This window comes from Kogia breviceps, chromosome 9 (genome assembly GCF_026419965.1).
Source record: "Kogia breviceps isolate mKogBre1 chromosome 9, mKogBre1 haplotype 1, whole genome shotgun sequence".
Taxonomy (NCBI): domain Eukaryota; kingdom Metazoa; phylum Chordata; class Mammalia; order Artiodactyla; family Physeteridae; genus Kogia; species Kogia breviceps.
In genome coordinates, this window is record NC_081318.1 from 48,786,256 (window position 1) to 49,074,613 (window position 288,358).

The 288,358-nt window shown below is 40.2% G+C and overlaps 1 protein-coding gene and 1 long non-coding RNA gene across 4 annotated transcripts; both read left to right on the plus strand.

Moving 5' to 3' along the window:
• The first annotated feature begins 2,298 nt into the window (after positions 1–2,298).
• Positions 2,299–113,778, plus strand: HIBADH (3-hydroxyisobutyrate dehydrogenase). Of its 2 annotated transcripts, none has more exons than XM_059073526.2 (8): positions 2,299–2,647; positions 12,702–12,862; positions 23,421–23,530; positions 26,407–26,528; positions 91,194–91,327; positions 92,902–92,978; positions 100,116–100,272; positions 104,691–104,998. In XM_059073526.2, exons 1-8 carry the CDS (start codon positions 2,557–2,559, stop codon positions 104,847–104,849), a joined length of 1,011 nt encoding a protein of 336 aa, XP_058929509.1. In that variant the 5' UTR covers positions 2,299–2,556; the 3' UTR covers positions 104,850–104,998. The 2 variants fall into 2 exon arrangements, with proteins under 2 accessions (XP_058929509.1, XP_066898540.1); XM_067042439.1 differs by lacking the exon at positions 104,691–104,998 and adding an exon at positions 113,543–113,778 and having other exon boundaries at positions 2,444–2,647.
• A 20,621-nt stretch (positions 113,779–134,399) lies between these two features.
• On the plus strand, positions 134,400–238,771 carry LOC136794847 (uncharacterized). 2 transcript variants are annotated; one of them, XR_010842192.1, is made up of 4 exons: positions 134,430–134,526; positions 211,788–211,880; positions 212,311–212,415; positions 238,285–238,771. It is a non-coding gene; the product is annotated as an uncharacterized lncRNA (long non-coding RNA). The 2 variants fall into 2 exon arrangements; XR_010842191.1 differs by lacking the exon at positions 238,285–238,771 and having other exon boundaries at positions 134,400–134,526; positions 212,311–213,023.
• Positions 238,772–288,358: the final 49,587 nt, after the last annotated feature.

The window sequence follows — 288,358 nt, forward strand, 5'->3', positions numbered from 1 at the left end:
GTTAGGATGTTGAGGTGTCTCATTATGGCCTTTAGCGTGTGGAAGGGGGCTCCTCACCTGGCCTTTGCCGGCATGGGTGGGAGTAGGGCCATAGGTTTTTATTATGCGGTATTTGTCTACAGTAGTGTGATTATTTTCTAAAGGTTATCTGTCTTGCTAGGCTGCCCCTTTTTGGTCCTTTGGCTAAAGAGAGTAGCCTTGTACTGGGGCATTTTGGTTTGTGCCTCTTAACGATTTGGGGTTTACGGTTTTTGGGTTTTCCAGTACCCAGTATGTGATATAAAAGGCTAAATGAAAACCCAAGAACTTACCTCTGTGTTCCTCTGTGGACCCTGTTGTCTCTAGCTGGTATGCCTTCTTTTCTCCACCTTTCAGAATCTTCTTTTTTTTTTTTTTTTTTTTGCGGTACGTGGGCTTCACTGTTGTGGCCTCTCCCATTGCGGAGCACAGGCTCCGGACGCGCCGGCTCAGCAGCCATGGCTTACGGGCCCAGCTGCTCTGCGGAATGTGGCATCTTCCCGGACCAGGGCACGAACCCATGTCCCCTGCATCAGCAGGCGGACTCTCCACCACTGCGCCACCAGGGAAGCCCTTTTGTTTTATTTTTTAAGAAAAGAAAAATTAAAAGGCCTCATGTGCAGCTTTATCTCTGCTTCCTCTTCTTTCTGAGTTCCTTCTCTCCCCTTCCAGTCCTAGGAGAATGCTGTTCATAAGAGGCAGACTTTTGTAAAGAAATATTCATTTTCGAGAGGACAGCCCTATAAACAACCTAGAGAAACAAAAACAGTAGCTCACAATAAAAATGACAAACACCATCTGATTGGATATAAAATCTCAAGAGGATAGGGATATAAACCTTAGGAGCTGGGAGATCAATTGGTATGTCGGCCTGTGTTTTAAATAGCTCTGCTATGTAGATTCACATAGTTGAAAGGCAGACAGCATTTCAGCAGTTAATTATAGAAACCTGTAGGGCTACATTTATTGGTTGCAGGAGGTCTATTCCAGCTAAAACCCAATAAACCAGGAAGAGAGGATCAGGTAGGAAATGCTCCAGAAAGCAATAAATAGATTTGGGCCTGTCCCCAATAGATGAAATAATTTTTTCTTCCTTGTCTTCCTCCTTTCCTCGGGTTTTGGTTTGTGTGGAGTAGAGGGTTAGGGTGGAGAGAAAGGCAAAGAAGGGAATTGTTTCTCTGTCAGTTACAAATGCGGATCTTGCACCCTGTACCAGTTTTGGGAAACATTGCTAGCACGTCAAGAACACACTGAGAGAGCCTCCTTGGAAATTATCCAATTCCTTAAGGTACTTTCAACACCTGTGAGTGACTGGGCAGAGGTTAAAAAAGGTTAAAGTCAACTCTGTAGATTCTGCTACTCAGATTGGAAAGGTTAAGAACAGCCTAGGCACGTGAATAAATAAAATGAATTCAGGGGAGTGGTTCCTATTGCCCTAGCCACTCCTTATTCTTTCCTCCTGTACTACTACCTTTCTGTAAAAACTGCAAGTCTTTCTTTGGTGTGCCCATGGCTCCCAACCCTTTCATGGGCTCAGAGAGGAATGAGAACCCCGCTAACTATCGCCTGAGGGTTCAAAGATTCAAATATGTACACCAAGCACAGATACAAGAAATGAATAAATCTCCTTCTCTCTGACACACATACATATACATTACCTTCTGCGTTTTCATTTACCTTTAGTTTTTACTTATGAAATAGATGCAGGATTTTCAAACATTAGAGAAATGTATACTGGAATAGAGTGCAAGTTTTTAGCAATTCTATCCTTCAAAGAAAACAATATTAAGTTGTTTTCTTACAATTTTTCAAGTTCACGGAGAAACTGTTGGGTAAAATAAAATCAAATAATTTTAAACAGTTATTGCATTCATGGTATATTTCTGTGAATGTTTCTCAACGAACAGACACTAAAAATACAAATGCTAACTAACATCAAGAGACCCACGTTTTATTGAGGTTAAAAGTGGATCCCTGTACTTGGAAAGACTGGGAATTTCTGCTCTTGCTTAACTATTGCAGCAGCTGCCGCGAGTCAAAGTTTTGCCCTTGACTGCAAAGAAGCAACACATGCAGTTACAACACTCCAAGGGGGCGGTTCTGAGGGTCAGATGCTCCAAGGAGGCGGTGGTGAGTGACAGCCGCCGCCTCCCACACACCCTTTGCGTTTTGGTAAACAAGGAGACTCCAGCCCGCAGTCTGTGAATGAGGGAGGAGCTTGGGGGCGGGGCCAGGGCTCCGGATGTGCTACTCCGAGAAGGCCTCCTATTCGTAGTTCGCAAAGGGAGGAGGGTATGGGAATTCTTACTGGTCTGCTTCCCTGTCCGTAAGGGGATTGACGTCCCATGTCCCGCCGGGCCTCGCCTCTCGGCGCCGCGCTCCTCCCCTCGCGGGTAGGTGCCCGCCCCGAGCGGCAGAGCGCGTGCGCATGCGGCCCCACGCCGCAGCCGATCCCGCCCGCCGCACCACGCACCCTAGCAGTCAGTGGGTGAGCTGGGAGCCGCGGAGGTCACGGTGGGGAGGCGGGGCGGGGGCAGCATGGCAGCCTCCTTACGGCTCCGTGGAGCCGCCTCCGGCCTCCGGTACTGGAGCCGCCGGCAGCAACCGGCAGTGACCAGCCTTGCAACGGGTAAGGACCTCACGCCTTCTTCCCCCGTCCCTCCTCCGGCTGCCCGCTTCGCGCTCCCTGATGGCTGAAGAGGTCTTTAAACCGGAGGCGCTGCGGTTGGATCGGGGCTTAAAACCCAACATTTTGACTGGTTCCAAGGCCTGGCCTCTTCTGCGGCTCGCGCCACTAATGCTTCCGCCTTTCTCCCTACCCAGATCTAGATGAATGGGGTTCGGCGTCCTTTTGTGACTTAGGAAGGAATGGGAAGAGCTTGGGGTAGAGAGAGGAGTCTTTGGGTCCGAGTTGTGCTTCTTTGGAGTTAGGGCTTTGAGGACAATTGGAGGGCCCAGCCCCTGGGGCTACCCCCTACCCACCCCAGCGACCCCTGGCCTTGCAGCGCTGGCCGGCCTTGCAGCGCCCCGGGTGGGCGCGCTCTCCGGCCGCAGCCCTGATTTTTGTTTTGGTCACCTTAATTGTTTCTGATGTTTTTACACAAGTGAAGTCTTACAAATCAGGTGATCAGTCTTTCCAGCAGTTTTAAGTCACCCTTGACCGGCCAGGCGGGCTTCCACCGCTTCTCTGTAACTGTGCTACCTGAAGATGGCACTTCTGTCAAATTATTAAGCAGAATACTTCCAACGTTCTCAAAATTGTGGCCTGAACCTATCCTGCTTCCGTCGCCTCCCACCCCTCATATCATTATAAGTTATGGAAGCTAACCATCGATTTAGGAAGAGGCAGTTTTTAGACCCACAGAGAACTAAATCTTTCATTTTTCAGATGGAAGAACCTAAAGCCCCTTGGATAAGTGAATTAGGATATTACAGCAGGATCTAGAAAGTAGTCCTTGATTCTTTATGATTCCTGCACTTTTCTACAGCAAGATTCCTCTTTAATTGGAAAATTGGTTGATTTGTGGGAAACTGCCATTGTCTTCCTGTAAAATTTTAGTTTTGAAAATGCACTATTTAGCGCTCTCATACTTGGGAGATTGAAAAAGCCTTGGTATTAATTTTTTCTGATCCTTACTTAAAAAAAAAAAAAGGCTGGGAATTGAGTTCTTAACAGCCTCCCTTCCTCCCCCTCAGTAAAAATCTAAGCAGAAGAGTGATTTCCTCTCTGGCTTGAAAAGGGAAAACTCCATATGATGGGAGAGAACAAATGTTTGATACAGAATCACAGTGATGAGATACAAACTCACAGAAATTGCCAAACTTGAGGGTAACCACTGTTTGAGTTACATGTATTGAACTACAAAAAATGCCTCCTACGTTGGAGATATTAAAAAAAAAAAAATCACTCTTCTGCAGTAGTAAATGTAGCACCAGTTTTCACATGAATGCACAATTCTTTCAGTTTTGATTAGTCAAGGAAGACATACGTGCTGTTTAGTGGTTTTACAAGGTGTTCTAACGGTAATTTAATGAACCCTTGAAGTACTTTTTAGAGTTACAGGAAAGTTCTTAAAATTCATGGGAGAAGAGTCTGAGGCCTGTGACTATAATAAATGCTTCCGTAGACTGGAAAGGCCTACCTTGAAATGCTGGTAGACTACTTTGGCATTATAATCTTGTTCTTTGACCCCAGTACATTTTAAGAATATACATTTATGACAAAAAATTTTTTGTGTGTGATGATTGTTTAAAATGCTTAGTAATTGTTTTTACTCTGTGGAATTGTTTTAAACATTTTTGTTAATTTTAATTTACTACAAAAGTGTTAACTTTTTTGATGTTGGAGTCTTAAAAGAAAAGTTATGTGCCAGTTTGGAGTCTAGGGACATTAAGAAAAAGAACTGTGTTCAAATAGTAACAATATTTAGTGTTCTGAATTCTGTGGGATGTTTGTCTCCATGGTATGTTTAAGATGTTTATAGCATATGGAGGGTAATATTATAAAGATCTATACAGTTATTTACAGTTTGAAAAAAATGAGATCTAAAAGTTGCTGGTAATAAGCGTGTCTTACTTTTAAAATATTTAAAGCATCAAAAAGGAAATAGAAAAATGAGAACTATTAAACTAGACATACATTACTATTTTTTTTCTTACATTACTATTTCATCACCATTTAATAAAAGTAAGTTTTATGTTTTATCTTAAAAGGTAATTAAATTTAGTTTCAGACTTCTTTGTACAGACAAAAAAAATGACAGATGTTGACCCTCTACAGTCATTTGATTCACTAACAAGTACAAGGAAAAATAATTTGTAACAGATCATCTTAAAGCAACCACCTGACCAAAAGTGGAATGGGAAAATTAACCAGCATTATAGACAGAAATGGGAATACAGTTCTTTTTTATTATTGGCTCTTTGTGTGTGCATGAAATCTGCCTTCAAAACAGCATAACTCGTATAAATAAAATATATAATGCCATCTTTTTCCTCTTTATATTAGCTTCTAGGGTTGCACATGAAACTCTGAAAAGCTGCACATGACTCTGGGGACCAAAAGTTGACCTTAACCTTGTGAAATTGCATAAGGAGAATACAGTTGACCTTTGAACACAATGGGTTTGAACTGCATGGGTCAGCTTATGCATGGATGTTTTTCAATAAATTTGTACTACAGTTGGTTTAACCTGCAGATTTGGAGCCATGTATGTGGAGGGCCAACTGTAAATTATACTTGGATTTTGTGAGGAGCGTCAGTGCCCCAACCCCACTCATTGTTCAAGGGTCAACTGTATTTCTAAAATAACTTGACCCAAATAATAAAGGCCTTTATAGAGTAAGTCACTACCCTTAGTTTAGTAACTCTTAGCATTAAAGTGAAAAGAATGCTTATGACATAATATGTGATAAAGTAGGACACAAAGTTGTATATACAGTATAGAGTCTCATAATGAAAAAATGCATTTAGAAGACTGGACGGGCTATACAAAATGCTAACTGATTATTTTTGTGTAGTGAGATTAAATTTTTCCCTTATGACTTTATACTTTTTTGTATTTTTCAGTTTTCTACAATGAATTACTTTGATGAGAGAAAGAAACTTTTAGAAATGTAAAATAATTAACCTATTACCAATTTTTTCATTTTGAAACTTAGAGTCGCCTGACTTTTGGTGGCACTTCATGTTACCAAGATATGGATAACTTTGTCCATGTCCCATTGGAGAGAAAGGTCATAATCTGTAAATTTACATCTATAAATTTAGAAACTAACTTTGCCAAATTTTCTGGCTAGTTTCTTCTTCCTCCTGGCTGCCGCTTGAGTAGTGGTACTGAGAGTCACACAAGTTTGCTGATTAGATACAATCTTTTCTTTAATCTCTAGTTCATTTCCTATTACATACTCTGATTTTTCACAGCATTTCTAAATCTTTTACTTCGGGCTGCCAATCTGTGAACAGTCATTTGCAGAGAGATGGAGGTACCATAATTGGTTTAGGTAATTTGGAACTTGACCATAGGTCTGGGAGGAAAGGATATTGGAGAGTCAACCTGCAGCATTTGCTTAATGGTTGCTTCAGTACAAATTACCTTTGCTGGATCCACTTTATCACTATCTTTACTCTTGCTTCAGCACTGACTTTTACCCTCATTTGATGAAAACTCTCTCTAGTTAGTAATTCATTCATATAACATTATTAAACACTCACTGTGTGCCAATTTATCTCATTTATTATAAAAGTAGTTGTAAAAGTTATATGCACATGGTAAAAACTCAAAAGGTTATAAAATGAAAGTTAAGAGTCTTTTCTCTAACTTTGACCCATCAGTCCAACTTTCTAGCTGTAACTGCTGTTTCTTAAGCATCTTACAGAAATTTGAAAACGTTTAATGCATATGTATTCTTTTTTCTCATATACTGTATGTTACTATATATAATGCTCTGCATCTTGCTTTTTTTCACTTAATAACATGTCCTGGAGATTTTTTTTCCTTATACTTTTAGATAGATATATCACATTCTTTTGAACATTACATACTATTGCATTGTATTGATTTTCTATGAAATATCAAGTACCTTGTTAATGTATATTTAGTTATTATAAATTAAGTGCCCTGTTAATGTGTCTTTAGTTATTTATAATGTTTCTGTTGTTACAAACATTCCTATAGTAAACTATATTTTTGTGTTGTTCAGAGTTTATATATAGTAGAGGTCAGCAAACTGTGGCGCAATAGCTGGGTCCCTCTTTTTGTAAATAAAATTATTTTGGAAAACAAGCACAACCACTTGTTTTTATATTGTGTATGGCTGTTTTAAAACTATAGAGGATAAGTTGAATAGTTGTGACAGAGGCCTCATGGCCCCAAACTGAAATTGTTTACCCCCTCACCCTTCTAAGAAAAAGTGTGCTGACCCCTTATGTATAGTATAAATTCCTGGAAATGAAGTACTGGGTCAAAGAGTATGTACATTTTAAATTTAAATTTTATAATAAAATTCAAATATAGATCCTTTTTTCAAATTGCTGTCTAAAAGGATGACATAAAATACAATTCTACAGTGTATGAGAGTGTATGTTTTATCAGCCCTTTCTAACCAGGTGTGAGTTTTATCAAAGAAACGCATTTGTCCAGCTGATAGGTGAAAATGGTATTACATTCTTTGTTTTGTATTACTCTAGTTATGACAGAAGTTGAGCATTTTTTCAAAGTTTTTTAAAAAATATTTTCTGTTAACTGTCATTTTGTGATTTTGGCATACTTTAAAACAATGGATTATTTACATTTTTCTTCCAGATTTTAAAGTTATTTGCATATATAGTAAAGTAGGCCTATTTCTATCATGTGTTGCAAGTGTTCTTCCTAGTTATTTGTATTTTGTCATGTTTGTGATTTTTTTTGGAGATGTGCTAAGTTTTCCCCCCTTGTTTTATTTATTTATTTATTTATTTATTTTTTTTTTTTTTTTTTTTGCGGTATGCGGGCCTCTCACTGTTGTGGCCTCTCCCGTTGCGGGGCACAGGCTCCGGACGCACAGGCCTAGCGGCCATGGCTCACGGGCTTAGTTGCTCCGCGGCATGTGGGATCTTCCCGGACCAGGGCATGAACCCGTGTCTCCTGCATCGGCAGGCGGATTCTCAACCACTGCGCCACCAGGGAAGCCCTCCCCCCTTGTTTTATTATAAACAATTTCAAACAAAGTATTGAAAGAATAATGCCATGAACATCTGTGTACTCTTTGCTCATGTCAGCGGTTGTTAACCAACCTTTTGCCATATTTGCTTTATTTCTTTCCAAGTATATTCATATCCCACCTGTATCATTTGAAATTAAAATGCAGACACTATGACATTTTCAACCCTAAATGATTCAGTGTGAATCTCCTAAGAAGGACTGTCTCCTACATAACCAAATTACCGTTACCTAAGACAATTAGCACTTCCCTGCTATCATCCTAATATTCAGCTCATATTTAAAATTTCATAATTTTCCTTAGAATGTCTTAAGACTTTCCCCCCCCAAATCCAGATCCATTCAAACTTCACACGTTGCATTTGGTTGATATATCACTTTAGTATCTTTAGATTGAGAAATGTCTTCTCTTGTTTGTTTTTTCTGTAAACATGTTGACTCTTTAAAAACAGCTTTATTGCAATATAGTTGACTTACAGTAAACTGCACCTGTTTAACATTTACAGTTTGATGAGTTTTGACATGTATATACCTGTGAAACCATCAAACCATCATCACAATCAAGACAGTGATTGTATCCATTCACCCCTCCCCCATCAGTTTCCTCATGCCTCTCTACATACTCAAACATCTATAATTGTACAGTTTCACTGGCTAGATAGATTCCTATCTTGACAGTTTTTTGTTTCAGTTCTTTAAAGATGATGCTCTCCTGTTTTCTCACTGGCTTTGTTTCTGACAGGAAATCTGCCTTCATTCTTATCTTTGTTCCTCTGTACATAATGTCTTTTTTCTGCCAGTTGCTTTTGAGCATTTTGATTATGCTGTGTCTTGGTATAGTTTTTTTCATGTTTCTTGTGTTGGGGTTCATTGAGCTTGGATGCATGGGGTTTATGGTTTTCATCTAATTTGGAAATTTTTCCCATTAGTTCTTCACATATTTTTCTTGTCCCAACTTTGCTCTCCTCTCATTTGAGGACTCCAATTTCGCTATGTATTTGGCTAGTTGAAGCTGTCTCACTGCTCACTAATGTTCTTTTTATTTTTTAAATTCTTTTTTCTGTGTTTTGTTTTGGATAGTTTTGTTTTTAAGGTCACTATCCTTTTATTCTGTAATTATAGTATAATCCAACCTCTTGCTGTGTCCTTTTACTACTGTATTTGAAATATTTTTCATAACTGTCTTTTCTGTAGCCACCAGTCTTTATTAACTCTGCCTTTACTGTGGACTGAATGTTTGTAACCCTCCAAAATTCATGTGTTGAAATCCTAATCCCCACTGTGGTAGTATTAGGAGGTGGGGCCCTTGGGAAATCATTGGGTTATGAGGGTGGAGCCCTCATGAATGGGATTAGTGTCCTAAAAACAGGAGGGAGAGCTTGTCCTCTCTCTCTGCTCTCCAGAGATACAAGAAAATGGTCATCTACAAGCTAGGAAGTGAGCCCTTACCAGATACTGTATCTGTTGCCTTCTTGATCTTGGTCTTCCCAGCCTCCGGAACTGTAAGAAATAAATGCTTGTTGTTTAAGTCATCATAACAAATATACTGTGGTATATTTGTTACAGCAGCTGGAATGGACTAAGACAGACCTAGACAGTCACTTTTATGTTGGTGTTTTTGCCTTCAGGCTCTTCCTTTAGTTCATCCATTGTATACTGCTGCCTCATTTCTGTCCTAAAGCATGGGTTTGGTCAGGTCATTTCTCTTGCCCAAACCTTTCAGTAACTACCTGTCTTAGTCTGTTTGGGCTGCTGTAACAAAATACCGTAGACTGGGTGGCTTATAAACAGCACAGAACTATTTCTCACAGTTCTGGAGGCTGGGAATTCCAAAATAAAGGTGCTGCCATATTTAGTGTCAGGTGAGGGCCCACTTCTTGGTTCAAAGACAGCCATCTTTTCACTGTGTCCTCAAATGGTGGAAGGGGATGAGGAAGCTCTCTACGGCCTCTTTTGTAAAGGCGTTAGTCCCTTTAGTGAGGGTTCTCCCCTCATGATCTAATCACTGCCCAAAGGCCCCACCTCCAAATACCCTCACACTGGGAATTATTTTTTCAACATAGAAATTTTGGGAGGACCAAACATTCAGTCTGCGGTACCACCACTTGCTTACAAAATACACTCAAATTGTTTAGAGCATACTTCCCAGCCTTCCACATTATGGTTGCATTTTTTCTTTCAGTCTTAATCTTGCTGTTTTGTTTCTTTGTGCGTCCTGTAGGAAGAGTGGAGGGCACTTAAAAATGAAGAACCTAGAGTCAGATTGGCTGAATATGAATCTTGGCATTACAACCTTATAAAATCTTGGGCATTTTATTTAAACTAACCAAGTGTCAGGCACTTGAGCTGGAAGATAGGCTTAATGATGGCATGGGATGACAGTGCTATTTATAAAGTACTGAGTATAGTGTCTGGCATGTAGTAAAATTGCCACAAATATTAACTTTTATTATTATTCATTTTTTCTTGGCTTTCCTATTTCCTTGCACTCATGTGCATACTCATTCCTTTTCTATATGGAGCTCCCTTTGTTCCTACTCTGATTCCATTTGAAAGCCTGGCCATCCTAGAATACTCAGGTCAAATGCTAGCTTTTTCAAGTTCCCAAACCAGATGAGTTCTTTAGTATCAGCATTATTTTTTGTACTTTATCCTTCACTTGCATGTTTTAGTGTCTGTGTACATAGTTGTCCTCTTGTGTTTTAAGCTGGTTGAAAGCAAGGACTGTATGTCATTTGCATCTTTGATGGCATCTGCCATGGTACTTACGATAGTTGCTTCATATTTGTTGAATGTGTGAATGAATTATGGTGCTACCCTGCCATAGTTATTAAGTGTTTGACTTAGAGTGAGTTGCCTGTTAAAATTAACTGCATTTAAATAATAATATTCCTAGTTTCTAATGTTCTTAGTTAAATTATACCTTTTCAAGCTTAACACAGCAGTCAGGCACGCTAATTGTTAGTATTAGAGTTGTCTTATAAAGTATACTTCTCATTCTGCTTAATATCAAAATAAAAATTCAGTGAGGTGTCATTTCTCTGTCATTAAACCCCTTGTGAACCAGAAAGTTAGGCATAGGACTCCTATCATACCCAGCATGTTAAACTCAGCACTGGTAAGGTGATGGTGCACAGGAATGACACCCATCTTTAACAGAGATGTTAGAGACAGTCATGGAGTTCATAGGAATTAAATGTGCTTCTGACCCAAGAAGACCTCTATTTCTTAAGCATTAGGGCTTCAAATAATTTGCTTTTAGGAAATCTCATTACATTGAGATTGAAGGAAGAGCAGGGATCCATTAGTTGAGAGGATCTGAAAAAGGGTGACTGTGATTAGTTGGTGCACTACAGTTTTAAAACTGGAGTCCTTGAAAGAAAGAGGAAAAATAAAGCCAGGAAATGATAGGGAAAAGGGCAAGTGGAGTTATTTCTCTTTGTTCTCACACTAGACCGTGAACTTTTGGAGGGCAAGGCCCACATCTTGCTTGTGTCATAGTACTTCATGCAGTAAATACTTGAGTGGAGTTCTAAATCTAGAAATAGAGAAATCGTGTCTAATATTATTTTCATGGTGATGCGAAGCCTGTCTGCTGTCTTGCAAAAAGCATTACCTTGAATTGTATGCCCCAGTGTGATTTCAAAAAGCCTTTTGTAAAAAGGAAGAAAATCAAATCAAACAAAACCTGCATACAGCTTTTTTTGGTGTGTGTGTAAGTGTGTGAATTTATTTATTTTTGGCTGTGTTGGGTCTTTGTTGCTGTGCGCGGGCTTCCTCTAGTTGCGGCAAGCAGGGCCTACTCTTCGTTGCGGTGCGTGGGCTTCTCATTGTGGTGGCTTCTCTTGTTGCGGAGCACGGGCTCTAGGCATGCGGGCCTCAGTAGTTGTGGCTTGCAGGCTCTAGAGTGCAGGCTCAGTAGCTGTGGCTCATGGGCCTTAGTAGTTCTGCGGCAGGCAAGTGGGGTCTTCCCGGACCAGGGCTTGCACCCATGTCCCCTGCATTGGCAGGCAGATTCTTAACCACTGTGCCACCAGGGAAGCCCTCCATACAGATTTTTCTTTTTTTTTTTTTTTGCGGTATTTGGGCCTCTCCTGTTGTGGCCTCTCCCATTGCGGGGCACAGGCTCCGGACGCGCAGGCGCAGCGGCCATGGCTCACGGGCCTAGCCGCTCCGCGGCATGTGGGATCTTCCCGGACCAGGGCACGAACCTGCGTCCCCCTGCATCGGCAGGCAGACTCTCAACCACTGCGCCACCAGAGAAGCCCCTTGCATACAGCTTTTTAAGAACAATTTTCTTTTTTCTGTAAATGGAGATGCCTCTTCTCTGAAAGTGTGTGGAGTTGTTATCTCAGGGTCCTGAGACTGTTACCCTGGTCATGGAAAGCCCATGGAAGTGTCCCCTTGCTCTCTCCTAGGACCCCATTTATAAACTGGTGACTTTTGGTTGAAATACATTCTTCTGGGTTTAACATTTTTATTATGTTTGTTTTTTATACCATTGGAGGGGATGGTTTCTGTAAATGTGGAAGTGGGAAGGTAAAATGTTTTCCCATTCTTGGACCTTGTCCAAGATACAGGTTTTATTGAATACTTCCAGTTTTTAATACGCATTATTAGAGAAAGTAATATAGATAAGAGAATCTAGGATACTTCACTTAACAGGTAAAGTATATAATAGGTATTGAATAAATGATAACATTAAGTTTATTGTTAAAAATAGTGAAGGGATGTTATAGAGATAGAAAGCAGAAGAGAGAATGCTTAAAATTTTATGATTGCTTCCTGGAGAACTATATACTCAGAAGTTAGTCTGCCTATACATTGTTGATATCTTTAAATGATCATTAGTTTAAAACGAATCTTTAAAAAGTTTTTTTTTAATAGAAAATATCAAAATAACAATTGACTTCTTAATATTGAGTGAATATTTACAATAAAACATGTTACCTGCTCCTGTTAAAACTAATGTATTGAAATCAGTGTGTTCTAGGTCAATGGCTTCTAAGACTCCAGTTGGATTCATTGGAGTAGGCAACATGGGGAATCCAATGGCAAAAAATCTCATGAAACATGGCTATCCACTCATTATTTATGATGTGTTCCCTGATGCATGCAAAGAGTTTCTAGATGCAGGTGAACAGGTAAGACCTTTTCTTAAGATTTTTTTAGATTTTGATGTTCCACATTCAAATAAGTGACATCTTCTTAGAAGTATACACAATGGATTTCTAAAGTTAACTTGTTAATTTTATTTCTCTATATGTAATATTATATATGTATATATTATATGATATGTAAAATATGTGCACACACACACACACGAGACCATGTACTAGTAACTGAATTGAGTTTTTTTCAAGATATGAAGGAAATTCTTCTTGTACAAGTTGTAGAGTGGTAATTGAGGGCTGAATGTAATCCCAGAACTGGGTGAATACTAAAAAATACCTGAGAAGTATAGAAAAAGGTTAGAGAACAAATAAATAGTCAACTTCTAGGTAATAGACTTGAAATAAATACTGAGAAAATGCAATGCGTACATAAAGAACAGGTTTAAGCAACTTAGAGGCTACTTGCAGATCTGAATATCCTCCATCTCCTTCTCCATCATGGTTTGTGTGCTGTCTGGGGGTGGCAGCAGTGTTGTTTGAGGATGTGTAAGTATCATCTTGGAACTTTTCAGGGTAGGATTGTGGCAGCTTATGCCCATATAGTCTCTGAATATTGACACTGTACCACCAGTGCAGCAGGTTTACTTATGACCTTAAGTAGCTTAGGGACTTAGACTTGTTGGAGAGGTTTGATCAGTTCTTTGTTCTGGGAAAGGTGGCTTCACCATCTTCAAGGATGGTAAGGAGTTCCAAGTTGATATTCAGTCTGGGATGGGTTGTTTCTTTGAGGAGATGGATATTACTTTTTGGGATAATACATCTATTTGATGTTGGCACTTTACAATGGTTTATATATTTATTTGTAAGAGTAACAACGGTACTTGGTCTCTAAACAGAGGACATATTTTCCATTAAATACAGAATTTAATCAAAGTAGTAACAGCATATTCTTCTGGCATTTTGGAGAATAATGTTCCCAAAGTTTTCATGTGTGTGTGTGTTTATGAAAGAAAGATCACATGAATTTCTCTTCCTCTTTCTACCCCTTCTAGTAATACAGAGGTGGAAATTGAATGGAAACTGATTTACCCTGGGCTGGCAAAGCAGAAGCTTAGGGACTTTCAAATTGTGACCAATGCCATTACTCTTCCCTCTATTCCTGTAGCATTTAACAGCTTGCCTATGGAGAACTGAAATGGTCATCATCCCTTTATGAATCTCTTTTCTGCTGCTTGCCAGATTTCTGGAGCTTTCTGATGCTCTGCCTGAATTGCCTCATACTCTGAAGTTATCCTTTACCTCCATTTCCCAACAAAATTCTTATTTTTTTAGTGTTGCTAATTTTAGGTAGGTGTGAAGGAAGGCTACCTTAAGAATAAGACTTACACTTGAGTGAAGGAGACATTTACATTTTAAAAGAGAGAGAAAAGAAACTAATATTTAATGAGTACCTACTACGTGTCAGGTCTTTTACTAAATATTTTGTACATATTATCTAATTTTATCTTTGTAACAGAAGTATTTTCAGGAAACTGATGCTTGGAGAAGTTAAATAACATCCCCAAGGTTGCACAGTGAGTGAATGGCAGAGAGCCAGGATCTGAACAAAGGTCTGTCTTTGACTTTGGAGCTTTAGCTCTTTTAATTACATGATGTGTAGTCACTAATTAATGAAATTTATGTATGAGACATTTTTAAGTGTATGTGTGGCATCTTCCTTGATGATTCTGAAATGCAGCTACCTGTTACCTATTTATAAACTAGACTACTAGAAAATAAAGTGCCTAGATTTCTTTTGGATCAGTTAATGTCAGGCCAGTAATGATTATATACCACACCCTTATTTAATATGTTGTTTTGCACCAATGAAATTTGTTGGAGTTAAATAATAGTTATCTGTTATGATGGATTGTATAGTGAGTGGGTATACTGTGGGTTGAATAGTGGCCCCCCAAAAGATGTCCTCCAAAATTCTTAGAAGAAAGCATAGGGGTAAATCTTCATGATCTTGAATTTGGCAAAGGATTCTTAAATCTGACTCCCAAGATCATGAGCAACAAAATTAAAAATAAGACTTCATCAAAATTGAAAACTTTTGTGCTCCAAAGAACACCAGCAAGAAAGTGAAAAGGTAACCCACAGAATGGGATAAAATATTTGCAAATCATATATCTGATAAGGACTTGTATCTAGCATGTATAAAGAAGTCATACAATTCAAACAGAAAGACAAATGACTCAATTAAATGGGCAAAGGATCTGAATAGAGATTTCTCCAAAGAAGGTACAAATGACCGATAAACACTTGAAAAGATGCCAATATCATTAGTCATCAGATAAATGCAGTCAAAGCCACAATGAGATTTCCATACCCACTGGGTTGACTAGAATTACAAAGGCAGATAACAAGAAGTATGGAGAAATTGAACTATCACACACTGCTGATGAGATTGTAATTCTACTCCTAGGTATATATGAAAGACAAATGAAAACACATACCCACACAGAAACTTGTATATAAATGGCGGCATTATTCATTATAGCCAAAAGGTAGAAACAACCTAAATGTCCCATCAGTGATAAGCAAAATGTGGTATATCCATACAATGATATATTATTCAGCCATAAAAAGGGATGAAGTACTGACACATGAAAGTCCAGAACGGAGAAATCTGTAGAGACAGAAAGTAGATTAGTGGCTGCTTAGTGCTGGCTGGGAGAGGAGGGGAAAGAGGGAGGCAGGCGTAGGGGAGAGATAGCTAATGGATATGGGATTTTTTTCTTGAAGTGATGAAAGGTTCTAAAATTGTGATGGTTGCACATATCTGTGAATACACTGAAAACCATCAAATTATATACTTTAGGTGGGCAAATTATATGTTATGTGAATTATATCTCAATAAACTATTTTTTAAAAAGATAAATGTCCAAGTTGTAACCCCCAGGACTTGTGAAAGTGACCTGATTTGGAAATAGGGTCTTGGCAGATGTAATTAGGTTTAAGATCTTGAGATGAGGTCATCCTGGATTTCAGGTGGGCCCTAAAGGCAATGATGAGTGTCCTTACAGAGAGCCACAAGGGGAAGGCCGTGGGAAGTCATAGGCAGACTTCAGAGTTATACTGTGGCAAGCCAAGGAACACCAGGGGCAGCCAGAAGCTAGTAGAGGCAAGGGAGGATCTTCCTTTGGAGGCAGCGTGGTGCTGCCTACACCTTGCTTTCACACTTGTGGCCTCCAGAGTTGTGAGAAGACAGTTCTGTGTTTTAAGCCTCCACGCTTGGGGTAACATTGTGGTAGCCACTGGAAACCAGTACAGCAAGAATCTACAAAATGGGTTTAGAACCTGCCCTTTCCACGTAGCATCTGCAATCTCAGGCAAGTTATTTAGTGTCTCTATATCTGTTTCCTCATGTGTGAAATAATAAGGATAATAATAATAACCTTTCTCAGGGAGTTGTTACAAGGATTAAATGAATTTATATATGTAAAGAGCTTAAAATCGTGTTTGTCACAGTAAGGAGTGTGTGTGTTAGCTCTAAGAAAGTTCCCATAAGTCTTGGTTTCACCTCTGCTCTACAGAGCTGTTATTTCTTTTCTAATGCTTTCTATTCACATGACAATGTCAGAGTCTCTCACTTCTTTGTGAAGAAACGTTACTTTTTATTGCTTTGATCACTGTGGGTTAAGGCTGCCTTAGAGTCTCTTAGCAAAACAGGGGATAGCATGTTCATTAATTTACTGACTTGACTGATGTTTCTTGAGTACTTTCTATGTGCTAGGTACTGGGAATATAGCCCAGAACAAAACAGTTACAGTCTTTGCCTTTGGGGACCAACAGGAGGTGTTAGATTATCAAATCACACAAATATGTGATTCCAAATTGTGATGTGGAAAGAAAGAGTCTCCTCAGTTTTCAGTAAAATCTGCATTACGTTGGCTGAGAGGGCAGTCAGGGACGTTCTCTGAAGACTAGACATTTAGGTAGATAGCACAAGAATAAGCAGGATTTATCCTGGTGAAGAATGGGGACAAAGGAGAAATTATCTTTAAAAGTGGAAGCCTCTCTCTCCAGGTTTCTAGAGATTTCTACTTTAGGTAGACCGATACAGGTTGAGTACCTCCTATGTGTCTAGAAGTCCACCTACTGCTGTGGAGAATAAAACAGGTTGAGTTGGATGTGGCAATGTATTAGATGTGTCTCAGGTGGCAAGACTAAATAATAGAAGGGAGTTTTTATTAAAATTGTATTTTGAGGGTGGGATAGGGAGGGTGGGAGAGAGCGTGACGCAAGAGGGAAGAGATATGGGAACATATGTATATGTATAACTGATTCACTTTGTTGTAAAGGAGAAACTAACACACTATTGTAAAACAGTTATACTCCAATAAAGATGTTTAAAAAAATGTATTTTGACAGTAATAAAGTGCTGAAGCAGGTTTTGAGGGGAAAAATAATAAGTAACTCTTTTTTTTAAAAATAAGTAACTCTTAAGAGTCATTTCATTTCTGATAGAGAGCTGCATATATATTGTGCTTAATCTTCGCTCACCTACAAACAGAAATGCTGTAGCCTGAAATGAAAGTCATGGAGATGAGGTCTCTTGGATTCCTGGATAGAAATCAGAGGGTTCTAGGACACAGACTCAGTTATTAGATTTTCCTTCTTTTCTTCTTCCTTGAGATACGTCAGTGGGTGTGGGGAAGGAAGGAGGATGGGTTCTGGGTGGCTGCCCGTCCCAGATTAGTGAAGCGTGAGACTCTTAGCTTCTGCCCGCAGCTCCCAGCCCTGCCCGGCTCCCAGCACTCGGTGGGAAAGTTGTGTGGGTGGTTCACACTGGGGCGGCAAAGCCTGGAAGGCAGAACCCTCTTTTCCCACGTCCCATCTCCCTCACAGCTCTGCTTCCTCTCAGAGTCTTGACTCTAAGAGGTCCTCTGAGTATTGATTACAACAGCAGTGGAGGGCAGGATAACGTGAAATTGAGATAAATGACAGGAGAAGGGTAAAGGGTAAAAAAGCTCTGGGCCTGAGGGGAAATATCCTGTCATAATAAAATGAAAACATTTGTTGATAAATGATTTTTATGCCGGCGGCTTAAAAACCGTTTTGAACAGCAGCAGTGTCATTTGAACAAGTGTAATTTCCTAAGACCCCTACTTTAAAAGGTAATGTTAATTTGGATGTGTGACTTCTGATGTGTTGAAATGTCAGTAGTACTAATTCATAGCTATATTTAGTTTTTAAATGTTTGATAAAGGAAAAAGTGAGTTTCATTTTACTAAAAGACAAAGGAAGACTTGGGATGAGATGGAAAAATATAGGTGAAAACTTTGAAACTTCTTGCCATTGTGCACAATAGTGCAGTGAATGGGTGAAGAGTTCAAAAATTCAGAGTATATTTGAGTTGACTCTTACAGTTTAAGGACAGGTGTCCCTTCCTTTCCCTGATGTTACTATCTCAAGTGAAGTCGATGAAATGGCAGCCAAAGAAAACAGAATTTTTTTCCCCCTCAAAGTTTGCAGAAAACATGGCTAGTTGATTTCAAATGTCAACTGTGCTTTCAGTGGGGAATTTGCAGGGAGAGAAAGTACCAAACTAGACATATCTGGATCAAAAAGCAATCAACTAGTTCTAAAGATCTTTGGACATCTCCTTGAAGAAGTGCTTTTTCGTTTTTTTTAAAAGCAAAAACTGGGGATTTATTGTTTCATGTAACTGAAGAGTTGGGGAGTGGCCTGAACCCAGGCACAGCTGAATTTTGGGCACAGATGTAATTAGATCCGTTTCTGCCTGCTTCTTGGCTCTGCTTTCCACAGGCTGGCTCCTCCCTCTCCTCAAGGTGCAAGGTCCACCTGCAGTTCCTGGTGAAGTGCTTTAGGGTGTTACCACCCTGGACGTTTTCCTTCCAGCTGTACCTAGTAGTAAAAAATACTACGTGGGTTATGAAGGAAATAAAAACTTGGACATGTTAAAATGCTTCACGTGCCTGACTATTTAATGAACTTATTTATACCTTTACATGTTAACCAATTCTATTAGGGCATTTATAATTGGTTTAATATGTTACTTGTGGTCATTCCCATAAAAAATTTACGGTTTCCTCTCTCCATATCCCTTTATTATATCTTTATTTCTGTTGGAAACTCGGGTTGAAGCATCATTTCAACTTCTAGCATCTATTCTAAGAGTGTAACCCATGATAATTATCAGGCCTTTGGGTATTAGAAATCATGAATCAGTAAATTGTGAATGTAGTGGTTTAAAAGCATAAACCCAGGAGGAACCTGGCTGCCTGAGCTCAGATCTCAGCTCTATCATGTGCTGGCCGTGTGACTTTTAGACAGATTATTTAACTTCTTTCTACTTAAATTTTCCCATCTTATAAAATGGCAGTAGTAATAATACCTTCCTCTTAGTCCTAGAGAACCTGGCACATAGAAAGTGCTGTTAACTACTACCACTACTGTTACTACTGTTATGGTTGTTGCTTTAGTATCTATACCATATTTCTCCCAAATCTTCATTCCCCAACACCACACATATAAATGCACCACTGTGTTGGCTGAGTCACCGAGTCCAGAGTTGTTTGGAATAGAATTGTAGACATATTTTTAAATGAAAGAATGATGATAAAAATTGAAACCAAATTAGGAGATAAAGTGATTTGACTGCATCCCTGCTTAAGAATATATTCTACAGAGTCCTTTGTGTCCTCCTTTTATTTTACAGAAGATACCAATTTCTCTTTTTAAGTGGTAGCATCAAGGGCATGTGACTTGTGCTTCGTTTTCATTTTCATTTTCATTGTCTGGGAATTTCCTTGGAGATGCCTCTGATTGGTGCCAGAAGTCTTGGGACTTATGCACCATTTCTGTGTGAGTTTTCTGGTTGAACTAGGCTTAATTGGATTCTCTTGTTTTCTCTCTCAAAACTCGGCAACCATCTTGTTGTTCCTGGGTTATAAGGCTGAACATGTTTGGTTAAGTAATTCTGTTGAGATCTAATCTGGCCTCCACTCAGGTTTTGTTAGATGAGAACTTTAAAAGTCTCTTGCTGAGTGGGCTTCATCATTGTTGACCAAACGTTTCAAGACGTAGGCAAAAACCGTTTTGGTCAGTTTTTTAAGGGTAGTGCAGTTTTGAAGGAACAGTATGCTTTTCTACTTGGAAAGATTAAAATACACTGAGTGGCAGGTTTAACCAAGGTCATGATCATCTTGTTTCTTTGCAAGTTTCTCTTACCCATTTGGTTTATGTGGAAGCAACGCTGAGCTTCACTTATGTAACTGTTTTCTCTTTATGTAAAACAACTAGGTTAACTGTTGTCTCCTTCCATTGGATATGTAAAAAGGAAGTGCAGTTACTTCAGATTACTCTGGACCCTGATGCCCCCATCATTCCTCCTGCCACCCATCCAGCAAAGCAGATTTTGTCTTTAATCTGTCCAGTTGTCTAATCTTTATACTGTACACCTGCCATTGGTGCTTACTAGCATACAGATGAATCTAGTTGCAGAAATTCTTAAAGACTGTAGATATTGTGAAGGGAACCAATCTCCTGTAATCAAAATTAAAATAATGGAAAAGTAGGGTCACCTTAATTCACAATGGTGTAAGAATGAGGCAGTTGGAATTATCAAGAGATGTTTCTGGGATGGCCATGACAATCAGAGCAGAGCCATGGTCCAGAGTCAGCCAGGTCAGTGACCCTCCACACACGTGGAGGTGTAGAGGAATCCTGCTAAGGCTTTACATTTGTACTGAGTCATTGCAGATGCTTCCTATACCATCAGCCCTTTATCACAGAGTCCGTACCTTCCTAGAATCTAAGGTTACTAAATGTGAAAAATTCCCTTGCCTAAGTTTCCTTCCTACTTTGGAGATAGAAACGCTTAAAGATAATCCAAATCACTCTTCTTATTTTGTAGATTCGTAAACTGAAGCCAGAGAGGTTAAGTGATTTGCACAAAAGCACAGATGATTTAGTGGCTGAGCTATAACTAAACCCAGTCTCTGGCTTCCCAAATTAGTGTTCCTTTCCCTGATCCATGCTGTCTTTGCTTATCCATTCAATTAGCAAATGTAACTGAAGGGACTCTAATTAGGTTGGCTCCTAAAGGCTTTTGTGGTGAGTGTCAGACTGGCAATAAGGTTTGTTTTTTTCCTGCCAGCCTTTGAGTTGTGGCCAGATTTTGTTAGTTATTTCAAGAGTCTTGAAGCCATCACATGGAAGGCAAGACGATTTGAATAACTGGACACACATGTCTGTCTGTCTAATAAACATGCCTTCTGTAGGGCAAATTAGAGAATGTTATTGTAATGTACCAAATGTGTATAGTTGTTACATATGGAGCAGTTGTGGCCAGTACAGTGGTGACATTCCAGCTATCACTGTCATTGTGTTTTTTTCCGGACCTGTGAGCTTTGACACTACTTTCCTATGTAGTTGAGGGATTAGCAGTACTCTGGCAACCCAGGCATCCCAAGAAGCAGATGCTAGGGATGCAGGGGGCTGATTGGCCACCCCATGCACTTGGCAGTTGCATGAATTGGCACTGCCAATTCATGAGCACAAGAAGCTCGGAGGTGTGAAGTATTCCTAGATCTGTGAGCTAATTGTTGATGCCCCTCAGGGCATGTCTCAAGGAGTTATCTAGATGGAATTGAATTTCCTTCAGTGGAAGAGACTCTCAATTCCTCAGAGAAAGTCTGAAGCTGACTCTTAGACCTCAGGGCTGGCTTACTACAGTCCCTGAAAGATCAAGAGAGATGGAGCTGAGATAGAAGGAAAGGCAACTGAATGGTGTGCTACCATTTTGCATGCCTTTATTACTTCATTTAAATAGGATGAACAGATGGGGCTCTCTATGTAACCCACATTCTTGACACAGTCCAAGAGTAGAGAATTATGACTCCTATAGCTTTTCCTTTTCTTCTCATCTTCCTGAGCTGTTTTTTTTCTTGAGGAAACTTGAATTGTTTGCCAGTAAATAGTTGCCTCTTTTCAAATCTCAATATTTGTTTGAGTGTAGGAAAGGTTTTCACCTAACTTAAGTATGACTTTGTAATTTGGTGGAAAAAAATTTTTTTCCAGAATTCTTTGTAGCCGATCCCCACTATATATCAAAATATACGTATTGTTGAATGTGCCACTTTGTAGACTCTAAAATGCTGTATTGCCTTTAGATGAGAGAGACTGTCTTTTTTTTTGTTTGTTTTTGGCTTTAGGGTCTGAGGTGTTTAATATTATCGCTTAGTACACAAAGTGCCAGGGATACTTGCTTATCTGAAATTTTAGAATACAACTTATGATCTTATATTAAAACTGCCTTTATGTAGAATTTGATTTAGAAGCTGATAGTCTCTTATGGAAGAATAAAATGTAATTGCTTCTAGCTCATAATATTTAGATTGCACACTGTGTTTGGTTTCTCATTCTTTCATCAGCTGTACGTCAAAGACAGAAAAAAATGTTTCGTTTACTTCCACCACATGAAAAGCAGAGGCATTCCCATTCCTAAGATGCTTATGTGCCAGTTCACATTTCCTAGTAGAAAGACATCGGTTTCTAATACATATGTAAATATTCCTATGGAGAAATTTTTGATTATCCTCCTGATAGTTCTTTGTCTTTTCTTTAAAGAGAGAAAAGGCTTTGGAAAGGAGCTTTCGTGATAATTGGGGTGATAGATTCTTTCTGTTAAAGGAGAGTTTCGGTCAAGAAGTGATCTCCTGGTCTCTTCTGGCCTCTTTGGTTGCCGACCAGCTGGCCAGGTGTATCATGGTGTATATATTGGAAAGAGCAGGGGTGAGGGAAATGTGAGTGAGGGTATGTACACCCATACTTGTAAACATATGTACAGAGGATGGGCAGAGCAGCTTTCCTGTACAGTATGTTCATGGTCATCATTAAAGCAGAAGTCAGGGTTGCAGAGAGAGCGTACCTTGATGCCTGTTCGTATGTCGTTTTTGTATATATGGTTTCCACAGGAGACCTGACAGCTCATGCTCTCAGGCTTCATGGTGGTACTCACATTTAGTGCAGTACATGCTTATGTCCTTGTCCTGACTTTTTGTGAAACAGGCTTAATTATTTTTTTTTTTCTTGAAAATAGAGGCTGGAAGATAGTGGTAATGGGGGCTTGAGAATTTACTTGTGGATTTTGCTGCCCATGAAATAGTTGGTGTATCCTGTAGTTCAGCTACCAAGTCTGATATACTAGAATGTTTTCCTTAGAGCATCTACCAAAAAGTACGCTGTTTAAAAATCCAACTTAGAGGCATCCATGAGAAGTGTGTCTGTTCCCAGGACTGTTGGGTTTTGCCCTTTTCCCCCTCAACTCACTTCACACTTTTTAAAGTAAACAGTGGATATGATTCCATAGAAACTGCATCTGTATGTGTGAAGGAATGGACTGTATTTTAGGCAGTAAGGGTTTTTTTTGCTCGTTTTTGTCATTTGAAAACAAGGATTAGTTTTTATTCACTGTCACTATTATGGGCATGCATAAAAAGTGGATCCTACTTGTACTGTAGAAGCTGCTTGCATTTAATTTAAATATAATGTGCCTTTGCAATTTTTTTTTTTAAAGGTAGTGTCTTCCCCAGCAGATGTAGCTGAAAAAGCTGACAGAATTATTACAATGTTGCCCACCAGCATCAATGCAATAGAAGCTTATTCTGGAGCAAATGGGATTCTAAAGTATGTATTTCTCAACTGTAGATATGTTCTTGTTATGATAGTTTATGAATTTCACATTTGTTAGAACTATTGTGAGATTACAATTATGTTTGTTAAACCTTCTTGTACTGTTTTCTTATGTCTTAAAAGTGAATGGCGGTTTCTCTCATTGTAAAGGGTTTATTTTTTCACTGAAGTCAAGTATGTGACTTGGGCATAAATTTTTTTTGCTTTCTGTTTCTTTCCTTTAATCTTGCGTTAAATTTACATTGGTAACCTGTTTAAGAGTTTTTTTGTCTTTTTGCGGTTCGCGGGCCTCTCACTGTTGTGGCCTCTCCCATTGCGGAGCACAGGTTCCAGACGCGCAGGCTCAGCGGCCAGGGCTCACTGGCCCAGCCGCTCCACGGCATGTGGGATCTTCCCCGATTGGGGCACGAACCCGTGTCCCCTGCATTGGCAGGCGGACTCTCAACCACTGTGCCACCAGAGAAGCCCTGTTTAAGAGATTTTTAAAGCTTGCATTTTAAACTGTACAAATGTTACAAGCATAATTTTCTTACGGTTTATAGAAATTCAGGAAAAGATTTCTATGAAAAATAAAACGAAGCATTGGAAAAAACACCATTATTTAAAATTCATCATAAAATAAAAAGTTATTGTATGTCCTTTGGGTTAGTACATCTATAGTAAGAACTTGGAGAAGGTGGAATTAAAGATTAGCAGCTCTTTAAATAATATATAATTTAGGTCAGAGTTTCCTACCCAGTAACTAGCTTCCCTGGCTTTGAGAACCTTTTGGTTAATTGCTACCTGTTGCCAAACGCTTGTGGTTATATTAGGATGACAGCGGTTGAATTTAGTTTTCTGGTCTTACTGATTCCTGTTCCTAACTTGTTTTGTTGTTGAAATTCAGAGAGCTAGAGCAAACTGGTAGGCTTTGTAGACACATGAAGCGCTAAAAGAAAGCGTTTAATTTCATAAAGCTGTAATACATGAAATTTGAGGTTTTGGGAAATTGAATTGCTTTGGAAAACTAGCAAACTTAGAAGCAACAGACACTTGAATATTAGGCAGAAAACTGTTAAGATAAATGTTTAGATTTCAGGGAAAGTTGAAAGACTCTCATTTTGGATGGAGCCCTCAGGCCCACAGTGTGGGTGTGGTCCTGAGGTGACCTAGCTGTCTCATTGCCTAGTCTGTTCCAATTATGGCCCTGTTTTACCTCTGAAGAAAAAGTTACTGGGCTTCCCTGGTGGCGCAGTGGTTGAGAGTCCGCCTGCCGATGCAGCGGACACAGGTTCGTGTCCGGGTCCGGGAAGATCCCACATGCCGCGGAGCGGCTGGGCCCGTGAGCCATGGCCGCTGAGCCTGTGCTCCGCAGCCGGAGAGGCCACAACAGTGAGAGGCCCGCGTACCGCAAAAAAAAAAAGAGAAAGTTACTAAAAACTTTGTGGAGACAAAATCATACGTTTATAAATATTCGTTACTAGGATTATGGTGGCCAGCAACCAGGGCAGTTTTGTCTAGGGAGTGCTTTGAAAGATTTTGGCTTTACACTGAACTGTAATTTGCTTCTCATGGGTAGTTCTCTATTTTCTTCTGGGTCAGGACCATTTCCCCATACGCTGTGCATGTATAATTTTTGAGACCATTTCCCATTTGCTTAAAGCTTTAAGATCTTAAAAATATTAATATCACAGAAGACTGGTAAACTTAATTCTCATATTTTAGGGTTTGTAAAGTGGAATTCCACATACCGAGGTGATCTGTAACAGAGTGTGCTATTTCTTTTCTATGGAACCTACCCAGCTGTTGCATTTGGACCAGATCAATTCATATGTCTAAAATTGTTGTTTAAAGCATTTTGTGTGCTATTTTTTTTCTGTAGAAAAAAAATTTCTTGTTTATAGTTTTTAGCAATGATTTTCTATTTCCCTTTCAATATTTTTATTTATTCAGTTCTAACTTTCCAATCATGGTTATGATTAAATGTCCTCTGGGTTAGTTTATCTGTAGTAAGAATTTTGGGACGTTTGAACTCAAGGTTAGCCATAGCCCTTTAAATAAGTTGTAATTTAGGTCGGTTTCCCAGCCAATGAAGATAGGCATAGATTATAGACTGTAAGGGAACTATATAGGTATATAGTCTGCACTTACAGTGCAAACAACTGTTTTACTTTAAGAATGCCATTTAAATATTGATGTAAAATATGATATATGAAAAGACTGCTTCCCACTTTTACCAATGTTTGTATATAAATTTACTGTAAAGAACAAAGTCTCTGTGAGATTTATAGGTCCATTCCTGTATTTTCCTTTCTGCCTGTTTGATGTTTTATTTTGTCTTTACAAAGTTGCAGTTATTAAAGAATATGCCATCCTAAAGCAAATGGCTAAATTTTAACTGCTTATGTTTATTCTGCCTAGTGGAAATGAAATGGATATGTGAAATTTGCAATATGGCTTGTTAAAGGCAAGTAAATTACTTTTTAAAGAGACCCAGCTACTTTACAAACAAAAATTTAAATACTACTAAATAGCCCTTTTAAAGTTAATAGGTGTTTTAAATTGCTTACATCTTAGCTTATCTATATTATTATGGTTAGTGTGTATTTTACCTGAAACCAGAATTTATACCATATAGATTATTATTTTGGTTTCTTTGAAATAGTTCGAGTTTACTTTGAACTATAATTGATCTGAAAATGAATTTGAGATTTTGAACCAGTTCTAATAATGTTTTTAATATTAAACCAAAGACCTCCTTGATACCTGGTGAATTTTAGCAGATTCTGATATAGGTAGTTGCATGAAATGCTTATTCAGAGTTGTAAACTATATTTTTTAAATTATAAAACTATAGTTTTTAAAAACTATATTTCTGTTCATTTACTTAGAAAAGTGAAGAAAGGCTCACTATTAATAGATTCCAGTACTATTGATCCTATGGTTTCGAAAGAATTGGCCAAAGAAGTTGAGAAAATGGGAGCAGTTTTCATGGATGCCCCTGTTTCTGGTGGTAAGTGGTAGCTAAAATATATGCACATCTATTCTGTTTGTCATAAGTAACAGTTAGGATTTTGTGCTACCCAAGATATATCCAGTTATTTTTAGAGCTATTGCAGATTCTCAATTTCCTCATTAAAAGTAAAAACAAAGCAAAACTGACTTATGTTATTTAGTACTCTCAAAATACAATGCTTTTTCTAAATTCACATAATAGGATGTTACAACTTTGAAGAGCTATGAATTTTTGGTCCAAATTACTGTGGGTAGGGATAGATCGATTCCTAGAAAATTTTAACTTTTCAGAACAGATTCAGGAAATAATTAGCCTGAATAATCTTGTAACTATTAAAGAAACTGAAGAAGTGGCAAAAAAGAAAAAATAATTTCATACGTGAAACATTAGGCCCAGGTGAGTGTTACCAGAATTTCAAGGAGCAAATCATCTCAATATTTTATTTATTTATTTATTTATGTAATTTATTTATTTTCGGCTGCGTGGGGTCTTCGTTGCTGCGTGCGGGCTTTCTCTAGTTGTGGCGAGCGGGGGCTGCTCTTCATTGCAGTGCGTGGGCTTCTCATTGTGGTGGCTTCTCTTGTTGCAGAGCACTGGCTCTAGGCGCGTGGGCTTTAGTAGTTGTGGCACGCAGGGTCAGTAGTTGTGGCTCACAGATTCTAGAGCACAGGCTCAGTAGATGTGGCTCATGGGCTTAGTTGCTCTGTGGCATGTGGGATCTTCCCGTACCAGGGCTCGAACCCCATCTCAATTTTATACAGACTTTTCCAGACAATACAAAAAGAGGAAATGCTTCCCCAACTCATTCTGTAAGATATATATAACTCTGATAATTAAACCAGATGGAAACATGAGAGAGAAAAACTATAGGTCTACATCAGTCATGAATATAGAAGTAAAAACTTCATAAAGTATATTAGCAAACTAAATCCAACCGCATATGAAAGAGATCACACACTACAACCAAGTTTAGTTTATCTCATGTATGTACAGATGGCTTAATATTAGGTCTATAAATAAATAAATTTCACCACATTGACATACTTAGAAATCGTCATCATCTCAATCAGAGGACAAGGAGACCCACTAGTAAAATTCTAAAAGCTTAATAGTATATAAAATACTTAAGTGGGTATCTGGGTATTTTGGAATGGCAGGATTATGGGTATTATGACTTTCCATAATTTCCAGATTTTCCAGCATTACTGTGTAATCGAATATAATATATATGCATATACACACATGTATTTGCATACATATACACATACATACATAATGTAATTATAGCAATTTTATTCCTATTATACTAAACTCGATTGTTAGCTTTGGGATTAAAAAATAATAAAATATAATAATTTAAATCAGTTTAGTTTTTTCATAAAGAACCTAATGGTCTTATAAAGGTATCTTATATCCCAAACCACTTTTGAGTATAGGTGGAGGTATAAATAATTTTTAGCCCCTAAAATTGTTATACTGACTTGGTTAAGTAGGATTTTGGGTGTAAAGATTTATAATGTGGTATGGATCTTTGATCATAAAATACTATTAAGCAGTTTTAAGCTTGGTGTTGGTATTTTTTTTGTAGAATGGATTTAATAAACTGAACAATTCTTTCTTCTTTGAGTGGTTCTGTGATTTAATTAAAAAAATGATACATGGTACATATGATCTTGCTGTTGGTTGATCTTATTTTGCTTCAAGAGTATAGACTGAAATTATCATTTGATAATGAAAAATACCAACTTGATTTTTAAGTGTTATTTTAACTTTTAAAAATAATATAGTCTTTGGGATAAAACTTTGAAATTACTCCTTATCAAGCTGTGAATACAGTAATTTTAATGGAAAACATTCTTTCAGAAGATCAATATACGTACTATTTAGATTAGAATATTTTTAACAGTATAAATATCTAGTCAGGTGGATCTAAACTACATTCTAATAATCTCATCTGAATCAACTGTTTGTTTCTTTGATATTCAATTAATGATAATTTGCTTGTTAAGTATTTATGAAAAGTCCACACAATATCTTTGTTTTTGCGGTACGCGGGCCTCACCGTTGTGGCCTCTCCCATTGCGGAGCACAGGCTCTGGACGCGCAGGCTCAGCGGCCATGGCTCACGGGCCCAGCCGCTCCGCCGCATGTGGGATCTTCCCGGACGGGGGCACGAAGCCATGTCCCCTGCATCGGCAGGCGGATTCTCAACCACTGCGCCACCAGGGAAGCCCTATCAAGCTGTTTTTAAACCCACTTTTGTAGTTTTAGAATGCAAAAATGTTAATTTGTAATAGTGAATACACTTGAATCTGTGCTATATTATAGACTGGAAACTTTGTGTAGAGATGGTTTGTGGTAATTTATTGGTTGACACGATCATTTTGAGATTAGCCAGTATATAATAGAAGCTTATGTTTGTCTTCTCATAGTTATTATCTTTATATTTTTAATATGATGGATTAAAAATGTCTCCACTTTCTCAGTTAAAATAGAAGAAACTTTCTGTAAGTTAGAGTTGGCTGGTTTAAAAATCATTATATTTTAACTAAGTAAAATTAAGGAAAAGGGACCTGGAAAAAACATAGATACCCAAGATGGGACCACAATTTTATAGAGGTTCTATATTTGTCAGTCTTAAACATGGATTATTGAGGTAACTTTAAGGTAAAACCTTAAAAAATTTCCCCCATGTTCGTCCCTTTTCCCTCACCCCTCATTTGTTCCTTATCTTAGACTTAAAAAAATGCATTTTTGTGTATTTATATAGAGCTATTACCTACAAATACAGTAGTATTCTAAAAATTAAAATAGGAACATATTATACTCCTTATTCTGTGGTTAGCATTTTAAGGAGAAGCCTTTTTTTAGCCTAGATGAATTTGAAGTTGTATAGATTTCTGAGATAGTGATTCATTTCTTTAGTCCAGCCCCTTCCTCTGCTTTCTGCTAACTTTTATTCTGGGGAATGCAATTAAAAGAATCTTTACTGTATCATTTTACCAGCCCATGGAGTAATATATTGAAGGTTTTCCTCAGGTTTCATTATTGCAGCTTTTTTATACATCATCCTTATTACAAATAATATAATTTTATTTAAGTTCCATGTGACTTTTTAAAAAAATCAAAAGCAAGTGATGCTTAAACTGCTATAATTATCATCCTGAAACCAATGTGACTAACTTTTATACTTGTACAGTTAACACTTTGTAGCATAGATATTACTTTATAAAGTACTTTGGCATGCCTCAGCCAATTTGGTTCTTCCTTTCAAAGCTGTCAAACTGCACATGCTTTTATCAAAGCCCGCATTACATTATATTTATAGGCATTGATTCACTTCCTCCTGTAGAATTTAAGCTTTTTGAGTGCAGGGAGTAACACTTTTTTTTTTCAATTTTTGTTAAATATTGAATTTATATACAAAATATTTATAAAATTATAAAGGTACCAAGTATAAGTATACGTCAGGCCCATGTGTACTCTCCTCCCAGTTTAAGAAGTAGAGCCTTACTATTACCTTGTTTCTTCTACTGTGTTAATACTTAATTTGATTTTTACCTTATATTCACCTCTATGGATATTTAAAGAGAGAGAATAACACCAGATCTGTTTTATACAGCTGATTCTAGGGCTAGAGAAGGATTTTTAGTTCTAGAAATGGAAAATTTACGTTGAAGAACAACTAGAAACCTTATAGATGATTCCTGATTATATCCGAGGGGGAACCAATGGAATTTGGAATTAGATTTGATGGTTCTTTAGTAAATATTCTTTAAGCAAGGAAGAAAGGAAATTGGTTAGTTCCTATAATTCTCCTACGACCTTTAGTTTCATTTTCTGCTGTACTCCTGTTAATAAGTTAAAAGAAGTTTACTTGGGTCTTAGGGAGAGCCTGGAACTTTAAAAGTAACTCTAAAAATGAAGGTCTTCATTTTTTCTTTAATGAAATGTCTTATACTTAAATTATTGTATTTATATAATTCTTACAAGATTATATACTGTTTTCTGATTATACATTCTAATCCTGTTATGCTGCTGACAGCACCTTGATTGCTGATTTTCATATAATAAACATTTATTGAGTACTTATAGTCTAGGTATGTTCTAGGTACTAGAGTTAGAGCTTTAAAGATAGTCAACATCTTTTGCCTCATGGAGCTTATGATTTGGTAGGAATAGAGAGAATAAACAAGTAACCAAGAATAATTTCAGTGATAAGTACTATGAAGGAAAAAACACAGAGTAAACAGTTAAGGAGACAGAGACTAAGGGGAGGGCCCTTTTACATAGAGTGAACAGGATGCCTTCTCTGGGGAAGTGACATTTAAGCAGAGATCTGAATGTGCAGGTCAAGGGAAAGAGTGTTCTCAGTAGAGGGAGGTGCTCTGTGAGGGCTCTGAGGCATGAACAAGCTTGGTATGTTTGTGGAACATTTATCTTTGAATCCCTAGGGTTTAGCAGGTAGTTTCACTCAGAGTTAGTTAAACTGAATGATCTTTACACTGACTCCCCATATGTCTAATACCGTGCCTTTGTTTAACTATTTGCGGTTATCAAACTAAAGCTAACCAGGCTCTCTAGTAGCCCATGACACTGGCCTCATAAGTATGATGCCCTAATCTGTTTATCTGTCTTGTGTAAATCACATCTTTATGGAAGTTGTAATCCTTTAATGTGAAATGTTGTTTAGTCACACCAATTTGGACACATGCATTTTTTTTAGTATGGAATGGGTCTGCTACCACAATGTTAGTTCCAATTTGATTAGCTCTCTTGTATAATGAATGCTAGACACAAAGCAAATTAAAAACTATTGTTTGCGACTAATGACTAAATACTCTTCAGTGTGCTCCAAGGGCATAACTACAGCACTTAACTGTGCTTGAATAATTGAAGAATAACCTCACTGATTGCCTAGTATGTCTGTAGGTTTGCATAGAAACCTTGAGTTGAAGAGACCCTGAAGTGGCCCTTGTAGTTAGCCCAAGGCGGGCAAGCCTCATAGATTTGCTAAAATATTGCTCCGGTTAGGGATTAATGTCAAAATTAAATAATTGAACCTGTGTGTATGTGTTTGTATAACAGTTCCCTACCAGGAAACCAGATTTAATACTCTACTCACTTGGCTGGGTTAAGTTTTAGTAACTTGTTTGAGATATTCTTAGAATATGGAATAGTAAGCACAAAACCTATTAAGGACTTTCTCTTAGAGAGCTAGACTTGCTTGCTAAATTCTTCAGTGAAAGTCTCATATAGACTCCATTATTGTTTTTAAAATCAAGTGTGCAAGTCTTGGGCTTTACTGCTCACTGAACTGGATACCTACCGTTTTTCCACTTGACCTGTACCTAATTTATGGTAAAGGGAACACAAAAACAAAAATTATTTATATTTTGGCACTTAACACCATTATGGTTAAAGGTCTATTGGCATTTCCATTAAAACATTTTCTTAGAGAGGTTTATAACTTGGCAATTTTACTTGGCTTTGGGCTGAAACATTGCTATTTCTGTCCAGAAGCAGATTCTTTTATCAAATTTCATATAACTGAATTTGCCATAGTTTAGAATGTGTGGAGGGGAAAGGGCTATCACAATAGGTCTTTGATGCTCTCACAAACTGTTTGATTACACAGTAGTATTGTGTGCAGTATTTATTCTTAGATTTTAGTCTTACCTCAGTAACATTTTTTTAAATGTTTTAATAAGCTGATTTAACATGATTAAGATAATTCATTTTCATGGGATCTTCCCTTTAAAGAATTGTACTACTATGATGCTTTTTTAGTTCTTTTAAAGTGATCAATTCTATTATTTATTATAAAATTTAAAAGTACATTGTGGCATTGACTTCTGTCTCAGACTTGGTTTATTATATCTTGAAAAATATTAAAGTGAGCTTCTGCTTGGTCTGATTTGTGGTATTTAAAGCGTTAGTAGCAGGCTTCCCTGGTGGCACAGTGGTTGAGAGTCCGCCTGCCAATGCAGTGGACACGGGTTTGTGCCCCGGTCTGGGAAGATCCCACATGCCGCGGAGCGGCTAGGCCCGTGAGCCATGGCCGCTGAGCCTGCACGTCCGGAGCCTGTGCTCTGCAACGGGAGAGACCACAACAGTGAGAGGCCCGCGTACCGCAAAAAAAAATAATAATAATAATTAAAAAAAATAATGAAGCGTTAGTAGCTCAAGTAATTAAAATTTTCTTTAACTTGATTTAATGGACAAATCCATTTCCTCAGAAATGACATAAGATTCATCAGTACCAGTACACCCAGGAATGGGTTAATTATGATATCCACTTACATTTAACCATAATTTTACTTATCACCCTGATCCATTAAGTATCCTTTCTGTCTCTGGAGAATACATTTTGCCTGGGATTTTCTCCAGTTTGCACAAAGTGGTTCAGAAATGTTTGGTAAATAAATTCCAAGGATTTCTTTGAAATTAGTCCCAAAGAAGAGGTGCCCATAAAAACCTCTTTTTACATTCTTTGGCGTGCCTGAGACTCCCTTACCACAGTTGTCAGGGGCAAGAGTCCCTATATAAGGTGTTAATGAGTTCTTAGCATGTTTAGAGAAGACTGCTGACTCACTGCCCAAGATAACATGGTTGAGGCAGCTTTAATAATTTGTCTCCTCAGAAAATAGTGGGTTAGAGAAGGCAAAGTGATGACTTCACTCAGTGTTTGTATTATTGTTGTCAATTATTGTTAGTAATAATTATTATTGCTAACAAGAACCTAGTTTATTTCTAAGAATTTACTCTCTTGCAGTTTGCGATTCCCTCATCTCCAAATCTGCAGGTCAGATTTTAACTGCATTGCAATTTCCAGTCAAGTAACTGTTACCAGAGTTGCTCTTGCCAGGCACTGCCCAGTGGTGGAGGGTTCTACTCACATGGGTCTGTTGGAAAGTGTGTGGATAAGGCAGGGGTCCTGCCTCAAGTAATCCCAGGGTATTTTTAATGTCCTTTAATTGCCATTCAGGATGTAAGTCAGACCAGACACAACTGGGTCTGGTCACATAGTTCAGGACTGTCTAGCAGTATTTATATAAAGATGAAGTAGATTTAGTAAATAAACCTTCTAAAGCTATTAATTGTATATAATTTATTTTTCATGAACATCTATTGATTCCTAAGCAGTGTGAAATTAGTTCCGGTATCCCTTATGTCTTTATTGTGTTTTGTTTGTGATCCCTGGATAGCTATTGGGGGTGAAGTGGAATTAAGAATTTGACAAGGGCGTTGTCATCACAATCAAACCATTATCAGACTTACTTGCAGTGTTTTAGATAATGTTAGCAGTTGAAGAGTATGTTAAGTTGAGGTTAGGTCCTTCTCTGTATATATTTGCCATACAATTCTGTTTTACTTGGGGTGTTTTAATTGTGAAAAATTTAAGTATACGTGCACATTTCATAGTAGCCATCCTCCCCACATGGCCAGTGAAGGTATGATAGCTGACTCACCGTCTGTCTCCCTTCTGCGTTAAGTAATTTAACTTGACCTGAAGGTAGAGGGTTTTTGTTATTGTTTTGTATTTAGCTCAGATTACCTCCAGCGATGGAGAAATGTGGACTCTTTTAGAAGAGTATTAAGAATTTTAAGGTTTGTATCTGACATCTTTTTTTATTGAGTTATCGACTGTTAGTTGTGGTCATCAGAATGTTTATCCACTGCAGTCTCTAAGTTAGGATTGTTTGTAAGGAGTTTTTTTAAAGTGAAATATAATATGAGGCCAGGCATACAAGTGATTTTATCATTAATTATATTTCATTTCCACTAAGTCTTATGTGTGAGGGTAATACTTGTTCTCAAGTAGCCAACATTGTTAGTGTACTATGTACATATATTAAAGAGTAGAAAAATAGTCTTGGCAGACTCTGAAATAATTAATTTGCTTTTCCAGCCAAGATAGGTTTATAAAACTTCCTGAAAATTAAGAAGTGGGAAAGAATTTCTCTTTGCATTAATGCCACATTAACCCTTTACCTTAGGCTATAAAAATTTTCTTGCAGCATTTTTTCGTTAGATAAGCAGCTAGCGGAAGGATAGTTGATTTATTGTAATTGTCAAATATCTGTAAACACTCAGATAGCTGAAAGAATTATTTTGACATAAAATCCTGAGTAGAGATGAGATTTTTCTCTAAAAGTAAATGATAATTGTGAGAAAGGAATAGGAGCAACAGTATAGTTCTGACTTTGAGATCTAGAATCTTTAGTAGCAAACTTTTAAAAACAGCATTTAGAAATATGTGATGGTATCTCATGGGCTTTAATTGGGCTGTACTTTTATATTCTTATTAGTACTCGTATAAAATCAACAGCTTTTCATGATTGAGCATTTACATCTTAAATCTTACACACTGCTCTGTTAGGAAAACACACCCAGCAACACTGGGTATTTTGAAGTTAATAGGAACAGTCTATATTTTATGCAGAAAAGTTGCTTTATATCATATTCAAGGGCTAGTGGACCAGGGTGAGAGTGGCAGTAGAGGGAGGCAGGGTGGGCGCCTGTCGGGGGTGAGAGAGCCATTCCACTGCCCTCCATTTTAGCTGGTAGTTTGGATTAAAACTGCAGAATTAAATTTTTTGGAATTCTTAACTACCCCAAGTGGGAATATAAACTATATTGAACAAAATTTACTTAGCCTGTTAAAAAGTCAACCTAAAACTCTAGTTAAATTAGTTTACATTGTGACATCACTTCTAGTTGAGACTCAAACTTCTACTGAGGAAGAGGAGCTCTATCAGGTGAGCTGACTGCTACCCATATGGGGCTTTAAGATAATGATGAGTTTAAATTTCCTCTTAGAGCTAAGTGAGAATAAAACTGGAGGCAGTAAATACTCTGGGCCAAAGCCATTAAATGAAAAAGCTGGGAATTCTCCAGCTCTTGACTTAAATTGTTTGTTTATCAGCTGGCGCCTAGTCTGGAGTCAAGAGCTGGAGATTTCTATCTGTGACAGAACTTTGAAACTCTTGCAGGACACTTTCATTTCAACTTAAGGTAACTTGAGTTTATAGCTTTGGCTTTAAAGATTACTAATGATTTACTCATTTCCTTACCATTTAACCAGAGTGGACTTTTTCCCAGGAAGGGATCTGTGTTTATTTAGGGCCTTTGTCTGCTGAGGGATTAAAAGGCAGCCCACCAGCATTGTGAACTTGATGGTAATAAAAGGTCACCAAAACACACCATAAAAACGTTCTTACAATGGAATTAATTATACAGTGTAATTTTACAAAGCAGTTCGGTTACTCCGTCCCTATACCCCCAATTCTTAAGCATTTCACCTTTTAAAAATTAAAGCTTTCGTACAATTTAGGTTTTTGAAAAACATGTTTTGCTTCCTTTATGATATTTAAACACTAAGGAAATTGTCGCATGCAGTTAATTGCTTAAAATTTTTAAAGTTTTAAAATAAAAATTAGCTGTTATTGTTAAACTATGGGATGAATAACTCGTTTAGGAGGAAGGCAGAGTAGTCAACAGGGGTGGTTGGTGTTGCATAGAACAGCTCAGTTTCTAAAAACCTAAGCCTTGTTAAAAAATTTTTTTTCTGTGCCACCAGGTGGCATTGCATCCAAACCTGCTTGTGATAAAGGGAGGATTTTAAAATACATTCTTTTTTGTTCAGGAGAGGTCATAATACTTTTTCTAGATTTTGCTTTTGAAGTTAGCTTAAAAATACATCTAATATCAAGGTTGATTAAATGTCTCTCTCCAAAGAACTGAAAAAGATTTCTGAACTCTGCAAGTGTTTGCTTTTAAGTGGTTAATACTGAAATGAAAGTAAATTAATATGTTGAAACATTTGCAGAGGATTGCCTTTTTATTTTTTTAAATAAAATGAACATTTAACAGTTGGTTATTTTTTTGGTTTTGTTTTACTTGTCTAAACACTTGAGAGAGGATCCTGCCTATAAAACCCTCACAAATGTTGCAGAAATCCCCCAGTGCAGCAAATCACTGCCCTACTCCCCTCGACACCCACCCCAGCCCTTATAATAAAAAGTGTCAGCAGGTTTCACTGTATGGGAATTTTTAAAAAGAGGGAAAGAGCTCTGAAAGGTGCAAGTTGGTCCTTTTCACAAGCCTAACTATGAGATTCATTAGGCAGTTCATGTTCATGTCTTAAAAGCTGTTTTTGGGAAAGTAAATTCTTGCAGTTTCCTGTACTGGTTTTGAGGAAGTCTTTAGAGTCTTTTGAATCAGCTTATTTTTAAAAAGTGATAATGTAAAAGCAGGAAAAAAAGGCTAATAAATTTTAATAAAAAAGATTTTTTCATTAAAATACATATTAATGTTCTATTTTATGAACTCATATATAAGTTAATAAACTCTGTACAGAAAAAATTGTTTAATACAGGTATTCAGGTGCTACAGTATTTGTCAGAATAAATAAGGTTCGTTGTATATTCTGTTGATTTTTTTTCCTTTTAAAAAATGTGTTCACTGTACAGAGAGATGTTTAATGCTTAGCTTTGATTAGCTTTGATTTACTCTCACCTCTTCCTCTGAGGCTTCTTAGTGTGTACAACCTGATTAAGAAATGTATATGTTTTCAAAGTAAATGTTTGACCTCCCACCTTGTTCCTGCTTTTGTAAACACACACACACACACACACACACACACCTCTACTTCCCTATATTTTGAATAACTCGATTGTAATGTGTGTTGTACTAAAACTAAATACATTCGAACCTTTAGTCTTACAAAGAAAACTTTGTTTTAAAAATTAGGAAAATTTCACATTTGAAAGTAGTCTAGACAAAGGTGCTTGTGACATTTGACACTGAATATTTTACTTTTAAACTTGATACAACAGTCTGCTTCTTAGCTTTGTTGTATGCTGATATTTCTACTTATTTAACATCCAAAAGCTGTAGTGGTTTTTCTTTAAAGATTGTGCCTGTGTTCTGGAATTGCCTCCTGCTGTCCATGAATTGCTTCTTGGCTTTTTTTGTTAGAATTTCTCACCAGGGTTTTTGTGAGCTATGTAGCCAACATTAAGGGGAAAAAAAAAAGAATTTGATACAGTAGCCTGGATTAGTAAAAATTATACTTACCATTTATAATTATAATTGAGTCAGCTTTTATGTAATAAGAATAAGCACATGCAAATCTCATGTAATATATGCATATATATTTATAATTGCCTACAGTGACTATTTTTCTACTTATTTCTAAAATATTAAATGACTTTTTTTGCTGAAATTCTAGATATCTACTTTTTAAATTAAAAATAATAGAAAAAAATCCTTGCTAGTTAGGGTGTGTGTAATTTAGTAATGAAGCATTAAGATTTTGGCTTCTCTCATTTCAGTTGGAAATACTATTGGTGTAAGTGAGTGTTGCCATGGGAACCTCCACATAGATATAAAAGGCAAGACTAAGTAGAGAAGGAGGGGTAATGTACTCAGATACCACTGGCCTAAATGATCTATTTTCTGTATGTGCTGGGGGTTTAGGGGGAGCTAGGATGAGAAGGGAAGAGAAAGTAGTGCAGAAAGTAAATATTAAAAGTTAAAATCATGTACTATACTTTTGGAGTCTCATAGGTGGAAGTATTTTAAAATTTAAATGGATGAAATGTGATTCTTAATTATTTGTATCATTTGCATATGTTGAGGAATCTTTGCATACCTTATTTTTAAACTGTTGATGGAACATGTTTAACTTACTTGATTTTAGATAAAATATTTAATTCAGTGAAATTTTTTGGTTGGAAAGTTAGGATTTCAGTCTCTGAGATGGCTTTAATTATAAATTTTATTAAAGAGTTTAACATAATTTTTTTCCAGATATCTGAAAAAAATTTTTTTTTAAACTGTAACTTTGCTAACAAGGAGACAGTTAATGTGGCTTTCAAAGAAAAGCTGGCTTTTAGACTAAATAGTATTTTTAATATTAGATTTTTAAAATTAAAGAAGTTTGTACTTTTCTATAAATATTGGTTAAGAAAACAATGACTTACTGTATTTGCATGTATAATATTGTATGGTTTTCTAAAATAAAGAATGAAAATAGCAAAAGCAAGCATCAAATCCTTTTATATCGTTTAGGAGCACATGTGTAGCTGCTGAAAAGAGGCTGCTGATATTTATGTTATTAAAACCAATGAAATTGTGCCAAACATGCGTTAGTGTGGAAAATGCAACATCATTATCGCAGTTTTATACACTATGGATTCTGGATGTCAGATACATGTGTAAAAAAAAAGAAAAGACATTAACCTGACAAAAACTGTTTAAGCTTTCCCTTTTTAGTCTATCCAGAGAAAAAGTAAAGCTGCCAAGGTAATAAAGCATCCGGAAGTTTTTAAATTAAAAAGAGTAATTTAAATTTTAAAAAAGGGAGGGGGGAATGGGAGGAGGAAGAGGGGGAAAAGACCGCACACTGCTCCCCAGGCCTGGCTGAATCTGATGTAAATTAACCAGCAGTGGAAGTGTATTGTTTCCAATTCCTCACAAACAATGCTGGCATCTCCTGGGGTGGGTGGGTGTTGGGGTGTTGAGAAATGAACTGGAATGCAAAGAGTTTAGTCATCAGTGGATTCTGTGGCTTAAAAAACAACGGGAATGAGAGTAAAGAAGGAGAAAGTATGTTTCACATAAAATTAATCAAGTGAAACCTTCAAGTGGTGTGAAATAATTCATAACTGTGAGAGAATGCTTAGTCGTCAGTAATCTTCAGTGTGCTTTTTTTTTTTTAAGAGACTGCATGAGGCCCTTACAGTATAAAATGTTCAGCAACCAAGATATACCCTGCTCACTTTTAGGTGTACTTTTGACATAGAATGTCAGCTTAGTTGTAGGCTTGATTTCTTAACAAAGAAGACAAAGAAAAATTTTATTTCTTGAAAAAATAGACAAGAGGGATAAAAAGTCAAGTTTATTTAAAAAATGAGAATGAAAGTAAGGGCAACAGCATCTGTGTTGTTTTTCTGTTTCAGTTTTTGTCTGCTGCTTCCCCTCCCCCCTTCCTTAGAAAAAACCTGACAATCTTAATGGAGTGGAAAGCCTAAAAGTGCACATAGCTTTATCGATAAGTAGATTCAAAATATCTTTAATCACCTTAAAATTCATAATACAGAAATTTTTAGAAGAAGGCAACTAATATTTATTAAGTACCTTTGGTGTGTCAGGCTGTCATGCTAGGTGATTTGTGTATTTTAAACCATTTAATCCTTATAGCAACTTCATGAAATGCAGATTGTCCTCATTTTTTTTACTGTGCAAGTTGAGGCTCATTTAGGAAGGGACCATATGACAACATGGAATTATTACAAGAATTAGCCTGATACATAGCAAAAAAGAAAACATTTTAGGTAGAGGATTTTAAGATATTATGAAAGGAGCAGTACCTTCAAGTTTGGAATTTCTTTGATTGCTAGAATAATGAAGGCTTTGATTTTTTTTTTTTTTTTTTGTAATTTAAAAACAAAATCAACAGAAATACTTCTTCATGCTCCATTGCTATCACCATTCAGTGACCCCGCCCCCCACCTCCCCAAATATAGGAGGAATCATTAACCAACTGAAAGTCAACTTAGGTAATTTAAACCAATTTTGATTTTGATCTTGTATGCTTGAATCTAGTCAACTGCAAGGATAAAAGGGACAAGAAAATGCAGAACCAGAAGTGAAAACCAGAAGTTTTAAACCCTCTAAAATAACTCCCTTGGAAGATTAAAAGGAGCCAGAGGGTATCTTTTTAGCTATGTAGTTGAAGTATGAGTGTACAGGACAGTTTCTCATATGTTTACTCTTTTAACTTGTGTTTTAAAATTTTTATTTTCAAAAATAAATTATTTAAATGTACTTTTACAACTTTTTAAATACCAGAAATTGGCCTTTACAAAAATAATGAGTTTCAGCGTTCATGTATACTTTTTTTAGTATGTTTATATTATTCAACATTAAGATGTATGACCAACAGTGTATCAAAGTTTATTGCTCGATAATAATAAAGTACAGTATTTAGTCTGATTTGACATTATGACTATCATTATGTGTTTTACTGATAGAATTGTAATGTATCGGGAGTTAATGGTTTTTATCTTGTCCTATTTTTAACCCCTCTCAATATGCACAATTCTTCAGTCATATTATTAAAAGAAATCTGTCCCAACAGCTTTTATAGAAGGCCTTTAGGGGTAGTGTCACGTGTGTGCTTGTCTGTGTCTTTTGATAGTTGTATTCTAAAGTTAACTCTATACCTAATTCAGATTAGTTTAAAAAAAAATGAACAAACCTGTACTTCTCGTAGCTTAAGTGTAAAACATAGGTTTCATTGAAAGCCATAAGAAAATACGATGTTTATGACATTTTGCTTTGCCAGTTTTTCTCTGAATTTTGTAAAGATCAAGTGTGCTGAAGTGCGAAATGCTAGTATATATTTGGAAAACAAACTGAACCTCGCCTAACCTCTTACTTTGCATATGCTAAGAGTGAGAATTTCAAGTGTGATATGTCTGGTTTCATCCTCATAGATTTCTAGCTTCAAGCATGATTGGCTGTAGTTTGGAAAGAAGAGTGATGAGTAGGCCCTTCTTCCCCTTATATTGGTGTATTAAACAGGGAAAAAACAAACCACCATTCTTGTTACTATATCTCAGAACACTAAAGAAGAGCCTTGTACCAGTTCCCAGCTTATTTTGGAAGCCATATGTGAAGCTTCTTTCATTTCAGTTTGTTCTTATTCTAAGGATTACCCAGTTGTCTCCAGAAATGCATACTAGATGGATTGCTGTGAAAAGCAAGGATAGAAAAGGCAGAGTAGAGAATACTGGCAAGAAATTTCTGGAAATAATTTTTTCTTAAGGATATTTTGACTCTGATCTTTACTGGGCTGAAGTTCCAAGGGAATAATGATTATTACTGGTCAGAAAATTGTCCAACTGGATAGTGATGAAAACTGGAAGTTAGTCAAATGTTAACTTTTGTGTGGTTTTGCTCTCTTTTCCTGTTGTTGGTTGTATTGGAAGGGACCTTTAGTGGATCATCTGATTATGGTAAGGTCAAGATTAGCTTTGCCTGACTTCAGTGATGTTATCTTTTCTAACCAAAGCAGCCTATGATAATGAGATTCTTCATGGAAAATAAATGAAGAATTCTTGTTTTTTATCTATGCATCAGTTTTAAGTGGAGATGTGTATTTTGAAGATGGAGGTTGTGACTTTAAAAGAGTGAACTGTGATATTTCAGGAAGTATGCTAATGTGAACATATGACAGTGTTTTCATGAAGGGGAGGTGATATGGGAAAACTGTAGTAATGAGGTAAAGAATAATATGGAACCTAAAAGAACAGTACCTATTCTGTTTTGTTGTTGAAGGGAGAGAACTAGAGAATTAGTATATATTATCAATTATATGTAGATGTAAAGTTAACAATAGGAGAAAAACAGCTTTGTAATGGTAACTTTGATGTCTACCCCTTATCAAGTATATTTGCAGTACAGTTGAGCACCAGAATAAACTTCAAATAAATTCCAAAATAAGGAGTTGCTGACTTTTATTTTAATTTGTAGTATGTGTCATGTGGATATGAGAGTCACAACTGGGGAATGAGTTTTGGGAAAAGGTACCGTGAAAATGAGCTGTTTGTGGTTTCACGCCCTAACCATTTACTATTTCCCACTTGCTTTCCATTGAGAATGATAGATGTGCGTCTGTGTGGATGTGCATCTTCATCTGGTTCTTCTCCCCTATCTGGCCAAAAAAAGACAATTAAGACATTATTTCCTAGTGTCCAAGAAATAAGAGGTTATTTTTCTCTGTTATGTCCTCCACATCTTTTAGTAACTTAAACTCTGAATTTTTTTCCCTTGGCAACAAAAATGAAGGTGATATACCTTCCTTTTACTTATGTCTGAATTTTAAATGTTCTCGAATTTTTTTGTATGATGATACCACAATGTACACAATTACAAAGAAAGGAGCAAGCATCTATGTATGATTTCTTTTTAATGTATAATTTTTTCACGCAAACCTTTTTTTTTTTTTTTTTTTTTTTTTTTTGTGGTATGCGGGCCTCACTGTTGTGGCCTCTCCCGTTGTGGAGCACAGGCTCCAGACGCTCAGGCTCAGCGGCCATGGCTCACGGGCCCAGCCGCTCCGCGGCATGTGGGATCCTCCCAGACCGGGGCACGAACCCGTGTCCCCTGCATCGGCAGGCGGACTCCCAACCACTGCGCCACCAGGGAAGCCCATGCAAACCTTTTTTGAGGAAAAACTTTTCTAAAACCTTCCCTAAAAAAAAAACCTGATCTTTTGAGTCATTGCTATTTAATTTTATTTGCATTATTATCCTTTCTCCTGCTTAATTTTAATCATAATTTTAAAAACTAATTAAAAGTGTAAATGTAAAGGATTCAAAATAAAGTTTAGGATGAAAAATTTATCTAATTGCATCTGTTTTTTCTGTGTTTTCTACTGAAATTTCTTACACTTCCTTCCTTTTAACCGTGCTTGAAATTAAACCGAACGAAGGCATTTCATTAACTTTTTTCCTCTGGACCCCAGACGTTGACTTATTGGTGTATATATATACTCATATCTGAACACATATCTTTGATTCGGTGTTTGGATTCTGAAGGGCTCCTTAATGATTCCTTCTCAGTAATGATCTAAAATGGATGGGATCAATCTCATATTCTCTTAAGGTGTTCTGCAATCCAACCTTTGTTTGACGGGGGTGATTATGTTGTATGTCCAGTTTGAGTTGTACCCACTTTGTCTTGGCTATGCTTCTAAGTGGGCATAGTTTTTGCTTTTCTTTTCAATGTTCACTCTACGTAATTATTGAAATGAAATGGTGATAAAGCTTGTGTGGGAAAGAAGTCCTTGTTTCCTGTCTTTGTTGGTGCTTGCGGGTTCCTAATCTCCTAAGAGCCTTGGGATGTAGATTTGTACATCACAACTAGGGGTGGGTAGTTTTTATGGCGAGGAAGAGGGAAAAAGATAGTATTGAAGCAATTCCTGTCTAGGTCTGCAAAGTGCAGATTGCATTTCTCTTTCAGTGGTGTTAGGTTTATGGCCCTTTTTTTGGAAAGTGCTATTAAGTGTTGGGAGACCTTTATCTTTCTCTGTTTTGTTGTGGCAGATGGGGTTGTCCTCTGGTGGTTTTGCTAGGTATGATAAATGTTGTACTAAAACTGCTTGGTGGAAGTTTGATCTGGAAAGATTACTATTTCTTTCAGTTTCCTGAAGAAAATGGAATCAGAGTATTCAAACTCTTGAGCAAACAAGCCCATCAGCAGATCAACAGTAATAATGTGTACTTCTCATTGATGCTTGTGACTTTTCCCCCTCCTTTAAAAAAGAAGGTTTAGGAATAAAAGCTAGACATGATGATCAGTTTTGTCTGAAGTAAAGTAAGTGGTAAAAATAGTCAAACCTTTTTTCTCAGAGCCTCCAGGGAGAGATGGCTGTAATGAAGGATTGTCCCTGTTTTATAAAAGAAGAATGAATACAAAGCAGTTATGCAGTTCTCTTGTGTTCACAGAAAGATTATTCATGGGACACAGTGTTGAAGTCTTTATAGCATAGCTATCCTCAGTTTTATGGCTAAAAAGACTTCCTGATGCATGTTTCTAATATTCTAAGAGGCATTTATTTCCCTCTTTGGCCACAACTTTTTTAGTTTAATTCTGGTTAATTAGACTAGTAGTATTTTTAGATAATTGTGTAGTTCTAGCTTTTATGCAAATCTGTGGTTTATCTACACTGGAGTTGAAAGATTGTCCACCACCTAGCTACTGTATTGAAGTAAATTTTGATTGAATCCTCCTTACAAATAAACTTGTAACTAAAAACACATAGGAGATTCTAACCAAATTACCTAGCATTTGAAGACAGTTTCACTGCCAAGGGCATGAGTTAGATCCCTGGTCAGGAACTAAGATCCCGCAAGCTGTGTGGCCCAGCCAAAAAAGAAAAAAAAAAAAAAAAATTGAAGACAGTTTATTTCTTTCTTAGGTGATTCTTACTCTAAATCGGCTGTGACACATCATCTGGGAGTAAAGTTGGAGCCTGAGCTCAGTCTGTGGGGGCAATTTGCAAATTTTTATTATCTTCACATTTCATTTATTTGCATTAATACTTCCTTCCTTACATTAATATAGGAAGTTAAAAATAGATTGTAGTTTTTGATCTGAAACTCCCTCTTCCAGCTCCTTTATCTTTTATGTTCTACCTCTTAATGTATTCATAGCTTCAATAGTCCGGAGCAACATATCAAAGCATAATAGTAAGGGTGTCCACAGTCTTAAGCCCCTCTTTTTGCTGGTATTGTGGGAAAGAATAAGTATACTAGGTGGTCTCAGTGGTGTCTGGAGTACACAGGTCTTTGACTATGGTATGGTTACTGCATCTGAGGTATAGGATGCAAAAGAGTCTGGTTTGGGGGATCCTGGCAGTACTTCCCACCGTGATGTACCTGTTGGAAGATTATTAACTCGCAGCATCATATTTTTCCTTTTACTGAGGTTGCTAGGAGACTCAGAGCTAAAGTACCCAGTAGTAATCATTATTTTCCCCAATGTTCCCTTCTTCCATATGGTTTCCATTCTCACTTGTAGCTTTAGCTTAACACATATTTATTTATTTAGTCCGTACTATCTGCTGCTAGGCACTGGGAATACAATGGTGAACATGAGAGACCTGCTTTCCCTACTCTTAGTGCTTATGATCTATGTGTTTGTGTCATTTTATCAACTATCTCAAAATCTTTTTTGGAAGTAAGGATATGAGTCATAAATATGGACTCAGGGCCATAAGGTTTTCTTATCACTTCTCTCACTCTCTTTTTAAAATCTTCCTCTGTGTACTTTTTTTGGGGCCTCTCACTGTTGTGCCCTCTCCCGCTGCAGAGCACAGGCTCCGGACGCGCAGGCTCAGCGGCCATTGGCTCACAGGCCCAGCCTCTCCGCGGCACGCGGGATCCTCCCAGACCGGGGCACAAACCTGCGTCCCCTGCATCGGCAGGCGGACTCTCAACCACTGTGCCACCAGGGAAGCCCCTCTGTGTACTTTTATTCCTCCCTTCTTTTCTAGTCTTTGCTTATTTTGTTCTTCAGTTTATTTTTTTGAAGGTAAAGTAAAAATGTTTATTTTTCTTATTCTTTTTTTTACTGAGTTATATAGTTGATGTACAGTATTATATAGGTTACAGGTATACAATGCAGTGATTCACAATTTTTGAAGGTTATACTCCATTTACAGTTATTATGAAATATTGGCTCTATTTCCTGTGTTGTACAATTTATCCTTATAGTTTATTTTATACATAATAGTTTGTACCTCCTAATCCCCTACCCCTCAGTTTTTTAAAACAAAGTGAAGGCTCTCTCCCGTTTCTTCTTAAAGCTTCTGTATATTGTAATTGAAGACTGCATCTTAATATTTTAAAAATATTTTAATGCATGTATATGCATATGCACACTTGTTAAAAAAACAAAAATGGGATTCTCTTTTTGCAACTTATTTTTTAATTTAATGTAATTTAATATCTTTTAATATGTAATAGATTTATTTTACACTTTAATTACTACGAAGTATTCTATTACGTGGACAGATTTCTGCTATTACAAAAAAGCTACTCTGAATATTCTTGAACATAGGTCTTTTCCTGTATATGCAGATTTATCAGAGAAATTCTAAGAAATGGAATAGCTAGGTCAAAGAGTATGTGTCTTTTCAATTTTGCTAGACATTGCCAGTTTTTCCACCAAAGTTTGTACTTCCACCAACAATGTAGGAAAGTATTTGTTCACACTCTTGTCAACACTATCTTTACATTTCTTTTTAAATCTGTTTAAAAATGTCATAGTGTGGCCTTGGTTTTCTTTCTTTCTTCTTTTTTTAAAATTATGAGTTCGTTTGAGCATTTTAAGAATGTTTATTGACCATTTATTTGTTTTTCTTTTTTCCAGTAATTGCTTCTTCCTGTCCTTTAGGCATGTTTTTATTGGATTCATTCCTTCAGCAGCTGTTTGTCGAGTACTTAGAGGGTGCGGGGCACTGTGCTAGGCATTGATCTTTTCTAATTGATATGTATGAATGTCAGATGCTCATTCATTTATTCAGCAAATATTTATTGACCATCTCCCATATATTAAGTACTAGTCCAGGCCTGGGAATACATAAATGAGAAAACACACACACGCGTGTGCACACACTCATGCTCTTAGGCTATATTTTTTAATGAGTGTGAATATGTGTAGGGAGATACATATTCTGCAAATATCTTCTGCCAGTTTGTCCTTTCTTTATTCATTTTGTTTATAGTACTTTCTGAAATATGGAAGTTTTGAATTTTTGTCAGTCTTACCCTTTATGCCTCCTGAGTTTTATGTCCTAGTTCTTTTTCTTTTTCTTTTGTCTTTTCTCTTGGCTGCACTGTGCGGCTTGTGGGATCTTAGTTCCCCGACCAGGGATTGAACCCACGCCCTTGGCAGTGAAAGCGTGGAGTCCTAACCACTGGACCACCAGGGAATTCCCTATGTCCTATTTAAAAAAGCCTTACCCTCTCCAAGATTATAAAATTTTTTTTTAAATTTCACATTTTTCTTTTATTTTATGATTTCATTTTTAAAAAATTTAAATCTTTGATTCATTTAGAATTTATTATGGTGGAGGGAATGAGGGTAGAGATCCAGATTACTTTTTTTTAAAATTCACTTAATGAAAAATCCATCTTTCCCTATTAATTTCAAATACTCTTAATTTCATGCACTAAATTCCCATATGTATTTGAGTCTATTCCGAGCTCTCTATACTCTTCTGTTGATAACTTATTGTTGATTCTTTCCTAGGTAGGACATTTTAACTTTCTGTTGCTTTATTTTCCTGTCTAGGAGGTTAGTCTTCTTTCATTAGTCTTTTTTTTCCCCTCTCAGAATTTTCCAGACTACTTTTACCTGTTTATTGTTCCAAATAGACATGAGAGGCATTTTATCATGTTCCTCCCAAAACATTCTGTTAATATTTTGATTGGGATTGCGCTGAGTTTATGGATGAATTTATGAAAAATTGATATAATTACAAAACTATTGAAGAGTAAGATTTACACATTATTGATTTCTTCTTTTATGTCTCTTACTAGGATTTTAAAGTTTTCTATTTGTGCACCAAATGTTTCTCGTGCAGTTTATTCCAAAGTCTTTTTAAATTTTTCTCACTGCGTTGTGTCTTCGTCACTTTGCACGGGCTTTCTCTAGTTGTGGTGAGCGGGGGCTACTCTTCTTGGCAGTGCATGGGCTTCTCATTGCAGTGGCTTCTCTTGTTGTGGAGCACGGGCTCTAGAGAGCAGGCTCAGTAGTTGTGGCACACGGGCTTAGTTGCTCTACAGCATGTGGGATCTTCCCTGACCAGGGCTCAACCCCATGTCCCCTGTATTGGCAGGCGGATTCTTAACCACTGCGCCACCAGGGAAGTCCCTCCAAAGTCTTTTTATCTTTGTTATTGTTGTTGGCAAACATGGAGCCCTTTTTGTATAATTCTAACTTGTTTATAAATATGAGAAGTATTGACTTCTATATATTAATTTGAATTCCACTTCCCTTTTGAATTCTCTTACTGTTTCTAGTGGTTTTTCAGTTGGTTCTTTTGGGTTTTCCAATTCTAAAATAATAATTTTGCTTCTTTTCCAAATTTCAGATCTCTTATTTCTTTCTTAACTATTTAGAGTGGTTAATACTTCCAGAACAGTTTTGAATAACAGTAGTGGTAACAGGTGCCCTTGTCATGTTTCTGACGTTAATGAGAATGCTTTTCTGGATTTGATTGTAAAATACAATGGTAGCTTTTGGTTTGAGGGAGATTGAAAAACTTATGTTAGGGAAGTATTCCATTATTCTTATTTTAATGTGTGCTTTTGTTATTCATTTCCTCAACAGGTATTTATTATGTTTCTAGTGTGGGTCAGACACTACGTTGGTACTGGAAAGTAAGCAGTCAGAATAGGCACAGTTCCTGCCCTCACGAAATTTATAATCTAGTTGAGGGGAGTCAGATGTTAGTCATATGATCACAAAAAGTTGTACAGTATTTTTACTCCTGTGGTGCATTGGGGATACATTGGGCTATAGGAGTATATAAATAGGGAGATTTTCTTGTTGGAGAAAGTAGCCACTGATTTGTGATCTGTGATAAGGGAATGAATTAACTAGGCACCGGGGAAGAACATTCCAAGCAGAGGGTGGCACATTTGCAGGGAAGCATGGTGTTGGACATTGCTGAAGAGAGGAGTTAGGTTGGACTATCAAGACCTTTTCAGTCATGCCTACTCATTTTGTTCTCTGTGCTAAGGAGAATGGGAAGCCATTGAACGTTTTAAGCAGGAAGGCAGCACGATCAGATTTGGATTTCTAAAGGATCACAATAGCTACAGTGTGGAAAATATTTTGGAGGCAGGGTGAGGGTAAAAGTTGGGAGACTAATTGGGAGGCTATTGCAATAGTCCAGGCACAGGGCGATTGCAGTTTGAGCTAGAGTTGTGGTTGTGGAGTTAGAGAAAATGGTAACCTAGTTGATTGTTTATTTGGTTGTGTTCCTAAAAGTATCTTAGATTTAGGCATTACAAGAAGTCAGTGTGTAAAATTCACCAAGAATAACTCAGGATGGGGGAAGCCAGGTGGAGGTGCAGCTTTTGAATAAAAAATATCCATGTTCATCCCAGTGGTTTGTTTTGTTTCTATCCTTGTCTTCAATTACTTCTCATCTTTACCCTTTTTGTTTCCTGACTTGAAAATCCAGTCTCTTTTCGTCAGATTTCTCTCCTTTATTCTTCAGCATTCTTCATCCGGCAAACATTTACTGAGCACCTCATGTGCTGTGTTCTCTGCTGGGTGCTGGAAATAGAGATGAGTGGGCCCTCAAAGTCATCATAATGTATTAAATGAGGCAAATGCATATTCATAAAACAACACATTGTACTAAATGTAACATAAAACATGCAAAATGAAGTTATTGATCCTTTTTGGGGTGGGGGGGGAGGATCTCATGGTTGGCCTTTTGGAATAGGTGAGGTCTAAATTACATTTTAAAAGATAAATGGAAATTTGCCAGGGGAGAACAGGCAAAGGGAATATAGCATGTGCAAGGACACAGAAACTTGAAATAGCACAGTGTTTTTACTGAAATATGGCAGTTTGATATTTCTGGATTTGGGTGTTTCTGGTTATAAATGGAGGGGGAATTGGCAAGAGATGAAATGGGCCAGATTGGCAAGACATTCACCGTGGTTCTTCCAGAATCACTACATTCAGAAAAGCATTTGTGTTGACTGGGGAGTAGAAAAGGCTAGCTGAGAAATTAACATAACAAAATATTTTGTTTTTAGAAGCTCATGATTTCATTTTAAAAAATGTCTTTTTACTAGTTAACAAGTAAGTTGTTAAACTGAGTTTCAAGAAGGCACATTTCGTTGTATTTTGTAGAAAATGTCATCTTTGTAACTGCCTTATGCTGTGTTAACTATAAATGCTTGCAGGTAATAAAACTAAATAATGAGAGTGCCTGTGTCGTTGACTGGACGCAGTCAGAACTTGCAGTGGGCTCAGGGATATCTGAGTGAGCTGAGAGGGCTCAGGGCCTGGAGAGACTTGAGGTTTGTGGAGAGTCTTTTAAATGTTAATTTTGACTCTACTCAGTTAATCGAATTGGATAATGCCTCTATTCAGAAAAGATGAAAGCTAAGCTTATAAAAAAATTTAACCTTGGATGAGACCATTTGATACCAAAATATGATGGTGTTATCATTTAAGTCACTTATGAAAAGGAAAACTAAGGCAGTTCTCTTGCAGTATTAGCACTTTTCCTGACCTGTTTTCTCCTCCTGTTAACCATTTCTCTGTTCCTTGAAAGAGCTCTTCAAGCACTGATACTAGCAGAGTGCTTCACTGAAAGGCTGGAAATATAATTTCACTTAACTGTTTCTGGTAGTATCTTCTAAATGTGATAAGAAAATACTTTTCTAATTCTAGGTGCTAGTATTATGCCCAGACTTTGAGGAAAGTGATATTGCTAGTTTACAGAATTAAGTGAGATCCTTATCTAGGACTCTGAAGGAATTAACAGATACTTTCAGAATGCTCTACAACTGAGGTATAGATAGAGGGAAAGCTCTAAAGGGATCAGATGGGTGGTAGTTAAGTAATAGCAGATGTTCCTTTTAAATCTTCAAACCAGAGGTCTGTTAAGAATGGTGCTTGTTTTTTGCTGACTTGATTCTGTGGGAAACCTTTATGCTTATGAAAGAATCAAGAAGAAACTATTACGATGATTGTAGACAAGTATTTTTGCTTTGTAAAGTAGACAGATTTGCATAGAAAGGAAATTCTGATTTACTGTAGTGGGGCAGCAGAGTATTTAATTACAGTATGAAAGCGAGTTGGGTATAGTGAAAAGAACACTTACGTTAGGAGGAATCTGAAGACAGGTTTAAGTTCCATTGTTTCTACGACCTGTAGTGTAGCTTTGGGAAAATAACTTGACTTCTCTGAGCCTCGGCTTTTCTGGGTATATATAGAAGTGGTGAGAGTATTAATACTGAGTCTGTATAGGTTATTTATTTTGAGGCTTAAGTGAAATATTGTATGAGATGAAAACTCTTATTGGTCCATAAAAATAAAACCATTGAATTTCCAGAGTGACCATATTCCTTTCTGTAATGCCATTTTTAAGGTCTGTGGTTCTTGTGAAAATAAAATAATGAGATTTTTGTCTTTCCTTTTTTTTTTTTTCTCACCAAAACTCCAACTTCAGGGTCAAGTTTACCAGAATGTTCTAATGTAATCAGAGTGGAAGGAAGGATACACATTACTATTTATTTGGGTATGTGTGTATCCCAAATCAGATATCTGACTCCGATTCACAAAACAGGACTTCTAGAGCTTTGAGAAGAGGGAGCTTGGTGCGATGGACATTTCATGGGATTTGGATTCAGGATTCAAGTTCAGGTTGCTTACTAGATGTCTGGACTTCAAGTTCACACATTTCCAGAAGTGAACCATAGAATCTCTACCATAGAGAAAACTGCTCACAGAACATAACTGTTTTCAATTTAATTTATGTGCTGAGGAGTATTTCCCCAGATCACATTTTTAGGATTGTCTTACACCAAGTGGTTGATTTCTATTTTTCTCTTAGTTTCTACAGTAAATTGGAGGTAGTGAAGTTTAGGGTCAGTTTCTCTGCTGCGTACTAGCCATATGACCTCGAGCAAGTTATTTAATATCTCTGTGCCTCGGTTTCTTCGTGTATAAAATGGATGTTATAAATAACACCTACCACATAAGGTTGCTTCTAGAGAAAGGTGCCTGGTCCATAGTTGCGCTCAATAGTGTTAGTTACTCCTATTATCATTAAAATCACATTGGAATTATAGATCTTTCACAGATCTTTCTTACATGGAGTTACATCCCGTTAAACCATTGTAAGTTCAAAGTATAAGTTGAAATGCATTTAATACACCTAACCTACCCAACATCATGGCTTAGCCTTGCCTACCTTAAATGTCCCCAGAACACTTACATTAGCCTACAGTTGGCAAAATCATCTGTTTTATAATAAGGTGTTGGATATCTCATGTAGTTTATTGAATACTATACCGAAAGTAAAAAACAGTTGTGGTTTGGGTACAGAAGGGTTGTTAGTGTACCTTCGTGATCGAGTGGCTCACTGGGAGCTGTGGCTTTTGCTGTCCTACCCAGCATCACAAGAGTGTTATATTGCATATCACTAGCCAGGGAGAAGATAGAATTCAAAATTTGAAGTACGGTTTCTACTGATTGCATATTGCTTTCACACCATCGTAAAGTTGAAAAATATTAAGTCGAACCATACTAAGCTGGGAACTTTCTGTATTAAGGAGAAAAAGGTGAAGTTCTCATGTAGTCAATAAGAATTTGAGCAGAGTAGTTTAAGGGTGAATCCAAGTTACTGATTTTCTACTTTGTATACAAAGATTTTGGGGAAATGGTTTTATAGAGGAGGAAAAAAATGTCTTTTTTCCCCCTTTTACCCTCTTAGGTTTTCTGGCTGGGGCCCTGTAAATGAGACTGACGGAAGACAGATTAACAAGAGAAAAACATAAGCATTTCTTTATTTATTTTTTTAAAAAATATTTATTTATTTATTTTTGCTGGGTCGGGTCTTAGTTGTGCCACAGGGGATCTTTCGTTGAGGTGCGTGGGCTCTTCGTTGCAGTGCGTGGACTTCTCTCTAGTTGTGGCACACGGGTTTAGTTGCCCCGTGGCATGTGGGATCTTGGTTCCCCAGCCAGGGATCGAACCCATGTCCCCTGCATTGGAAGGCAGATTCTTAACCACAGGACCACCAGGGAAGTCCCAAACATTTCTTTAATATCAGTTTTGTGAAATAGAGAACCTGCATGAGGAAATGAAGACCTGAAGAAGTGTTTAAACCTGATTGTTTTTATACTAAGTTTGATGAAGAGTGGAAAATCGTAGAGAAACATGATAGGACAAAAGGGTGTGAGTTAAGGATAGTAAACTGGGGTAAATGTAGCAAAGCCTGTTCATTCCGTTTCCCCTGTGTCTCTGTCTTTGGAGATAAGGATGCTCCTTTCCTCTGGATATAGGGAGGGCACCTCTCACGTGAGGGTCTTACAGTCTGTTTTAGGGAAAAGGGAAGGTCAGAGAGTCCTTCCTATACCTGCTGTTCTCATATTCCTCCAGTTTAAAATATTCAGTGTATCAAGGTGCCATATTTGGGGATAGTGTGCTCTGAATCCCATCACCACCATAAAAATTAAAACAACTAAAATAAATCTTAGGTTTCTCCTAATCAAAGTATATACATTTTAATGATTTCTAAATGTAACAGAAATATACTTACCCTTTTTTATTAATTTGAATTTATAAGTAGAAATATAGCATGTTGATAAAAACATTTCATTAGATAAAATACACATTTTCAGTATTACCTTTATTTCCTAATGTTGCCATTACAGTGTTTATTTTTAACGTCATGACTCTGGGATAGCTATTTGTTCTTACAAATGGTTTCTAATTTGCATACATAATATATTTATACTTTTATATACTTCAGTGAAATCATTTGTTTTCCATTTCAATTTTAACTTGTGTAAATTTCTTTTGAAATTTGTCTCTCAAAAGTTTAAAGATACTTGATTTTTTAAATCATGACAAATGAAGCATTTGAGAAGCGATTGTTAAGCAATACATTTTTAGGGGTTTAAGGCCAAGCATATAGGCACTGTGCTTTCCGCATTTGATCAAGAACAGCTAAAGCAGTAAAAATAATTAGAGAATATAATATGCTTTTATTTTTTAATTAAAATTTTTTTTTAAATTTTTTGGCCATGCCACATGGCTTGCGGAATTAGTTTCCCGAGCAGGGATTGAATCCGGGCCCTTGGCGGTGAAAGCGAGGAGTCCTAACCACTGGACCACCAGGGAATTCCCTATTATATGCTTTGAGTGTTTATTCTTCAGATATAATTAAGGAAATGTTAGTAATTTCTAGAAGCAAAAGTAGAGAATTATGAATTAAATCATCTTATCAGATAACAAGATAGTTTTGAGATATATTTTAAAGTACTATATATTTTATTATATATATTGAAAATAGTGTATATACCGATGTAAAAATACTGTATAACTGATATTAAAAATACTATATATGTATCAATAGTTACCAAAATATTGCCTTGTATTGATCTTGGACTGTCTTTCCTTATTTCCTTACTTAGCTAGAAAATGAAGCAAAAACCCCACCCAAAATTTAAAAAAAAACCAACCAGTAACCCTCCCTCCCTTGTCTTTAGGCTTTAAACCTGAAATACATTTTAAATGTGGCTTGTGCCTGGTCAGCAGTGTCTTCATTCTTTCAGTTTTGCAGTCAACAGTAAATTGTTATTTTCAGAGTAAAGACCCTAAACTTTCCTGTACCAGAAACACTTCTTGGGGACTAAGGTCCAAATATCATTCTGTCACTCTGCAATGTCTGCTTTAGCTAAGTTTCTGTTGGTATTTGTACCATTGAATGATTCATAAACAAACACTTACTTAGACCCTCTGCCTCCTAAACTGCTATACTCAGAGCATAGAAACCACTAGCTTGGAAGTACAACTACTTGATACACTCATCTTTTTCTCTTACCTTCTCACTTGTTTAAAATGTCTAATTTTATAAAGACATTACTTGGGTGAGACTCTTTGAACTGTAGCTTTAGCCTGGTGGAATATTTTCTCAGGTGCTTTTTGAAAGGGTTAGAAATAGTTAAATGCCCTTGAATACTCACATCCCAAATAATCTTCAAATTATTGGTTGGTTAAAAAGAGGTGTTAAAAGAGAAAGAAACCTAATTGAAAGGGGAGGTGAAGAGGGTGCAGGCAAAGGAGGGAGGGTGTGCATGTCTGGGGAAGGGTGCCTGGCTGGGGAGGGAGGAATGTAGACAAGGCAGTGAGCCATCAACATGAACTGTACCTGATGAAATTTCTTGTCACTTCTTTCCTTTTTATTTGAAAGTAGATATTAGTAAAAGTACTACTACAGCATTTTTCTCCTAATAATTCTTTTCTTTTTTTGGCCCAGTATAACTTGTTATACTAGATTTTTCTTTCGGTCATTAAGATTTAAATTTCACATTTCTAGTAGTAAAATCATCCTTGTCAAGTGTAGGGAGGCTATAGCTTTAACACCACTTCATGTCTGATTAGAAGGTTTCTTTTTGTAATTAATTTTCCTCTGAGCTTTTTGTGGAGAACAGTAGCCCACTGCAGAGAGGTTAGAATACTGTGGACTTTTGGCTGTTCAGCTTTAATGATACAAGGGAATAGCAAAGCAAGAATAAATGAGGTACTTTCTGGTGAGCAAAAAATGTGAACTGACTGTCAGTGTGAGCTTGGTTCTAGAAGCAGTTAGCCAGCAGTAATAGGGCACACTTGAGTAATTGAATTTGCATAATAAGGCTTGCTGAGGAGATCTGACAGGCATAGAGATTTGTCTAGCTAGCGAGCTCCAGATGGACGTGACCACGCAGCAGCTGGGCGGCACGTTGCTCAGCATGGACAGCACCGCCCAGACTGGCAGCTGGACCCTGGCGACTGCAGGGCTGTGGCAGGCCAGCTGGTGGCTTCTGACAGCCAGTGGCCCTGTTAGAGAGCCTTTTCATAATGGCCTGTCAGGGTACGGGACCTGCAGGGACTGGCAGGAGAATGTCACAAGTCACCAGTGAGGGTTGTTAAGCTGAAGAAATCTGTCCCAGGGAAGTAGAGGTGGTCACCATCACAGCCGCAAAGTTAACGCCTCCCAGGGCGATTCCCCTCCTTTTCAAAGAGGACAGGCTTTTTTAAAAAACACATTTGCTCTAGACTGCAGTCATTCTGGATTATGTTGTATTCTTAAAACCTTGAAAACAAGGTGGCCACCTTCCTGGGAGCACGTGTTGACTGTCAGTCGAGATGGAAGAGAATATTATTTTTTATGTTTTCCCTCTGTCTTTGCATACTTGCAAGGGCATTTTTTTTTTTTTTATTTTTGCGGTACGTGGGCCTCTCACTGTTGTGGCCTCTCCCATCGCGGAGCACAGGCTCCGGACGCGCAGGCTCAGCGGCCACGGCTCACGGGCCCAGCCGCTCCGCGGCATGTGGGATCTTCCCGGACCGGGGCATGAACCCACGTCCCCTGCATTGGCAGGTGGACTCTCAACCACTGCGCCACCAGGGAAGCCCCAACAAGGGCGTATTTGTTTGGGGGGAAATTAGTGATACTTTAATGATTTATCTTGGATTTATTGCTCATAGGAAAAAACCCTATGTTTCAAGAATAAGCTGTGGAGAAAGTGAGTGAACTGGTATGAAGTTAGTTTGTTCAGGCCCCCCCACACCATGTCCAGGTGGACTGCATTTATGTGGAAGAATTATATAACCACCCATCTTCTCAGATTAGAACAAATATGGAGAAGGCCAGCTCTGTGCTTGCTATTAATGAAGTTTACTTCTGCTCTAAAAAATCATGTAACTAGACAATACAATGTTTTTTGTAAGGGCAGGAAAACTCTACTTAGAAGCATTTTTCAGTAAAATGAGAAATTTGCTGTTACTAGCCCCAAGTTCATTTACTTTCAGTACAACCGAATTCTAGTGAAACAACACAGTTCATACTGGAGCAACTTGGAGTTTATGGCAGTAAAAACAGTCCAGAAGGTTACCATTTTAACCTTCAAATTAGCAAAGATAGAAAAGTCTGTTCTTAGCTAAGACAGGGGAAATATGTAGCCTCACTGACTGCTATTGGGGATGTAAATTATTTCAACCAATTTGGAGAACGGTTTGGCTGGATACGTCAAAAGTTTAAAAAAATTATGTAAAGTAATTTGTCTAGTTATTCTGCTTTTGAGAATGTATCCCCCTGAATTCAGAATGTATGTAAAGATTTAGCTGTGAGAATGCACGTTTAGTGTTGTTCAGAACACTGGTTCCCATTGTGCCATCCGTGGACCGCAAGGGGGGGGACCATGAGGTCAAAATTATTTTTGTAGTAATACTAATATTACAGTGCAAAAGGAATGGTGGGTAGAAGTACTGGCCCTCAGCATGAATGGAGACACTGGTGTCATGTTCTTCGCTGCCACCTGCATGCAATTTCACATAAGGATGGCCTTGATGAAGCAATACAAATTATTAATTTTGTTAAATCTTGATCTTTGAATGCATATTTTTTAAAAAATATTCCATGTGATAAAATGGAAAACATACATAAAACACTTCTGCTATAACAGGTAGTGTGATTGTCCTAAGGAAAAGTACTTTTGTGATTGAGTTGCCAGCTGAACTATCTGTTTTTCCATGGAATATCATTTTTATTTAAAAGAATGACTGATGGGCTTCCCTGGTGGCGCAGTGGTTGAGAGTCCGCCTGCCGATGCAGGGGACACGGGTTCGTGCTCCAGTCTGGGAAGATCCCACATGCCGTGGAGTGGCTGGGCCTGTGAGCCATGGCCGCTGAGAGCCTGCACGTCCGGAGTCTGTGCTCCGCAACAGGAGAGACCACAGTAGTGAGAGGCCCTTGTACCGCAAAAAAAGAAAAAAGAATGACTGATAAGACATTTTACAGAAGAAGAACAAAGTGAGCCTGTTACTTCAAGTATTTGTTGCCAGTGATTTTTCAGAGTTTTGGTTTACTATCAAAGAAAAATGTCCACAATTATCTGAAAAGGTTCTTAAAATATTCCTCCCTTTAACTTCATACCCATATGAAGCCCACTTTTCTTTATATTCATCAACCAAAACAACGTATATCTGCTTCTGCATTCAATCTGGTATGAAAATCCAGCTGCTTTCTAATAAGGAAGATGTAAAGAAATTTGCAAAATTGTAAAACGGTGCTACTCTTCTCACCGTTTGCTTTAGAAAGTCTTGTTATTTTTCATAAAAATAGTTAACATGTAATGGGTTTATTGTTTTTAAGTGAATTAAGGAATAAATATTTTTAAATTTTCTCAATTTTAATTTCTAATGTAGTAAATACTGATAGATATAATCCACGTAAGCAAAAGCTTTGGGGTCCTCAATAATATTTAAGACCAGAAAGCTTAAGAATCACTGGTTTAAAATAATGATTACTTGGAAATAACCCAGATGTCCATTAGGGGAGAATTGATGAGGTTACATAATATGAATCAAAATGTTAAATATTTGACATGAAAAAATGTTACAGTGTTTTGTTAGGTAAGAAAAGGAGGCTATAAAACAATGTATACAATATTCCATTTAAAAATTATTATAAATATATATGTTTATTTCAAATATATTCTGTAACACGTATTAAGCAGTTGAAAGAAGGTCGAAAAAGTCTAAAAAAGTTGTAAGAATGTTAGACTGCATCATGAGATACTGTCTCCTCCTGGCTTTTTTTTTTTTTTTTTTTTTTTTTTGCGGTACGCGGGCCTCTCACTGTTGTGGCCTCTCCCATTGCGGAACACAGGCTCAGCAGCCATGGCTCACGGGCCTAGTTGCTCCTCAGTATGTGGGATCTTCCCGGACCAGGGCATGAACCCGTGTCCCCTGCATCGGCAGGCGGACTCTCAACCACTGCGCCACCAGGGAAGCCCCCTCCTCCTGGCTTTTGATGAAAACATCTTGTTCTTTACTGACCAAGTTACCTCACCTGAAATTTTTTCCCCTTATTTTAAAAATAAGGCCAATAATAGCTACCTCTCAAGTTTGTTGAAAAAATTAAGTAAGGTAATAATGCCTGGTATATGATAGTTGTGCCATGTATTTACTTCCCTCTAACATTTCTCTCAGCTCTAAAATTCTATATGCCAGCAGCATATCTGTGACATTCAGTGGCTAGTAAACCTTCCTTTGAAGTCAAAATAAGGGTCCTTTGAAAACAAGAAGAGCATATCAGCTGACTGTCATCTTATTTTTGTGGAAAAAATACCCCTGTGGACTAATAGCTATAATACAAAAAGTAAATAGCATCATACACATGCCTTTTGGTAAAGATAGGTAAGAGAAACTAGTATTTAATGAGCTGCAGTTATATAAGTCCTCAGCCAGGTACTTTTTTGTAAATGAGCCGGATGCTTTACAGACATTATCACATTTAATCCTCACGACAACTCTGTGAAGTAAGGACTGTTGTTACCCCCATTTTACTGATGTAGAAATGGTCGAACAAAGAAGTTACAGAACATGTCTTCAGTCATTTGTGGAGGTGGAGTAAATTCAGCCCTATAAGGTTTGTGCTTTGAACCCTATAATATGCTGCCTCTGTTAAAAGAGAAATGAAAACCACCAGAAGATGAACACAAGCAACAGCTAGCCTAGCTCCTCACTATGGGAGATTCAGAGGCAGGGAAACCTGGATTAAGGTTCATAAACTTCAAGATCTCTGGGTCTTAAAGACTTATTCCCCAGTGTTCAAATAAATTAAAATAACCTATATAAAACACAGTGCCTGGTACATCATAATCATTCAGTAAATGGAAGTGAATTATTATTGATATAACTCCATGGCCAAGCCAGAATTTGGGTTCCTGGTCATAAAATAGGAAAAGAAAAAAGTATCACTTTAAGTTCATAATCCCTTACTTGAAACTCTTGGAACCATGAGTTCTGTTTTAAAATTTTTAGGAAGATAATACTATATACTTAACCATATATTATGTAACATCCCTAGCAGGGCAGGGCCACCCTCTGTAATCAAACACATTAATTATTTCTGCAGTGAAATATATGGATAGTCACACTTAGCATAATATGTGCCATTAATATATAAAGACTATAAATATATAAATAACCTCACGTCAGTTCAGGCAAAGTGTTGCTGTCAAATGAGTGAAGAAAAAAACTTTTGCTTTTAGAGCTTTTGTAGAACAGAGTTGTAGGGATGGGATTGTGGACTCAAAGCATACAATACAATGTTTCAAGGAGAATAAAGAAGCATAGATTTCCTTACCAGCTGAGGAACAGTCAAGTGGTTGTTCTGTTCAAAAGAGACCCTACATCTTAAGTCAAAAGCAGTAAGTCTTTTTTGCCCCTAATCTCAGATACTAGTTGTATCCAAAGAGAAGGAAGCAAACACCACTTCTTTTATCTTCTCTCATATAAATATGCTTCAAGTACAGTATTTCATCTAGAGGATCTGCCTTTATCAAAAAAACACAAGAAACCAAACCCATTTGGATTGGTCTCTTCTTTCCAGATTTCTTCTTATAATAGAATCTATCTCTCTCTCCCTCTCTCTCTCTCTCCCTCACCCCTCTCATCCCCCTCTCCCCCCCACGGTTCCTTGTCTGCACATTCCTTTTGACAGCTGTATAGTATTTCTCTGTATAGATGTACTATAATGTCTCTTTTTTCTTATTGATTGGCATTTGTTTCCACACTTCTGCTATTCCAAACAGCACTACAGAGAGTCACTAAGACTTTGTAAGAACAGCATTATTCAAATGTGAAAAGATACCTGCAGAGTGAATTCCTAGAAGAATTGTTCAGACAAAGGTCAAGTCAAAATTGTCATCTTGAGGAACTTTGACAAATGTCCCTCTGTTGGGGCTATGCCTGTACTGCCCTTCCCCCCAACCTCCCACAGGGCATGTGAAGGCTGTTCTCCAGAACACTCACCAATCACTGAGGTACCAGATTGTTTCATGTTTGCCAGACTGCTAAGTAGAAAATGGTGTCTTGGTGAAGGCTTAACTTGTATTTCTTTTTCTTTCAAAAGAGCTCAAGCATTGTTTCATACGTTTAAGAGCTCTTTGTCTTCTTTTTCATGAACTGTCCTTGTCTTTGTCCATTTCATTTTTGGTACCTGACTCACGTATAAGGAAAAATATCCTTTCAAGATGTAAATTGTAAGTATTTTCTTTAGTTTATCATTTTAACTTTGCTATGCAGATTTTTTAGTGCAGTAAAATAAATTTTTGTGCCTTCTGGGTTTTGGGTCATAGTTGGAAAGACCTTTTCCACACTGAGATGATTTAAAAAATGTCTTCCTCTCTCTTTTTTTTGGTGAGAATGGAAAAATGATATTCTGTATCTTGGTCTTTAAATACTGAAAGACCTGCAAATACTAAATTCCCCTGACCTGTAAAAAAAGACTAAGATTATAGGCTATGTTTGGTTATTCCTGAACAGTAGTATTCAAGAAATTTGCCTTTTGTAAAAGAAAAAGAATTGAGTAATTTTAAAAGAAGGCAGTTTCAGGTGTTGAGAAGACAAGCAATATAGTTATTGGCTGTGCCTGGTGGAACCAAGAACTGAAGCAGAATAGTAAAACAGCCTATTCCTTTTTTTTTTTTTTTTTTTTTTTTTTTTTGGTGGTACGCGGGCCTCTCACCGTTGTGGCCTCTCCCGTTGCTGAGCACAGGCTCCGGATGCGCAGGCTCAGCGGCCACGGCTCACGGGCCCAGCCGCTCCGCGGCACGTGGGATCTTCCCGGACCGGGGCACGAACCCGTGTTCCCTGCGTCGGCAGGTGGACTCTCAACCACTGCGCCACCAGGGAAGCCCAAACAGCCTATTCTTTGTCCTTGTCCTCCTCAAGTCTCACTTATTTTCCTACTCAGTTTATGTGCCATGATACATGATTTTACACGATCAGCTCCCTTGCTCCTCTTTCCCTCTGTTGAATTTACCCTCTGCCCCTGGCCAAATCCAACTGTTCTGCCATTCACTTGCCCTTGAGGAGCTGAACATGGTTGGAGTAAATGGATACCCATGTTGGCCTGGTTTCACTTTTAAATTATTGAGTAATTATCACTAATCTCAAGTGGGCCTTTAAGGCTGCTTGGCAGTTCTTCATTTCCTTAGTTCATCCACCCGTTCCATTACGCAGACAATTCTTTCATACCTTCTCTTCTCTCTTCAGACTTCTAGGACCCTTCCCCAATGTCAGCTCGTGAGCTTCCTTCTTAACTTTCACTGAGAGAATAGACAATCCTGAAAGAACTTCCACGTGATCCCAGCACCACACCTACTAACCTACATGCATATTATGCATATATTCTGCCTTCCCTCCTGTCGCAGTGGATGAACCTTGAGGGCTCTATCTAAAGTTTACCTCTGTATTTCTGCTCTGATTTCTACCCCTCTTGCTTTCTCCCCAATTAAATCATAATCTCTAGCAGTTGTTCTTTGCAGTTTTGCATTTAAGAACTACTCTATTAGAATATAAGCTCCTTGAGAGCAGAGATCTGTTCTGTTCAGTGCTTATAACAGTGCATAACACATAATAGTTATGCACCCAGACTTGTGTTGAATGGATAAATGAGTGAATGAATGAATCTTTCTAGGAAGAAAAATGATATAAATTATAAGCTCTGAAAAGGACAAAACATACATACCTAATAAATGGTCTTTCCCTGTGTTTTATAATTAGACGTTCAGATCTGTTCACCAAAAAATAATTGTTTTAAAGAGTTTTCTACTGAGTTCCTACAAATATGCTTATCTGAAATTTTTTCCTAGAATTTTTTTGCAGATAATTCTAGTTATTTGAATATTTTTTGGTTACTGAGAGCTGAGGTTTTTCTGATATCTAAGTGCTCAAGCCTTTTCAAATGGATTTCATTGGTGGCAGTTTCACAAATGAGTGGATCTGTATAAATCTGCTGCTCAGAAGGCCTGGGTTCAAATGCCTGCTCCATCCTTTTTCTCTCCTGTTAAGGAGGCAGATTCTATTGTGGCCGTAATCTAATTGATTGAATTTCTTTGAGTAAAATCAGAAGAAGAGTGTTTATTTTCCTGACACCTCTGTTTCATAGGAAAAGCAGCCACACATATTTCAATTTGTTCTATATCTCTTTTCCCTAAATCCTGATTTATAGAAGTGTGGCTATTCGGCCTTCTGTGTATTTTGAAAATGTACATGTGCAATGTACATGCATGTGGTTTAGTACAGAAGTAAGCATTATGGATTTTCATGGACTGTAACTCAACAGCATGGCACTATGTTACATGAATAGTCCCTGAGCCCTGTTTACTTACTGATGTCAGTCAAATAATATTAGGATAAAGATACTAGCTTGTTTTTTGGCAGTTGAATTTTTATTTGTAAAACAAACATAAAATGGAACTCAGGTAATTTCTATATGTATGCCGTGGTAGATAGCCTAGAACAAATACCATTAGTGTGGTTAGTCATTTACTTGGGAAGCTTTTACCAGGGCAGACTCAGAGCTACTAGGGACAGAAAGCACATATGTAAACCTTATTGTAAAAATGGAGATACAGAGTAACTCAGCAATATAATAATGTAAATTAATGAAGAATTACTCCATTTATAGAAATTTGAGTCAGATGTTTTAGGAAAGTATCTTTTGTAAATCAAGATGCAAGTATTTACCTCCATTGGTATTTCTGTCAGAATTTTTCCTCCTTCACCTCCTGACTTTTTAAAAGACACAGTAAAAGTAGAATTTGTGAAACATTTCCAAATAATAAGTATATAGAGATGCCATTTATGTGTGGGTCAGTGCTATTTGTTCAGTTTTTTTTATTTTATTGGAGTATAGTTAGTTGATTTACGACGTTGTATTTGTTCTGTTTTTCATTTCAATTTGAAGACTCTTCCCTCCATACTTTGTTCTTTTTGGTTGAAGCATTCACTCCCATCTAAAAACCGTTAGCATAAATCTCCTGACAACGAGGACATTCTCCTGTATAAATCCAAGACTGCTATCACAGCCGAGAAATTTAACATTGATTCAGTGTCATCTAATATATAGCCCATATTCAAATTTTCTCAATTATTCCCCCAAATAACTGGGCTTTTCCTTTTTACTGTGATCCACTTTCTAATAAAAGTTCATGTATTACATTTGATTGTCATGTTTCGTCAGCCTTCTTTAATCTAGAACAGTTCCCATATTCTTCCTTTAAAAAACTTTCATGATGACATTTTTGGAGTCCAGATAAGTCATGTTATGGAAATTTTTCTCATTCTGGATTTGTCTGATTATTTCCTTATTATGGGTTTCAGGTTAAACCTTTTTAGTTACCATACAAGGCTTGATATGAAAAAAAAAAGTTGGCATTCAATTGTAGAGAATCTTGACTTGTTCTGCCTATTCTCAGATGCTTTCCTTAGAGTCTCAATCAGGTACAAGGAAGCAGCAGTTGAATTTGTTTTTTTATGGATACTGAAAACCTGGCATATTGTAAAGAAGAAAGTTTTTTTTTTAAGCAAAAATCAGCTGTCCAATTTGTGATCTAATGAGCCTTTCTGAAACCTGATGGTAGGGTGCTTTTCTGTTACCTCATAGAAATCTTAAAACAGCAGCATTAAATAAATTCTTCTGAAATGCAAGCCATTCAGGTTTACATCCCATCAAAAATGTCCATTGTGTAAAACAAACAGGCTGAAACGCAAGCAGATATACTACAATAATACCAAGAAAATGAGTATTTCATACCAGTACTTTTATACCTTATGCTCATGGGAGCAAATGGCATTCCAAAATCTGTATTTTTAGATTATTCTGAGCTTATCTCTGGTTAATTTTGAAACTTGTGTATAAGAAGTAAGAGTTTAACAGTGAACTTTAAAACCAAAATGACATCTTACTCTAACCCTGGTTTAGGATGTTCTCTGTTTAAGAAAATAAAGCGAATATTTTAAATGACATTTTGAACTTATAAAAACAGGTATCTCCAAAAAAATAGTTCCCTTAGTTGTAACAAATGTTTGTATTTAAGTATTGTCTTCAGCTGTACCTTTTCAGAACTCTTATTAACTTTCACTTAGCAAAACTTGCATACCACATTCTCTAAAAATACTTTTTCCGTCTAAAGATTTGTTTTCTGTATTTTCATACTGAGGAACAGTAGATGTTAATAACAGTGGGGAGTAAGTTTTTTTCCTTTTTTTTTTTATTGAGGTCAGCAGTGTTTAGATTAATCAGGTTGACATTTCTTGCTGGTGGGTCATGAACTGTTGATAATAGCATTAAATGGTGATTCGGTTGTTGCAGAAGGTACAACTCATTATCCAGCTACTATATTAAATCATCATGGAAAACAACTGGTATCCCACACCAGTGTGTTCTGTAGAAATAGTAGATGAGGAAGTATGTATTTCTTTTGTTTATTGATACATCTTAAATTTATTGGAGGCTTAATCATGTTCTCTAAAGAAGCTGCAGCATTGCCACTACTTTAGAGAGCTGGGATCAATACTTTGACTGATCTGAAGGGACAAAGGGATGTAGAATTCTTTTAATAACATACCCAAAGTCTTCTCTTCATATTGTGAACCTTTCTGAAAACTTGTCTGGAGAATGAGTATACCTGGGTAGCAACTAATAAAAGCAAGTATGTTTACAGTCTTGTAAGTTGGGTTTAATTTTAAATTTTAGGGGTATGGATATTTTTAAAAGATGTATTCACTTTAAGGGAGAGATGATACTTGGAAAGTTCACTTATGTACTATGGAAGTAGATTTCTTGAGAAGTGTCATTGTTAGAAAAAACCTCTTTTTAAAGAAAATTTTCAGAAATGGGCTAGATTTTTAAAGAACAGCTGCTAATCAACTACCTTTTAAGATAAACTTCAGTAGTTCAGTGTGCAGTGAATCTGAAGTTACTAGTCTCTTTGAGTTTTAAATTAAAATGTGTTTTCAGCATGTCCCATGTGTGTATAGGCAATGAATAGTAGCATTACTATTGTATTAATGTTGATTTAGTTTCTGATTGGACAGAAATGAATGAATGAAGTCAGTTTCCAAGTAGTAATAAAATACCCCAAACACCCAGCTCAAGGTCACATATATAGATGGGTGCTCAGTAACGATTTGTTAATGAATATGTGACACTTGGGCAGAAGCAGAAAAACTTATTTAGCACTTTGTATTTGTCACACAGAATGTATTTTAAGGAGGGACGGTAAAAGAAATATTTCCCTTTATAGGGAAAAGGAATATTAACATCCTTAAAGTAAACAGCCTTATTTAGAATAAATACGTTCTTGGAATCTATGCTGACTCAAAGAGAAACATAGCATTAGAAAATTACAGGCCACTAGAGGTCACTGTTTAGTAATCAACGTTTAATGAACCAGAACAGTCAGGAAAGCCAATAAATTACAGTGTGGGTTTTTCTAATTATGAATTCATATTTAATCATTCAATGACAGGTTAACTGTAGCAGTGATTCTATGTATTTTGCATATGTGCTTATGCTAATATACTATTTCTGAGATGCTGCTCCTCCATCATTAGAGTAGTGTTGCCAAAGGCTTTGTTATCTAGTCTTAATTACTAATTATGAGATGTAATTAACTTTGTTATCACCTTCACCCCTTTCATGGACCAAAAGTTCTTTTGAACTTAAAGTTCCACTGTAAATGAAAGATCCATTTATGTGATCATAGATGTAATGGTTCTGATCCATTCCACCCTCTTTCCCCTGTCTCACATCTTCATGCTTCATTCTTGGTTTCTCTTGATCCCATCTCTGCTCTCTGTTTTGTCTCACCTGGTTTCTTTCTTCCCTCCTTTGGGCTCCTTTTCTACTTTAATGTGAATCAGCTGGTTTATTTACTCAGTGACTGTTTCTCCTCAAGCTTTCCAGCCTTGATTCAGTGAGTAGTAGAATGTGACTCTTACTGCATATGTTAAAGGCATCCCAGGGTGGGCGACTTGGACTGAGCCAGCCAGCAAAGGGAAGACTTGTATGCGTGTGAGCAAGTGTGCTGTGTTGCTGCTGCCGCTGCCGCCGCCGCCGCCGCCACCGCCACCGCCACCGCTGCTCCAAGCAGATGTCTCTCCTCAGCCTGTCCAGCTCGGAATCCATTAAGGAAAAGGCAGATTTCCCTGCTCATGTGATAAAAATTTGTTTTCTTCCTTAAAGACTAGGCTGGTTGCCCAAGAGGAGGCCTCCTAATCACAGGGAAGAAAACGGAACACGTGCACACGTGTTTCCTTTTCTTGAAAACAATTCTGTGCATTCTGCTCAGAAAGCAGGTACCTCAGCGCTTTGCTGCTCAGACTTGCTCTGCTTCTTGTTGCCTTTACTATCCCTGCTCGTAAGCAACTGCTGATTGCTTATACAGTCAGCCCTCAGTATCCACAGGGGATTGGTCCCAGGACCCCCTGAGGTTACCAAAATCCACCTGTGCCCAAGTTTCTTATATAAAAGGCATAGAACAGTCGGTCCTCGGTACCCGAGTTTCCGCATTCACAGGTAGGAGGTGCCACCTGTATCCACTCGGTGTTGTCAGGGTTGCTTCTGTCTGCACTTGGTACGTTGTTCACCCAGGCCAGCCCAGTCTTCTCAGCTTGCCATTCAAGGTCCTCCACAGCCTGGAGCCAACTAACTCTTCTACTCTTGTTTCTTACTACTTCTCTTCACATGCCTTAACTTCTAGCCAAACTGGACCCTTCACTATTTCTTAAATGTATACTTCATTTACTCAAGTCTCCGGTTCTTGTTTATACTTTTCTTTTACTGGGATTTTAATCTCTTCCTCATTTCCTATCTGTCAAATTCTAAGCCCAACATAGATGCCACCTCCTGTGATACTCTCCTTAGGTAGAGGTCACCCTTCCTGTGAACCACCGTAACATATAGGGCACTTACTATCCCACCTTGCATTAGAATGGCTTGTGTACCTGTGTTCTCTCCTCAACTACGTTGAAGATCCATTGAGTCCAAGGATTCCTGGCAAATAAAAGTACTAAAATACAAACAGTTCTTATTAAATACAAATAGTTCTTTATAAAATCACCTAGGGGAGAAGAAAATGTATTTTATTCTTTGAAATGATGTTTCTCGTATTTACATAGCTCTATAAAGAGATTGAGAGTTTAGTTAAAAATAACCTTTTGCTTATAACAGCTACAAATTTCTTGTGTTTTTATCAAAATTTTTAAAAGTTGGAGGATATGTGCAGTTTGAACTTGAACTGTATTCTCCAGCTCTTTTCAATTATTATTTCCAGTGACTGAATACTTATATAAATTCCATATTATTAGAGGAATAAAGTATGTACTTTATTATGATAGACATTAACTTGCAGAGTGTTTATAAAAAGACATTCTCAGCTAAAGGAAAACTAAGAGAATTTATCTCCAGCAGACCTACTTTAAAAACATTATGTACTGCATGTAATAAAATAATGTCCAAAATTTATGAAGCAAAAAAGAATATAATCACAGGGAGAAATTGGTAAAGGTCCACCATAATAGTGGATTTCAGTATACCTCTCTTAAGCAATTGATGATCAATTTTTAAAAAAAGATGCAATAGATTTGAGTAACACAATTAACAAGCTTGATCTGGAGGACGTGTATAGAACCTCATACCCAGAAATTGAAAAAGAAATGTATTTCTCAAGACATATGGAGAAAGTACTAACAAGTGACCACAAAGTTGGCTATAAAGCAAGTCTCTTAACTCCGAAGAATCTATATCTTATAGACTGCATTGTCTAACAACAATGCTATTTAATTACAATTAAAACCTTCTATACATTTGAAATTTTAAATCACATTTCTAAAGAGTTCATATTCTTTATTCAAAGAAGTCATATGGGAGAAAAAGAATAGTACTCAACAATAATGGAAAAAATATATATTCAACTGCGATGCAGCTAAAGTAAGACTTCTGGGAGAATGCAAATGCAAATTTTGAATAGATTTTGAAAGTATATTATAAGGAAGCAAACTGAGTATAGGAAAGAGCTCCTAAATTCTTTTTTAATTTTCAAAACAAAAATAAAACACATTTTGAAAAATAAAATTAAGTCAACAACAATAAGAGAAAACAACCCAGTTTAAAATTGGGCAAAGGACTTGAGTGGACTTCTCCAAAGAAGGTATACAAATGGCCAATAAACACATGAAAAGATGCTCAACATCACTAATCATTAGGGAAATGCAAATTAAAATCACAATGAGATACCACTTCACACTCATTATAATGGCTACTATGGAAAAAAACAAAACAAAATGACAAGTGTTAGTGGGAGATTGGGATTGACATATGTACACTATTATATATAAAATAAATAACTAATAAGAACCTACTGTATAGCACAGGGAACCCTACTCAATACTCTGTAATAACCTATATGCGAAAAGAATGTAAAAAAAGAGTGGATATATGTATATATGTATAACTGATTCACTTTGCTGTACAGCAGAAAGTAAAAACATTGTAAATCAACTATACTCCAATTTTTAAAAAAAAGAAACAAAAGAGAAAACTGAGTCTTAGGATTAGTGAACTAACTTACTGATGGACATTTCTTCCAATACTGCAGCTTATGGAAGGAGAGTGGACTGTTTTCTCCATTAAATTGAAACTATATATTCTCTAATTTATGATTATCATTAATATAAATTTTATTTTCAGAATACATTTTTTGGTGTTAATTTAGTATAGTCCCTGAAGAGGGCAAGGAAAGAAATGCAGTTTACACCTTTGATCATGTGACTCTTGGTTTCACCCTCTAGTCAAGCTTTCAAGACATACAAACACATACACACATGTATTTGACTTGAGAAGATAAACATGAGTTTTGCAAGGATGTATTTATATTTTATTTTGGTGAATACTGCTTAAATCTAGTCTCTAGATTTGGGCATAGTGGATACTTGCTGGTATGTAATATTTATTGAATTGCCTTTCAGTTGATGATCCAGTGTTTTGTTTGTTTGTTTGTTTTTGTTTTTGGAAGCTTGATATGGGGAGTCATGCAATTGATTATTTTATGACATATGGCTTCTTTATCATTTTTCTTTGATAAAAAATATTTTCCTGAACAGTGTACTTAATTCTTGTTGTATATATTTATATATGTGTGTTTGTATGTATATTTAAATTTAGTGGGTAAAATTTTTTTTTCTTTATTTTTTTAAATCCTATGATTAGCAATTGTTAAAAACAAGACAACAGGCCCAAAGTGGAGTCACTTATGCAAAGCCCCACATCTCCAAACTGAGACTTATCTTAATTATAGTTTCAGCTCTACCAGAAATGTAATCTTAAACCAGTCCATCAGGAATTGCCTGATCAGCACTAGTTAGGTAATCTGCCCAGTACACCCCTGATATCACCTAAAGAAAGATGACCTTCCAAAAACCAATGTGCTGTTTTGTCTAGTATAAGTTCCTTGTTCCCACTCCCGTCCTCCTGTAAAATCTTTCATTTTGTATAGCTCCTTAGAACTCCTTTCTTTCTTTTAGATTGGTTGCTGTCTGATTGATGAAGCATTGGATAAATCCAATAAGTTCTTTAAAATTTATTCAGTTAAATTCTGATTGTTTGTTGGCTTTTTTAACACCAAACCCTCTTTTTTTTTTTTAAACATCTTTACTGGAGTATAATTGCTTTACAATGGTGTGTTAGTTTCTGCTTTATAACAAAGTGAATCAGCTATACATATACATATATCCCCATATCTCCTCCCTCTTGCATCTCCCTCCCACCCTCCCTATCCCACCCCTCTAGGTGGTCACAAAGCAGCGAGCTGATCTCCCTGTGCTATGCGGCTGCTTCCCACTAGCTATTTATATTTTGGGTAGTATATGTAAGTCCATGCCACTTTCTCACTTTATCCCAGTTTACCCTTCCCCCTCCCTGTGTCCCCAAGTCCATTCTCAATGTCTTCATCTTTATTCCTGTCCTGCCCCTAGGTTCTTCATAACCATTTTAAAAATATTTATTTATTTATTTTTGGCTGTGTTGGGTCTTCGTTTCTGTGCGAGGGCTCTCTCTAGTTGCAGCAAGCAGGGGCCACTCCTCATTGCGGTGTGTGGGCCCCCCACTATCATGGCCCCTCTTGTTGCGGAGCACAGGCTCCAGACGCGCAGGCTCAGCAGTTGTGGCTCACAGGCCCAGCTGCTCCACGGCATGTGGGACCCTCCCAGACCAGGGCTTGAACCCATGTCCCCCGCACCGGCAGGCAGACTCTCAACCACTGCGCCACCACGGAAGCCCCCCCCCCTTTTTTTTAGATTCCATATATATGTTAGCATACGATATTTGTTTTTCTGTTTCTGACTCACTTCACTCTGTACGACAGACTCTAGGTCCATCCACCTCACTACGAATAACTCAATTGTGTTTCTTTTTATGGCTGAGTAATATTCCATTGTATAAATGTGCCACATCTTCTTTATCCATTCATCTGTTGATGGACACTTAGGTTGCTTCCATGTCCTGGCTACTGTAAATAGAGCTGCAGTGAACATTGTGGTACATGATTTTTTTGAATTATGGTTTTCTCAGGGTATATGCCCTGTAGTGGGATTGCTGGGTCGTATGGTAGTTCTATTTTTAGTTTTTTAAGGGACCTCCATGCTGTTCTCCATAGTGGCTGTATCAATTTACATTCCCACCAACAGTGCTAGAGCAAACCCTCTTTTTAAAATTCTTTTTAAGTAATGTAATGACTTTTTCTGATATTACAGTGACCAGAGCTCAATAGTATTTTATACATTGTATCATACAGATTTCCATGGCTTTCCTCACCTTCTGTTTTCATTGACAAATCAAGAAATTTTTTTTTGTGTGTGTGTGGTACGCGGGCCTCTCACTGTTGTGGCCTCTCCCGTTGCGGAGCACAGGCTCCGGACGTGCAGGCTCAGCAGCCATGGCTCACGAGCCAAGCCGCTCCACGGCATGCAGGATCCTCCCAGACCTGAGCATGAACCCGTGTACCCTGCATCGGCAGGTGAACTCTCAACCACTGCGCCACCAGGGAAGCCCAAGGAAAAAAAACAATTTTTAAAAATAAAATGCTGTTCATTATTTCTCTTAGTCATTATTTTCTACATTGTAATACCTCCCCTACCTCTCTTTGCTGAAAATTTCTGTCAGTTTGTTAAACGGCCATTATGTAAAGAGCTCATGGTCTAGGGCAAGCAAACAGGTAAACAGGTATAACAGAGTGATGTGATTGAGAACAGAGGGATGAATAAAGCACTTGAGGAGGATGCATAGACAGGCTTACTGAGTACTTTAGGGGATCATGGTTGAATATAGCCCTTGAGCTGAACTTTGAGGAGTAAGTAGAGTTTTGCTGGCTAAGCAGAACCTGAGATGGGTGCTGGAGTAGGGAGTGCATGTGGTTACAACATACCAGGAAGAGGAGACAGCATGAGTGTGGGAGGCAAGAAAGATGTTCATCTTTTCTAGTGGGGAAAAGAAAGAGTCATCTGGTTTGGCTAGAGTGTCAGGCGTTGGTGTCAGAGGCTGAGAAATTAATCTAAAAAGGTGAACGAGACCAGACCTTGAAGGACCTAGCATGCCATGCTAAGAAAACTCCAATTTTGAGGTAAATTAGAGAGATTGAAAGATTTCAAGGAGATAAATAAGATGAATGCTTCTCATGGAATTGGTGAGAATTGGGTTCAAGGCAGTGTTTGCAGACAGAGGAAGACCAGCTAAGTTTTGCGATACTCTAGGTGAGAGATGAACAGAGTCATAGCTAGTGTAGTAGATGATAATGGAAAGAAAAGAGCAATTAGAGAAAAATAAAATGTATTTTGTTAAGATGGTAGAATAACTTCGTGTTTTGATGTACTAGTTCCAAGTGCATGAAAATAATAGAATATTGTAATCAAATATATGAGAAAGTCAGTAAGACATAGTTGTGCTTTAAGGTAAGATACATGTCTCCATGGACCAAAAATAGAGTGGAAATATAGTGCATTGAGTGGCACTACAGCCATCAGCCAGCTAAGCTCTGAGTCCAGAAACAAGTTCTGAACCTAAGACATGGGAAGACATAATTACAGTGGTAAGACCAGGCACTGAACCAAGCTGTCTGCTGACTCCATGCCTGGTTCTGGAATGTCCCTAATATCCCACAGAGCAGGAGCTCCAACCCCCACCAGTGTAAGAACTGGTCCTTAAACTGGGGGCCTGGGAGGTCAAAAGAGTCAACTATAAAAAATATACAGGGAGAAGTGAGCACAGGTGGCCAGAGGGAGAGGTGGGAGGATGGAGAGTAGGGATTAAACAGAAAGCTCTCATTCTTGTGAGCTTGCAAACTGGAATTCTACACATGTAAAGAAAGAAAAAAATAATAACCTTACCTAAGAAATTATTTTTAAATATTCTTCAGTAAGAGTTAAAAATGAATCTAAGGAAAAAGGCATAAAATATAAGAAACAACCCTCAGCCATAAAAAGGAACAAAACTGCAATTTGCAGAGACGTGGATTGGACCTAGAGACTGTCATACAGAATGAAGTACATCAGAAAGAGAAAAACAAATATCATATAATATCACTTATATGTGGAATCTAGAAAAATGATACAGATGAACTTATTTACAAAGCAGGAACAGAGACACAGTCATACAGAATGGACATATGGATACCAGAGATGGAAAGGTCGGGGGTGGGATGAATTGGGAGATTGGAATTGACATGTATACACCACTATCTATAAAATAGATAACTAACAAGAACCTACTGTATAGTACAGGGAACTCTACTCAGTGCTCTGTGGTGACCTAAATGGGAAGGAAATCCAAAAAAGAGGGGATATAAGGATGTATGTGTACGTATAGCTGATTCACTTTGCTGTGCAGCAGAAACTAACACAACATTGTGTTAATAAAATTAATTAATTAATAAAATTAATTAATAAAAATTAATTTTAAAAAAGAAACAACCATGAACACGAAATAATTTTAAAAATCAATTCGCAGACTTTAAGTACTGACTGTTTAAAAAAACCTGTTTTTAGGGCTTCCCTGGTGGCACAGTGGTTGAGAGTCTGCCTGCCAATGCATGGGACACGGGTTCATGCCCTGGTCCGGGAAGATCCCACATGCCACGGAGTGGCTAGACCCGTGAGCCATGGCTGCTGAGCCTGTGCGTCTGGAGCCTGTGCTCTGCAACGGGAGAGGCCACAACAGTGAGAGGCCCACGTACTGAAAAACAAAAAAAATAAATAAAAATAAAAAAATAAAAAAACCTGTTTTTGTATGTTTAAAAAAGATAAAACTAAAACTGGACAACACTAAGATTTGAGGTGTGAGTGTGGTGGGGGAGTAGAGTGGTGTCCTCTGGCTTAAAGCATGCTAAGGTTCACAATTGAGAAGAGAATGGAAACACTGAAAACCTTCAGATATTATTAGAAAATTTTATAGTTAATTTTGTATCTGTAAAATTTTTGAGGACTATCATCAGAATAGAAAAGTGATTCATAGCTTCCAGAGCCCACAGGGGGGAAGAAAAGGATCTTAGAAAACATTTTTCAATCCAACAGAAGGGGAGAGAAGAGGAAAAAAAAATTTAAGGAAAAATGAAAGTGAATACAAAAAATGTGTTAGGAATAAATCTAATTACAATAAATATAAGCAAATTAAATTTATTTCTCATGAGATTGTAATTTAAAAATTCAGCTATCTACCCCCTATAAGAGACATACCCAAATATCTTTTTTTTTCTTTTAACATCTTTATTGGAGTATAATTGCTTTACAGTGGTGTGTTAGTTTCTGCTTTATAACAAAGTGAATCAGCTATACATATACATATGTCCCCATATCTCCTCCCTCTTACGTCTCCCTCCCTCCCACCCTCCCTATCCCACCCCTCTAGGTGGTCACAAAGCAGCAAGCTGATCTCCCTGTGTTATGTTGCTGCTTCCCACTAGCTTTTTTTTTTTTTTTTTTTTTTGCATTACGCGGGCCTCTCACTGCTGTGGCCTCTCCCATTGCGGAGCACAGGCTCCAGACACGCAGGCTCAGCAGCCATGGCTCACGGGCCCAGCCGCTCTGTGACATGTGGGATCTTCCTGGACCGGGGCACGAACCCGTGTCCCCTGCATCGGCAGGCGGACTCTCAACCACTGCGCCACCAGGGAAACCCCCCACTAGCTATTTTATGTTTGGTAGTGTATATATGTCCATGCCACTCTCTCACTTTGTCACAGCTTACCCTTCCCCCTCCCCATATCCTCAAGTCCATTCTCCAGTAGGTCTGTGTCTTTATTCCCGTCTTGCCCCTAGGTTCTTCATGACCTTTTTTTTTTTTTTTTTTTTTTTTAAGATTCCATATATATGTGTTAGCATACGGTATTTGTTTTTCTCCTTCTGACTTACTTCACTCTGTTTGACAGACTCTAGGTCCATCCACCTCACTACGAATAACTCAATTTCGTCTTCTTATGGCTGAGTAATATTCCATTGTATAAATGTGCCACATCTTCTTTATCCAGTCATCTGTTGATGGACACGTAGGTTGCTTCCATGTCCTGGCTATTGTAAATAGAGCTGCAATGAACATTTTGCAAATGAAGCAACTGACAAAGGATTAATCTCCAAAATTTACAAGCAGCTCATGCAGCTCAATATCAAAAAAACAAACAACCCATTCCCAAAATGGGCAGAAGACCTAAATAGACATTTCTCCAAAGAAGATATACAGATTGCCAACAAACACATGAAAGAATGCTCAACATCATTAATCATTAGAGAAATGCAAATCAAAACTACAATAAGATATCATCTCACACCAGTCAGAATGGCCATCATCAAAAAATCTACAAACAGTAAATGCTGGAGAGGGTGTGGATAAAAGGGAACCCTCTTGCACTGTTGGTGGGAATGTAAATGGATACAGCCACTATGGAGAACAGTATGGAGTTTCCTTACAAAACTAAAAATAGAACTACCATACGACCCAGCAATTCCACTACTGGGCATATACCCTGAGAAAACCATAATTCAAAAAGAGTCATGTACCAAACATCTTTTTTTTTTTTTAAAAAAAGAGGTAATTCCCTGGCATCCAGTGGTTAGGAATCTGTGCCCTCACTGCCAAGGGCCCAGGTTCAGTCCCTGGTTGGGGAACTAAGATCCCGTAAGCTAAGCTGTGTGGCCAAAAAAAAAAGGAAAGATAGTAAGAAAAAAAAAGTCTATACAAAAAGATTAAACATAAGGGGAGAGAAAGCACACTGAGAAAATATTAACCAAAATAGAAATTTCAGATCAGAATTGACAGAAATTAGTAGCTGGATATAGACAGTTAAAAAAAAGTCAGATGACTAAAGTAGCAGGAGACATAGTTTTCTCAGGAGACATAGCTCCTGAGAAAACTAATTCTGAGGCGGTCTCTTTTTGTATTCAAATAAATTTGAGAAATGATGCATTCTTTGTCCCCCTTTTGGAACTATTCAAAGTGCATATTTGCATATTAAAGTAAGCCCTTAAATTCTTAGATATCTGTTTAACTTTGTTTAACCCAGTATGTATTTGACCACAGAACCTTTAATCAGTTTGACAGACTGGGGGCAGGAGGGTAGGAAAGTACTAGGGTAGCTCTCAAATTGAAAGAAGAGCTTCAAAAACCAGGGTTTTAGTGACTAGAATTGAGCACCTGATGCTGCTAAAACACTCTTTTTTGTCTTTATTATCTGCTAGTTTCTGATGTGCTTTTGCCTGTCAACCTCATTATCTTTTACTGCAGACACTGTTCACATGGGCCTTCAGTAACCTTAGCTTAGCAACCCAGGACAGAACTCTTGGTTTTGTTGGATTTCCTTGGCCCCACGGACTAGGTACTGTTTTCCCGAGGATGGGGTACCCTTATTGTCTATGAGCGCAACCCTTTGGCCAGAGAGGCAGGATTTGTTAACAGAAGGAGAATGGGAAACCTTACTGGCCAGAAACAAACAACATAGCTACCACATCACTGTAAACATCCAAAAACATCCTGTAGAAGTAGTGTTCTGAGGAACTGGCCTTGAGAAATGTTGCCGTGGGGTTTCTAGTGTATGCGGATAGTAGTAATGTCTTAACTGAGGAAGGGTGTGCAGAAGGAAGAACCAGTTCGGGGTCTGGGGAGAGGAGGGCTGGGGGACAAAACATGCCGAGCTCGTTAGATTGGACATTTTTGGATTGGAAGATTTGGGGGCCAAGGGACTATAACCCTGTCTTGAAGTTGCCTAGCCTAGTGCTGTGGATTGTAGTAGGAGTTCAGTAATGCTGAATGGATATGTGGATTACCTGTGATTAACTTGTCATTTTCACAGGTTGGTACAGTTGGAGATGAGATTCATTTTACAGGAGAGGGCTCTAAGGCTCAAAGCAGTTGATTTACCCAAAATACCACTGTCCTGTCAGAACTGGAGCTGGAACATAGGTCTGGTGTGCCTTCTCAAGGTGTTACGCTCTGCAGGTTGTGCCCTGCTGAGGAGACCTGAATTGGGGGTGAAGTTCAGTTTACTCTCCACATGCCAAACCTGGTGTTCTCACCTTCTTCTGTCTGTTTAAGGTAAAGCCTTTTTGTGATTTGGTCACCCAAAGGGGCTGCCTTTTTCTGGGTCATCTGCCCTGAAGGGTACCTTTTTACAGTTCACACAAAGGCACCATCATGTCTCATGCCTTTGGGTTAGAAGAAGATTAAATAATCGTAACCCATTGGCCTAAATCTGGCTTCATAATTAGGCAAATCAGACAACTGTCACTCTGCTTCCAAGTAGTATTATCTTGGGATTATTGCCTTCTCTTGAATCTTGAAGCCATTTCACTTTGTTTTCTATTTTCTCATGTTCCACATGCCTGCCCTTCACCCCAACTATGTCAAGGCACTAGGGGTTATTTTTATGTATGATGGCATTTGTATATATGGCATGTATAACATATTGGGATTTTTTTCCTTGCTCCCATGTTTGTGGTTTAAATTTAAGTACCAATCCGCATGGACTTAAAATCATTTGCTTCTTTCTTTAGCCTATGCTTTTAGTTTAACCAGTTCTTGATCCTAGACCTTGTGCTTTGATCAGTCTCCTTTATCACCTTAACTCCTAGCTGACCTCTCATCAGAATTTGTGCATTTTTCTTTGGGGAGGCAACTTGGCCTAGTGGGATGAGCATAATATTGAAAATTAGAGGATCCTACTTTTGAGCCATTTGGCTCAATTGTGTACACTTACTTATTTCCCATTAACTGTTATGTATTTTTAATTTTTTATTTATTATTTATTTTTTTGCGGTACGTGGGCCTCTCACTGCTGTGGCCTCTCCCATTGCGGAGCACAGGCTCTGGACGCGCAGGCTCAGCGGCCATGGCTCACGGGCCCAGCCGCTCCGCGGCATGCGGGATCTTCCCAGACCGGGGCACGAACCCGTGTCCCCTGCATCCACAGGCGACTCCCAACCACTGCGCCACCAGGGAAGCCCTGTTATGTATGTTTTAAATGGAGGTTATAAGACTCTAGTCTTCAATTTTCTCTACATAACTGTATTAATGATTTGTAAAATTCATTATACTGAAGTTAATAGCATCTCATTGAAATACTCTGATCTTTCGGAGTAGGTGAGAGTCAGAATGCCACCAATTAAAAAAATTAATTTTCTTTGGTATTCTAATTAATTTACTTATTTAATTTAAACGTACAGTGGTTGCAAATACTAAACCATCATTGATCTCCAGAACTCTTTTCATCTTGCAAAACTGGAACTCTGTACCCACTAAACAATAGCTCCCTATTTCCCTCTTCCCCTCTACCCGGAAAGCCCATCTACTTTCTGTCTGTATGAATTTGACTACTCTGGGTACCTCACACAGCATCTGTCTTTTGGGGACTGGCCTGTTTCACTTAGCACAATGTCCTCGAGTTTCATCCATGTTGTAGCATGTGTTAGAATTTCTTTCCTTTTTAAGGCTGACTAATACTCCATTGTACTTCTGCACCATTTTACATTCCCACCAACAGTGCGTAGGGGTTCTAATTTCTCACATTCTCGCCATTGCTTGTTATATTTCTGTTTTGTTTCAGAGTTGCCATCCTAACGGATGTGAGGTTTTCTTTGGTATTCTTACAGAATAGATCCTGGTTCAAGTACACTGAGCCAGACTTGGAACTGACAAGTTGACTTTGTACTCGGCATACTGAACAAAATGAAGCTGCTGGTTGTGCATGTAGTCGGGAGGTAGTTTGTATTAAGAGGTGAGGAGGGAGAAGGCTGTCATCTGTGATAGGATGATGTATATGGCTTATTCTTTACTTTCAGGGGAAAAAAAAAAAGGTAGGGCAAGAAACATTCCTTTCTGCCATGATTCATTCTCATGAAACCAGGTGAAGAGTTCTCATACCACTTATATCGTCAGCATTCAGTAGTTGCCTTTACCACATATTTGGTCTCACAGCATTCAGTAAAAGTTTTGTTCTGTAGGTTTTAGTACTTGAAGTTGACCACAAATATAATAATTTTTTATTGCTTCCTATAGGATTGTTTCTCTACTCTATAAGGGAATAGTGAGATCTAAACTCTGTATAAACAGTAATGTGTCCTTGATCCTCATGCAGATCTCATAATTACCCTTTCTTAATATGATATGCAACATAGAAATGGTGGCAAAAGGGTACTGAATCACTAAGGGGCCGGAAAGAATGGCAGAGTGAACTAAGGCTGGCTTACATTTGGAAGTGCCACCTCTTCAACTATGTCTGCCCCAAAATTCCAGAGTCTGGATTCTCAAGGGATTCCCCAGTGGGTTCTGGAGATGATAATTCCCGGTTAGCTGAGCGTAGCTTGTTAGCACAGCCTTCATAATCTTTAGTTTCTTGCTATCCTGAGTTTACTCTGACTTGCTACCAGGTTTTATCACCTGGCCTTCTGCTTATTCCTCCTTATTGTCTACCCTCCCTTCTTTGTCAACCATCACTTCTTTTACCTTCCCCCAAAGTTATAACAGAACTCATGTGAACCATCAGTTCTCTGTAAAATAGAGGGCGGATGATCATTATGCTTGTGTTCCTTCTCAAGCAAACTGGAGATGGAGGGGAACCCCAGAGGTTTGTGGAATATGGCAGTGATTGGATTACTCAGTTTGGTTTATTAGCCTTGCTATACTTCGTGATTGTTAATGCTGAATGCAAGGAATGTATAGAAAATGTACAGGGAAGTATCTGACTCCTATCACAGAAAAATGTTGCAAATTATGCAACTCGTAAAGAAAGTAAAATAGAAGGACATAAAGGCTGCAAGCTGTTTAATACCAGATTTCTTATTTGGCTTTTAAAAATGATTTTTTTAAAGCTAAAAGATACATTATCTGCAAGATGGAGTTTTAAAAATTACATTCTCCCAAGACATCGTTAACTTTCTTCTTGGGCTCCAGATATGTAGCTTTTAGGAGGCTAGAGTTTCATAGCAAATCCAATGTTATGTACCATCTTGATCTGGGGTGGATGTCAGAGAATTGGTTTTTAAAGTGATTTTCAAAATAAAAGCAAACCATTTCATTCTCTGATTTACCCCACCCTTTAAAAACCCCACTCGGACGGCTTCTTTTCTGCGTTGGTCCTTCTCAAACCAGCCCAGCTCCATGCGGAACATTCTGTTGCTCTTTCAGCATAAGCAGGTCTATTGTGATATTTATCTGAATTCAAACAAGGCTAATTAAAAGAGCTGCTGACAGTTGTTGTGATCTGACTTTGACTGCAGCTTGATGGTCATTATGGGTAAATAATGAACCAGGTCTGCAAATGTAGCAGCTGCCAACTTGGGATAGAAGAATGGCTGTTGCTTCCAATTTAAGGATCTATCGACCACTTCCCTTCTCCCTGCAGATCTTCTGCAGAAAACTAATGTTTTCTGCTGCTGTGTATTGTGGTTTCAGCTGTTTCAGATAGAGCCCATAATTTCCTTCTTTAATATTTAACTTAGGACATTATTAGCTTTCAGAGTTAACAACTTTTCTATTTTGAAGAAGTTCAGCTTTGTCCTTGTGTGTGCTATAACTAGCTAACCAGCTGTAGTTTATTTGTATGCATTTAATTTTATTATGTGGGAAACAGCCAGCCTGAAAGAGCAAGGTGCAGCTTTATGAAGATGTTTCAAAATCCTATGTAGATGGGTGTTTTGTTTTGTTTTTAAAGAGATAGATGCATGTCCGTTGCTTCTGTTTTCTTATAGATGGACACCTTTTGCCAAACCTCAGATTTGGGTTTTGTTCACTGCATCAGTGGCTTACGAAATATTTTGATTCAAAGCTTTATTTATCAGTTCAGAGGAACTGCAGTGACTTTCATTAAAATGCAGTACTGAATATATTGTCACTGCATCATGAACTTTTCCTTATGCTATTAGCAAGTAGGAACAGGTGCATTAAAGGTAAGAGAAAAACACATTGCATTCATAGATCAATATACTCCCTTGCAGATTTCCCACACTTATAAAATAGAGCGTCTGGATTTAAAAGTCACATTCTAGAATTTAACACCAGCTAGTACTTAACAATACATCCCTAGCATTTGTTCACCTGCCATGGAAAAGGCTATCTGCCTTTGTAAAGGCTGAGGATACAGTGGTGCTTTGTGCATAATGCAGCAGAGCTTCGAGATCTTGCTGGGAGGAAATGATCCCAAACATGCTCCCGAAAGAAAAGTCTTATTTTGAAAAATAATGATGAAAAATTGATTGTTTCTCCATGTATTTGTGTCTATGTTTATTTCAGGAAAAACTAACTAAACTTTGTTTATCTGGCTCCAGAATAGTGCAGTGAACGTTTTTGCTTTTCCGTTTCCAGCTTGGATAATGCCAGAAATAGTGTTAACAAGGGGTTATGTTATGCTGGCTTATGTTAAACCAGATCACCCCCTAACATGTGCAGAGCCATTCATCTGTGTCACCAAAACCCAGGAGAACATCTGACATGGACTCTGAAACAGAAACAGTGATCACTTACAAATCAAACATGGCATGCTCTAAACTGATTGTGCACGGCAATCTTTTCTAGAAAGGACAACTAATTGAACATGATAAAGTGTAAAGTTAATTAACACCCTTAAATTTGTTGATTACTTTCACGAGATTATATTGTTCGTTGAGTAGCAGCTTTCTGTCCCAGCTGTCGCCTTTTTCAACGAATGTGGCTGGTAAACAATAGAGACACCATAACAAGTCGTAAATGGTCCCTGTGACAGCAGCCCCTTGTGAGGCTGCATCTGTAGAAAATGATTAGAACAATTGCATTTTAAAGATGGCTCACATTGCAGCCCATGTCCCATTGGCCCTCTTCTTGATCTCTTTTGATGGCAGACTGGTTAAAACATTTAAGTTCTTTTGAGTAAATTAAGTGATTTACTACATTTTGCTATATATCAATGAGAGTGCTTTGGTGGCAGGATTTTTACAGTATTAAAGACAAATCTAACTCGATTGTAGTTTTTAGATTTCCATCTCTTCCTTCTCTGGATTTGAAGACTTCTTTCAAGAGTCACAGGATCGAAAATGATCTCCTTATTTGTGACTTATAAATGGTTACTCTAAGTTACCTGCACTTGCATAATAGTTTTTCTATCAAAACCCTTGTTCAGCTGCTCAGTAAGGCTAAATTCCATATTTCAGTTCTCTGCTAGTGCTAGGCTAGTCTTCGACATGTTCAAGCTGAGTAGATCTGCTTTTTGTTATATTTAATTATATTTTTATAATACCAGGATAATAACTGTGTAAAATATCTTTCCAATGTATTCTTTCATTTGAGCTTCAAATTAAGTATGGCAAGTGTTTTTATGTCACCATTTTCAGATGGAGCAACCGAGATTGAGAGGTGTTGTAACTGGTCCAAGTGGTGTGACCTTCACTCCAGGTCACTTAACTCAGATCACAAGTTCATTTTTTAAGTCTTCATGATAATGTCTCCATACATGTGCACTTAATGCTTATGTATGTTTATTCAGCAATAAGTGAAAATGCCATTATCACATGTGGAGAATCATGCTGCTCCAAAGTTGAGCTTTTTTGATAAGCTAGAAAACATTGTCTTACTATTCTTGGTCATTTTATTAATCATTGATTTCTTCTCTGCCTACCTCCTAAAAAGACAATGAATGTTTATCAGACACATGCTGGATGCTAAGATTCAAACAGCTCATGCCGATAAGGATCTTATCAAGATACCAGAAAAATCATTGATTAGTATCAGTGCTTTATTAGAGATATCACTAGGAATGTTATAAGAATAGAAGATGGGGGTCATGGTCATGCACTGCTTCTCAGAGTTGACCTGAGTTGAGTCTTGAAAGATAAGCAGGAGTTAGGCAAAGAAGAAAGGGAAGGGAATTTCTTACAAGGGAACAAACAGCCCAGGAAAGGCATGGATGCATGAAAAGTCATTGCACATGACAGCCACTGTAAAGGGTTTCCAGTATGCATTGCATAGTGGGTTTTGTTGCAGGGGGTAGATGAGGAAACCAGAGAAGTGGTTGGAATTCATTGAGAAGAATATTAAAAATGAAATTATCAGAAACCATTTAAGGAGAAAGAAGAGAAAGTTATTGCTTCCTGCAACTCAAGAAAAGGGGGGAAGGTACAGTGAATTATGTAGTTCTCTCTTTTTTTTTTTTTTTTTTTTTCTTTTGTGGTACGCGGGCCTCCCGTTGCGGAGCATAGGCTCCGGACGTGCAGGCTCAGCAGCCATGGCTCACGGGCCCAGCCGCTCCACGGCATGTGGGATCTTCCCAGACCGGGGCACGAACTCGTGTCCCCTGCATCGGCAGGCGGATTCTCAACCACTGCGCCACCAGGGAAGCCCTGTAGTTCTCTTTTTTGCCAAAACATAAACATTTAAGTAGTTCAGAAAAAATAAATTTTACTTAATGGAAAAATAGAAACTGTGAGACTATATAGAAATGGTGAGGAATAATGAATAATGTCTTCAGCTGCTGGTTACGTTCATGTTAATGCATAACTTAAGACTTAAGCCTGTTTTAGTTTCTCTGTCAAATAAAAATGCCAAAGATTAGGATAAACATAAATATTAGAATGAGGTTATTAATATTAATATTGACTTATATTACAGGTACAAGGCTGAGATTAGCCAGAAAATGATGTAAAGTGGGAGTTTTAGCTCAGTTTAACTTGAAAAAATTATCACTGCTTTTGATATAAAAATATGAAGAACATTGTCCATTACTTCATTTACTGTTGCCTGCATAAAGTTCCAAATAATATTTTAAGCATGTAATTTAGTTCAAGGATAAGTTATGTTTTCCTTGAGACTGCTTTATTTCTCTCCCAAATAGAGTTTGCCAAAAAACTGAGATCTGTATTTGAAATTCATTGTGAAATCTTATGGTTTCATTTTGGTATTTGTTCTTAATTCTGATTTTCAGTTTTCTGATTGTTCTAGTAAGCAAACTCAAATCTCTTGTAAAGAGAGGTAGGGTATTATGTACATTTAGAAAACAGGCAGAACTCAGTGTCTGTATAAATAGACAAAATTATTTGCTCAGTTCATGTTATTTGAAACTGCTCTGAACACAATTTACAAGTGGATTCATAATACCTGTATTCTTATCAAAGTTTTCACAAACGTACCGACAGTTAACAGTAAGACCGTTACTCCCTGAGAACAATTTCTCATTTGCTTCTTCACCCTTTCTCTTTCTGAGAATGATTATTCTTTTGATGATAGAGGTTGAAAAACAGAAGGAAAGGGGGGAATCGAGATACGGTGGTGATTGTCCTCATCCACCTGAAACTTGGTATACGACGCTACCTTTTGGCATTTACTTCTGAGTATATGTCTCTTTTTCCTAGTTATATGTTAGACTTTTCGAGGGCAAAGACTATGTTTTATACCTATCATGACCTTACATTTTGGACTTTCTGGAATAGTTGTATTTCAGATAGTCTCCTAATACCAGAAAACAGGTCCTAATTTTTGATTTAGAAAATATGCTTGGGCTTCCCTGGTGGCGCAGTGGTTGGGAGTCCGCCTGCTGATGCAGGGGACACGGGTTCGTGCCCCGGTCCTGGAAGATCCTACATGCCGTGGAGCGGCTGGGCCCGTGAGCCATGACTGCTGAGCCTGTGCGTCTGGAGCCTGTGCTCCGCAACGGGAGAGGCCACAACAGTGAGAGGCCCACATACCGCAAAAAAAAAAAAGAAAATATGCTTATTCCCTGAATCATTGTACCTAGCACAAAGATCTAGCAAGTTGTTAAAGGCACTGAATAGATACTTGGCTGCTGATATTTTCTTCTTTGAACCTCCTTAGAACTATGTGTATACCTCTCCTGTAGCATGCATTAACAGTCTTTTATTATTCATCATATTTGTGTGTTTTCCTTATCTCTTTTCCCATCTCCATACACACTCCCACACACGCACACACTGCCACCACCACAAACACTAGTTGTCAAACTCCTTGAGGGCAAGGACTGTATCTTTGTCATTCTCAGGGTTGAGAACCACTGAGGAATGGATTTCAAATGGTCACATTTTTAATGTCAACTATTAGTAGGAGTGGCAGGAAAGACAGAAGGAAGGTAGTTTAGATAATGGAGGCTCCCTGTGATACCTTTTCTATAAAGGGGAAGAGAGACTTAGAGACTTGGATTAGATTTAAAGTGCTTCTCTACTGAAAGGTTGATTGAAATCAAACTGCTACCAAGAGAAGTGATAGATGTCTATCACTTTAAAAGCCGGGTAGTCTGCCACCCATTTTGAATGGTTTGGACCTTTGCTTTTTCATTTGTCTGTACAAATGAGTTCAGTTTTTCTGATTCTAGGGTCAGGGGAGAGGAACACGGGAGACATCATCACAGGAAAGCGTTAGATAAAGCATTAAAGGCAACCACAAGTCTTTAGGCTTGTCAGATTTAATTACCGTCGTTACATGAGAAAATTCATTTTCTATCTCTTTTCTCTAATCTGGAACTTTTTATATATTATTTCCATAAAGTGAAACATGCTGCAGTTTTGTGTATTAATATGATGTGGGAAAGTGTACGTATGTGAACTTGAGAATCCCAAATTACAGAATTTCAAAAGCTTAAAAGTAACTCAGTGATAATCTTGTCTAATCATCTCACTTGATAGGTGAAAAAACTTGCTAGAATGACAGATGCCTTTGTTCGTGTCTCTAGGAGAGCAGCTCTCGCATGTACTGCAGTCACTCATTTCCTTGCTCTTCCCTTCACCATTGCTTCCTCTTCTCTCTTGGAATGCAGACTGTATTTACTGAGCATCTCTTATGTACCAGACACTGGGAATATGGGGTGAATAAGGCAGAGTTGCTGCTCTCATGGAGCTAATTTTCATGTAGGGAAAACAGATCAGAAACAAATAGAGGTGTTAATATAAACAGGTGGTAATCAATGCTGTAAATAAAATTAAATCAGGAAAAGGGGACAGAGAGTGGCAGGATGCCATTTGAGATTGTTAGGTTGAGGGGTCAGGGAAGGCCTCTCTAAAGAGGTGAATTTTGAGAAGAAACCTGAATGAAATAAAGGAAACAAGTCATAAATATCTAGGAAAAGAACATTCCAGGCAGAAGGAATAGCCAGTGGAAGGCTTTGAGATGAGAACTTACTTGACCTGTTTCAGGAACAGCAAGGAGGCCAGGGTGGCTGGAAAGCAGAGAGTAATGAAGAGAATGGTATGAAATGAGATAGGAGAGGTAGCCAAGGGCCACATCATGTACCACTTTGATGAGAGTGATGGGACACTTTGGAGTCTGGAGAGTAGGGAGGGAACATGAACTAGATTTATACAGTTGACCCTTGAACAACAGGAGATCTACTTATATGCAGATTTTTTTCGATAGTAATTATTACTGTACTACACGATCCATGGTTGGTTGAATCTGCAGCTGCAGAGGGCTGACCATAAACAGACTCAGATTTTCACCTGTGCGGGGAGTCAGTGCCCCTCACCCCTGCATTGTTCAAGGGTCAGCTGTATTTTAAAAGGATCCCTCTGGCTGCTGTATGGAGAATAGACTTTGGAGGCAAGAGCTAAAGGGAGATCAGGTAGGAGGCTATTGCAGTAATTCAGGTGAGAGATGGTGATGGCTCAGCCCAGGTAGTAGTGATGGCTAAGGAGAGAAGGGGCTGGATCAGGGACATATGTTATTCATCTATAACCCTAGGGCTGACCATGGGCTTGATTCTTAGTAAATTAATTTTGCTAATTGAATTAAACCAAACATGCAGCATTCTTGTCATTTTCCCATGCTATGATGCTTTTGAAAGGTTTTACAAGAGGTTTTCACTGTAATCTTAATATCACTGGCTATGGACGACCACTTTAGTATTTCTTTTCTTTTCTTTTTTTAAGATTTATTTATTTATTTTTGGCTGCATTGGGTCTTCACTGCTGCGCTCAGGCTTTCTCTAGTTGTGTTGAGCGGGGGCTACTCTTTGTTGCGGTGTGCGGGCTTCTCATTACAGTGGCTTCTCTTGTTTCGGAGCATGGGCTTTAGGCCCTCGAGCTTCAGTAGTTATGGCACGCAAGCTCAGTAGATGTGGCTCGCGGGCTCTAGAGCACAGGCTCAGCAGTTGTGGTGCACAGACTTAGTTGCTCCGCGGCATGTGGGATCCTCCCGGACCAGGGCTAGAACCCATGTCCCCTTGATTGACAGGTGGATTCTTAACCACTGTGCCACCAGGGAAGTCCCGTATTTCTTAATCTGGACCAGCCTGCTTCCATTATTTATAGGATTGGCTCAAGCCAGCCACTGTTTAGCCAGAGAGGCTAAAATTATCCTAGAAAAGACAGTGGCTTAGGTAACCAAATAGGAAAGGACTCAAGGCATTATATAGGTGAGGATAAAACTCCCACTTTGCAGATTCAGGTTATAAAGTAGTAAGGCCTTACATTTAAATAGCATTTTATATTTTACAGCATCATATATTCACAGCCACTCTATGAAGAAGTTATTAATGCTTTTCCTAGTTTATACACGGAAACTCAGAGAAGTTATGTAATTTGTTTATCATATAATTTGTTTATAATAACAAATAACATAGCCAGCACATCCCCAAACCAGATATTTCATCTCCAGATCCTTTACTGTTTGTTCCATGCTCATAAATTAATTTACTGAACAACTATTTATTGAATGTATCACACACTGTGACAGATAAGGGAATGCTGACATAAACATGACCCAGTGCTCACCTTGTGAGTACTTTATGGTGTCACGGAGGAATTGGGTAAGAAAGTCAAAGATTTTAATTTAATAAGGTATATAAATGCTGTAATAAAATTAAGCACAGGACATATTTTGGTTTTATATGTACAATTACTAAAATATAAGGTAAAATAAATACTTCTCCCAATATTCTTTCAGCTGCCTAATTATGTATTCCGTATTTTCCTATTTTGGGGAGTGGACCTGAATTAAAATGGCATGGCAATGTAATTTATTGTTTCTTATTCACAGACATCCAAATATTTATATACAATGTCTTCTGAAATCCATGAGATGTCTTACACAGCTTTAGAGTTCTAGCTTTCTATAGGTTATTCCAAAACTCAAAATGGTTGCATTTATTTTGGGATAACTTAGGTCTTAATTTTGCCTTTGCAGTGGGACTAGCCTTGATAGTGTCATATGGTTGAATATGCATGGAAAGTTAGAATTTGGTCCCTGGGAATGCCAAAATTTTAGAATTACCCAGTTTAGTCAGACCCTTACATTTGAATGTAGATTATGATAAAGTTGGAAATAATTACACCACCATAATGAGAGGAGGAAGGAGTGGAAATACCACAGACTTCTGAATTAAAAGATGAATTATTCTTTCTTTTGTGGTCTTCTCTTAGGTAACTTATTTCTTCTTTTTGAAGTACATGTTTGAACATGAGAGAAAGTACACCTGTCAAAAGATTAACCAGCTCAGAACCATTGTCAGCATTCATTTTCCTTTAATAAATGACTCTCTGAAGCTCTTTAGCAGCCTGTAATCTAGATACAAAGCTATTGGCCTATGATGGATAGTGCTGGATTTGTTTGTAAGCTTTGACTTATATCGTCTACATAATTTCTCCAGGTCAGAGCAACAGGATTTAGAGTAAGGTTGGTTATGTGGTTCGAATTAAAATGGCCATAGAAATTGAGCAAAAATAATTGTAAAACATTAATGATCCCACCATCTTGGTGAAGTAAATTAGAAACTAACGAAATGACAGTCACTTAAACTTCAACATTATCAGAATGTTCAAATGACACAGGGTGAGTTAATTAAAAGCATTTCTTATAATTGGGTTTTTGTACATAGTTCCACAGTGTCTGAAAATATTGTGAAATAATGTAATATAACCATATGTAAGCATCTCAGGCTTTCATAACCTGTGGGCACTTCCTCTACCAACAGTTTGGCTAACATAATGCTGACTTCTTTTGCTTTTAATAATTAGTTAAAAATAGCATGAACTGTAAAATAGAAAGGCTATTTGGTTTGGCAGTAGCAAAATATTCACAATTTGAATGAAATAAGGATCTCCTCATTTGGCTTTTTATGTATTAAAAACTGTATTTCATTGAATAAATTAAATTCAAAAGTAGGCTATTACTTGCAGCTGTCTATATTCGAATGGCCAGGTTTGATACATAGTACAATTATGGTTTCTTTTTTTAAAAAATAAATTTATTTATTTATTTTTGGCTGTGTTGGGTCTTCGTTTCTGCGCGAGGGCTTTCCCTAGTTGCGGCAAGTGGGGGCCACTCTTCATCGCGGTGCGCGGGCCTCTCACTATTGAGGGCTCTTTTGTTGCCGAGCACAGGCGCCAGACACACAGGCTCAGTAGTTGTGGCTCACGGGCCCAGCCACTCCACGGCATGTGGGATCTTCCTGGACCAGGGCTCGAACCCGTGCCCCCTGCATTGGCAGGCAGATTCTCAACCACTGCACCACCAGGGAAGCCCCAATTATAATTTCTTTATTCCTAGCTGTATTATAAATAAGTTGTAAAGGCAAAAATTGTACTAATATAGCTCTTCCACACACTTTCCTGGTTGTGAACAACAAAACCTAACTTGAAAATTATGAATGAAGATTTCTTTAATTCTAAAAGTAGTAATAATGCTCTCGGTTTTATTTTATAGTTAATAAAAATTTAGATGAGTGAAGTTTCCCCCCCACTTCCTTTTTAAGACAAGTCTAGGCCATATTTTCTGTGCTGAAGTAGAAGTTGCTTCTCCAGTCATTTCCATTAGTGAACATACATCAAACCTTTGCTAAGGAGTGGCCAAACCAATGTTAAAGTTTATTTCTTCTTCCTGACATATCACTAAGAATGAATTGCCCAGAAGGTGTACAGGCATACCTCATTTTATTGCCTTTCACAAATATTGGGTTTTTCCATTATATTGTATATAGAATGGATAAACAACAAGGTCCCACTGTATAGCACAGGGAACTATATTCAATATCCTGTGATAAACCATAAGGGAAAAGAATTTTTAAAAGAATGTATATATGTATAACTGAATCACTTTGCTATACAGTGGAAATTAACATGACATTGTAAATCAACTATACTTCAATAATTTATTTTAAAAAGACAAATATTGTGGTAACCTTGAGGTGTCAGATGATGCTTAGCATTTTTAGCAGTAAAGAATTTATAAATTAAGGTGTGTACATTGTTTTTATAGACATAATGCTATTGCCCATGGAATAGACTACAGTATTCATGTGACTCTCACCTTACTGCAATATTCACCTTATGAGGGTGGTCTGGAACTGACCCCACAAAAATCTTCAAGCTATGCATACCTGTATAGCAGGAGGGAAAAGAAAAATCAAATAATATTAGAAAGTGTACATCAGAATAATCAGTCTAGCTAAGCAGCTGTTTTCTTTACCTTAAAGAATCTTTACCTACAAAGAATGTTTCTTTACCTACAAAGAATCTTTCCATCTGAAATGCCTACTTGTTTATGGGAGAAAGAGACAAGTCCCTCTCTTTGTAGATCTCATCTGTACATAGTGTGCAGAGAGCGAGCGAGTGATCCGGAGACCCCAGATCCAGACTCGGGCAGCTGACCCCTCTGGCTGCTCCCAGGCTAGTCAGGACACAGGTCATCTTTTTCATATACTTTCTATTACTGAATAGGTTTCTCAGGAGAATAAGAGATGCATGAGAATAATAAAATTCACATTTTAAATCCCCATGATATTTCATGATCGTGCCAAAATATTTGAGATGAATGCGGAGTTTGACTGAATCTGTATGTCCGCTTTGGCTTATAAGTAACCTGCATGATACTTGACATGATACTTAAAATATTCCAAAAGAAGCTTATGTCTGACATAAATATAACTTGGAGGCAAGGTGTGTTCATTTGGTGTGAGGATTTTCTCTAATTTTATAATATATTTAAACACTTGAAGAAATGTATCCCTCTTCTTCTATCTCTTTACCCCTCAAACTATTCAGGTGTGGGAGCTGCTCGGTCTGGGAACCTCACGTTTATGGTGGGAGGAGTCGAAGAAGAATTTGCTGCTGCCCAAGAGCTTCTGGGGTGCATGGGCTCCAATGTGGTGCATTGTGGAGCCATCGGAACTGGGCAGGTAACGTTTGCACAGCAGTGACACTGACTTGATGATGTAGAATCAGCTAATGTTCATTTTTCTTTCCTGACCACAATTTGATTCCTCCTTACTCTGTTCAATCTATGGATTCTTTGTTTGCTCAGATTTTCTTAAATTAATTTGGAATGAGTTAGTTTTCCATCATTCCTGTTGGAAGTAAGCAGAGATAAGCCAATAATTTAAAAAGACATCAAAAGTTCCATCATTTCAGACTTTGACATATTCATCCCAGTGACCAGAAAAATTATCCTTAAAACGGCTTCTACATGAAGTGCTCGTGTTATCTGATTTGCTGTTATCTTCCCCCTAGTTTTGTAATTGCTCGCCACAGCTCTATTTGTAGTACTGTCGGGTAGAAGTAACCTATGCACTTTAATCTTTTTCTTAAAAAAACAGATCATTTTCATTAAGAAATGTGTTATATCGATTCTCTAATCAGGTAGAGGTAAATGACTACAATGAACTCTGAAATCAAACTGGTTGTCCCCCTCCCACCCAACACACACAGTATCACTCACTCCTCTTCATGCTTTGTCCTGGTCACTGGTACCAGCTTTATGTTATTCAGGACTTTGGTATGATCTTAGATATATCTGTTGTCTCCATTCCCTTGTCCAGTCAGTCTCCAGGTTCTATTGATTTTTGCTTCAGTGGCTCTCATTGTTGGCTGTCTTGTTCATTCCACACACTACCTGGTTCAGTCTTTCATTATCTCACACCTTGTTTACTGCTCACAGGGCCTAGTAGATCTCTGGATACCAGGTTTACCACTTTGCCAACATTGTAACCAAAACCAACTCCATCAAGATGCTTGTATCATCATAGGTTTCCCAGTTCTGACACTTTGCATAGATCCCTATTTCGTACCACGTCAAATTTGGACACTAGCTTCCATAGTTCTTGACCCAGTCTTAACTATCAAACTTCTCCTCATTCCTTAAAACCACTGCACATGAGTCCATTTCCTTACTGTGCTCAGGAGTATCTCATGCCCTTGTGTATTTATTTTTTTCCCTGCTCTCCTTCTTTCCCTCTCTTGCCTATTTAAATCCTGCCTGGCCTTCTGAGAGGTGGTTTCAGGTTCTGCTTCCTCTCTGCACCTGCTCTCAGTGATCTGGTTTCTCTGAACTCCTACTGTCTCTGTCTTCCAGTTTCTACCATACAGTTTACCGCTTAGTTGTTTTTGCTTGTTCATTGCCTTTTCATTTGGTGTGTTACTCCTGTTTCTCCCCAGTTAGAATGTCAGCCTCATTGCTGAAGGAGCAGTTGTGCCACATCAATCAGTATTCCCTGTGGTGCTTGAGCCCATAGGAGTAGCTCTGTCACCACACTGCAGAGCTCTTCCCTGGGGGAAGAGGACCCCCTCCCAGTCTGCTCTGGGATCTTGTGTTAGGCTCAGAGGGAGGCTTGCAGCACCAAGTGCCTTTCCTCCTTTGAAAGAATCAACAGTTGAATGCTCTTACTTTTAGAAACGTGGAATAGGGTGAAGAAATCTTCCTGTGACTTATAGCTTGATAATAAAGATATTTAATATGTACTCAATTTATTTTCAGGCTGCAAAGATCTGCAACAACTTGCTGTTAGCTATTAGTATGATTGGAACTGCTGAAGCTATGAATCTGGGAATCAGGTTTGTTGAATAGTACATTTTCATATACTAACAGTTTTTATGAGCTTTCTGTTTTGATTTTCTGATGTTGAAAATAAATGTTCCTGAGAGATAAATCAGTTGATCCAGGAACATTTTGAAAGTATTTCATTATTGAACTTTAATAGACTTTGCTTATTGGACGACCAATAGGACCCTGGAGAGCATGAATGCTCTCTGCCATAAACCATAAAATGTATTGTGCTTTATATTTGAAGTTACATTATCCTTTTTATATGGGAGCTCCATTTCTTCTATTATGTCGAAATGCAAGAGACACTTTTACTATAAAATTTAAACAATCTCTGGCAGTGTAGGACAAATTTATATAAAATACAGTTTTAATGTATAGTGAATTCGGGTGTTATGCTACCATGTGACTGGTTTTATGTATCTATTTTAAATATAGTCCCCAAAATCTACACTAAAAGGGTTCTTGGTTGTTTATTCTCAGGATAAACTGGATGGCATTCATAAAGCTGCAACTCGTATGCATAACTCTTCATTTTAACTTCCCTAGGGTTCTGTTACTTTACATTAAGGATATATCTTTTCATTGAAATAAAATGGCATTCATACTTTGCTGAAAGTGATTCAGTAATTCAGTTTTTCCTACGTTGCTGATCATCCTTTAGAATGCTTAAGGTTAATGTCTTAATTTTAGCCTTTAATCTTTTGGGTTAGGAATGCTACATATGATTAATCACTTAATTAATTTTTTGGATGTTTTGCATTTCATGAATATAATAAATATACATTTCTTACTTTAGAAAATGCTTAATGAGAAAGATGCTTTTACTGAGGTGTTTTCTTCACACGTCCCCAAACTGCTTGCCAAATATATCACAAATCAGAGTAGTGTTTCATACCATAGCTTTTGATGAAAGCAATAAAAAGAGCCGAAGTGCTTGAGAAATTTTTTAAAACACAGTAATGGATTCACATTTCCTCTTAATTACCATATCAAGATGCTGTTGTTTTATTGAATTGCCCTTGTCTCAGATGTTAAACTGTCTTGACCTATTAAGTTGTCATGTTGTAATTGAGACAAAAGAGGAATTTGCTTTGCATCAGCGCTAATTGGTTTATCAATATCCTGTACCATTTACATTTTAAAATTGAATGTCTGTAAGATGGTAAGGCATATTTGTACAAAGCCTTAATAAAACTGGTGGTATATAAGAAGCTGTTCAGAGTGTTATGTCTGTATTGTAGCCAGTTTAGGCTATGGGTCACTTATCATAATTGAAAAACCGGTTACTAGTAACTTGTTTTTATGTTCATCCTCTAGATTAATTTTATGGAGGAGGAAAATGTAAATTTCTGGAACCAAAACTGCATGCAAAATTAATTGGTGTTGACAGTAGGATTAGAGCATTAGTATGCATTTGCATCTTTAGAATTTTATTTTCATTTTTCTGGATATAAATGAGTATATAATACAAAAAGTAAAAGCCTAGGTTATATACTATACTGAAATTTCCCTCTCTTTTTGCCAGTTTATTTTATACTCTGCTTCTTACTTTAAACGTCACTGGATCAGAATGTTCCTTAGGTATCCTCTAGCATTCCTCAAATAATTTTCCTAGCAGAAGTCTTATAAGACGATCATTCTAAAATGAAGTTTTTGTACAATAAGTGCTTATGGAAGTCTAACTCCAGAAGCCAGCTAATAAAGAATAGTATGAAAATCAGTTGAATCAAATGAATAAAATGTATACAATGAAATGTACACATTGGCTACTAGAGTATGTTTATTATCAAAGAGAAAAGAAAGTCATAAAATTCCAAACAGCAATATTAAGAGCAGAAGCAATAAACAGATTTTCCCTTATTGTTGGCCTTGATCCACTATGACAAAAACAATATTTAGAAATATGAAACTTTCAATGTTTAATTTTTCTAAAACTCTATATATTACTGTTACTGATGTATATGTGTGTAAATGAAATATTTACACACACACACACACACACACACACACACACATATATATGTCTGAACACAAAGCAGGAGCTCATTGTTTTTACTTAACTGCTACAATAATTTGTAAGTTTATGGTGCTCTACATTGTACTAATGAATTGCTTATTTTCATGACATTAGGATTTTATCAGTTTATCTTACAGAGATTCTCAGCGGTTTGAAAGTCCTAAAAATGATTGCTTCTGCTATTGTCTTTTCTCTATGGTTTACAGACATGGTTTAAAATGACAGGAATGTTCTCTAATAGAGTATAGAGAGTGGCCACGATTTATTGAGCATTGCAAGGTGAAAGAGAAAATTGGCATCAGCAAGCATAAATTCCCAAGTAGTAAATTCCCACAAAGTAGTATAGCATCAAAGTGGTTCAGCCACGTTTATATTCTGTTCAGTCTGAAGTAAAAATTTTTTTAGAGAATTAATGTCAACATTTACAAATTGAGTTACCTATTCCTATGATGTGATCATTTCTGATTAATTTCACTCTCATAAGTCAGTGTCTTTTCTTGAACACTGACGTTTCCCTTTTTTAAATAGAAGAATAAAACCTTATAGTTTTAAACTCCTGTTGACCCTATGATCTTTTACAATGAGTGTTTATGGATGTTAGTGAGATTTTTAAATGCTATAAAAAACTAAAGCATAAAAAATATTGGTATACAACATATTTGGAAATTCTTTTTTACTAGAGCTTTCTGACTTCTAATTGGGATCTACTTAGGACTCAGAACGTAGTTTTATGGTACTGAAAGGGCCTTAACTTGCATTAGAGAGGTTTTATTCCTGTGCACCACATAAGAGTAACATTGGTAATGTGAGTTTTGTTTTTTTGCTTTCATTTTTGTTCTGCCAGAAATTATGTTTTTTGTTTGGTTTGCTTTTTTTTTTTTTTTTTTTTCAATATGGGTGGTATAACAAGTTATTTGCATTGCCAACAGGGCCCAGGCCCCTCTAGCAACAGCCATGTTGTCTCCTTCCACCAAAAGAAGCTTAAAACAGTCAAACTTTGGGAAGGCCGTTCAAGATGAGAACTTTTCCACAAGCATAATTTTAGCTTCCTGGTTACTTCCCTAAGAAGGAGTTGCCGTTTCATTTAGGTGATGACTGAAACCTCTTGGTTGTATACCCTGATAGATATAACATATGGCAAAAGGTTTATAATAAAGGTTTGGCCAAATTTCTTATTAAACTGGTAGGATGCCATCATGTTGGCTGATTAAGTGACTATCCATATGACCCAGTGAGACTCAGGGCAGTGAGTGTGGGTGTCTGTTGATGAGCACATCCCAGCTCTGCCACAGACTTCAGCTTTTCTCATCTGTAAAATGACGAAAACAATAGTATCTATCCACAGTAGCAGTAGTATCTGTTGTGAAGAGTAAATTAAGTCATCCATGTAAATCTTTTAAAACAGTGCCCGATACATAGTAGGTGCTCAGTACATGGTAGTTATTGACGTGGTGGTGGTGGTGGTTTGTATTTGAATTGTACGTTAATGTTTTTTTCTTTATAACACTTCTCACTGGCTAGCATTTTATATTTATTTGTTTGTTTATTGTCTGTCTTCCCAACTAGAATGCAGGCTCTATGAGCTTTTTCTGCTCACCATCGTATCTTTTTTTTCTTAATTAATTATTTATTTATTTTTGGCTGCATTGGGTCTTTGTTGCTCCACGTGGGCTTTCTCTAGTTGCGGAGAATGGGGGCTACTCTTCGTTGAGGTGTTCAGGCTTCTCACTGTGGTGGCTTCTCATGTTGCAGAGCACGGGCTCTAGGTGCGCAGGCTTCAGTAGTTGTGGCACACGGGCTCAGTAGTTGTGGCCCGTGGGCTCTAGAGCGCAGGCTTAGTAGTTGTGGTGCATGGGCTTAGTTGCTCCATGGCATGTGGGATCTTCCTGGACCAAGTCTTGAACCCACGTTCCCTGCATTGGCAGGCGGATTGTTAACCACTGCGCCACCAGGGAAGTCCCTCACCACTGTATCTCAAGAACTTCCCTGGCACGTAATAGGCACTCAATGAAGATTTGTCGGACGAATGAGGTGGGGGGTCGGGGGGCTCTTCCCCTGCCTCAGGTAAACGTTACTGGGCAGGTGTCTTAACTGGCCCACTCCTGGAGGGCAGACACAGCCTCTTCTTAGATGGCAGCTCTGCGTAAACATTGGTGAATAACAGAATGATTGATTTAAGTTGACATAGTCTTAGATGTTTCATTTCCAGATCGGTTCCTGTGATACAAACATCTCAGTTTAGGGACATTGTTTGCTTTGTTCTTACATAAAACCAGACAGTATAGATACTTACAGAGACTATAAGGTGAACAAACTTTTTTGGCCGTTAAAAGCCTTGGTTACAGTGAAGGCAAACACTTGGCTTCTCTTTAATTTTTCTTATAGTTTATGCATCATTTTCACTTCTCCCAAAAGTTCATTTAAAATTCTTGTGTTTTAAAGGTGAGTAGATTTGACACAGTGACGTTTATTTGAGTTGCGTTATATATGCGGTCAGAGCAATGAATTCATTCTGTTTATATCAGAGAACATTCCAGCAATTGTAAAGCCGCATGCATGCATGCGCACACTCTCGAACCACATCCAGTGGCAAGTTATTATGGGGACTGACAGACTGTCATCCTTTTGATGGCTTGAGCTGTATATCTCCTGAACAGCAATGGGGCTCTTATGCAGAAAGTATCATATGTTCCCAGCCAATTTACAGGGAAACAGCAATAACATTTTATCATGGTTGAGAGCCCAGTAGCTGCTTCCTATTAAACTTGCCCTTTCAGATACCTGTCTTGGATTAATTTGTTGATTTCAAATGAAACTCAGTCTTCTCCAGTGAAGCATGACGTTCTAGGATAGACTCCCTGAATGACAATTACTGTGTATTCTAGCTGGTTTCAGACCATTACAAGCCTTGGGCACAGTGGAAGACAGAGGACTTCAGTAACTGATTTTAATATCATGTCTAATTTTAACTGTCAGTTATATATATGCCAGTGAAAGAATCCTCAGAAAGATGAAATGCAAAACACTTCTAACTTGCTCTTTTTAATGATACACTTTGCTGTTGGGGGGGTTGGGGAGGATTGGAGAGGGAGTAGCCATCTCCTTAAGAGAGTCAGCATGGTGGGGAGGCATCAGATTTGAAAAGTGAGCACATAACAACTGCCACCTCATTTTTGTGTGTGCCCCTCAGGATGCTTCTAAATAGTAATATGTTCACCAAAAAGGGTTCCATAAATCAGCGCCAGTATTTTTCCTTGAACGTTCAAGAAAAATGAAATGTAGCGTTTTACAAAGCATAATAAGCTTTGCTCCCATTTTGGTGAGTATTATAGACAGAGTATGAATTTCTTTAGCAATAAAAAGAGTATTGTGAGGCACTGTTGAGTGTAACCTGGTAGGTTATAAGGAGGGGGAGTATCTCTGCTGCTTTGAATGTAATGAGTCATTTTAAAAGAAAACCTAAATTAGGAAGCCTGAATTATATTCCAAATGGAAGGTAAAGACAGTGTTTTGGGGTCTTTAAAAATGTCCCCTGCTCACAGAGCACATTAGACATATACATTCTTGCATATTTGTGCTTAGACAATATATTTGCAGTTATAGCAAATTAACTAGTTGTTCATTTGTAATTTTACTTTTCACAATTTTTCCCGAAGTGCATTGGCTTTATCTTTTCCTAAGTCATCTGTTACCCTAGCATCCTGATAGCCTAATTATATTTGAAAGGGGAAAGGAAGCATCAGTAGCAAATTATACATGTAACAAACTTGGATCTTTATAAAAGAATGAATGAAACCATCAGGTTTCTTTCCAGCAGTGTACAATTGAACAGAATGTATGACAGCTGATTTAGATGGAATCTTTATCTGTTATAATCTTTAGTAAAAACTGCTCATTATAACAAGGGCTACCATGTGAGTTCATCTTCATGGCATGCCATATAGTATTCTTTGAACCACAGCTGCTCCTTGAAAGACTGATTACATAACAGTTGTATTATGTGGTGAGTCCGTACACATCCTGGCTATTAGCCCTAGACCCTGCTCGAGCATTGGCAAAAGGTTTTACTGGTTATTCTATTCTGATCTGGAAATAGACAATTTTGAACACACAAGTAATAAGCAGCTCCCCAAAATGCACAGTTCGTTTAATATTTACATGTGTCTCTGTTTAATCTTTTTTTTATTATTATTCTGTAAGGGATAGGTTTTAAGAAAAAGCAGAAAGTTTTATTTGAAACTTGATTCAAAAATACGTAGCAAAACTGTGCTTCCCAGGCTGCACTAAGATACTTGGAATAAAGTAATAGAGCATTTTAATTCTACTTTTTTTCTGGGTCCACATTGAACAGCCGTTTATGCCATCAGCTCAGTGATAGAACAAATGATGTTTCCGCTTGGGCAAGCTTTGTTTTATCAGGATCAGTAACCTTATCAGCAGTTGACCCAGAACTATAATGCATGTCTCTGAATAGATAGCATATGTCACAACTCTGTGCAGACTTGCTTCATAAGCAAAAATGTCTAATGAAGATTTAATAAATAAGGAAAAATTTACAGCAAGAAATGTCTTCTTTTATAACGATAACTTCCCTTAAGCTCATTTTACTGCTCGTGGCTCATCTCTTGCGTTTATTCTCTCATAAGAGCTAAAGGAATAAACATACATATAAATGCATCCACATGGACTCCCATGATACATAATTTAACTGTCAATATTTCTTTCTGAAATACATCACTTGTGAGTAAAGACTGTAGAATTTAGATGATCATCTTGGCTTAAGGTTCTTATGCGACACATAAATGCAATAATGTCCAAAAGACTAGAAAACCCATGTGTGTGATAAACCAACAATACTTTTATGCAGTCGTATGTTATTTCTTAAAAGCAGGGTAGTGCAGAAGGTTTTCTCTCAGTGCAGAATGTCCTGGCTCAGAAATGTTTAATCACTAGCTTTTAATACCCTATAATTTAAGATTGGGTTCTTCGCTCTCATCAGTCTGCTTAGATATTTGAAGACATATCATACATGGAGAGAGAAGATGAAGCATCCTCACACGTAAATAAGTCACACGTGGCTTGTACATTTTGACATTTAACACTCCTTTTCTTTGACCTTCTTTGACAGGCTAGGGCTTGACCCAAAACTCTTGGCTAAAATTCTAAATATGAGCTCAGGACGATGTTGGTCAAGTGACACCTACAATCCTGTACCTGGCGTGATGGATGGAGTTCCCTCGGCTAATAACTATCAGGGTGGATTCGGAACAACACTCATGGCTAAGGTATGGTAAATGCAGAGACTACCCGAGAGAGCAGGGGGGGGAAATGTTTAGTGGTCTCGTTCTTCTCCTTCCCTCCCTTCTCTCTCTCCCCACCTCACCCCACGCCCACTTCTCTTGTCTGTAACAAAGTATACGTCTATCCTAGAAGGCAAGATTACTAAAATAGTGACCCAGTCACTGGAAATTATTTAAAACTTAGCTTGGATAAAAACCTTTTATCTTGTTCATTTTTAATCCTGGCCTTTCAGATGAGAAGAATAGGCTGGGATTTTTCCTTTGTGCTTGGGTTTGTTTGTAATGTGAGCCGGTAAAATGTTGTTCTTCATCATAAATTTACATTCATTTACCAAGCCCTTAGAGTGGAAGCAGTAATAAGCATTTTCCGACGGTTGATAATACAATGACATTGGATATACATATCACAAAAGGAGAGAGGACCGTTCTCATGATGCTAGATTTCTAAATACATCTTCCTACTTTAAGAATATATATATATTTATTTATTTATAAAGTCATTTGAAAAGCAGATTGTTGGCCTCCTCTCATTTGTGATCTCAACGTTAGAAAATACTTTTTAGACAAACAGACTTGCAGATTTTTGTGTAGAGCTTATTCCTTACCCCACTCCCCACACCCCTGCCATTTACTTTTTGACAAAAGTAATAATGTGTACGGTTGTATACCGTATTCAGCTTACTTTCCTTCACTTCCCATGATGTTTCGTCCATTCTGCTTCTTGGCTGTGCCTTGAATTCACCCACTTGCCCTCTCTACCACTACCAGTACCTTGGCTGAACCTTGTTTAGATTCTACCACATCTGCCCTTAACTGGTCTCCTTGCCTTTCATTCTCATCTTCTCCAGTTCATTTTCTATGGTGAAGAGTGGACTTCCTAAAATGTAAAAACCTGATTATGTCATCTCTCCTGTTAAGTCTCTTTCATGGTTTCCAGTTACTTGAAGATTAAAGTCCATCTCTGCATATTGTCTTAAAGGCCTTTGCTCTCCTCACCAGCTCATTTCTGCCTTCCCACCCCCCTCCTTTGCTTCAGCCACGCCGAACTCGTTTGGCCTCTTGTCACCTCTCCCTGGCAGCCCTCCACGCCTGCTCTTCCCTCAGCCTGCCTCATCTTGCCTCTCCAGCCAGACCCCTGGCGCATTGTTGGCTCACTTTCAATATTTATTGGATGAAGCAATGTTTGAAACTATGTTTCTTATTTTGTAGTTTTATTTCTCCTCGTGTTTCATTTAAGAAAATATTTATTTTTATGCCAATCTGTACCTTGTATTTAGGTTTGCATATCCTCCACACAGGCCTTTATAGTTGTGCTGTGTTGCTCTTGGTGGAAACAGAGAGTAGCTCCTTAAGTGGATTGTTTTCACAGAGCTGCAGGGTCATTTATTAGGACACACAGAAGAGTGAAAGAATCGCATTTATGCCCAATTTGCTTTTTGTACATGTATGAAGTGGGGTGTGACCTGTTAGCTTATTTGGTTCCTAAAATACTGCTAATGGCTCCAACAGAGGAAGCAGCTAAGAAGTAACCTGTAAGCAGTGCTGGCTTTATTTGGGGACTCTCCTCTACATCACACCTTTACTTCCATCATTTTCTCCAGTGTCCCTGCCCAAGAAGAATCTGCTCCTGTTGAGGTCCTTTAAAATTATTTTCTTGATAATAAAAGATAGCATAAGACAGTACAGTAGTAAAACATATGGACATTCCTGTTCTCTTTTGCTCTTTATAAGTTGTCATTTCCCTTATAAAGAGCAAGATTTTTGAATTTTGCTTAAAATGAAAGCATTTAGAAAGGAACTTAAAAAATGCTTTCATCACCTCAGATAGCTGTTAGCAAAACACACCATAACTAATTAGACTTGTGTAGAGAAATTGATAGAGATTAAAGAAGTCCCCATCAGTGCTACATTGATTAAAGTAATCATACCTGCTTGGGCATATCAGGCCTTTACTTACTAGGAGGTATTTTGCTCAACTGCCATTAGATCTCATTGTGTTGGGGGAGATGATGTCAATGTGTCCTTGAAGTAGGGGCTTGTACATTTATTTCTAGGTCTTAACACCATAAAATTCTAATATATTGTGTGTATATAATCAGAACATAATCAATACAAAAACTAGATCTTTCTTCTAAACCCCACAACCTAGAAGTCTGTTTCTCATGGCCACTAAGGAACAAATTACGGAAAATTATGACCACTCTTATTACTCACCCAGCGTACCTGTGTCCTTGTAATACGTAACGATTTGGTCCTCCATTAATTTGTTGAAACCTTTTGCAATTATTTTATATTTTTTTCCTGAACCACCCACTGAGCTCATGAATTCATAAATATTTTTATTTGATTAGTGAAGTGGGGTGTTTGTTTATTTTAAATTATATGTTACAAGCTTCAAAGGATAGCTTCTTTTCGAACATTTCAGGATTGACAAGCCACTTAGGATTTTATAGACTACATCACCTTTCTCTTTTCAGAATGTCCACCCTTTAAGGTAGCAGCCACCAAAGCTATTTTAGCTTCCCCTTTTTGGTTTTATTAGCTCTTATTTGGGGTATTTACTTGCCCCTTTGAAAACCTCTAATAGCCTTTTCTACTCAATAATGTCTTCTCCTCGATATGTTGTGTTTACTCTAAGTTCTTATATTCTAGTTATGCTACTAGGTTAAAAATTATAGGCAGTCTTTCTATGTAGATTTTCTGTCGTTTTTAAGTAAATGCATCTTGCAGTTGTGCAGCAAAATGATGTTGACAATAGAGGCTTATCTGCTTGTCTGGGTATAAGCAATAATGTAGCTGTCCACATTTGTGAAGTGTGTGGCTAATAATTAAACTTGCTTTTTAGTGGAAGCTGTAGAAGACTTTAAGGTTAAGTAGATTTTCCAAATCTGTGGGTTTACATGTGAAAATTATACAAGTAAGCACAAAATACTGTTAACACCTATAGCATCATAGATATCCAAGAGGCTAGAGATTTAATCCATTCTTTAAACTTTGCTTATTTTTCCCTTGAATCATTTCCTCTTTTGAGTGGATGGTATCAATAACTACTCTGTTATCAAGGGTGTTCCTCAAAGAATACAAATAGTCCTCATCTTGCTTCTGTCTTCCTCTTTCATTGCTTGTTGGCTTTTCCATTGATGGAGGAAATGAAGATGGTAACGGTAAGAAGGAAGTCTTGGTTTTGCCACTTGTTTGCAGCACTTATTTAATCACAAATAAAATGAAATGTGGGGAATATTGTTTCAGTTAACCATGCCTTCATTGTCTTCCATCCACCCCAGATATTTCAAGGCTGGACAAGATTCCATTCTTGTAGTAGAGGATACCATTAACTACAGTTTAACTATAAAAGATTTACAATGTTAACTTTTGTCTGTTTTTAAACAACCATAAGTTTTCCAAAACTCTCTGAATGAAACATTAGCTCTCAGAGATGTTGAAGTGTTGTGAAGTTGATTGTCTGTTGCACTTGAAAGAAAATCCGTCTTCCTCTCCAGACATCATAGAGCTTCCGTGTTCCACCTCTGACCATCCCCCATCTCATTTCCCTCCCCAGCCCCTCATTGGCCTTCTTACTGTTTCTTGAGCATCCAAGCCATGCCCCCCCTCCAGGGGGCCTTTCCCTTGCTCTTCCACCTGCCTGAAACTCTCTTCCCCCAGCTCTCCAAAGAGCTCACTGCCCCCTCACATTCAGATCTTAGGTCAGGTGTCTTTGCCTCGGGAGGTCTTCCCTAAACATCTCATCAATCAGAACTCTCAGAACTCTCTTCCTTCCACCCCACCCCTTGCTATGTATGACTTTCTGACCCCTTACCCTGCTTTATCTTTCTTCAGAGCACTTGTCATTGTCTGGAAGTTTAGTATTTGTTTTACTGTCTATCTTCCACACTGGATAGTAAGTTCCTGAGAACAGTGACTTGGTTTTATTATCATGACTGCATATCACCAGGACTTAGCACAGTGCCCGGCACACAGCAGTTGTTAAATATGTGTTGACTAAGAGATTGAATGGATATTTTCATCATTGATAATTTCATCATGCTTAATTGCATAATGGGGTTTGTCTTAGGCTTACAGGCTTCTGTAGATTTGAAAAGGCATTTCTCTGTGTGATCTCACCTGGATAGGAACACCTGGCCGAAGTCAAAACAAAACAGATAGGTGTTGTGGAGGGTGGAGGAGTGGAGAGGCCACTCAGAAATCCAGGTTTCTCTCTGGAGCCGTTTTGCAGCTATAAGAGAGGATGTATAAAATATATAACTTAACATCGTGCTTGTAAGTATCTTATTTTTTCAGGCTTCAGTTTTTCTTCTTTGAGACCCAAGCATTAGGAGCCGCAGTTCTGAAGTGAGCCTTAACTACCAACCTCAATGTATTCCCTCCACCCTTGTTTGACTTAGGATCTGGGATTAGCACAAGACTCTGCTACCAGCACGAAGAGCCCAATCCTTCTGGGCAGTCAGGCCCATCAGATCTACAGGATGATGTGTGCGAAGGGCTACTCCAAAAAAGACTTCTCATCCGTGTTCCAGTTTCTACGAGAGGAGGAGACGTTCTGAGTTTGCCCTTTGGCTGTGGACACTGTTGGGAACCAAACTCTATCTTGGAGCCTCTTATAGCTCACTCCACAAGTAAATGGGCTTAATCAAAGGTCGCCTGTCTGCTTTTGTTTGTCTAGCTCACAATAAACCCTGGGATTTTTCACCCATTTTTAACTGCTTATTCTTTTTATCTATTTAGCAAACACATATTATCTGATTTTTTTTTTTTTTTTTTTTTTTTTTTCTTTCTGCAAGCCACTGATGGTCTCTGCTGCTGGCTGATAGACCTTTTGAAAACGTTTGATTCCTGAGCATCATGAGCTAAAACATTGCCTACTTCAACCAGGATATTATTTACTCCACTTTACAAATAAAGCCAACTTTTTTTTTCCACAGGATAAAACCTCTCCTGGAGGAAAGAAAAGAAATCGGTGTGAGGAAAGGAGTTAGAGAAAGGGGGGAGTGTAGTGAATTACTCCCCGTGTCCCTTAGAAAGTTTGTCCTGTTAACCCAGTGGTGGTATTCTTGCATTCTGAGGTTACCGGTTTATTTTCCAGGACTTGATAAAGCAAGAGAACTCCTTGCTGCATGCTGTGTAACTTGGACTCTGTTACATTACCTTGGTGTGCCCCTCTTGTAACAACTCCCAATACTCAGCAAACTTATTTTTTATATTTTTGCTTCCTTGTACATTCTTACTACATATTTTTTGACTTCAAAAGAATGACATCTAAAAAAAAAAAAAAAAAAAAAAGAATGACATCTTTAGAACTGTTTCAGAGCCTACGATGATATGTGCTTTAGATAGTTATTATATTATCCCAAATATAACCATATTATTTTGAATTCAAATAAATTTCTATGCTGATAATACTTTCTTGGAGTTTTTGTGTCTTCCTAACCCTTTGGTGAACAGTCAAATGATCTGACAAACTGGTGTTGCAGGCTAATGGGGAAAGGATGAGAAGAAAGGGAAGGGAGGGGAGGTCAAGAGGAACTGAGTGGGAGCTGACCGGCGGCCAGCCCTCATCCTCCTGCTCTGCCTGCGTCCTTAACAAGAATTTGTTGGAGTGTTTTCTGGGTTGTGGGTGCTATAGGAATTTGGCCTGCAATAAATGAAATATGTCCCAGTAGGGACCATAGTTGCCACTTTCCCCACCACAGCCCCTAGAAATACTTCAGGCGATAGGCCTAGCTACCAGATTTAGCAGAAGGACTGCTATGTCCATCATTTTCCTGGTGATCAAAAATTCCAGGCATTAGTATAAGTGCTGGGGCTGCAGTGATAAGCAAAACAGATAAAATCCTGCCCTTGTGGACCATAAATTCTGGTGTCTCGTATGTGTGTATGTGAGGAGGTGTGACAGACAAGAAATAAATGTTTAATATGTATGTCAGGTGATAATTAGGACCAAAAGGAGGAGTAAAGCAGGGTAAGAGAGATGGATGGGGAATCCTGGGGTATTTTATTAGGGTGGTAAGGGAAGTTATCTTTGTAAGGTGGCATTTGAGCAGAGATAGGAAGGAAGTGAGGGAACAAGCCATCCAGATATCTGGGGAAAGAACATTGTAGGCATAGGTAACAGGAAGTACAAAGGCACTGAGGTAGGATAACACCAGACGTGAGGACCAACGAGGCTGTAAGTGAAGTGTCATAAAATGAGGGAGGCCAGATCGTGTAGGACCTTGGAGGCCATGTTAGGATGTTGGCTTTTATTCTGAGTGACACAGGCAGTGTGTCAGTTACCAAAAGCAAAAGCTAACTGATACACTGCCACCCCCCAGGTTTGGTGGTTTAAAATAACAAACGTTTATTATTTTTCAAGATTCCCAAGGTGGGCTGTGTTATTCATCTGACTGGACTAACTCATTTGGAGCTGAAGGGTCTAGTTTGGCCTCACTCAGCAGGGACAGCTGGAATGGTTGGGGCTTCTGTCCACATGGTCACCCATCCTTCAGGAAGCTAACCCAAGTTTGCTGACCTGGTGGCAGAAGGTTCCCAGCAGCAACATAGGACAAGACCAAATGAACAAGCGCTTTTTAAGCCTCTGCTTGCTTTTTGGCTGTATTGTCCCATTGGTCAAAGTAAGTCACCTAGCCAAGCCCAGAGTTGACATGGGACAGGGACTACGTAAGAGTGTGGACACAGAGAGGGACAGTAGGGGGGCCATTCTGCAAACACCGTAATATCACAGCCAGCCCATGGAAGATTTTGTTCAGAGGATTGATGTGCTCTGAGCTACTTTTTAGAGGGATCACTCTGGCTGTGGTGTGGAGAATAGACCCTGGGGCAAGGGTGGAAGCAAGGAGTCCCGGTAGGAGGCAGATATAATAATCTAGGTGAGACGTGATGGCTGGGACCAGAATGATAAAGATGGGGGAGGCAAGAAGTCGTCAGATTCTGAACATAAAAAAAGATAGAGCCACTAACTGATGGATGGGTAGAGAGAGAGAAAAGGAGGAGTCAAGGATGACTCCAAGGTTGGCGGAGAAGGTGGAAGCAAGGAGACCCATCTTCTGTGAGAGGAAGATTGTAGGAGAAGAATTGAGGGAGGATTGGGGGAGGTATAGGAGAAAAAAATCAGGAGTTTATTTGAGGTGCCTAATAGACATGTGAGTAGAGAAAAACAGGTCCAAGGACCAAGCCCTGTGTTACTCTAGCTTTTAATGGTTGGGAACATGAGGCAGAACCAGTAGATGAGACTCAGTGACCAGTAAGGTAGGTAGAAAAACAGTTCTGGGAAGTGTCCTAGAAGCCAAAGGAAGACACGCTTTAAGGAGGGAATGCAAATTTGTATCAAAAGCTACTGATAAGTTGAGTAATATAAGGGCTGAGAATTAGTCATTTAGATTTGGTGAAATAGAAGCCGTTGACTCTGACATGTGCTTTGGTGGAGTGTTAGAAATGAGATTGGGAATGGGAGGAGAGAAATTGGAAGAAGTGAATAGAGACAAATTTCAAGTTTTGCTGTAAAAAGAAAACAGACAAATGGGATAGATACTGGGAGGGAACATGGGGTCAAGGGAAGTTTAATTATATTTTTAGGATGGGAGATGTTATGGGGTTATGCTGATGGAGGTGGAATGATCACATAGAGGGAAAAAGTAATGCACAAAAGAGGATACTTGCTAAGTGGTATCTTTGAGTAGTTGAGAGAGGAAGGATGGAAGCATGGATGGAGCTTTAAAAACTAAAACCCAGCACAGACATCATGTGTCAAGCTGCCGGTATCTCGTATGAAGGATAGAGTAGTATTGTAATTAATTATACAGTTTTTCAACAGAGAATAATAAATCTTAGTGCTGGAAAGTACTGACCTCTAAGCCTTACCCCTGTAAGTCACTCTCCTGACCATTAATTTTCTCATCTATAAAGTTATCATAAACAATGTAGCCTAATATTAAGTGCTCTTTTGTTTGGAAACTTGAAACAAAACATGAGTCAAAGACAATCACAGGTGTTGGCAAGCATGTGGAGAAAGTGGAACCCTCATACATTGCTGCCAGGAATGTAAAACGGTGCATCCACTTTGGAAAATAGTTTGGCAGTTCGTCGAAAGGTTAAACATGGAGTTACCATATGATCCAGCAGTTCTGCTCCTAGAAAGTGCTCAAGAAAAATGAAAATATACATCTGCACAAAAACTTGTACATGAATGTTCATAGCAACATTATTCAAAATAGCCAAAAAGTAGAAACCAATCCAAACATCCCTCAACTGACGATTGCATAAACAAACCGTGGTATATCCATACAATGGAAGGTTGGCCATAAAAAGGAATGAAGGGACTTACCTGGTGGCACAGTGGTTAAGAATCCGCCTACCAGTTCAGGGGACACAGGTTCGAGCCCTGGTCTGGGAAGATCCCACATGCCGCGGAGCAACTAAGCCCATGCGCCACAACTACTGAGCCTGCGCTTTAGAGCCCGTGAGGCACAACTACTGAGCCCGCGAGCCAAACTACTGAAGCCCACGTGCCACAACTACTGAAGCCCACGTGCCTAGAGCCCGTGCTACTCAACAAGAGAAGCTACCGCAATGAGAAGCCCGTGCACTGCAAAGAAGAGTAGCCGCCACTCGCCACAACTAGAGGAGGCCCGCATGCAGCAACAAAGGCCCAACGCAGCCAAAAATAAAATAGATAAATAAATTTATTGAAGTACTGATACACGCTATAACATGGATCAACTGTGAAAACAGATGCCAAGTGAAAGAAGCCTGTCACAAAAGGCCACACACTACTGTGATTCTATATGAACTGTCGGGAAAAGGTGAATCTGCAGGGACAAAGTAGATTAGTGGTTCCCAGGGACTAGGGGAGAGGGGGAAATGGGAAGTGACTGCTACTAGGTATGGGGTTTCTGGGGTGATGGAAAAGTTCTGGAATTAGTAGTGATGGTTGCACAACTTAGCGAATGCATTGAAAACCACGGAATTGTACACTTTAAATGGTGAGGTTTATGGTGTGTGAAATAACTTTGAAAAAGAAAAACTAAGGAAAAGTCATGAGTTAAGATCCTTCTCTATTGATAAGTGGTTCTCAACCAGGTTTTGCCCTGGGTGACATAGAGCAATGTCTGGAGACATTGGGGGAGGGGATTCTACTGGCATCTAGTGGGTAGAAGCCAAGGGATGCAGCTAAACAGCCTACAGTGCACACGACAGGCCCCCTCAATCAGAATAATCCTGCCCCAAATGTCAATAACAGGGAGTTTGAGAAACCTTGCTCAGGTGTATATTCCACAAGTATCTTAAACTCAGTGTATCAGAACCCAAGCTTTGCATCCTCCCCAGCAGACCTGCTTCTCCTCCTGGTCCCTGTCCCATCCAGGTTCCCAGGAGCCATCCTTGACTCCACTCTCTCCTCCACCCACTCTCCAAAGCGGATTCTAAATCTCTGGTGCCTACTTCACACCCTCATGGATTCCTGTCTAGAATACTTCCGTCTCTTTGTTGTTGCTTCTCTTTTTTTCCTAAGAGCTTTGCTGAGGTATAATTTTACATACAGTAGAATTTGCACATTTAAAATGTATGATTTAGTGACTTTCAGTCATCACCACGATCCAGTTTTCCATCACTGCCACCCCCTCCCTAAAAAGTCTCATTTAGTCACTCGCATTTGCTCCCTCCCCCAACCCCGAAGCTACAGGCGACCACCGATCTTTCTGCCTTTGTAGATTCGCAGCTGCTTCTTGGGCACCAATCTGGTTCTTCCTCAATTCATTTTTCACCCCGCTGCAAGGGAAGTGGAAGGCTGAAATTCACCTGCATCAAACTGTTTAGTCTCAGGTGCAGTGTGAACCCCTCAATTTCATGCTCTGGCTCCTATTTTACTTCACCAACGCTGTCGCCCTTTGCTTCCTCTGTGGTACCCTGTGGGCAACAGGTTGTGAATCACAGCACTTGCCATTTCCCGAGCATGCCATGCTTCTCACACCTCAGGACCTTTGCATGTGCTGCTTCCTTCGCCTGAAATGCCTGTCTCCTCCATTCCTGGCCGACTGGCTCAGGCACCATATCATCTGAAAGGCCTTCTTCGGCCACCTCAGCCTGATTCACTTCCCCTATGTTTCCATAGCTCTTTGTTGATACAGCCTGCATCATAGGACTTCTTACATTATGTTTGCATTATGTTCATCTGTCTTCTACAACAGACTGTGAGCTCTTTGAGGGCATAGAATGTGTCTTATTCAGCTTTGAGTCCCCCTGTTGAGGACAGCACCTGGCATTGAATAAGAGCTCAATAAATGACCAAGTGAGTGGAAGCGGTGGCATTGCATTTGTGTTAGGTCAGCTACAAACTGCATGAACTTTTCCCTGAAAGATTCTTCCTTAGCAGATCAAGTTTATTTTCCTTTGGGTTATAAATGATGCAGTTTGCTAGACACAGAAGCCTTGCAGAGTGTGGATCTTTTACAAAGGTTTAGTCAAAAGGTTTGCTTATGCTGTTTGACTGAAGAAACTTATGGGGTCAAAACATGCATTTTTGATAGCAAGCTTTAGTCTCATGTTTTTATGCACTTTAAACGTCAACTTGCATGCAGATAAAGCACACATATTCCCCTTTAAGGAGCACAGCAGTTCCGAATGGGATCTTTTATACCGTGCTGCCTAGGCCTTGAGGCATAAGGTAAATTTCAGAATAACACAAGTTTGATTTATTTAAGGGGTTCTGTGAATAGTTAGGTGTTTGAGAGACTCTTTTGCTATCCTAGTGATCTGACACCATGTTGATGGAGCATATGCTCAGGCACAGCTGGGTCCATATTTAAGTGAACCCCAAATGGTTTGGGTCTACTCTTTGGCCATTCTTCTCATTGCAGGGAGTTTGATCTTGACTTGTTTTCTAAGCACTCAGAAATGTGTGCGATCTGTCTGCTTCCTATGGGGGGTGGGGGTGGGGCGGGAGAGAAAGGCAAACCCGGGCAGAGAATGGGGGGCGGTGTTATCCAGGTGCATAAATCCTACCCAGGCTACTGTCAGAAGCCTGCTGCTGTTCAGGAAAAGCGCACAGGTTACCACCAGCCTCAGCTGCAGTAACTGCCCCCTTGGGCATTCTCAGATGGCCAGCCAATGGGGAGTCATCTGCCTGAGTAGCGTCGTTAGCCATCTTTCAGTTCAATTGAAGAGGGAGCTTAAGGACATCATAGGGATTTGTAACGTTCCATGCAAGGTGTCAGGCCCATAAACCAGCACGTCCATCGCGCCAGTGTGCACGGGGAATCGTCTCTCGTCAGTGGCAGAGAGATTGAAGATGACCTTTTACTATTTAATTGTATTCATCATTTAATAATTCAAGAATACCTAAAAGGGATGAAGACTTCTTCATTCAGACTAGAATTTGACTCTCTCAGAATGTTAATAGGAAAATACAGTAAAGCTGAGGCGCTTTGCAAGCAGCCTGTAGGGAGTGACTTCAAGTGTCCTGGTTCCCAGAGTTGCCCCTGGCTGGGAGACAGGAGACCTGCGTTCTAGCCCTGGGTCAGCACTCACCTGTCCAATATCATGGCTCAGTTTCCATCTGTGTAAAATGAGGGCATTGCACTGGTCTCCGAGGTTTGTTTTAGCTTAAAATTCTTATTCCTCTTAGTTAAGGGTTTAAGAAAATGTGAAGCATGTGCTTCTGACAGTTTTTGGACTCTGTCTGGTTAGGGATTATTTATTGCTCATATAGCCATTTCATGTATTAGGGTTTTTGGGTTTTTTTTGTATAGCTGGGAACAGATTCAGAGATCAATACATTTTTATTAATGATAGTCCGTCATGCCTGGTAAAGAGATGGCAAGAGAGCTCATCTAGAATGAGCCACTTGAATAAACCTGACACACACGCTTAGCTCCGAGCTGCATTTTGGCAGGCCTCTCTGTAAAATAATGACATCGGGAGAGGGAGAGACTGTGGAAACCTTCCTCACAGCCAGACTCATAAAATCGAAGGGCAGGTTTGGGGTGTGTTTCTCAGCCTTGGCTGTATATGCAAATCCCATGACTCTTTGAGTGTAGCATTTTATCTTCAAAAGGACAAAATTTGGCATTTGCTATAGTCATTAAAAATGATAAATGCCTAAAATGCTTGAGAGATGGGATTATTGTAGGTTAGAACAAATATTGTTTCAGGACCAAACGCTATCCTACAGTAGAAAACTTCTCACTGACATTGTCAAATCAGAAAATAAAACATCCTTCATTATTTTCCCTTTAAATCATAGGAAATTGGGCATAATTATCACCAGTTCTCCTTATAAACATGTATGGTCTGGCCCTTTTGGAGGTGGATTACTCCTCCTGACTCTGAGAAGAGATAGCTTTGTGCCCTGAAGGGTTAACTCACCTCCAGATGGAGCTTCTCAGCCCCTCTGAGCAGAGCTCAGATGATATCAATTTCGCTATTCTTTTACATTTGTTTTATGCCTGTTGAACTTAATTTTCATTCCATTTATGGATAGAACTTGAAATAGTCTATGGTAATTTTAGACAATTTGAAGCCTTTCTCCAGAAATTTCACATTAGAGTTCCAATCTCAGAGACCCTAAGGGCAAATGTAGCTTTAATCCCTCTCTCCTCTTAATGACCTTAACCCTGACCCCAAACCTGCTCTCTATAAGTGCCAAACATGATTCATTCTCCTTGCTTGATTTAGTTTTGTCCCTTTAATGAGCCAAGATGACCAGGGGAGACCTGATAGCTTATTTGTGCTAATATAAGTATGCTCTACTAGTTAACTCCTAACTCATTTATTTGGCTTTTACTTTTGCCTAGAATTGACCCTTTGTCTCAGAGATGAAAAGACCATATTTTAGACAAAGGAGATGCAAACAGTTAACATTAACAAGCCAGTCAGGAGGCAGACACTACCCAGGAATGAGAGATAAAGCAAACTGCTCGAGAAGGAGAGAGTCTTTGTATTCTGTGCCTCTGCACACAAATATGTGTACCATGTTATAGATAACAGTACAAACGTTCATTAAGAACATATTTTATTGTACAGTTACGCCCTAATGTGCTCTTTCGCAGAACCACTTTCCTCTTCTGAGTTGTAGGAGTCATAATGTCTCCAGGTTAAATATTTCTGTGCTTGCGACTTTGCGGTCTGAATGTCTTATTTCTCCAGCCTCTGTAACGTAATTTCTGATCCTGTTTGTGTGTGCAGGAATGCTTTTCTGACATAGTTTTTAATACATATTATCTGATTTTTTTTTTCAATTTTGCAGTGGCATACCTGGGCCATCAAGGACGCTTGGAAAGTGATAAGCAGGAAGAGACTTTTAAAGAGATTTACGATAGGTTTAGTTCCCCTGTTGTCCGCCTCTCCACTTTCAGCCCAACTCATTTTGGGTTGGTAGGGGTCTGACCATGGGGTTCTGATAAATGTATTTTTATCCTTGTGAATTTATGCTTGCTTCAGTGTCCAAAACAAAACACTATTAAAAATTGTTATGACTTTGAACAGTGGCTTGATCCCTGATTATGGCCTTTCCCGGCCCTCCCGTTTAATTTCTGGCTGGTCCAACTAGCGGCATTAAAAGCTGCCTCTTTTGACGTTGCATGTTCCCTGAGTTGCACTGTGCTCATAGCAGTTTAGTCTGGCCCCTTTTGTAGGTCAGTGACACCCTCGAGCTTGTATACCTGTGTCACCACAAATCTTAAAAGATGCAATTTTCTTGGCAGCTTCATCCTCCTAAGATGAATTGGAGGGTGGGAGTGAAGGACAGGGTTCTAGTCTCCGTGTTAAGACCAGGGAGGGCAGACGCCTCTGTCCTCCCTCACTCGGGCCCTGGGGAGACTGCTGGCTTGAAGGACTCTCTGAAAGAAGGATTCCATTAGTGATATTAGTCACACGCTGGCATTTTTGGTTTTTAAAAACAAGCTGCGTGTTCTTTTGAAAATACCTGGTTGTGCTTCTCCTGGAACAGTACTGACAGCATCCTTCATCCATGGTACAGCTTGGCGCACTTGCTCTCTTCGTAAGAAATAAAACTTCAAAGAAAATTCTCCTCAGGGTAGTCAGAGTTACCTAATCTCCAGCTCTTTAGAGTTGGGGAATCTTTTCTTATGTTAGCCCTGTTATGCCAGATGGTTTCCTCTTTTTTTTAAATTTTACTGACTGATTGATTGATTTTTGGCTGTGTTGGGTCTTCGTTGCTGTGCGCGGGCTTTCTCTAGTTGCAACGAGCAGGGGCTACTCTTCGTTGCGGTGTGTGGGCTTCTTATTGCTGTGTCTTCTCTTGTTGCGGAGCACGGGCTCTAGGCGTGCAGGCTTCAGTAGTTGCAGAACGTGGGCTCAGTAGTTGTGGCGCCCGGGCTTAGTTGCTCCACGGCATGTGGGATCTTCCCAGACCAGGGATAGAACCCATGTCCCCTGCATTGGCAGGCGGATTCTTAACCACTGCGCCACCAGGGAAGTCCCCAGATGGTTTCCTCTTAAAAAAAGAAATCATAAATGAATTATGCATGGTCAGGTGTTGTCATCTTTGCAGAGAATTTTCTTTGCGTAATGTCCTATCTGATGTATTATATGCTACATAATCTCCACCAATGTATACTGTGGTCCATAAAACTGCCATACTGTTTTCAGAAACTAGTTATTCACAAAGTAAACCTGAGACAGTGCTGTTAATAAACACAGATTACAAACAAGAAGGTAGTAAGTGGAAATAATGCACTCATTTAAGAGTAATAAAGCCTTTGATCTTACTTTGAAGGAAAGAGTCTATGTTTAAACTCCCCATTCAGGGACAGCCAGATGCCCATAAAGAGCAGTGCTTTGCTTTGATAGAAAATCACTGAGGCCTGTCTAGCAGGTCTGGTTTGTAAACAGATTAGTTAAGGGCTCATCAGGACTGATTTGCATAGGATTCAGCAAGCCCCAGTCACTTTTTCAACCTTAATGAGCAATGCCGTTTCAGGTTAGAAATTACACCATTTTTTTTTTTTTTCTAGCTAGAAATCTTAGGTAATTACTTTGTGGGAAAGGGAAAGAATATTCATATGAAGTGAACCCTTGCTTTCTGCAGCTAATGGGAGAATGATGACCTGTTCTGCTTGCTCCAAATGGTGAAGGATATAATGAAGGACGTAGGTTATGAGTTTAAAACTGGGTTACAAAAAGGCTTTTCTCCCTTTCTATGTTATTTGAGAGATAAAGGAGGATTAATCTGAATTATCACAGAAAAGGTAACATGGAGCTGCAGACTCAGACCACAAATATTTATTTACCTTCAGAAGTTTCTGGGGGACCTCTTTGGAGCCAGGCTGTGTTCTATGGGCCAGGCTTCCCTCCATCAGTGCTCAAGGCAGACAGAAGCCCTGCCCTCACGGAGCCTACCTTCTAGAGCCTACCATTATGGAGAAATGGGCACCATAGAGGAAAGGAAGCACACGTTCTAAAATCTCTGCTAGTTAGCAGAGATGGCAAGACCAGTATTCCCAGAGAGAAAAGATCCTCTGATCAGTCTAACTGCACTTTTATTTTTGATTTTCAGAATAACTAGTAATTGCCTTGCTATCAGAAATCAAGAATATCTTCTCTCCTTAAATTTTGGAGTGAAGAAAATGTCAAAAGAAAACCTTTGCTTACTCTGATCCTTGAATAGAAAACAAATGGGCAGGGCTTCCCTGGTGGTGCAGTGGTTGAGAGTCCACCTGCCGATGCAGGGGACACGGGTTCGTGCCCCAGTCCGGGAAGATCCCACGTGCCGCGGAGCGGCTGGGCCCGTGAGCCATGGCCGCTGAGCCTGCGCGTCCGGAGCCTGTGCTCCGCAACGGGAGAGGCCACAACAGGCCCGCGTACCGCCAAAAAAAAAAAAAAGAAAACAAATGGGCAGCTCAGTAGAGACAACTGAGAACTTTGAAAATAAACAGTTTCTAAAGAAAATGAAATGATATCGGAAGTTTTCAACTCTGACCTTCCGAAAGGGCAGTGAATTGATGGTAGGCAGCGGTCTGTTTCTTTGGCTTGCAGCAGCATCGTTCTGCTTATGAGAGATGCTTTCAAGTATTGTAAACGTTGGTGACACTAAGTTGCTCATTTGGGAACTTGGGTTTAAATAATAACCTTCAGCCTCTGTGTCTGGCCTTGTCAAGGCCAAGGACCTCAACCTTACCCTGCTTCCTAGAAGCCAGATCAAATCAGCACACTCCTATAAATGTCACCTTGGAGACATTCCACTCTGAAAAAAAAAAAAGTTCCAGCTCTGGTAAGTGTTAGAAAAAACGCCGGGGACAATTTCATACGGACTTGGCCAGGACTCCAGGTCCTGTCCAGGTAATTCAGATGGATAGGGAGTGTAAAGGGAGGCCGTGCCCTCTGTTTCTCCAGATGGGTTTGATTAGGCTGAGGAGGAAGAGGAGGTCTTGTTGAGTTGCCTGCTTGTGAAGATTGCTAGGGAGAGGGTTCCAGTGAAATCCATTTGCGACCAAGCAAGACACCTGTACTCCTTAGGAAAGCTGGGTCACATGCATTCTGTATCTCTCAAGGGAACATACATGAGGCCTTGGAGGGCCTTACAGGTCCCTTTCCTGACACTCCCGTCCCCCGCACCCGCACATGTACACACACACGGTATTTCCTCATAGGGAGATCCCCCTCCAACTTGCCCTTTTCTACATCTCCCTCAGCTTCCACGGGGGAATACACCTGACGGCGTCTTTCAGGCAGGTGCACTCGCCTGGGAGGAGCCCTCTACGTGGGTACTGACAAGAGGGCTCCAACCTGCCTTTCAGGAGTCTTTGACACCTGGCAACACCTACATCCTAGACGCACAACAGTGGGAATCCTGGCTCTTCCACCTCCTCCCCCTCTTTCTATAGCCATCTCTCTCCAGCTCACTTCTTCCCAGCTCAGGCCAGCCTGAGGCAGATCAGCAAGACCAGTGCCTGAGCAGACGTCCACATGGAGCTCCATGCGGGCACGGTCCGTTGTGCTTACATGTGTCCCAAGCACCCAGTGCAGTGCCTGACACATAGTATAGACTCACTAGATACTTCATTTGTTGGGAGAATGAATGAATGAATGAGATACCAGTTTTTTGTTATAAGCATCCCCAGTTTTTATTAGTAATACTCTGACACTCCCCCTCCTTTGGAACACCAGGAACAGAGCCAAAGCCAAAGCTCCTGTGGGCTCTGCTGCCGTGGGCTCTGCTGCCATGGGCTCTGAGCACGAGGGATTGGAGGGGTTGGAGGGAAGGGGACTGGCTGTGGTGGGGCAGGTTTGCCAGGTCTCAGGAAGCCTGAGGGGGCGCCATCTGGGTGCTGCCCCAAGCTTTGGAAGCTCTCCTGAGTTAGCAACAGCACTTAGCCCCTGTTATTAAGGGCCCCAAGGCCAATTCCAAGGCATCAGGATTACACATGTAAAACCACTAGCCCAGCCGCTGACCTATCCCAGTACGGCTGTATCTGGATGCTGGCAGGTAAAAGCTTCGACTGGATTCACAGGCCCGTTTCGTTGAAATGCTGCTTGGCTAATCACCAAGCTTAGGGCACATGGAAACCCATCGTAGCAGAAAGCCAGAAGCTTTGCTTAATCTCATTTTCCTGGGTTCATATACATGAGCGACATAGGTTTAAAAACTTACCACCTTTATTTTACAAACTTATAATCAAACTTTTGAAACTAATGAAAGCCATCCTTCATTCCCTCACTCACCCCCTGCATCTTTTAACATGGCAACACTGAAGCCGGATAGTTGGGCCATAAAGAGGTCAGGCGTGAGCGTGAAGCCCTGCTTTACCATCTCCTGGTGTGTGACCTTGGATAGGTGACAGCCTCCCTCAGTCTCAGTTTTCTCATCTTAAAATAGGGATGATAACATTACCTACTTTATGGGGGAGTTGAAAGGCTTTAAAAAGACAATATATGTGCAGCACGTGGCACAGTGCCTGCCACAGAGTAAACGCTTTGACCCAGTCATTTCATTCCGAGTAATGCATCTTAACGAACTAATGAAACATTTGTTTGTAATTCAGCACACAGAGATATATTTACAAGTGTACTCCTTCATCTTAGCTTATTGACAAGTGGTTCAGTGCCTTGTCTGTGCTTTAGCCTCCTTCTCGGGCTCTTTCCAGCCAAGCTTTGTCAGGCCCAGAGTCAGCTGGTGAAGAGGTTTGGCTTTGGAGGTGGGAGAAAGGTATGAGGAGCTACTACAGGACTAAAGGAACCCCTGAATTCTCCCTACATCTGTTAAATTGTCAATGGAGGCACAGCATGGCCAGTGAAAATTATCCATCCATCCTTGCTTCTAGCTACCTATAGCCCTCCTAGTTATTGGAGAGGGAGTACAAATGATTGTACATAGGCAGACAAATATGATTCTAGGATAAATAATAGAGCCATAGAGAATAAAATACAGCTACTGTGTGCAGCCAGGAGAAGACGGAGTCAGGAATAGGGGAGAAGAGAGAAATAAAGAGAGAGCTGCCTTTATTTGGCAGCTAGAGAGACAGGGGAAAGAATAGTGACTTTGGAGTATGGCAGACTTATATTTTAATACCAGCATGGCATTAGCACACTAACATTTCTAAAGTTTAGTTTTTTTATCTTTGAAATGGAAAAGCAGTTCATAGAGCTTTCAGGAGAAATAAATGAGATGAAAGAGTATATATTAAAACATCGGACCCATGGAAGATACTCAATAAAACTCAGTTCCAGGGCTTCCCTGGTGGCGCAGTGGTTGAGAGTCTGCCCGCCAATGCAGGGGACACGGGTTCATGCCCTGGTCTGGGAAGATCCCACATGCCGCGGAGAGGCTGGGCCCGTGAGCCATGGCCGCTGAGCCTGCGCGTCCGGAGCCTGTGCTCCACAACGGGAGAGACCAGCGGTGAGAGGCCCGCGTAAAGCAAAAAAAAACCAAAAAACAAAAAACAAAAACCATCTCAGTTCCACTTTCAAATATTTGGTCCTGTTGTCCCCTCAAGAAAACTGTGTGCTGTACAATGTGTGTTGATTTCAGATTCAGAGGACATGATCAATGTAACACATTTAAAATTATTTTATGTCCCAGATGTGAATGGTCTGGTTTATATAGTTTGCATACTTTTCATTATCTTAGTGAGATTTTAAAGCATTTACCCTTGTACTAACCTTGTCGATTAAAGACCCTGTTGTTGATTGATTCAAGAAGACGTTGGTTGAATAATGAAGAAGTAGATTAGTAAGGCCAAGAGAAACATTTTAAAAATGTGATCTCATGAAAGGTGGTGCTTAGGCCTGCAATAATGCACTTGTGTTTATCATCATGGTGAGTTGTGTTCACATCTATTGCATGACTGACAGAGGGCTTTGAAGTTTACTCAAAATCCAACTAAAAAGGCTGCTCAGATTAGGGACTGGGGGTGGCATAAAACCTGCTTTTACCCAAATGTCCCATGCAGATAAGCAGCAGGGTCGAGGGAGTATAAAAAACGGTCCTCTCAGCTCAAGTCTTCTGTTTTACTTCCTTCTGTCCAGAGTATTTGCTAAAGTAATTTACAGTTTGGAAAGCTGTGATCACCCTACCTGAAGCACTGAAAATTCATGGTGAGGCTCCAGCTTATCACAGGCAGTAAAGGCTCACAAACTGTAATGGACTAAAAGAGCCATTGCCCAAGATACCACAGAGGCAAAGCCCTTTTTTTCCCCTTAAGATAAGTGTGTAGTCTACTGGATATTTTTAGAGCTCACATTTTTATATTATGCTTTTTGATTGCGTTAAACCAGCTCCAAGGTTGGCTTTCATGTTTGCAGTAATGTACCCCTTGTCTTCCCTTTATTTCCCATCTCACTATAACCTCTACCCCAGCGGGGCGTTTTGGTGTTGGAAGAGAGTGTGCAGTTTGATCCATCCTGCAGTTAGAACAGGAAAACACATGTGAGGAAGATGATGTTTGCATTCAGTCAAGAATTAGCCTTCTGGCTTCCCTGGTGGCGCAGTGGTTGAGAATCCGCCTGCCGATGCAGGGGACACGGGTTCATGCCCTGATCCGGGAAGATCCCACATGCCGTGGAGCGGCTGGGCCCGTGAGCCATGGCCGCTGAGCCTGCGCGTCTGGAGCCTGTGCTCCGCAATGGGAGAGGCCACAACAGTGAGAGGCCCGCGTACCACAAAAAAAAAAAAAAAAAAAAGAATTAGCCTTCTAATTTCAATAGCAAAATATGCATCCCAAACTTCAGCAGCAGTGGAAAGCAGCATTGTTGGAAATGACGCAGCAGGAAACTTACTTGCTGAGTTTAGAATGATTACCAACTTCCATCATACTACCTTCTAGTGAAATGTAACAGTTTCTTGTAAGAGTCATAGACATTATCCAAAACCAATCCGTTTAGCAAATGATGGCATTTATTGATGCCAGAGAACAGATGTATTTAAAAACCCCAAGAGTTCTGCTCTAAAAAAAAATTAAAGAAAAAAAGGTTGCCTCAAATATTACAGTATCCTGAAACTTCAGAGGCCTTTGGTCGTGTCCCTTTTGACCATCTACATCCACTCTCTTTCTAAATGCCATAGAAAGGAAAAGGGCTAGAAAGTAGCACTGATTTTGCTTCTTTACTGCCTATCTTTTGGACAGGTTGGAAACCTAGTCTTTGTTGGCTTTGTTTGGTTTAGGTTTTTCTTTCTTTCCAAGTAAGTAACAACAGTTACCTATCACCTGGCTCTTGTGGACCTAGGACCAGCAGGAATGGCATCACCTGGGAGCAGAACCCCAGCCGCACCCAGCCCGGACCTGCTGAATCAGAATCTGCAAAATAACAGGATCTTTTCACATTCAGGTCTGAGAAGAGCTGGTGACTGAGTAGGGCTCAGCCCATGCTGTGTTAGGGGATACTGTGTTAGGTTATAATTAGTAAGTTTTTAGTCTGAAGAGGTATTGTTTGGGAGCAGAAAACCCAGACTGAGAGCACTTCCAAAAGCAGAAGGTTTACTGATGGGCTATACATGGACCTGAGCTGGAATCTGAAATCCAGATCCAAGGCAGCTCTAGGGAATGGGCTGCCCTCTGCTTCTGCTGCCTCATAACTCTGTCTTCCACTTGGCCTATCATGGTCCCTCTCCGAATACTCTTTTCCATCATCACGTCCTTTCAACTTCAGCTCATATTGGTGCCTGATTTCTTCCATACTTGCCCGATCAGATTCTCAAGAGCTAGAATCTGATTGGCCCAGTTCAGTGTTCTGCTCCCAGCCACCCATAGTCACTGGCCAGCCTATGGACTGGACTCTTCGATCAGCTCAAGGGGAGGCAGATGGTCTGCATAAAGGCTGCTCCTTGACCGGCAGGCAGGCAGGGAGTCCTGAGAGGTGGGCTCCTGACCACCCATCCATCTAATCACAGCTTTTAAGAAACACAGCATGAAATTCTGAATGCATCTTGGGAGAAAGCACTTACCTGCTTCCCAAGGCAAATGTCCGTCTGAGCCAAGACAATAGAAAACCTTCCTAAATTCATCTATTGCCAGACCTATTCTAGGGTAGGAAGGAGGGAAAGATGTGTATGGGGAACTGAACACTAATTTTAAGATCTTCTGTGGGCCAGTTCATTTTAGAGACATATCATGACAAGATACAAAACTATGTAGATGGGAGCCTGGTGAGAGACAGTCACACTGGTTGAGATTTGCTGGGTGATTATTCAGAAGACCGGCCACCCCCTTATATCTCTTCCAAGAGCCTAATAGCATAGCTGACTTTATGAAGCCTGGAAGAAATTGCTGGAGAAAATTTTAATGTTTAAAAATTATTACTGAAGGATTTGAAATCTTTAAGAATTCCAGGAACTTGAGTATTTCTAGAAAACTGTAAATCCCAGAGCAGATATATCAGCCATCTGGGGACCAAAAACTAACCCCTTTGACGCTGTAACAAGGTAACCTGACTTCGTGGAAGCCCCGTAGTCTCATTTTAAAGGCACCGCCTGGAGTTGGTTACAGGCTCCAAAAACGGGGATGATTTGGTTTGTGGGGCGTCTCTCTGCTGGTCGGGCCCCTCCTCCCTCCTGGCTCAGCCTGGACCAGATGGCAGCAGAACTGATCTGCTTCCTGTGCGCTCTCGCCTCTGCCTGTCCCACCCACGGTGCGGCCTTCCTGGGGCACAGCCACAACTCGCAACTCGGACCTGACCTGCTCAGCCTTCAGAGGTTGCCAGGCAGCAGCAGGCATTTCCACTGCCCCAGGCCAGCCACGATCTCACCTCTGTGCACCTAACCACAGCCCCTGTCATTCTGAAGGACTTCCGGCCCCGATGTCGCATGTCCCCGCCTAGAATCTCCTCTGATCTTCATCTACCCAAAAGCTGCCCCCTTTCAAAGTGGGTCTCCGATGCTGCCCCTTCAGGATCCCCGTCCTGGTACTTTTCCTCTCAGCAGCTGTGACTCTCACACGTCACTTCCCTTTGGGGTTTTGTGGATTGTTCAATTTTAACTCAAAGCATGACATTCCTTTCCTGTTGGGTCAGAAGTCCCTTGAGAGTGGGGACCTTAAGCCTCACGTGGAGCATGCATGGTACGAAACCAGAGGGATAGAGTAAGGCCTGTAGCATCTGGACTCCGACTTCTGCCAGAATTCACACTCCTGGTGGACTTGCTGTGGCTTGCGTGGCTTTGGACAAGCCACTGGCCTCTCCCAGACTCAGCTTCCAGATCTGTCAGGGAAGACAAGAATTGTACCCACCTCACAGGCCTGGTGGAGGATCACTTCTGAAGCACCTCTCAGATTCCCATGCGCCTCTCACACCATCAGCTGCTGCTCTGGTGGTTACAGGAGATGCTCAGCAAGGGCCAGGCCGCAGGCAGCTGTGGCACCAGGATGCTGGAGGCTCGGGTTCTAGCCAACTGCATTCACCTGCTCCTCCGTGAAGGCTTTTATAAGCTTCAAGGCTTTTATAAGCGCTGCTAACAGGCAGGATTGCTGGGTTTGAGTTTCACCTCCTCCCCAAAGACTCACCTTCTGGAGGAGGTGCTAATGAGCAGTGAAATGAGCACCAGGTGGGCTGTAAGGGAGGCGGAGGCAGAAGCAGGCAAGGAGCTTGGACAACCCTCTGCTGCACGATCAGCTCTGGAAGCTGCCAGACCTCACATCCGGGAGTCCCGCGCTGCATCCCACTTGGCACCGAGAGGAGAATAACTGTGCAGGGTCAGAGCAGCAGTTCTGGTTCTGGAGGAGTTCTGGAAAGAAGCCCAGGTCACGCCTCTCTCTGTCTGGCCCTGTGAGTAAGCTCCCAGCCCCCAGCTTCCACCCCAGGCATCCCGGTGTTTTAATAGCTGCTCTTTCTCTCGAGCAGTTACCATTTTTATTGATCACCTTCTTGACAGAAATATGCAGCCACAGAATGTTCCTGGCAAGTGGCAGACTAAGAGTGCCATCGGTGGTGCAGGGACTCCAGTCTCCTGTTCCAGGGTCATGGCCAGAGCAGGCAGGCCCAGGACTGGCAGCTTCCCAGACACCCAAGAAGCCAGTGATCTCGCTCTGTGTGTGGGGAAGAGTGGAACAGGAGGGCTTTAGTGAGCCTTCCCCTCCCCTCAACCCACAGGCGAACGCGGGGCCTTGAAGGGACAGGCCTTCCCCCAGAGGCAGAGAGGTCAGTGGCTCTCAACACTGCTGCACATGAGAACCACGCGGGGAGGTGTTTTTTTAAAAAAATACAGATGCCCAGACTCCATCCCCAGGGTTTCTTATTGAATTGGTCTGGGTTGGGGCCTGGGCAGCCATGTTTTTTAAAACTCCCAGGTGATCCTGGTTCAGCCTGACTAGAACAGCGAGGACACCACATGATATGAAAGAGAGCACAGCCCTCGGGGTCCAGCAGACATGGGGATCCCCCTGGACCACTGATTAGCCGCCAATCCCTCAGGCAGAGGCCCAGCCTCCTGGGTCCTTGATTTCTTTAATCGGCAAAGGGGAGGCGCTGCTGCTGCCATCCGTGAAAGCTGTTGTGTGGTTAATTGAGGTGAGGCGTGTACAGCACTCAGCCCTTAGCAAAGTCTTCCTTTATCTTTGTTTGTAGGCCTACACTTTACAAATAACAGAGAATTCACTTAAGTAATAAGAAGTGAACACACTCTACAGTACTTGGTCTATACTTCTTTACCCTGTTGAGGTTCCACTGACATTAAATCAGAGATTCTCAGTGGAGGAGGGAAGGAAACATGTTCCCTCATGAAGGCACATCAGAAAGCAGGTAGAGAAGGAGGCCCAGTATACTTTGGAAAAATCATGAAATAGGCTTGACGCCAAGAGAGACTTAGATGGGCTCTATCTCCCATGTTACCTAAGTGGCAGTCTTTTACAGTGGGCAGAAAGCATGCCTGACCTCTTCTATGGAGGGAGAGGCTGTATCTTCCTAGGCTGTAGGCTATACAAAATACTTAAAAAGTAGTGTGGGACAATGTTATTCATGCCTCTGCTTTGCTAGATGTGCAGAAATATGAGCGACCCACGGAGAATGGTCTCCTAACAAGTCTATGCTCTTAATACCCTACACCAGGGTCAGTAAACTATGACCCAACGGCATGAGGCTTGTGTTTTCTACTGCCTGTGTTTTTCTACTGCCAATCTGCTAAGAATGATTTTTTTTTTTTTTTTTTTTTTTTTGTACGTGGACCTCTCACCGCCGTGGCCTCTCCCATTGCGGAGCACAGGCTCCGGACGCACAGGCCCAGCGGCCACGGCTCACGGGCCCAGCTGTTCCGCAGCACGCGGGATCCTCCCGGACCGGGGCAGGAACCCATGTCCCCTGCATCGGCAGGCGGACCCCAAACCACTGCGCCACCAGGGAAGCCCGCTAAGAATGATTTTTACATCTTAAACACTTACACAGAAACACACACATGAAATATGCAACAGAAACTTTATGTGGCCTGCAAAACCCAACTATCTGGCCCTTTACAGAAAAGTTTGCCAACCCCTGCCCTATGCAATACTGCTTCTGTAGCCCTGGCTGGACTAATGCCAAGAAGTAGATGAACCTGACTTATTCTAACATTTTCTGTAACCATTTGATTTTCTAGGGCTAGTGTGTTGCAGATTGAATTCCCTAGGAAGCAGACTCTGAGAGGGAGTTTAATGAACAGAATGTTTATTAAGGAATGCCTTTGGTATCATCACCTGTGGAAAATGGGGGAGGGGGGAGTTGGAGTAGATAGAGAAGCTTAGCTGTGATGCAGGCCCAGCAATAGACTCAGCCAATTCCACAGGAGCTCTGGACGTAGAATATCCCTTCAGAGTGTTCCCAAGTTGTACTGAGATGTCTGGGCCTTTATGCTCCGGTAACAATCAGTCACTGGATATCAGCTACTTGGGAAAGGGCCACACCTTGGGCCAGGTGGCTCTCTGGAGCTGAGGCCATCCCTGAAGGAACTGACAACTGAAGGCTCCCTGTCCAACACTCCCAGCAGCTGGTTAGCAGATCTTTCGTTTAAGGCGGATCTGGGAGGTGCAGTACTATGTCCAAGACATAGTACAAACATTCTAGGGCCATGACTGTGGAATCATTACAGGTGGGAGTGATTTTTCTAATCTCTTTATCCCCTGAAGTACTTAGCATAGAGTCCTGTAAGAAGTAAGTTTCTGATGAGTATATATTCATTGAGAGGATGGATGGATGCTTGGATGAGATGAATAAATTATGTAAGTTTAAGCATAAGGACCTTGTTTTCTAGTTCTTTGGTCTTCCTTTCATGGTTCTTTTCTGCTCCCTCTACCCTCCCCTAACCCAATCCATTTTAAGTTTAAAAATCACCTAGTAATAAAATGCAAAGAACACAGATGTTCAAAAATATGTGTGGAAAGAATAAAAAATGAATCAATTACTGAAAAGAATTTTAAATCTAAAATAACTTAAAGTTCTGAGTATTCCAGTATATTTTGTTATAATTTTATTTTTCCTGAAACTCTTCCAAAGCCTCTTTTTTTTTTTTTTTTTTTTTTTTTTTTTGCAGTACGTGGGCTTCTCACTGTTGTGGCCCCTCCCGTTGCGGAGCACAGGCTCCGGACGCGCAGGCTCAGCGGCCATGGCTCACGGGCCCAGCCGCTCCATGGCATGCGGGATCTTCCCGGACCGGGGCACGAACCCGTGTCCCCCTGCAGGCGGATTCTCAACCACTGCACCACCAGGGAAGCCCCCCAAAGCCTCTATTTTTAAAAAATTTAAATCTTTATTAAGAAGTAATTCTTGCCTGTAAAAAAAAAAAAAGAAAAAAAAGAAAAATGTATATAAAGTAAAAAACTAAGTCCTTCCTTCCTAATTATATTAACAGCATGTTTTGTGTTCTTTTAGATTTTTTAAATGTATATACTATCATTTACTTATATGTAGATGTGTCTATTTGTCTAAAATGGTATTATCAAATATTTTTCCCCCAAAAGTATATAATAGACACCTTGAGGTCACTATATCAATACTAAAGACTGTTGTTTCTTTAAAAGATGCAATGTCCTTGTCATATTCTCAGCCTCAAGAATTCAACAAAGATGATTTGAATTGAATTCAATTTCTAAAGTTTGCTCCCCCAGAGCCTTTATTATTTTAGATCCCATGGGTTTGGAAGCTGGATTAGGATGGGGAAAGAGCTACTAAGAACTTGCCTGAGGGAGAGGGGCTAGCAGTGTTGTTAAAATCTTGCATGAGCCATGAGGGGAGCTGGTGCTCACATGAGCAGGTGGAGTCTGGCAGATCTTCCTCTCATAGAAAGATGGAAGGAATGTGATAGAACTAGGATAGATCCCTCCCTGCCAGGCTTAGAAACCCCCAGTTGTCTAGGGAGTTCCCTGGTAGCCTAATGGTTAAGATTCTGAGATTTCACTGCCATGGCCCGGGTTAAATCCCTGGTCAGGGAACTGAGATACTGTGAGCCATGTGGCATGGAAAAAAAAAAAAAGAAAAGGAACAAAAAGAAACCTCCCAGTTCTCTAAAAGGCATGAGTTCTATGGTACTCATCCTTAATCGGTGTCCAAAGGTCACTAACTGACATAGGCTTTATGGGGCACAGAAAACCCATTGTTTCTGATGCTTCCTTAAGAAGCCAGAAACCATGAAGCACCATGCCCTGAGGTCCTCAACACCACTACACTCACCTCCTCCCGAGACCCACTTCTGTTCATCAGGAGCCTTGGAGAGGGAAGCGCTATTATAGAATACCACCTCATCCTCTCTCCTTCCAAAGGCTGTTCTTTTTTTTTTTTTTTAAAGGATAGGTACTTTTATTTATTTATTTATTTATTTATTTATTTATTGGCTGCGTTGGGTCTTCGTTGCTGCACGCAGGCTTTTCTCTAGTTGCGGCGAGTGGGGGCTACTCTTCGTTGTGGTGCGCAGGCTTCTCATTGCCGTGGCTTCTCTGGTTGTGGAGCATGGGCTCTAGGCGCACGCGCTTCAGTAGTTGTGGTGCGTGGGCTCAGTAGTTGTGGCGCACGGGCTTAGTTGCTCCGCGGCATGTGGGATTGTCCTGGACCAGGGATTGAACCTGTGTCCCCTGTGCTGGCAGGTGGATTCTTAACCACTGCGCCACCAGGGAAGTCCCCAAAGGCTGTTCTTAAAATTAGCTTAAACGGGAAATTAATAACACTGATATACTTGACCTTTGAAAAAGAAACATTAGATTCTCTTTCGGGTAGCTGCGAAACTCAGCACTAGCCACAGAAGTGTGTGAGTCACTCAGAAAAGGGGCCAGTAGCTGCAGATATCACCAATTCAAGTGAGGGGGGCAAAAGGCAAATTAAAATGTTATCTTGTGGATGCATCAGCTTGGTTTCCCAGGTATTTGGTGTGTGGAATTGCAGACAGTATTTTCCTTCTTCTCCACAGCCCCATCCAATAGAATTGAGGCAGTAACCTGACTCACTACAGGCTTCCACCCCTTGGCCAGAATTAGACCTCAGGGAGGAAAAGGCAGTGTGGTATGTACTCAGACATCAGGATTTCGTCTCATTTGGGCCTTGGTTTGCTAGGAAATAGGCAACATCATGGATCAGTCTCTGACCAGTAAAGTGGGGCAAAGTAGATAAATGACAAAGAAATGATCCTTGAATGGCTATCTACCCCAACTTTACCCCAGGCAGAAGTGATTTTCTGCAGTTTTTGTTGGCAATTCTTTTGATATTCAAAGGAACAACTAACTCAATAATAATGACAAGAAGCAGACAGTGGCCAATTACCCAATAACAAGGGTTAAACATATTTATAGGAGCCCTTTAAAAACTGAATTTCATAATAGGTGACAGACTTTTACTTTCAGTAGTAGCAGATAAGGACACTTGGATCAACTTTCTTGTTGAGAACAATTAGAAAAGCTGGGCCAACTCATTTTTTAAAAAAATCCGCTTGAAGGCTTTAGAGAGTGAATAAGGCAGAAAAGAATTACCAGGTTAAGATTTGGGAGAAGATAGACACCCAGAGCAATGGAAACCCAGTGGCATGGAGGGTCACATCTGCCAATTACAGAAGAGGTGGCTGGGAGGTTGAGAAGCTAAGCAGGGCTCTGATAGCCTTGCAGGACATGGGGAGACAGAAATTGGAGTCTAAGGCTTCCCAAGGTGAGGGAGCCTAGTAAGCATCCCATAATTTGGGTGATACCCCTAAGTATCTATATTTTGGAAGTAAAGATGACCAGAAGTAAACTAACTCTCAAAGAGTCTGAACCCTGGTTTCAAATCCTCTCATATCCGAATTTGGATTGCTATATCCCTAGTTATCATCCAGAAGCAAAGATAAATCCTTTCTGAAGGAAAGATAACATCACCCTAGACTTCAAATTCTTTCTACTGTTTTTCCTATCCAATTTCAGACTCTCAATCAAAAATAACCAGACACACAAGGAAAGAAAACACACATATAAAAATCCAGAGAAACAACAGACCCACAGAAACAATGGTATTATCCAGACAATGGAGGTATTAATGAAGATTTTTAAATAATCATGCTTGATATGTTCAAAGATATAAAAGATAAAATTGAGATTTGGGGCAGAGAAAAATGAAATGGAAACTGTAGAACTGAAAATTTTAGTAACTGAACTGAAGAACTCATTGGATGGGTTTAATAGAAAGTTAGACATAGCTGTATAGAAAATTAATGAACTGAAAGGTCACTAAAAAATATTTGGAATGATATTTTGAAGGATAAGGAGAAAACAGAAGAAGGAATAAGAGATATGGAGAATCTGTGAGAAGGTCTAACATAATGTGTAAGTGGAATCCCAAAAGTGGAGGAGAGAAATTGAGCAGAAGCAATTGCAGTGATAGTTGCTGGGAATTTGAAAAAATTGTCGAAAGACATCAAGCCACAGGTTCAAGAATCACTACAAACTCCGAGCAGGATTAATATAAGAAAAACCAGATCTAGGCAAATCAGAGTAAAATTGTTCAAAACATCTTCAAAGAATTGACAAACTCACTGCCAGTTTAGAATCCTATACTCAGTGAAAATGAAAATACCCTTCAAGAATGAAGGTGATTTTTCAGCCCAAAATGGATGTTTATCACATGTACTAAAGGAAATACTAAAGAGTGTTCTTTACTCATAAGGAAAATGATCACATATGGAAATAAGAGGTGTAGAAAGGAATAAAGAGTGATGGAAAGTATAAGTATGTAGGGAACATAAATATTGATTATGAAGATGCTTTGTGGAATTTATAATATATATAGAATTAAAATACACATCAACAATATCACATGAGATCAGAAGTGGAAGAGGGGTGGGCTTCCTTGGTGGCGCAGTGGTTGAGAGTCCGCCTGCCGATGCAGGAGACACGGGTTCGTGCCCTGGTCCGGGAGGATCCCACATGCCGCGGAGCAACTGGGCCCGTGAGCCATGGCTGCTGAGCCTGTGCGTCCGGAGCCTGTGCTCCGCAACGAGAGGGGCCACGACGGTGAGAGGCCCGCATACCGAAAAAAAAAAAAAAAAAAAAAAAAAGTGGAAGAGGGGTAAAGTAGTGACCTAAGGTTCTTGTATTATTAGAAGAGAGTAAAAATACAAAATAACATTAGACTTTTTAAAATCAAAGATGTATATTATAGTCTCTCTTACTGACTCTAAGAATAGTAAAAGAGTGTATAACATGATACATGCAATCACCCCCATGTATACATGCATGCACACATAGAAAAAAGATAGGACGGTCCATCAAAATGTTAATTGTGGTTATATGTGGATAGAAACAACCTGGTTAATTTTTTCCTTGCTCGTCTATATTTAATTTTTTCTTCATCTAACGTGAAGAAGGGAGAAGAAAGGGAGTCTTGTAATTTTATGATTTATCTATTTCCCTTTTTAGTTCTTCTGAGCTAAAGCTAGATGATTAAAAGTAAAATTTGCCATTAATTTAAAGTCTGTTTTTCCACTTAAAAATATAATCTGAATAACTTTCCCTGTCATTAAGTATTATTTTATAATGTTTTTAATGGCTGTAGAATAGTCCATTGTATAGCTCCTCTATAATTTATTTAACCATTTTCCTATTGTTGGACACTTGGATTATTTCCAAATTTTAGAAGTAATAAATATTTCTAAAGAGCATTCCTTCATACATGTTTTTTCCTGAGGATATATTCCTAGAGGTGTAATTGGGGTCAAAGGGCCGATGAAATATTAAGTTTTTGTTGTTTTTTTTTTTTTTTGCGGTACGCGGGCCTCTCACTGTTGTGGCCTCTCCCGTTGCGGAGCACAGGCTCCAGACGTGCAGGCTCAGCAGCCATGGCTCATGGGCCCAGCCGCTCCGTGGCACGTGGAATCTTCCTGGACTGGGGCATGAACCCATGTCCCCTGCATCGGCAGGCAGACTCTCAACCACTGCACCACCAGGGAAGCCCAATATTAAGTTTTTTGATTCATATTACTAAGCTGCCTTTCATTAAGGCTGTATCTAGTTGCTTTATTAATTGACCAGTATAAGAGTACTGAGAATATGTAACTAATAGTTTTTAACAGTGTCTGTGAAAGCTTGAAGCTTGCTGTCCATGCTAGAGAATTATGCCCAATAGTGCAGGATTGTGTGGAATTCACAGAAAGGGAGTAGTCTACTGAGTTTGTGTTAGTCTGGGGAAGCTTCATGGAGGAGGTGAGATTTGAAAGCAGGTAATTGACTGATCCAGAGGTCAAGGAAACAGCTGATGTGAAGCAGAGGCCCGCCTGTCCCCAGTGAGGAGACGTCTCAGAGTGGCTGGAAGGGAGAAGGCACTTTGTGCTGCCAAGTGGAGCAGGAGCAGGCCAGCTTTAATGGCTGGGGATGGGGCCGCCAGCCTGTGCTGGACTGGATAAAATGGGTACCAGGGTCAGGGCTCTGGAGTAAGGCAAAGTCTTGATGCAAAGGACGTATCCATGTCCTCATTTGACTCCCACACTTGGTGATTCCTCAGAAATGGAAAGAAATCGGGGCTTTTCTCCCTTTCATTATATTAGGGGAAAAAAAACCCACCAACACTGCCAATTTGCTAGATATTCTTGGAAGGATAATAAACTTTCTTCTTCCTTCAGCAGAATGGAATTAGACTCACCTTGTTACAGATTGTGCTGCTACCATTAAAAAGAGTGAGAAAAGAAACTCTGCTGAATCATTCTCCATTTTTCAGCTGCTTTTATTTAATCTATGTAGTTTAAATTCCCCAAGGACCTTAAACTAAATTGGCCACCAAATATTGAAAAATAAAAACAAACTGTTAATTGGAGGGATTGCAAAGAATGCTTTTCATTTGGTTTAGGGAAGTGGGAGAGTGGAGAGGATGTGGGATGGGAACTCCTTTAAAGGTGAGGCAGAAAGATGTTTAGGGCACCTTTCTTTCTCTCCAGGGATTTCAAAGTAAAGATTTGTAAAGACTCCAGGAATAGCCGAGACAGCTCTGGCTCTTGTTAAATCAGGTAGGGACCTCATTAGAGGTTGATGCAAACAGTCAGTCTCCCCGCTGGGAGAAGGTGCAAGGAAGCCTGAGTGGAGACCCGCACAGGACCGCCCCTGAGGAGACGCCCCAGGGACCCACAGCTGGGCGTCCTGAGCCCCAGGGGATGCCCAATGACTGCTGCCAGGGCCAACCCCACTCCCAGGAGCCCGCCTAGTCAGACCCCACCATTGCCCACACACAGTCCCCGCCTGCCTGGAAGCAGCCGCTTCTCACTGGGGCAGATCACCTGGGAACGCATCTGGCCTGGCAGAGGAAAAGGCGGGCAGCAGTGCCCTCTCCCTGCATGTGCCTGGGTACCGCGTGGCCGCGGGGCTTTGACCCTGATCTCCACCCTGCGTGGCCTGGACTTCAGGGCCATGTCATTGAATTCAAAAGCAGGGCTTTGGGAGTCAAGAAATGGAATCTTGGATTTTTAACTTTTGAGTTTTTGTTGTTTGTTAAATTACTAAAGAGCATAAGGTGTATTGAGTGATAGTCACACTGCCCAGGTGACTATAGGTGACTTGCTTTTCCTCTTTGAACCTGTCTCCTCTCTGTAAAATAGGGCTAAAAATAAAACACAGCTCAGAAAATGTTGTGAGGATCAGGTGAGATGATGCTGTTAACCATCTAGTAGGGGCCTGGCCCAGAGGAAGTGCGGGCAAATTAGGACTTATTCACACTCCAGATTCCAGGGGAAAGGCTACCTGGGTTGGTACCTCCACTGCAGTCAGGGGTCAAGTGAAAATTACAGGCTTCTCATTAAAAGAAAAATATATTTCTTTAAAAAACAATTATGGGGCTTCCCTGGTGGCGCAGTGGTTGAGAATCCGCCTGCCGATGCAGGGGATACGGGTTCGTGCCCCGGTCCGGGAAGATCCCACATACCGCGGAGCGGCTGGGCCCGTGAGCCATGGCCGCTGAGCCTGCGCGTCCGGAGCCTGTGCCCCGCAACGGGAGAGGCCACAACAGTGAGAAGCCCACGTACCAAAAAAATAAAAATAAAAAAAAAAAATAAAAAAAATAAAAAATAAAAAACAATTATGTAGGACAGATGAATTCCTTCTGGGCAAATATGCCCAGTATGAAGTGGGATTCAGAGGTAAGAGAAGTGTGCAGTCATCTGTAGGACTCCCAGGCCAGGTGAGTATCCAACAGAGGAAGCCAGACCCCAGAGAAATCAGAGGAGCTGGATTTTATCAGCTACTTAGTGCCCTGCTGCTCTGGTTCAGGCCTTTGTTTCCCTGATTTTCTCTGCATCAAACTGTGTGTGTACTGTGGTAATTCTGGCCTATGTGGGAAGCCTGTGAACAATTACGTAGGCACCGAGATGGGATATATTTACTTGTCCACACGATTTCAGTCAAGGGAACTTTCCACTCCACCAAGCTCTGCACACCAGAATTTAGAAGCCTGTGCTTTAATTTTGCCTGATTCAGGGTCTAATCACTGTCTACTAGGTGACCAGCCTCTAGCATGAGTACTGTCCCTGTGCCATGGAGGTGCTGGCTCAGTCCATCAGAGTGGGTGGAAGGGGAAGGGGGTCCAGGGCTGTGACTTCTTCAGGGGGGTCACCGAGAGCCCTGGTCATTTGCAGATGGGCCATTGCTAAGGATGCAGTGTGGTCTTGGAGGCCATTGAGCCTCATGGGAAGGCTGCCACTTCTGGTTGGCTCCTGGGGCCTAGGCTGCGGTTAAATTGCACCGGCAGCAACCCGGTGGTGTAGGCATTGCTTCTGCATGGGCAGCCTTCCCCTTCAGAAACAGGGAGGGTTTGGGGTGCAGGGCGGTAAATCATGCTTTTGAAGGTCACTCAGAAACCTCTCCTGCTCTCCAGGCAAGGCCTTCACTTTCCCAGCATTTGCCAGGCTTCCTCACTCTCTCTGCACCCTTAAGATAGTCCTATTTTGGGCTTCCCTGGTGGCGCAGTGGTTGAGAGTCCACCTGCCGATGCAGGGGACGCGGGTTCGTGCCCCGGTCCGGGAAGATCCCACATGCCGCGGAGCGGCTGGGCCCGTGAGCCATGGCCGCTGAGCCTGCGTGTCCAGAGCCTGTGCTCCGCAACGGGAGAGGCCACAACAGTGAGAGGCTTGCGTACCACAAAAAAAAAAAAAAAAAAAAGAGTCCTATTTTGCTGAAAATATGTTAGCAACTGAAATCTTGGGAAAGAATGAATGGGACAAGTCAGAGTTTGATGCTTTGCCTCTTAAAATTCACATCCAGTTTGCCAGACGGCAGGAGTGAGAATGATATTTGATGTGGACAGTTGGCCAAGCCACCCAGAGAGAGGCCCCTTCTCATCGTCAGAGCCTTCACCATGGAGCCACATCTCCTAGCTGAGGAAACCAAGGTAATGTTCCCCTGCAGCCCACCTTCATATGGATCCTCCCTCCCTATTTCCTCCACATACCTAGAAATCCTAGCTGTACATCATTAGAAATGTGATACCTAAGTATTACATTTTCAATACTGTATTATTATTATTATTCCTTCAGCCCCCAAATGTGTCATTGCTGTATACTGTATAGAGCAGTATCCTTTGCTGTGTATTTACTGTGTTGGGATTTTTAATCAATTTTACCAAGTAATACATGCACATAGTTAGAAACTGAACATGTCCAAAACAATGTATGACAAAGAATAGGCTCCCTTCCTCTGCCCCTCTCCCACCCAGGCCTTTGTTTCCCCTGCACAAGGAGCAACCCCAGTTAACTAGTTTTCCTGTGCCCTCCCAGAGCTAGTCTACATATATACCAGCCTGTGTGTGTGTGTGTGTGTGTGTGTGCCCTCATGCGTGTATATACACCGTATCGTTTTTGAACCTCAAGAGGTGGTACGCTGTAAGTATTGTTTTTGCATATTAATTTTTTCACTCAATAGTATATCTTGGAGTTTGTTTCATATCAGAACGATCTGCCTCATCCTGTGTGCCATAATTTAACCAGTCCCCTACTGCTGAAAAACTGTGTTGTTCTCACAGTTTTTCAGCAGTAAAAGATTTTTTTAAATGTTTTTAAAGATGTTTTTTAAAAGATTAAACTGTGTTATAATCTTTTGAAATATAAACTATAGAGAATATTCTTGCGCATAGTTCTTTGGGTACAATAGACATATCTGTGATTATATCTGTGAGTTAAAATCCTACTCTTAGGTTGCTGAGTCAAAAGGCATATACGTATTTTAAATTGTGACTGTAATGTTCTACGTGTTTGTCCACCTGACAGTGTATCGGGGGTAAGGGTTAAAGTATGACTAAGAGACATGTTATTAAAATAGCACTGAAAAGGGTGTTAAAGCAACTTTACACTGCAATGAAGAAGTATGGAGCTTTCCGCGTGTAAACTACCCTCAGAAAGCTTCTGTTGCAAGAAAACCATAACAGCATTTATCAAATCCTTAAAGTACATGTCAAGCATTGTACTTGATACACATGATTTCATTTTACCCTTGGACTACCCCATGCAGAGTAATCTTCATCCCTCCTTTCAGGAAGAGGGGACTAAAGCACAGAGAAGTTAAGTAACTCACCTACCACACTAATATGTGGCAGAGCAAGGATTTGAACCTAGGCTGTGTGACTCCAGAGCTTGGACCTCAACCCCGTCGCTGCTCTGCCTTATAATAAATAACGTGGGACACAAAGACACTCACTCTGTCTGTGTGTACTAACACTGCAGGAGCATTCCAACAAATACCGTATGTGAACAGAGTTCAGCCTCAGTAACACAAAATAAGGACAATGCTTATCCCAGTTTTGCTCATCCTGGTGGCCAAACCTTGAATGTAATAGTTAGGTTAGGCGTACAGATTGGACCTCCCAGGTGCGGGTGTCCGTATAGCGTGGGTTACAGACTCTGAGTGTGTTCTTTCATTCAGGGCCTGTGCGCTGGATCCACCTCCACCACTCTCCACACTGCTCTGTACCTCGAAAAGCGGGCCTCCAGGGGCTGCCTGGCCCAGGCTTCCTGCCCTCTGGCTTCTGGTTTGCTTTGGCCAAAGGGAGGTACTGGCAGGGGATGATCAAAGGGCAGGAGTTGAGAAAGGTCAGGGTATTTATCCCCCTGGCTCCTTCCTTCCAGGCTGCAGTCTAAGATGTCTTAAATCTTGACATCTGCTTCTCGCCTCCAGTCACTAAATCTCAGATATTGCTTCTGCAGTTCTCTTTAAGAGGTCTTTTCAGACTGAACCTTTGATTTCTTTGGAAGACTCTGTTTCCCTCTAACATGCTCTGCAAAATTCTGGCTCTGCCAGCAGAAGGCCTCTGTCTCTCTCTAAACTGAGTGTGCGTGTCTCCATCCTCTCAAGAACCAGCATTGCTCTGCACACTCTGACAAGAGAAGTGTAGTTTGTGGAAACTCCTTTTGCTGGAATCACTTCTTTCTTGTAACAGGGGTAGCTCGCCCTCACCTTCACTTTGTCCAGACACAACTCTCCTGTGCAAAGCCATTACCTGGCCCCTCATGAAGGCTTCTCTGGGTGTTACTCTCGAATCACTTCACAGCAGATTGTATTTTCAAAGATGGATGCAGTAATATCTCCCCTCCCCCATGCTCTTCTGCAATGTGACCTTGACAGTCTTCCCATCAACAGGTGGGATTTTTGTCCCTCTCTCCCCCTGCTTGGATCTGAGTAAGCTTGTTGTTGTTTCCATCAATGGAGTGTGGCAGAAAGGATTCGTTGTGACTTCTGAAACAGGGTCAAAACGCCAGTTGGCTTTGATCTGGTCTTCTTGAAATCCTCCCTCTTCAAAGGTCCCCTCTTGGGACCCTTCCTCTCAGAACTTAGCTAGCAGGCTGTGAGAAGCCCAAGGGCAGTAGTCCAGCCCACAGTCCCAGTTGAGCCAGCCTTCCACCTATCCCAGCTCAGGTAGCAGACAACGGAGTGAAGAGCCCATGTGGGAGATAGATCCTCCAATTCCAGCCATTCCAGCCCCTCGTAGTCCAAATCTTCCCAGAGGAGGCCCCAGACATTGTAGAGCAGAGAAGAACCATCCCCACTGTGGCCTTTCCAATGCTTGGTCCCTGGGATCCATGAGCGTACTACATGGTTGTTGTGTTTACACCACTAAGTTCAGGGAGGTTTGTTATGCAGTCATGGTAAGTGGACCATGTTGTGTGCCGCTGTGTGGTTACCTGGTGATGGGAGCAGCTGATCTGTTCAGAAATGCACAGCCCCCAGGAACCAAACTTTAAACAACAGCCCCTCTCCACTTCTATTTTAGAAGGAGGGGAGATAACGGAAGTTTGGATTTTTCTCCAAACATCGATTCAGTGACTTGAGAACAAGTATGGGTATTTAAAATCAAAGGATGCTATAAACATTCAATATACTGCTCAAATTCCAGTGTTACTTTTTTAACGTGGGGTTGCAGGTTTTCCTTCCTTTGCTGCAATTGTCTCTAATCTTGCAGCCATCTGTACCTGCTATGAGGAAAATAGAACAATCCATGCCTTCTCTCCCTGGTCCCTGCTCAGATTACATGCTTATATTAGGTTGAACCTTATGAAATTGCCATTTTGTAGGTCATAAATGGTTAAATCTCAGCAATTTCATGTGGTTCAACCTGATGCTAAACTCCATCTCCTCAAACACATCTATCACTGAATTGTATTCTGAGGTTTCAACCTAAATGGGACTTGCTCTCTGCTTTCCTTTCCTGCCCCACTCCACCTAAATTGGATTATTCTATATCACAGCATCTTGTCCTTTCCTCCAGAACATTTATCACAATTCGTAATTACATATGTGTTTATTATTTAATGTCTAATACCCCAGCTAGACTTATGTAAATGCCATGAGCGCTGCACATTGTTGTTTCCCAGCCCCTGGCATGGGGCCTGGCACATCATAGCCACTCAATAAATGTCAGCTCAATTAATGTATATACAATGTGGCTCTCTTCATATGCAGGCACTGTTTTTATACTGTTGCCAGAGTATCCTGAAAACACTATGGTCCTTGTCATTGTATTTGGATCTGAATGTAAGCTCCTAGAGCAATGAATGGTTTCTAATCCTGACTGTCCATTAGAAACACCCGGAAAGATTTTAGAAAATGCTGAGGGGTCTGTCCTCAAATCAATCAAATCAAAGTCTCCAAGGAATGGGGGCGAGCCCAGGCATGGTTGAGAAACAGTTTTGGAAGACAGAGACCCCATCTACAGAGATCTCTATGCCCGGTGCTGTGAAATCATGATGCTTTCTTGCTATTGCCCCAGTGGTCAAGCTTCAAACCCCAATCCGGTAATTTTGTTCTCAGTCCCAGTTGCCTTCTTTGGGCACATTAGATATTGCCACCAACCAGTAGGTTTTTGAGAACCAATCAAACTTAATTTGCAAGCACCTTTTTCAGTGGTTGTACTAAGGGGTGGCTTTAGCTTTTCCATAGCCTCAAACAGAGCCCCAAATCCACCCCAAATAAACATGAAGTCTAAATTAAAAGAATGTGTGCTTCTAAGCAGACTCTCTAACCTCTCCTTCCAACAGTACTCCCATGCTTAGGCCCTTCCTGTACAGAAATTCTCAAGCCATCGCATAATTTCCTTTCCTATCTTTTCAACTCTTAGGATTTTCCATAAGTCACCATTTAAGGGGAATCCACACACCCCCCCCCAATCTAACCTTCTTTCTGTCCTTCCACATCCATTTGAATACTGAATACCCACTGTGTAGCCTTTCTACATGCCCAGGACCAGGTCTTACCCATTAGAGGGCACACCAACCTGAATAAGGCTTAGTCCCGCCCCCAATAAGTTCACATAATGAGAAACTGAAACAAGGTGATATGTGCTGTTTTAACAACTTGTAAAAGGTGTCATTGGGACACACTGAGGAAAATGATTAGTTATTGGTAGGAGGAATAAAGGAAGGCTTCACAGAGGTGGTATTAACTGGACATTGATAAGTAGGAGTCCCCTGGAATGGAGGCAAAATGGGCAAGTGACAAGCATCTGGGCAAATGCGAAACCTAAAAAAATTAGAATCAACCCAACAGTCCTGGATGTAATCAGAATAAATCAAGCAGTAGATAGGTATACATCAACCCTTTATCCTGATTGTGGCCTCAGACCACAGAGGGCCCTCTCCTCGTTTCCTAAGAACAAGACATGTTGTGCATTTGTTACTCACATTCACACAAAACAAATCCCATTTTCATAAACTTTATTGATTCCACTGTGCTGTTTACAGCTACTGACTTTATATACTCTTCTCATCAAACTGCAAGTTGATTATTTCACTTCATACATATTGTAGTAAATAGATTGCTTACTTTAATGGCATGATAGGTTTTGTACACTTTGCCGGTGACACTGCTGACAAAGCACAGTTTATCTCACTTTACTGCATTGTTCTTATTAATTCTTCCACGGCCAACTAAGCTCTTTCTCTTGGGAATTGCCTGGGAGGCAGAAAGTCTTATTTCTGTCCCACTTTGGTATTCCTAGGGCTGAGCAGAATTTTGAATTGGTCTCACTTTCCAGTAAATTCAGCCTGCCTGGTTCTGAATCAGGGTTTGTTTTGGTTATCTATTGCTGGAAAACAAACCACACCAGAACTTAGTGGCTTAAAATAGCAACAGCCATTGACTGTCTTTCACATTTCTGAGAGTTAAGCAGGCTCAGCTGGATGTTTCTTCTGCTCTGTGTGGTGTTGGCTGGGACTGCAGTCATCTGGGGACTTCACCAGGGTGGAACTTCTAAGTTGCCTCACCAATGTGCTTGGCAGTTGGCCCTGGCTGGTGGCTGGAAGCTCATCTGGGACTGTTGACCAGAGCACCTTAGTTCTTCTCCATTCAGTTTTTCCACGTAGCTTGAGTGTCTCATAGCATAGTCCGGATTCCAAAAGGGAGCGTTTCTAGCACACAAGAGAAACTGCAGGCCTCTCCAGGCTCAGCCTTGGAAGTTACACAGTGTCACTTCTGCTGCTTTCTATTGGATGAAGAAAGTCAGAGGGCCAGCGCAGACTCAGGGTGAAAGGATGTAGATCCACCTCTTAATGAGAGGAGTGGCAAAGAGCTTGCAGCCATGTTTAATGCACTATAGGTATTTTCTCCTCTAGAGATCAATTTGCTTGCTGAGGACACAGTATACCACAAAATGTATCTCTGACACTGCCCAATTGTTTCACAAATGTACAAGTCTACTGCATTTCTTAAAAAATCAACTCAAAGGCCAGCACCATCCCCTCCTTTTTTATACACATCTTACTACGATGGAGAATAATCAGGCTCAGGAACTATGCTTCTGTTTACTTTTCTGGCTCACTGATATTGATGACCATTGTTAAATAAAAACATGCTTGCATTTCACTTTTTCATTTATATTTTGTCATTTTGCAATTTTGGTTGAATAATACTTCTATATCCTATTTTTTAAAATTAATTTATTTATTGTTGGGTGCATTGGGTCTTCATTGCCGCACTGCTTTCTCTAGTTGCGGCGAGCGGGGGCTACTCTTCATTACGGTGCAGAGTCTTCTCATTGTGGTGGCTTCTCTTGTTGAGGAGCATGTGCTCTAGGCGCGCGGGCTTCAGTAGTTGTGGCTAGCGGGCTCTAGAGCGCAGGCTCAGTAGTTGTGGTGCACGGGCTTCATTGCTCTGCGGCAGGCATGTGGGATCTTCCCGGCCCAGGGTTCAAACCCGTGTCCCCTGCATTGGCAGGCGGATTCTCAACCATTGCGCCACCAGGGAAGCCCTAGAGCTCTTTTTTTTTTTTTTTTTCGGTACGCGAGCCTCTCACTGTTGTGGCCTCTCCTGTTGCGGAGCACAGGCTCAGGACGCGCAGGCTCAGTGGCCATGGCTCACGGGCCCAGCCGCTCTGCGGTGTGTGGGATCTTCCCGGACCGAGGCACGAACCTGTGTCTCCTGCATCAGCAGGCGGACTCTCAACCACTGCGCTACCAGGGAAGCCCCCCTAGAGCTCTTTTTTGATTCCAGTTCATAAAGGATATAGAAGTGGGCTTCCCTGGTGGCGCAGTGGTTGAGAATCCGCCTGCCAATGCAGGGGACACGGGTTTGAACCCTGGGCCGGGAAGATCCCACATGCCTGCCACGGAGCAATGAAGCCCGTGCGCCACAGCTACTGAGCCTGCGCTCTAGAGCCCGCTAGCCACAACTACTGAAGCTCGCGTGCCACAACTGCTGAGGCACAAGTGCCTAGAGCCCATGCTCCGCAACAAGAGAAGCCACCGCAACGACAAGCCCGCGCACCGCAACGAGGAGTGGCCCCTGCCCGCTGCAACAAGAGAAAGCCTGCGCACATCAATGAGGGCCCAGCTCAGCCGAAAATAAATTAATCAATAAATAAATTTGTTTTAAAAAAAACCAAAGGAGCTCTAAGCAAAGCAGGTTTATATCGGTTTTCTTAAGAACAAAGGTATAAACAAAAACACAGTTCGCCAGTTGTTCTGATCTGATGTTGAGATTAACTCTTAGCCATAACATTTGTCCAAGGCAACTTTTTTTCCTAAATATTGCCAGGTTTGTTCTAATAGTTTGTGTAAATTCATTTATTCATTAATTCATCCATCATTCATTCACACGTTACCTTTTGGACATGTCCACTTGGATATCCCACTTTGGCACTGTTGCTACAAGGATGAATGAGGCGGAGCCCCTGCTTGCAGTGACCCCACAATCTGTGGAAGTGAAGTGTACACAACTTTGTCTGTAGCACGCTAGATGATGATGTGGCCAGTGATGGTGTTAAGCAAAGGGTGAGGGAACACAGGCCAAGGGCAATCACTTCTGCCTAGGAGAGTCAGGGTAGGCTTTGAGGAGTGTGTGGGGAGAGTGGGAAATGCCAGGGGAAGGGGCAGCAAAGGAGCTGGGAAAGGGGGCCTGGGGCAGATTGGGAACAGCATTGAATGCCACATTTTGGTCACGTTTACATAAGTGGTGGTGAGGGAGCAAAAGGTTTTTAATAAGCAACCGATGCTGTCTTGAATGGTAATGTCTTTGGCAATGTTGTATGGGAGTTGGAGGAGCGTGTTTCAGGAAACAACCTATAGAAGAAACACACAAAGATTAAGGATGGGCAGCACATCTGAAAATTCACAAATGGGCCAGTATTGCTAGGGAAGTGGAGGTGGCCTGGGAAAGCCAGTGGCAGCTCACGAGGCCCTTGCAGATGTGTGCCCAGGCGCCCTCCCTTTGGCCCCCAATCTCCTGTCTGGGCACCTAGGCCCCCCAGTGCATGTCTCTGTACCCCATGGTTTCTCCTGCCCATGGTGTCATAACATGATCAGACCTCCTTCCCAGGCTACCAGTCCTTCTTGGCTCTTCATGCTCCTTGCATGTGGGGCTCCTGGTCAGATACGTTTCCTCTGCCATGCTGCCCCATGGCACATCTACCTCCTGATAAGCCCCTGATCCCTTGTCCTGTGGGAGTGGAGGGGTCACAGAGCCCCTGGCTGCTTTAACTTTCAACTTCTGAGGGAAAAAACCCCAAACAACCCAGAGTTAAGATCTCAAAGCCCTTTATAATCTGTTAGGTTGCGTGCAAACAGTATTATTGCCATCATTATGAGTTCCAGAATTCTGCAAATCCTTGGTGGTCAGGAGCCTGTGTGTTTTTCATTTCCTCTAAGGCACTTGGCATGGTCCTTTGGTGGTATATATGTCCTCAGTAAGTTAGTGAGGGTAATGAACAGTGATAATGTATAGTTTATTTAATATCTGTGTTTACCCTTTCCAAGCATCGGGGTAATTTTTCTTCCAAACGTTGGGGTCTGTGGACAATTTTAAGAGGTGCACTGAGGTTCAAGAGTTCTTTATTGATCCTTTTCTTTCCGTTTTGGAATTTTAATAAAACAGCCACTGGCCATTAAAGCCCGCATATCATGAGAGTGTAGGAACGAAATTAAAGATGAGAAATTATTGGGACAAGGAGATACCACTTCATACCCATTAGGATGGCTATAATTAAAAAGACAGGTAAAAACAAGTGTTGATGAGGATGTGGAAAAATTAGAAACTTCATACGTTGCTGATGGAAATGTAAAATGGTGCTTTTGAAAATTTGGCAGTTCCTCAGAATGTTTAACATAGAGTTATCATATAACCCAGAAATTCCTCTCCTAGAGATGTATCCAAGAGAATTGAAAACATATTCACACTAAAATTGATACATAAATGTTCTCTAAAGTATTAGTGATAGTAGCCAAAAAGTATAAACAATCCAAATGTCCAACTGATGAATGGGTAAGTAAATGTGGTACATACATACAGTGGAATATTATTCCGCCATAAAAAGGAATGAACTACTGAAACATGCTACAACATGGATGCACCTTGAAAGAATTATGCTACATTAAAGAAGCCAGTCACAGACGACCACATATTGTATGATTTTGTTTATATGAGATGTTCAGAAAAGGCAACTCCATAGAGACAGAAGGTAGAATAGTGGTTGCATATGACTGTATGTCAGGCAGGGAGGGAGACAGTACAGTGACCGCTAAGGGGTATGGGGTTTATTGACAGGTGATGAAAATGTTCTAAAGTTGATTGATGGTTACATAACTCCCTAAATATATTAAAAACCATTGAATTTTACATTTTAAGTGGGTGAATTGCATGAAGTGTAAGTTATATCTCAATAAAGCTCTTTCTAAAAAATTAGTGTGGAGAGAGATTTATAAGCATTTCAACCCTTGTTAGTGTTCACCTATCTTCTAGTTCTGACCATCCCTCCATGATGTCCTCCTCAACTCTGAGAGTAAAGTTGTGACTCCTGCTACAATTATTTCCCTGTCCCTGCAAGGGACAGTAACTGTGGTTCGTATCTGACTCTTAGACTTCCTTCCTTCCTGAGTCCTCCGTGGGCCATCCCCTACTTCTGCAGCATTAGCCCTGGTCCCTCAGGCTCTATAAATCACACTCTCCATTCTTCCCTCTCACTTTAAAGTGATCTGAGATACTTTGTTTAAAGGATGAGGCAGCACATAAAAATAACTTAGTATTGTACTGATTTTTCTTATCTGGTGGTTTGGGGGAAACATATTTGTAAAATTCTAGCAAATGTGAGAAGCCACAGAAAATTGCCTCTCATTCAGGTGGAGAAGCTAGATTTTTAATTTTGTTTTATTGATCAGTGAGGTAGGTACAATGATATCTTACTTCATAGCTTTCCCGCAGGAGCGACATTCACCCATCCTGCTGCAACTGCCAGGCCAACTTAGCTAGCGGGCCATTCTATGTGTGCCAGAGGCAGCCGTGGAAAAGGCAGCCTCCTGGATTCTTGGGCTGGCAGCTCCATCTCCCCAAAGTGCAAATGCAACCTGAAGTATATGACTTACTAAGGGAGCACTTTGTTACAGACAAGTTGGAAGAGTCTGTTTGACAGTTGAAGTCAGACCATTTTGATTTTTACATAAAGATAGTCAAACATCGCTTTGACAGGTTTATTCTAATTTGGTAAAGGCAATAATTTTATGGGATGGTAACTGTTTCCTTGCAGTCCCGATTCCTGCTGTTACTCTTGCATTTCCTTCTAATTGGCAGATTGATGGGCTCCCAAAAATTTGCTCAAAAACTATTTGCAGAAGAAGAAAGACAAATCAGAGGAGCTTGCCTTCTCTCCTGAGAGATGAGTTCTAATAGTGTGGGTGAAGGGGCTATTTTTACACACCATTTACAAATGATTTCTGGCATACTCATGGACTTTTTAACCTCAGTTTAATTTGTATGAAAGTAATAAATGTGCTTAGTTTAAAAGTCCAATACTACTACAAGACTTTGAAAGAAAAACAGCAACACTTTCCCTAACCGATCCCCTACCCCAATTTCTTCTTCCATGAGATTCCAGGAAATTCATCTCTTTAGCTGTACCTCCTGTTATTTACCTTCATATTTCTAAACAACAATATTATACTGCTATTTATTTTTCAGTTACAGCTATTATCCATTAACTTCCTGTCCTGGAAATCAGAATTCAGCTCTCTCATGCTCCTCTGCCTTATCATCCTTGAAATTCCTTTTTCTTCTCTTCTCTGTTGGACCCTCTAATTTTTGTTTATTTGTTGTGACTGATGTTGTTAATCTCATGTCTCGCTCTTTCTTAACTACCTTGTTTTGGGGGAGCATATCCTCTAGGAACTTTTTGAAAAGTGACACATGGGAAATTCCCTGGCAGTGCAGTGGTTAGGACTCAGTGCTTTCACTGCCGTGGCCCCAGGTGGCCCAGGTTCAATCTCTAGGCAGGGAACTAAGAACCTGCAAGCCTCGAGGCATGGCCAAAAAAAAAAAAAAGTGACACATGGAAGATACATTTTGAGATCTTGTCCTTTTTTGCCATCATATTTGATTGAAAGCTTAGCTGGGTATGAGATTCTAGCTTGGAAATTATTTTCTCTTAGGACCTCAAAGGCATTATTCCATTGTCTTCTAACTTCTGGTACTGCTATTGAAGAGTCTGATACCATCCTGGTTCTGCATGTTATCTGTTCTCTCTGTCTCTATCTCTCTGTCTCTCAGAGCTTTTATTCTTTATCCCCAGAAAGCTACAATATCTTTGATATCTATCAATATCATTGTTGTGGGTTATTTTCATTCATTGTGTTGGCCCTTTGTGGAGCTCGTTCAATCTGAAAAATATCCTTCAGGAAAGTTTTCTTATGTAATTTGTTTGATAATTCCTTGGTGTGTTTTATTTGTTCTATCTTTCAGAAATTAGACTTCCTGAATTGATTCTCCAGCTTTCTCTTCTCCATACTTTTCCCTCTTTATACTATTTTCTGGAAGAGTTAGTCAGTTATCTTCCAATTCTATTACATTAAAAATTTCTGTTATCATGTATTTAATTTCCAAGAGCTTTCTATTGTACACTGATATTCCTCTTTTCTAACATCTTGCTATTTCCCTTCCTCTCTGAATATAACAATCATTATTCCCTGAAGTTTTGCCCTGATCCCTGCGTTGCCTCTGTGTCCTTTACCATACTTGCATCATGGGACAGATAACTCAAGGTGCAGCTCCAACAGGGCTTGAGCCAAATTAACATGAAGAAATCACTATTGAGATTTTCTTCTTTTTGTTTCTGGAGATACTGCACCAGACTGAGTCTCTTCCTAATATATTTGACCCCTCCTCTCTCCCTTCAATGCATCCTCCTCTCTCCTTCTTTAATCGAGGGGCCATCATTTGATGGATCTGCTACTCTTCTATTTCTAAATTTAAAAAGAAAAACCCCCAACTCGGAGTTTTCCTTATTCTCATAGGTTCAACTAGTAGCTCTGTGTGAATCTATAGTGCTTCAATCTCTATTTCCAAACTGTTTCATACACAAGACCTGGTTCTATATGCCTGCTGCCTATCAGACATTTCCTTTTGAAGATTCTGACACAGTTCAAATGCAACATGTTTGCACCAAACTAACATCAAACCAATTTTCCACAGAATTAATGTCTGCTCCCAGTAGCATCTCCTTCACTCAGCCTCTCAGACTTGAAACTCGAGAACCAGTCAGTCTTGCCTTTAATGCCAATAGCTGGCAACACTCAGCTGATGCTTACTCGGAATTTGAGAGTGTTCTACATACTAGAGACTGTGGTGAGGTTAATGCTATGACAGGTATAAGTCATGGTCTCTGCTCAAGGTGTTACAGTCTGTGATCTGGAAGTGCATGAGACTCAAGTTAGGGGTGCGTCTACGCATCTTCTAGATCACTACTGTTGCAGGTTGGGCTCTCCAGGAAGCAGACTCTGAGGTGGTAATTAATGCACAGAAAGTTTGGGGGCGGTGCTCCTGAGGTCAACGCCTGAAGTAAAGGAGGAGAAAGAAGCAGGAGTGGGGCAAAGGGAAAAGTTGAGCTGTGCTGTCTTTGTGGTGGCCTCAGCAGACAGACACTAAGGGGAGCTCAGAAGCTGGGACAGCAACTCTTCATAGAAGAGTCATTGGATGCAGGCGACCTTAGGAAAGGGGCTGACCTTGGACAAAGCAGCTCCCTCTAGGAGAGGCAATCCCCGAGGGCTTCCTGTCAGCAGTGGGGAGAGTCACACCTTCATCCCTGAAGGGACATGTGGCTTGTGGTGCTGCTTCCTGGCATCCATCAGATCTGTGGACTTAAGCATAGTCTTGGTCACCTCAGAGGTAGATAACAAATAGTCAGGGGTTGGTTGACTGAGTAAAGAATTCAGAAAGAATGAGGTAATCTTTCATTCATTCATTGTATTTCATGCCAACTGAACCCACTCAGACTGCATTAGGTATTAAAGATAAAATGATAAAATTCACAGGCTCAGCCTTAAATAAGCTTGCAGTCTGGTGGGGACTACCAAAAAGTAAGCAAATACTATAATACCATGAGAATTATAAAACAGAGGATTATGGACTAAAAATGCATTTTCAAAGAAGATTTAGGACATGAAAAATACCAAATGAAAAAAGAGAATACAAACTGTTTAAACAGATTTGTTTAAGCATATTTTCCAGCATATGTTTTTGTTAAACCAGTGCTAAAAAATCCCTTGCAATCTGATTTGCAAACTTTCTGAACTATTTTTAAAAATTACCATTCACCTAGAAACACTACATGCACTGAACTGTTACAGGCAATATTGTCCTTGTCTTTTCTGCAGCTTTGATTTATTTTTTTTCCTTCTCTAAATATGTAAAAATATATAAATATACGTATAGAAAAAAATTCTGGAAAGAAATTCATCAAACTATTAACAGTACTTATAACCCCAAGTTGTTGACTTTTGTCTTAATTTTTTTTTTCTCCTTTAAGCTTGTTTTTTTTTCTTTTTTTTTTTTTTTTGGTTTTGACCAAATTTTCTACTATAAGTCTGAGTGCCTTTTATAATGAAAGAAAAAGATTTTAAAGTACAGTGTGGGGCTTCCCTGGTGGCGCAGTGGTTGAGAGTCCGCCTGCCGATGCAGGGGACACGGGTTCGTGCCCCGGTCCGGGAAGATCCCACATGCCGCGGAGCGGCTGGGCCCGTGAGCCATGGCCGCTGAGCCTGCGCGTCCGGAGCCTGTGCTCCACAACGGGAGAGGCCACAACAGTGAGAGGCCCGCGTTACCGAAAAAAAAAAAAAAAAAAAAAAAAGTACAGTGTGAAAGTGTGACAAAGCCATGTGAACACAAAAGAAGAAAACTCAGAGCCGTTAAGTGAGGGAGAGCCTCTCAGAAGAGACATCACTTATGCCACGCTGAGCATGGAAGATGAGTCAGAACTTCCAGGAGAAGGGAGGGGGCTCACGGTGCCTGTGCTTGAAGGACCTTTCAAGCTGAAAGGATGAAATGTGCCCCTGCCCCTGGATGTGAAGAAGCATGTAGGGCGAACTGCAAGTTCAGAAAGTCTGAGAACTAGGGAGCTTTTGAGTGGTGAGAGACGAGGCTGGAAGGGCAAAGAAGCAGGTAGATCGTGAAGAGCTGGAGGGACAGGATGTGCACTTCATCTGGGAGTCCCATGCAGACGCTCCCACGACACCTGATACAGCTGAAGAGGCCCCATGGCCGGACAAGGTGTTGATTAATGGTTGCTGTTTTGTAAAACTCATTTAGAAACAAAAAGTGGTTTAGAATGAAAAGCTTCCTGCGTGGCACAGAGTTTCCCGGCCACAGCAAGGTGACCTGACTCAGGCAGGGAAATCAGTCTGCTGAACGTGGAGAGAAGACGATTTAGACACGAACACCTGCGTGTGTGCACGCCCACACCCCCTTAAGACTCTAGCATCTGTATTTTGAAAAGGAGAAGAAGAGAGCCAACCCAGGCTAACTTTGCAGACTTCACAGGTGAGCACCAGGCTTCTCAGGTAGCCCTTACCCATGACTCTGCACTCTCCACAGGTCACTGACAGTGTAAACTGTTGGCAGCCTGGGAATCCGTTACAAACACATGTTCGGGCCTTTCCTGTCTAAAGCTGCAGGGATGCGTTTTGCTGAGCATTTATCTTCCCTTTGCAGAGCTCAGCACCTCTACGTGGTGTGCGCCAGCTGGGCTGGGCTGCCTGGGGAAGCCTGGAGATCTGCCTTTTTCTAGGGCACCTTGGATGGCACCCATGCTATTTCCTGTCCCTGCCTCCATCCTCGGTGTGTGTGTGTGTGTGTGTGGAGAACCAGTGGGCACCGCGGGCACCGCTTTTGCTCCTACACCAGCCTCTCCTCCTCCAGCCGCACCAGCGCTGCCTGGTGGACTGTTAGCCCCTCTCACTCAGACGGTTGCAATGCTTCTCACTGCAGCCCTGCTCCCTTCCACCTGTTCTCCACTCGACCACCTGGACGATCTCTGAAGCAGAGAAATGAGGGAGTCGCCTGCTCAAAACCTGAATGACTCTGATTACCTCTGGCAGAGTCCAAACTCCCCCGCCCTGTTTTCTGGGCCCATCACCTACTCACGGCCCTCCACAGTCTGGTCTCAGGCTTCCTCTGTGGACCCATGTGGGAGCACTTGCCATCAGAGACACAGACATCGCAGGCTCACCCCTCACAGCCCCGCTTATTCTGTAATATTTTCACGTTCTTCTCTGCCAGGGTGGGGTGGGAAGTACGGACTTTGGAATCAGCCCAGCCTGGGTTTTATTCCAGTAATAGCATTACTGAGTTTGTGATCTAGGATAAGATATTTAATCTCCCTACAGTTCCTCGTTTGTAATTCAAGAACCTTACTCTCTCCCTCCTAGGGCTGTTGTGAGGATCAAGTCAGATAATGTTTGTGCAAAAGAACGTGGAAGGGGGCTTATCCTGTTGCCTTAGCTTCCCAGTGAATCTCCGGGGTGGCCATGAGGTGATAAGGAACCCCACTGTGAAAGAGTAGAGCAAGACACATTCCTTGGGATTTACAAAGAGGGTCCTACGAGATCCAGCAATCGAGGCCCCAAAAGACTGTGAGAGATGGCTAGAGAGGAAGTGAACTTCATGAGGTTTACATATTAAGTTTGCCCAGTAACCTCATCTCACTGGAGGCGAGAGGGCAGAATCTCTCTCAAGATAGAGGGTGAAGCTTTCCGCCAAAAAACCCTCCTCAAAAAAATTCCCCTTTCCCCTTTTCGGTGCCTAGTTGAGACTTCAGCCTCAACATCCCTTTACAGAAACAAAGATGTTAGTTAAAAAATCATGACACCACAACACATGAGCTGTCCAAGGGAAAAATGTAGCAAGAGGCAACCAATTACTGCTAGAGCAACTGGGTGGTGGCCAATGTGGTTGCAGCCGCCAAAGTGTCTTGTTTCTCAAAAGCTCTGCTGAGAATTTATTGCCCATCTTCTTCTAGTCAAGGAAGGTTCGTTGTAAGGTTGCCAGCTTGCTCAAATAAAGAGAGAAGGATATTGAACAATTACAGGGGCAGCTCATGCAGTCAGGCACAGCTGGTCTTGCAGTCGGGAGCTGGGAAGCCAGGAGGGATCCGGGCAGATTTAAAGCTGACCTGAGTCTGAAGTTTTGTTTTAATCTGGTCTGGACTTTGTCATACCTGAAATTGGGACTGGTTTAATAACTGCAAGTGAGAAGGAAAGATAGGAATCTGGTATTGTCGAATTTCTGACAGACTCTGTTTGAAGGAGATAAAATTGTTTCCAGACTGAAGCCTAGTTCATTGGGCCCCTTCAGTAAATAAGTATATCCAGTATGTAAAAACATCTAGAATAGTGTTTGGCATATAGTAAGTGCTCAATAATGACTAGCTATACTAACAATGGTTATTATTATTATAGTATGATCACCCAGTGCCTGGCACAGAGTATTATTATGAGTTATTCATGTGCATATCTCTCCCTCCACTAGACCAACACTCCCTTTGTTCCATAAGTAGTAGGTCGGGTAAGAGCAACCTGCATGAACATGATTCTCTGTACCCAACAAGGACGAGCCACGATACACACAGAAAATAGTGGGACCTGGAGAGCTTGATGCGCGACAGCAGGGAATGTGTTCGTTGGCTCTGACTGACTACTGCACCGACATGTTGGAGTTCTGGATTCTCTTCAGATATGACTTCTGACAAGAAGCAGGGGCAAAGAGATGTAAGCGAGAGAGGTAGAAGGGAAGAGAAAGGACATTTCTAGGTGGCCTACTACATGCCAGGGACTGCGCTGGGCCCTTTACATCTGTTATCTCATTTAACAAGATGAAATAACGAACAAATGCAAATGGTGGCTTTTATCACCCTCATAGAACATGGATACATTTTTAAAATGTGAAATGCTGGTCCAGAGAGCTCTGAGCCTTTTTTCTTCCATTATAATTCTTGTGTAAACATGAAACAACACAAGTTTAAAGATGGAGCCTCCCTGGACACAAGCAAAAGAGTTCCTAATATAATCAAAATCCTCTTATTTATTTTCTTGCCTAAGTGTCTTCTCCCAGGAGGACAGCGGTTGCATTTCCTTCATTCTGTGTGGCAGTAGTTGCAAATTAATGTTCTCTGCCATCAAAACAGCTCTACACACTTCTACCAAAGGTAGTTATCTCATCTGATAACAGGTACAGCCTTGAAACGGTGGAGTTTTAAACCCCAGATCTTAGAAAGTCTGGGCAATTAGCCACTCACTTGCAGAAAAGAGCGAGGAAGGGCAAGACAGCAGTAAAACAAAAACTTGTATGACAGCTGTTGTTCCAAATAATATCTGCAATTATGCTTCTAGATTGTTCTCTCCATCTATAGGCTAGAGTAAGTGAATTGAGGTGGTAAATAGGAAGAAAAAGAAGGCAAAGAATGGAAAGGTGATGAATAATTAGCAAGTTCTCAGCTTAGCATTCCAGGTGGTGGGTATTAGCTGGAGAATGTCTTCACTTTCAAACAGGGATCGGAAGGCATGTGCCCAAGAAAAAGCTATAGAAATGTCACTTTAGAGAGAATTTTAGAATCAAGATATATATGAAGCACATTAAATGAAGGACATACTACAAGATTAGAATTACATCTATACACAAACCCGTAGAATTAACTTATACCAGTATAAAAATTTGCTGAATTAAATACATAGGATTTTTTTTTTCCTATCTGATGTTTATCAGCCAGAGTGTATTTTTCAGTTTAGAAATTGCTTGTGTGAAAAACTACTGGCTCTAGAATAAGCATTTCTTGGCATGGATCTTAGCATGGTTGTATCTGGAAAGAATTTGCTTCCAGAGACCTGGCTGGAGATAGGAGGTGAATTCAGTCATAAGTACATCTACATGGTTTGGTTCGGTAAAAACTCCATGTACCCTGTTAAAAGAATATTACTTTATCTTTCACTACTTGTGTTGAACAATTCTAAAACACAACTGTCTTGCTCATCTGGTTTCAGGTTTATATGGAAAAGTGGGCATAAGAAGTCCACTTAGCTCAAAGCTTGTGGCATGTGGGGTTAGAGGCCTCCAGTTAGTGTCCCAGATTTGCCCCGACTGGCTCTGTGAGTAACATTGCCTCAGCAGACTCGTTGGCTGCCTACCGGGATTTCACTCTCTTCCTGCCCCTCACTTTAGAAACACCATTTTGCCCACAGCAGCAATATGTCCAACTCAGAATACTCACCGCCCAGGACTCCTTGCAGCCAAGGTGGAGGCTTCATTTTCTAACCTGTTGAATATATTCTCTTATTACAACCTCAATTGCATGCATGGTTCTAGATTTTATTCTCAGAATATTACATTAAAAGGGAAATAGTGTGGGACTTCCCTGGTGGCGCAGTGGTTAAGAATCTGCCTGCCAGTGGCAGGGGACACAGGTTCAATCTCTGGTCCAGGAAGATCCCACATGCCAGAGAGCAACAAAGCCTGTGCTCCACAACTACTGAAGCCCACTCGCTTAGAGCCCGCGAGCCACAACAAGAGAAGCCACCGCAATGAGAAGCCCTCACGCCGCAACAAAGAGTAGCCCCCGCTCGCCGCAACTAGAGAAAGCCCGTGTGCAGCAATGAAGACCCAACGCAGACAAAAATAAATAAATTAAATAAATAAATTTATTTTTTTTAGAAAAAGGAAATAGTAGTTTAACCATGACTCCAGTGAAAGGAACCAGGATAAACTACCTCTTGCCCATCTTCTTGTCTACTTATCTGAAAAGGAGTCATTCTAGAACTAAGCTCCATTTGATGTGTGGCATCAGGGAGCCTTGACACTTTAGGGTAAGATTTCTATCAGAAGAATGAATTAGGGTTTAAACTGGGAAATATTCGATTCAGAAAAAATTTTTAAAATTTTACAAGGTTTCTAGTAGTGTTCACTGTTGACTACCTTTGAAAAAATTGAAGACCTCAGGATCGAAGAATCATAGGTACTTTTTAGTTTTCTTTATACGTCTCTATGTTTTCCACGTATTCTACAATAAAGATTTACCACTCTATAACCAGAAAAGAAAGATATTTTGGAGTACAATGAAAGGGTTTAGAGAAAAAAAGAAAGGCCTGATAAATATAATCTCCTTAGAGAATAGCATTACATAAAATAATATTAATAAAAATAAATGTCAGCATTGACATTTTCATCAAATATGCTTTTGAATGTCAGCTGAAGTTTGCTTCTATCATGTGTGCATTCCAAGTAACTGAAATATTTAACGTCTGAGGATTTAATAACATACTCTGTAAAATTCCCACTGATCTAATAATTTTTCTCCTTATGGACAGACAAGAGAAGCCCATTATCTTCAATGCAGAATTCTGCTTACATAAATAGCCTAAATCATGAGGCTGGAAACAAGAACTGAGCAAGTCCAAATAACTCCCGGCTAACACTAGTATGACATTTGGTTAGGGAAGATGTCCCAAGAGGAATGTAAACTATTTGTAAACATCCTGTTACTAAAACTTGGACATAAAAAGAATGACAAATGGACTGGATTCAGCAACTTGATTCTAAGCACGCATGAGTTTGGCTCCCGTGAATACATTTTTGGCACATACTATTTTTCATGTTCTCTTATGTGGATATCGTCCCTACCGTATGAGGAAAGATCAATCAACGTTTACTACTCGTCCAAGAACAGGTTGAGAGCAATCAGCACCCTCACTGCTGGCCCTGCGGTCGAGCAGAGTGTCACAGAATTCTCATTCCTTGCTGAGTCTCCCATCCAGTTTCCCTCCAAGGCTCACCCCTGGGGACTGATTACAACCATCTGCTTAAGAGCTATAACTATGACCAAAAACATTAAAAGCTACAAATTGTTAAACAGAAGGAGTACAAGAACAACAGGGCAAAATGACTAGATCTCAAGCCATGCTTGGAATTCATTATCCCCAAACAGCTTCCAGTGCATCCAGCTGCGGTCTCAGAAGGTACCAGTCAGGTGGCGAGGGAGTGATGGGCTGAGGCTTCCACTGGAGTTGGACCAGTCCATGTATGGGTCCAGGAGCTCGGACACAGTGTTCAAATGTCACTGCTACATTTTCTCTGCGTACGGTCCAGCTCCATTTGGGAGAATTTGTGGAAGGGCTTCTTTTTGGTCTGGGTAGTTTCTTTATTGGCAGATTTACTCTTTCAAGATATTTTTAAGGCAAAGGAAGTGTAATAGGAAACGTGCAGCATATTAAGAGTTAGATACTCCCTTGGAAAAAGTGGAATGATTAAGTGAACACTTTGAAGCAGGCAATGTGTGATCAATATGTGGAGAGAGAGGATCAAAACAAGGAAATCTTTACTAGAAAGAGACAAGAGAAGAGGATTTCAGTGTTAACGCTGTTTAAAAGCCAGGCGTTCCTCTGATAATGAACTGTAGCTACAAACCACAAGGGATAACTGCTTATTGCTTTATTAAAAAGTAAAAAGATGAGAATGTCTAGACAAGAAAAGTATTAGAGATCATGTCTTAAGTGTTCTTGTACTGGAAAATAGAAAACCTTATACAGTTCCTTCTCACTTTCCTGCTTTTTTACAACCAAAACCCAAGAGGTGAGGAATCGTGGAGGAAATTTTTCTGGGATCCAAGGCCATTCCCACATAAAAGACAAGCAGGTGCTTCAACATGCGTGAAGCCTTCCTTCTCATCAAAGGAGATAAGACAGTAGGTGCTTTGAGGGTAGGGTCAGTATCCGAATATTTTTTACATCCCCTCTCCCCAAACACTGTATTAACCACTGAGAAGCCTCTCAATAACCGCTAGATGAATTGAGTTGAATTGAATTGAATTGTAATAACTTGGGTATTTGTTGACCTTGTTCTTTAAGTCATATTTTCTGTCAGTTGTTGTTTAGATTTGGATCTCAGTATGAATTGTACACAAGGCTTAGGAAAGATGAAAGAAAGATGAAGAACAAGGACTGATGAGTTCGGGATAACTAGAGTGAAATATGGTCTCGATTGTACCCAATTGTTAAGTGAGGAAGATGGATGAGGATGACCTCTAAGTTCTTTCCAGCTTTAACACATTATGAGCTTTGCTACATCTCCCATCTAATAGATATTTTTGCTTTTAGCACCTCACAATTTGACCCCGCTCTGAAATACTGCATTTTCTATTCATTCCATCACTATTAATCTAAAATATTGGAATGTCCAACAAAGACGGGCTTTAAAATATTTATTAAATAAAATATGAGACATCCCTATAATAGAATACTATTGACAGTATGGCTGGTAACATATTGACATTGTCGCTAGATGGCCATTTATTAAAGTGGAAAGTTGTTCATAAGTTAAAAAACATGATATCATAGTAAAGGAAACCCTGGAATATCTGGAAAGAGATTCACCAACATATGATTATCTCCCAATGGTGGGATTATGAGTCACCTTTATTTTTCTTTTAGGATTAATGCATTTTCTAATATTTTTACAATGAACATAGATTACTTATGCTATAAAACAGGAAAGAAATAAAAGACTCCATCTCAAATCATCCTAAAAAGATTGCTTGGACTATTCCTAAACTTTCTATGGAAAGTGATTCCTTGCCCTCCATTTATCCATTCAAGGCTTCTTATTGACTTCACAGCAAGGCTGCAGATTTCCACTTGACCCAGAATTGGTCCTCCAGTTTGCATCAGCTCCACCTTCACTAAGTCTCTCCCCAAACACTGCCTCTTCCCATTTCTTCTGGACTGGATCCAGTCAGCTTCTTCTAGGTTCCATCTTGTGTCATAGAGATGAAAATAGGCTAAAAGCTCTATTCCCAGACTTCTCTGAGGCTGTGGTTCAATTTAGCTTCTGCAGTGAGATGCTCTTGCATGAAGATTAGAAGGCAGGAGGAGACAGATGCTATCTTCCTGCAGTATTTCTGCTTAACACAGACACTGACACTGGCTGCAGCAGCCCAGCTCTACCAGCTCACGTGTGGTGGGTGGCTCTGGAGTGGCCAGATTGGTGGCAGTACAGTCTTGGCAGTTTCCTGATCTCTGCACCACAACTACTGTAGCGTGACCTTGAAGCCAAAGTCCAGCCGAAAAAACTGCTGACTTATTCCTCCAGTCCTTCCAAAGATACTGTAGGCACCTAATTCCCTGTGTTTCATCTCTTTCTGCTTGACATGCCTGGAGTGGTTTATTTTTCCTGCATTGAAACCTGAGAGACACATCATCCAGGCAGAGTCTATTGGCCATGTAAAGCCTGGCTCACATCCCATCTTCTCCATGAAGACATCACTGAAGAGTATGTAGATCTACCTAATACTAGACTAGAGCTGAGGAAATAGACTGCTGAGGGTTCCCTTGCAGGGCTTCAATTTGTTTTCTATTTGGGGTTTCATTATAAGATTTCCTTGAACAAAGTGTTCCTTATCAAAAAGAGCTCTGGAACCCACTGGACAACCTTAAGACTAGAATCTTCTTGCATAGAATATGCTATTTCTTGTAAAATATCTGTGATGTTGCAACCAAAAGGAATAGAGCCAAGAATGGGGTTCGTTCTAGGCTTTCCTTGAGATACGGGACTTGCACATTTCAATGAGGCTCCTTTTAGACATAAAACCCCACCCTTCCCACTTCAGTTAAGCCCTGCCCCATCTTCAGTGAGACAGGAAACAGCTGCTCACCATCCTCTCTTTAGCATTCTCTCGAGTCTGTGCAATCTCTCCTCCCCACCATTTTCAAATTTTTGTGCCTATCTCAAGTGAAATTTGAAGATTTCTGCAAAAGGGTTGATGATTTATATCATTTTGTGCATTGGGGCTGCAAGAAAATAGGCTTCTAAGCAAGATCCTTACTGTGCTCTGTCCCATCACGGTAAGGATCAAAAATAAGAGCCTGAAATAGAAATGCCTCTTTTTCACCCGTAAAGTTGAGTAGTTCATCTGACATACATGCATAACTGATAGTTGTAGATTAGTACATTTCTCTGTAAATCTGAAATTGAAGACCCACAGAATAATTTTGTTTGGACTACAGATCCTATAGAAGTGGGGATCACCACTCAGTCCCCAAAGATGTTATAAAGAACAGTATGATAATAACGATTCATATTAGCACACCTTTTATCATATTAGCACACCTTTTATCAAAAGCATTCTAATAACTTTTTAGACTCCATGTAGGGATGACATGGGGTATTTATTTCTGCTCATCATCATCTTTGGGGTGAAGTACAGCAACTGTTTAATGATGCAAGGCCTGGTGATCATAGTGTTGGGAAGCACTGGAGAATCTAGTCACCAAAAGAAATGCTGAGAAGCATAAAAGTAACACTGGGCGGTATTACATATTTTCTAGGGCCTGGGAGAATTGTTTCAAGTACCATGGACTCTTTAAATACATCAAGTCAATCTCATATATGAGAGAGGCTTCCTTTGCCCCTATCCCTCCTAACTTGCTGGAGCTTTTGTTTGGTTTCAACTCAGAGGAAGACTGTTTCCTTCCAAAGAGGCATCTCATGTGAGTTTGCATTGTCTTTATTTTTAATTATTTAATTGAAGTATAGTTGATCTACAATATTGTGTTAGTTTCAGGTGTATAGCGCAGCAATTCATTTTTATATATATATTCTTTTTTGTTTGTTTTTTGGCCACTCCGCGTGGCTTATGAAATCTTAGTTCCCTGACCAGGGATTGAACCCTGGGCCAAGGCAGTGAAAGTGCCAAGTCCTAACCACTGGACCACCAAAGAACTCCCCTACATATGTATATATGTGTGTGTGTGTGTGTGTGTATTCTTTTTCAGATTCTTTTCCCTTATAAGTTATTACAAAATATTGAGTATAATTTCCTGTGCTATACAGTAGGTTCTTTGCATTTGCATTTAGACTTGGGATTTAGGAGGCAGACACACACCAAATAACTAAGTCAATGTGTGCCAAGAGAATTATAAGAATGTAGCATTATTATTATTATTTTAATTAAGTATAATTGCCTTATTAATCCTTATTTGCATAATACTTGGTAAAGCACTTAGCTAATACATGGCTATATTTGCAATTTTATTCACCCAGAATATTTCTATTCAGCATTTACATAGCATCTATTGGTTTATGATACTAATATAGTAGATTCATGTTTCTGTTAAGGCTTAAGTGAAAGAAGTTGAAAGCCAAGTCCATTATATTACCTTCTTATATAGAACCTTTCATCATGAAGGATTCCAAATTGCTTTACAAAGTACAGTGAAACCCTTTTACAATGAATTCCTAAGGGGGCAGCTACAGTGGTGTTAGCTGCGGCATTTCATTGCACGATCACTGTATTCAGCATTATGAGATTGATGGGGAAGGGGCAGATTTTACAATCTTATAGCCCTTGGGAACTCAGACCGTGTTATTTGCCAAGGTGTCTACAGTCCAGAGCAAAGGAAAAATTAAACTCTGCTATTGACCTATTATTAGATGAAATTTTAGTCTTATAAAGTATGCACAAAAGGAAAATATTTAGTGCAAAGGAAAAAAAACATCTTAATACAATAAGTGAGAAATGCATCATATGTAGAGAACGTGCTAGTAAATACCAAGTATTTGGTAACTACCACATTTTCTCAAGAACACAGTTTTCCTTCTTTTTAATTGTTCAAGCATAACATTCAAAGAAGTGCACAAACCACAAAGTGACAACTCAATGGATTTTTCACAAAGTGAGCTCACCCATGTAACCAGTGATCTGTTGAAGAAACAGAATGTTACTAGCACCCCAGAGATCTCCATATGCAACATCTCAGTTATTACCCAATATTCTAAAGGGAACTACTTTCCTGACTTATAACACAGTAGGTTAGTTTTGCCAGTTTTTTAACTTTATGCAGATAGAATTACAGTATATACTCTTTTATAATGCCTTCTTTTGCTCATTTTTATGTCTGTGAATTTATCACATTAACTGTATATAGCAATAGTTCATTCCTTTGATTGCTGTCTAGTAGTCCATTGTGTAAATATACTGTAAGGGAGGAAAAATATTTTTATTGTAAAGGAGGAAAAATATCTTTTTTCTCTACCCTTGTAAGTTCTTTTCTTTTTTAAAAAACATCTTTATTGGAGCATAATTGCTTTACAATGGTGTGTTACTTTCTGCTTTATAACAGAGTGAATCAGCTATACATATACGTGTATCCCCATATCTCCTCCCATGTAAGTTCTTAACTGGGACCCTGTAACAAAAGACAGGTTAACAAGAGAAAAGCATACAGATTTATTTAATGTAAGTTTTATGTGACACAGGAGCCTTCATAAGGAAATGGAGACTTGAGGAAATGGTTAAATCTGGGTGTTTTTATGCTAGGTTTGATGAAAGGTGGAAAGTCGTGAAAAGATATGATAGGACAAAGGGTATGAGCTAAGTACAGTAAACTGGGGGAAACTTAGAAAGGCCCATTCATTCAGATTCCTCTCTGTGTCCCTTCATCTTTAGAGATAAGGATGCTCTTTTCCTCTGGATATTGGGAGGCCATCTCTCACTTGATGACATGTGAGAGATGAGAGGGTTTTTATGACCTACTTCAAGAGGAGATCAGAAAGTCCTTCCTGCACATGCAATTTCTCAAATTCCTTCAGCTTGAAATATTCAATATGCCAAAGTACCGTATTTTGAGGTAGTATGTCCTGAACCCTGTCAGTACTATAATTTATTTGACAAAGGATACATATGCAGAATATATAAAGAACTCAAATCATTAAGAAAAAGGCAGGCATCCCAATAGAAATAAGGATAAAAATTCGAGCAGAAATTCACTTCACTTTGACAGAAGTGAAAAGGTGATCAATCTCATTGATTATCAGGGGAATGCAAATTAAACCAGAAGATACCACTATACTTCTAGCAGAAGGGCTAAATGGAAAAAGGATAGCAATACTGAATGTTGGGAAGGTGTGATGGTTCTGGTTGGCATGTAAAATGGTACAACTACTTTGGAAAACTCTTTGACAGTTTCTTGAAAAGTTAAACATACACCTACGTCACTCCTAATTCTTCTCTAAATATTTACATATTTACCGAAGATAAATGAAAATTATATTCATATAAATACATGTTAAAAATGTTTGTACAACTTTATCCATAGTAGCTTCAATCTGGAAATAATCCAAATGATCATCAATAGTATATTGGATAAATAATTTTTTCTTCTTTTCAATAACTCAGAAATAGCTTTTTAAGCAAGCAGAAGGAAAGCAATAAAAAGGATCAGAGAAGAAATTAATGAAATAGAGAACATAAAACAGTAGATAAAAGCAGTGAAGCCAGGAGTTGATCCTTCAAAAAGATCAACAAAAATTGACAAACTTTTAGCTAAACTAAACAAGAAAAGAGAGAAAACTCAAATTGCTAAAATCAAAAATGAGAGAGGGATATTATTACTGACCTTACAGAAATAAAAAGCATTATGAAGGAGTACTATGAACAACTGTATGCCAATAATTTAAATAACTTAGATGAAACGGAAAAAATCACTGGAAAGAAATGAACTACCAAATTTACTAAAGAAGAAAACAGAAAACCTGACTAAACCTAAAATAAATAAAGAGATTGAGGGCTTCCCTGGTGGCGCAGTGGTTGAGAATCCGCCTGCCGATGCAGGAGACACGGGTTCGTGCCCTGGTCCGGGAAGATCCCACATGCCGCGGGGCGACTAAGCCCGTGAGCCATGGCCGCTGGGCCTGCGCGTCCGGAGCCTGTGCTCCGCAACGGGAGAGGCCACGACAGTGAGAGGCCCGCATACCGCAAAAAAAAAAAAAAAAAAAAAGAGATTGAGTTGAGAATCAAAAACCTCTCACAAAGAAAAGCCCAGGCTCAGATTTCTTCACTGATGAATTCTATCGAACATTTAAAGAGTCATCAATACCAATTCTTCACAAACTTTTCCAAAAAATAGAAGGGAAGACTTTTCAACTCACTCTATGAGGCACTTTAACTTTGATATCAAAATCAGACAAAAGATATCACAAGGAAAGAAAACTATAGAGCAATATCTCTCTTGAATATTGACCCCAAATTTCTCAAAATACTAGCAATATATAAAAAGATGAGGGGCTTCCCTGGTGGCGCAGTGGTTGAGAGTCCGCCTGCCGATGCAGGGGACACGGGTTCGTGCCTCGGTCCGGGAAGATCCCACATGCCGCGGAGAGGCTGGGCCCGTGAGCCATGGCCGCTGAGCCTGTGCGTCCGGAGCCTGTGCTCTGCAACGGGAGAGGCCACAACAGTGAGCAGTGAGAGGCCCGCGTACCGCAAAAAAAAAAAAAAGATGATACACTATGCTCAAGGTTGGTTTAACATCTGAAAATCAATTAGTGTAATACACCACACCAATAGAATATGGACAAAAACTACATAATCATCTCAATAGATACAGAAGAAGCATTTGACAAAATTCAACACTGCTTTTTGATAAAAACATTCAACAAACAAGGAATAGAAGGGAACTTCTTCAATCTGTTAAAAGACATCTACGGAAAAGCCAAAGCCAATATCATACTTAATGGTGTAAAGCTGATTGTTTTTCGCCCTAAGATCAAGAACAAAACAAGGACATCCACCCTTACTTTTTATATTCAACATTGTACTGGAAGGTCCAGCCAGGGCAGTTAGGCAAGAAAATGAAATGAAAGTTATATGGATTGAAGATGAAGAGATAAAATTATCTCTATTTGCATGATCTTGTGTATAGAGAATCCTTAAAAATCCACTAAAAAACTATTAGAACTAATAAATGAGTTCAGCAAGGTTGCAGAATACAAGATCAACACACAAAACTCAACTGTATTGCTGTATGGTAGCAATGAACCAACCAAAATTATATTAAGAAAATAACTACATTTGCAATAGCACCAAGAAAGAATAAAATACTTAAGAATAAATTTAACAAAAAGTTATTGTTTAGTAGATTTAACAAAATTATGCATGCAAAACTCTTTTTCTGAAAGCTATAAAATGTTGCTGAAAGAATTTAAAGAAGACCTAAATAAATGGAAAAGCATCACATGTTAGTGGATCAGAAGATGTAATATTATTAATGTGTCAATATTCCACAAATTGATCTGTAGATTTAGTACAATCCTTTTCAAAATCCCATTCTTTGTGGAAGTTGACAAACTGATCCTAAAATTCATATGAGAATACAAGGGATCCAGAACAGCCAAAGCAATCTGGAAAATGAAGAACGAAGTTGGAGAACTCACACGTCCCAATTTCAAAATGTACTACAAAAGCTGTTGTATCCAAGACATTGTGGTATTGGCATTAATGGTAGACATATAGATCAGTGAGTAAAATTGATAAATCAGAAACAAATCTTTGTGGAAACAAAATAACATAAATAAACATGTATGTCAATTGATTTTTGACAAGGGTGCCAAAACAATTCAATGGGGAAAAGAATAGTGTCTTCAACAAATGATACTTAGACAATTAGATATCTGCATGCAAAAAAATGAAGTTAGACCTCTTACCTCACACCATGTGCAAAGTAACTCAAAGTGGATCAAACCTAAATGTAATAGCTAAAACTATAAAACTGTTAGAAGAAAATATGGGGGTAAATCTTTGTGACCCTGTATTAGGCAATGGGTTTTTATATATTACACTAAAGTACAAGCAGCAAAAGAAAATAGGTAAATTGGGCATCATCAAAATTTAAAACTTTTTTGCTTCAAAAGACATCATTAAGTGAAAAGACAACTCACTGAATAGGAGAAGAAATTTGGCACGTCATATATCTGATAAGGGACTTGTATCTAAAATATAGAAAGGGACTTCCCTGGTGGTCCCATGGTTGAGAATCCACCTTCCAAGACAGGGGACATGGGTTCAATCCCTGTTCGGGGAACTAAGATCCCACATGCCATGGGGCAACTAAGCCCATGTGCCACAACTAAAGAGACCGCATGCAGCAACTACAGAACGCATGCACTCAGGAGCCTGCTCGCCACAACTAGAGAGAAGCCCACGTGCCACAACAAAGAGCCCGAGTGCTGCAACTAAGACCTGAAATAGCCAAAAAATAAATACATTTAAAAAATAAAATACATAAAGATCTACTACAACTCCATTAAAAAAGACAACCCAATTGAAAAATAGGCAAAGGATTTGAATAGGCATTTCTCCTAAGATGTACAAATGGTCAACAAGCACATGAAAAAAATGCTCAACATCATTAACCATTCGTGAAATGCAAAACAAAACCACAATGAAATGTCACCTTACATCCAGTAGAACGACTAGAATAAAAAAGACAGGTAATAATTCATGTTAGCAAGGAAATGGAGAAGTTAGAACCTTTATACACTGCTGGTGTGAATGTAAAATGATGCACCCATTTTGGAAAACAGTTTGGTGTTTCATCAAGTGGTTAAATAGAGTTACCATATGATCTAAGCAATTCTACTCCTAGACAGAAATGAAAATGTGTCCATTCACAGATTGTATATGAATGTTCATAGTAGCATTATTCATAATAGCCAAAAAGTAGAAGCAACTCAAATGTCCCTCAACTGATGAATGGATAAATAAAATGTGGTATATCCATACAATGGAATATTGTTCAGCGATAAAAGGAAAAGAAGTATTGATACATTCTATAGTATGTATGAACCTTAAAAACATGGAAGAAGCCTGTCACATAGACCACATGTTATATGATTCCATTCCTATGAAAGGTCCAGTCTAGGCAAGTCTATAGAGACAGAAAATAAGGTGTGTAGGATGGGGTGTGGGTTGAGAAAATGACAGGTAAGAGATATGGAGTTTCTTTCTGAGGTAATAAAAATGTTCTAGGGCTTCCGTGGTGGCGCAGTGGTTGAGAATCCGCCTGCCGATGCAGGGGACACGGGTTCGTGCCCTGGTCCGGGAAGATCCCACATGCCGCGGAGCAACTAAGCCCGTGAGCCATGGCCGGTAGGCCTGCGCGTCCGGAGCCTGTGTTCCGCAATGGGAGAGGCCACAACAGTGAGAGGCCCGCATACCGCAAAAAAATAAAAAAAATAAATAAAATAAAAATAAAAATAAAAATGTTCTAAAGTTGACTGTGCTATGGATGCACAACTTTGTGAATATACTAAAGCAACTGAATTGTACATTTTAAACAGGTGAGTTGTAGGGTATGTGAATTATATCTCAATAAACCTGTTTAAAAATAGCTTTGCTGGGCTTCCCTGGTGGCGCAGTGGTTGAGAATCCGCCTGCCGATGCAGGGGATACGGGTTCGTGCCCCGGTCCGGGAAGATCCCACATGCCGTGGAGCGGCTGGGCCCGTGAGCCATGGCCGCTGAGCCTACGCGTCCGGAGCCTGTGCTCCGCAACGGGAGAGGCCACAACAGTGAGAGGCCCGCATACCACAAAAAAAAAAAAAATAGCTTTGCTTCCAAATTACAAAATCAGTACACATTCTTTGTGGGAAACTTATAAAAGATTGAAAATACAAAAGGATAAAATAAAAGTCAAACACAATTCCACAGATAGATAACAAGAGTTAACAGTGGATGAATATCAAGGACATTCTTTTGTTTTTTTTTGAAGAAAGGAGTAAATTCCCTAAAAGCACAAATTATCAAGAGCTTTATTGGCTTTGCCAGTTCCCAGACCATGCCTTGGCATATGACATTGTTTTCACAAAGCCCTCATACTGTTGTAGAAATGTGTTTATTCTCTGAGATGGTGAAAAAGTTAAGCTATTTTCACTTTAGCAAGTGAAAGTGAGATCTCCTGGGGTGTCTTGGTGGAATGGGACAGCCAAGGATAAGTTTGTATGGAAGGTAGAGGAGCCTGGGCATCTAGGAGGCATTAGAGAACAATGAGCCTTTGGGAGAGAAGGAAGCAGAAATAGAAGACAGAAGTAGAAGGCTGGGGCAGGTACACATCTTTGAAGATATGCCTTACCTATATCTCTGACTTTGCATGGGGCTAGTCCAGGATCTGACAAAAGAGGCATGCCATTAAGCATGTCTAGTGGACCTTCCTAGCATTAATGTCATTACTAACTATAACCTCTCCTCTCTTGGATGGTATGGTAGATTGTATTTCCCAGAGATGGCCACATTGACACATTTATCCCATCCCATATGATCTTTTTACAATGTGTCTGACACTTCTTCACCCAGAGATGGAGGTCTGTAGACCTCCCCTAGGTCTGTATTCCCTCCCCTAGGATATTGGTATGACTGCCCACCAATGGAGCATGGTCAAAGTGATGATATATGACTTGCAAGGCTAGGTCATAAAAAGGATATAACTTCCACCTGGCTCATTCTCTCAGGACACTTGCCCTTGGACCCCACCTTCCATGTTTTCAAGAAGCCAAAACCACAGGGAAAAGCCATGTGTGGGTATTCTGACCCTCAGTCCCAGCTAGACCTTCAGCTGACAGCATCAACCTCCAGACCTATGAGAGAAGAGCCTATAGATGTTTCCAGCTCTCAGACTTTCAGAATTCCAGCTGCCACCAACACTGGGAAACAGAAAAAGACATCCCTGCTTTGGTTGTTTTGATTCCCTCAAAAGGACCCATGAAGATAAGAAAAGTGAGGCAAATATTGAGGGAGCTATTTTCTTTCTCCTTGCTGAATTTGGTGTCATTTATACTCTACTCCTCAATACTCAATAACCTTAATATAGTTTTGGAACTTTTAACCACCTGAAGAATCCCACCAACTTTAAAAACCTGAATCTAATAGATCTACCATCTCATATCAAGACATCTCAAGTTGTATCTTAGAAAATCTAAATTTCTGTAGATCATGGTAATATAGGTTTCTGAATTTCACAGGATTTCCTAATGAATCTTTGCATTACTCAAGACACATTTCTTCCTTCTGGAATATTTTGCCTGCTGTCATGTTAGGCTACCCATGTTAGGTAGCCTATGTTAAGTGAGTAAGGGTCTTGGTTATGAAATGATAAGGTGCATTCTTTGATTGGAGATCCAGTTGAGAACCACGACTTTTATACTCAGTAGCTTGTATCTACTTTTTGGAAAAAAAGTAATGTTATTTGTTAAATCAGCATTCAGATCCTTGACAGACCATCTTTGATCATTTCTACATCAGATATGTAAGAAGCATATCTTCCTTTGTGAGAAAAGAAACATTACTTTTAACTTTTTACCCTTTTTATTGTTTAAATTTTTAATTATTAGCATACAATGACTTTATAACAATAAAAGCAAAACAAAGCCAAAAAAGTTAATTTTTAAAAAGGACCTTGCTTCTGCAAGATGCTCATTCACCTTCACCTGGATCTAATTTCTTAATTTCCCTGTCTTTACATCTGTATGTAGGTATAAAAAAGAAAAGTTCACAATCCTTGGCATTTGCCATGGAAAAGGAAGAAATTTCTCTTCCAAAATCCCCACCCACATTCCCCAGGCAACTGTGGGTGCCATAACTACTTGGAGAAACCCTATTAGCTTGCAAAGACTACCATACGTTTACCTAAGGCCTTAAAATTTCTCATATAGTTCAAGGTAGAGACTTGAATTCACTCTTGGGAGTTTGAGTTTACTGAGGACAAAACACTCAAATAGACATTTACTTATTTAAAGATAAAATCCAGGGACTTCCCTGGAGGTCCAGTGGCTAAGACTCACGCGCCCAACACAGGGGGCCCAGGTTCGATCCCTGGTCAGGGAACTAGATCCCACATGCTGCAATGAAGATCCCGCATGTGGCAATGAAGATCCTGTGTGCTGCAACTAAGACCTGGTGCAGCCAAATAAATAAATAAATAAATATTTTTAAAAAAGATAAAATCCAAATCAAATTCTGAATTAGAAGTTTCATGATAAATAGTTCTGGATAGTAATATGAGGAATCTATATATTATGGGCTGATATTTTATTCAATCTGTTAAAAAGAGAGAGGAAACTAGTCCTGAGAACTCCATTTGGGAGAAGTAAGAGGGCCTGCAATGTGGGCGTTGGGTGGGGGGAGGAGAAGGCATGAGGAAAGGGATCCAGTGAGTGGCCTCCCACAAGACCAGGGACAATGGACTCTTAGAGTGGTTCTATCTGAGATCCAGTTTTAAGCTTCTCTTCCATGATTTACAATCTTAGATTTCTTGAACACCAAGAAAAAGTCTGACTGAAAGATATTAATTTAGAGACGATTGTTTGATGGCCATGTAGTACACCAGGTGTTCTAGATTATGTAGGTTTTCTCTTCTTCAAGCCAACTTCAAAAATATCTCTTGTACCATATTGTTTTGGCAGACTCTAGGATTATTTCCACTGAGTTTGTTTTGGTATAATACCCTCTGCTTACATTGACAGACATTCAATAAACAGCCATGAGAGTCGTTATTCCTTTTACTCTTAGGATACTCTTAAGTGCAGTGTTTCTGACAGGATTCAATGTCCTCTACATAAGAATGGGTGTGTAAAGTTTCTTTCAGACAAAATCCCAGAAAGATCTTTTATTGCCCAGAGAAACTGATACTTTCCGTCATGGATAATGTGTATCACATATGTATTATGTTTTCCCTCTTGCTTTGACTGACAGGAAGCTCAGAGCCAGATTTGCCACTCAATTTTAATAATTACTGGATCAAAAGGCAGCATATCTATGTTACACTTTACCCCTTGGTCTTGTTCTTCTATTCTAGATGTTTTTGTGATGCTGGTTTTAAAAATCTACTTAAGTTTTTTGATTTTTATACTGCTTATCCTCATAAGCTTCCTCAGATCTTTGGTAAAATCGTCCAAGTATGTGTAAATAAACAAATAAAATAATGGAACAACTTAAGGTAATCGGTATTATCTGGAGCTACATGGGACTTAAGAGATGATCTAATCCAATTTCCTTATTTTACAAATGAGTAAAAGAAGACTCAGCATGTCTAAGGAGAGTGAAAAACCATCCTAATTTTCCTGAGACTGAGAAGTTTCCAGGGACTCAGGACTTTCAGGGCTAAAATCAGGATTATCCGGGTGCCCTGCTGGGTTAAGTGGTTTTCCTAAAGGCACACAGCAGTGAATAGCAGAGATGGCACCATGGACCAAGCCTCTGGCCTGGTAATGTAGCTCTTTTCCCTTATTAAATGTCATCTTAGAATGTGGCTTTATGAAAGCCAGAGTTGAACAAAGTTCAAACAAAGCCATCTAGAATGATTTGGTGTCCATTTCTTAGTTATTATGTTTAAATTTTTTTCTTTCGCTTTTAGGGTTTAAACCTAAACCTTTTCGTTTTTCATAGGGAGTTATACTTGACGCTTCTCTCTTGTGTACAGTTGTACCCATAGCTAGAAAGTTCTAAGCATTCCCTGAAGATAAAGGCCTCATCCTCCTATCTTCCTTTGCAGAGGCGGCTGAGGATGAGCTTCTTGGGGGTGAAAAAAGAAATTTCCCTTTGTTTCTCTTCTCCAAACGCCCACCTGTGTTTTCCAGGGCAGAAGCTGAAAGCCCAAGAACTTACATTCACAACGGAGCTATACAAAATCATGTGATCTCCTATGTCTCTTCTCCAATAGAATATTGCCCATTTTGAGGAAAGAAAACTAAAAATATCTCCTTTCCCCACTCTTTTTACTTCCTCAGCCAGATCTAAGGAACTGAAAATTACCTCTAGTGGTTCTCTGAGCAAAGCAGCAGCTTTTACAACTTACTGTGGTAGCAGATTCTAGAAAATTTTTACAGTCTCAACTTATACCTGAAGCTATTCTTTTATTGGTCCAATATCCGATCATTTAAACCAGTGTTAAGCAAAACTTAGCACATTTAAAAATGGAAATCTAAATAGTTTTCCTGCCAGTTTGGGGGAAAAATGAAAAGTGCAAGATTTCTAGGGGAGCCAAGATTGTTCTAATTCCCCCTTAGTGCAGGGTTCCTCTGGGTGCAAAACAAAGTGATCCTGTGTCAGAGTTGATGACGGTAGTTACACAGGAACCTCTCAGCGATGGCACTTCTGGCCTTCATTAGGAGACCGGGCAGTGTCCCACTCCTAACATGGCTGGCTGCCTTGGCTGTCTCTCAAATGGAGATTTAATAGAGCATATAGACAATACTGTGTAATCCTCCAAAGACTCTTGTTTTAAACTTTAATTTTGCTTTATCTTATGAGAACCTATGTAGAAAGAGAAAATAACCCAGTACTCAGCCCCACTGCCCAGTAGCCAAAGTATTCACCCTGCCAGCAATTTCTTCCTCTCTCCCTCCCTTCCTCCCTCCCTTCCTTTCTTGAGAAAGGGTGTTATAAATGTGGGGACAAACTATATTTAGATTTTATTCGTCTCAATCTTTGATTCTATTATTGCTTCCCCATTTTGGAATATGTTTCTTGATGGCTGGAAATGAACACTCCTCATGGTATCTTTCAATTTCGAAAACAACTGTGAATCTGTGGTGGTATGCTTGCTATGCTTGTTGTAGATTATCTCTAGAAAGAAGAACAGTCACGGCAGGCATCTTGGTGTGGCTTTGTGACTGTCCTCACCACTTCAGCTCCACTTGCCACACACATTTATTTAATATCTGCACTGTACCAAGTGCCGAGCTTGGCACCATGAAGGTTCCTCCTGCAAGGAACTTACAATATGGGGGAGAGAAACAAAAATGGCAGCAAGTTGGAGTGAAATAAGTTCGAAACAGAATTGTAAGCAGCATGGTTTTTACCTAATGGTGGTAGTGGTGGAGGTGGTGGGTGTGCGTGTGCATGTGTGTGTTTGTGTGTGTGTGTGTACTGCAATCAGAGAAAGCTTCCCTATGGGAAAGTGCTTTTAAACTGTTAGTCATTTTCCCACCAGTCTTGGGCTAGCATTTTCTCTGGGTGAGAATACATGGCTACCAACATGCTATGGCCTAAGGGGCTCCAAAAGCTCCATTACCCAGAAATGTCTTCTCCCAGGGGCCTGTTACGACACCTGAAATCCCATTATTGGGCTTAGTCCTTTAACTCAAGATGCTGAAACTCCAGAGAACACAAGTTAAAAATGTAATTATGGCCCTGCTGGGAGAAACAACACATTTCACTGTTGGGCACGCATGATATCACTTAGCTTATCAGGTCAGCTAGTTACCACCTTGGAAAGTGAAACAGAGGGTAGGTACATTTTACTAGGTTCCCCCAAGAAAACATTTGGATCCTGTAGCAGTGCCATACACATGGTAGGGTCAAGGAAGGTGGTCCATAATATAGAAGAGGGAGACTGGAAAACACACTTCACTCATGAAACACAAATGTTTTACTTTCTTCACTGAGTGGAGGGGGGAGGGATGACACTGTTAGGATGCTTTATGGGTGTGACTCTGCAAACAGTAGAAACTTCAGGTCATCAGGGGACCCAAGACTGGCAAAGAATGCAGGGCCCACACTTTTCACCAAGTCTCATAACCAAAGCCTCTGTGGATTGGCCACCTAGCATCCATGCCTCCGTGCCCCCCCTGAGGTACCCAATTTTTAAAATCTGTTGGCCATTTCTTGCCCATGAAGCCCTTGTGTTTCAGAAGAACCTCCTCCTTTACCCAACTTGAGAGACGGGGCCTGATGAGTTTAAACAAATTTCACCTATCCCATTCCTCTGACCAGTCACCAACTCATGGGTGGGCAAGTGACCTGAGCTGATCCAATGGGGTGAATTTCCAGAGCTTTGCTTAGCAATCTCTCACTTACTGTATGAGAATGAAGAGGCAAGCAGCCCAGATTATGACTGGAAGCCATTATCTGAGCAGTAGGTGAAGCATCCTTCGACTTTGGCCAAAGCTGTAGCTGGCAGTGCAGAAAAGTGGAAAGAAACTGGATTATTGAGGACAAGGTAGAACCTCTGGATAAGGAATCCTGAAGCTTGCCCCTACAGTTGTCTTGTCAGGGACATGGCCTATCAAATACCCTAACAAGTATGGTCTAAGGACCAGCAGAATCAGCATTACCTGGGAACTTGCTAGAAATACAGAACCTCAGGCCCCAACCTAGACTTACTGAGTCAGAATCTGCATTTTAATAAGATCTCCAGGTAATTAATGTGTACTTTAAAGTTTAAGAAGTACTGCCCAATATAGTATAATCCTTCTGACTTGGGTTTTCTGCTACTGTTAACTGAAGGCTCCCTCACCTGGTGACTCTAGGCTTCCCTGGTTCTGTGGTCTCGAGTAGTCTCTTTCTGTTTCACCACAACGGACTCCCCCAATCCCCCACCCCACACTCCTTTCTTCTTACCATTGTCCATTTAGACAACCATCTGGAGATGTCTCGTTTTCCCTGCTGACCTCTTAATCTATTTCTAAAACATCCAACAGATATGTTAGCTGGATCAATTCCAAATGGTTTTTAGAGCAGTGAGAGGGAGTTTTGTACTGACTAGCAAAAGACAACTTTACTATTTGTTTATTGCAAGGGTCAGAAGGTTAGCTCTTAGCACACCAACCCAACTCTTTACAAGTGATTTCTTGCTCTGGCCACCAGAGGTGTAGAGTTTCTGAAATGCTTGGGAGACGAAGATTCATTGGTTAGTTCCATTGTTGTGTCCGAGATTCAGAGGAAAAAACTTTTTAGGCAGAAGGGTATAAAAGGATCCGACTCTACTCATTTATTTGCATGGGGGCAGTGGTGGGTGGTGGATGGGAATCCCATCAGAAAGCTTACTGATCAGGGCAGCACCTGACAGATGGTCCATGCTTAATAAATGTCATATCACTGGTGCCTTCTTTAATATAGCCATGGCAGTGATGCCCATTTCAAGAGGGAATGGCCTAGACCATTTGCCCATCAGCTAGTGCTCTTTTTGAAATACAGACAATAAATACGGTACAACCCACTGGGTGTCAAGTTGAAGGAGTAAGTTGTGATTTTTTTGCATTGGATTCCACACAGCACTTAAGGATTTTCTAAAGAGACCCTTGGCCTGGAACTCAGAGACTTGCTTCTCTCTCTGGCCCTGCAATAAACTGGCCATGTGGCCTGGGGCACGCAGTCAACTCTACCTCCTAGGCCCGCAATCTCTTCCACTGTCAAAGAGAGGAAAGATGGCATGGCTGCTCAAGTCCCTTCCAACATTCTAGGAACCCTGAGTCTGCTCTGGGTCTTTTTTTTTTTGGCTGCATTGGGTCTTAGTTGTGGCATGTGGGCTCTCTAGTTGTGACGCACAGGCTTAGTCGCCCCATGGCATGTGGGACCTTAGTTCCCTGACCAGGGATCGAACCCGCATCCCCTGCATTGGAAGGCGGATTCTTAACCACTGGACCACCAGGGTAGTCCCTGCTCTGGTCTGTTTCTATAGCATTTTTCTCAGTAGTCCTCCTTAGAAGTGATTCCATTTTAGAAAACTCCCTTAAGGGAAAAGCAGAGCACAGAAAAGTGAAGGGACGTAGCCTGTGACCTGACCGTGTTACCCTGTGTCCTGACCATGAGAAATAAGCAGAAGATTCTAGAAAAGTTCTGCTTTCCCTGAAACCAACTTCAGATCTTGCCATGTGATTATATTTGTCTCGGGTGATTCACTGGGACTAGGAACAAGTCCATAGAAGAGTTCAGCTGATGGCAATAAGTTTATCCTTGTTCATGAGATCTAATTTTTAAGTAAAAATTCTAGATTAGAATCTGGTTTCCTTGGTCTAAAAGGATGTTGTTGACTTTAAAGATAGTTGGTATGATTCACCTAAAGGTCTGAATGAGGACAGACAGCTGCCTCCCTGGGTCTTAAGCCGCTCCCTCAACTGAGTGGTGTTTTTTCAATCCTGCATTTGTGTAATAGAACCAGTTAGCAGACCAGCCAGTGCCATTTGCTCTGGGGGGCTATTCATATACAGGTCATAATGGAAGGAAGAGCACCTGGTAACATCGCCAAAGCAGACTTCATTTCCCTTTGTCATTGCAACCGTAAAATAACTTTCAAAAACCCAAATTGCTATTGAGAACCAGATAAGGCAGTTCTCACGTCTCCACCTCAGTGAGTGACAGTCTCATTTCTGCTTAATTGAGCGGCAGTCAATTACTTTTTATAGCCGAGGTGGTAGCGTTGGCCTGTTTGTCGTGTGCGTGAACTGGCTGTGATGGTGGCCTCGCTCGCCTGCTGGTGCTCGGCTGGTAATGCTGCTGTTGGCCCCGCACACACCGGCCCAGCAAGGAGTGCTCTCAGCAAGCACTGCTGTAACTTGTAATTGCCAAAGGAAAGCAGAAGATAATCACTGAGAATAACTGCATTACACAGTGTCTGCCCTAGCAGCAGTCAATCACAAACAGCAAAAATTCCATAAATGGTCCCTCTTAGGCTGACACAAATAGATTGAATTTCTTTTCTTTGCTGAAATATCTCAGCATTGAATTTAATCAATATTAGCATATGACATGGCTATATTAGACAATTGTTGGCCTTCACACAGACTCTAAAATGCTGTCAATTACCCTGCCACATTCTCTTTCTCATTTAAAAAAAAAAAAAGGAGGGGGTGCTATTACTACAGAAATAAGTGATTGTAGGCTAAGGGACAGCAGCTGTTTAACTTTTGTCTTAATTTTAGAATTCTGTCAGACTGTCATTAAAAAAATCAAACTCCAAGTTAACCATATGTAGGGAACTGTTTAAGTTAGAACAAAACAGACATGTATATGTTTCTTAAATAAAAAAAACAATGGCTGTTACTAAATGTTTGTTATGAATCCCCTGGAGTCCCAGCTACACAGGTCTCAGCTGTGTTTCTGGGCAAGCTCCCTGGCCTCTCCATATCTCAGTTTCCCCATCTGTAAAGTGGCAACAGTAGCTTCTACCTCATAGGGTAGGTGTGAGAATGATATCAGATACACACATATGGGATGTGCACAGTACGGTGCCTCGTATTACATAGTAAGTGCTCTATTATTTGTTTGCTATTATGATTATTGCACATTTTCCACTCACTAAAAACTCTTAATTGCAATAATTAAGGGGAAAAAAGGTCATGTGATACCCGGAAGGGTAAATATATTTTTCAGTCTTCCTAATTTGGTTTAGCACACGATGGAACCTAGGCTGCAGCAGAGCTCGGCTGGAGGAACAAGGAGGAAGCGGAGGAGTGGGGTAACTAGGTGTGTAAGGACTGGCCACTTTCACCAGCAGAGGCCTTAGCAAGGGCAGGTACATGTCATCCTCTAAGCCCGGAAGGAAGGAGAAAAGGACCAGAGAAAGGGAAAACTGTGGGCGTTAAGTGGAAGTCTGTTGAAGGAGCTCATGTAGGGTAGTCTTTGTCTGGCTGGGCGTGGTTCTCAACCCTGGTTACACGTGGGAGTAACCCAGGCTGCTCTTCAACCCATTACATCAACATCTCTGGGGGTGGGATCCAGGCTTGGTATTTCTCACGCCTGGGTGATTCCAATGTGCAGCCAGGGTTGAGAACCTCCCCACTGAAGAATAGGGGGGAGGAAGAGGTGGAGGGTTGAGTGCAACCTGAGTGGAAAGAATTTCCAACTGCTCCTGTGGGGAATTCTCCAAAGAGTCAAAAAAAAGGAGATGAATAAATAAGTGCTGAGCCTGCATAGCACAGGGAGATGAGCTGGGTGCTTTGTGACCGCCTAGTGGGGTGGGATAGGGAGGGTGGGAGGGAGACGCAAGAGGGAGGAGATATGGGGATATATGTATAGCAGATTCACTTTGTTATACAGGAGAAACTAACACACCATTGTAAAGCAATTATACTCCAGTAAAGATGTTAAAAAAAAAAAAAAGTGCTGAGTTGTAGTGATGGACCATCTGAGATTAATAAATAGCATGGCTTTGAAGAAGAACTCATTGTAATTGTTTCTTGGCAGCCTCAGTTGAGGTTCCCTTGGTGTGAGGAATGTAGAAATGGTCAGCATACAAGAAAAAAGGAATTTCTTGGAAAGATAAGGGAGTATCTCAACGGAAGCCAAGAGAAGTGAGGGAGCCAGGGCAATGCTAGGGCCTCAGCATCAAGAGGTCAGGGATCCTCTCCCTAAAGTTCTGCCATCAAAGGCTCAAATCAAGACCTCTTTTCCAGTTTCAGCGTCCTGAGAGAGAGAATGGTGGACCCAGCACGGGCCAGTGGCCTGTTCATAGACCAATCAGCTGCAGCCAGGGGACAAGGGCTCACAACGGCTGGCAGCCCACCCCCTGTGTATTGGAGATAGTTCCCAAGAATGGAGATCACAGTGAGCCTGACAGACACGGCCAGAGGGGTCCATGACCCCATCTTCTCTAATAACACTTGACATCTTAGCAGTGGGAGTGGAGAAGACCGACTCCAGGGGTCTCCAGGGCTGTACATCATGACAGCGGGCATGGTAGACCAACTGCTACTGGTCAGGAGACAAGGGAAGCCATGCAGCTGGAGATGAACTGTGACGATAAGGACCAGTGGTTGTCATGAGGGCAAACACATACTTAGTGCTTATGAGCCAGCTACTGTTCTGTGCGCTCTACATGTGTTAACTAAATTCACTTGATCTTTATGATAACCTTATGAAATAGTACCACTGTTACCCTCATTTTTCAGATGGGCAGACTGAGGCACGCTGTAATTAGGAAACTCGCCAAAGGTCACACAAACTCAGAAAGGCTCCAGAGTCTATGTTCCTGTACGTCCCAAAACACCACACTCGTCTAAAAAGATAGGAAGTCCTGGTGATGCTTAATGAGGGTGGGGTACAGGAAAAGCAGAGGGTAATAATGATGTGATGGGGAACTGAATCTGAATTTAAAGTCTTGGAGGGAGAAACGTTCCAAGGGTTGAAGAACCCATGTTGTTGGGTGGCTGACATGAGTGTTAGGAAAGTGGACATGAAAAGTTGTACTTAAAGTGACTCCATCAAATGACCCTTATTATAACCAATCTGTAATTATCATATCATTATCCGGATGGTGCTCCCGACACACCAAGGGTGAACTCTATTTTGTTGTTGACCTTTCGTTCTTCATAGGGCTGTGGGTTCCTCAAGGGCAGGGACCACCCAGTTGGTGCCCTAGAAATGTTCTTTCAGTGGATCTAAATTGAGAGTTTATTTCCCTCCACCTCTGTTCGCTGGAGTGGAGTACTTAGCCTGATATAAGAGAAATTTACTAACCAAGAAATCCTCCCCCTCCATACTCCATGTTCTATTCATGCTGTCTAGCTGTTCCTGCAATGATTTCTCTGCCACTGAGACTGTGATTTAATTATGCAAAGTGCGACAGATCATTTGAAAGTTGTTAGCTGCTGAGGAAGCACATTTGAGATGTGAGGGGAAAAAAAAGCCTTTACATTTTGCTAAGTTTCATATCCTCTGTGAATACTTTTTAGTGGGAAAGAACTTAAATTCTAAACGATTACCCTGCAGATTTATGAAATATCTCAACTAGGCGTGACAATGAAAATGTGCTTAACTGTCTCCAGCAGTGGAAAAGAAATGATGTATTCGGAGACCCTGACTCTATTACTGGCACAACGCATAGAAATGCTTGACCTCCCATCAACACCCAGACTGCATCCACCATCATGTGTCTTCCACACCCCAGCAGAACGTGATGTAGTCTTGACTGCCCTCAGGCCACTTGTGCTGGGGAGCAGGCACTCTGGGACTCAGACACCGCTGGGGACAATAAGACCAGGGTTAAGGCTGCAATTGGTAAGGGAATCAGGCTATGACTCAGTTTGTTGACACAGCCATCTAAACAGTTGCCATGACACAGTCAGATGTACCAGAACACTTTGTTCCTCAAAGTGCTGTGGACCAACAGTGTCACCTAGGAGTGTGTTAGAAATGCAGAATCTCAGGTCCTTCTCCAGACTTACTGAAGCAAAGTCTTCATCTTAACAAGATCCACGGGGATTCATACGCACATTGCAGTCTGAGAAGCACGGGCATAATACACTGGTCAGTCAAGAGTTCTTTAAGGGCAGATTTAGTGCCATTTGTTCATGTTATGTCTCATGCCCAGTACGGTTAGTGGGTGCTCAGTTATTTGTTGTATTGAATCGGAGAATGTAGAGAAGCTGTAGTATAAAAGAAAAGCAAGGAATTCTCCTTTGTTCACTTCCTCAACTGATATTTGTTGAGTACCTACCACATGCCAAATATTGTTCTAGGCACTTGGGGTGTGGTGATGAGCAAGACCCACCAGTGCCTGCCCTCATAGAGCTTACCTTCCCAGGTACACAATAAATGAGCAGTAAGAATTTCTCCTCGAACCAAAGTGAACAGGGTCTTTTGATTATTGGATACTGGAAGCTTAACAGCTCTTTGCTAAAAATAACTGTTTTCTCTCTCTCTCCACCATTGGAAAAAGGCATGATTTTTTAGTCATTATCTTTACTGGCAGCAATGCCACTTTTCAGTTGTATTAAACATCTAAATCAGGAGTTTATAATGGCTTTTTGATACTTTTCATGTTTCTCAGCTTTCTATTGAAGCTTCACGGCTTACCCTGTTCTGTATCCTGCAGAATATAAGCCTGTGACCCCTATCAATTGTACCATCTCAGGATATTGCTTCTGTTAACAGCTGGATATCTGACAATCACAAGAAAGGAGAATTTTAAAATGTCCCTTTCCTGTTTTCACATTATCTTGCAAATCTTGGGACTCTGAGACATGACACCTGAATTGAACCAACACATTTTTATGTAGAGAGTATGTCACTTTTTCCTTGGTGAGAAGCCATGGAATCCATCTTTTCACAAAGGTGGTAGAGATAACATCTAGCTTTGAGGGAGTTACGTAATATATTTAAATGAATTCCTTTTCTGCTTAAACTGGCTAGTTAGAGGGGTCTCTGTTGTCTGCCACTGAGAACAATGACATAGCTATCTATTCAGATGGTTTTGATTATTCTATGTAATTCTCAAACTTTTTAGTTTCAGGATCCCTTCACTTGCTTAAAAATTGTTGAGGATTCCAAAGAATTTTTGTTTATGTAGGTCATATGTATTGATATTTGCCATATTATATCTTAAAAAATTTAAATATATCTATAAATTCATTTAAAAATAACAGTAAACCCATTTCACGTCACCATAAATAACATTTTTATGAAAAACTACTACACTTGCCAAAACAAAAAAATTAGTGAGAAGAATAACATATTCCTTTTATTTAAGCAAGACTCTTTGATGTCTGGGTAAATTCAAGTCAGCTCAATTTTTGGTATCTTCTAATCTGTTGCAATATGTTATTTTGGTTGAAGTATATAAAAGTGTTTTACTCAGATATTAATAGGCTTTCAAATAATTCCAGATGTTCTTCTTATACTACACCAAAACTCGACAAGTTATGCTTTCTTAAATGTTACTTGCAATCAATGAACTTTTTATATGCTATTATATTAAAATTCATTGATATCTCTTTCAATTTGATTAGATTTTTTAAAATTTATTTTTATTTTATTTATTTTATTATTTTTGGCTGCATTGGGTCTTGGTTGCTGCACATGGGCTTTCTCTAGTTGCGGCGTGCAGGGGCTACTCTTTGTTGCAGTGCGCGGGCTTCTCATTGCGGTGGCTTCTCTTGTTGCGGAGCACAGGCTCTAGGTGCACGGGCTTCAGTAGTTGTGGCTTGTGGGCTGTAGAGCGCAGGCTCAGTAGTTGTGGTGCACGGGCTTAGTTGCTCCGTGGCATGTGGGATCTTCCCAGACAAGAGCTCAAACCCGTGTCCCCTGCATTGGCAGGCGGATTCTTAACCACTGCACCAGCAGGGAAGCCCTGATTAGATCTTTTACCCATGCATGATTTTGAAACACCACACATCGGTCATTTGGAAAATATACATTCAGCACATCATTATATAATATTAAAGAAATCATATCAATTATTATTATCTCTAATCTCATCAGAAAACTCTTGAAATATTGGAAAGCTATCAAGCTCCCAGGAGCAAATACAAGTTTTCTAAAATTTTAATTTTCACTTGAAAGACCAAATTTTATCATTGGTAACAAAAACTGTCACTTGTTTTTCTTGAAGTGACAATCTCACTTTGTTCAATTTCAAGAGGAAGTCTGAAAAAATTCCCAAGTCTGGCTAATTATAGCTTATTTGTTGGTTGTCCTTTCAAGTCAAAAATGATATTTCATGAAAAAAAGCAGCTAGTTCAACTTCCAACTTAATTGCACACATGCCTTTCCTCAAGACAGCTGTCATACTTTGTTACACAGAAGTGCTTTATGTGAACTTGCCATTTCATCTCACAGAATATTAAACGGATGTATACTCAAGAGCTGAGATTTGATAAAACCAATACTTTTTACTGCATTACCAAGGACATTCTTAAGCAAAACTGGCTTTTTTTCCCCTGAAAGTGTGTGATGGTTTTTAAAAATATGACTATTTATATCATTTTGTGCTGCTACCTGGATACCTATTACTGCTTTTTTACTATGAGTGCAAATGTCAACACAGTGCGAAAGGCAAATAAGGGCTTAAAGTTATTATGAATATAATTTTGACCTTGCAGACCCCTGAAAGAGTCTTGGGGACCCGCAGGAGTTGCAGACTACACTTTGGAGACTGCTGATTTATGCAAAATGCTTAGCATAAAGTTGTGAGGTCAGAAGGGCTTAATAAATAATAATTATTATTAGCTTATAAATGGAGGATGAACACAAGAAAATCAAGAACACCTAAGGAGAATGTTCCTCCTCTCGACCCCTACATCTAAATGGTTACTATTATAGACTGAATTGTGTCTCCCCTGTCATGTCAGTGATTACCCCCATATGGTGAAAAAGTGGACATAGAAGTCCTGGGCATCAGAAGCAGACCCTACAATGTCTAGCAAAAAAAAAAAAAAGGATGTTTTTATCCAGTCATCATCTCTTTTACGAGCAGGAAAACTATTTTCCACATTCCTTGCACCCACACTCTAACTTCTCCTCGGGTCTCATGGGCCACAGCTGGGACCATGACACAGCTGGGACCATGCAGGCACGCGACCATGTCTACAGCAATCAGTGGCAAGAGGACTGAAGCCACCAAACATGACTCCCCTCAGGGCACCAGGGCGGGTCCAGCTTCCTCTGACAGATGATCCAAGGGAAAAATAAAGGGCTGTTTTGTACCGTCCTCTGTATCCCGGTGAATATTTGTGATTATGCTGTAATAAGTTTATAGTAAGTCTGCACGTCAGACCCTTTCACTGTAGGGTTACTCAAGGCACATTGCCAACAGTGATTCCAAATGACCTTGCCTTTTTTTTTTTTTTTGCGGTACGTGGGCCTCTCACTGTTGTGGCCTCTCCCACTTTGGAGCACAGGCTCCGGACGCACAGGGTCAGCGGCCACGGCTCACGGGCCCAGCCGCTCCGTGGCATGTGGGATCTTCCCGGACAGGGGCACAAACCCATGTCCCCTGCATCGGCAGGCGGACTCTCAACCACTGCGCCACCAGGGAAGCCCGACCTTGCCATTTTTATAGCTGCTGGAGGAAGGAGGCAGTCACCTGGTGAGAGCCCACTACTCTGTCCCCCAAACATCTTCCAACTTGCACCCTTAGGCAAGAAAGGACAAACATTATGACCCAAACTGTAGCAGCTGCCCTCCCTGTCCCATCCACATCCCTCTAACCCCGCCATCTCAGTATGCTCCCAAGAAGGCCGACTTCCTGCGGCCAGTCCCTGCATCTCCAAGCCCAAGGGCTCTTTCTGGAACTGCGCAAAGCTCTCTGCCAGGAATTAACAATCCCTCAGCAGCCTTCAACCAATGACTGACGGGTGTTGGTGTCTAAATAACCTGGTTCACCAGCCATCTAGTGGGCTAGTTGTGAGATGTGTGTCCTACACCATTCCCCAGGTTTAGCTCCAGTCACTCACTTAACATTTCCTTCTCCCCTGCCAGTGTTTCCTACCCCTCCCAAATAATTTACTTGTGTTTGGCTCCTTGTCTCTGGGTCTGCTTCTGGGGAGACTCAAACTAGGACACAAAACATCCTATATTACATAAATCAATCTGGACTTAGAGTCTAGAGAATGCCTAGGGTAGGTTTCAACTCCATCCTAAGCCATGAAAAATAAGAAGAATTTGAACCAACCTGGGCATATGGCCTGACCACCATAGGTGCTGGCGTCAGAATCAGTTTTGAGTCTGCTTGTCTAATTTTATAAGCTCTCTTAAGAGAGTTGTCTTGACAAAGTGTCTTCATTAAGCACGCTCCCCAGGAAGTCAGGAATCTATATTATATTTGGGGGTGAAGGTGGGGGGATACCCAAAGACAAACAAAATGACTTCCTACTTACACGGGCAAATAAATATAGTGCAAGCTGTATGTATGAAAACTGAAAAACAGAGAAGTAATCAAAGATGGAAGTGATTCCACAGCTCTGTTCTTAGGAATATGGACCCTAGAGCTAGTGTCTGACCTGTAAAAGGATTTCCGAGAGTGTTCACCTAGCTTTTGACTAATTAAGTGCAAGAAAAAATCTAAAGGCAATAATAGATTGTTGTAAATGCAAAAGGAAGAAAATCTTTAAAACCTCTGTATATGATTTTTGTCCAATTTTCCATTTCTACCCATTGTTTTCTGTTTCTCACTAAGCTAAGCATACTCATTGTTAGTCATTTTTTATAGCAGTTCCTCGTTCTCTAAAGTGTGTTGCCATATTTTTTATGTTTTTCCTCATAACAGTGGTAAGCTAGGTCAATATCATTTTCCCTGTTTGAGGAAGAGAAAAGCAAGGCAAGCAAGAGGGGAAATGTCATCAGTTCAGGTCAAACAAGAAGCTACCAAGAAACTTCTACTGACCCACCAGCCTGGGGGTAAAGCACCTCTGGGCACCATCTATGTAAACAAGTTCAAACAAGGCCAGCTACTCCCTTCAGGCAATTAAAAACTACTAAATTTAAGAATAGAAAGCCTTTAAAAAAAACTATCACTACATTAATGACGTGGCTATTACTCAAAGTTCTCCAAGACTCTGTCAGCCTTCAAGAACTGACCTCTCCTCTCTGCATTTGACAATACTCTGCCATCATATCACAGTGTTTTTCTGCTCAGTGCTGTCTGCCTAGTCTCTTGCATGATCTCTGCCACATAACAGTAGCTCAATGTGAACTATTAAATAAATGAATAAAGATTTTGTAATAAACATGGTGTGTGTGCACGCGCACACAGGCTTAGTAAAAGGGAGGGGGAGGGTCCAACCCCAAGCCTACGCTCAACTACCAGCAAAGGCAGGCAAAGTCTCAGGGGCACTTGAGGCTTTCCCTGAAGAAAGACTAGACTGCCACAGTCACAAAGTATCTTTCTGGGTAAGGCAAAGCCATGTCACTTCCTGCACAGTCCTTACAAAATTAGTTCTCTTTGAAATTCTGATTGTTTCTCCCTGTCACAGCTCTTGAAAATATGACAATGGGAGGCTCATGAATAAGCCAGTCCACTCTGTTGACCACACAACAGAAAGGCTCTATTACATCGGGTGCTAAGGGGGATAAAAGCAAAGCAGAAGACTGCACCGCAGAAGCCAGCCATCTTGGGCACATCGGCACATACATACATATTTGCAGAGCTCATTCACATTAAACCGATTAGCACTCCTTTATTTCCTAAAAGGTTCCCATTTAGCCACTAATAATTTGTCCATTCACAAGTGTTTATTGAACAGCTATCATGTGCCAGATGCTAAACCGGGCACTGGATGTGTAGAGTACATCTACTCCCACATCACCAATGTTTCAGGGATCCTTCAAAGTTTCTGGTCCACTGATCATGGCTTATCTTTCCAGGGCTATTATATATTCGTCACTGTTATTATAAAGTAACTATTATTACTATAGTTGGTAATGAAGATGTATAGACAGATGCTCTGTCCACACTTGATCTAATCGCACTACGTTAGTGGTGGACATTCCCTATTGCCTAGTGGAGGAAAGGCAGCAGCAAAAGTCATGTCCCCACTTTGGTCCTCAGTTTCCTTACCTGCAACACAGACAGTACCCTGGGCAACCAGCAAAGCCCGCACTCTCAGCGGGCGGCAGCGTGCTAAGCTCAGCCTCACGCAAGTTTCTTAGCTGGTCCTTCGACCCCTCCATCACCTGCACTGTCCTCAGGGGCCTCCCCCTGATCCATGCGCTGCGCTCATATTGAGTAAAAGAAAGAAATCACTGTGCTTGGTGCTTCTCCCCACTGAATGCTTCATTATAACCCATGAGAAGAGAAGTTAAACTAAACAAATGCTCACTTTCCTTTTCTTCCCTCACCCATCAGTCTCTGTCTGCTTGATGGAGAAAATATGGCTGTTAATAGCCTACAATGGAACAAACATTTGCATAACTGTTACCTCAGAGCCCATAACTCTCAGCTAATTGGCTGATGGTGATTAAAATGATTAAGTGATTGTAATTTATATGATTAACCAATTAAACCGCTCTCCAGTGACTGGCTCCGGGTAGGCCTCGAGATGTGCACTTGTCTCCCAGCACGAAGGCTGAGCTGAACAGTGTTAAATGTTCTTTCAGATGCTGAGTTGTTCCTCTGACCAGCGGGGAAAATGTTTTACACCTGCTAGTTGAATGTTATCACATTAAATGGGTGGTACCCAAAACCTCAATGCCTGGCATAAAAGAAGCGGAGACAGGGTAATGACGCTTTAATGTGGAGGCACAAGGTGGGTGTGCTGTTCCCCAGTACCACGATTGTTATTTGCAAGTAGCCCATGTTCCCCTAAAATGATAGAAAGACACAGTTAAGACCTAGAACTCTGGAGCCATGGTGGCTGGTTCCAGCCCTAGCTCGGCCACTCACCAGCTGCGCTATGTGATCAAGGTATTTAACCTTTTTAAGCCCGTGGATTCTTCTCCTATAAATAATATTCTTACCTACCTCTGAAGGTTATTATGAAGATCAAATTAGATTTCGCATATTACATTCCCAGTAAATTTTAGTTGCCATTGTTACTGCAATTTTTGTCATGATTTTATGACTTCACCGAAATGTAAGCTCCAAAGACATCCTCACTTTTCTCTTCCTGGTGTTCAGCCTGGTGCCTGGCACATAACAAGTTCTAAAAATACGTGTCGGGGCTTCCCTGGTGGCGCAGTGGTTGAGAGTCCGCCTGCCGATGCAGGGGACACGGGTTCGTGCCCCGGTCCGGGAAGATCCCACGTGCCGCGGAGAGGCTGGGCCCGTGAGCCATGGCTGCTGAGCCTGCGCGTCCAGAGCCTGTGCTCCGCAGCGGGAGAGGCCACAACAGTGAGAGGCCCGCATAACGCAAAAAAAAAATAAAATAAAATAAAAAATAAAAATACGTGTCGATGATCAAAATTATAACAGCTCTAAACTCGCTCCAAGCATTTTTCTAAATGTTTCACATTCATTAATAAAGGTGATCCTTGCAACCACTGGGGGAGATAAGTACTATTATCATCTTCTGCATTTCAGAGGTGAGGAAACTCAGATAGGGAGGTATGTTAACTTGCTCAAGTTCCCACTGCTAGTGAGAGGTGGATTTGAGGGTGAGTCCTACATTGGGGCACCTCTGTAACTAATAAGTAGGAGGATGTGTAGACATTTCCCTCAACCAAGGTGAAACGTGTTGCTAAGTGAGTCTGAGAAAACAACATGTTTCCTTCCATTTACTGTTTGTTCCTTCCCCAAAACAAACTGGTTAATTTGCCTGGTGGCATATTGCAGGGACTTGGCAAATTTGGCAAATGCGATAAGCAAGAAAGAACTTGAATTCTCAGCACCAGGTAGGCACAAAGCAGATATTGAACATATTCTTTGTTAATCTGTTAGGTAACTATTCACTGTGATTCAACACGGCCACCCCATCCCCCTTCCCCCCCCCCCCACCCCCGTCTGCCTTCTTTTTACCAGCAAACTGCTTCATTCTCTCTGTGCCCCAGGCTAGGCACCAAGACTTCCCAAGCTTTTCGCCACCTGGGAAGTCTGAGAGACTCAGCTGGTGGCTAGACTGCTGACTGTTGGTTTTCAGGCTACAATTTGTTAGAAAGTGGCAAGAGAGGCAGGTAACTGGCTTCACTATTCTGGGAGCGGTGGCCAGCATTCCAAAGGCAGCTACCTGTGGGTGTCTTTCTCCCGGGACTCTTCTGGTTGTTAAATGTCAGAATAACAAAGACAGCAAGTGTTTTACTTCCACTTAAAGAATAACATTCAGTGGTGCCATAGCTTCTACCAGGGACAAGGATTATTGTACTGCAGCTCCTGCTATTACTGTAATAAACGTGGGTACGAGGCGAGCTGGAATTTCCCTACTGAACCCGATGCGCTTATTGGTTCCTCAGCCGCCTGACTCAGTTCACCTTCTTTTTCTGACTCTTCATCTCCTCTTCCTTTTATTCCCTTTCCTCCTAGCCCAGGAATTGATCTCTTCTCCTCTCTCTCTCTCCCTCCTTCCTCACCCCGTTTCTTGAATATGAATGCTTGATATTTTCATGGGACAAACTATGGTTTATCCTGATGTACATGGCCATTCAGTAGGGACTGGTGCATGCGTGTTTTCTTTAATAACTCCCATGGTATGGAAGGTGGAATTTTTATTTGTTAAACTAATACCGAAATTGACTCCACTTTCTTGGTGTTACGTTGGTGGGACTTTACCTAGGTTCTTATTTTTTAAAAAACATTAATGTATTTTTCATATCAGAAATTTTACAGAATATAGAAAAGGCAAGGAAGAAAATAAAAATCACTTTGGCATATCTTCTAACATTTTTCTTTCCTTTAAATCCTCCTCTACTATAAAAAAGTGGGAAAATATTTTTTAATCTGAAAGACTGTGCTCCATGTGTATGCTTGTACATAAAAGGAGGCATGGGTTTTGGAGAAAGCCCTTTGTGATTCACTGGGCTTGAAGAAATATATCAAGATATTTGACAAATTCAAATTATGGCTGGGTCGCCACAGCACTAAACTCTGGATCCCTGATCTCTCCTAGGGTTTAGGGAAACCAGTCTCTAGTTATTGCATGGGAGAGAGAAAATCCAAGCTCTGGCCTTGGCAGGTCAAAGCTATTCAATTCATCTCTAAATCTTTACAAACCCAAGAATTTCCCTGAAGTTATCATTCACTCTGAACTTGTCCATTGCTTTTCCTAAAGGAGAGGAAAGAACCTCACTTTGGTTAAACATCGGCTCCTATGAAACCAAGCGTTGGAAGGGGGCAGAGTCCATAATTGATTTTCTGACAGGTTATAAAATATTAAAAGATGGAAAAGTTTTAAAACTAATTTTTAGGTATCCGTCTGAAGCCATGTCCAGCTGGCCTGCAGGATCAATGAAACAACATTACATAGAAATGCTGAACTCATACTCTCCTGGCTAATCTATATTTCAAAGATGAGATTGAGCTCTTAAATGACCTGCACATAGAGTGAGCTGATCCCCAGATTAAACCTCCCATTTGGAACCTGGTTGCAAACATTAACTATTTCAAGGAAATGAAAGTCAACGCATCCCTGAAGTCTTGGCAGATGGGGAGGTGGGAGGGAATTAGGACAAACCAGGTAAAGAGCGCCAGCAAAGCCCACAGGGCCCACAGGGTCTGATTTAATGTCACTTCTTGGTATGATCTTTGACTTTTTATTTTACATATTCTGGTTTGGGGGAGTATGCATGGGAGACAGCCTTTACGTTTCCTGGATGTTTCCTCCAGGGTAGCATTATGGAAATGTGTCTACCTTTATGTGTAAATGAGGCCTATCCTAGGAAGGATGGAGGTGTTTTTCAGTTCCTTTAGCTCCATCACCCACAGGAAGTCCCCCCCTGAGGAGCACAGGAATTCAGGAAGTTTATGGGTTTCAGATGTGAATCAGGGGTGTGGTCTCAGGGCTTCCAGTCCAGTCTTCACTATGACTTGTCAAGGGACCTTGAAGCAAAGGGAAAAATTCTGGCCTGAGGTAAATTTGGTTAGGGATTGCATTTAACTGTTTCTAAAAACTGTCTCTTTGTCTTACCTCTGAGGCTAGGTCTCCCTAAGATGCATTCCACCCTGTGAATGTCCTAACCCTCTCGGAAGGTTCTCCTGAAGCTTAGACCAGAAGATTCAAAATTGCAGCCTTCCCCAAGGCTTCAGGCCTATCTCACTGACCTCTCTGTGACCTTGAGGACTCCTCACACTTGGGCATAGTATTTAGGTGCTCTTTCCTCCTTTCTCCCCCAGCCCCTATTGCTATTTCTCCCACTTCTTACAGCCCCACTGCTCTACCCACCCCTGCCATGACCATGAGCTCTTTGAAAGCAGGCATTGGGCCTAGCTTATTTCTATTTCCAGAACCTAATGTAGCACCTGGCACCATGACCATATGACATGTATTTAGTTATTTTATTTCCTAGCTCCCTGTTTAGAGCATAAAATCAGCAAAGCCAGAGTTTTTTGCTAGACTTGTTTACATCTCGATCCCCAGGATCTAGAAGAGTACCTGGCATATAGCAGGTGCTCAATAAACATTTGTTGGATGGATAGATAAGTGAATGGATACATAGATAAGTGGATGGATAAATGGACGGACAGGTGGATGAGCTGAGATCTAGTGCAGTAGTAGAAGTGTAATCAAGGTGCTATGGGAATGTAGTTCCAGATCCACTTGTTTCGAAAGGGTTGAGTCGAATATTGGGAAAGACTTGGCTGAAGAGATGCAATTGGAGCTGGGCCTTAAAGGATAAGGGAGTCTTTGTTATTTAAAAGTGAGGAACGGGAACTGAGGTAGAGGGGAGAGTGTGGTCAGGGCACCAGGCAAAGTCTGGAGATATCTTTGATTGTTGCAACTGGTCAGGGTACTAGTGGCATCTACCGAGCAGAGCCCAGGGATGCTGCTAAACATCCTACAATGCATGGGACAGTCCCCACAACAAAGGCTTACCCAGTCTAAAATGTTGGTAGTGCCAAGGGTAATACACTCAATAGAAAAATTAATAGACTAGAGGTAGCAGGTCCAGGAAATGTGTGTTTTTGCTCTGCTGCAAGCAAGACCTTAATCCAAGAGTGACTCCTTTGAGTTGCTTAGGCGCCAAGAGGACTTCAGAGTTTGGATGACAGACACCCTGAGGTACTGGCCTAAGTGCATTTGGCCTTGATCACCTAACTTGTTGCAATTAGATGAGTGCCAACAGAGGGCACTGTTAAATTAAAGAGATAATATAGATAAACTGGCCAACGTTGTGCTTGTCACGGGGTGGCATTCCACAAATGCCAGTCCTGTCCCTTCTTTAAGAACTTGTGCTGATAGCTCTTCCTGATTCCAATCCTAGTTTTTCCAAGAAGCACTTCCTCAGGTGTCTACTCGAGTGTCCCCTTCTCGGTGTGGTCTTTTCTGGCTGTGTATCTAAGATGGAAGCCCTCCCCTCGCACTTCCTATCCTCCTCGACATCGTTTCTGCATCTGACATACTCATATTTTGCTTATGTGTTTATCATGCATCTCTCTGTACTAGAATATAAGCTGTATAAGGGCAAAGATCTTTGTCATGTTATTGCTGTGTCCTCAGCACCCAAGACACAGCCTGGCATATAGCTGATGCTCAATAAATATTTGTTGAGGGCTTCCCTGGTGGCGCAGTGGTTGAGAGTCTGCCTGCCGATGCTAGGGGACACGGGTTCGTGCCCCGGTCTGGGAGGATCCCACATGCCGTGGAGCGGCTGGGCCCGTGATCCATGGCCGCTGAGCCTGCGCGTCCGGAGCCTGTGCTCTGCAACGGGAGAGGCCACAACAGTGAGAGGCCCGCCTACCGCAAAAAAAAAAAAAAAAAAAAAAAAATGTTGAATGAACAAATGAAACAAATCCCAGTTCCCAGTAGTCAGAGAAAGTTGCTATTATATATGCTATGTGAGAGTTTGCATTTTTCTATTTTTCTATGATCAGTATACAATGAATGTTTTGTGAGTGAGCAAAAGGAAAAAAATTCCATGAACCGCTGAGGCCAAATTTTCTCTTGAAAAGAGGTAAGGTGTAGCAGCTCCTACGGCTCTACCTTCTTCTAAATGTGCAGGAAAGATGCTCAAGGCTGATTTCGCTCACTCTCCCTGCTCTCTCAGCTGATCCCTGGGCAGGGAGGCATGCCGTCAGGCCCTATCAGCGCTGCTGGCCTCATAATCAGATCTTAATGACTGTCTGCTTCCCTTCCTACATGTTTATAGTCCTCAGCACTCTGATTAGGTTTTTGGTCCCACAAGATAGTTAAAAGCCCACAATTTGCGCTGGGTGTTTTATTTTTTCTAAGTTAAGTGAGCGGGTAAATGTGCCTTTGATCTTCTTGCTGTGGATGAGAGCTGTTTGTGTTTTTAAGGCCCTCACCAATTATGTGAAATGGATGCAGGACTGTGTTTGAGGTTGGCCTTCTGGGTGGTTCAGAAGTCCCTCCAAGGTTTTTGTTCTTTCTCCTCCTGTCTCCCCTTCATCTCAGGTACTGGAGGAAGAGAGGAAAAGAAAACAGCAAAAAGCTCTGGGAAGGAAAAGGAACTGATGGTATGGGCTAGGCGAGAGTCAGCTTTCAGAGCTGGCGTTCCAGGAGGTCAGAAATGTTTCTCTCTGTAGGGCTGCCCTCACCTTTGATTGTGTGAGTTGCCAGTGGTGGGGAAAGCACAGAGCTTAACTTGTCATCCCCACAGAGTTTGGTAAGTAGCTCCATGGGAAGGCCAATAAGGAGGAGACTGTCCCAACCATCTGCTGGGCTCTGTTTGCAGCTGAAAGGAGTGACCAGCAGAACTCTAGTTATTGTACTTATTCCAGCAATTATGTGTACAAGAGGGATGAGGAACTGTGGGGACTGTGGAAATCACACAATGTCTCTGGGGCTCCCCAGTTGTGTCAGGATTGAAATATGAATGCCATGCTGGCTGGTGACTTCCTTGTGGCGTGTATACATTATCCCACCCGTGCCACAAGTCGCATGCAGTAGCACTTCATTATTTTAATTAAGGTTATTGCAAGAGTAATCATCATCGCCATCAGTATCAATCATCAGTAATTTTTCCGATTATGGCCATATCGTGGTGACAGTCCATGTTGACAGTAAATGATAACGCCTCTGGCTTGAATTGACACTTCATTGGACTTTGCGAGGTAGCTCTGAACACTCCTGGGCTTGCTATGTAAAGCACTATTTATCTATGACACAAGCTGGGTCTATCTGATATTTGTTTTTGCTTCCCAAATGGATAAGTTCATAATATTTGCAAAATTCATCCTTTAGTAGATGACAGCTACGGAGTCCAAAACACATTTAGAAAGAAGTTATATGCTCTGAGCTCAGGGCTGCAGCATCACAGCCATTCCCCAACCTGTCCTAAATGTGTATTAGTTGAGTTATAGCTCTTTCTTCCAAATGGACATGGGAAATGAAGTTGTTTCGATTGCAAAATGCCTCTTGGCAGTTTCCTATTTCTAAGTGGAAGCAGGGGGAAAGGAATCTGAGGGAAAACAGCTCCACTTCCCTTTATAACTGGCTCTTTCTGGCATCCCACATGATTGAAATTCTTCAACATTTAAATAAGGTTTCTCCGAAACAACAATAACCTAGTTGCTTATTATTTTTGTTACTGCATTTCCATGGTTTAAAGTACTCCCTGGTCTCAACCATTTGTGCTACAAATAATTTTAATTGAGCCGAGAAACCCTTGACATTTTAGAAATTACCTTCTATTTATAAGACTTTAAGAAGGAACCTTCCTGGCAGTCCTGACCTCTGTGTGATTTGGCCTTTTTCCCCCACTACTTTGAGTTTAGTTTTTTTTATTTTCACTGAACCAAATTACTTTCATTCCTAATTTAATTCTTTGCAGTAGCAAATAGAAAGCCAATTTGATATGTTCATAAAATCCCACACAAGCTATGAAATACCCAGACTCCTTCGACTCACACTTATCAGGAAGCTGCTCATCTCAAGTCCATTCCATTAAGATTGATGAAATGGGTTCTGGGAAGATTACTCATGATGAGGGCTTAAAAACGGAGGCTCTATCAGGGTCTAAAGTATCTTTGGGGGTTCATGGAAGTCTTTTGAATAGTGAAAATTTTAATTTGCGTTATTTATTTTCCCCAAATATCACAAATCGTTCTGGTGTAGGTAGGCCTTGTTAAGGCAAATTTCACTTTGATACAAATAACAAAATACTGTGCTTTGTACAGTGCTTTCACATTCATTGTCCTCTTTGCTCTTCAAAGGAACCCATTCTTTCATTCAGTAAATATTTATAGACCACTTTCTATGTTCCAGGCACTATTCTAGGCACTCCGGATATAGTAGTGAGCAAAACACCTCGTGGAACTTACATTTTAGGGGGAGACAAGTTTTAAAATAAAATAGAAGTAAACAAAGTAAGTTTGTTTGGTGTTAAATGTTGAATGGTGCTAACTGTATTGTAATAGAAAACAAAAACTTAGCAGGGAAGGGGAACGGGAAGTGGCAGGGTGGGAAGACCTCACTGGTAAGATGACATCTGGGCAGAGAGACCTGAAGGAGGCAAGGGCAAGAGCAACCTTCCAGGTAGACAGAACAGCAAGTGCAAAGGCCCTGTGGCAGGAACAGAAAGGAAACCATTGGGTGCAGAGTGAAGTGAGCAAGGTGCTGATGGTAAGAAATAAGATCAGAGTGGAAGCAAGAGTCCCATCCTACAGGACCTTGAAGGCCAGTGGAAAGACTTGGCTTTTACCCTAAGATGAGCACACTGGAGGGCTTTGAGCAGAATGACCCAGTCTGACTTATGTTTTAAGGACCAGTCTTAAGGCAATGTAACAATAGGTTGGGAAGAGGGCAAAGGCAGAAGAAAGGAGATGGGTTAGGAGACCATTGCATTTATCGAGAAAAGATGACAGTGACTCAAACCAGGGTGGTAGCAAGGGAGGTGCTGGGAAACAATCAGTTTCTGGATATTGAAATGAATTAAGGAAAATGTTATTTAGTGTAATTTTAAAGAAGACAGTCTCAGGGTACCTGACTTTCTCAAGAATATAGAGCAAAGGTGTGACAAAGTTGGGCTTGAAACCAGACCTGTGGGTGAGTCCCCCAGTCCACCCCTTGCCACTGCCACTGAATACGGCCCAAATATCCATCTGGGGCCTGAGAGCCGTGGTCATGTTCTCATTAACATAATAAATAAGGAATCGGGAAGAGCAAGAGCTCTCTAGTGCCCTGGATACCTGTATGACTAATGCTACCTGACAAGTAGCAGGTTGGAGCCTAGTGAATGGCTGGGAGAACGAGGAGCAGGAGGATTTGCTTCTGGGAGAGGAGAGGTACTCATTAGCGGTCCAGTTGCTCAGGTGGTTCAGGCTCTTGTTTCCAGCAGGCCCCTGCACCACCAGCTACCTTTCTGCAAACAAACAATTCTATTGTTGCTTTGGGGCCCCATGGCTTTAAAAAAAAAAAAAAAAAAAAAAAAAAAAAAAACCTAGATGAGAGTCATATAACATAAAATGAACCATTTCAATTTTTTTTTTTTTTTTTTTTTTTTTGCGGTACGCGGGCCTCTCACTGTTGTGGCCTCTCCCGTTGAGGAGCACAGGCTCCAGATGTGCAGGCTCAGCGGCCATGGCTCACGGGCCCAGGCGCTGTGCGGCATGTGGGATCTTACCGGACTGGGGCACGAACCCACGTCCCCTGCATCGGCAGGCGGACTCTCAACCACTGCGCCACCAGGGAAGCCCTATTTTCCTTTAAAAAAAAAAAAAAAAAAGTTATAGCTATTCTAGTGGGCATGAAATGGCATCTCACTGTGGTTTTGATTTGCACTTCCATATGACTAATGATGTTGAACATCTTTTCATGTGCTTGAAACAAATGTACAAATGCCTGTTTAAAGTTTTTGCCCACTTTTTAATTGGGTTGTTTATTTTTTGGGGGGCGTCGTAAGAATTCTTTATATATTTGGATACTAGACTCTTTTTTTTTTTTAGTGGTACGCAGGCCTCTCATTGCTGTGGCCTCTCCCGTTGCGGAACACAGGCCCTGGACACACAGGCCCAGAGGCCGTGGCCCATGGGCCCAGCCGTTCCGTGGCACGCGGCACCCTCCCGGACCGGGGCACGAACCCGCGTCCCCTGCACTGGCAGGCGGACTCCCAACCACTGTGCCACCAGGGAAGCCTTGGATACTAGACTCTTATCGGATAAATGATTTATAAATATTTTCTCTCTTTCTGTAGGTTGTCTTTTCACTTTCTTGATAATGTCCTCTGATGCACAATAGTTTTTAATTTTGATGAATGCCAATTTATCTATCTGTTGTTGTCATCCATGCACATTTTACCTGGTTTATTTAAATCAATGTTAATGGCAACAATAACAACAACTTTAAAAATAACACTGAACACTGGGCTTCCCTGGTGGCGCAGTGGTTGCGAGTCCGCCTGCCGATGCAGGGGACGCGGGTTCGTGCCCCGGTCCGCGAAGATCCCACATGCCGCGGAGCGGCTGGGCCCGTGAGCCATGGCCACTGAGCCTGCGCGTCCAGAGCCTGTGCTCCGCAATGGGAGAGGCCGCGGCAGTGGGAGGCCCGCGTACCACAAAAAAAAAAAAAAAAAAGTAAAAATAACACTAACACAGAAGGAGGAAGTCATAGGAGAGCATCTATGAGTTTTTCCTATTTTAGATCTGGGGCAAACATGGAATTTCCCAAGCTCAAAAAGTATGAAGCTGTAGACCTCAAAGTATTCCTCTCTGTAACCTCTGTTATGATGTATGTCAAGCTGCCATCACAAAAGACCTACAAAAATTATAGCTTAAACCAGAAAGAAATTCATTTTTCTGTCTCGTGTCAAAGGTAGGATGTCTCAACAGGGTCAGGATCCCAGCCAGGCTGCTTCTAACGTCCTGTTTGCCATCCTTAACACATGGCTTCCATCATGTGGGCTGAGATGGCTGTCCCAAGCTACCATCACATCAGCATTCCAACCAGCAGGGAGGGGAAAAGGAAAGAGGTTATGTTCCTTCCCTTTAAGGATAAGTCCCAGAATTTGCACAAATCACTTCTGCTTACTCCCATTTGCCAGAACTTAGTCACATGAACCCCCCAAGGGAGACTGGGAAATGTGATCTTTAATTCAACAGTCATGTGCCTAAATAAAAGCTCTGTAATTACAGAAGGAAATACATATGGGGGGAAAAAAATAGAGTCCTAGACATAGAACCCCAACTTTATTAACACTCAGAGTAGCAGTCTGAGCTGTGTTGCTAAAATTAGGAGGAACAGAAAGGAAACTTCATTTTCACCCTATAGTTACTTTCCCACCCATTAAATGGGTCTCTCTCTAGGTCTCTTCAGATGACTTGGGAAGGAGGACTAAAGCTTGGTACTAAGATAAATCGTCAGGGAAAGGACTCCAGTAGGTACAGGGAAAAAGAAGAAGAAGGGAATTCATTGGTGAGCTGTCTAAAAGAGCACATAGCTGATGAAATAGTGGAGAGGAGCCGTGTGTTTGTATCAGTGTCCCTTTACTGTGGAAGATTTTGTGGGCAGAGATTTCTATCTGGAAGACAAACCAACAACAACAAAACCGAAACAGATGTTGCTTTAGTGCTTTAGAGCTGTTAAGTGCTTTCACAAATTTTTTTTATTGGGTCCTTACAACAACCTTATATAACAGAAGTAGCAGCTAATGCTCTTCCGTCTCACCTCCATGATCAAAGGGAATCTCTGAGGTTAGGAAGCTTCTAGCTATTCGGGGGCAAAGGCAGGATTCAAATTCAGCTCCCCCTGACCCCATCTTGTATTTATTCACTGCAGGGCTTTCCCAAGGTGTTTTGCTCCAACCATGAGTACAAATGGAGCTCATGAGCCAAACCACCTGAGGCCTGAAGCCTGACATACCTTCCAGGAGGGCCTAGAGATCCTACCCATAGGACTTCCATCTTTCTAGACCTGCCATTAAATAACTCAGTAAAGTCTCAGAAGGCTCCTGGAGTGTCAGTCTCACTCGTCTGCCTCTCTGGCCCACTGCAGGCTGGTATGGACAGTGAGACAGAAGGCTAGAGAAAGAAAGATGCTGGGGTGAGTGGTGTTGGCAAACATGCTGTGAGGAACCCCGGTGCCATCTTGAGCAAAAGGGGAGCTCCTGGCCCTGGATTCACGTGGAACATGCTAGCCAGGGCCCCTGTCAGGGCTTGGAGTCAGAGGTGGCCACACGTACATCCTGACTATTTCCCCACAAGCAAGTCCATTCCTCATCTCAGCAGACACCTCAGAGACACACTGGACACTTTGTATTGGCTTCCTGAAAAAAAATACCATGATATAAAACACCCTGTCTAATTTTTTTCCTCAAGTTGTTGAGAATTTTGATGACAATGGGAGGGTATGACCCGACGTTGCTTATCTGGGGGCCAACATTGCTTCAAGGAAAAGGCAAGAGATTTAAAGGTAGAAGTCCTGCTGCTAATGGACCATGTGATTTCGGCAAGTCATTTAAGCTCCCAGAGTCTCAGTTGTCTCATCTGAGTGATGGAAGCTAACAGTCACCAAAAGAGCAAGAGCACACATGTCTTGGGACGTTCAAAGAACAAATAAGAAAATAGGTGGGGAATTGCTTTGTAAACTGTTAAGTGATACACAAATATTGATTATTATTACAGTATAAACCTGGCCTTTAAATGTCAGGCCAACACAAAGTCAGAAAGGAATGTAAGTGAAAGAGAAGTTCAAGGACAACCATAAAGTCATCGACTGGGCTTCAGTCCTAGTTTGCTGACATGTCTTTCTTCTCAAGGGGTCCGATGTCAATCCTGGGTGAGAATCATTAGGGTGATAGACAGTGACTGATAACCTTACCTCCTTATTTTTCTAAAAGTTTTTCAAAGTATTTTATTCAACTTTTCACAAAAATATCACTCCTGTAAGCATCAGGAAATTTTTTTTTTTTACAGTAATAGAGGCTTATTTGTTCATTCTCAGGCAAATAGACTTGGGGATCCTGGTAATTTCAAGATATGAAAAAATTTAAAGGGACAAAACATAGAGCATGGGAAAACCAGCTATTGTACAAATCACAGCAATTTAAAAAATGATTTTTCCCACGTAGGGATTTCTGTTACATGGTCCTCTTTCACATTATTTTTAGTATATGTTTTTAAACTCTTTTTCTCAGCAATTTTGGATCAGATCAAGGTCTAGGCTTATACTTATTTTAAGCAGTTCTGAAAATGAGACACCCAATAAGCTATTTGAAGACAGGGGAATATAAACCAAACTCTTAACAGTGGTTACCTCTGAGGGGGGTTGGAGCAGACCTTAGGAGCTAGAGGGCTCTATTGCTTCTTGACTTTATTACAGTGAGCACATACTTTAGTCAAATTACAAATAACGTACATTTATAAAAATAATAAAAATAGAAATGAATTGTGTCAGAAAATAAATGTCTAGACGAGTCCTCATATTATCTGGCAAAAAATAGCATCAACTTAGAATCCCATTTTATCTCCCTAACCCTTCTCCATGCCTTCATTCTCCTCCCCTACAACACAGCGACTTGACATATCATTGAAAATTATTGGAAAATTTGAGGAGGAAGGCGAATCCAGTTTTGGTGTAGGTAACTATATTGACGAATCTGAAACCGAAGTCCACTAGACTACGAACTCCTGAAGTGCAGGGGCTTTTATGTTTCATTCTTCAAATCATTCATTCATTCCATCCTGTAAATAAATGTTTATTGAGTGATAGGTACTATTCTATGAACACAAATAAAGCAGCTAACAAAACAGATACAAATCTCTGCCTACATTGAACTTATTTTCTAGTATTGATGCATATAGTCTTAACAAAAATTTGTTGAATAAGTGAATTTGTTAATTTAAAATGATTGAACACTTACTGTGACCCCGGAATTATTTTGAGCTTTGAAGCTACAGCAGTGAACCTGACAAAGCTTATATTCTATGTGAGGGGAAGACAGACATAAAACAAATAAATCAATACATCAATGTCAGATGGTAAGTTGTATACAGCTTGGCCAATGGTGCTGATATTACTTCCTGTGTATACAACTGTAGCTTCAGAAATGGAGAAATTCGCAGACCTTGCTTGTTGCCTACTGGTTTAGGTCTTTGAACTTATCATGACAAATGGAACTAAAATTCCATTGACATCATGTGTGGCATTGAGTCAAACCTCATTCTTTTGCCCAGTCCTCCCACAAAGGTGGCTTCCTTAGGAGACTGTGGGGCAATATCTTAGTTTTCCATTGCTGTCATAATAAATTATCACAATAGTAGGGACTTCGACAATACAAATTTATTTTCTTACAGTTCTGGAGATCAGGAGTAAGAAATGGGTCTCACTGGGCTAAAACCAAGGTGTTTGTAGGATCATTTTCCTTCTGGAGGCTCTAGGGTAGAATCTATTCTCTTGCCTTTTCCAGATTCAGGAGGCTTCTCACATTCCCTGATTCATGGCTCTTTCCTCCATCTTCAAAGCCAGCAACATTGGGCTGAGTCCTTCTCACACTGCCAACTCTCTGCTTCTCCTTTTCCTGCCTTCCTCTTCCCCTTTTAAGGTTGCTGGTAATTCCACCGGGCCTGCCTGGATAACCCAGGATAATCTCCCCATCCTGAGGTCAGCTGATTAGCAACCATAATTCCATCTGCAACCTAAGTTCCCTTTGCCACACAGCCTAACATATTCCCAGGTTTTGGGGATTAGGACATCTTTGGGGGCCATCATTCTACCTACCACAAGCAGGCTAGAAAGGAAGGAGCTACTTTTCTTCCTCAGCTCTTATCCCCAATTTCTAGCACAGTGTTGAACATCTAGGAAATGCTGACTGGTTTATATAGAATGCTGGAGAAAAGAACAGAAAATGCCACACTCTCCAGAACTTGGGAAACGTGGAGGCTGTATTTATTTTCAGAGCCACATCACCTCTCCTGGCTGGCTGTCATAGCGGGCAGCAAGCTCAGTAACTCCCACAAACAAACTTAAAAACTTCCTGCAGAAAGGTCTTTAATCATCTGCTCTGTGTTTTCTCAGAACTGCTTAAGTATAGGGAAGATTCCCTTTAGCAACAATCTCATGTCCCTTATCTTAATATTCTTCCCTTTTGCATAGTACTTTACAGTTTATAGAGCACTTTCACGTACTCTCACTTGACCCTCATGGAAGCTGTGTCGGGAGGAAAAGCAGGGAATAGAGCTCTTCCCATTTTAGCAGTTAGGAAACTGAACTTCAGGTTGGAGGCATGACTTATCCAAGATGGTGAAGCCAGGACTTGCACCAGGTCTTCTGACACCAAAGTCTACACCCTCCCCATCACAACATGTTATCCCCAGGAGTCATTTCTCATTTCAGGACTGGAGTCCCAGGACCAAGTTCCATCTTATCTACACAATCATCGCCACCATCACCCTCATCATCCTGATCATCATCACCATCCTCCTCATACCATCATTTTCATCACCATTGCTGTGAATTTCCTCAAAGTTATTCATCAGAAGAAATCTCCTTCACGTGTCAGTAGACACCTTTAGCTCTGTCCATGAGAGGGAAACCATGACTGAGCTTAGAGCTTCACTTTTTGATTTCTGAACATGTCAGGAAATCAGTTATTCTGATCTCTGTCCCTGTGAATAATCCCTCTATCTTCCCTAGTGACACCCAGATTCAGTCCCTACATGGCTGAAAAAAATTAAAGTGATCCCCAATCAAGGTCACCAATACTACCAGCATCAGTATGCATCTCTGACATGCCTATTCCAATTATCTATGGTTGCAAAACAAGCCACACCAAAACCATTTTATTTGCTCATGATTCTGCAATCTGAACAGTGTTCAGCTGGGTGGTTCCTCCTTCAGTCCTGTTGGTGGTCACTCATGTGAGGATGAGAATGAAAAAGACAAACAATATCTCATTATTATTATGAAAATAGAAGGGTCTCAGGGATCACCTCCCAAAGGGTCCCTGGAACCTACTTTGAGAACCACTAGTTGACCTATTTTTGGTTCTTCATTTTCAGACTGGACCATGGCTTGTCTGGGACAAGGGATACCAGTTAGCTCTGGGGAAAATCTCTGAAGTCCTGAGGGTGCTAGGGAACTTTTCTAACTGTCAGTAAGCAAGAGCAATCAGTGCTTAACCTGATTGATATCACTAAATTCAGTTTCCAATCTCCAGAGTGACTTAGCCTCCTTCACAGCGCTCTGACATGCAGACTCCAGCTAAGAGATAGCATCCAAGGGAGAATTCCTTTTATTTTCTTACAAGATCTATGGAATTTGTTTGGAGTCCATTTTTTTCTCATCAGAATTTAACATTTCTGCTATCTGGCCTGAGCCTTGGTCCATGGTAGATCTTCCATGACATTTGCCATATTTTCAAAATGTCTCTCAGCAACATCACCCTTACATTTATTAAAGGGAGGAAGGGTTGAGCATGCAGCTCTTATTAAAACCCATGGCAGTCACACTGCTTTGAAAATTTAGTGGTTAGCTAATGTAAAAGTCATAAAATGTTTGGGGTTCTGAGGACTTCCATAAGCTTGCAATTTTAGGTGCCCTGAGATGCAATTTCTGAGCAATTTCTTTGATCTCTGGCTGCCCTGGTAAATCATTTATTAGGGCAGCCTTTTTAAACAGAATCCTCTCAACCTCTCCCACAAGATATATAAAATTACATACTCTGCAAACAGTCATCAACCTCCTGCACTTACTGTATTCACTGATTACAAACCGATGGAGATGTGAGGAGTTTTTTCAGCCAATTCTTTTTTTCTCAGAAATTTGCAGAAGAGATAGTGATGATGTGCTACATGATGCCAGTGTAGCTGCCTGAAATTTCCAGAATGGGACACACAATACCACGAATGCCATACTTCAGTGGTATTTGTTTTTTAAAGACTATGATATTTACAACTAATAGAGTTCTAAGCCTTTCTGGGTCAATCTCCAAGTCAGCTTGTTCATACTGGACTTTGTATTTTCCTCCCCCTCTTTCCCTAACCTGCTTAATCATTCTATCTTCCCTGATTTTTAGGGACTCCAAGTAGAGAGGGGACTAGTCATCAGATCTCCATAACCACCACGCCCCCACTCCCCTTTCCTCTCTCTCTCTACTCCCCCCTCCCTTGTGTGTGTCTGCACACACACACACACACCCCCACACACAGGTGCACTTGCCTCCCTGTCTTCTCTGAGGACTTCAGTTTGGAAACAACAAATTTTCCTGTCTCTAACCCCCTTATATTCCAGGTAGAATATCTGTCATGTTGTAGATTAAGAAAAACATTGCTTAAGTCTTCCTGGAAAGAATTACTCTCATGGCCTATTTAAGTAACAGTTTATGGCTCAAAAATTAGGGAGAAAAACCTATCCCCCAATTTATAAATCTTAAAGAAGGAAAGGCATTTCTAAGCAAGACAAGAAACCATTAAAAAGGGCTTCCCTGGTGGTGCAGTGGTTGAGAGTCCGCCTGCCGGTGCAGGGGACACGGGTTCGTGCCCCGGTCCCGGAAGATCCCACATGCCGTGGAGCGACTAGGCCCGCGAGCTGTGGCCACTGAGCCTGCGCGTCCAGAGCCGTTGCTCCACAACGGGAGAGGCCACAACAGTGAGAGGCCCGCGTACCACAAAAAAAAAAAAAAAAAGAGAAAAAGATTGATAGATCTGATTCTATAAAAATTTAGAATTTCTGCACAAAAAACCATATAAACCAAATCAGGGGACAAATGACTAATTCAGAAAAAAGCTGCAGTATAGATGACAAAGGGCTAATATGTCTAAAATTCAAAAATTCTTATTAATCAGTAGGGTAGGAAAATGGATAAGAAGATAATCAAGCAGTTAATGGATAAAATAAATACAAACGGCAAATAAACACATAAAAGATTCGCAAATAAACACATAAAAGATTCACAAATAAAAACAACAATGAACTACTGTTATGAACTAGATGTTTGTGTCCCTCCCAAATTCATATATTGAAACCCTAACTCCTTGTGTCGTGGTATTTGGATATAGGGCCTTTGGGAGATAATTAGTTTAAGATGAGGTCATAAGAGTGGGGTATTCATGATGAGATGATTGCCCTTATAAGAAGAGAAAACAAAAATCTTGTTCTCTCTCTCTCTCTCTCTCCTCTCTCTCTCTCTCTCTCTCTCGTTCTCTCCCTCTCTCTCTCTTGTTCTCTCTCTCTCTCTCTCTCTCTCTCTCTCTCTCTCTCTCTGCCATGTGAGGACAAAGGAGAAGGCAGCTGTCTGCAAGTCAACCCTAACCAGAATCCAAGCATGCTGGCACCCCGATATAGGGCTTCCAGTCTCCAGAACTGTGAGAAATAAATTTCTGTTGTTTAAGCCACTCACTCTGTGATACTTTGTTATGGCAGCCCAGGAGACTAAGAGAGATACCATTTTCATCTGGGAGATTGTAAGCTATTTTAAATGTTTGCTGATACCCAATGTTGACAAATGTGAAGTGAAATAAGCATTTTCCTACTCTCTTATTCCAACCATTTTGGTAAGCCACATGGCTTATATATCAACTTCTGGAATCCATTTATCTTTTGACTTATCAGTTCCCACCTCCCAGAATTTATACTACAGATCTATTTGTACACATACACAACAATGTATGTACAAGTATGATTATTGATGTGCTGTGTGACACCAAAAACTGAAAGAAGTACACATGTGCCTTAGTAAGGACCAAATTAGCTTGCCCTTAGATGGGCTACTGTACAGTTTTTTAAAAAAAATTTTATTTTTTGGCTGCATGGCATGTGGGATCTTATTTCCATGACCAGGGATCAAACCCACACCCCTTGTGATGGAAGCACAGAGTCTCAACCACTGGACCACCAGGGAAGTCCCACTGCAGCCTTTTAAAACGAATGTAGTAACTATAGAATTGAGAAAGTGAATACACAGATGTTCACTGTATGATTCTTTAAACTCTTCTGTTTATTAGAAAATTTTTGTGATAGAAAGTTGGGCAGTAGGGAGAAAATACTGTAGACTTATAGATGATATTATGAAAACCAAGATAGATTAAGTGAAAAAAAATAAGTTGCAGAACAATGTATGTAGTATTATTCAGCGTTTTTCAATTTTTGAACCATCATTTGTGGATTTACCTAAATTTAATCCCCTAATTTCTTCTTTTATTACACATAATTCCATAATGAACATCTTTGTTCATAGTCTTTTTACACATTTTACATGCTATTATTTCCGAGTAACATCATAGATGTTTAGAACTGGGCCTTACGACCATTATTAAGGCTACAGATTGATATTTTTAAAAATGCCTCTGGAAATGTTCTTCCAATTTTTTCTTTACCAGAAATCCCACAATTTAATAAACACCTATTCCGTGCCCATATTATTAAAAATACTAGGGAGAACACCTCATCAAAATGCCTGAGGAGTTCCAAACACTTCTCTTAAGCCACTAATACAACAACAAATACTTACTGAGTGCTACTTACTACATGTCAGGCCCTATGCTGGGTGTTTTACAAGCAATGTCCATTGTCAAATTCTGATTTGCTGCTGGAAGTTGTATCTGAGTTATTTCTTGGGGGAACTGATTTTTAAAAGAGAAGCTAATCTCTCTGGCCTTCCCAACTCTCCACTCCCACCTTAATTTTAAAAAGAAAAGAAAACGATGAGTTCATTCCTTCGCATATACCCAGCCCTCCCCTTTGAAATGGGGACTTCTTTCCCTGTGGTTAGCATTTCAGTACCAAGATAAACGCCCTCTGAGGCTTTCTGCTGGAGCTGCAGCCAAACTCTTCCACCTAATTGGTAGAAAGTCAGTGAGGGCTCTGTGGAATTCCTGAGCCTAACTCAGAATGGATTAGTAAACTGAGAATGAGCGAAGTCACAGAATGTCATTGATAGGCAGAAAAAAGTATGTGGATCCTTTCAGGATAATGCAAATGGAACACCTTATAAAGTAAAATCCAGCTGTTCTTTTTCCTGAGTTTGATGAAAGACCATTTTCTATTATGTCACTTAAAGATTGCTATTGTGTAAGAGCTTGCATGAGACATGCATTTAGAATTTAGTTCCAGGATAATTTTTATCTTTTTAGGGGATTGGTAGGAAGCTCAGAGACAAAACTGATGTTTAATCTCAACATCTATTCCTGTTCATGATTTATAAGTTTCTTTCTTCTTCCTTTTCTTCCTCATGATTTTCTGATTTTAATTTCTATTTTACTAATGATATTGTATAGATGCCTTTAAGATATTTTGCTTCAAATCATTTTTAGAAGGGAGCCCAAGATATAAATAAGGTAGTCTTGGCTAATGTGCTGCCTTTGGTGTCTGTGCACTTACAGCATGCTGAATAACATGCGTGCTTCCCCTTCACCCGTTCATTCAACAGAGATTTACAAACACAGGGGAGCAGAGTAGGGCAGTGGAAAAGGACATAGAATCAAACAGCTTCCACCACTTATAACCTGTGACCTCCAGCAGGTCATCTAATTTCTTTTTGTTTGGGTTTCCTCATCTGGAAAATGGAACTGATAATAGTGACATTCCTAATTCTTAACCTTAATAATGAAGATAAAGATAATACAGGAAAAGTACTTAAAACAATGCCAATACATAATGTCTCAATAATATTAGCTTTCATGATGATCACTATTTGTTTTATTATCTATGGACTGAACTGTGTCCCTCCCCAAGATTCATACGTTGAAGTCCTAACCCCCAGTACCTCAGAATGTGACTGTATTTGGAGAAAGGGCCTTTGAAGAGGTAATTAAGTTAAAATGATGTCATTAGGGTGGCCTCTAATCCAGTATGATTGGTGTCCTTATAAATAAAAGGAGGAAATTTGGACACAGACACATACAGAGGGAAGACCATGTGAAGACACAGGGAGAAGGTGGTCTTCTACAAGGCAAGGAGAGAGACTTCAGAAGAAACCAACCTGTCAAGACCCTGATCTACAGCCTCCAGAATCTTGAGAAAATAACTTTCTATTGTTTAAGTCACTGGATTTGTTTGCACTTTTTAATGGCAGCCCTAGGACACTAGTACAGATACCTCCTATGTGCCTGGTTGTTTCCCAGGCACTGGACATACAGTGGTGAAGATAACAGACAAGGGCTCTGCTTTTATGGAGGTTACATTCAACTGGAGATAACTAATGAACATGTAAGCAAATCTAGGAACAGCATAATTTTGAGAAATGATAGATGCTATGAAGAAAACAGTAACGAAGACATGAAGGTTGTGACATGGGTAGTGGTGCATCTATTCAGACTAGATGGCTGGACGTCAGGGAGGACTTGCTCATGGACTGACAAGAGGAAGCCGGTGTAGGAACGCCAGCTGCAGAGCATCTCAGGCAGAAGGAACATGTTTGATCTGTTGGAAGATCAAAGAGGTGGACACTGTGGCCAGAGGACAATGAGGGAGGGGAGATGGGCAGGAGAGGAGGTCAGAGAGGGACAGGGCCAGGTCACACAGCACCTGCAGGCCAAGGAAAGACGTTTGGATTCGTATTTTAAGAGCTTACTCTGCTGGGAGGAGAATGAATGAGGTGGCTGGAGTGGAAGCTGGGAAAGCAGTCAGAAAGATGGCACACTTGGACTCGGGGAGAGTGGTGAAGACAGAAGGAAGAAGATGGATGGATGGACTCCAGATGTATTTTGAAGGAAAAGTTTATAGAAATGGTTTGTGGATTAGATACAAGGTGGAGGGCAGGTGAATACCAGAGAGATTAAAAAGTTGCTTGGTTTTTAAATTGAACAGCTGCATAGGAAGTACCATTCGCCGATCTGGGGGAGACAGCAGAGAGTGGGGGAGTGGGGAGCAGTTTGGGGGTGGAATTTAGAGCTACGCTGTGGCCAGAGCACGACCAAGATGCCTATTATACATCCAAGTGGAAATGTCAAGGAGTCTGTTAATACTGGAGTTAGAGCTCCAGGAGATTGAGAGCTAGAGATACACATTTGTGTGTCAGCCATGGGAATGGATAGGATCACCTAGGAAGATGCCAGAGCAGAAAACCTGGGACTAGGACAGAGCCCCTACGTGCTCCAAATTAAGAGCATAAGAGGAGGATATCGAGAAAGGGCCATCAGTGAGGTAGGAAAAGAAGCAGAGGAGTGCATGTCACAGGAGTGGAAAGGAAGTGATAGGCAATGACTACACACACTGACACCTCATTCTCATGGACACATGATGGTAAGTACGTCGGAGAATGCATGTGTGTTCCCAGAGGACTCACGCACACGTGCGCACACATCCTGAGGGCTGTCTGTCGGTGTATATAGTTATAGAATCCAATGCTTCCAGGGTTTGAAGCTCTTTTTAAAATTACATTTTACACATCAGTAAACTTGTAATGCAGGAACTGCTTTCTTAGGGTTATTTATATCCCTGGGTTGCAGAAGGATTTGTCAGGAAATAATATGAATATTATTTATCTGACTGTTCAGCTTTATTGACTGCCACATTTCACATCCTTCAGTTCTTTTTGGCAGAGGAGTAAATAACACTGCTATTAACCTCTAACACCAGTATAAAAATAGGCAGTTATTAAGGGGTAAATATTACTTTGACGATTATTGCCCCAGTCTGCTTTCTCTGGGAGATGTAATAAATAAGGCCTCTCGTGGGGTCCACAAAGTTCCCAATTTTGTTGAGGGAGCTGGCAGCTCTCCTGGCCACGGGCTGTGATTTGGAGCCATGTGGAGCTGATAGAAAACACTCCGTGAGCTATTGCTTGTTCCTGGAGGAAATCAAGGCAGCGTTAATGTCAGAGCTGAAAGTATCAGGTTAAGGTTTCTACCAGGAGTGAATTAGAGAGGGCTGAGACCCTGCCTAATAGCCCAGAGAGCTGAGTTCAGGAGCAGGTGAGTCTGTAGAAGCCTGGGGTTGGTTATGTCATCCAGTTGATGAACCCAAGCTATGGCTGTAGAAGCTTAGGGCCCAGAGTTTTCCTTGGTCAGTATTAATGAAGTTAACTATAGGAAGTACTCCATTTTGGAGGTAAAGACATGCAGAGTTATGGTAAAAGGTAGAGAGAGAGTCTCAGACTAGAAGCCAAGAGCTCAAGCCTGTAGTCTCAACGCCAGCCTCCAGTTGTGTTATGATTCTGGGCAAGTTCTTTACCTTTTCATCCATAATAGACAAGGGGACTGAAATACATGGTTTCCCAAGACCCCTCCAGTCCAGAAATGCTTCATCACTCACCCAGTTAGGGCTGGCTGTATGAGTCTACCAGGTCTGGGGAAAGTCATAATGAGTGGTGAGCCAATAGCTGCCCACACGGTGAACATGATTAAGTGCCACAGCCAGAGCCAGCAACTGCCTTGTCATCCTACACAAGGTGCCAGCAAGAGTGGGACCCGCGTGCTCAAGCAACCGCTCGCTGTAGCCTGAACGGAGAGCCACTTGATTTTGCAGCTCTGCCAGGGGTGCTGTAACATTGGCAATCATTGTACACTATTATTTGCTCTCCAGGACTAAATTTTTTGTCTTCAAATATGATTTTTTTTTTTTTTTTGCGGTACATGGGTCTCTCACTGTTGTGGCCTCTCCCGTTGCGGAGCGCAGGCTCCAGATGCGCAGGCTCAGCGGCCATGGCTCACGGGCCCAGCCGCTCTGCAGCATGTGGGATCCGGGATCTTCCCGGACCGGGGCACGAACCCGTGTCCTCTGCATCGGCAGGCGGACTCTCAACCACTGCGCCACCAGGGAAGCCCCCAAATATAATTTTTGATCTTGTTTTAACCTCTGATTACAAATGTGAAAACGTGGGTTTTTTTTTTTCCTCCTTGAAAAGCATTTAAATCCAGACTGCATAATCGAAAATTGGTTGGAATGTTTCATGCAGAATGAGAAGCATGCATGCTTCATATTGTGCAGGAGGTTAACTTCTGAAAAGCTGCCTTGATGTGAATGCATTCTAGAAACCCACTATTTAACGAGAAATTTTGTAAAATGAAGGGTCCAATATTAATTTAGTTTGTGTGTTTGGAAAGCCTGGGTTTTCACACATCAGCGGTGGTAGAGGTGGTGATTTGCAGTAAGGCACAGTTCTGCTTTCCTACATATAAACTATGCTAAAATAATTGAACGTAGAGTCACTCAAGATACTCGGTAACACAAAACTTTAGGGGATCTTGGCACCTCCATTCCACTTAGAAAGCAAATGATGCTTATTCAAGAGAGTTTTATTTATAAAACAATAGAAATATGTACAAAAGAATGAGGCATATAATGTCATAGACAAACTTGGCAGAAATGTCAGCAGAACAGCTTGGAAATCTGGGCCTCGTTGAATTTTCCCAGGATTTACTATTTTATACTACAATGTTAATAGACACTGTGCCAGTATTTCCTGAAGGTTGTAAATTGTTGCTAGGGGGCATTTAAAATCATTATGAGGATCACTTCGACTGGTTAGTTACCCCTAAGATAACCAAAAGAAATGTTCATTTTGGTAAAAGAAAAGGTAATTGTGTGTTTAAGAGTAGCATAGGGTGTAAACACATATATCATACACATATAAGATGGGAATGGAGCACATGGAGAGAAAAAATAGAACTTGGAAAAATGGTGAGAAGCAATCACAGAAAGGTTGGTTGATCACAGAGGGAGGGGGAGGTGCTTCCCTAAGCACAGAACTCTCCACTGATGAGCAACCCTGCCCATCTGCTGCCCAGTCACGTAAGGCCACACTAGGATGATACAGCCAGTCTGTGGAAAGTTGTAAGTCCTGACACTGACACACTGCCAGGGAGTCCAGCCCTTCTGACCCAGCATAGCCTATTGGTCAGTGATCACAGGAAGTGTTCCTGTTGCTATGGAGATTGTGGCCATAGTGCTCCTTGGCATGAACTCCTCCCAAGAACTCCTTTCTTCCTGTCTCCACACTCCTTTTTCTTATTGGACCTGTTCTGGTCTTTCTAAAAGCAAAACAAAACTTGGTTTTCCATGGTTCCTACTCAAAAATGAGCAAGGATTCAGACAGGACAGTGGCAGTAGACCATGGGGACCCTCCTGAGAGAGAAGTCATTGAAAGGGAAGGAGAACCCTGACCCCTGGAGCTGTCCAGAGTAGTTTGGGACAAGTGATTCTGAAGACAAGGTGGTGTCTTTTACCCAGAATTGTCTGCTGGCTGGAGCCCCCATTGGAATCATTGTGGGTCCTTTGATTGGGGGCCAGGGGTGGGGTCTCATTAAAAACAAACAGAGCTAATCAATAGAAGGAGAGAAATATTTGTGAGCCCATATGAGACCTTCCTAAGACACCCCCCCCCAAGAACTATCAAGGGACTGTTGGACACATTTATGGGGTCTCTTTCCAGAGGCAGCATGGGTGCTGTACACCTGGAAGAACTGGTTTAAACAAGAGCTAGTGGAATTTGGGTTACTGTTGTTATGGAATCCATTAGTACTCTAGGATGAGGAGACCTGGAGAAACCAAGTCCCCGTTGTCAAATCAGATGCTTCCCCAGATGCACTGGTGCACAAGATTTAGATATAATGTCATTGTCACAGCGTGCTCCTTGGGCTGGCAGCATCACCAGCACCTGGGAGCTTGTTGGAAGTGCAGAATCTCCAGCCTCACTCTAGACCTACTGAATCAGAAACTGCATTTAACAAGGTCCTATGCACATTACAATTTGAGAAGCACTTCCCCAAAGCAGTGGCCACACACCAGAATTATCTAGGGAGCTTAAAAAACCATTGATGCTTGGGTCTTATTCCCAAGAGATTCTAATAGTGTGTCCTGGGATCTGAGATTTTTACAAAGCTCCCTATATGATTTTAATATGCAGCCAGGAAAAAGAACTAAAGGAAGAATTTTTTCAGGATCCATGCCAGTGGCCATTTGCCAAGTAACCCACAGTGGGAGCCTCTTGGCCATCCTACCTATTTTCAGTTGGTTGGGTACATTCAAATTAACATGTTTGCATTTATAAAATGTTAGTTGTGATTTGTGATCACAATTACGGGTATATTTTGACTGTCATGACAGAAATATTATGAAAAGTCATGTGCAATGACATGTTTGTAGCTTGAACCATATTTCACACAGATATATTAACATTACAAGTCCTTTCTCTAAGTCTACACCCTCTGTTAGTCAATATTATAGTAACATAAGACACACTTGTTATTTAAAGAATCTTTTTTGTAAAGCAGGTCACCTATTTATAATGTAACAGTCCTACCTATTTTTTCTAAGATTAAGTTTTCATACATTAGGCTTCTTTGATATGAAGTGTTAACAGACACCTCATGTGTATGTTATGTGTACAGTCTCATATTTCATGACCTTCTCTCATGGCTAAGAATGTAGTTCCCATATTTGAACCTCAAACTCGACCGGAATGAAATCTTCCTTTCTCTCTGCATCCCTGCCAATGTCACTCTGTTAGAGTACCTTCTTTATCCACTCTATTTATTTCCCGCCTACCAGACTTTATGCTCCTTGAAGAATGAAAAGATCTGTAATCATCTCAATGGTGTGTCCATACGAGGTGCTCAATAAATGTCTGCTGAGCCCGTGATGGGTGAACAGAGTGCAAATGAACAGAGTCCGAGGGGGATGTGTGATGTCCTCAGCATCTCCACTGGCTGGTCAGGGAGGCAGCGTTGCCCTAGTCAAGCACGATCATGGGTTGGATAAGCCCATCTCCCCAGGCTTCCTGCTGCTTCCCACCTTCTCTCCCTGACAAATCTCGGTCACTTGCCTGTGGGTACCAGCTCTACCCTCTGCAGTGCTTGCTGGCTCTCACTCAGCAAAAGAATAGACCCTCCCCCTCAATCTTTTCTCATACGCCTCCAAAGAAGGCACACATGTAGGGAAGGCCCAGGTGAACCAAAATAAACAAGCTAGACAGCATCCGTATCTGCAAAATCTATGTGGCCAGGACGTCATCTGACTTGACCAGGTAGTATTGGGCCATTTTAGGACAATCATTGTCAAAATTACTAATTTCATCCAAATTTGATCTTGAAGTGAAGTTAATGCTTTGAATGTCATAAACAGTACTTACTGATGGAAGGAGAAAAAGAGAGAAGGAAGAGAGAGGGAAGGAGGGAGGGACGGAGGGAAGGAGGGACGGAGGAATTTGCTCTTATACTCAGAAAGCATTTTGCCTGGTGAAACTAAGTGCTGAATTACAAGGAAAACATTAGAAAATACTCTGATGCTGAAAACTATACATAGAATGATGAGTAAAATAACTTATTTTTCTAAATAGTTGATAGACAATAAAATATCGCCAAATAGTGTTGCTTCCCACAGTAAATATGTTTTTTATTGGGTTGTGCAGAGGAGGTTAGGAGGGGTGGGTCACCCTAAACTTCTGGCTGGACTGATGGAATTTTAAAACCGAAGAAAATACAACTCTCCAGTTAGGCAAAAGGAAACGTTTGTATTTGTGTTTTTCTTTAATGCCTCATTCTATCACTGGTCTTTTTCTTGTCAATAATTTTGACAATGTAGTTAATGACTAGATTTTTCCGTTCAAAATTGCACATGTTTCCCTACCTCAAGGGTAGCTTTATTTTGTGGACAATGATATGACCCACACGCTAAACAAGGGCAAGCTCCCAGTTCTTTGCTACTTTAGTGCCTTTATGTTCCACCCACAAGGTGGATCAGAGGGTCAGACTAGGAATGCAGAGGCAAGCTTAAAACAATCATTGATTGAGCATTGAGAAATGAAGTGCTCCCCCCAAAATTGAGAGATTCTCCTAATAGCCGTATTCCTGTTGGGTGAGGAACCTAGTCAAGGCATCTGTGCTTCTCAATGAAGTGTACCACATTAATTCAGTGTACCACACCCCACCCCAACTCCCCCACCCACCATGTGTGACAGAGTAGCAGGACCACAGGAAGCCCTGGGATAAACCCAGTGAATCTTGGAGTACCAATTTACCTAAGATATGAAAGAGGATTGGAGTAAATGTCCTCCATCCACACTCATGCCCTTCCAATCCATTTGGTACAACATCAGTCTTGTCAAAGTGCAAATCTGACCCTCATGCTTCCATTTAAGCCCCGTCTTGCCCTTTGGGTACCAGCCTACATGATCCACTCCTTCGTTCCCACCTCATCCTTGGGCCCTCTCCTTGCTTGTGCTCCTGCCTCACAGCCCTTCTCTCAGTTTCTCAAGCACCTGGCTGTCCCCCCTGCCTGGGGCCTTTGCTTCTCAGGTTCCTTCTGCGGACAACGTTCTACACTTCCCTTGGCTGACTCCGACTTATTCTTCAGCTCTTTAAATGTCATTTTCTCAAGGAAACTTTTCCTAACCTCCTCATTAGGTCAGATGCCCCAGTTATATGCACCTAGAGCACCCTGTACTTCTTTCTCCTAGCACTTATGTTACTTGGAATTCATGGGTTCACTGATTAATTCATTTCGATTGTATGTTGAATGCATATTTTGTTCACTAGACTGTAAGCTTCATAAGGGCAGAGCTCATTCTATCTTGTCCAACATTATAAACCTAGCACAGTGCTTGCTACATAGTAGGCACTCAGTAAATATTTCTTGTTGATGTTTAATAAATAAGCAAATAAAGTGCCATTTTAACCCTGATGCTTGTCTCCCACAGAACTGTAATCCACCCAGGGCAGTTGATCCCTCCTCTCAGGACATATATATGAGGCTCTGACCATGTGTCCAGATGGAAAAGGCAACTATGATGGTAAGAGAAAATCAGGGCCATCAGGATTAACAGGAGCCTTTGTACACAGCACAACAGATACAAATAGCTTTAGAATCATGGAGAAACAATGGCTTTCTTTTAAAATTATTATTACAAATTAATTTTTAAAATTTATTTATTTTTGGCTGTGTTGGGTCTTCGTTGCTGTGCACGGGCTTTCTCTAGTTGCATCGAGGTGGGGTTACTCTTAATTACGGCATGTGGGCTTCTCATTGCGGTGGCTTCTCTTGTTGTGGAGCACGGGCTGTAGGCGTGCGGGCTTCAGTAGTTGCAGCACGTGGGCTCAGTAGTTGTGGCTCGCAGGCTCTAGAGCGCAGGCTCAGTAGTTGTGGCACATGGGCTTAAGTGCTCCGCGGCATGTGGGATCTTCCCGGACCAGGGCTCGAACCTGTGTCTCCTGCCTTGGCAGGCGGATTCTTAACCACTGCGCCACCAGGGAAGCCCCAACAATGGCTTTCTAAAAAGAAATAAGAAGACGTGAAGAAGGAGAAGAGAAATGCCATGTGGAGAATTGGTGAGGAACATGGGATCCCTGTGGTGCTTATGCAGCTGAGCTTCCGGGTAGACCGTGGTAGGGGTTGCAGGATGAGGGAAGGGAGAAGGGGACTCTGAGGGTGACAGAGGGACAGCTGGGAGCCTCTGACATTGGCACAAATCCATTCAGCTGAGTTAGCTCCGGTGAAGCCCAGAACCACATTTATGCTATAGAGAAAAGGAGGACTTTTCTAATGCCAGGAATAAAGAGCTCCTAGCAGGAGATGAGACAAGAAAGAAAGAAACTGAATTGTAGAGATAACCTGACTTTTAAAATGGAATATCATAGATGAAACTGATTTATTTGACAAAAGGGCAGCTGTGGCATAAATGTTAAAAGTCCATTTGTTTTCCCATATCACAAAACGCAAATCACTAAATTTGCAATATGAATGCTTTATTGTACTTTAAAAATTCTGAATTCTTTAGGCTGTTCTTTTTCTGTTCCAAAAAAGCTACTTTAAAAGCTCACATTAGAATATTTTATAACTCTTTTATCCCTCCTGAACATCTGTGAACTGGAAAGAATATAGTATATTACAGAAACAATCCATTTAAAGAAAAACAATTAAAATGAAAACTACTTCCATTTCTGTGGCATAAAACTCTAATTCTCTCTCCTTTGAAATTTTATTACCACTCTGACATGATATAGTCACAGCTCCACTTACACACAATGTTAATTTCACTCATACTCTACTTAATCTTCAAAACATTGCAGAATAACATTTTTCTTTAGTAATTTATCATTTGCTATGATAAGGCAATGTGTTTAGAGGATGTTAGAGGTTTTTTTCAAGTTTGCATTTATCTCAATGCTGAAATGTGCTCTGAATGCTATTAAAATATATCATTTATATACTTTCACATTTAACTATATTAACTCTACCTTAACTAGACATTTATTAAGAGCAGCATATTTATTTCCCATTCAGGACTTTTTAAATCTGCAAAGTCAGCTCTATGGAAATGAGCAATTTTTGCCAGCCTTACACTGTGTAATAGGTTAAACTGAGCAGAAACCCCGGGGCTCCATTGTGGTGGGGTACACAAGTGCATAGCTTTTCTGGGCTTCTTTAAATCATTTTCCAATGCAGAGCCTCTCTTCATTTCACCTGCTGCCAGCGATATGTTCTTAACTCTAAATAAACTCATGACAACTCTCATCATTCATTCATTCATCCACTCATCACTTAACAAATATCTTCTAAATTTTCTATGTAGGGGTATTCCAAGATGAACATGTCTTACTTCAAGATCTTTCCCTTGAGATTAATAAGAAATCATACATTCCTCTTGTTAATTTAATTTTTATTTACAGCAAAATATAATGTTCCCATGTCACTCAGAAAGTCAAGGGTTATAGGGCTTGTAAAGGAAAATTACAGTTCCTGTTCTACTTCTCCCTACCCTTAATCCTGCTTTCCAGAGGTCATTTTCAATTTTTAGCCACTTCTTGTTTTTATCTCCGTATTTCTAAATAATATGTTTCTACTGTTTTTTTTAAATATATATTTCAGTTTTAGATAATATCTACTGACTCGCAACTATGGAAGATACTGGGTTTTTCTTTTTATACTATCATTTCCCCATACACATCAAAGACTTACCCTCCCCTCCAACCTCTCAGTTGTAGTATTGTGATGAATAAGTAAATATTATTCACAGTTGAGCCATAATAGTAGACTATAACTCCGTTCCTTTTTTTTGTATAGCTTTTTGTTTTCCCCAGAGTTAATCACTGCTTTTCTCATTTGTTTAGTTTTCTACATCCCTATAACTAATTGAACCTTACTTAAATCCTCTGATAGAACTGTAAAATCTCTCCATATGTTCAAATATACCAGGTTGTCTATCAGTTTCTTCTTCTGTTGTTGTTGTTTTTCTTAAGACATCAACCTTGAAGTCTTTTGTCTTTCTGCTACAGCCTGGACTGGTTGCTCCCTAGGCCTGATGACCATCTGTCAGCCTGGGACTTCCCTTCACTCTCGTTCTGGAAATTCCTTTACCTCTCTCCTGTGTTAGATTCCTATTTCCTCAGTCCTAGGTTTTTCTTTCTCAATTTCTCCCATGTTTTGGTGGAGTATACCCTCTAGTATTTTCTTGAGAAAGGTGCTTGGGGGATATAAGATGCCTCCAAATCCTGAACCTGTCTAAGGATCCATGGTACAAAAGACTTCTTTCTTATTTGTTTCTCCCCTGCAGGCCTTTTTATGTTTCAGCTTTTCCCAGACTGGCAAACTAGTAAAGACTATCAGCCATGAAAATTCTGTTGAAATTTCTTTTCTGCTACTGTCTCCTTTCATTCTCTTAGTCCTTGTGAGTTTATGCCTTTTATATTCTTTTACAGCAGTTTCTGGAGGGAACAGAGATAAACATATATGTTTCATTTACCATATTTAGCCTGAAGTATAATAATTTCCTTTTATAATACTAGGGATTTAGTTCTGCAAATATGACTATTCATTTATTCTTTCATTTACTTAAATAGAGAGAGGGCACTTACTCTCTGCCAGGCCTTATTCTAGGCCTTGGGGATACAGCACTAAACAAAGCTGACAAAATTCACTATCTTCATGGAAACTATATAGAATGTGGAGGGATGGCTGGCCAATAAGCAAAATAATTAATAAAATATATATCATAATCTGATGCTGTTTTACAGGAAAAAAAAATGAATTTGGGTGGGAGAAGGGCATTCACGTTTAAATAGGATGACCACAGAAGGCCTCGTTGAAAAGGTGATATTTGACCAAAGGAATGAGAGAGCAAGATATGTGACTGTGGGGAAAAAGCATTCCAGAGGAAGAACATGTCTGATGGCCTTGAGGTGGCCTGGAATGTTCAGGAAAGAGCAAGGATGTCAGTGTGACTGAGTAGAGAAAAGGAGGAGGAGAGGAGAACAGAGAGGTTGGTGGGGGTCAGGCTCATATCATCTCTGGCTTTAGAAACTGTCACTGTAAGTGACAACCAAGCCCAAGCTGGCTCTGCTCTCCGAACGACAGGCCAGTAAATCGGGAGACGAGTTGCTGGGGGCAAGAAATAACAACTTTAATCTCAAAGCTAGCAGACCGAGAAGATGGCAGACTAGTCTTTCAAAGAACCATCTTCCCTCAGTCCGAATTTGTGCTCCTTTTATACACAGGAAGGGGTGGGGGAGGGACCCACTGCAATGCCAACCAATGGCTGAGCAGGTTGCTGACTAACAGCCACATGCCTGCCCAGCTCCTATAACATAAGGATTTATATTCCTGCAGCTACAGCTTTATTTATAGAACTAACTCCTGACTGGTCATTTCTCTCATCTTCTTAAAGCCCTTTCAGAAAACATGTTTCTAGGGTGGGAGTTCATTTTCCCTTTAAAGAACATCAATATTTCCAGCTCAGAGCACTCTGTTCAAGACTGGTGGTTGCCAAGGGCGAGGGGGAATGGGAGAGGAATGGACTGGGAGTTTGGGATTAGCAGATGTAAACTATTATACATAGGATGGATAAACAACAAGGTCCTCCTGCATAGCACAGGGAACTATATTAAATATCCTGTGATAAACCATAAGGGAAAACAATATGAAAAATAATGTATAAATATGTATGACTGAATCACTTTTCTATACAGCAGAAATTAACACCACATTGTAAGTCAACTAGACTTCAATAGAATAAATTTTTTTTAAAAAGAACACTCTGGGGCTTCCCTGGTGGCGCAGTGGTTGAGAGTCCGCCTGCCGAGGCAGGGGACACAGGTTCATGCCCCGGTCCGGGAAGATCCCACATGCAGCAGAGTGGCTGGGCCCGTGAGCCATGGCCGCTGAGCCTGCGCGTCCGGAGCCTGTGCTCCGCAGCGGGAAAGGCCACAACAGTGAGAGGCCCGCGTACCGCAGAAAAAAACACTGTTCAAATATGTGCATGATTAGCTCCCTCTCACCATTCGACTTCCTCTCAATGCCACCTACTCAGACATTAGTACCCTAAAGGCTCCCCAAGTATTCTCTACCATCTCCCCCTCTACCATATTTTCATAGAATTTGCCACATTTTGAAATTATTATGTTCATTTATTTGTTAGCTTTTTAAAAATTTGGTCTCCACTATTAGAATAAAAGTTCTATAGAAGGGACAACACTTAATTTGTTTGCTGTATGCTGCACAACCCTACCCCTCCAGTGCCCAGCTATTGAATGGACAGATGGGCAGATGGACAGATGGACGGAGATGACTTTGGACAAAACTGGGAATGTCCAATAATTACCTTAAATTGGGTCTTTTAGAATATCTTTCTCCTTTTATCCTATTCTTTAGTTTCATTTAGCTTGTGCTTTTAATTACAAAGAGGCTAATGAAAAAAAAAACCTGTAAATGTCTTGAATTAGCACTTCTATCATATTCCCAAGTTGCATTTTCCTCTTCAGTGTGTTTTATAATCCTTATTTCATCTGTGGTTTATAACAGTATAAACCATAGGCTGTGAGCCTAGCTCACACACAACTTAATTGAATGTAATATTTTCAAGAGAAAGACTCAACTCCATTATGTCTTGAAACCTTGCTTCTCTAATAAGCAAAGTCCCAGTTTTCTTAGCATAATAATGTCTACTGTGTTATTGCTCTGTTCATTTTTGAAAGCTGAGATTTGGAGGGAGAAAGATGGGGGTGGACAGGGTGGGGGAAGACCTCTAAATGTTCATATCACTCATAAAGAGCTAGAGCCAGATGAGGAAGGAAGAAAAAAGAGCAGCAAGAGTTATAGGAATTTGGGCCAGAGATTGATTGAAGCCACTGAGCCCCCGACTAAAACAATGACATGCTAATGGCCACGTAAGAATTTGATGGATGATGCGATGGGTCAAATAAAAGTGAATTAACACAGGCAGCAAACAATATGGAGGAAACAGCCAGCAGCAAGAGAAGGACAAAAAGTCTACATGGAAAACTTTGAAGGAACAAAAAGAAAAAAAGGAAAAGACGACTTTGACTCTTGGGACTCTTCCACAATGAGCTACAATTGGCTTCTTGGATGAAACCATCATTATTAGTTCAGTCTAAATCTTTTTAGAGAGGAAATTTAAGATGTTGTAATATCATTTTTAATGTTTCTGTTTCTTATTACATCCCTCTGTCCTTCAGGGTTTATTTTTTGTTTGTTTTGATTTAGGGAAATTAGGGTAAAGTTTCATATAAATATGAATCAGAGAAGTAAAGTGAATCCTGGCCCAGGCCTCCTTTTTTTATACGTTAAGAAATTGAGGTCCAGCTTAACTTGGCCAAGGTTAACACCACACAGTCTTCTGTTATTTGCAGCTCTACACTAGACAGGTTGAGTGTGATTCACCTATGTGTCCCTCCATCCAGCATTTACAGGGTCTAGCACACTGCATAAGTGCTCCATAACCTGAGCTGAGTGAGTGAGAAATGGCAACTATTTCTATTTGGTGTTATGCCTCATGGGTCTGTCTTCCGAAAGGCTGCCCTATTCTCTCTAACTAGCACACAAAGTAACAATGGCTATGGATAGGGGAATGCACGTCTGCAGTGTGGCAATTGGCAATTTGAGGAAATGTATCATATCGGTCAGAAACAGAGAGCTCTCCAGTGTACCGAGGCTCCAGGGATCCACGACATCCCTTTCACAATCACAGAGGTAGCCTCCAGAACACCACAGTGCCCCAGGTAAGAGCTGCTCATCCATAGAACTGACCAGTGACTCATGTAGATTGAGGTTTATGACCTTACTTCTTGATGACCTCACTTTTCCTTCTGTTTAGTGGAAATCCCTTTTCCTAAGTCCTAAGGAGTTATCATATATATGCTTAATATAATTTTGAGAGCTGACAGAGACACTGACATAAGCTTCTAATTTAGAACAAATGATAATACAGCATTACTTAGTCCTCCATTTTCCATTTGGTCCACACCTCCATGCCCATCTTTGATAACCAATAAAGCTGTCAAGTGAAGTTCATACAAAGTAGCAGATCCCTTCATGTAATCCTACTGAAGTATCACATCAACCTTCTAAAATAGTGTCATTCCACTCCATCCACATCAAGAGAAAGCAAGGCTTGGCAAATTTAAGTGGCTTTCTCAGGGCCATGCAAAAGCCCAGGTTCAAACCAAGGACTGTCTGACTACAGTACCCTTTCTATATTCCATTCATTTCCACTAGGGAGATTTCAGTCAGATTGAAAAAATAATCAAGGCCAAGCAGGTGGCTATGGGGTCAGGAGAAAGATTTATCAACCCATTGTAAAGGCTGATCTTCAGAACTGGCAAGCTCTGTACTGAGCTTTTCTTGGATATCACTATGTAATCTATACAGTGGTGTTTCAATGGACAGAGCTCATACCTGTAATAATTTTCTTTGAACTCATATGCTCTAAGAAATGCCAATTAACTCAGTTGAAGTAATTTCTCACCCATAGCACAAGTATTTATGCAGAAGGACCCTAGATCTCCTGAACAAGAGAAGAACACCCCGTAAAGTCTGCAAGGAGCAGCCATTACATGCAAAATGGATATTTGAAAAAGAAAACATTTGACCCTTCCATTGATTGAACTTTCCTTCAGAGTGCCCTTCAGGGAGTTCTGAACTGGTTACCAGGAAACAGATTCTTTTCTGGAATGAATTCTTGCCATTCTAAGTGTCTTTGAGTGTGTCACTTACTAGAATCTTGATTCCCAACTTACAGTGGGGGTAGTCTCCCTGTTGGGCTTCCTCAGTCAAGACATGTCTGGAGATTCAGAATATATCTGTAAATAGTTATGAAGTTATTGTGGATGTATGAAATGACGATCTTTTTAAATTGTACATTATAACGGAGCTATTTTCAAGTATGTCATTTAGAAGGCACTGAGTGATAGTAACTGAAATAATGAAAAAGCATTTTCCACATTGGTTAGGCATTAATAAGTGTGAACCTTCCCTTGGTGCTAAGATGTAAACTTTGTGTGATGCATTTTGAGGGAGCCTGGAGTTTTGGAATAAGCTTGGGTGAGCACATCTAAGTTCTAACCCAGCTCCTGTCACACAGTAGCTCTATGATGTAGGGCAAGTGTCTCCACCACCTGGGGCTTGGTTTCTTCACTTGTAAAGTGAGAAAGATGGGTGAGGTGATCCCAAAGGTCTCATAATGCTGACTGTTATTCTACAATTGTGTAACCTTTCTGGATCACACAAAAGCATAAAAAGCCATTGGCCTCAAGCGTTTTATAGTCCACTGAGGGACTTGAAGAACATACATTAATAAATAGTGTAATTATACATTGTGATTAGTGCCAAGAAGAACTAAACTAATGGTAGTGTTGTAGTATAATGGGGGAGGGGAGCTAATACTCAAGGGCAGGAAGGTATGGAGGGCAAGAGGAAGTCTTGCTAATTTCCTCATTTTTACAGCAGGCTGTTAAAATATATTGTTTGAAGCTGACAAATCAAGAAAGTTTTCAATATATTATTAAAAGTTACTGGGGTATCATTAGAATAACAAAAATCAGAATGTCAGCCTTGCATAAAGCAAGAAAGCCTAGGCCATACAGGAAAAGATTAAAAAAAGAAAGAGCAAAATAATGAATCATAAAATAAGATGGTAGGCTCTTTGGTGGGGCTAATGGTGGGCTCTGGGAGAGCTCTCGCCAAGGAGCACTTCCCAGAACTTCTGCAGCCAGTGACCTGTCCCCACGGTGAGCCACAGCCACCCCCCACCTCCGCAGGAGACCCTCCAACACTAGCAGCCGTGTGGCTGACAGGGTCTTCATGCTCCAGCTGGGTGTCAGGCCTGTGCCTCTGAGGTGGGAGAGCTGAGTTCAGGACATTGGTCCACCAGAGACCTCCTAGCCCCATGTAATATCAAACGGCAAAAGCTCTCCCAGAGATCGCCATCTCAATACTAAGACCCAGCTCCACTCAATGACCAGCAAGCTACAGTGCTGGGCACCCTACGCCAAACAACTAGCAAGACAGGAACACAACCACACCCATTAGCAGAGAGGCTGCCTAAAATCTTAATAAGGTCACAGACACCCCAAAACACACCACCGGACACGGTCCTGCCCCCAGAAAGACAAGATCCAACCTTATCCACCAGAACACAGGCACCAGTACCGTCCATCAGTAAGCCCACACAACCCACTGAACCAACCTTAGCCACTGGGGGCAGACACCAAAAACAACAGGAACTACGAACCTGCAGGCTGCGAAAAGGAGACCCCAAACACAGTAAGTTAAGCAAAATGAGAAGACAGAGAAACACACAGCAGATGAAGGAGCAAGGAAAAAACCCACCAGACCAAACAAATGAAGAGGAAATAGGCAGTCTACCTAAAAAAGAATTCAGAGTAATGATAGTAAAGATGATCCAAAATCTTGGAAATAGAACGGAGAAAATACAAGAAACATTTAACAGGGACCTAGAAGAACTAAAGAGTAAATAAACAATGATGAACAACACAATAAATGAAATTAAAAATTCTCTAGAAGGAATCAATAGCAGAATAACTGAGGCAGAAGAATGGATAAGTGATCTGGAAGATAAAATAGTGGAAATAACTACCGCAGAGCAGAATAAAGAAAAAAATGAAAAGAATTGAGGACAGTCTTAGAGACTGTCCTGGGACAGTCCAGAGACCTCTGGGACAACATTAAACATACCAACATTCGAATTATAGGGGTCCCAGAAGAAGAAGAGAAACAAAAATGGACTGAGAAAATATTTGAAGAGATTATAGTTGAAAACTTCCCTAATATGGGAAAGGAAATAGTCAATCAAGTCCAGGAAGCGCAGAGATTCCCAACCAGGATAAATCCAAGGAGAAACACGCCAAGACACATACCAATCAAATTATCAAAAATTAAATACAAAGAAAAAATATTAAAAGCAGCAAGGGAAAAGCAACAATTAACATACAAGGAAATCTCCATAAGGCTGACAGCTTATCTTTCAGCAGAAACTCTGCAAGCCAGAAGGGAGTGGCAGGACATATTTAAAGTGATGAAAGAGAAAAACCTACAACCAAGATTACTCTACCCAGCAAGGATCTCATTCAGATTCGATGGAGAAATTAAAACCTTTAGAGAAAAGCAAAAGCTAAGAGAATTCAGCACCACCAAACCAGCTTTACAACAAATGCTAAAGGAACTTCTCTAGGCAGGAAACACAAGAAGGAAAAGACCTACAATAACAGAGCCAAAACAATTAAGAAAATGGTAATAGGAACATATATATCGATAACTACCTTAAATGTAAATGGATTAAATGCTCCAACCAAAAGACATAGACTGGCTGAATGGATACAGAAATAAGTCCTGTACATATGCTGCCTATAAGAGACCCACTTCAGACCTAGGGACACATACAGACTGAAAGTGAGGGGATGGAAAAAGATATTCCATGCAAATGGAAATCAAAAGAAAGCTGGAGTAGCAATTCTCACATCAGACAAAATAGACTTTAAAATAGACTATTACAAGAGACAAAGAAGGAGATTACATAATGATCAAGGGATCAATCCAAGAAGAAGATATAACAATTGTAAATATTTATACACCCAGCATAGGAGTACCTCAATACATAAGGCAAATGCTAACAGCCATAAAGGGGAAATCAACAGTAACACAGTCATAGTGGGGGACTTTAACACGCCACTTTCACCAATGGACAGATCATCCAAAGTGAAAATAAATAAGGAAACACGAGCTTTAAATAATACATTAAACAAGATGGACTTAATTGATATTTATAGGACATTCCATCCAAAAACAACAGTATACACTTTCTTCTCAAGTGCTCATGGAACATCCTCCAGCATAGATCATATCTTGGGTCACAAATCAAGCCTCAGTTAGTTAAGAAAATTGAAATTGAATCAAGTATCTTTTCCAACACAGTGCTATGAGACTAGATATCAATTACAGGAAAAAATCTTTAAAAATACAAACACATGGAGGCTAAACAATACACTACTAAATAACCAAGAGATCCCTGGAGAAATCAAAGAGGAAATAAAAAAATACCTAGAAAGAAATGACAATGAAAACATGATGACCGAAACCCTGTGGGAAGCAGCAAAAGCAGTTCAAGAATGAAGTTTATAGCAATACAATCCTACCTTAGGAAACAAGAAAAATCTCAAATAAACAACCTAAACTTACACCTAAAGCAATTAGAGAAAGAAGAACAAGAACACCCCAAAGTTAGCAGAAGGAAAGAAATCATACAGATCAGATCAGAAATAAATGAAAAAGATATGAAGGGAAAAATAGCAAAGATCAATCTAACTAAAAGCTGGTTCTTTGAGAAGATAAACGAAATTGATAAACCATTAGCCAGACTCATCAATAAAAAAAGGGAGAAGACTCAAATCAATAGATTTAGAAATGAAAAAGGAGAAGTAACAACTGACACTGCAGAAATACAAAGGATCATGAGAGATTAATACAAGCAACTATATGCTAATAAAATGTACAACCTGGGGGCTTCCCCGGTGGCGCAGTGGTTGAGAATCCGCCTGCCGATGCAGGAGACACGGGTTCGTGCCCTGGTCCGGGAAGATCCCACATGCCGTGGAGCAACTAAGCCCGTGAGCCATGGCCGCTAGGCCTGCGCGTCCGGAGCCTGTGCTCCGCAATGGGAGAGGCCACAACAGTGAGAGGCCCGCGTACCGCAAAAAAAAAAAAAAAAAAAGGACAACCTGGAAGAAATAGACAAATTCTTAGAAAAGTGCAACCTTCAGAGACTGAACCAGGAAGAAACAAAAAATATGAACCGACCAATCACAAGTAATGAAATTGAAACTCTGATTAAAAATCTTCCAAAAAACAAAAGCCCAGGATCAAATGGCTTCACAGGCAAATTCTATCAAACATTTAGAGAACAGCTAAACATGTATCTTTCTCCAACTCTTACAAAATATAGCAGAGGGATGAACACTCTCAAACTCATTCTATGAGGCCACCATCACCCTGTTACCAAAACCAGACAAAGATGTCACAAAGAAAGAAAACTACAGGCCAATATCTCTGATGAACATAGATGCAAAAATCCTCAACAAAATACTAGCAAACAGAATGCAACAGCACATTAAAAGGATCATATACCATGATCAAGTGGGATTTTTCCCAGGGATGCAAGGATTCTTCAATAGTCACAAATCAATCAATGTGATAAACCATAGTAACAAACTGAAGGGGAAAAATCATATGATCATCTCAATAGATGCAGAAAAATCTTTTGACAAAATTCAACACCCATTTATGATAAAAACCCTCCAGAAAGTAGGCATAGAGGGAACTTGCCTCAACATAATAAAGGGCATATATGACAAACTCACAACCAACATTGTTCTCAATGGTGAAAAACTGAAACCATTTCCTCTAACATCAGAAAGAAGACAAGGTTGTCCACTCTCACCACTGTTATTCAACATAGTTTTGGAAGTTTTCGCCACAGCAGTCAGAGAAGAAAAAGAAATAAAAGGAATCCAAATTGGAAAAGAAGAAGTAAAGCTGTCACTGTCACAGATGACATGATACTATACATAGAGAATCCTAAAGATGCGACCAGAAAATTACTAGAGCTAATCAATGAATTTGGTAAAGTAGCAGGACACAAAATTAACTCACAGAAATCTCTTGAATTCTTATACACTAATGATGAAAAATCTGAAAGAGAAATTAATGAAACATTCCCATTTACCACTGCAACAAAAAGAATAAAATACCTAGGAATAAACCTACCTAAGGAGACAAAACACCTGTATGCAGAAAACTATAAGACACTGATGAAAGAAATTAAAGATGATACAAACAGATGGAGAGATATACCATTGTTCCTGGATTGGAAGAATCAACATGTGAAAATGACTCTACTACCCAAAGCAATCTACAGATTCAATGCAGTCCTTATCAAACTACCACTGGCATTTTTTCACAGAACTAGAACAAAAAATTTCACAATTTGTATGGAAACACAAAAGACCCCAAATAGCCAAAGCAATCTTGAGAAAGAGAAATGGAGCTAGAGGAATCAGGCTTCCAGGCTTCAGACTATACTACAAAGCTACAGTAATCAAGACAGTATGGTACTGGCACAGAAACAGAAATATAGATCAATGGAACAGGATAGAAAGCCCAGAGATAAACCCACGCAAATATGGTCACCTTATTTTTGATAAAGGAGGCAAGAATATACAATGGAGAAAAGACAGCCTCTTCAATAAGTGGTGCTGGGAAAACTGGACAGGTACATGTAAAAGTATGAAATTAGAACACTCCCTAACACCATACACAAAATTAAACTCAAAATGGATTAAAGACCTAAATGTAAGGCCAGACACTATAAAACTTTTAGAGGGAAACATAGGCAGAACACTGTATGACATAAATCACAGCAAGATCCTTTTTGACCCACCTCCTAAAGAAATGGAAATAAAACCAAAAATAAACAAATGGGACCTAATGAAACTTAAAAGCTTTTGCACAGCAAAGGAAACCATAAACAAGAAGAAAAGGCAACCCTCAGAATGGGAGAAACTATTTGCAAATGAAGAAACTGACAGAAGATTAATCTCCAAAATTTACAAGCAGCTCATGCAGCTCAATATCAAAAAAACAAACAACCCAATCCAAAAATGGGCAGAAGACCTAAACAGACATTTCCCCAAAGAAGATATACAGATCACCAACAAACACATGAAAAGATGCTCAACATTGCTAATCATTAGAGAAATGCAAATCAAAACTACAATGAGGTATCACCTCACACCAGTCAGAATGGCCATCATCAAAAAATCTTTGTACAATAAAAGCTGGAGAGGACGTGCAGAAAAGGGAACCCTCTTGCACTGTTGGTGGGAATGTAAATTGGTACAGCCACTATGGAGAACAGTATGGAGGTTTCTTAAAAAACTACAAATAGAACTACCATATGACCCCACAATCCCACTACTAGGCATATACCCTGAGAAAACCATAATTCAAAAAGAGTCATGTACCAAAATGTTTATTGCAGCTCTATTTACGATAGTCAGGACATGGAAGCAACCTAAGTGTCCATCAACAGATGAATGGATAAAGAAGATGTGACACAAATATATATACAATGGAATATTACTCAGCCATAAAAAGAAATGAAACTGAGTTATTTGTAATGAGGTGGATAGACCTGGAGTCTGTCATACAGAGTGAAGTAAGTCAGAAGGAGAAAAACAAATACCGTATGCTAACACATATATATGGAATCTAAGAAAAAAAAATGTCATGAAGAGATTAGTGGTAGGATGGGAATAAAACAAAGACCTACTAGAGCATGGACTTGAGGATATGGGGAGGGGGAAGGGTAAGCGGTGACGATGTGAGAGAGTGGCAGGGACATATACACACTACCAAATGTAAATTAGATAGCTAGTGGGAAGCTGCCGCATAGCACAGGGAGTTCACCTCTGTGCTTTGTGACCACCTAGAGGGGTGGGATAGGGAGGGTGGGAGGGAGGGTGATGCAAGAGGGAAGAGATATGGGAACATATGTATATGTATAACTGATTCACTTAGTTGTAAAGGAGAAACTAACACACTATTGTAAAACAGTTATACTCAAATAAAGATGTTAAAAAAAAAAAATAGCCAGGACATGGAAGCAACCTAAGTGTCCATCAACAGATGAATGGATAAAGAAGATGTGGCACATATATACAATGGAATATTACTCAGCCATAAAAAAGAAATGAAACAGTTATTTGTAGTGAGGTGGATGGACCTAGAGTCTGTCATACAGAGTGAAGTAAGTCAGAAAGAGAAAAATAAATACCATATGCTAACACATATATATGGAATCTAAAAAAAAAATGGTTCTGAAAAACCTAAGGGCAGGACAGGAATAAAGATGTAGACATAGAGAATGGACTTGAGGACAAGGGGAGGGGGAAGTGTAAGCTGGGATAAAGTGAGAGAGTGTTATGGACTTATATATACTACCAAATGTAAAATAGATAGCTAGTGGGAAGCAGCTGCATAGCACAGGGAGATCATCTCCGTGCTTTGTGACCACCTAGAGGGGTGGGATAGGGAGGGTGGGAGGGAGATGAAAGCGAGAGGAGATATGGGGATAATGTATATGTAGAGCTGATTCACTTTGTTGTACAGCAGAAACTAACACACCATTGTAAAGCAATTATACTCCAATAAAGATATTTTTAAAAAATAAGATGATAAAACTAAGATCAAAAAGAGTTTATCAGTAAATTAAATGAGAAAACTCTTCTATTTAAAAGAAAAAGACTCTCAAATTAGATAAAAATTATAATTCAGCCATACAACACATTCAAGAAATACATCTGTAATAAAATTATTTGGAAAGGTTGAAAGTAAAAGAATAAGCAAAGATGTGGAAATTAACTGCAAGCAAAAAACAGCAAGAACCATGATAATATCAACCAAAGTTAAATTCAAGACAATGCTATAAAAAACAGATAGATACTTTTTAATGATAAATGTACAATATAGTGAATTTTCATGCAGCAAATAGCATTGCTTCAAAATACATAAAAGAAAAACTGCAGTGTATAAAAAGAGAAATATACAAAAAGGTAATTGCAGTGGGAAATTTAAATCACTTTTCTCAATCTATGCCAGATCAAGTAGACTGAAAAGTAAGTAAGGCTATTGAAAATCTGAATTCCACAGTGTGTGTGTGCACGTGTGTGTGTAAGCACACAAACTTGCATGTGTATATCTATATCTGCATCTATATACAACTAAACCTTGAATACAGAGAATATGCCCATTATACAATTGATAAAATAGCCACATTCCTAAAAGTTAAGCCACAGAGAAAAATCTCAATATACTTCAAAAAATAGAAATATTACATGTCATAGTCTCTAATCTCAGTGCAATTAAACTGCAAATTAATTTTTTAATCAAACACACAAAAAAATCTTAACCACCTGAAAACTGAGACCCGCCCCCCCTTTCTTTACTCTTGGTCCAAGGAGGAAATAAAAAATATAGTATGTAGAAAATACTGATATTGCAAGAACTATGTATCTGAACCTTTGAGATACCTCCTCTCATAACATAGTTCTGCTTACTAGCATTGCTAAACAAGAAAGAATGAAAAATAATACAAGCAGTCAGGCAAGGAGCCAAGTTAAAAATAATAATAAAATATACCTAAATTAAAGGCAGAAGGAACTAACTTTAAAAATAGTGGAGCTGGGCTTCCCTGGTGGCGCAGTGGTTGAGAATCTGCCTGCCGATGCAAGGGACGTGGGTTCGTGCCCCGGTCCGGGAAGATCCCACATGCTGCAGAGCGGCTAGGCCCGTGAGCCATGGCCGCTGAGCCTGTGTGTCCGGAGCCTGCGCTCAACAACGGGAGAGGCCACAACAGTGAGAGGCCCGCGTACCACAAAAAAAAAAAAAAAAAAAATAGTGGAGCTGGGGCTTCCCTGGTGGTGCAGTGGTTAAGAATCTGCCTGCCAATGCAAAGGACATGGGTTCAAGCCCTGGCCCAGGAAGACCCCACAGGCCACGGAGCAACTAAGCTCGTGTGCTACAACTACTGAGCCTGCACTCAAGAGCCCACAAGCCACAACTACTGAGCCCATGTGCCACAACTACTGAAGCCTGCGCACCTAGAACCCGTGCTCCACAACAAGAGAAGCCACAGCAATGAGAGGCCTGTGCATTGCAGCAAAGAGTAGCCCCCACTCGCCGCAACTAGAGAAAGCCCTCACACAGCAATGACAACCAACACAGCCAAAAAATAAAATAAAATAAATTAATTAATTTAAAAAAAATAGTGGAGCTAATAAATAGATCCAAGAGGTGGTTCTTGGAAGAAGTAAAAGTAAAGCAAAGAAAACAATAAAATAGAAAAACTAATCATGAGCCAAGTTGGTCAAGTAAAAAAGTGGAACAAAATTATATAAAATTAGAAGTAACCACAGATAAAGTGGGAAAAGTTATAAGAGAACCAACAAATAAATCCAAGAGCTAATTATCTGGAAACAAACAAAACAAAAGGATAAATCTCTTGTTTAATATAATCTAGGGAAAAGTGAACAATGAAAATAGTAAGTGGGGAACTAATAGATATACACAAAATTTTTTAAATCCCGAGATACTCCTTTTCTCAGAGCTACTGAAACAGAGCTGAAAATCTGGATGAAATGGATGGTTTTCAGAAAAATATAAATGACTAAAACCAACCATAGGAGTTGTAGAAAATCTAAGTGACTAATTATCATAGAAAAATAGAAAACAAAATTATCAAAAATTCATTCCCTTCCCCAGCAACAGAATCAGACACTTTCATAGGTGTAAAGAATGTTTTCTACCAAATCTTTACAGAAAAGATAATTCCAGGACTACTTAAATTGTTTCAGTCCACAGCAAAAGAAGAAAAGCCTCCAAATTAATTTTTGAAGCTAGCGAGATACCAATTCCAAAACCTGACAAAGATATGACATATGACCTGACAATATGCAAAAAGAAAAACTACAGTCCAAACTAATCTATTAATATCGAGGGGAAAAGAAACTAAATAAAATTTTAGCAGGCAGAAGCCTGCAGTACATTAAGAGAATGCTACCTCCTGACCAGAAATTCAAAGCTGGCTGCTGAGCATAGCTGTCCAGAACATAGATTCAGGAGTCAAATGCCTGTGTTCAGTTGCCAGCTCTGTTACTCACCAGGTATAGGACTTTGGACACATAATTATTTAACTTCTCTATGCCATAGTTTTCTCATTAATTATAGTGTATTGAGAGGATTCAGTGAATTAATACATGTAAAGTGCTTAGAACAGCCCCTGGCACATACTAAATACTGAATAAATACTAGCAATTTATGATTCAATAGTGGAGAAAGCTATTACTATCATTCACCATATTAACAGATCAAAACGTTGTAATCACTTCCACAGATGCTGAATCATAGGATTACCTGACATTCATTTTTTATTTTTATACAATTTTAACACAATATTATTGATGGATGCTTCCCTAAGATCTTAACTCAATAAAATAACAAGATCATTAACCAAAACATGAATCATACTGATTGCCTGGGGAAACCCTAGAAGCCTTCCTATTCAAATCAGAAGACCAGGGTATCCACTAACCTCACTGAAATGTGACGATGTTCTAGACGTACAAATCATTCCAATAGGACAGGAGAAAGAAATAAAAAAGTGAAAACATAGGGAAAGAGTAAGTAAAATTATTATTTGCAGAGTATAAAAAGATACTCCATTGAAAATGATAATAGACTAAAAGAAATCAGAAAATTGATGGATATGAAAATAAGATACAAAAACATACATGAATTAGAAAACCAAATGGAAAATAATATCCATTTACAATAAAGAACAAAAAAATATGTAGAAATGAACTTAACAAAAATGTTCAAGTTATAGATGAATAAAACCTTAACTAAGGGATATGAAAGAAAACTTGAATAAATGGAAATATAAATGCTTTTATTGAGTGGGAAGACTTAATATCTCCCTAAATTAACCTAATTTAATGCAGTCTCAATAGAAATACCAACAAGATAATATTCAATTTCATACAGACTTAATTTTCAAGTTTCTATGAAAAAGTGAATAAGTAAGTATAGCTAGAACATTCTGAAAAAGAAGAGTAATGGAGGATACTAGTCCTACTAGATATTAAAATGCATTATAAAGTTGTACTATATCTTATGAGATTCTGGCAAATGGAAATACAAATCAATGGAATGAATATAGATTGCACAGATAAGATTCTCAAGTTCAAATGGGAATTTAGGTTATTATCACAGTGACATTGCATACCAGTAAATTAATAATAGATTATTCAGTAAGTCGTGTTGGAAAAAGTGGGGAGCCATCAGGAAGCAAAACAAAGCTGGATCCATACCTCTCTCCTTATAATAAAATAAATATTAAACCACAAAATTACTAGAAGAAAACAAGGAAGAACTTTACAAAAAAGAGATCTTGGAGTGGGGAAGCCCTTTCTTTTTTAAGCTTCACATAAAACCCAGAAGTCACTAATAAAAAACGTGATTACATTTAACTACATGAAAATAAGAAATTGCTCCATGGCATAAAACACCTTAAACTAAATCAAAACTTAAGCAAAAGAGAAATGACAAATTGGGAAAAAATACTTAAAATTTGTATGACAGACAAAGGCTAATTCCTGATATATAAAGATAGCCTACAAAACTATAAGAAAAATGTCAACAACCAATAAAAAAATAGGTAAAAGAATATAAACAAAACTTCAAAGAAAAAGAAATGCAAATGGTTCTTACACATATGAAAAGGTGTTCAGTGCTACTCATAATGAGAGAAATGTGAATTATAGGTCTGAAATAGCATTATTTTTGCCTATCAGGTAAAAAAATTTTAAGTTTTTTTAACATATTGTTTAGTATATAGTAAAACAATGAAACTTTTGAACATTGTTGAAGTGAGTAAAAATTGGTGTAACCTCTACCAAATCTGCCAAAATTAAAAATACACAAAACTTTTAGCCCAGCAACTCTGCTTTAGGAAATCTTACATTTGCCAGTATAATCAAAGATGCATCTACAACATTGTCTGGAAGTTCAAAACTGCAAACAGCCAAAAGATCATAAATAGAGAACTAATTAAATAATTTATAGTATATTCTTACAAAGAAGTGTATGTGCTAATGTGAAGTGACTCCAAGATGTGTCATTAAGTTAAAAAAAAATGTGAGGGTTTGTGTGTACACAAATACATGTTTGGAAACTTCTGGTAGGTATACATTAAAGCGGTGTTGGAGGTTAATTCTAGGCAATGAGCCCAGGGACCAGAGATGGGAAGGAAACTCACTTTTTATTGTATACCATTTTGTGCTATATTTTTATTTTTACCGTTGTGCAAGTGTTATTTGAGTAAAAATAAATATTGATTTTTTCAGTATTGAAACAAAATGGTTTTATTAGTGATTTTAAGTATAGAAGTACTATTCTACCATGGACAGTGGCTAGCCATTCTCAATTTCCATAGAAGAGATCTTCTTCAACAAGAAGAAAGATTAAATTTAAAGTGAATACATATTTTGGATTGGAAAAAAGAAGAATTTCCTGATGGAATTGGTGCACAGTTGTAAAACTCTCTGAAGGGCTTTTGAAAGAGGGTTTGAGTCTGGAGTGGGTGGTGAGTGATCAGGGGAGGGAAGGACACTGGTGGCCTGGTGAGGCTTCTTTCCTCCCCAGGATGCTGTGACCCTCTTCTCAGGAGCAACACCTCTCTGCTAGCTGACAGTTTAATGAGCACGTTACCTAAGACATTCACACCGGTAGGAAATCCTGTTAGATTTACAAGTGCCCGTTAGTTAAAAGTTCTCCAGAGCCACTGTGTAGGGTTTCTACTCTGAACTTCCTTGTGCTTTCCAGTGCTGAATATCAGTGCAGAGAGGGCAGCACCTCTAGGAACTTGATTCTTCTCTTGTACATTATAAACAGCCATGGGGGCAAAATCTTGAGCTCCTCATAGCTGACAAACTACAAACCTACCAGTCTCCCACAAGGAGCTCCAGACTATCGAGCAAAAATGGGGTTCCTTCCATGAATGAGTGACCTAGGACACTTTAATATATGGGAGAGCATATTGAGAATAAATGAACAAAGCCAGAGTAGGGAGGAAGCCACCTGAGTTTGCATAGCTGCTGTTTTCCCTTTGCTACAAATCACAGTCCACCATTCATCCCCTAGGTCAGTGGTTTGCTAACTGTGGTCCCTAGGCCAGGAGCGTCAGCATCACCTGGGAACTTGGGCAAGGCGCAAATTTCCCAGACTTCCTGGATCAGAAACTCCTGGGGTGTGGCCCGGCCATCTGTGGCTTCTGGAAGAAGACCACCCATCAACAGGAATGAGCACTGGCTTACTCTGCATTCTTTCCTCTGAGAGAACCCAAAGTGACACAACCGGACATCTCTGGACAAGTTTTAGAATTTGAGCCTCAAGGTGCATCTTCAGCTCTGGGTGTTAATGAGTACATCAGCACCTGCCTCCTCTAAAATGAGCATCATTTGGTTACAATGGTTATCCCACAGAAGGCACAGCCATTCAGCTCCTATGCTGTGGTGTGGACATACTCCAGAATGCCAAGGGAAGCCAGGCTGGCCCTAGGTTCTTTTGCAAGCTGTGACAGCCAGATATTGGAAGTCCACCTCACACCCCAAATATATGCCAGTGACTGTAGGGCACTAACTCTCATCACTAAAGACTAGGACCTTTATAGGTCAAAATCTCCTATTAGGGTGGATGCTCCCCTAAACAATGTCATCTACAGCCTGGCAGCATTAACTTTTTAACTGTACTTTATATTAACTTAATATTTTCAGGCTCCAGTGTGTTTTCATCCCTTTTTTTCCTTTTTCATTTTGGGCCTCAGACAATCCAGAGAAGCACATGTAGCAGACAATGTCAGATGCTGCCCTGGCCTTCTTTACCCCCTCCCCTTTCTAGTGGGAGTTCAGATTGTGCTGCAGCATACTTCCTTCACCCCGCAGCACCGGTGCCCTCAGGGAAGCTTACCTGCCCTGGCTCCAGAGGTGAGCCCTGTTGCTCTAAGGGCGATCCCACTCCCCTGTGACTCAATTCAGGTTACTAGGACTCAAGCACAGGTTTTCCAGCCTGCTGGGCAATTTCTGGCTCACCTTACTCTTTCAGGACAGCTTCCAGAGGCAACCCTGTCTCTCTCTACTGGGCGCTTCCATTCCCCCCTTGTCAGGCTGGGGATTGCTGCCACCACTTCTGGATTATCTGAAGGATGTGGTTGACATGGGAAGGAGGGCAGGAGATGCTGGGAAAGGAAGCCAGAACCACTGGGTTAACCCGTCCCTAGCATCCTGTCTGGGAGTCAGTAAGCATTGAATGTTGAAGACAATTTGACTTGGATTTTCTGTTATTCGTTGCTGAAAACATCCTACTGATAGAGTGAGGATTATTGTCACTTTATATATATAAAATGGAGAGACCAAGGCAGAGAGTGGTTTTGGAGACTCTGTAGTAAAGGACAGAAGTTGGAGTGGTAGCTGGTGGTTAACCCCCGGCCTGTGTTCTGCCACCTGCTGGAGAGCAAGTCACTAAGGGTGTTTTCTGGGCCCTGTGGGTGGGGTGCAGGGGGATGAAGGGCAGCAGCAAAAGGGTCCTGGAGCTGCCACGGGCAAGCTCTGCCTACACCACAATTTTGTCTCAGGATACCCAGATGCAGGACTGGAGGTAAGAATACACGAAAGAAGAAATGATGGAGAAGGTAGATGATAGGTACTGTAGAAACATAAATAAGACAAAGAATAATGTGTTTTTAGCACTAGGACGAAAATCCACCCTCTATGAAACAGTTAATGTCTTTGTCATGCTTGGTTTTTTTTTTTGGTTTTTTTTTTTTTTTTGCGGTACGCAGGCCTCTCACTGTTGTGGCCTGCGGCATGTGGGATCTTCCTGGACCGGGGCATGAACCCATGTCCCCTGCATCGGCAGGCGGACTCTCAACCACTGCGCCACCAGGGAAGCCCTCAAGTCTCTTTCAACCCAAGCAAGTGGACTCTTCCCATAGAATCCCAAGGGTCTTGTTCAGAGGTGTGAAATGTGCTCAGCAGGGCTATTTTATGCTGATTTAGGGCCATTTTTCCACCAGAGAGATAAAAGAAAAAGCACACTGACGTTAAGACACACTTCCATTAAAAATAGCAACAGATTTAATAATCTCTGTAATAGTAAATGGAGCTATTACATTATATATTACTGCAGGAGGTTTCATCCTGGCACTTGAAAATTTGCTTTCAATTTTGGAATCAGAAAATACTTCTGGTAGTTGTATGTTCAAACCTTCATCTGAGCTGAAAAAATGATTGTGATATACAGGGAAGACCATTACAACTTCAGCCATGATTATTTATCTTCTTCATTTGAGTTTCTCTTAATCAAGTATCTGTTATTTTATCACTTACTTCGGTACTAGTTGAGGAAATCATACATCTTATGCTTAGCTGTTCATATATGCTGTCTACATGTGACTTCCACCATTTCCAGTGTTGAATGAATAATCGCATATTGCACAAAGATTTGCAAGTGGACTTTTTCCTTATTTAACAAATGTCCACTCTTCAGAAAATTATATATAAAAAAAAAAAGCAACAGGGCCATCACCCCTGGGTGGATATCTCAGAACAGGAAGGAAGGTTGACTCCCTACCCTTGATTCTGTGCTGTCTAGTCACTTACAGACTGATACAGGGGGCTTTCACATGTCTTCCTCTGCCCTACTGAGGGCAGGCTTGCTGGGATGGAGAGAAGTCAAAACAGCCTCATAGTCTTTCTTCAGGTTACCTGTCTTTCCTGAAACTATATCTATCATTCCTGGATTTAGTTCTCTCACATCTCTGGCCAAAGAGAAGCCTGCATTGGCTCATATAAGGATTCAAAGCTGTAAAACTGAGACGTAAGTAAAAATGCCTACAAGACCATTAACCTCTTTGTACTCGCGCAGCCCAGAGTTTTTGGATCTGAAGAACTAATTTAAAATCCGTTTGTCCTTCATGTTTGGACTATGAGTCTCCAGGGGCTTAATCAGAATGAAAAAGAATCAAATACCCCATCAACCGCAAGGCCTCTAGTACCCAGCTCTTGCCTGTTGACCAGCAGGAGATTTAGATTTCTACGTATTCCCTGAAATCGCCTCAGAGGCAGAAAAGAAAACGATATCACAAAATTCGGCCGCAGCTACTTAATGGAGGGAAGGTGGTAGCAGGCCGATGAACTGTGTACAGTTCTAAGAAAGACCAAATGGAGACAATACTCTTTAGTGGCCTGAGTCAGGGTCTCAGAGCAACTGGGTGGCGTTGTGAGGATGCTACCTGCCGTGTAAAGTGAAAAGTGATAGGCAAGACATCCCGATGCAGGTAACAGGGGGCGCGGTGAGAGCGAAAGTTCAGGGCTTCACGGCAGAGGGTCTACTTGCCCAAACCAAGCTTGTCTGGGGATGCAAGGCTACCTTTTTATGGGCTGCATGAAACTAAAGACATCAAAACCATTGCTTTATTCCTCGTCTAGCCCAGAGCCACAGTCACATTCTCATAGTAAGGACGCCAAGGGGGAGACGTTTCCAACCGCTTGTGGAATGTGTGGCCCCAGCCTTCTCAATTTAAGGGAGGCCTCGAGCTACTGAACACGCAGCTGTTAATCTGCATGATTACTGAAGAACAGTAAAACAATCAGCCCCCCAACCCCCGCCCCAGGCCAGCCTAGCAGGCGGGCAGGAAGCCGTCACCAGCTGGATCACTGGGAAACTGTAGGAGAAAAAGGCTTGGCTGGGAGCCTCCTGAAAGAGCAGTCCAGCAGCACGCCATTTTTTTCTCTTTTCGATGACGCTGTTCTGGAAATATCAATGAAGAATGGGGGGCTTCCCTGGTGGCGCAGTGGTTGAGAGTCCACCTGCCGATGCAGGGGACACAGGTTCGTGCCCCAGTCCGGGAAGATCCCACATGCCACGGAGCGGTTGGGCCCGTGAGCCATGGCCGCTGAGCCTGCGCGTCCAGAGCCTGTGCTCCGCAACGGGAGAGGCCACAACAGTGAGAGGCCTGCGTACCGCAAAAAAAAAAAAAAAAAAAAGAAAGAAAGAAAGAAAGAAAGAATGGGGAGCACCTCAAAAGCACTCTGTGGAATCCTTGGGAGCTGCTAATAATGGGGAGGGGTGTTCCGAACTAGTTCATTTTTAATAGGACTTTGTGATTTTTCATGATCCACGTAATTAAAGGAGAGAAGTCAGGAAAAAATAGAAAAACAGTCTAATTATGTTCACCAACATAAGAAAGTCAGGTTGCCTTTTTATAGAAATGAAAAAGTAAACCAAAAAAGTGTCTCCAGCTAACAGGGACTCACTCATTCATTTACTAAATATTTATTGAGCATCTGTAAATGAGTCCCTTTAGTAGGTAGGACTAAGATCCAGTGAAGGGCAAGACAAGGTCATTCCTCACAAGGACCTGCCGTGTGGGTGAGGATGGAGGCCATGCTGTTAGGCGGAATGGGTAAGTACGAGATGGCGGGAGAGGCATGATGGGACACCTAATCCAAATTTGGGGGCATCAGGGAAGGCTCCCTAGAGAGAAGGAGATGTCTAAGTGGACACAGACAATGCCGGTAGCTAGGGACGGTTCAGAACAAATTAGCAAAAAGTTTCATTCCAGGGAAAAAACAGGTGTCCTGTTGGATGGGTCAGTCCTTGTGTCTGTTCCCCAATCTCATGCCCAGAGCTGGTCTGGATTTGTAGAAATAATGATGAAAGCACATTTTCTTAGCCTTGCAGTCTGATGGGCTTAATCTCATTCCTTTCAGCATCCTTGAATTACATGTTTTTGAAAGAGGTTCACTTGAAAATTTGACTTTAGTTTGATGTTATTTTCTTTTGATTAGTCCATGTAAATTAACCTGAAAATTATTCAAAATAATGGAAAATCTTTTGTACTCATTATATTGGGAAATTTTAGAGCAGCTTCAAGAAAAACGTTTGGCAGAATCTTTTTAAAATTAATTAATTTAGGCTGCTTTGGGTCTTGGTTGCTGCATACAGGCTTTCTCTAGTTGCGGTAAGCTGGGGCTACTCTTCGTTGCAGTGCACGGACTTCCCATTGGGTGGCTTCTCTTGTTGCAGAGCACGGGCTCTAGGCACGTGGGCCTCAGTAGCTGTGGCACACGGGCTCAGTAGTTGTGGCTCGCAGGCTCTAGAGCACAGGCTCAGTAGTTGTGGTGCACGGGCTTTTTTGCTCTATGGCATGTGGGATCTTCCCAGACCAGGGCTCAAACCCCTGTCCCTTGCACTGGCAGGCAGATTCTTAACCACTGCGCCACCAGGGAAGTCCTGGCAGAGTCTTTATCTAATGTTGCCTGGAGGGAATGGAAGCAGAGTATAGGAGGGAAATGCCTGCTAGTCTTGAAGAGGTAGGACCTGGAAAAACTTCCTGAGGAAGTTCTACTCCCAAATTAGGTATAACAGTTTTGCCACAGTGCAAGTAATAACCCAGGAATCAAACAATGTACAAAAAGGCTCCTGACTGTGTTTGTTGCTGAAGTCTGGCTAATGGGAACAAAAGAGATGAACTGGATGGTAAGGCCTGGGGAAAACTACAAAAGCAGCTGGATTTATTTGGAGAGACAGAATAAAGGAATTGTACAGAAAGAAAGTAGGTTATCAGGGATCTCTTTATTTAAAGTCAACAAGGTATTGGAGTTAGGCCCGTCAATTCTGCAGTCACACCACCTGGGCTTAAAATCCCTGTTTAACCACTTATTGGGTGTTTTTTTTTTTTGGTTGTGCTGGGTCTTGGTTGCAGCAGGCGGGCTTTTTAGTTGCAGCTCACCACCAGCTCCTTGGTTGTGGGACATGTGATTTCCTAGCTGTAGGCATGCATGTGGGATCTAGTTCCCTGATCAGGGATCGAACCCGGGCCCCCTGCATTGGGAGCGCAGAGTCTTCTCCACTGTGCCACCAGGGAAGTCCCCTAGTCTTTTTATTATTTTATCTTGGGACAGTTACTTAATACCTTGTGCCTCAATTCTCCTTACCCAAAAAATGGGGCTAAATGAGTAGTTACTTCATGAAGTTGAGGTGAGGAAAATATTTTATTGAAGTCTAGTTGATTTACAATGTTGTGTTAATTTCTGCTGTACAGCAGAATGATTTAGTTATAGATATATATTTTTCATATTCTTTTCCATTATGGTTTACCACAGAATATTGAATATAGTTCCCTGTGCTATACAGTAGGACCTTGTTGCTTATCCATCCTATATATACTAGTTCGCATCTGCTAATCCCAAACTCCCCCACTTTTTATTAACCAGGAAAGAACATCATTAAAGTCTATAAGAATGAGATGGACTCTGATCTGCTGAGGATGAATAATGTGAAATGACAAGGAGGTCTTGTATTGGAGCAAGAAGAGGACAGTGTTTAGAGTCAAAATACTTAGATACAAGTCTCAGCTTCACCATGTTAAAAACAAGGAAATAGGCCCTAAATGGAGTAACTTATGCTAAGCCTCGCATCACCAAACCAAGACCTCATTATAGTTTCAGCTCTCCCAGAAATGGAATCTTAAACCAGTCAATCAGGAATTACCTGCGCAGCATTTGGTAGGTAATCTGCTTGATAGACCCCTGCCATCCCCCATAAGGAAAGTTATTGCATTAACCTATCCATTTTTTTGCCCAGTACAACTTCCTTGTTCCTGCTCCCTTCTGCCTATAAAATCCCTCCTTGCCTTGTATAGCTCTTCAAAGCTCCTGTCTATCTGCTAGACTAGATGCTGCCCCATTTATGAATTGCTGAATAAAGCCAGTAAGATTTTTTAAATTACTCAGCTGAATTTTGTTTTTAACCACCACAAATCAAATCCATACTGTTTTTTACAATGGCTGTACCAATTTACATTCTCACCAGCAGTGTATACAACAGGGAACCATTTTCTTCACATATACCATATACCTCTGTTTGCAGCTGAGATGCCCTAGCTTCTAGGCTAGGTACTGACATATGCTCTAAAACTGCATGCACACATGAGAACTTTGTTGTCACTTTGAAAGACTTGCTATGAAAAAGTTCAAACGAGATTGAAACTCAATTGCATTAATAACAGAATTTTCAACGTTATATTTGTCAGTGAAAGAAAAGGAAGACCTGTTAAATTTTTAATAGATTTGCAACTGTAGAAATTTCTGAATGGTTGTAAAAGTGGTTTCAAATTATTTTATCACCCATTTTGAGAATAAAGTTTTTCTCTGGTGGCTATAGGGAGTTTGAAGAGATCATCTTTAAAAGTCTTGATTAGGAGTTGAATGTAGCCATTTCAAACATGAAACCCGATATAGAAAAAAATATGTCTAGAGAAGCAAGCTCAAGTTTCTCATTTTAAAACTTGAAAAGGTTTTATTTGGAAGTGTTATACAAATTCAATGTTTAATATCTTTCTTAGTATGTTTATTTTTCTTATCATAATTATATAACATAAGTAGTGATTACATTCACCAAGCCCCATAGAGGCTCCCCAAACCCCTCCAATTTACTCCAGTGTGGCACGCAAGTATTATAATTTTCTATGTGTGCTATGTGTGGAAATCACTGGAAAGTACTACCTTAGCCAAAGTACTATTGATGCCTAGACAGTAAGAATTCACCAATTTCCTCCTTGTTAACTGACCTTACATCTGATTCAGATATTGAGAGGGTCTGTGCTTAAGAGCCAGCCCCAAGTCAACTGTGTAATTTCATTCTCCTTGCCAATGATAGAGTTCAGAATAGACAAGTGATATGATTGTAGCCAATGAACCATGTGAAGGAAAATTTCAGAGTGGGGTAGACAGAGGGGCTTCTGGAAATTTTCTTCCTCTTAAGTAGCAACGTAAGAAAGGGACATTCTTTCTCCCAGCTTTTGTACTTTGTTGAATGAGTCTGTGATGCCTGGAGCTGCTGCAGCCATCCTGCAACTATGAGGACTTAAGCACAAAGACAACCCAAACATGTTGGAGATGGCATAGCAGGAAGATGGAAAGGACATTGAATCCTGGTGACCACTGAATCAGTCAATTAACCAGCCTTGGAGCTCTCTTTCCTCTGGACATGTTATATGAAATAATAAGTTTCCTTCTTATTTAAGTCATTTTTGTCTAAGTTTTCTATTAGTTGCATCTAACTGTATCTTCATCCATGATACACAGGGGGTCCAATACTCTCCAGATGACAGTCTCAATTTACATTTCACTAGTAGAATATGAGAATGCCTATTTCCCCTTACTAGCCTTAGAGTCACTGTAATTCTTTGCCAATTCGATAGGCAGCATTTAGTTTAAGTTTGATAGGGCCTACCCATGTACCTAGGAGAAAGAGCTGTTTTAAGGACTTCTCCTGACTGCATCCCTGGGCCTCTGTCTTAATCACAGTGAGTATGTCTGTTGATTCCAAAGGGCCCAGCAGGACCTCTATTTTCTAATGCTTAATTCCAGTCATAAAGTATGCTTAAAAGTAATATATTTGCATTTAAAGGGAACACATTCTTTAATTTAAACTTATCATTGATTGCCTCCAATATTCTTCCAATTAGTTGTTTTAACCATATTTGTGGTTACAACCAGATGTTGTAAAACGAAAATCAGTTGAAAGTAATGAACTAATGTATACCCTCCATCATGCACAACAATTTGTTGAGGTTAAAGAGAGTGTGAGTGTGTGGTGTGTGAGAGAGGCAGAGACAGACAAAGGGTGAGGTGGGGAGAGAACTGGAGAAAGAGAGAGGTGCCATCCACAGTCCTCTATATTTTTAGAAGTAAAAATACATTCTTACAGAAAACTACCTGATGTATGAGATTATTAGAGGAAGATGCAAGAATTTGGGGTACATTGTTGAAAATAATATAGGGCACAAATCAAACTTCTCAGTAGAAAAATTGACGAAGTCATAAACTTAATTAAAATTCACAAAAAGTAAGACAAATACTCAATAAAGAGAAAAACATGTCCTGGGCTTCGCTGGTGGCACAGTGGTTGAGAGTCCGCCTGCCGATGCAGGGGACACGGGTTCGTGCCCTGGTCTGGGAAGATCCCACATGCCGCGGAGCGGCTGAGCCCGTGAGCCATGGCCGCTGAGCCTGCGCGTCCGGGGCCTGTGCTCTGCAACGGGAGAGGCCACAGCAGTGAGAGGCCCGCGTACCACAAAAAAACCCCAAAAAACCAAAAACAAACAAACAAACAAAAACATGTCCAACCTTACTACTGATCAAAGCAAATCAATTATTATAAACCTGACAATCAATTTTTTGCCTATAAAATGGTAAAAGGTTTGCAGCTATGAATATACTTGATGCTGGTAAAGGTTTCAGGAGGTAGAACCTCCCATCCTCACCCAGTGGGAGAAAAACTAGCATAATCTTTTTATGATTATTTGAGCCTCACATCAAGAGGCTCAAATTTGTCCTGCTCCTTACCCTTCTATAAAAGAGAACACTTCTCTATATCAGATGTATACCAAAGAGGTGACCAGGTATACATGCACATGGTCATTCATAGCAGTATAATGTATAATAGTGAAAAGTTGGAAACAACTTAAGTTCAAAAGATAGGGAAACAAATAAATTGTGGAACACCTGCCCAATACTGGATGAAGCTGTCATTAAAGTGTTTTGAACACCACTTAATAACATGAGGTGATAGTCACAATGTCATGAGGTGATACTCACTGTGAGTCAGGAGGTGAAAAGCAGTATATAAAACTGTATATAGGGACTTCCCTGGTGGCGCAGTGGTTAAGAATCCGCCTGTCAATGCAGGGGACACGGGTTCGAGCCCTGGTCCGGGAAGATCCCACATGCCGTGGAGCAACTAAGCCCACGCACCACAACTACTGAGCCTGTGCTCTAGAGCCTGCGAGCCACAACTACTGAGCCCGTGTGCCACAACTACTGAAGCCTGCGCACCTAGAGCCCGTGCTCCACAAGAGAAGCCACTGCAATGAGAAGCCCGCGCGCTGCAACGAAGAGTAGCCCCTGCTCACTGCAACTAGAGAAAGCCTGCACGCAACAACAAAGACCCAACACAGCCAAAAATAAATAAATTTTAAAAAAACTATATACACTAGAATTCAATTTTATACATATATATACAATATATATGTAAAAATATATTAAATACTCACAGTTGTTATCTCTGAATGATCAATCCATGAGTAAATATCATTAAATTTTTTTTTCTAAAACTTTCTATAATTAAAGAGCAATATTATTAGAGAAAAAAACACTTAAAATTTTTCTGGTGGTAACTAGGCTCAGAAGACAACACAGCTTGAGGCTGCTAACCTTAAGACATCTTTGGAGGATTCCCAGTCCTCAACCATCCCTTCTCGCTGGGAACTGGGAATAATTATTATAGCAACTGCTAATATTTATTGAGCAATTACTATGAGCCAGGCATTATGCTAAGCACTTTACTTTCAATATTGCATTAAATCCTGACAGGAGACCAATAAGGTAGCTACTAGAATTCTTCCCAGTTTACAGAAAATGGGACTAAGACATTGAGTCTTAAGCAATTCACCTAAAGCCGTTCAGGGATTAAAGCAGAATCTGACCAGGAGTGACCCTAGCAAACCAAGACTGACTCCAGAAGAGAAACAATTTTATCGATGCAATCTCCGCTTCTCTTAAATCTCTCTCTAAGCTCTGCCCCTCCAATTACAATTCTTAATAGCCAAGCAGTATAGTTTTCCATGTTCTGAGCTCTTTGGAAGAAATGATTATTTAGATCTAAGAAGTATATACAGTAAATAGTAATAGAAAATTTGTTCTGTCACTTTGAAGAATATAGTCACCAGGGCTGGCTATATGGCCTAAGACCTGTGCGGGCATATAGGGACCACACTTAAAAGGGCTCCATGCTTGATTTGATGGCAGGTGCCCACTGTAAGGAAGGCTTAGCATATTTAGAACACCAGGGAATCTTCCAGACCAAAAAATAAAAGCTCCTAGTATGTACTGTTAAATAAGGTCATTCCCAGGGAGGACAGATAGGATTATCTTCACTATATGGCCCTACTGTCTTGAACAGGGTAATGGCTGGGACAGTAGTTTGGTATTAGAAAAATACACTGCTGGGGTGGATTGGAGATTGGTTCAAGATGGCAGAGTAGAAGGACGTGCGCTCACTCCCTCTTGCGAGAGCACCAGGGTCACAACTAACTGCTGAACAATCATCAACAGGAAGACACTGGAACTCACCAAAAAAGATACCCCACATCAAAGACAAAGGAGAAACCACAATGAGATGATAGGAGGGGCGCAATCACAATAAAATCAAATCCCATAACCACTGGGTGGGTGACTCACAATCTGGAGAACAATTATACCACAGAAGTCCACCCACTGGAGTGAGGGTCCTGAGTCCCACATCAGGCTTCTGAACCTGGGGGTCCAGCAATGGGAAGAGGAATTCCCAGAGAATCAGACTTTGAAGCATAGCAGGATTTGACTGCAGGACTTTGACAGGACTGGGGGGAAAAGAGACTCCACTCTTGGAGGGCACACACAAAGTTGTGTGTGCATCATGACCCGGGGGAAAGGATTAGTGACCCCATAGGAGACTGAACCAGACCAACTTGCTAGTGTTGGAGGGTCTCCTGTAGAGGCAGAGGGTGGCTGTGGCTCACCATGGGGACAGGGACAGTGCCAGTGGAGGTTCTGGGAGGTGCTCCTTGACATGAGCCCTCCCGGAGTCCACCATTAGCCCCACCAAAGAGCCTGTATGCTCCAGTGCTGGGTAGCCTCAGGCCAAATAAGCAACAGGGAGGGAACTCAGCCCCACCCATCAGCAGACAAGCAGAGTAAAATTTTACTGAGCTCTGCCCACCAGAGCAACACCCAGCTCTACCCACCACCAGTCCCTCCCATTAGGAAGGTTGCACAAACCTCTTAGATAGCCTCATTCACCAGAGGACAGACAGCAGAAGCAAAAAGAACTACAACCCTGCAGCCTGTGGAACAAAAGCCACATTCACAGAAAGACGGACAAGATGAAAAGGCAGAGGACTATGTACCAGATCAAGGAACAAGATAAAACCCCAGAAAAACAACTAAATGAAGTGGAGATAGGCAACCTTCCAGAAAAAGAATTCAGAATAATGGTAGTGAAGATGATCCAGGACCTCAGAAAAAGAATGGAGGCAAAGATCGAGAAGACGCAAGAAATGTTTAACAAAGACCTAGAAGAATTAAAGAACAAACAAACAGAGATGAACAATACAATAACGGAAATGACAAATACACTAGAAGGAATCGATAGTAGAATAACTGAGGCAGAAGAACACATAAGTGGCTGGGAAAACAGAATGGTGGAATTCACTGCCATGGAACAGAATAAAGAGAAAAGAATGAAAAGAAATGAAGACAGCCTAAGAGACCTCTGGGACAACATTAAACATAACAACATTCGCATTATAGGGGTCCCAGAAGGAGAAGAGAGAGAGAGAGAAAGGACCTGAGAAAATATTTGAAGAGATTATAGTCGAAAACTTCCTTAACATGGGAAAGGAAATAGCCACCCAAGTCCAGAAAGTGCAGAGAGTCCCAGGCAGGATAAACCCAAGGAGAAACATGCCGAGACACATGGTAATCGAATTGACAAAAATTACAGACAAAGAAAAATTATTAAAAGCAACAAGGGAAAAACAACAAATAACAAAGAAGGGAATTCCCATAAGGTTAACAGATGATTTCTCAGCAGAAACTCTACAAGCCAGAAGGGAGTGGCATGACATATTTAAAGTGATGAAAGGGAAGAACCTACAACTAAGATCACTCTACCGGGCAAGGATCTCATTCAGATTTGATGGAGAAATCAAAAGCTTTACAGAAAAGCAAAAGCTAAGAGAATTCAGCACCACCAAACCAGCTTTACAACAAATGCTAAAGGAACTTCTCTAAGTGGGAGACACAAGAGAAGAGAAGGACCTACAAAAACAAACCCAAAACAAGGAAATGGTAATAGGAACATACATGTCGATAATTACCTTAAATGTGAATGGATTAAACGCTCCAACCAAAAGACACAGGCTCGCTGAATGGATACAAAAACAAGACCCATATATATGCTGTCTACAAGAGACCCACTTCAGACCTAGGGAAACATACAGATTGAAAGTGAGGGGATGGAAAAAGATATTCCATGCACATGGAAATCAAAAGAAAGCTGGAGTAGCAATACTCATATCAGATAAAATAGACTTTAAAATAAAGAATGTTACAAGAGACAAGGAAGGACACTACATAATGATCCAGGGATAAACCCAAGAAGAAGATATAACAATTATAAATATATACGCACCCAACATAGGTGCACCTCAATACATAAGGCAAATGCTAGCAGCTATAAAAGAGGAAATTGATGGTAACACAATAATAGTGGGGAACTTTAACACCTCACTTACACCAATGGACAGATCATCCAGACAGAAAATTAATAAGGAAACACAAGCTTTAAAGGACACAATAGACCAGATAGATTTAATTGGTATTTGTAGGACATTCCATCTGAAAACAGCAGATTACACTTTCTTCTCAAGTGTACATGAAACATTCTCTAGGATAGATCACATCTTGGGTCACAAATCAAGCCTTGGTAAATTTAAGAAAATTGAAATCATATCAAGCATCTTTTCCAACCACAGTGCTATGAGATTAGAAATAAATTACTAAATAACCAAGAGATCACTGAAGAAATCAGAAAATACCTAGAGACAAATGACAACAAAAGCACAATGATCCAAAACCTATGGGATGCAGCAAAATCAGTTCTAAGAGGGAAGTTTATAGCAATACAATCCTACCTCAAGAGACAAGAAAAATCTCAAATAAAAAATCTAACCTTACACTGAAAGGAACTAGAGAAAGAAGAACAAACAAAACCCAAAGTTAGTAGAAGGAAAGAAATCATAAAGATCAGAGCAGAAATAAATGGAATAGAAACAAAGAAAACAATAGCAAAGATCAATAAAACTAAAAGCTGGTTCTTTGAGAAGATAAACAAAATTGATAAACCTTAGCCAGACTCATCAAGAAAAAGAGCGAGAGGACTCAAATCAATAAAATTAGAAATGAAAAAGGAGAAGTTACAACAGACACTGCAGAAATACAAAGCATCCTAAGAGATTACTACAAGCAACTCTATGCCAATAAAATGGGCATGGGCAACCTGTAAGAATGGACAAATTCTTAGAAAGGTATAACCTTCCAAGACTGAACCAGGAAGAAACAGAAAATATGAACAGACCAATCACAAGTAATGAAATTGAAACTGTCATTAAAAATCTTCCAACAAGGATTTACAGGTGAATTCACAGGTGAATTCTATCAAACATTTAGAGAAGAGCTAACACTTATCCTTCTCAAACTCTTCCAAAAAATTGCACAGGAAGAAACACTGCCACACTCATTCTACGAGGCCACCATCACCCTAATACCAAAACCAAAGATACTATAAAAAAAGAAAATTACAGACCAATATCACTGATGAATATAGATGCAAAATCCTCAACAAAATACTAGCAAACAGAATCCAACAACACATTAAAAGGGTCATACACCATGATCAAGTGGGATTTATCCCAGGGGTGCAAGGATTCTTCAATATATGCAAATCAATCAATGTGATACACCATATTAACAAACTGAAGAATAAAAACCATATGATCATCTCAATAGATGCAGATAAAGCTTTTGACAAAATTCAACACCCATTTATGATAAAAAAAAAAAACTCTCCAGAAAATGTGCATAGAGGGAACCTACCTCAACATAATAAAGGCCATATACGACAAACCCACAGCAAACATCATTCTCAACGGTGAAAAACTGAAAGCATTTCCTCTAAGGTCAGGAACAAGACAAGGATTTCCACTTTTGCCACTATTATTCAACATAGTTTTGGAAGTCCTAGCCATGACAATCAGAGAAGAAAAAGAAATAAAAGGAATACAAATTGGAAAAGCAGAAGTAAAACTCCTCACTGTTTGTAGATGACATGATACTAAACATAGATAATCCTAAAGATGCCACCAGAAAACTACTAGGGCTAATCAATGAATCTGGTAAAGTTGCAGGATACAAAATTAATGCACAGAAACCTCTTGCATGCCTATACACTAACAATGAAAGATCAGAAAGAGAAATTAAGGAAACAATCCCATTCACCATTGCAATAAAAAGAATAAAACACCTAGGAATAATCCTACCTAAGGAGGTAAAAGACCTGTACTCAGAAAACTATAAGACACTGATGAAAGAAATCAAAGATGACACAAACAGATGGAGAGATGTACCATGTTCTTGGATTGGAAGAATCAATATTGTGAAAATGACTATACTACCCAAAGCAATCTACAGGTTCAGCGCAATCTCTATCAAATTACCAATGGCATTTTTCACAGAACTAGAACAAAAAATCTTAAAATTTGTATGGAGACACAAAAGTCCCCAAATACCCAAAGCAGTCTTTTTTATATATATATAAATTTACTTATTTATTTTTGGCTGTGTTGGTTCTTCATTGTTGTGTGCGGGCTTTCTCTAGTTGCAGTGAGCAGGGGCTACTCTTTGTTGCAGTGTGTGGGCTTCTTACTGCAGTGACTTCTTTTGTTGCAGAGCACGGGCTCTATGTGCGCGGGCTTCAGTAGTTGTGGCTCACAGACTCTAGAGCACAGGCTCAGTAGTTGTGGCGCACAGGCTTAGTAGCTCTGTGGCATGTGGGATCTTCCCAGACCAGGGCTCAAACACGTGTCCCCTGCACTGGCAGGCAGATTCTTAACCACTGCGCCACCAGGGAAGCCCAGCCAAAGCAATCTTGAGGGAAAAAAACAGAGCTGGAGGAATCAGACTTCCTGACTTCAGACTATACTACAAAGCCACAGTAATCAAAACAATATGGTACTGGCACAAAAATAGAAATATAGATCAATGGAACAGGATAGAAAGCCCAGAGCTAACGCACACACCTATGATCAACTAATCTATGACAAAGGAGGCAAGGATATACAATGGAGAAAAGACAGTCTCTTCAATAAGTGGTGCTAGGAAAATTGGACAGCTACATGTAAAAGAATGAAATTAGAACACTCCCTAACACCATACCCAATAATAAACTCAAAATGGATTATAGACCTAAATGTAAGGCCGGACACTATAAAACTCTTAGAGGAAAACATAGGAAGAACACTCTTTGACATAAATCACAGCAAGATATTTTTTGACCCACCTCCTAGAGTAATGGAAATAAAAACAAAAATAAACAAATGGGATCTAATGAAACTTAAAAGCTTTTGCACAGCAAACGAAACTATAAACAAGATGAAAAGACAACCCTCAGAATGGGAGAAAATATTTGCAAATGAATCAACAGAAAAAGGATTAATCTCCAAAATATATAAACAGCTCATGCAGCTCAATATTAAAAAGACAACCCAATTGATAAATGGACAGAAGACCTAAACAGACACTTCTCCAAAGAAGACATACAGGTAGCCAAGAGGCACATGAAAAGTTGCTCAACATCACTAATTATTAGAGAAATGCAAATCAAAACTACAATGAAGTATCACCTCACACCAGTTAGAATGGGCATCATTAGAAAATCTACAAACAACAAATGATGGAGAGGGTGTAGAGAAAATGGAACCCTCTTGCGCTGTTGGTGGGGATGTAAATTGATGCAGCCACTATGGAGAACAGTGTGGAGGTTCCTTAAAAAACTAAAAATAGAACTACCATACGACCCAGCAATCCCACTACTGGACATATACCCTGAGAAAACCATAATTCAAAAAGACACATGCACCCCAATGTTCACTGCAGCACTATTTACAATAGCCACATCATGGAAGTAACCTAAATGCCCATCAACAGACCAATGCATAGAGAAGATGTGGTACATATATACAATGGAATATTACTCAGCCATAAAAAGGAATGAAATTGGGTCATTTGTAGAGATGTGGATGGACCTAGAGACTGTCATACAGAGTGAAGTAAGTCAGAAAGAGAAAAACAAACATCATATATTAACACATATATGTGGAATCTAGAAAAATGGTACAGGTGAACCAGTTTACAAGGCAGAAATGGAGACACAGATGTACAGAACAAACGTATGGACACCAATGGTGGGATGAATTGGGAGATCGGGCTTGACATATATACACTAATATGTATAAAATAGATAACTAATAAGAAACTGCTATATAAAAAAATAAATTTTAAAAAATAAAATTAAATGGGTGGATTTTATTATATGTAAATTACACATCAATAAAGCTGATTTAAAATTAAAAGAAGAAAACTACATTGCTGATAAACTAACTTTTAGCACATTTGGGAATATTCTGGACTGCCAGACATCACTACAGAAAAGCAGTGAACTCTCATCTGCCTTTCCTCAAAATTACATAGGATTGCATACGACTAACTTCCCTGCACGGTTTCCCTTTTAAAATGGGGTCCAGCATAGAATTAAGTTTGGGCCTCTGAGGAAGTGGATGCTCCGCCAAAGCAGTGGTTTCGTAAGAGTGGTGCACAATCATTGTGCCTGTGAGCAGTCCACGGTCTCGACATGGGCAAGCAGAAGCCATGGGGGATAACAGAGATGTTGCTAGGGAAATAAAATAAGGAAAGACATAAGAGACAGTGAAACAACAGAATTTAATTTTTGGTCAGTTCCTCTGACCAAATAAAATAATCTCTTTTTGCTGCCTCAGTCCATGACAAACACACAGATTTTCTCAAATCCACTGGCTACCAGAATCACTTTAACTGCAGAGAATTCTGTTGATTATCTACTCAGCAACCTTTCCCACTTCTTCCTTCTTATAAGAACGCTGATTTGTCTGGGTATGCTCCCTTCTCCTGAATATTCCATGTGGCTCGGGATGGCTTTGATTAGACTAAATCAATCATACTAATCCCCATGGCACTAGCTCCATCATTCTGGAGAAAGAAAGGGGTTTTTGGAAGTTGCTAGGAAAGTTCTACCTTGCTTTTAGGAAATAGCAATGGCGTAATCAGACTCTCCTGCCTGCTAGGAGTGAACTAGGGGGCATGCTGCCCCCATTGCTACTGACCACCATTGTGCAGCCGTGAGAAAAGCCAGCCAGATGACAAAGTCAGCACCCAGAAGAGCACGGAGGAGAAAGGACTGCAGAGAAATAGAGTCAAAACTTGGATGGAACCAAGCCTGAAGCACACCCCCTTTGACCTTCCCATTCTACAAGCCAATGTAACTCTGTATTGTTTAAGCTGGAGTTGACCTTTCTATTTGTAGCTGAAAGCACAAAATGACCTTTCAAACTAGAGCCAATTGGGATTTGGAAGAACTGGGTGCTAGGCTCCAACCTAATTATTTACTGTACAAATTATTTTGTGCAATTCCCAACTTCCCCAAACCTCAGTTTCTTCGTCTAGTAAAATTGGACGTCATAATACCTGTCCTGTTTACTTTAGGGAACTATTACTAGGGTTGAAGAGATCAAAGATACAAAAAAGCCCTTTGAAACTTGTCATTGTTGTATACATATGAGATGCTGTTACTCTTAGTAGGTAAGTTTATAATGTGTCCAAGAAATTCACTTGTTTTTTTGGATACACATGGGTAAATAACAATGCCTTAGTTTGAGTTTCCCTATTTCTTTCTCCTTTCCCTTCCCCAGTTGTACTTAGCATCTCATAGATGTGTAGGAGGCAGTGACAGAGCTTTCCAATGTCATTTTTTCCTCCCCATTCAGTATTTCCCCAAAATACTAAACAAAAGAATACAGTAAATTCTTTAAAGCATCTCATTGAAACCCCTCCTGTTCTGTGCATGGAACAGAAATCTGAGATGCAGTACTGAAGAAGATTTTCTGGGCCAGAAAGAAATTTGTCTAATCCCAGAACAGACAGAGTGTGTGGTACATTTATCCTCCTAAAAGGTAAATGAAATTGTCAAAGGCATGTAATGGATTGGCAGAATTTTAAATGGAAATTGTGTGTGTTTTCAGAAATGCACTAACTTGTGATCATTCACTGCAGAGGGAAATTAAACTGAAGTGAGGAAAAGAAAAATCTAGCCTGTGAAAAATACACAAATGCAAAGCGAAGCGCCATCAGGAATCTGGGAGACCAACTGGTCAATTAAGTACCATGTAAGATTTCCAATTTTCTTGTAGTAAATTATTTATTTAGCTCTTACATACCATCAATATATTTTACAAGTTTAATACCCGAATTATAGCTGGTCCACCCATTTATGGCTCCATAAATGAGTCCTGACTTACCAATGTGAATTCTTATTCCTGGCAGTGTCAGATTTAGATTGGATTTGGATCTATTGCTTTTATCCTTATCAGACATTTCGAGGCTGATATTTTATTGCTATATTTAAAATGGAAAGTGCTTTAAAATAGACTTGGGAGGGAGCACAACTGATTCCTGCCCCGATATGTTATTTCCTGACTTACCATCCTACTATAATCTAGGTTAAAGGGGTGGAAGTCCACAGAGGATCCTTGTCCACTGAAGATTTCCCCCCCACACAGAGAATTTTCCTGGAGGAAAGTGAGTGATTATAAAAAGAATGACTTTAATCTTAAGTAAGAGTAGCTGGAGTTTTCAGTAGTAAAACTGACAGGCAATTTCCATGCCTATATACTTTGTAAGTCAAATGAATAATAAAGAATATAAATGAAATACATCTAGCCATTTCTTAAGTGTTAAAGTGTATATGGCGCTAAATTGCCAAGGCTTGTTTTTCAAGGGCTAAATTTTGTAAAATATGTAGACCCAACCAATAAATTAACAGCTGAAGAGAAGACTAAAAAATTAAACCTAGGGAACAGCTTCCACTTACAGTTATAAAAAGTATTACAGGGCTTCCCTGGTGGCACAGTGGTTGAGAATCCGCCTGCCGATGCAGGAGACACGGGTTCGTGCCCTGGTCCGGGAAGATCCCGCATGCCGCGGAGCAACTAAGCCCGTGAGCCATGGCCGCTAGGCCTGTGCGTCCGGAGCCTGTGCTCCACAACGGGAGAGGCCACAACAGTGAGAGGCCCGCATACCGCAAAAAAAAAAAAAAAGTATTACAGCTCTGAGATGAGTAAGTCTCACAGTTACAAATATGAAAATACATTCAAGAGATGATTCATGATGCCCCAAATTATACTAATATCTGATAGTGGTTTTAGGCCTTTGAAAAAAAAGTCACCCAAATGATTTTTTTTTACCCTTTTTATATTACTTTAAAACTTTTTACATTGCTATTGTCCTTTTAAAAATTTTTATAGAAAGTTGTTTTTTTTTTGTTTTGGGGTTTTTTTTTTTTGCGGTACGCGGGCCTCTCACTGTTGTGGTCTCTCCCGTTGCGGAGCACAGGCTCCGGACGCGCAGGCTCAGCGGCCATGGTCCACGGGCCCAGCCGCTCTGCGGCATGTGGAATCTTCCCGGACCGCAGCACGAACCCGTGTCCCCTACCTAGGCAGGCAGACTCTCAACCACTGCGCCACCAAGGAAGCCCTAGAAAGTTTTTTAATGACCCATAATATAAACTTGAACATGAGGTTCACTGGAACCAGCCCAGCTCTGGGGAAAGAAAAGAGAGACTTGAGCTCTTAGCCCTTTCAGCAGACCTAGGAGACACCAAGTACAAACTACTCCTCAGGGCTTATGCTCTCACTTGAAAAATGGGCCCATCTCATAGAAATAGAGCAGGGCAAAGTGATCTGGAGGAGAAACATAGTATTTGGTACTGAGAGAAATTATTAAGAAAAAAGAAGGAATCATCAAAGAACTCAGAGTCATTTTGAAAAACTATGTAGCCCCACCAGCCCCAGCACTGCACCTGCACACCTTCCTTTAGGCCAGCTACACAAATGAAAGTGTGGCATTCCTTGTTCAAAAATCAGGAGGAACTACAGGTGCTAAATTGCAAAGTTTTTTCCTGTCTTTCTTGGTCTTTCATCGTGTCATGGTATGTTCTTATTTGCCACATGCGTACTAAATAAAGAAAAATTAAAAATCTAAATTATTAGCATGAATTTTATTGTTTATCTTTATAATGTGCAATGCCAGTTTTAAATGAAAATATAAGAGCCATGAACGTATATGTGGAATCACCAAAATTACACAATTCATGTTTTGTACTTCATCTGTGCATATGTATTTTGTTCTTATCAAAAACAGTGAAAATGTTGCACAAAATGAATTCAACTGGCTTTCTTTCCCTTTTGCATAAGTACATGTTCTATCAACACTTTACTTTTGGCTCTGGCTGATTGAGGAGGGTCGGACAGAAAGGAAAAGGAATTATGGTTTGCCCTATATTTCCCTTTCCTTTTACATCATCACTTTCAGGGTAAATGGTTAACTCTGACAAGAAAGTAACAAAGGTAACAAAGGATAGCATTCCTTGGTCATTTGTGTTTCCTAGAACTCCACTTCTCTTTGCATTCGATGCAGATTCTGGGAAGCAAGTTTTCAAAGCCTGGCCTCTTGGGGCTTTCAGCTCCCCCTACTCAGGGACAGGCATAACAGGCTTACCTATGTACTTACTTTGAGTCTTGTTGAACTCCCACACATGGTGGGTCCACTAGAATTTTGTGCTCTTGAGGCATCACAAGCCCTATATACAAACGGGGTGTAAGGAACAGCGAACTCAAATATTGTGGGAATGCTCACACACATACTCCATGCCCCATCAGATTAATATACAAAACACAAGTTCAAAAATAAGATTATTAAGAACTTCAAGATATTGACAGCAGAGCCTTAAACCAAGTGTGGGCCTCTGAGCAACAGGCCTTGCACCACTGCACAAGTCACATACCCATGATGCCAGCTCAGCCTTCCACCAAAGCCACACCTGGGAGGGATTCCCAGTGAGAGAGATCGTCACAAACCTCCCATAAGCCCCTGTCTATTCAGAGACTTATTGCCTGCCCAGTCCTAGCCATGCTTAGGGAAATCCCTGCAGGCAGCCTTCTCTCTTCTCCTCTTTCTCCTCTTCCTCATCCTCCTGCCCCATGCATACCCATCCCAACCTGCCCCACTTATTTCCAAATTTTGAGGAAATGCAAAATAGCTCTTCTTTCAATTCAAAAGTAGGAAAACAAACTACATCCCCATTTGCTTGTACCTTTCCCTTTTCTCTTAAAACAGTGCTTATGCCCCATGCAGTAGAGCAAATTTCAGTGAATGTTCACTGTTGACAAATTTTAAAAGCTAGATGGCAAAGAATAAGCATTTTCATTTATTGTATTACCTGGGCAGAACTTTAGGGGGGAAGGCAAGTTGCTTTTAAAAAATCATGGGCCGCTAGAAGAACTACAGTTGTCCAGCCTCTGGAACAGAAACCACATTCACAGAAAGACGGACAAGATGAAAAGGCAGAGGACTATGTACCAGATCAAGGAACAAGATAAAACCCCAGAAAAACAACTAAATGAAGTGGAGATAGGCAACCTTCCAGAAAAAGAATTCAGAATAATGGTAGTGAAGATGATCCAGGACCTCAGAAAAAGAATGGAGGCAAAGACCGAGAAGATGCAAGAAATGTTTAACAAAGACCTAGAAGAATTAAAGAACAAACAAACAGAGATGAACAATACAATAACTGAAATGAAAAATAAACAAGAAGGAACCAATAGCAGAATAACTGAGGCAGAAGAACACAAAGTGACCTGGAAGACAGAATGGTGGAATTCACTGCTGTGGAACAGAATAAAGAAAAAAGAATGAAAAGAAATGGACACAGCCTAAGAGACCTCTGGGACAACATTAAACATAACAACATTCGCATTATAGGGGTCCCAGAAGGAGAAGAGAGAGAGAGAAAGGACCTGAGAAAATATTTGAAGAGATTATAGTCGAAAACTTCCTTAACATGGGAAAGGAAATAGCCACCCAAGTCCAGGAAGTGCAGAGAGTCCCAGGCAGGATAAACCCAAGGAGAAACATGCCGAGACACATAGTAATCAAATTGGCAAATATTAAAGACAAAGAAAAATTATTGAAAGCAGCAAGGGAAAAATGGCAAATAACATACAAGGGAATCCCCATAAGGTTAACAGATGATTTCTCAGCAGAAACTCTACAAGCCAGAAGGGAGTGGCATGACATATTTAAAGTGATGAAAGGGAAGAACCTATAACCAAGATTACTCTACCGGGCAAGGATCTCATTCAGATTCGATGGAGAAATCAAAAGCTTTACAGAAAAGCAAAAACTAAGAGAATTCAGCACCACCAAACCAGCTTTACAACAAATGCTAAAGGAACTTCTCTAAGTGGGAGACACAAGAGAAGAGAAGGACCTACAAAAACCCAAAACAAGGAAATGGTAATAGGAACATACATGTCGATAATTACCTTAAATGTGAATGGATTAAATGCTCTAACCAAAAGACACAGGCTCGCTGAATGGATACAAAAACAAGACCCATATATATGCTGTCTACAAGAGACCCACTTCAGACCTAGGGACACATACAGATTGAAAGTGAGGGGATGGAAAAAGATATTCCATGCAAATGGAAATCAAAAGAAAGCTAGAGTAGCAGTACTCATATCAGATAAAATAGACTTTAAAACAAAGAATGTTACAAGAGACAAGGACGCTCAAGTGATCAATCCAAGAAGAAGGTATAACAATTATAAATATATATGCTCCCAACATTGGAGCACCTCAATACCTAAGGCAATTGCTAACAGCTATAAAAGAGGAAATCGACAGTAACAATAATAGTGGGGGACTTTTAACACCACACTTACACCAATGGACAGATCATACAAAATGAAAATAAATAAGGAAAAAAAAATCATGGGCTGGAAATCAAAAAATGTTTATGTACAATGCTACTTTATGTGAGTAATGAAAGAGCTTGCCTAGGAAAAATCACAGGTTTTGGATGAAACTCATGCATTTCCATATCCCATGCAACTTGGTACTTAATTCTAGAGGGGAAAAAATGACTAGGTCATGGAATAATAAGGAAACAGGAGTGAGTTTATTAAGATTTCTTAAATATTCCTGGAACATAAGCAGGTATTTGGAAACATTTTTTACTCACTGAAGAATGATGCTTGAGAGATAAAAAGACCTTTTTGAATTTTTTGTTATTTTCTTCATTTCCCTTTCTCTTCCCAGCCTAGCATTCCTAGAGTTCTCAGGTTTATAAAATACTTAATGAAAAAACAAGATCAGAGCTGCTTTTTTTGGTCCATGAATTTTTTTTTCTCATTTTGTACCTATATAGAAATATTTTCAGTTCAACTGTAGGAACTGGTAACTGTCTGAGTTAGAAGGGAAAAAGGTAGAAGATCTCTTCTTTTGCTTTTTGAAGCTTCAGAATGGCACCCTAACAGAGCCTGCTAACCAAGCCACTTCCCTCTGAGATTTGAGCTCAGAAGAGTGAACGTCCAAGTTCCCACAGATTTAAGCACCAACCTCTCAGAGACTGAATAAAAGACTACACATCCTTTTCCGAGAGTCCAGTTTTCTTAAGCACTTAACAGATTCAGTATGTTGGATGGAGCACAAGGGTGTCCTTCTACAGAGGTCAGGAAACTCACAGGCCATCCTTTACCACGTTGATAACTTGGTGGCAGCCGGGAGCACATTCCTCACTTTGTTCATAACCACCATTAATTAGCCCTTGAATATGGCCAAACTCCAACTAAAATCATTTTATTCGGCCCTATTTATGCCTTTCCTGGAACTCTAAATGGACATCATTCTCCCCTCCTGGCTGGTCGGCAGCCTGTTGTGCTCTGAAGGTGGTTGTAATTCAGAGGGAAGGAAGCCCGAGTCCCTGACAGATAAACATCTAATAATCACAGAAACGCTCTCTCTTCAGATCCATACTCTTTTCCTTCATATCTTTTGGAGCTGAATACTTTGGAATGAAAGTAACTCCTCAAAACCTAAAATACATTCAGACTAGGCAAATCCACAGAGACAGAAAGTAGATTAGTGGTTGCCAGGGGATGGGGGAAGAGGAAATGAGGAGTTATTACTTAATGGATATGGGGTGTTCTTTGGGGACGATGAAGAAGTTTTGAAAACTAGAGAGAAAGTGGTGATTGTACAACACTGTGAATGCACTGACTGTACACCTTGGAATGGTTAGTTGTATGTTATGTGAATTGCACCTCAATTTCTTAAAAATGTAAAACGCTGTTCTCACAGATTTCATTCACTTTTCATTCTATAGCCAATTTTCTTATGAGACAGAGTTTCAGGGATATGCTTTAAGAGAAAATTCACATCACCAAATGGGTCTAAAGAAGAGAGTTTAACAATTAGCCAATGAGTCTGTTCAATAGGTATTATATGAGACAGAAGAGTGTTTTTTCTCAACTAGATAAAAAGACTTCCTCTCATTTTCCCTAGGTAGACGGTGAATATATCTCTCTCTAGATGAGGTTTCCTCACAAAGCAAGAACCACATAAATTAGGATGGCGGTGCCAGAAGTAGGAGCATCGTTGTATGCCTGGAGCTTCCTTGCTCAAAGTTCATGTGTAAATGGCTTTGGTTGTTGAGGGAACACCTCTGCTGGCCAGAATGACAGGGCCCAGTATGATGCCCAGTTGTCCATCCTCCAATGACTGACCCGCTTACTTGTCCAACTTCAAAGGATCAAGCCACAGACATGAGTGATACCCTTCATCCCTTCAGTGTGAGTTGGGTCCACCAGACCCACAGTGCTCGACTTGTAACGCAGGTGCTGCATGAAGCAGTAATTAAAGAAATGTAGAAGTCACACATGCCAGACTAATATTATAATCCAGCCCTGACAGGGGCTTAAATATACATATTTATGAATGTTCCATCCTGTCAAATGCATGCAAAGCAGAACTGCTAAGGTATGAGCTAATTGACTTGATCAATGTTTCTAGTTTTCTCCAAAACTTTACTTTTAAAAAGTAGCCAAGGGCTTCCCTGGTGGCACAGTGGTTGAGAGTCCGCCTGCCGATGCAGGGGACACGGGTTCGTGCCCCGGTCCGGGAAGATCCCACATACCGCGGAGCGGCTGGGCCCGTGAGCCATGGCCACTGAGCCTGCGCATCCGGAGCCTGTGCTCCGCAACGGGAGAGGCCACAACGGTGAGAGGCCTGCGTATCACCAAAAAAAAAATTTTTTTTAAATAGCCAAAGCTTGTCTATGTCTTAAAAGTGTATATTCAGTTAGAATCTTTCATCACACCAATTGTGACAGATGTATAACCCCAACTGTCTTGGTGCCCTAATTGCATGAGCTTCTGAGGCTCCATAAACCCCTATTTACTAACGCATGACAGCCCAGCTGCTAAGTCCATTCTGAGGTTTAGATTTGCCTGGTATATAGTTAGAGCTGAGTTGTTGGTTTGTTTTCCAGTAAAAACATATAGCATACAATAAAATTTGGAAAACCTGTCAGCACTTTTTGTAGTATCATAGATGCATAGAACCAAGGAGTCTATAGAGAGTTTATATTCTAAATGTCCTCATTTTAGAAATGAAGCACAGAGAGATTAAGTGACTTCTCCAGATCCTAGTGGGTTAGTGATGGTGTCAGACTAGAAGCCAGGCCTCTGATCCCCCACGTCATTGGTTGTGATCCACCACTCTGCTCTTCTTCACTTAAGAAGCTCTGAGGCCAAGGGATGATGCAATTCCAGAAATATACCATGATATCATATTGTAAATCATTTTTCCACACAGAGTATAATAATAATAATAAAAAACCACAACAGTACCTCAGAAATCTGCATCACATCTCACACGTGTCTCTCCCCTGGCATTAGGCAAACCCAGCAGGCCGGGGCCTTGTTGAAACCTTAAAACAAACCAGGCCAATTCTGAGGTCTAGACAGGCCCCAGACAGGTTTTCCCGAAGCTTTGAAATGCGAGTTTAGAACTGGGTAATTTAGAGGCAATTTAACCCAGAAACCAAACTGACATTCAGACATTTATTTTTAAAACATTTTTAAAGCATCTACTCACCCCTTTAAAACACAATGTTGGGCTTTACTTGGAGCATACCAACTAGAATTGCAATGATTAAGGTTCGGATTCACTAACTCTTAGTAAGTTCTAAACACAGAAAGTGCCACCTCCTTCCTAGTGCACTTACCCAGGATCCAGGAGAAACTTGCTTTGTCAAAAAAGATTCTAAAAATCATGTTCCATCTTTACATTGCTTCTGCAGCAGTAGAGGGTTATACTTTTAGGTTATATTTACTCAAGAGTCCCAGAAACAGTTTCGACTATAACTTTTGTTCAAGGCAGCCGAATTCTCCACCTATGCAGAAGTATCATTGCTGCAGAACTTGGTCTTGCAACTAGTGGGTACTTACAATTTTTTTTTTTAAGTGAAAAGTGAGTGCTCTCCAGATTTCTCTGTTCTAGGGGGCATAGACTGAGCCATAGTCTTCTTTTCTATAAAGCAACCAGGAGCCACAATTAAGAAGATGCCAGAAATCCTATCACACTCTAAATGCTGCATATTAGGTGGAATTCTCAGTATGTGGAGAAGCAATAGTTTTTATTTCAGATTCATTTTCCTTTGAGGATCTGCTCAACATCAGGATAATTTTATTTTTCAATAAATGACGGTGTTGGATGAGAAAGGTTGGCCAAAGTTATCTGAGAGAATCAGAACATGCTGTGTCACAAATGAGAGTAAATAGGTGGTTCTTAAAGTTTAGATCTTGAGAAAGGACAGTTACTCTCTCAACAATGTGTGATTCTTATTCATTACCTTAAAATATAACTGTAGGAAATAGGATCAGAATGTGATGGCTCTGCAATCTCTGGGTTCCTTCTTTTAATTCTTAGTAGTTATTTTAAATTCAGCTTTTTTAAGTCTTAGTCCAATTGCCCTTTGGGAACAATAAAGTGGCAATTAGGTATGACAAAGGCATGGAATAGACACAATTACTTATTGCCATAGTAAAAGAAAAAAAGATGGGTCTATGAACCTATCAAGAAAACCTGCAAAATGGAATGGGCTGCTGGACCTTATAAAAAATGTATCCAAATATTTGCAGAATGTATTTTTGGCTACCTCCCTACAGAGATATTAAACAATTTTCTTTTATCGGAGAATTTACTACCATTACATTTTATATTAACCTGACAACTTTGATCAGGCAATTGGCAACCATCATTTATTTGCCTAAATTACCAGTCCCTTGATACTTCATCGGCAAAGAGTCATATTTCATAGAACATGAGGCAAAGCCTCTAATCACTATTAGGTCATAGTTTAAAGTAACTTCAACAGGTATTGTAATTTTGACCAACTGGGTTACTAATTTGGAGAATCAGTTGTCTCCCAGACCCCTTCAATTTGCTGCCTTGTTTAATTGGCAGTGGCTGTCCAATTACACATGTGGCATAGTCATAATATTTGCATCTGCACATAGTCAACCAATCAGCCAACTGAGCCCGGTTACCAGGTAACAGTTGTGTAGATTCGAAGACTATGATATATTTGTGTATCAAATTATTCACAAACTTGTCTCCTTCCTCCACCATTCAACTTAAAATTTTAAAAATTTAAAGCAATTTATTCACGTAATTTGTCAGTGTCCCTCCTTTCTCTACCCCAATTTCAAAAGACAATCTCAAAAAAACCCACAAAACACAAAGGGAACAACCTTCTTGTGGCAAAACCCAGAAAATTAAATACCATCCAATGCTTTAAGGTGAAACTAGTACAATCCAGTACTACCAATCACAATGTAAAGTTGAAGCCTTTGAAAAGCAACAGGGCTACAGGAGTCATAAAATGTCCATGGCCTTTGATCCTGTAAGACCATGTCTAGAGTTTTATTCTGGGGAAATAATGTCATAGAGGAAAGAAATCTACATTCCAAAGATGTTCTTTCCAATGCTGACTTTAACAGTAACAAACAACAACAATGATAAAAACACAAACAAAAACTGAAACAAAAAAGTCTGCATGTAGGGAAATACTTAAATAACTCAAGTCAAAAAAATAAAACATGTAGCCATTCAACATGGAAACTACTGACTGTGCAGAAATATGGACAATGTCTATGGTATTAAGTGAACTAAGTAAACTATAAAATGAGATGATTGCAACAACGTACAGATGAGTGCCCGTATTCCTCCTATAAATCAAAAGAAGTAGAGTAAGGGCTATAACCCTAACAGCAACACCAAAACGCTTTGCAACCTAAAGAGGAGGAGCTATCATACCCATGTGGGAGACTGTGGAGATGGCATGTGAAACTTGCATTCAAGGGTTGCAGAAAGTTGAGAAGGGGTTACTGTGGAGGGGAAAGTTCAGCACCAGGCAAAAGATGTGCCACATCTGGGCACCATCAGGGATTCCATTTGGCTGCCTTGGGGGCATGTAAATAGGAAAGGTGACACGTTTAGAGGAGAGGAGAGGCCAGCATCTTACTGTGGAGGGCTGAAGGTTAAGGTTTCTTTCTGAAAGCAGTGAGGGAAGCTGAGCATTTTAGAAAAGAGGGAGGCTGCATGCTATTGGCAGACTGAGAAGTGGGGGAACTGGGTTTGAATCTTGCCTCTGTCATGTGGTAACTTTGTGGCCTTGGGCAAAAGTTCCTTAAGGACTATAAGCCCTGATTTCCTCATCTCTGCAATGGTAGTCATACCTACTTATTAGGGTGATTGTGGGAATTAAAGACAATATCTATAAAGTACCTGGTACCTAACAGGTACTGCATAGATTGTACTTATTGTTGTTATCAATAAGAGTAATCTGGGGCTTCCCTGGTGGCGCAGTGGTTGAGAATCCGCCTGCCGATGCAGGGGACACGGGTTCGTGCCCCGGTCCGGGAAGATCCCACATGCCGCGGAGCGGCTGGGCCCGTGAACCATGGCCGCTGAGCCGGTGCGTCTGGAGCCTGTGCTCCGCAACGGGAGAGGCCACAACAGTGAGAGGCCCGCATACCACAAAAAAAAAAAAAAAAAAAGAGTAATCTGATAGAGGAAGCAGCATGGATGAGAGTAAGGAGAAGATGAAGTGAGAACCACTTTTGGTACTCACTCTGCTGCACTACCACAAGAAGAAATGGTGTCTGAAGAAAAGTGATGTCTGCAGTGAACAGAAAGATGGCACAGAGTCAAGAAACACCATGGAGGAAGAATCAGTAGGGCTGGGTCAGGATGAATCCAGGTTTGGTGGGTATGAAGTTCATAAAATCAAGAAGCTTATATGAGTCCTTTATAAAGAAAAACAATAAAATATTAAGTATAAAAGTGAATATTTAGAATGAGAAAAGAAATCAGGAATTACAAAATCGAGAAACCTGGCAAATACCCCTAGTGTCACAAAAAAACAGCATATTTTTAAAAATGAACTGCCTGACAAACCTCTATAATTTTATTTTTGTACATTTTTGGCTATACACTCCTTGATTGCTTCTTCATATTGCGAATATCTTATAATACCATTTTCTATGGAGAGAATAGGAAGATAACTTAGTCTCTCCTCTAGCATCAGTGACCAAAATTCGTTTTCTATTATTGATAGTTGAGAAAAGTTTCTTTTGACTCACAAGTCATTATTGGTGATGTCATGTAAATTTTTAGGATTCCTTAAAGTTGAAAAACATTTCTATTAAATTTATTTTGTGTGTAAGTTGTTAGAGAAAGACGTAATATTTATAGACCTGCTACCAATTTGTGCCATACAAACAGAGGCTGATAAACTCTATTTTTCATTATTCCCATTACAAAAGAAAAAAATGTATGGTGGATTCATAATTGTATACACTGCATTTTAGAGTACATTCTTGATAGGAAAGAACTATTCTGTTGACCAGGCGTTGATGAGAAGCGAATCATCTGCTTACAACTTTACATGCCTGGGAACCGAAAGAACTTTCCATAGCCCAACTTCTGGTTCCACACACTCATGTCTTGTTTCTGCTCCCCACCCGCACTGCATGATGCACTGCTGGCCTTGCTTCTTTACATTATAAGACCAAAGATTCAGCACAGTGGACAGTAGGAATAGTGGAAAGAGACATCAGCCTAAATATTTTATTTCCCCCAATTTTACAAAAACATATGACCTTTACAAAAACACAGTGCTGTGCCACTGCCAGAACCCTGGAAAAGACCTGTGCACAAGAGCAGCCCGGAACGTAAGCTTCATCTGCTTCATGGTAAATGTCTCTTCCAGCAATGACTGAATATTGTAAGTAGACATAAAAGCCGGAAGTAAGGTTATGAGCACCAGTGAGGGGAAAAATTATGGTGCCATTAAGGAGAGAAAGAAAATCAAGACGAAAGTGATGGGGTTAGTTTTGTTGTGCTGTAGAATGGTTAGGGGAAAATATAATAGCAAGTTTTATCTTAACTATGGTGAGTTTAAGATGCTGTGGGACCTCCAAGTAGACATGTCAAGGTGGTAAAATTACTTAAAGAGGATCTAAAATCAGAGATTCTCTGAGTAACTGAAAATATTCCTCTGACTTCTCAACGGGCACCTACAATATTTGTTTCCATTTTTGACTCTTTCATTAATTCCTGACTTGGACATTCTACCTTTTACTGAAAGCAAATGTTCTTGTACGGATAGTTTCAGAACAACAACAACAAAAACCCATAACCTGAGATGACAGTGGTGGTAAGGAACTTGAAATAAAGCTTCAGTAAAATTGCAAAGTCCTACTTTCTAGTCTCTGTCTTAAATAATTCACGGACGGAGACTCAGTGTTTTTAAAAGAGTCCTATGACACAGAACCAGCAGGAATCTCAATTTACTGTTCTCTTTCTGCCAATTCCCCTAGCTTGGAATAAAAATAAAAGAGATGATAGATAGTTCACTTATTACCTTGGTCTTCATTTAGACCATTTTTGTCTACAGTGCACACAGAGTAATCAGAGGATGAATCAACAGTGAGAGCCATTGTGGCTACTGTACACGACTGTAAATTCATGCTCATTGAGGCTGATGTTGCTTGACAGTCTATTTTTCATGTATATTACTTTTTCTGTCAGAGTCCTTGTCTATTGATAGTTAATGCATCTTCTGTTATTGTTCCATGTAGCAATTGTGGTTATCCGGTAACAATACAATGATATAAGAAATTAAATATTAATAGGCAATTTATAAAAGAGCTGAAATTTTACATTCCAATAGATAAAATTGAAAAATGGAACATGTAAAAGGCAATAAGAATCAGAAGGCTGTTTCTCACTGAATGTGTAAATCAGAAGCTCTCTGAATCCTTTTAGTGTTGTCTAAGGATTAACAGAAGTTAAAACCTTAATGTCTCCAACGGTAACTGGAGAGTACCAGCTGGCATGAAAAGAAAAATGTAAGACAATCTTTGTTTTGCCCTTTGGGAAGAAAAACTCAAGAAACTGGGCTGATTTCAACTGACAAGACAACAAAAAGAGTAAATTGGGGAGAAAAAATGATCTGAACCAACTCTAAACAAATCATTCTTATAGGACTTGATAATACTCATTTTTAAAAACCTTTTCTCTTCCTTTTCATTGTTCATTTCTGATGGAGGCATGTGTCTCATCCTAGTTCTTGGATTTATCTGGATCGTCGATCTGTAGTTTTACAATGTAGGGAGAAATCTATTGTCACAAAATTCTGGCTTAACTAGATTTAAGAGCCTAATCTTGTCCACAAAGCCTGTTCTCATGGACTTGGCTTTCCTTCAGGCAAAACTGATAATTAGTCCTCCTCTGTGCCAGCCACTGGCCATGCAAGGTGATGAGGGCCTGACCCAAGGTGGCAGTTGTAGGACGGGAGAGAGACAGAGATGGATGGTAAGCGGTCCAGTTACTATTGCTATGTTATAGTTTACCCCAAAACTTTGTGGCTAAAAACAACAATTTTTTTTACAGTTTATTTTTTAAATATTTTTTTCTCTTTTTGAAAATTTTCATTGGAGTATAATTGATTTACAATGTTGTGTTAATTTCAGGTGTATAGCTAAGTGAATCAGCTATACATATACATATACCCACTCTTTTTTAGATTCTTTTCCCATATAGGTCACCACAGAGCATTGAGTAGAGTTCACTGTGCTGCATGGTAGGTCCTTACTAGTTACCTATTTTATATACAGTAGTGTGTATAATCTCCCAATCTCCCAATTTATCTCTCCCCCCCTTACCCCCAGTAAACATGTTAGTTTTCTACATCTGTAACTCTATTTCTGTTTTGTAGATAAGTTCACTTGTACCCTCTTTTCAGATTCCTAAAAACAACAATTATTTTATCAACTCTCATGGTTTCTGTGGGTCAGAATTTGGGAAGGGCTTGCCAGGCAGTTTATCGAGTCAGAGGCTTATCATAGTTGTAGTCAGATGGTGGTTGGAGCCTCAGAAGCGGAGGGGCAGAGTAGGTGAGAGCTAGCCAAGCATCCCTGTCTCTTCCTGTCTCAGGGCCTCTCTATGCAATTCCTTCACATGTGCTAGTTTGGGCTTCCCCACAGCATGAAGGCCTTTTGCTGATGAGTTCCAAGGAGGAAACCATCAAAGCTGAGCCACCTTTTATGGATTAGCCTTGGGTCACATGGTGTCACTTTCACACTCTACTGGTCAGAACAGTCACAGAAGTCTAGTTTCAAGTGGAAGAGACATAGACTCACCTGTCAATGGGAGAAATGTCAAAGAATTTGGGGATCTATTTTCAAACCACCAAGTAAGGAATTTGAATTGACAGGGCTTAGTGACTGATTGGATGTAGGGAGTGAGGAATATGGAGTGGAAGATGACTCCAAAATCAGTCACCTGGTATCTTAGTCTGTTTGGACTGCTATAACAAAAATACCATAGACTGGATGACTGAAACAACAAACGTTTATTTCTCACAGTTCTGGAGGCTGGGAAGTCTGAGATAAAGGTTCTGGAAGATTCAGTGTCTGGTGACAGCCTGCTTCTCATTGTGTCCCCACATGGCAGAAGGGAAAAGAGAGCTCTCTGGGGTCTCTCTCTCTCTCTCTTTTTTTTTTAAAAGATTTATTTATTTTATTTATTCATTTTTGGCTGTGTTGGGCCTTTGTTGCTGCACGTGGGCTTTCTCTAGTTGTGGCACGTGGGCTCAGTAGTTGTGGCTCGTGGGCTCTAGAGCACAGGCTCAGTAGTTGTGGCGCGTGGGCTTAGTTGCTCCGCAGCATGTGGGATCTTCCCAGACCAGGGCTCAAACCCATGTCCCCTGCATTGGCAGGCAGATTCTTAACCACTGTGCCCACCAGGGAAGTCCCCATGCAATCTCTTTTATAAGGGCACTAATCCCATTCATGAGGGCTCCATCATCATGACTTAATCACTTCCTGAAGGCCCCAACTCCTAATACCATCACATTGGGGGTTAGGATTTCAACATATAAATTGGGGGGAGGTGGTACAAAAACATTCAATTTGTAACCTCTGGGTCAGTGAGAATGTTACCAATCAAGTTATGAAATTCAGGAGCAAGAACATGTTTGATGAAAAAGGGGTAGATTTAAGGTGGACATGCTGAAGCAAAGATGACCAGCAAGACAGAAAGTTATGTCAAGACCCCAGGAGAAAGTTGGAGCTAGAGACAGAAATCCGGGAGTGACTGGTATATAAGGAGGCCATAGACTTGAATAGAAGTTCCCAGGGAGAGTGCATAGACAGAGGGAATTAAATGTTGAGGCCATTTGAGTGTCCCCAGCCACCAACTAGACTAGACCTACCCTTAGCAGAAGTAAACATGGCTGACTCCACATGCATCCCTTGTTAGGTGAGTGGATATTGAGTAGGGCTGGCCACTGGGGGGCCAGGGTGGGGCGGGGAGCATCGTCATTGGTGGTGGAGGATTGCACTAGGGCTGTCTGATCCCAAGACCCATGCTCTTCCCCCTACTAGACCACCTCCCTACTTTCTGTGTATTCCCTTTTCACTGGAACATTCAATAGTCTTCAACCACTTGCTGCTTGTCAACTGCTCTCTGCAGCCCTTGGCTCCTTTCTCTTTTGGTAAGGTCTAGACTAAGGCTGATTCTCAGTTCTGCCCATCTGACAGATGAACACAGACAACTCGTACTTTCCTAAGTCTTTCCCAGTGGCTTGTACTATCCTTTTGAACTCAAATATCCACCTCTACTCCCTCCAGAAAAAGAAAGAGAAGTTCTTCTAGGTTTCTCTTGACTTTCATTGTTCATTTTGCAAATAATTAGGGCTAAATCAATTAAATGCAGATTGAATCTTATTTTTCCAGATCTTTATCAAACCACGTGATATTTTCTACCTAGTGCTGAACCCTGTACAAAAGCCAGGTCATCTGGCTCCTGGATCTTAGTGGAGCTCTAAAGAGTAACTGGAAAACATAAGGTTTCTTAAGCACAAATGTGGGCTTATTTGATTATCTTAATCACCTTGTGAAAGAGATAAGCAAAACAGGTATTATTCTTATTCCTATGGAGGCTGGGACAGTTCAAGTGACTTGCCCCCCAGAACACTGCTGCTAAAGGAGGGTAGCCCAAATGCAAACCAGGTCTCCTGCTACGACACCATGATGCACTGCTTCTCCTGAGCCTGCTGTATATGACTTCCATTATAGTAAAACATTTGGAATAACTGATAGGTGACAGAATTGTTTGTAATGGAAATAGACATTCTAAAGAATCAATACTAAATCAAGAGGATATCAGGTGGATGGTATTTTGATCATGGTCTCATTAAAGGCGTTCATTTGTAGGGTTCTTTTTGTTTTTTTTAGTTCCATTTACACCTTAGTTACTATAATTTTCCTAGGAGGACAGGGTCCTGGGGCATTTCTCTGGAATAACACCTTATTAATCACTAATAGAGTCCTGGCTTACATTTTAATCATGTGTCCAGACATTAAGACAAAAACTGAGAATTTAACTTTCCAAATTCTTGTGGTCAAATTTATATCCTGTTATTAAAGTACCTCCTTTCTGGGGTACAAAATGCAAAATGAGGTAGAGGGCCTTATGCCACTTTTGTCCGAGGCCTTTCCTGGCCCTACCTTATTTAAACACACACGCTCACTCAGAACCTGCTTTGATCTACACTGCTGCAGCTCAACTATTTTGAAAGGCTGATGTTGTGGAATCCTTAAGTCATCTGTGACCTAGGTCACTAAAGACAGGAGCAATTTAGTAAAAGTACTAATTGAAACTCTCCTGACAAGCCCTACTCCTCCAGATAAAGTTACACATCAAACCCACACAGGCTGCTGGGCTATTCTGAGCAGCCTGAGATCTTCAATATCTCATAAACAGTCCCCTCAATCACTACAATCTAATAAGGCTATAATCATCATTGACACTATAATGATGAAAATGAATAAAACCCATTAAGAAAAGTCATTTTGAGTTATTAAAAGTTTCGCTCTACGTGATATGTAATCTTTTATCCATTTTTTATGATGAAATCTGTAACCATCTATCCACAAAAGACCATTAATTTACTGCTCTGTGGATGTTACCATGCTCTTTAGTTTAACAGCTTATCATTGATTTCTTGAGGGAGATATTATATTTGGAGAAATACACATGGAACAAAAGCCCGAATGTTGCTGTAAATTTCCCATGACAGGATGATCAAAGTATTTTGGCCTGGTCTGCAGCCTGGGGCTGGCGAACAAGTTTTCTAAGAGTGTAGAGAGCCCTTGGCTACCAGGCAGCAGATCCATGCTTTCGGGCACTGCAAATGCTTCTAAGGAGAGGTCATGTGCACAGCAGGGGGAGAAACAATAAAATGTCCATTAACTGGAGCCTAGTTAACTGGCTTATTGGCATCTATTAGAAACAAATTGCAAACAAAACTGATCCTATTATAAACTTCTCCTCATCCCCTCCATCCAGGGCAGTCCTGATTGGCTTCCCAGAGCCTCAACAAATACAATGCTGGCAGATGACTCCTTTATTTGTAAGGAGAAGATTGGTTTGTAGCCAGCAACGGCCTACAACCCTGACCAGCAGACAACTGCAAAGCTGTAGTGGCCCCGCACAGCAGACAGAGCACTAGAGAGGCAGCTAATGTACTCATGCCCGCATTCTTTCACCAGGGACTTTTCTTCCCTAAGCAAACAGCAATAAAAAAAATCTGAATGGAAGAATGTGTACAGAGTGCTGAACTAAGTGGTGGAGGAGGCCGATTCTTAATGTGTACTTTTTCTCATAATAAACTCTGCTCCAATATCTTTACTGCCCATCTCTTATTTAATCTTATTAACAGTAAAACCTTAAAAGATCCTGTGAAGCCAAGGAGAGAGTGTTGTCTTTGAAGGCATTCCTCGTCTTTCCTGAAATGATTAATAAATGCATTTGGCAGCCTCTGTCTGAACAGACTTGCCAGACTTCCCTAGCAGGTAACGACAAGGTCCCACAGAACAAGACAAAAATGGTTGCCTTATATTTTATCAGATTTCTATATTTTCCAGATTTGTTTCCCTCATTGAGGTCTTGCTGGGTTTTTTTTTTTTCCCCACTTTATCTAAATAACATTAGGTTATAAATGTCATTCCATGACATTTATAAAAATATATATATACCATCTTTTTTACAAAGGGAAGCCTGTCTTTACCAAAATAATCAAATATTCTTTATGATCCTCCCTTTTAAAAGAAAACAGCAAATTTCATTTATAAGGTTGAAGTATAGTTCAAAGCGTGGTGAACAGACATCGATTTTTATCAATCTTTGGAGAGTTCACTTAAATCTACACCATTCCATCACGTAAGACAAAATGGTCACTAAATGAAATTAAAAGGCAAATTCACCAAGAATAAAAAGGAAGTCGTTCTTTATATAACACATCATTAACCTGTGGAAATAACTGCTTCAGGGTATGATTGAGGTGAACAGCCTAGTAAAAAATTTTAAATGATGTAAAACTTCTAGACATCAGAATGGTATTAGTGACTGGTAACTCTATCAATCCTCACATTTCTGTACATATACTCATACCACAGTTGAAGACAGGAAGACTTTTCACATGCCCTCAACATACTAACAATAAGTTGGTGAGATATAAATATAGCACTCTCTGGTGCACAGTTAACTTTTTCTGCTGTTCTCATACCTTCCTCTCACCTTAACTGTATTCACATCAACTGCGGTTCAAAGTGAAAATGCGATTAGGTGAACTATTTGTCCATTTCTATGTGGCACTCTTTATTCCCCCTCCCTTTTTGGGGGGGGAATCAAGATGTAATGCAGTATAAATGGTTATTTGACTATGTCTAAAGGACCTTAAGAGAAATACAAAATCACTTAAACATTCCAATAAAAAGGGACTGATACTTAGAAGAAAATTGTGTGTGTATAACATAAAATAAAATAAATAAGCCAGAGTAGAGGGTTAGGAAATAAGGAAGAAATCACTTCAGTACATCAAAGACTTCTTTTGGTATATCTTCAGAGAAAGTGAAATTGACTGTTAAAATACCTATAAAATTTTGGGCTTCCCTGGTGGTGCAGTGGTTAAGAATCCACCTGCCAATGAAGGGGACATGGGTTCGAGCCCTGGTCCAGGAAGATCCCACATGCCATGGAGCAACTAGGCCCGTGCACCACAACTACTGAGCCTGCGCTCTAGAGCCCGTGAGCCACAACTACCGAGCCCAGGTGCCACAACTACTGAAGCCTGCGCACTTAGAGCCCGTGCTCCACAAGAAGAGAAGCCACCGCAATGAGAAGCCCACGCACTGCAACAAAGAGTAGAAGCCAGCACGCAGCAGTGAAGACCCAATGCAGCCAAAAATAAATAAATAAATTTATTTTTAAAAAAGATTTATTTAAAAAAGACCTATAAAATTTTAAAAGACAATCATGAATTTTAACTTATCATCATAGTATTAGAAATATAGTTCTTTCTAACCATGGAGGCACTGAGAATTTTGTGAGATGAAAGTTTTCCTGGTGTTAATTTGAGCCTTTAATTAATTATAACCTTTTAGAAAGGTGTTGTTTAACTACAAAAAAAGGGTTACACAGAAATGATGGAAAAACAAGACTCGTTGCAGATTTTAGTGAAGCTGCATACAGGTAAGCTGTGGTTCTAGAATGAGTAGACAGCACTTCTGTGATTACAGGTGGGGAGAGCAATAAAATCTTGCTGAGTTTAGTTATTGAAATTGTACAGTTTCATAAATAGTATAATGTTCTCAGCAGGTAAATGTTATATTTTAATGACATCTATATTAAAACACATAACAAATTCTCGAGCTCAAGGTCAACAGAACCTCCTTCAATATGAGCCACTGAAGTTCAGGTCCAAGGCTAGAAATGGAAGATTCAGTCTATGAAGGGATGAGGGTGAAGGGAGAGAAACTGAGATCCAGTAACTTATTAGTTAAGAAAATAATGTTTTTCTGGTAGGCCATTTGGAAAAGTGCACAGGTTTGAGCTAGTTAGAACTTAAATAGGTGACCAAGCTTTCTCACCAGGTAACAGGACCTCGTGTGAACTTGGTCATAATGAAGAGAGCAAGCCTGCCTGTGATGGTGAAGACCTTTGGTTTCCAGACTTAACTGTGTTAAAACATAAGTCTACATGCTCCTTAATTAGTCTCGGGCCAGTGTACCCCTTCCTAAGCTCAGAAGTTGGAAGAACAGGTGACACATTGGTACATCTAAACCCCCTCCTGAGCATATTAATTTTTTAAAAAGTTTGAAGAGACTAACTTTGTTGAGATTATTAATAAATCAGCTTTGTTTCACTGAAAACCTACTCATATACTCTAATTCTTCCAGGTATTTCCCCTTGGAGCCTCATGAAGCATGGATATTTTTGTTTACATAAATGGCAGATTATTACTCCTCTTTTAAAATATCTCTCATGTATGGATCTTAATTGGTTACAAAGCACTCTCCCTTGCATCCAATTTTATTTAATCCTCACAGCGAGCTTCATGGTATTTGTGAGGTAGATAATGTTTCCATTGTACAGGTAGTGAAACTAAGACTCAGAAAAGTTGATTCATCACCTGAGGTCAAACTGATAACTGTTGAAGTCAGGAAACAAATTTAGGTCTTCTCTCTGCAAATTCACTCCTCTCCTGAATCATCTCAGTATTTTAATAATAACATGTGATTAAAAATTCAGAGATCAGAATAATGAAATGGTTAGAAATCTATTCGTTAAAAGCTTTGTATAATAAATGTAGTCTTGGAAAACCATTATGCTTCTAAATCTTACAATGGAGAAAGTTCTTATACTGACAGACCAAACTGTGTCTCTGCCTCTGTTAATATCACAAAGATGTTTGTGGTAACTCAGAGTCCCCAAAATGACACCTAAAATGATCCAGCTCAAAAGCACAACCAAGATTTACAGTCATGCTGAGAAAAATGCTCTACTATGTCTTCCTTGTGAGATGTGTAAGAAGATACAAAAGAATACAATGTAAACTGTGTTTCACTGAGAGTAACGAAGAGGCAAAATAAAAATGGAATGGTTACACATCTAAGATTCAAGGATCCTCATATATGTCAAATTATTCCCAGTGAATAACACCTTGAATCAAAAATACTTGAGCTATTCATTTTGCTATCAACACGTCTCAGGAAATTCAATTAGTTTGAGATAAAGGTCATTTTTCCTAGCTCCTGTGTACCTTGGATCAACATTTCTCAAGACCTATTAGATGTTAATTGATGTGTACACCACTCACACAACAGGGAAGGATCTTGGTTTGGGTTCCCCCAGAAATAGAGCCTGGGTCAAGGATTAAAGTACAAATAGTACACTTAGGAGGTGATCCCAGGAACTGCCAATAGAGGGTGGGAAATGAATCAGGGAAGGGAAGGGAGCCAAAATGGGGTGCTTTATCAAGTCATTTACTACTCTCAGCAACTAGAACTCAATCTTCCTGGTGAAGGAAACCTGGGAGCATTGTGGACCATAGCTCAGTTTCCCAGCAGGAGCAACTCAGGAACATGTCTGCCAATCCCCATTCATCTTTGGTTGAGCGCTGCTTTGGGGGGCATTAATTCTCTTGTTCTTTCAGCTTACCTGTTAACATATTGAGTGGACTCCCATAGATTTCCTCCTAAAAAAAATAAGCTTTCAGGCAACGAGTTATAAGTCCTACTAGTATTTTCATTCCAAGCTCTGTCATAAGTCATTGGTTATAGCCACTGAATTGTCTTCTCTGAGTCAGGTGCCCACTGTTGATCTGGGTGTGCTTGGAAGTTTGTGTTTCACATTGCTCACACGAAAGATGAGCTGGGTCAGTTCCTTGGTAATTTTGTTTGGGAAACATGGAGTAATGTAGGCAAGTAGGAGAAAGAGTGGAAATTTAAAGAATGTAGAATAAGCAGCCATGAAGTAGTGTAGGGGTTATGAGAGGGAGGTAGAGTAGGGGCTGTGAGGGATCTTGGCAAGCTGAAGTTATGATTAAGCCAAAACTATGAGAAATCAAAAACTATGAATTTTTTAAAGGATAAAGTAGATGAAAAGAATAAGTGCTTTGGAGCTAGTTATAATCAGAGACAAAGATAAATAGATACCCAGATTGTCGGTCAAATCACTTCACTGATGGAACACCAGAGTAAGGATCTTAGACTCCTGGTCCTTGGATCATAAGGGCTACCTTGGATCCAGAAATGCCCTAGAGTTCTGGACTTTGTGAGGTCCTGGTCCTTTTCTAGCTGTACTCATGGAATTCCATGAAGATCCATGTTAATTCTTACATAAAGTGCTTCTTTCTTGAACTTGTTTGAGTGGATTAATGTATATGGACTTGGGTTCAGATCCCAGCAGCACCACTGTTAATGTGTATGGAAGAGCAAATGACTTAAATTCTGCGGGCCCCAGTTTCCTCATTTGTAAAATGAAAATAGTAATCCCTAGCCTGCAATATTATTTTAATGGTTAAATAAAATACCTGAAACACAATAAATTATAAATATTTATTCTCCTTCCCCTTAGAAAAGGTAAGGAAGACACGGGGAAGTCTGCATTGCCTATGCCTCTCTAAATCAGTTTTATTAATTAGTCATCTAATTCTGATCAGGATGGGATAGAATTCAGAAATTTTATTTATTACATTTCCTCAAGTAGTAAGCATAAGTGCATAAAGCTACCTAGACTGATAGAATCCTCAGATGTTAGAGTCTGAGGAACTTTGCATATCATCCCACAGTCCTTATTGTTTAGGTGAAGAACCCGGGGCCAAGAGAGGCTATGTGACGTGCCCAGGTCGTACAGTCAGTTACCAGCAGAGCCAGGAGGACAATCTGGGTTTCCAGACTTCCCATCCAGAGCTTATTGGCTTTCTTAACCTTAGATCAAGTTCTCCACTTCTGTTGTTTTCCCTTCTGGTTTTCTCCATGGTAAATCTAAAATCACTTTTCCCTGTAGACTCACAGGTGTGACTCTTGAACCTGGCACACTCTGCCCATTCCTTGAAGTGCTCTCGTCCTCTCCTGTTTTCTCAAGCCCCCTTCAAGTTTGGGTTAATGGTCCCTCTGTAACTTTCGTCTGTCATCACACTCTTCACATGGTGTTGTGATCATCACAACTCCTCTTGATTCTGCACTCCCTGAAGGCAGGGCCTAAATCTGGTTCATCCAGCACAGTTTGGATTTTTTAAATGCATGTTTATGGACATTGACTGAGAAACTTGTTGGAATAACATTAAATGTTGAGGTAAATGAGATGACCCTTGGATGTCAGTCATTTCTTTACTAAAAATATGTAAATTCAAGGTTATAATACTAACAACCTCTGGAAAATAATTGTCCAGTCTAGCAAGAGTCCCTAAAGTGAGGACAATATGAAAAGCCCCAGATCTGTCAGCTGGGTGACATGGTCAGTTGTTTCCCAGTTCTCTGTGTCAGCTTCCCCATCTGTGAAGGTGTGCAAGGGGAGGGGCAGTTACCTTAGATTATTATTATTTTGTGTGTGTGTGTGTGTGTGGTATGCGGGCCTCTCACTGTTGTGGCCTCTCCCGTTGCGGAGCACAGGCTCTGGAAGCACAGGCTCAGTGGCCATGGCCCACGGGCCCAGCTGCTCCGCGGCATGTGGGATCCTCCCGGACCGGGGCACGAACCCGTGTCCCCTGCATCGGCAGGTGGATTCTCAACCACTGCGCCACCAGGGAAGCCCCTTAGATTATTTTTAAGGTCATTTATAGTTCTAAAATAGTAAGATTCTACATTTAATTAAATATAACCCTGTTAAAGGCTATGAAACTTCATTGTTGCTCACAGATCAGATCTCAAAGAAATTACCTAGATTCACACATAATCCACTTCATAACAGACTCTACTCCTAGTGTGAGTCATAAAAACAGAAAACTTTTAAAACCTTGGGAAAAACTTCACATCATTTACCCCTCTCTTTAGAGTCACTATTTAGATTTTTAAACATATAAACATAAAAGGCTTTTATGTAAATTCAATTCATTCTATTGAAGTTTACTCTGAATAGTGCAGCATTTGATTTCCCCAAAGAAAGCCAATAAAGAGTTTATATCTGGTCAATATTACTGACATATCACTGCATTAGGAAAAAAATGATTTTCTAGGGTGGAAGAACCCTGATCTCGTTTGTCTTTCTAACGTGAAGATTTGGGAATGCTTGCAAGGATGGAAAGAGAAGGCTAACTACACTAAAATAACATTTTGGTTTCAAGAGTTTGAAACAAAATCATATGCAAAAGTACAGCAATCTGTAGCAAGATGTTCTCTGCTCCAGGGAGAAATGGAGAATTCTCTTTCCAAACTGGTTTGAAAATAATCCCACCAACAAGAGAGCTATAAACAAAAACATCTTGGAAGATGTCCTCTCACCAGAGGACTCTATAATATACATAAGTGCACATACTCAAGTAGGAGAAATGCCTTTAAATTTCCTTTTATTATTTTCAAGAATGCTCCTAAATTGGGTAGGGAGCAAGAATCAAGAGGTGGAAATTCTTTCAAGACATATAGTGAAATCCTAGACCATCAAGCAACTTGAGAAAGAGGAGTTTTTCTAGAAGCTATTGAACCAGGAGGCAGTTAATGAGCAAAGAAATGTCCTTAGAATTGAACAAAAAGAGATTGTGTAATAATATCCCCACTTCTCTAGGGCAGAGCTGGGGAATTGATTAAACTAAAACTCAGGAAAGATCTGCTTAACATAGGTGTAGTATCGATGGTCCATCGGTAGTCATTTGAAACCAGTCACTGTCCTCTGTAATAGTATTGAAAGGTGATCTATCTCTCATGACTCAGATCTAGTGGAAGCTAAACTAGAGAAACTTGGTAAGCTTGAGACAAATAGAGGCATGGACAATTCCAGCCTGTCTTAATTTTGCTAATTTAGTATTTTGAACATACTATGAAATTTTTACTATTGTCACACATATATTCTACATCAGATTGGAAATTGAACTGGAAAAGATTCACTATGTTTTCTGTGGTGTGTGTGTGTGTGTGTGTGTGTGTGTGTGTGTGTGTGTGTAAGAGAGTCAGAGACAGAGAAACAGAGACAGAGAAAGTAAACAGTGGAAAGATGAAAAAGTACAAACATTCACTTGAAAACTTAGACCTCAACTATTATGTACTTAAAATAATTTAAATGAATGCATAATTTTGAGCAAAAGAAGTCAAACAAAAGAGATACACTAAAATTTCATTTACATGAAGTACAATACCAGGACAAACTAATCCAGGATGTTAAGAGTTAGGATGGTGGTTACCCTTAGAAGCGGGGTAATGACTGGAAGGCAGGTAGCACAAGGAGACTTCTAGAGTGCTGTTTATAATCTTCTTCATAATGTGCTGGTTACATGAGTGTGTTCACTTTATAAAAATGCATCAAGCTGTACACTTGTGATATGTGCACATGTCCGTCAGTTGGGTCAGAAGCAGGTGCCGAGGTGGAGAGAGGGTGCAAAACGTTTATTAGAGAGTAACATTGGTGAGGAAAAGGGAAGAAGTAGGACAGGCAGGAAGAGCTGTCAGACCATCAGGCAGAGCTAGCAAAGAATCTACCAGCTCATTGGGAGCTCCACAGCAAAAGTTGCTCATTGGAGGGATTCCACGGTAGGTAGAAATGACTAAGCCTTTGTACAAAGTCTTGCCCGGTCTTGGCTGGGGCCACCTTGAGAAAAGCAGCTCAAAAGCAGACATGAAGGAATGAACAATGAGAAGCTGTCAGCCGACCACACTCCTTACAACAGGAAAATGAGTTCTTTCTTAAAGGCAGTTTGAGCAGTACATAGATCCATACAGTGTAGGGGGTGAACTGTGGATATACAGTAACCATAAATAACATGGTATGTAAATATATTATATTGCAATTAAAAGCTTTTTTTTAAGAAAACGGACTGCACCATTCTAAGTGTTCTTGACGTTTACTCACACAGAACCCCTGTGTTATACAAGTTAAATCAAAGTATTCTACTAATGAAAGATGAAAAGATTACGATTTTTCCATTTTCACAAAACAAAAACCCAGATAATGCATGTTTTCTTATTTTTTGAGTTTTAATCTCAAATTCTTCTTAAATCTTTAACACATATTACTACATGTCTGTACAAGAATCCAAATAAGGTGATATCTGATTTAGCACAAAATTACCTATTTTTTCATATCAATACTTTATGAGCTTTCATAAAGAGCACCATGACATGCAGGTGTCCTGTCACAGGCACAAGTTTAAGGACCACCTAAGCTACTTAAAAAACAAACAAATGCTAGAATTGTAAGGAACCCACAGGGCATCAATGCCCTAATCACTAGCCACCAGGGAACAAATGGCCCAACCTCAAAGATCACAAGAAATTCAGGTGCTGGGTATGTCTTCCCATGTATACTGACACTGTGCTATGGTTCCTCATCTTACAGAACTTAGAGGATAAGTTCTTTGCTTATTCCTTTAAGCTCAGTTTGGATTGTACCTGTATGCTTAGTCTCTGTTTCTGCCCACACGCTGTGATTCATCAATCGGCCCATCTGGGGTACTGCAGACACCCCAGGCCTAGATCTTAATCAAACTCTCTGGATTCCAACACCACACACACACACACACACACATTTCCAACTATTCTTTCTGAACCTTTGCACTCCTAACCTCTTACCCTCACATCAAGCTCTCTGCCTGACCCAACCTGGCCTGGTTCCCAGACCAGAGGCCTCTAGGCTTGCCCTATCTTGTAGCCAGCCTGCTGCCAAAATATGTTAGGTATAAGAGCATTTTAAGAAAGTTCAGAAAAGAAGCCAAGTCTCCTAATAATAGGATGAAACATCAATCATCTGAGAATTATATCATTAGAAATGCTTTAGAACACAATGAAAAGTGATCAGCAGTCATTTACCTGCAAGTCCATGGTATCATAAGCCATAAGATTTCAGTACTAAAAAAAAAAAAGAAAATCCAATAAACCTCTTCATAAATGACTCCTGGCAGGACACATTTATTTGTTTGGCTGCACAGATTCCATCTCCTTTGTTTAGACAGAGCATCCCTGCTTCCTTTTTGGCGCCTTACCTTCCTGTCACAGTAAGCAGCTTTGATAGGATTGTCAACCAAGGCACACTGCACTCTCAAGCCAAGAGAAGAGCATGTGGTCCAAGCTGGACCCATCAGGCCCTTGGGATTTTGGAAACTGAATGGTTGGAGGTCATCTGTTACAGCAAGGTTTCCTGACAAAATGGTCAAATAGTTCCAACTTCTTTGCCATTAGGAACTACTGTTCTCTTCTGATCTAGCTTTCCAAGGAACAGAACAATTTTCAGTAAAAACATTTTAATGAACTCCCACCACAGGACAGGATACAGAGTTTATTCATTCATTCAAAAAATATTTATTACATTTACTGAGACTTTGCTCTGGCCATGACACAGTAAAAAACAAACAAAAATTCAGAATATAGTTTTCAAGACATTGGGCATAAGACAATGAAGAACAGCGATCCCTGAAAGATGGGAAACATATGAAATGAGTCCTGAAATTACCTCAGTCTTCTACAACCTGCCTCTGGCATAGGGAGGGGGAACCCAGGAAAAACCCCAAGGAAAACCCCAAGATCTCCCTCCATTGAGGAGAACTGGGAATACAGGGAGGCCAAGGTAGCTACAGTACACAGAACAGAGTACCAGAGAAGAGAAAACTGCATAGAGAGCTTCACAGATTTACAGAGGAGTTGCCCTTGCGCAAGTACTCACACTAAGTACTAATTAGTGCCCTGTAGTAAGGAAAGTGCCAAAGGCTGAGAAAAGAAGCACATGAGGATTAGAGGAAATAATCTCCAGAAATCATTCAGGAGCAGAAGTAGTTCCTCTTCTCACCAGCCAGAGTGGAGAAACTCATAATTCATGGGGCATTTGGTAGAGTACTCAGAAGTGTTTTGCCTCAGTAGTGGGCTTTTTTTTCTTTTAGCCCTAGGCTAAAGCTCTGGTATTGTCTTAAAAAGCTTAAAAACAAGACCTGAAAGGATCAAACCATTCCAAGGGACTTAAATTGTCTTTGAATTCATTTTTAAGTCTAAAATTATTTCAAAATAAGTCTTTAAAAAGTGACAGCACAAAACATCATGTGCCAAAAAAAGAAAACCTAAATCAAACTTCTAGAGATGAAAACTACAATTTCTGAGATATAAAGTACACTGGATGGCATTAACAGCAGATTAGACATGGCAGAAGGAAGAATCAGTGAACTTAAAGACACAGCAATAGGAACTATTTAAAATGAAACACGGAGAGGAAAAACTAAAAGGAAGGACCATCTGTGAACTGTGTGACAACTTCAAGAGGCCTAACATATATGTAACTGGAATCCCTGAAGGAGGGAGTGAGGCAGAAAAAATATGTAAAGAAATTAGGATGAAATTTTTCCAAATTTCATTACCCACAGATCCAGGAAGCTCAATAAACCCTAAGCACTAGAAACTCAAAGAAAACCATGCCAAAAGCATGTCATAATTAAAACAGAGATAAAGAGAAAAATCTTAAAATCATTCAGAGAGTGTGGTAAATATAAAAGACTTTTATTAAGAACTACTGTGTTCCAATGCTTAAGGGGTTATTATTTTTGTTACTTTTCTTTCTTCTTCCGCCCTTTCTTCCTCTCTCTCTCCTCTCTCTAAGAATATAAAGTCTAAGAGAACATATGTATGTTTTCACTTTGAATCCCTGGCACTTTGGATTCCAAGGATATGTAACAGAGAAATAATTTTTTCATAAATCAGACACTCTCCTTGCCTTAAAGGAATTTGTTATGGTCTAGAAAATAGTATAAAATACTAAATATTCAAGCTTTCAGACTTCTGCTTTACTTTTCTTGAGGATGCCTATTGCCAAGTACTCCTAAATATATGACAAGGATGAGTTCGAAATTACTCACAGATAAAATGTCACAAATGAAAAATAAATTTTTCATCATTGTCCATGTATTTTGAAAGGAAAGGCATTCTGAAACTTATTATAATTGGTGATTGTACCCACAGAGAGGAGAAGGGAGACCTGAGAGGGAAGGGTAGGAAGATTTCCAACCTCAAGGCCTTTGGTATATTTTAAAGTATAGAGAGGTGGAAAGTTATAACAACTGTGAGTGTGTGTGTACGTGTTTGTGTGTGTGTGCATAGTGGGACAGGCAGACCCAGAGGTGAATCTTCTGTTATCTCCCACTTCACAAAATATACCCAAATATTTCCTTATGCCAAATACACTTCTTTGCTTATGAGCAACACTGGAAGATGTTAGAAATGTTCCATTTGGACATTCAACATGGAATATGCTGTGTGCTATACAGAATTTTTAGCACACTACTTGGTGTTTATTTGGATGTAAGCACAAAGCCTAGACTCAGTCTTTTCACTTAGCCTCTCTTCCTCCCTTTCCTCTTCATCTGTTCTTTCCCTTTGCAATTAATGTGTCCATCTCTTCAAAAAGGAAGAACAAAAAGCTTGAACTAAGAAGATTTTTCTGTTCACTTTGGTTGTTCTACAACTCATTATCCCTCAATTGACCACCGGAGACTCTTCTGCCATATATTTAAATCACCCTAGGCATTAGCTGGGGATGGATTTATCATGAAACTTTTATAATAGAGAGGGTCACAAGGAAGAGAGTGCTTTTAAATGTCTCCTCTCCTGCAGGCAGGTGATAACTTCACTCTTTGGTGAGTCCCTGCTGCTTTACTATTACATTCAGATGTTTTTATTCTAAGAGGAAAGTATAATGGATGAACATAAAATTTTAGTATTTGGGACAGTTAGACTGCACACCAGGTACCTGGATCTTTTTTCTATCTTTAATGTATTTTAAAATCAGTTATATTTAATGCTTCTGATTTCAGCTGGTTCCCAAGGCAAATTAAAAAAAAAAAAAAAGGATTTGTAGGAAATTTAGATAGTTTGAGTTACAAGGAACTGTTTTGTCCAAATTTCCATTCAGAGTTTCTATTACATTCATAACAGCACCAACCTTCTAAAGTGAATGTGAATAGTATTAGGAGCAAGACCACTGCAAGGAGTTGTGCCCTTGTGCGGTGCACAGACAGTAAAACTCACAAACTACAATGAGTGGTGTCCCTTAGAAAGCACAGGACACAACCTAAACAAATTGCAATGCAGTCCTAAGCAATAGTGACACAGAAATTTAAAACACAGCAACAAGACTGAGTGTTGGATCAGGAACTCAAGTGAAGAACCTGGCCAAAAGAGTCAAAGCCAAGAAGAAATTTTGGATTTTGGATGATGGGTACAGGCATCCACAGTAAGAACATAACTCTTTGCCTCATCCTAGTCTGTCATGGCTTTACCAGGATTTACCTTGGTATAGTTTACACAAGCCTCATTACCCAACCCAGACTTGTGGTCCTCCATAACCATAATATTTTTCTCCTGTTCCCTCTCAGGTCCCCACTTCATTTAAGTTCCCATTGTGGTGATTCTACCAACAGAACCTTATATTTTGGATTTCCAATATGAATACAAAACCTTACAAAAGGGCATGAAAAAAAAAATGATCAAGCAATGCTGCTTCTAGGAATTTGCTCAAAGGAAAGAGTCATTAGTTTTACTAACAATGATGATAGTATGAAATAACATAAATGTCCAACAACAGTGAATTGTTTAAATAAACTATGTTATAGTTTACTAGGCAGTCATTTAAACTGATTTTGTGGACAAAATCTTAATGATGGAGAAAGATGTTTAAGATGTGTGGGTAGGGCTTCACTGGTGGCACAGTGGTTAAGAATCTGCCTGCCAATTCAGAGGACAGGGGTTCAAGCCCTGGTCCGGGAAGATCCCACATGCCGCAGAGCAACAAAGCCCGTGAGCCACAACTACTGAGCCTGCGCGTGTAGAGCCTGTGCTCCACAACAAGAGAAGCCACGACAATGAGAAGCCCGCGCAACGCGATGAAGAGTAGCCCCCGCTCGCTGCAACTAGAGAAAGCCTGCGCATAGAAATAAAGACCCAACACAAACAAAAATAAATAAATAAATTAATTAATTTTTTCAAAAAAGATGTGTGGATAAGTTTAAAAATAAAGCTTCAGGGCTTCCCTGGTGGCACGGTGGTTAAGAATCCGCCTGCCAAGGCAGGGACACGGGTTCAAGCCCTGGTCTCGGAAGATCCCACATACCGTGGAGCAACTAAGCCTACGTGCCACAACTACTGCGCCTGTGCTCTAGACCCCGTGAGCCACAACTACTGAGCCCAGGCGCCAGAACTACTGAAGCCCACTGGCCCTACAGCCCATGCTCCTGCAACAAGAGAAGCCACCACAATGAGAAGCCTGCACACCGCAACAAAGAGCAGCCCCCGCTCACCGCAACTAGAGAAAGCCCGCGTGCAGTAACAAAGACCCAACGCAGCCAAAAAAAATCAATTAATTAATTAATTTAAAAAAATAATAATAAGGCTTCAATACAGTGTGACTACAACAATTTTTTAAAAACTCTGTCTAGACGTAGGGAAGAAGACTTAAATGATACACACCAAAATATTGGCAATATTTCTTTCTGAGTGGTGGAATTTTAATAACATTTATTGTGAAATTGTTTCATCTCTATCACAAAAATAGCAGTTATCATTATATAAAAATAGGAAGAAATAAAGCCCAAAGAAGAAAATTTAAATTACCCACAATCCTACCATCCAGAAAAAAAAGCTGTTAACATTTTGGAATATACCTTCCTGAACTTTTTAAAAATTAAAAACAACATATTTCTCATTATAAAAATAATACATATTCAATGTCGAAAAGTTGAAAATATAGATGAGCAAAAATAAAAACATTTATTGAATGATTTTTATTTTCTTTCTTTTGCTTATTTTATATTGCAAATTTTCAACAATGAATATATATTGATTCATAATGAAAAATTTTTGAAGTATTGATCATGCCTCCCATATTTCCTCAGCTTCACCTGAATTGCAAGACTTCAGAAAAGAAAGTCACTTGGTGATAATGGTTGATAATGGCTTAATAGATAAACCTCTTCCATTTCAGCTGAGGCTTTCTGTAACTTCTGTTTTATCCTAGGATAGGCAGCAGCATGAAACCTACAGAGATACAGAAGCCATGGAAGAGAAAGAGGAATCTGAGACCAAGCAGAATCCACACTGCAGTGAAGTAGTCTTGAAGCAGAGCTCACAAGGGATGAATTCAGATGAGAATTGAACACTCAGGAACTAGGGAGGGTGCTAGTCATGCTTGCCAAAGATCTGACCCTATATCACAGAAGTAAACTGGGCAAACTTTCAGTATGGTTGTCTCGTCCAGGTAGAAGTGTCAGTCTAATTTCTGACTAGGGGAGGGTGAGCCCCAATCCCAGGGGATCTGAGGCACTATTCAAGGTAACCAAGCAAGCTAGAGCTCAATGAGTTGGAACTCCATCGTGTGGGAGATCCAACATGATGGGAAGGCATGGGAGGGTTGTATGGATATGGCCCAGAGCTTGCCCTGGACCACTGGTTACAGGACTTGGTTGGCTATGAAGACATTTAATCAATCATTAATTCATTCAACAAGTATTTATCAAGCATCTAGCAAGTATCAGGCCCTGTGCTAGGTACCAGAGATACCCAGTGAAAATGCATAGATGTAACAGAGGAAGATAGATCTTTTTAAAAATTCTTTAAATTATACATATGTATTTTATTTATACTTTGTATTTGATATATTTCATGATAAACAATTTTTTTCCATCTTAACCATTTTTAAGTGTACAGTTCAGCAGTATCAAATATGTTCACATTATTGTGCAAAAATCACCTCTGTCCATCCCCATAACTGTTTTCATCTTGTGAAACTGAAGCTCTATACCCATTAAACAATAACTCCCGTTATTCCTTGCCCTAAGCCCCTGGTTACCACCAATCTACTTTCTGTTTTTATGATTTTGACTAGTCTAAGTACCTCATATAAGTGGGATCATACAGTATGTATATTTTTCTTTTTTTTTTTGCGGTACGCGGGCCTCTCACTGTTGTGGCCCCTCCCCTTGCGGAGCACAGGCTCCGGACGCACAGGCTCAGCGGCCATGGCTCACGGGCCCAGCTGCTCCACGACATGTGGGATCTTCCCGGACCGGGGCATGAACCCGTGTCCCCTGCATTGGCAGGCGGACTCTCAACCACTGCGCCACCAGGGAAGCCCTTGTTGAATTTTTGATTTGCATTTCCCTAATGATTGGTGATGTTGAGCATCTTTTCATGTGCTTATTGGCCATTTGTATCTCTTCTTTGGAGAAATATCTATTCAAGTCTTTTGCTCATTTTCAATCAAGTTGTTTGGTTTTTTGTTGTTAAGTTTTGTTTTTGTTTTGAATTTTATTTTATTTATTTTTTTATACAGCATGTTCTTATTAGTCATCCATTTTATACACATCAGTGTATACATGTCAATCCCAATCTCCCAATTCATCCCACCACCACCTCCACCCCCCACTGCTTTCCTCCCTTGGTGTCCATAGGTTTGTTCTCTACGTCTGTGTCTCAATTTCTGCCCTGCAAACTGGTTCATCTGTACCATTTTTCTACATTCCACATATATGTGTTAATATATGATATTTGTTTTTCTCTTTCTGACTTGCTTCACTCTGTATGACAGTCTCTAGATCCATCCACATCTCTACAAATGACCCAATTTCGTTCCTTTTTATGGCTGAGTAATATTCCATTGTATATACGTACCACATCTTCTTTATCCATTCATCTGCCGATGGGTATTTAGGTAGCTTCCATGACCTGGCTATTGTAAATAGTGCTGCAATGAACATTGGGGTGCATGTGTCTTTTTGAATTATGGTTTTCCCTGGGTATATGCCCAGTAGTGGGATTGCAGGGTCATATGGTAATTCTATTTTTAGTTTTTTAAGGAACCTCCATACTGTTCTCCATAGTGGCTGTATCAATTTATGTTCCCACCAACAGTGCAAGAGGGTTCCCTTTTCTCCACACCCTCTCCATCATTTGTTGTGTGTAGATTTTCTGATGATGCCCATTCTAACTGGTGTGAGGTGATACCTCATTGTAGTTTTGATTTGCATTTCTCTAATAATTAGTGATGTTGAGCAGCTTTTCATGTGCTTCTTGGCCATCTGTATGTCTTCTTTGCAGAAATGTCTATTTAGGTCTTCTGCCCACTTTTGGATTGGGTTGTTTGTTTTTTTAATATTGAGCTGCATGAGCTGTTTATATATTTTGGAGATTAATCCTTTGTCCATTGATTTGTTTGCAAATATTTTCTCCCATCTTGAGGGAGAAGAAGATAGATCTTAAGCCAATATGGGATTCAGACAAATAAACACAGCAATGGAGTGTAGAAAATACTTCATAGGTGAATCAAGATGCTCTAGATCAGTGGTCCCCAACATTTTGGGCACCAGGGACCAGTTTTGTGGAGGACAATTTTTCCACAGACCCTGGGGTGAGGGGTTTTTTCAGGCGGTACTGCGAGCGATGGGAGGGATGGTTAGGTGGTAATGTAAATGGGGGGACGGTTTAGCGGCAGATGAAGCTTCGCTCACTCACCTGCCACTCACCTCCCACTCACCTCCTGCTGTGCGGCCCTGTTCCTAACAGGCTGCCGACCAGTACTGGTCCTCGACCCGGGGGTTGGGGACCCATGCTCTAGATTACACCAAGGATACAAAATTTAGATTGGGAAGAGGTTGGCAAGGAAGACTTTCTAAGGAAGTGATAGTTAAGCTATCTCAAAGGCTGAACAGGAGTTAGGCAGGTAAAGATTGGAAGGGAAAGCATTCAGACAGAGGAAGCAGTGTGGGCTAGAAGTCTCAGGACACACGTGGTAAGCAGACACATACATGAGAGCCCACAAACCAACTAAGATTGGTTATAACTGGCTAACCAATCTTAGCTCACAGCACCCAAACTTAACTCCAAACCCCACTGGAGAGTGGGGCTGTGGCCTGGAGTGCAGACTTCAGATTGGACCCATCGATGGCCCCAGCCAGAAGGAGCTGAGGTCAGCACCACATTATTACTTTCACAGACCCCAGGCACTTTTGCCTTCATGGGCTGTTTCTTCCATTTAAAATATACATATATTTAAAATTATATTATATATACTACAAATTTTATTTTGTGACTCAGTTGGCATAAAGATGAATATAATCCAGGCTGGATTCTATTCACTTTTTTTCTTCTGATTTTAAAGAAACTAAAACATTTTTGTGGGCTTCTAAAAGTACCATGGGCCCTAGGCACTGTGCCTAGTATGCCTAATAGATAAATCGGTGCTGGCCAAGGATGGCGGAGGTAGAAGAATTAAGGTGGGCCAGACCCATCAACCCGAAGAATTAAGTACAAAGACACTTCTAGAAGCCTTGCTGGGATGTCAGGAGATCCTTGGACCTAGATGTCTTTGTTGACCTTCAAACAAGTAACAATCACATCATATATTACTGATATCCACTTATACTTCTATAGTGCTTTTTGCATTTATAAAGCATATCTACACACAACCTTTCATTTGAGCAAGTAAAGTATGGATTATTCACCTACTCACTGGTCTAGACAAGGTTAAAGCAAGTGTTCAGTTACCTAGTTCTCCCTGGAAGCCAAAGTAGTATCTGGCAAGGTTATGGGCTTTGAAGTCAAGTTAGATCTGGGTTCAGTATCCCTCATCCACCAAGTCATAGTTGCATGACCTTTGGCAAGTTGCTTAACTTTTCTGAGCCTCAATTTCCTCCTCTATGAAATAATTATTACTTTCTCAAAATACCATTGTAAGGCTTAAGTGAAATTATAGCTGTAAAGCATCACTACAACTCAAAACTAATTTAGAAGTGTTTTATGATTTTTTTTAAGTTTCATGAAGGCTGCTAGAGCTTAGGACACCACCCAAACTGGAATATCTCCTGGGGTGGGGAAGGGGCAGCTAGATAGGGTATGTGAGTGTGTATGTGTGTAGGGGTGGGGAGGGGCAGTTAGAGGAAAGACAGGTAAAGGAGAGGAATAAAGCTGGGATAGAAAATCCATGCCAGGGACCTCCCTGGTGATCCAGTGATAAAGAATCTGCCTTCCAATGCAGGGGACGTGGGTTCGATCCCTGGTCAGGGAACTAAGATCTCACATGTGGGGTGGGGGGCAACCAAGCCCGTGTGCCACAACTACTGAGCTTCGTGCTCCTCAACGAGAGAGCCCTGTGTGCTGCAAACTACAGAGCCCATGCACCCTGGAGCCCGTGCGCCAAAACTAGAGAGAGAAAAAAACCCTGCACGCCACAACTAGAGAGAAGCCCACATGCTACAACTAGAGAGAAGCCCACGCACCGCAACAAAAGATCATGCTGCAACTAAGACCTGACACAGCCAAAAATAAAATAAAGAAAATAAATAAATATTTTTTTAAAAAAGAAAGAAAATCTGTGCCAGCCAATGTCCCTGTGAAAACTGGTTTAGACAGTTGGGAGCCGGTTGTGTAGGCTAGTACCCTCAGGTGCTGGCCAGGTTGGAAATGGGTTTGGGTTTCCTATAATCTTTGGAGGCTTTCAATAGGTGCAGGTGAAAATGAATTCTGAACTCCTCTGAGTATATTTCATGAAGTATATCTGGCAAATTACCAATGAAACTTAACTGAGTTCATCTCATGTCAGGAGACCCTTAAAGCTGCTATTATAAAACTCTAGTGATGAAAGAGTTTCTTATTGATTGCAATCATTATTGGCTCAGCCTGCCCAGCAGAAAGCAGATGTGCATTACACCCCTTTAGAAAACACATTTCAGAACCACACCAATTTTATGAGACAAGCCTGAAAGATGAAAGCATTTATTCAAAGTCCCACTGTGATTTTTCAGGAGGCCTGTCTCAGTCAGGAAGGTCTCTACAATCCAGAAAACTCCAAAGCAACAACCTACTGTGATTCATGCAACCTGTCCATAGCCATGTGGTCTCATGAGAAAGATGCTCCCAAACTCAACCAGCCTAATTTGCTATTTTACATT

Excerpts from the sequence above, each read along its gene's own strand:
- HIBADH (XM_059073526.2), top strand. The coding sequence starts at position 2,557 with ATGGCAGCCTCCTTACGGCTCCGTGGAGCCGCCTCCGGCCTCCGGTAC. Across the intron at positions 26,529-91,193 it reads GGATGCCCCTGTTTCTGGTG|GTGTGGGAGCTGCTCGGTCT; the intron begins GTAAGTGGTAGC and ends CAAACTATTCAG. Across the intron at positions 100,273-104,690 it reads GAACAACACTCATGGCTAAG|GATCTGGGATTAGCACAAGA; the intron begins GTATGGTAAATG and ends TGTTTGACTTAG.